This window comes from Chamaea fasciata, unplaced genomic scaffold (genome assembly GCF_029207755.1).
Source record: "Chamaea fasciata isolate MVZ Bird 193981 ecotype frontalis unplaced genomic scaffold, bChaFas1.0.hap1 SCAF_6, whole genome shotgun sequence".
Lineage (NCBI taxonomy): Eukaryota > Metazoa > Chordata > Aves > Passeriformes > Sylviidae > Chamaea > Chamaea fasciata.
In genome coordinates, this window is record NW_027094091.1 from 15,115,999 (window position 1) to 15,404,356 (window position 288,358).

Below are 288,358 nucleotides of genomic sequence, written 5' to 3' on the forward strand. Positions count from 1 at the left end.
GAGTTTAAGACATCAGGTGCTCACTTCAAGTACTTGAACTCCTCCTGTATTTTCCTTAATGACCAAGCCTATGTGCTTATCTTCTGAAACTAATGCAGCTCATCCAAGCCTGCCAAGCAGTACACAGTTTTCTGGGGGGTCTGGGATCCATTGCTGAATCATGAAGCCTCACATTCCTTTTCTTATGACTGTCCAAGATCTGAACTTAGCACATCCATTGCAAAAACATGTTGATACATTTCCACTCCATCTCTCCATCCATGCTCAGATTCCAGCAGCTTTGAAGGGACCTCTGAAGGTCCTTCAGTTCAGCTCCTGCTCAGAGTAGATCCAGCCATAACTCTTGTCTTCTATTTGTCTTCTATTTTTTCAGGGAGCCTGGCTGAAATACTAGCTTGGTTCCTTTTGTTAACTTCCAATTTTTTTTGTTGCCAATACATTGTTTAGACAGACCTCCTGAAAGAATTCTTGTGGACAGAGATGGAATTGTGTCTGCCATGGTCATAACCATGCTAGTAACTCAGGTAACTGGCACTGCTACCCAGTTTTGTCTTTAGAGAGCCTGTCTACCCTGAGAATGGTTACACAAGGGTTCAGGGTTAAGGGGGAGGAAAGACAAAGGACAACACTTAGCTGATGAGGAATTCATATTTCTATTTCATATTTCTACATCTTGTATCCCTTTTAAGGAAAGGGGCAAAACGGGGTAATCAGGAGCCACTGTCACTGTGTTGGACTTGAGAAATATGAAAACCTACCTCTCAATAAAATGGCAATACTAAAAAAAGTTGATAGACATGTAACACCGTAGTTTGCCAGAAAGCAGGCAAAATGCCCTGTTGAGTGCTACAAAGCAGCTGCAAGTCAAGTAGCAAGAAGAAGGGAAGCCCTTGTATCTGTACTGGGCTGACCATCACTTCCCTTCTTGTGTCCCTTCCGAATTGTTCCTATAAACTGTAACCCTGACTTTGATATTGGAAGAACAAGGATAAAATGTTTGTAGGATCCCCAGGTGGTCCCAGGCACCCCACGAGCCTCTTCAAATGCGTTTGTACACCCACATGGTGGAGGTTTCTGTTTGAGCTTAGAGTAACTAAATATATATAAAAAATCAATTAGACTTAGATCAATTAGGGATTTCAAAAATGCAGAATTATCCTTTCATGATTAGCTGTTTCTGTGCTGAATTTAACAAGGCGTAAAGCAGAAGAAAACAGCATTGCTTCATTTCCCACATTAGGACTTGTCCTGGAGCTGGAACCCAAGGGCTGGAGGGCTTCAGGGTGGCTTACCACCGTTTCATACCTCTGTCCTCACACACTACAAGGGCCAAGTCTTATGTATGTACCCCACTGCTGCTACTTCCAGCAACCACATCATGCAATCTTGTTTGGAAATTTCTCTCTGACAAAACGACAGCTTTTCCACCCCATTGCTTTCATACTGGAAAGCAGTAACAGGAAATCATTCATTTAGCTCATGATTTTACATCAAGGGCAAGTGGCAACATGCAGCTTTAGAGAAGGTGAAGTGTCATGCTAACATTTTATATTCTAAAATTAATAATTAGATTTAATATTTAATATCACTTTTTGGTGTTTAGATAAGAATTCAGCAGGCTTTCTCAGCAATCTCCCGCACTCCAGTTTCTGGAATATTGTATGACCTGTCCCTCACAGCACTTATTCACGCATTAGGAAAATATTGACATGGTGTTGTTATCCTATTTGTGCAAAGGTCTCATCTGCTGCTGATACGTCGTTCCTTCAATCAGCCGTGAGAGCGCCCATGTGTCACACAATCAGTGTCAGACATTCATAGCCTCGACCCAGTAGCTCTTCAGCATGCACACATCCCATTGACTGAAGTGGGAGTTTTATATGTTTAAGGGCAGCAGGATTGGAGCAGTGTAGTGGTTTGAAAGCAAAACAAATGAGAGGCTCCAAGTCAGAGATACAATTTAATAGGAAGAAAGGAAAAAAGGTAAAATAAAAATAGATGCAATAATACAAAAGACCACTGATAGAGTCAGAATACAACCTGAGCAGGGTGATGGAAGCAGTCCAGGTGAGGTGGTCTTCCTGAAGCGGTGATCCCGTAGAAAGGTCTGGTAGCTCTGTTCCTCTGGGAATCCATTGGGTAAGGGCCCCCTGTACAGTCCCAAACCCCAGATTATATCCAGGTGAGAATGCTTGGTTCCTCCCTCTGGGCGGAGCATCTCCCAATGGGATGATGAGTCATACAGGGGGTCCTTGATGGCCCATTAAACAGAGATAGCTCCCAGAGGGAGTTATCTCTGAGTCATGGGCAAGGCATTTGATGGGCCATTAACAGAAGATAATGGCCCAGAGGGAGGGGGTCTGGGAAAACACTGCCCCACCTGGATTCAACAGTTCATGAAGATGGTGATAGAATACTTTGTGCACATCCTATACTACAACCCAGGACAAGCAGTTTCAGCAAATGATCCTTGCCTGCATTCAGAAGGACAAAGTGAAAACTCTTGTCTTTCAAACAGCATCACTGACACTCCCTACACCACATTTTTCATCCCTTTTTGGTTTTACATAGCCAATGATTATCCTCATCAAGAAAGGGCTCAACTTTTTTTTAACTCAGGGTGCCACAAAACCTTTTTTTTTTTTCCTTCAGCCTACTACACAGTGATTCTTGGGAATTCAACCCTCCCAAGGTTTCTAGGATCAGGCCCCAACTGATATAATTTCAGGAACTCTCAAGACAAGAAAAACTGGCTTTATGCCAGAAAAATTATATGCATAGATTTTTTGCTTAGGCTAAAAAGATTAGGCCTACTGTCCAGAGCTTCCTGATTAGTTAAAGATGTGCCTCTTCAAAGCACTTTTATCCCAAAGTAGAATTAATATTTCCCCCCATTTTTACTGCTCTGTTTTTGTCATTAAAAAGCTTGGCACATATTTGCTTTCTCTTTATGAAAGAGCTTTTTCCTTATTTAAAAAAGTTTAAAAGTCTGCCCATTATCCCTCACTCACACAGAGCTGCAGCTCAGGCAGCCAAGCAGTTGTAATCCAGCCAGTAACTCCCTGAGCTCCTCAGTGGACAGGTTGGACAAAGCTCTCCCTCTAAGCTGCAATGGTGATGGTTCCTGAAGCAAGGTTTGTGGGAGGAAGCCAGAAAACCAGGAGTATTGAGCTGTTACACATCTCAGCTGATTCCCCTGCTCTTGCAAAAAGATTGTTGTTATACTGGACACTGCAGAGGACAGTAGTGGTAGTTTGCTGGGCTCACAGTGTTTTTTAATAGCTATTGAGGGTTTTCGGAAATTTGTATGAAAATGAGCTCTCACCAATTTATTACTATTCTGGTTTTGCTCCCTCATGATAAATTCATGAGCCATACAACAAGACAGACACATCACATGGTATGTTAAAATGGCAGGGCTATTCCTCCCACCTAAGGCAACAAACTGAGGTGCTAAAGTTAAAAGCCTCATTTTACACTTCTAACCTCAGCAATGGATTCAGGTAGATGTCTCTGGGGCTCTCCTTGGATTTTTGGGTGGGCTGAATCTGCTAACAGAAAAACCTCTTTTCCCTAGCAAAGATATTATCACCTCTTAACTTATTTTTGATGAGAGACTGAATACATAAAGCTCTTCCCTCATATCCAGACTGAGTTTAGAAGTGAAAGACTTCTGAAAGACTGAAGAAAACTAAGGGAAAAAAACCCAGGGCAGATAACAATGAAGGAGGGGCAAATAACAGGCTTGTGTATACCATTCCGAACAAGGATTTTCTGGAGGCTGTATTTTGTTTTTCTGGTTTGTGTGTGTGTGTAATTTAGACTTTGTTTAGCTTTTAAACTGCCAGTGAAAGAACAAAACAGGGAGCAATGTAAAATACACATTAACTTTGGCTCATCTTACCTTCAGCACTCTTTTGGTGCTGTGTTGCTACGTATTAAGAAGAAAAACTACCATAAGGGCATAAAGCTTTGATTTGGAATTGAAATTTCTCCAAGCTTCAGAGTATGTGAGGTGAAAAATGTTCTTCTGAGCAGCTCAAATGTAGACCTTAGTTCTCTCCACATTCTGGCATAGTCAGGGATCTGGGTTTTCATTTACCCCACATACATCTCTTCAGCTTCTCTCTTATCCCCTGGGGATGCAAGGAATGGAAGGGTGGAGGGGAGAAGAATTTATTTCATTAAAAAACAGAGATATTTTATTGTATCTTTCTGAAGTGCCACAAAATTAGAAAATGAATGGAAGGAACAGTGGTTACGACATCTTGTCATTCCAACTCTGCCTTTTCTCCAGCTCCCATAGGCTGCACTGAACGTGCTGCTATCTGCAGATCTATAAGGTATGAATCATCTCACACATTGCCGAGGCGAAACCTGGCAACTGTTTAACAGCACCGCTGCAACACTATGGAACATTTTAAGACAGGAAATTAAGAATACCTGAGCCAGCTGAAACCACAGGGGGAAGTTTAGATGGACAGAATTTAATTACCCATTTTGGAATTTGGCCAGGACACCAAATTTTACACCCCAACCCTCCTGTAAAGTGCCATCGGATCTTTAATACTAGCAACTGTTCAAAACATCAGCTTTAGATCAGCTCCAAATGAGAACAGCACTAGAAGTCATCCAAGACCTGTTAAGGTATTCATTTACTACTGAATGACAGGAAGGCTACAACATACTGATTCACACAAACAAACTAAAGTAAAGCACACCAGGCAAAATATCTTTCTTATCAGCACTGGAGGCTTAATGTTTTCAGGAGAATTCAGTGTATTTTCAGAAATGCATCAAGTAAAAAAACCAGCATATTTTATTATCTCAGCAGTCAAAACATCCTTGTGCCCCCCTTGCAGAAGGCCCAAATATATATCACTACTCAGCCTCTTGTTTGTTGCCATTTGTAGCATGGAAAAGGGACACACTATGGTGAATAACAGTGTGTCGCCTTTAAAGGGAAGATTAAAACCTGAAAGTCTATACATTTTCACTTCTCACATTATTTTTCTAAAGCAAGCTGTATACTATTTAATGTTTATTTGTGGTGAAGATAAAAAATTCTTTCTGTGGGTTATCTTTTCAAGAAGAATAGGATTTCTACAAATCATGGTTCTTGAAATTCCTTAGGCTGAGGAATTATGTCAGCCCTGAAAAGCATGGGTTCATTATTCACATCGTGTTACTCTGTTGACATAATTCCCTAACAGACTGGGACATGGTGTGTCCCATTTTGATACTTCAACCTACAGCCACTGCTTTTGCCTCCTCTAAATAGTAAACATTTCTGTCTTTGGGTTCCTGTTTTAAAAAAGTCCTTCGAGCAGTACATCTGTATAAAAAAGAAAATCTGGGTTGGCTGTGGTCCACCAGCAATTTATCAAGCAGTATTAGTTATGTCTGTGGGATATTTTTCGTTATCTGAGGATTAATAATAGAGACACTATATACATAGTGATTATTCCTTGACTAATAATTGAGATAATATCAATATGAAGCCTAGCTTCATTAACACCTTAGTAAAGCTACTATGATGTGAGGGTTTTTTTGGTTTTTTTTTTTTTTTTTTTTTTTTTTTTTTTTTTTTTTTTTTTTTTGTATTCCCTCCAATTTGTAATCAAAAGTTATTTAACAGTAGAATCAGTCTTTACTTATAACTGAGGTTGCAGACTTTGGGAGTTGGCAGAGCCAGCTGCTGGGCTGCTGGGAGCCAGACTCTTTTTGATCTTCAAATTGAATGGTTTCCTTTGATCACCTAGACAATAGATCATAAAAGAACAGAGCTTTTACCCATATCTCCCTAAATTTGCAGGTAAATAATGAGATGGTCTGAACTCAGGCTGGAGTGTAAGATTTTTAACAAACAATTCTCCCCTTTGAAGTAGACTTAGCAAAATTAGCATATAAATGAGCAATGCTGCTACATAAGGACATGTGGCTGGAGAAGAGGGATAATTGGACTGAGGGGGCTAGTTTCTAAATGAGGTCATTTGCTGAATGACCAGCAGTTAGAGTACAGGTGTGTTAGTTCTGTGAGTCCAGGATGAGAACTGAATATGGGGTTTGCTCAAGTGGGGATCGTGGCTGGTGTGGGAGAGGACTGGAGCTTTGTAACTGGGCTGGAAAGTGTAAAATTAGGTGGGAGGCAGGGCAGAGATAGACCTCTGCAGGAAGAGGCATTCTAATCGGTGCTGTGAAGTCAGGCTGCTGTCCATCACACCGATATTCGCCTCTGTCATCCTCAGCTGTGCAGTGCGCTGTGATATGATCCTCCATAAATCTCCTCCAAGCTCCCTTTGCTGTGCCTGTGAAGAAGGACCATTATGCTGAAATAGCTGCACCAGTGGTTGCTGACAAGAGCTGCATGAGCTGAATTCACCGACCTCGAAAAGCCAGAACAAGGATTTAGTGTGGTGGTAGCAGGTTAACATTATGATTTTGAGCTTCAGAGCTTTTTATTTCACCAAAACCAGTGGAATTGCCTGCCCCAGGGGGAATCTGCCACCTTGTTACATGGTACCTTGGACTCCCTCCTCTCTGTATGACCAAGGCAGCTCCCCTGGGACCAAAACACCCTTGTCCTGCCATGGCAGGGACACTTGGCCGGGGAGTCCTCGGTAGCAGTGCTTTCTAATGTACTTAATGAAAAAGAAGTTAAATTAAGTACAGATGTTTTGAATCTGATTTCAACCAAAATTTCTCCATGTGCTTGAAAGAATGATGCTCAGTTCACCTGCTCCTTTATGCAATTTAATCAAAATGAAACTTGAGATTTACAGAGGACAGTAGACCATGATCCCAGTGGCACCTGAACAGCAAACAGGATCATGTATTCCATGTGGTACAAAAACCAAGCTCAAATTCCCTGTGACTTGCTTTGAGGATAGATACAGATCTATAGATCACTAAGTTTCTGTAGTAAGCATCAGCACATTCTGGAGGCACTCACTATCCTTTGGCACAGATACTACTGAGATCACCTTTACACTTCCACAGGAAATGAGATCAGCCCCTCTTCAGTGTAACCCTCGTGTAACAAGGGAGGCTGAAGGTTGAATCCAACTCTTCTGCATCTTAAGTGAGTGTTAAGGGCAGTATTTTTTAAAATATATAAATGACATTTCAGTCTCTTGTGAACGTATCCTGGAAAAAGGGTTTCTGTACATCAGATATTCCCTTACCATAATACTCCTTTCTTTCCCTTGGAGACCTGTTAGGACAGGACTTTGTGCTGCTAGTGAGCACAGCAACCCTCTGGGATCTTTGACTTGCTGCTGGAGCACTGTGAGGCTTTTTCAGGAGGTAAGCTGGGAGCAGTGGGCTGCAGCAGCCAATGGTGCTGGCAAGAGCCAAGGACCTGCTCTGACACAGATGAGTGAACCAAGGCTTTGGGGAGGATTTTTGGAGGTGCTTGAATGTGGGGGACTCTTGGTGGGTTTGGACAAGGGAAATTCCATGCAGAGCTTTGGGAAGATATGGGGATGGCAGAGGCTGGGGGCTCTCCAGCTGGCACCTGGGTGTTTTAATGAAAAGGACCAAGGGATGGGGAAGGTTGAAATGGATAGATTCAGAAATAGGACTTTTGTCACAGGAGAGGGGGAGAGCTGGGGCAAGGGTGCTGGAGTGGAAATGGATTTGTTAAACACCTCTGACTTAGATGTTGTTTTTGGAGCGACCTCCTGTCCTGTTTTTCTTCCCCTTCCTCCCTGTTTTCCTGTTGTGGTGGTTTTTTTTTTTTTTTTTTTTTTTTTTTGTTTGTTTGTTTGTTTGTTTGGTTTTTTTTGGTTTTGGTTTTGGTTTTGATTTTTTTCCTTTTTTTTCTTTTTTTTTTTTTTTTTTTTTTTTTTGGTTTGTTCATTTGGTGGGTTGGTTGGTTGGTTGGGTTTTTTTCCTGCTGGCAACAGGAGTAGCCTTAGCCCAACTAAACAGAGCTGATTGGTTCCAGAAAAATTGATATGAGATTTTCCTGCACTTCTGAAATCTTTCTGTCCTCACCTCTTACATTTATTAGTTCAAAGTTATTCACCAAAACTTGACCTGAATTCTCAAGCTAGTTTTCTTCTTGCAAATAAACTCTTCACTAAAAACATATGTGCCCGTCACTACACTAAATGCAGGCAGTCTATTTACTTGCTGTTTGGCTGATAGCTGGTCCCTCCCCAGCAGCACAGAGGAGATGGAAGGCATTAAGAAAAGCTCTGAATATTGCTGGCTGAATAGTCTGCACAAAAAGGATAAGGATGACGGGAATGAAATCCTAGCACTGTTAAGAGCCACTTGGAAGATTTTGTTACAGTTTCTATTAAAAATTCAGTGGAAATTACACAAATAAAAACCATGCACAGGACTTTGAAACCACACCATTTTGATGCCATAAATACATGGAAATTAAACAAAAATAATAAAAAAGGACCTTAGTTGTAGGTAATGAACTAGTGTAGGGGCTCTCAATGATGCTACTGTGTCAGTCAAAATATTTTCAATAGTAAACAAGGGGTGAAGAGACAAACAACAGCCTCCAAGAGGAACTGAACCATTGTTCTGGTTTTGTCTGGGACAGAGTTAATTTTCTTTGTATAGTACATTGCTGTGGTTTGGATTCAGAATGAGAAGCATGTTGATAACATACTGATGTTCTTCTGGCTTTTGCTCACTGGTGCTTACTCTAAATCAAGGATTTTTCAGTGTCCTGTGCTCTGCCAGTCAGCAGGTGCACAAGAAGCCAGGAGGGAGCATTGCCAGGAGAGCTGACCCAAACTGACCAAAGGGCTGTTCCATTCCACAGGACATGTTGATTATATAAATTGGGGGAGAACTGGCACCAGCTCAGGGATGGGCAGGATCAGTGAGTGGTGAGCAATTGCAGTGTGCATCACTTGTTTCTCTTGGATTTTATTCCTCTCCCTCTCTCATTTTCATTACAATTGTTATTATTGCTATTATTATCATTAGAATTATTATATTTTATTTTTAATTAATAAACTATTCTTATCTCAGTCCAGGAGTTTTATATTTCTTTTTCTTGATTCTCCTCCCCATCCCACCAGAGAGGCAGTGTGTGTGGTGGGGTGGGTGGGGTGTGAGCCAGGAGATTTGTGGTACTCGGTTTCCAGATGGGGTTAAACCACAACAGTGTTGTGCCAATAGCTTGATTTGGAGGCACCAGAAAGGATTGTGTAAAGGTCTCCTTGTTTTCAGTGTAATGGAGTAGCATTTTAAAAAAGATGTATATCCTCTCAATACATTTCCCAGGAGAGAGACCACACTGTTGGCTCAGGCAGGTGACACAGAAGGGGGAATTTCCATTCGGGGGGTACAAAGCAGGTGACACCTGCTCTTGCGGTCTTCACAGAACTGAAAAAAATATCTTGAGTGTTGATATAGAGTGGAACAGAAAAAGAGCTTTTTTTTTTCCATACAGAGGGATCCATTTGGTGGCATTGGGAGGGAAATATTTCACTAGGAAATAGGAATAATCATCAAGGAAAGATACAGGAAACAGAAAAATCACAGGATGAAGTAGGCTTAGTAGCAAAACAACCAGGGGCTTGACAAATTACCAGAAAAGGGATATTCTCAAAAGTGCAAGCAATAGCACAGGCTCCACTGAAAATGAGGTTAGTTTTGGAAATTAACATCACATCTGTCTAGTTCAAATAATCCTTGTCCATTTTAAAATGGAGCTCATGACACAAGATATCTGCTATAAATAATCAAATACATTATAACCTGGACATATCCACTACATCAAATAATCCTGCTATAAAAACTGAGAATAAAGGAATTTGCTGGATGACTAGCACTCAAGAAATTGTTCCCTGGTGGGTTATTTGCAGCCTATTCTCTACTTCAGTAGTTTATGTTGAATAACTCACAGCTGTGGAAATACCTTCGCAATGGAATTTAATACTGCTAATAAAGGGATCCAAATTGGCCCAGCTCCACTCAAGACTCACAAATGTTGAGACATACAAATATCTTGGGTTGCGTAAAAGGCTGAGTGGCCTCAGTGCAGGACTGTGGATGCTCAGGCAGAGGGGCTGTTCAGGGTGGGATGGGGTCACGAATGAGCCAGGGCAGTGGAGTGCACTGTGCTCCTCATCAGGGCACTGCTGGCTTCCCGTCAGGGACCATGGATGTGCAACCAGGACAGATAAGCTCTGAAGCCTTTTGTTTTTGTACAGAAAGTGAGGTCCTCAACGCAGTCCTTTTGTGGGAATTATGGGAAACTGAGCTTTTTAGGAACTGCTTCCTGTGCTGTAGGCACAGAAAGTGCCATAAAGGCACACATGTACACAGTGGCCACAGTCCAGTCAGGGTTATCCAGTTCCGGTCACATGTAAACCACGAGCTGACATAACAGCATCCTGAGACAAGCCCTTGTAACTGGAAAGCCAGTGCTGACAAGCCTTTATCACCTTAAGAAAAAAAAAATAATTGCAAGTCTCCTGGATTAGTCTATTTTCAAATATTGAAGGGAATTGGGGAAGGAAAGAGAGGAGAAAGGTGGAATAAGTGATGCTTTGGATGATCTATGTCATTCTATATCACTCATATGGCCTTCAGACCATCTCTCTGCAATGTTTACAAGCATATTTCTGTAGAGAGCTGGGCAGGACACAATCTGTGTAATTCATTCTTAAGTGTTTTGGTTTAGTCAGGAGCCTTGAGAAGGGAACCTCATCAGCCCACCCCTGGCTAGTTCAGAGGTGCTTGTATTTGATATTTTACTTACCAGCTCCAGAAAATTTTAACTGTCTGTTTTAAACAGAAAACAAATTTGTGGTGCTTGCAGTTTCATGACAATCACATCTGGAAAGAAACTTATCAAAGTACAACTTAAAATTTCACTACCCAGAAGGAACAAAAAGGAAAAATGCATTGCAAACAAATTAAAAGGTTTTGGTTGAACAAAAAACCAACCAACCAACCAACCAACCAACCAAAAAACCAAACCAAAATATTAAAGAATCATGATTTTGAGAAATCCTTATTTCTGTACATCTACTCTAAATATTTCACAACAGCCTGCAGTCATATAGGCAGGCATTTTGAAATGATAGTCAAATCACCACAAACCTTCTCCTAAGGAAGACGTTGGTCTGGAAGAGATTGTAGGGTACTTGGATGGAGGATGAGGTGTGGGTAGATAACAGTCCCGGAAAAGCTCTGGCTGCAGCCAGACTTTTAATGTGACAAAATTACTCTACTGGTTTTAAGGCAAGGCTGTCCCTACGCTTTCTTTCTTCTACCTCAAAGGATATTTCAAATGAATCCACCTGTTAATCAGCTAAAGGAGGTTGTTGCAGTTAAGAAATCTGAAGTTCCTGGCATTGAACAGCATGGTCACAGATGATTAAAAATAAAACAGATGAATAAAATTAAAAACATATTAAATAGGATCAATTTTCCATTTTCCCCTTTGAGTCTTGACCTTGCAGCTATGTGCCCATCCTGGTACCTGGAAGTGCCTGCATGAGGTCCATTGCTAGAAGGTTTCCTTCATTACTGATTGCAGTTTTCTTCCCCTGTACATGGCTTTTTCTTGAAAACTGCTGTCTTGTAGATTGCCACTTCCAGAAGCCTCAGACTGTTTGAAGGCAATTATTATACAGACCACTCCTTCCTTCCCCAGCAGTTCCCCTCCCTACTTGAGAAATGGCCATGCTGTGGGTCTCACAGAAAAAATCGTAAGACTCGACAACTCCCATTCCATTTTAAAAGCCCATATCCTACTATTACATGGTCTTGAGCTCAAAAATGTTGCCTCCCTGTGGAGTGCCACTGTTCAGACCCTCATTATAACCTGGCCATTAGTATTTTTTCCTCCCTCTCAGGAATGCAACCGGCATCTACAGTAAAGCCAAATCCTGCTGTGTGACATTTGAGTTAGGCCCTTCACAAGGAAGTCCTGACTTCTTTGAGAAAGGGGTTATATTAAAAAATAATACATTTTCTGGAAGAAAGAAGGCTGATACAGGTTATATATACATATATATATATGTGTGTGTGTGTATGTGTGTATATATATAAAATTTTTTTAGCTTTTAGGCTGAAATGGCAGCAAAACAAACAAAGCCAACTTGAAGCTCCCCATCCCTGTTGACACAAAGACCAGCAGAGGTGATCAGCTGCGATATGCAGAATTGAAATTGCATTACTGCTGCAGAGCTCAGGAACCACAATAAAGGCTTGTGATTGCTGTCCAGGGACACCTTAGCAATAAGCACAGTTCCTGCAGCACTTCCCACCTGATTCACACTGGAGGAGCTGGTGGTCTATGCACAGACACAGAGACAGAGCTGCTGACAAACTCCAATGAAAAGACAGCTGTCTAAGTAGTTCACCCTTTGTTATCACCCTTTGGAACATGAGTTTAACCTGGTGGGGAGATTTCAAAGAAAACAACTGAAAATTCCCTTTCAGAATGGAGTTTGCAGTCAAAGACAGACACAAGCCCCAGTATTGATCACAGTTCCTAAATTTCACACCTTCTGTCGGCTGAATTTGATCTCTCTTGGCAAGCCAGGAACAACCCACCTTGGTTTTGATGGGTTTGTCTGTGTGGAACACATGCAAGTCCTGTGTTCTGTTCTGCACATGGCCAGAAGAAGATGGAAAGTTAAAAACTTTGTGAAAAATGACAAACAAATTTTCATAAGCTATCAAAGAGAGATGGAAGAAAATAGAATGGAAAAAAAAAATCCCCAGCATCTGAAAGCACCAAACACCAGCTCTTAAAAGCTTTTTCAGTACTCAGACCCCCCAGGAGATTACTCAGGGAGGATGCAACTTCATGTGATGAAATGAGAGTTGCAGTTGAATTCGATAAGGAGTGTTAAATGCCTCCTTTATATCAAGCATTTGCTAAAATGTCTCCTAATGCATTACAAAGGAGATGCTAACCTTATACATTACAGCTGTTCAATACAAAATTATACAAAGCAACTTAGATGAATTCAGAGTTCTTGAGACAGAGCTATTAATTAAGCTGGGGTGATACACAATTTGAGGATCTCCAGAGATCATGCAGTTTCTTTTAACATAACATAAAATACTGCTACACATACATTCTAACATGAGCTCTGCATGTCACCTTCCCACTGATATGGTCTTGGACATTTGAGAAGTGCTCATAGGGCACTGTACAGATTGAAGAAAAAAAATAATAAAAAAAAAGAAGACCCCAAATTAAAAATCCCCACCCTCATAAAATCCCCACAACAACTGACAGAACAAAAAAGAAAATGAACCTGAAGAAATTTGGACTCCAGCCACAAGCACTGACCTAAAGGATTCTGAATTTGGTTGTCCAACAGGCGTGGAGGAACACTGCATGGGCATTTATCTGGTGAAGCACATTCCCTTGCTAATGTGCAGTAACCTGTAACACAAATTATCAGGGATGGATTCAGTATCTTATTCAAACTAAAGCTGATCCATCTCATCCTGATCCCTGTAAAACTGATGGAAAAAGAATTGGGAATTTCTTGGGCAGCTGGAGTGTTTTTGCTCTGTTGTAGATGGATGCTTTTTATAAAGTTTTTGATTCTGTATGCATAAGTGAATTATTTCCTGATGTCATCTTTAGTGCATAATGGTGTTTTAAAATGTGCTTATGAATTAAGACTGCCCATAGACCCATTAAAAATTATTTCTTGATGTGAGGGATAAAGTTCTTTTATTTCAGAAGTGATTCACAGTGTCATGGAAGAAATGCTTTTACAGTTAGATTGCTCTATCACTGTTTCTAATAAAACCTCTCCCCTTTAAAGAATTGATACTACTTGCTGTCAAAATAACATGGTAAATTAGAACAGATTTTAATACAGTGAGCATTCAGTGGAAATTCATATTTTCTCAAGAAATGTATGAGTATGGTCCATAAATTTAGAGACTTCCATAAGTGACTCTCTATCTAAAGGTACCATCTGCCATTCTGCAATGCTGGGGTACCACCAAGTTTCCTAATAGAGCATAATGACTTGCTGGAGTAACATCAGTTCTATGGGATGTTAAATATTCAGTACCTCCTCTTACATAGTAGAAGATTCAGGCCTTAGCCTTGTATAAAAATATGCTGTCAGAAAGCTAGAAAAAACATACAAATCATCCAGTCCTGCTCAGTAAAACCAGCTTCTGGGGTTACATGTGCCCCAGGGCAGCTTTAATTTGGACATGCAATATATCACCATAGGGCTACTTGATCAGAGTTGCAGTCTCAGGAAATATTTTCAGGACTATTCAATTTCCATTAGCAGTTTCTCCAGGATATATTAGACACAAACTGGGTTTCCTTCAATATCAATCATTCATGTTTTCTCTTTCATCCTGTCTTTGCTAAAATGGGATTTTCATGGAGGCTGTGAAATTGCAAAATTTAGTCAGTTCTATCATTTAGACTCCTTTAATGGTGTTTTGCAGCCATGGCTGGGTAGGGAGTCTCTCTCCTCCCTGGTGTTAGAGAACACCCAGTGGTGTTCAGTATTTTGCCTTTCCCTTTGGAAGTTTCCTCCCCCCTCTAACCCCTATGTCTTCCTGCACACTTCAACTGATCATCCTTGGCATCCTCGGCTCTCTGGTATGGGGGGCTTCTGCTCTGCTCCCTGAGGATGCAAGTTGGTTACTTCCCAAATGTTTGAGAGCAGTAACTTCTCCAGGACCAAGGCTAAAAATTAGTCATGACTTTCACAGAGGTCTGTGATGCTGAAAGAATGCAAATACTAGTTATACCTCCCAAAGTCCCCTCCAAACTGAATTCTCTTAACACATTATTAGACCCATACACATCAATGCAAAGATGATGAAACCTGAGAAAACCTGCTTTCTGAACAGATAACAGATTTTTAAATACTGCTTATTTTTGCTTGTTGTGAAGAAAAAGAAAGAAAGAAGGTGCTTTAGGAACTGAGATCTTCTCACAAGGGGCAGCTGGTAAGACTAGCTGGTGACTCACGACAGTCCATTTCTCTAAGAAATGGATTTTGCTGAACAAAGACCACCCCCCCCCCCAAAAAAAAAAAAATCCCCAAACAAAGCAATTCAAAGAATACTCCGAACAAACAAAGCAATTCAAAAAACAATCAAAACCCACCAGTGCTTATGACTCTTGCATGGTTTTGGTTCTTTGTAACAGCAACCAGCTTGGTTACCAGTGTTCATATTCGGTCACTTTACTAATTTTGTGATTCAGCTTTTCCAAGTAAACTCCTGGAATTTCCTCCCTCTGATTTGCACGGGCACTTCTCAGGGCCAGTATTTCCCTCCATTTAGCTAAAACAAACAAGTGCTTTCTTTCTGAAAGTATTTCAACATCATAAGATAAGTTTCCTTCCTCCTTTTAATCGCTTCAGTGCTCCCCAGGGGGAAGTGCCAAAAACATTATTTCCTTCCAAATTCTGTGAGATACAATGTTCTGGTAGGTGGTGAAATTTGATTACAGTAAAATTAACTATTGGTTTCCAGCTTTCATTCTTCAGTCTGCAACCTCAGCTCTTACAAACCTGTTGCTTCAACTCACCTGTGGTGTTTATTCACCTTTCCCACTGCTCTGTGCCAGGCAGTCACAGAGCACATGGAAGCCGCAGCGTCATTTAATGACAACCCCCAACCGCAAGCCATAAAATCCATCAGTTCATGTGATCACTGTTCTTTAATCCTCAACCCGTGGGGGGCATTCATGAGGATAGGGCATGAGCTCTTAGGATCAGAAATGGGATCACAGGCTCTGTCTTGAGTCTACCATGTCATTTCAAACATGAAATGAAAAGCCCACGCAGCAGCTGGGGCACGGGAGTGAAGGATGCAGCGGTGAGGAGATTGTGTGTCCAGCTGCTGTCCATCTCAACCACTTCCTCGAGCTGGCCCATTTTAGACATTTCTTTTATGAATAAGTAAGTGAATAAATAAAATCAGCTAGCTGTGTCTGTTGTTCACCCTAATCACAATGGGGTGGATTGATAGCTTGTAGACAAGGGTTTTGAGGAGATATGGAGAAAGTGTCCTTGGAGATTAATTCAAGGACAGCTCTCTAAGGAGTCTGTTGCCCATTTTTCAAACATTCCTGTGTTTATTTACTGAAACAACAGGAGTAATATGACATAATAAATCTTTTAAAAATTGAAATAGTAGTGCCAGTCTTGAAAGATTAATAATAAGGAATGCCTTTTAGAGTGTTCTCATGTAGATGTAATATGAATGATTAGTGGTCTTGAACATTACAATTACAGTGTATAATTGTAATGTTGTAGCGGTTATATAGAAGCCAGAGATCCCTTAACGGAATATACTGTGAAATTAATTATTTACATGGAAAAATCAGGGCTGATATAGTCACTGAATGATAAAACTAAAGTTTCCTACATTCTGAAAGTGTAATGAAGGAGCAGCATGGCAATCTGCATTTGTTATTTAGCTAGTTTTAAATTCTATAGTTGATATCCTTTGTGCTCTAGAACCTGGAATGTCTTTTAGGCTGTCTTCCCCCAAGGAGTACAATAGGTGCCAAAATTCATTGAAAAAGGATTTTTTTTGCAAGAGCATGGGCCCAGGTCAGGGGCTAAGGCTGGTTCCTGGGGGAGGGAGGGAGCTATCCTTCACCAAGACCCAAGTGGCCACACAGGGTGCTTTGCCTTGTATTCCTCCTGCAGTGGTGGTTTCAAACCTGTATGGCAGAATCACATCCAGCAAAAGCATGATTAAAAAAATATGTATATATGCTAAGGAGACACATTTCCCTAGGCTGGCTTCTGGGTATCTGCACAGTCACTCAGGAAAAAACCAAGGAGTTCTTCAGCTGCTTTACAATGTCAGCAATATTGAAAGTAGAGTTCCAGGGAAGAACAAAACACCACTCCCCTGCATAAAAGGCAGGATCGTGCAGACTCAGCATCTCTCTGCTGACAGTTCCTCCTGTGTTCGCCACTCTCAGGGTGCTCCTTGCAGGGTGTCCCAGGTGCCTGGGCACGTGGGCTTGTGCCTCAGTCCTCCAGCTCAGCCGAGGGGCTTTGCAGGCTGGGCTGTGCTCAGAGCGGCTGCACCACTCCAGGGCTTTCGCTAGCACTCGTGAACCATTGATATGAGAGCAAAGCAAAGAAAGGAGGATTTTTAAAATCATCCCATAAACCAGTTGAGGGACTCATAAAGCTATCAGACAGAATTCAGCAGAGTGGAAATCCCTGCTCCAATAAGCCCTGGCCTTGGAAGGCAAGGGATGCAAAGTTCAGGATGGAGCTTCTCTGGCTGGATGCCCTGCACTCCCCCACACATGGCCCTCAGTGCTGTAACTCACCTGTGGTGCTGCACATCGCTGTTGTTAGAAAAAGAGCATCAAAACAAACTGAGCTGCAAGCGATCCACACCTAACCATAGGCTTTCCCTTCAGCTGGAAAAAGACTGTAATGCAGAGAAACACTGATTCCAGAAATCCCTGGTGCATGATCCTGAACACGGGTGTGCATGTTGTGTATATAAGGAACTTTAAATGCACTGTGTAAGAGCACATTTGTTAACACAGTTTATTGGCACACTTATTGGCAAAGCATACATAAAATACAGTTGTATCATATAACACACTGACTCACTGTGTCTTTACATGATGAGTTGAACATATTAATATGTAAATGAAAAAAATTAGTTTCTTTTATAAAGTTTCACATAAATACACTGGAATAAAAAACAAAACAAAACAAAAAAGTAAAACAAAAAATGAGGGCTTTACAAAAATATTATACAAGAAATATACTATGAAAAGAAATAACAACAAAGCCAACTCAGATACAATAATAAAAACACAAAAGTTTTAGATTTATTAAGCTGCCCACAAATTTAATGGATTACATGGCTTTAAAATATCTGGATCGACAGCAATTTTACAAAGCATAAACTCTCATAGGACTGGGTGTCTTTTTCCACATAAAAATATTTCTCATGTCTTTGATGAAAAAAAGACATTTCTTGTTTCAGTATTTTTATTAAATGATGGATAGAGTATCTACTGGCATCAGCTAAATGTAAATTAAAAATGCTGGATCCTTTAAATGGTTAACTGATGAAAGAAAAGTTAAAGGATGAAGAAAAGTTACTTTAAATTACTTTTCCTTAAAAGCTGATCTTTTTCTGAAACAAGAAATTTCAGGTGCAAGTTGAAAAGCAGAAAATATATTACAATTGTAAAAAGTTTTACATAGTTATGTTAATGAGATCCTGAGCACTGATGACTTGTTAAAATATGGCCATTGTTTGATGAGGAAAAAAACAATCCCTTCCAATAAAATGCACTGTCAGAAATTTGCCATGAGATGCTGTTTAATTTTCAATTATTTTAATTGAGGTCAGTGCCAGTATCTAGCTGTATGACAGTACTTCCAAGGAATGAATATGGAAGCTTATACAAGAGATTTCCATAACGAAAAAGTTGGATAGCTTTAGTTTAGAAATAGATACTGTATCATTTGAAAGGTGTTTATTTTAAATTTTATTTTGAAGAATGCTGTGAAACGGTAATTAATAACCCACTGAGATACATTGCAGTGGGCACTGCGGCAGAATAACCTATTGGGAAGCTTGTGGTGTGGGGTTTTCAGATTTAGTCTCCTGGTTAGCAGGAGGTTTGCTGTTCCATGGGCTGTTATTTCCCAGTGCAGGTGAATTGTTGAAATCTTCTTCATCATCCATGCCATTTGCTGCATCATACTGTGTATTCTCTAATCTAGTGATAAGCCTTTCATCTTCATCCCCAAATTCGCCTCCCATCAGAGTTGGTTCTCCTACCACCATCACATCCTGTGAACAGCACCCAATATTTGTTATATGGAAACCTTGAGAGAGAAAAAATCAACTTAAAAAAATTATGTTAGAGAATTTTCATCTCTTTAACTTTGTGACATTTGAATAACAGAGTTAAAAGTTCCCACACAGTTGGAACAAGGAGAGAGGCTTACACTTTATTTCTAATTTAATTAAAAATTATAACACATCTCTATAGCCCCATGCTCGTGGCTCTGGATCTCAGAAACCCCAGAACTGAAAAGCAGGTAGGCTGAAAAATATGCCTGATTTTAAGCAAATAAACAGGCTATGGAGCTGCCTCTAAACTTCTCCTTGAAATATTTAGCCTTTATTCAGTAAATCCTTCCTGAGCCATTTTCTTTGGAAAGGCACCAGGGTGTATCTCAGTTGGAACTTGGTGATACGCGTATTTTAAAAGTAGTTTAAAAGAAACCACATTTCTTATGCTCAGACTTCTCAAACATGGAGCACAGCACTCTAATAAAGATGGTAACTCTCTTATCCATAGCCAGCCAAGCCCTTTTACGCATCCAATATACTTGACATTCTGCTACTTAATTATGGTAATTAATTTAGGTAAAGTTTTCGATAAAAACAATGTTCACACTGATTTGACAATTTGCATAGCTAATTAAGTCATTAGCAAAAACCTGCTGATTGCCAACAAGCCCTGAATTTACCATCTGTTATTTCATGGTGCCTGTCACCTAACTCCATGTAGGCAACCCTGCTGCCAATCTGTGCAGTAAGAGGACCAATCTGTCCAGCTGGTACCGTAAAAGCAAGATGAAGAGTGCTAATTATAATTACACTGATGAAGCTAGTACTCATCAGAAACTAAAGCATGCAAGAAAGAAAGAATTCATCTAATCACTGCTTTAAGTACAAATTGTCCTTCCATGAAAACAAGTAAACCGCCTACTGTACTCCGGTGCATCACAGATTTGCTGCAAAAACCCTAAGCAGCATGGGATAGAAAGGTGCAAACTTGAGATTGGAAAGCAAAGGTGCAAAGCCAGAGAGCTCTCTTGTTCTCTCTGTACAAGGGAGAGAATCAGGCTGTTGTGCTAACAGCTAAAGAAATATGTGGGATGCATCTTTTCATGCAGCTCAGGTGTCAGGGCATCGGGTAGTGCTTGGTAGAAGTGCAGTAATTCCAGATGTGTAGCTTTGTCCCTGCTGATTTAACAAGCCCTTCCAAGAATCCTGGTGAACAACGGATTCATTTTTTTAAAGGATCTCTTCCTTCTTAGGAATGTTAAAAGCAAACAGAAGACAAATGTTTGCCTTTAATAAGGTTTCTTTTTAATCAGATATCTAGTTCCTTCACCAGAAAACAATACAAATTATTGCCTGCAAGTGTTTATACTATTTCTCAATATCCCTCAGCAAAGGCTCGCATGTTAGAAAAGAATGCTTGCGTCACATTTTCAGCCTCTGCTATGTAAAAAATTTGTGAGTGTATGAAAATTTTTACATTATTTCTCCTTCACTCTGTTTTGTTACTCCATATATCCATAACATATTTGGTTAAAAAAACTCACACACAGCTTTGTGACATAGAGGTTTAAAAGAGAAAGGTGTTCATAAGCAAAAGTTTATTCTAATTTATACCATCCCTCTAAATAACAGGCAATATATAGTGTGCACTGCTGAACCAGGCCTGATCCCATTGTATTGCGAGAGCATTAATGATGAAAGAGACCTGGCAGAGGACAGTGAGTTGGGTGCCAGTGTGCAGTGTTATATGGCAGGCAAAAAGGACCACAGTGGCTGAAACAGAATCACAGACCGAGACGGCAACAATTCCTTTTACTTTGCCATTCTCAAGGACAGGCCTCAAGTTCTCTCTGTTGCCACACCAGCAAGAGGTCAGCGACTCAGATGAGACTTGGACAAGCGCATCAAAAATCATTGTGGGGCTACAACAGCTGGCTTGGGAGGCCATGTAAAAGAATTAAATGTGTGTTACATCCACCAAATGATTGGGAGGGGAAATATGCTTAACAGCTGCAAGTGCTGAAAGGAAGACAATCACTTTAGGCCAATCTGAGGAGATGTAGACTAGGGTACTAAGATGGCATCAAGTAAACAAAAATGTAATCCCCACTGCTAAGACAATATTCCTGTTCCTGATAATGGCAGGCTGAGGATTAATGATCCCACTGGAACAGTGCTAGTTTTACTGCTCAGGTCACCTAACACTAGGCCGGGAAAAAATCTCAGTCTGTGGCAGGAAACGTTCATGCATTAGTGGGGAGATGTTCAATGACCTTGTAAGTATTTCCAGCTCTAATTTCTCAGGTTCATTGCAAATATTATTCCTTTTGTATAATGACTCCCACTGGGAGAACAGTTTGCACTTGTATTTCCCTCTCTGCTACTGACTCTCTCCCTCTCCCTCTGGGAATTGAACTACAATTATATTGAGGTTAGTGGAGTTTTCCCTCATTCTATTTAAAAGATAGATATCACAGCATTTGTTACAGGACATCTGAAAAAAAAATTCTTGACAATCTTGCCACTTATAGCTATATCAGGCAAAAGTAGTGTCTCAGGAAGCGCACATGCTGTTTCCTCCCCAGAGGATTCTGCTCCTCAGACTGAAAGCTGAAGACCCCACCAAGTGCACCCCATTGAACCTCCACTCACTAGATCCCGTGCAATGACCACCAACCTCTGAGGAGGACTGGAAGTGACTCCTTTTAGAGCCCCTCAATGCTTCTCCTTAAATTGGCCAGTGGGGGTCACTGCTGTTGAATGACACAAGGCTCCATCCCTCCCAGGGTTGAGGCTGCAGCTCTGGAGTGCTCCTAGCTCCTGCTCATGGAGTGAGAAGCAGAATCCAAGAATTAAACCCTAGTCTCTTGCATGGCAGCACACACTGCTATGGCCTAGTTATGGTAGCACATATTTGACTAAATTAGTTTAAAAAAGATTTAGACTGTAGTCACTCAATCTTATTAACTTACTCTGTGATTAGAAACAACATTTTTGGTCAAGGAATGTCTCATGATAGTAAAATATGGTTGTAGTGAAGCACTGTAAATAAAGCAGTGGTTGTTTTACATTATGTGATAGAAATGTAGTATTTTATAATATAACCACAAAAGCAGGTTTCATGTATATCATACCTTTCATCCTGTAATAACCCTAGTTGCCATCCAAACTTAAATTGATGCATATAAACTATACACAGAGATCACTTCACACAACACTCAAATGCAAGCACTTCTGTTTAATAGACTGGTCATTTCTAGGTTTCATCTGTTTTTTACACCAAGCCTAAAAATTTAGCTCTGCCCTGCCCAGTTAAGTGACTACACTTTTTAACTTGGGTCAACCTATGTCTAAACGTCTTAGTGAAGTTTGGAGGTAAAAAAATATTTGGTGGGCCATGTAAAATTCCCCGTCCCTGAGCCTGCCATCTTTGCTGCTGGTAATACGTAGCCTAGCTCAGTGTGTTACAGTGATAGGTTCATAGCTCTGTTGTCACAGCCCCCAGAAGTAGACAAACAGTGCTTCACAAGCCTAAGGTAATTAGAAATGCCTGGCACTCTCAAATATATCATTCAAACACATCTCATCCTCCAAGGACTGAAAGTTGCACTAGTTTTAGCAGCTAGCATACCTCTAAGTGCTAAGTCAAAAGAAGAAGGGTTCCTCCTCCTGCTTTCCTTCTTATGGAATTGTGTGAGTGGTAATTATTTCAAAACCTGAACTTTTAGCCCCTTGGCACAAAAATTATTCATGACTGAGAGCCCCACTGCTGCCCACACCCATAATGGTCACTGCTTCCATGAGAAAAAACATCAGACTGAACTTTGGTATTGAAATGAACTTTAGAAACAAAACTGTCATTTTAATTGGGTTTCAGAGTAAACACTTCCCAGACAAAAATCTTTCACATCTCATCATAATTCTCACTGTTAACTTGACATTCTGTTCTTGTTTGGAATGTTTTTCCTAAAGCACAAAAACTGGAAACAAAGTTATTCTCTCTCATCTCACTACTAAATTCTGAATTGCACGGTTTTGAGGCATGGGATAATTTCTGACACTAATCTCTGGCCCTGGAACTGTAGCTCTGGTTCTACAACATCCATTACAAACCACCTAAACCTACCCCGTTTCTGAAACACGTAAGAGATTGCATTTCTCCCTTCCACATTAGCAGGTTTATTTATGGATTTGGTTTCTGAGGAGCTTACAGAGAGCTAAAGAGAGAAAGAGAGATTATTGAGGTATGTAACTTGCTTAAAGAGTGCACAGAGGTTCTACTTAAGACTCTGAATGTAACAAAGAATGTTTCATTTACTCAGTGGCATGTAGTGATGCTTTATTCTTTCCAATACATGATATTTCACTGGGTTCATGGTTACAGCATTACACTCAACGGGATCTTCATTAGTAAATAAAAGCAAATTCCACCTATTAATTTCAGTGGTGATGACCGGGAGCAGCATAGACAATGGTTCTTATAGTTTGTTAGAGTTGTGGATTGCTATCTAGTTTCAAATATATGAAAATGGATCAATGTGCCCTGTTTTAATTAAACTTAACAGAGTGTGATATTTAAGTGAAAATAGCTGTATGGACCCCTTCTGATGACCTTGCTCATACCTGTAATCCACAGATCACCACATACAAATCACTGCTCTACAGTACAAAGGTTTGGGCTTTCAAAAAAGTTTAATTTGAAACAGAAGAATATGACAAATGCTAAGGAATATGATTTTAGCCAGTAAGAAGGCTTGAAAACTGAGCAAAGACTTGGGAAAATATTGCCTCTAGCTTCAAATACTACAAGAAATTATTAGTACCATGTAAGAGGTAAGACTGACACACCCAAATTAGGTAATTAATTTCTTTAAAATGATAGGAAGGCTAACATTAGAAAGCCAGGTCGCAGAAGGACTCTTACCCATCTTTGCTCTTTGTCTAGAGGAAAGTGGATATTGGTTACTCCAGTTTCCACCCAACGAGCCTTCCAAAGATCAGATGTGGTTGAGAATATGAACAGATCCAAGTTTAAATTACTGGCATCAGCTGAGACTAAAGCATCTGAGTGGACTACAGTTTCTGGGTCCCTGTCTTGTCTGTTTTCTCTATGCACTAAAACAAGTCAATGCATCTATGGGAAGCACTGGGAGTACTGAGACTGCACGCATGAAAGCCTGAGAAAGGAAACATTTGGTGAGAAAAACCTTTCTTGTATTTGTGCTATTGGACTGACTTTAGCAGCACTTAGTTCTACTTTCGCCACACTACAGTGTACTGCCTCAGCACCTACAGGATTTAGGTCAAAAGCATCACTGGACAAGCAATGGGCCAACCTAAGAAGGAGTTGTGTGGTGCAGTCATGGGGCACACTGGATAACTGCATTTGTGTTAAGAATGTAGGAAATAAGTAATACATAGAAAAGGCATTAAACAAGGGACTTGGGCCAGAAGAGTAATGTTGACAACAGATAATGAAGGTCTGCAATCAGTAGCCTGAGAATCAACAGAATCACAGAAGCCACTGTTTATCCCACCATCATAAGAGAAAATGGGTACAATAGAGTGCAAGTGACTGGCAAAAAGACAAAACTTTGTACTTTATTTACCACAGTTGAGAAAGTCTAAACAATAGTTAGAGATAAGAGGACAGACTGAGAGTGAACATTTTCAAATTCCTGATGAGAGGGAAGATACCCACCCACCAGCAGCGACCCTTCAGATGCTTTTATGGATTGTCATTAGAGATGTATCAGAATGTGTCGACACTGTGGAAATGCTAATAAATTTAAGGCAACAAAAGGAGCACAAATTATATGCTGATTGATTAGGCTTCAACAACTGAGCTTCAGGATGTAGTGCCAACCTGACCCATGCATGGAAACACAATTGTGTCATTTTGCTTTCTGAACTTGGCTCTGTATTGTCTGTACTGCCCTTCCTGGAGAATTGATCAGAAAATAATGCAGGTGGAGGAGATAGCACAACCTCCTCCTTCTACTAGTAGAAGGTCTATGTAAGAAGTAACATTCCCTCATTAATCACGGTTTGTTCAGCCCAATGTATTTATCTGAAGAGCTGGAAGGGGCTGTGGGGAAAATTACAAAACTCTGAATTTCCAAGCTTTGCCATAGCTGATGGAACTTCTGTTTTCCGAACACTATCCTGAACATGGGACATTCTACTCTACAAGCATGAGGACCTCATTAAAGAAACAGAAGTAAATAGTGTGACTGAGAAGTGTGGATGAGGTGTATGGTAGTTCACATATTTGACAGAGTGCATGCAGCATTAATGTAAGAGCAGAACAGAATAATTACTAATGTCCTAAATCAAGAAACATCATATAGAATAGAGGCTAAGAAAACACTCTTTAATCAGGATTAATTTACTATCAAAGTTAAAACAACACAGAAGCATAAAAGAGACAGGAAATTGGATGTGATTATGGTAGAGAGATTGACTTTGCTGGCAGGGAAGAAATCACTGGAGAAAAAGAGGAAGTTGGAATACAGGACTTCACATTAACCCAGGGCTGATATAGATATGAGCTCATTGCAGGGTTCTCCAGAGAGCAAGATGAGAAAAACGGAACTGAAACTGGTTCTGGTTATTTGAGTCATCTGGATAGATAACGCAGTGATTCCATTCCTCTTCTCTAATAAGGAGAGGGGAAATGCTTTTAACACTGAAAGTGAATGATTTCAGTAGGGTGGGGTTTTTTTCCTACCGAGCAGGAAAGTCCCATTCACAGAAAGCTGTATGGCCAAATGAATATTTTAGTGAATTGAAAACTGCCAAATTGTTTTCAAGGATCTCTTGTCTTCTATTGCATGTAAGGGAAACCAAACATTAGCTACTAAAAGATACACTTTAAGGTACGGTTATGGGAAAGAAACAGAAAGCAAGTTACTGCTACCTGCAGCTATCTTCAGAAAGCAATGGCAGCAAAGTCCACTTCAAAGAATGCATAATTTTGAAGAAGCGTGGGATAACATCTCTTTATTAAACTGAAAAGTGTTGAATAGTTTTACACTGAAATATCCTCCTGCTAAAATTATTTTGAGTTCTGTCTACTCTACAGGGTGGCCAAACCACCAATTCCATCTGGTTTGCTATCTTTGCTGTGGGGAAGATGGGAAGAGCTGTTAGTATGTCAAATTGAACAGCTAAGCATTTTCCCCTTTGCAGATGGAAAGGAAAAGTGTCCTAAAAATGGAACCTGATCCTCCATACAAAAGAGTTTGAACCATTTTGCTACTCTGGTACAGAAAACAAATAATACTGAAAAACACTGAATATGCAACATTCTGAAAGTAAATGAAGGTTAAAAATCCATCCCTCATACCATAACAAAATTCACTAATATGTCTCAGATGCTCAACTATCATCTCCATCAGAAGAGCAGCCTTGACTACTTCATCTGTCAGAAGCAGCCTTCAGCACCTGAAGTCACTTTCATTATCAGTGGGAGTGACAGGTAACTATCAGAGGGCTCAATCACATTCAAACATTCAAGTACACACAGCTACCACTGAAGGCAACAAAAGTCCTCTCTCCAGGGAGGAGTAGGCTGAAGAGAGGCAGGGGGTCAGATTCTGGTCCTGCTGAACTCCGAGCAGAGTGTAGTTGACAGAAAATGATTCTACTGTCTTTTAACGCTGGAGATAGCAAGGAACTAGCTGGTTGCTTGGTTTTGCACTTCATTGCAGTATTTCCTTAAATGTGGTTGAATATTGATCCAAAGGTTTTTCTGGCAGACACCATCAGTGGGGCAGAGTGGTGCCTGCCACCAGGAGATCAGGTACTCAGCCTTCTGACTGCTTTGTGCTGCCAGAAAAACACAGAGATGCCTATATTAGGGAAGGAATCTGACTCTGGGGATGTGAGCCAATTTTAATATGACAAGGAGGAAATATGAGTTTAATGTACTGAAGCCCAAAGCTGTAAACTAGTGGATTGCTAAATCAGTTGCTAAACAAAAAATCTTAATTTCATTTCACTGGTGTTAGTCTACTCCTTTTTTTTTTTTTTTTTTTTTTTTTTTTTTTTTTTTAATCTGTGTATTCAAGCTTCCTAGGAAGTGTCTGCTTTGTGCTAACAAAATGCCTATGTTCTCTGTCAGGTTTCAGAGGAGACCTAACCCCTTCCTATCTGCTGATCAAATATCCAATAAAAATAGCTGCATGTTATTCCCAGGATATACTTTATGGTTCCTATAACATCAAATTAATTTCCTGAGCTTTAAAATGCATAAGCTATATCCTTATTGACTAAGGCACACTTTGTCACAATTTGGGGTCTGATTACCCCTGTATTGTGACTAAGGCAGTAAATGTGACATTATTAAAGTGCTGATACAGTTGCTACTCTGGAAATGACTTGGTGTCTCCCTGTACAATTAGGATGTCAACAGTTACAGCTAGCAGGGTGGATAAGCTGAGAGCCACATTCCGGGGGTTCTACCCTCTGCAGGGGGAGTGACTGGACAAAGAGTAAACCTCTGCAGGTAAGTTAAATCATAACCTGTTCCTGTTCAGCATCTGAACCTGGCACCAATTAGAGGCAAGGTACTAACACAGAGAGACCAGTGGCTTCCTCAGGTACAGCTGTCCTGCGCCACTGGGACACGTCCTCGCTTAGCACCTGGCAGATGAAGTCTGCAAGGCTGATGCTGTGTCTAAAAACACAAGGCCTAATCTGAGTCCCACCACTATTGGAGGGACTCCCCCTGACAAAACGGGGAACTGGCCCAGGCCTTTAAAAAATCACATCTGATCCTCAGGACACTTGTGTTTGAGGGTCCTGCTTTAAAGCTGCACTGCAGAACAGCTTCTTCACACCTCTCCACTAATTCCCCAGCTTCCACAGCACACTGTGCAAGATTGCCTTTTGCTTATGATAGTTTTGGCTCAAGAATGCACCTTCTTTACAATGTATGGAAAGAATTAAAGCACCGTAAGTGATTCAGGCCTAAAAGGAAAGTGAGACTTACAGGTACCTGACTTGATAGACTCAGGTTTGCAGCAGCTGACTTTTTCTTGCTGTTGGTACTATTTGCGTTGTTCCCAGCACTACTGTTGGAAGTGCTGCTGGTAGAGTTTTTCCTTTTTCTCCGTTTGGTTGTTGGTTGTCTTGTGGGTTCTGCTGCAATAAAATGGTAAGAAGGAAAGCAAATGGCAGATACTGTAAAGCATGAACTAAAATGATCCATAAGAAGAAGTGTTGAAATATTTTTTCAATTAGTTTTAAATTGCTAAGTTTAATGGTAGCAGTTGTGTTAGATTTAACATACAAACTGTAGAATACTTGGACCCAAACCAATGGTTTCTGCTTTCAATTTTTTTCTGATGGATTAACAAAGCTTATTGTCCCAGCATTGTCTACAGGTATGAATGAAGGTATTCAAAAGCATTTTACTGTTGGGAGTATCATGATAATAATCATTATGGTCAAAGTGACTTTGGAACTTGCTGAAGGTCATACAGCAAGAAACGGTGCTAAACAAAAATGCAGGTCTTACTGTGATGTCGGGTACAACCTCAAATGACCCAACCAGAGACAAAGGCTAAAGAAGCTTTCTACCCTACTGTTGCCATTGATGCAGCAAGCAACAAGCAGCCACCCTTTTAGTTCCTTCTACATCCTGTGTGGGCTTCACCCTTAGAACTGCTGCTCCCAAGAGAGCCCAATAAAATGTGCTAATGACATTGCCCTGCAAGCCTGCAAAACTCAGACCAAATCAGGACAATTACACAGCTTTGCTTAAATTGGCAAAGCACAGAAGGGCAATTGTTCTTCTCAAAATTTGGCCTGGGCACCCATGTGAACACTCTTAGATGCAAAAAACTTTATAATCTGAAAAAAGAGAGAATTATTATTTTGAGGTGTAAGAGGAAGGAGATTAGGTCCAGGCCTGTAAATAACTTGATATTAGTCTCAAAGACAATTAATTATGAATTGTAGCTGTAACTTCAGAGTCACAGCAGGAAGCAGGATTACATAAACAATGAATTCTAATGGAGCCAGTAGGCATTTTGCATTCCATCTACACATATTTTTGTACTAAATTATATCCTAGTCATAGTGAAGACATCTCACTGTGCACATCTATAAATCAGTTGTGTCAGATTGAAATCATAAAATATCAGAATAATTTTCAGGCTTGCTTTGGGAGCATTGTTAATTTTTATTTCTTTCCTTTATAAGTAAACTTTCCCATTGCTTCTCCATTAATTTCACTATAAAATAAGTGCATTATTGGAAGTGAAACATACCTGGTGGGGCCACCATTCTCTGCCATTTTTGAAATAAGCAAGTCTTCAAGCAGTCTCGAGGACTTAGATTGTAAGTTTTATGTCTTGACATCAGTTCCTGCATTGGCTCCAGTATTACACACAACTGGAAGAAAAAAAATCAGAATAGAACAATTTCATCCAAGCAAAGCCTCCACTGATCAGTATTTACATAGCTGGAAATCGTATTTTTGGATTTTTTTACTCTTTCTAACAGAGCATGTGTTGGATTGCAAAATCAAAACTTGGATTGCAAAAACAAAACTCTGAATTGGGAAAACTTTTTCTTGCTATTTGCTATCCTAGGTAATTTTTGGATATTGCAGATAAACTTCAACTCTAGTCTTTCAGGCTACAGATATTTCAGAAGACTAGAAAATGTTCATGCTTCATTTCCAAAGCTGCACAGATTAATAAATAAAAAAATTCCCATAGAAGATTATCATTCCCATCCAGCAAAACGTGTTCTTCTGACCTGCTGCACACCACAATGAGAACTTCTTAAAAATGATCTTTTATTTTGATATTGCATGCAAAATAATCCTGGTAATTTAGGACTTTTTTTTTTGTTATATGAGGACTATACACTCTCTTCCTATCATATTAATGACACATATGAGAAAAAAAGAGAAGCATTTCATTTTTCTTATCTGCTTGAATGCTGAATATATAAGATAAAGATTTCTGAAAACATGGGATTTCAAACACCTTTATTAAATAGAGTCTTATTTATTTTCTATCTGTTCACTTAATAATTAAAATTATTGTCCACTGCTTTCTACTCCTTTTAGCACAGCAGATCCAGCAGAAAGAGCACTGCGCTGCTTTCTATTCTCTCCTGTTTATAACCACAGAATCATTTCCAGCCATTAAACCTCACTCAAAGCCATAGAAGGATACAAAATTGCACATGTGTAACTGAGGGCTTACTCTTGTTTGCCAGAGCCTTGGTTTTTAGGCATCCTAAACCAGGAGAAAAAATCCGGGTTGACCTACAGGTTCTACCTGAAATTTGCAGGGCTGGCACATAGGAGAAATGGTTTCTTAGTTGCAAACTGAGCACATATGATAAGGAAGTAGCTGGCACAGAATAAGCATGGAGCCTGCATGCCATTTTTAGTCACTTTTCAAAGCAGAACTCCATTTAGAAGCAGGGGCAGGTTTGGCTTTTTTTACCAACAGAAGTAGGGCAACAAGTTGATCAAATTATCAGAAGTTAGAATGGCAACTGAAGAAAGGTGTAACTTAAGCAAAGTCTTGTTTTGAATTATGTACTTAATTTTAGGACATTTTGCTGAAGGAGTATCTAGGATTTACTTCAGCAGGAGATGTATTCTCTTCATTCTTTTACAAATCTATATGACGAGACAAATTCTTCTCTGGGCTGCAGAGCTGAGCAACGCTTGCTCCATTCTCCCCACGTGCACCCTTCTCTCATTCATATAAATGGAGATGCAAAGTATGCAGGGAAAACAGTTGAAAGGGAGCTGACATGAGGACTGAGACTAATTCAGCATTTAGATATTACTGTGTATTGGCACTGCTGTTTGATGAGCCTTTCATTAACAGCAGTTAAAACAGAGATAATATAAAACAGCAGGGAGAATGAAGAGCTTCAGTATGAGAAATTATTTTTTTCCAAGTGCAGAAATTGAACCTGCAGTTGCCTCATTGACCTTTTTCTGGTTTTATGTATTTTTTGTAAATAAATATCGACATGATAATCAAATGGACAGAAAGCGGCTATCAGATACTACATTCTGGGCTTGGATTTTCATCCAGTTAAATATTCTAACAAAAATTAAGATCATCAGGTTCTAAAACACATGCAGGATCCAGTTTATGCTGTGAAAAAGGTGTTGTATTTTGAGTTCATATTCAATTTATTCTGAAACCTGCAGGTGCTTGCTCATTTTGTGTGTGTGTATGTGAGAAAGAAAGAGATTTGCGATCATAATGGACAGCATTGTTTTGACTCTCGAAAGTCTGGGTTTCTGGGGCAGCTGCCTAAATTTTCTCATTATGAGCTGATAGCAGCAAGATATTTGAAAAAATATTTGTGATAATTCTGAACAAACTAGTTACCCTGGGCAGAGCACTAGACTCACATAACTCTACTGCTGCTGCCACTAAAAATATGTAAATATATATGTAGGTTCTTCCAACATTTCCTTAGGGACCCTTTATTCATTATATACTTACTCTTCCCTAGATATTTATTACTGGCAACAAAGAGAATGTTTCTTCTTTATCATCTTGGCAAAGATGTTTGCTATTGTGCTCTAACCATAATGTGTACTGAGAACAATGCTGTCCCTGCTGCCTGTGGATATCTTGACTGCTAATCCTGTATATAATCTCTTTCACTTCACACACAAGACTGAAATGGAATACAGACCCAATGTGTAGAAATGCTTGACTGATCTCATTTGCACAGAGAAAAATATGGGCACTGAGGGCCCTTCTTTGGGACATGGGAAAGTCTCATCTTCTGGATACTTGGGAGCTGTACCCAGTCACATGAATACTTCTTCTGACTTTTGGGGAATTCAAAACCATTTTCTTCCTCTAAAGTATCAGAATTGTAAGGTCAGCTTTGGATACTTGAGTAATAGGAGGACATTGAATTCTGTGGTTTTAAATGCATCTACCTCGTGTGAATTTGGCATAAGTGTAAAATGAACTGGATTAAAAGTGATTGATATCAAATCTCACAGTCTTTTTCAGTGACCTTTGAGACCTACTTGAAATCTAAAGTGACTCAAACCCAAATCCTTGGAAGAGGAAATGATTGTGCTCCAATTATCTTAAGTCCAAGGAACTTGCCAGTGACAATCAGTAGCTTGGTTTTTTCAAAAAAGCCAGATTAAAAATGTGGGGACAAGATGCATTTAAAAGTTTGATTGGCCAAAACCACCTGCTGTCTTTAACCACTCGTGAGCATGTAACTGGCAGGCTGGGTTGACAGAATGAGTTCTTAAAACAAAGCTAATGAAATGTTTTATACTCCTGCATTCATTGGCATATAGAAGAAGCCTGAGGCTTAAACTGTCTCTTCCCCGCAGATCATCTAGTCTCCCTCCGTGAGATTTCTTCAAAACATCCATTTTAACATTTTCTCAAGCACTGGATAATACCAAAATATACAAGTTTTTACTATAGTACTATATTAACAAAATTTGGAACACCAACAAAAACAATCTTTTCTACAAGCAGTTTCTTCACAGTTTGAAATCAGTCACCCAAGAAAATAGCCTAAAGACTTCAAAAATTTAGTGAAGTGATGATGTATGATTACAGAAATAATTTCTACATTCCTAGGAATACAGAACCTTTAATGGCAATGCTTGACAAGACAGATATTCCTGAGTTCCACGCTTAGGCAACACTAGAGGTGGGATCCACAGGTGTCTAGTGCCAGCTGAAATACCCTAGATGATGTCAGATCTGATCCACCAGATCGCTCCTGCTGTCCCAGAAGGACACGAAGGTCCATTTGGATGTTTCAGGCACTAGAATGTGTCTTAATTGTGTGTGCAGTTGAACAAAGCCTAAAATTCAAAGAAAAATTATGTTTGTTTTAGCTTTTAAAATGTATTTGGTAAAATCTGTATAATAAATTATATCTTTTCCCTCCGCAGTACTAAAACCCACTGAAAGAACTCCACATCATGCTCAGTAACCCAGTATTATTAGAATTAGTTTCTAGCCATGTCATCCGAGCTCATTGTGATGATGTCTGACCACTAGGTAGAACCATGTTTGTTTCACTGTCAGAGCTGTGAGGTGGAGCCAGCTCTAGGGATGAACACAGCTCTTCACACTGAGAGATCACTGGCATGAACAGCCTGTATATATGCCCAGTACACACTGGCACCCATGCACACATTTTGGTACTATATAGACTGCCAGTGATTTCCTGGAGTTCCATATGGATCCTATGGACAATTCATCAATCAGAGGGCTTGGATCCAACTTGACAAAATGGTAATGCTATATAACCTTGGGGCTCAAGGAAGCAAAAATAGGGAACATAATAATGCACATTTGGGGTTGGTTTTTCTTTTTTATTGTTTGGTGTTAGTAAAACAAATCTGGAAGTATTTGATTTATTTTTTTAATTTTTTTTTTTTTTTTTTGGAGGAGAAGGCCAGCACATACAGGTTTCAAAAACCAGTGTGTTTCAAGAAGGGATTTATATGAGGTGATAGTGGTGGCACTGCAGACAGGAGTTAAAGGGTTCTGAGAATATGGATCCACACATAATTTCCTGTAATACATCAGTTATCAGCAGAGCCCAAATTGGCCTTCATCATTGAGGGGTCGTATTCAGCTCTGAGATCAGCCCAGTCACACCAAGAATAGTTTTAGCCTTATGTTTTTTGTTCTAATGCTGGGTTTTTATTCTGCTCCGAGAACAGACGCTCATTCTGGAAGCAGTGAAGATTATTAAGAAAGACCGATGTGAACGCCCTCTTTTACCTTTTGCATACCATAAGCTAATGTATTGTATTTCAAATTTAGTGAGCGATTACCCTCCTCAGTGAAGCCTCTTGCCTGCACGAGGGTTTTTGCTGTTGTTTCAGCAGGGAAGGCTGTTGCGCGGTCGGTGCAGGCAATGCGGTCCTGCCGGCGCTGAGCTGCAGGTGGCAGAGCTGTCCCAGCGAACAGGCTCCCGTGCCTCCGTGCCGGCAGCACAAAGGAACGGCAGCCCTTCAGCTTTTGAATGCTTTTTGCATTTTAAAGAGAAATCGGTGAGCCTCGAGTCTTGCCATGTTTAGCTGGTGACACTACATAATCACCCAGACAGTTTCTTTAAATCAGGAAACATATCTGGTCAGTCAGCCAGGTGGCCAAAAAGTCCCATGGTCTACCAAAACAAGCAAGTTCTAAGTATCTTCCTATGGCTGCCCATTTTGTCTGTATACATAAAAGTTTCACTAACTACAATTAAAAAAAAAAATGGAAATAGCTAACATTTTTCATGTAGATGACACTTACAAATGTTAATGTATAATGTAACATCAGTTTTTCTGAATGAGCCAGCAAGAAACCAGGCAGCAATGAGAACATTCCCTGAAGTTCTACTGAAATGTAGTTTTAACTCTTTGATGCTTGAAACTTCTCCTGGTCAAACGTCTGTATTAATCACTTGAAAATTATAGGAACTGTTGCATATTCAGAGCACATGTTGATTTACAACCCTTCCTAAAAATAATAAACCCCCCATTTGAATGGGAGTATTAATCATTGGCTAATATTCAGGCAGGATGTTGACAGCGTAGGTATACCTGGAATACAATGTGCAGCATTGAAGAGGTTCAGTGCTTTCTTTTAGAGCTCATTTTTTTATCCTCCACAAAGACTCTGAGTTATTAACCAACAAATCTAAACACAATGACATTTTATTTCTATGCTGAAATGCAGTCTTCTGTCTGCACACCCTCTGTGTGCTCTAGAGAAAACAATTCCAGTTAATGTGGCTAGAGAAATTCTGCCCCCAGTGCATTTCCCTGGGAAAAGTCCCATTTCTTCAGTGGGACAGAATTTCTGAAAAGAACTGCAATGTCTCTGCACATCCACATCCGCTGTTTTATGCCCAGCCACAGGTACAAGTTTCCAGATGTCCACAATATGTTACTGATACACCCGCAGTGAGGAAGGGGACACACTATGGATATTTTTTCAGGCCCTGTAAAAGAGCTATACTTGGAAGTTTGACTTTCTGGAGTGGTTTCAAAACCCTGTATGAGTGGCCTGGACTCCCAGCAGCATGGCACTGAAACAGGAAAGCATTGCTGCAGTCCTCAATACAGATCGTTCTTTGGAGTTAGAAACAGAGAAAGCTTATAGGTGATTTTAAATTTCTCTGCTCATGCTTGTTTTTCCGAATTAATGTAAGTTTCATTCCCCTGCAGAACAGAGGGAGGAATGAAAATTTCCTAGGAACATATTGCTGCTTCTTTCACTGGCCGGCTTGCAATTCACTGCTCAAAATAGCATGTGTTTTTTAAGGATCACATGTGAATACAGAACATTTTCATCTTAAAAACCATCTTTGTTTTCCATTAAAACATGGAGGTATAAATGTGAAATGTTTTGGGGGTTTTATGAACTAAAAAAAAATAGGTCGTTTTTTACATACTTCTTTTCTAGAGGGGAATGCTTGGTTTTGTTTTAAGCTCTTGCCCAGTATATCAAGTCAAATACAAGTCTCTTCCATCAGTACATTTCAGTGGATCAGCTGTATCCATGGTCCTTCCCTGCAAGATAAACTTTAAGCCAAAAGAAGGGGCTTTGAGATTCCCATCACTCAACTTACTGTTCTTGCTACCTGCTTTCCCTTTTTGAAAAGCCACTGTGCACTCCTGCTGAGATGTGGAACTAATAAATGTTCATTGTACATCTCATGAAATACATGGAATACATAAATGTTCATTTTTGACAGTAGGTAGTGTAGCAAGCAGCAAATACAGCAACTGCTTCAACTAAAATTTTAACCCAGTTATTTTAACCTGAATATTCAAAATCTGGTCTGCACGGGGTCATTTATTTTAGTGAAACCTTAGATGATCTTTGGGACAGAATGAAGAGCCAGCTCTTAAACCCAAATAGCTTAAGTAGTCCAATACCACAGAGTAATCCCTAGTTTGTTTACTGTGACTACTGTTGCCTCCATATTTCCAATTCCTTCTGTGCCAAAGATTTTTCAAATTGGCTGTGTATAAACAGACTGAATTCCTTGAGTTTGTTAGATAGGTGGGAAACAATATGAGTTTTGAAATCTACAAGGAGGTGGTAAACTGCTTAGAAATATGGAATAGGCACGCTTACTGTATTTACTCCTAAATTAAAGACATTTGATTTAAACAGATAGTAATGAAAGGGTTTCAAAACTGTTACTAAAAATACTTTCTTTAGGCTTTGACTTAAAATCTCATTGAGATGAATGGGATCACACCTCTGAAAGAAAATTGTTTTAGACTAGCTCAGCGCTCAGCAAGACAGCACTGCATCAGGTTGAACTTGGCTCAGATTTTAAGTATATTTCAAAAACCATATGGAGTGGATATTTTCTGTTAGCTTTAAAAAATACAAGACGATCTTCTGCAGCACAATACCATAGCAAAAGCAGATTCTGGGACAAATTCCATAACCTGAGATTTACAGGGTCTGGGATATACTTAATGGACACCACTCAGCATGGGAAAAGGTTCCATGTTTTGTGACACCATGCTGAGTCACGAAATATTTGTACTTGCAAACACTTAAGAAGCTAGGAATTAGGATTGAACACTTGCAATATTAGTGATCATTTGCATCTGCAGCTTACTATTTGTACAATGACAGCGATACACATATATGTTACAAAATACTAAGCCTCTTGTTCTAAAGAGATTCCTATCTTAACTAGATAAGAGGTAAAATACTAAGCCAGGAATAATTTGGCAATAGACAGGTGTGTACATAAAAACAACAATTTCATGCACCTGTCTACAAGTCCCTTGGGGACTTCTGATATATATTTAAATGGTTCTCACACATTGACACTTGAAAATATGGCTGCTTTCCCTGCTGCACATCATACAAAATGTCCTTAATTTCATTGATAATTTGGTTATTTAGGAAACAATCCCACCACAAAGCTCTTGGCGTCCATTATTCCTTTTGTGTGTGTTGCCAACCTGGGAGGACGCAGTGGGATGACACACAACTGCTGAAGCTCCATGCTGGATTCACTAGCAAATACTCAGCACTCAGTAATGTTTATTCATCCTATGCTATGCCCTGAATGCCAGTCTAGGACTCTCCAGTTTCTCACTAACACCCAGAGGTAGAAAATGATTTCTCAATAATGCAGTATTCAGCTGCTCAATTGCTCCCAAGCTACATAGCTCATCGTGTTTTTACACTGTTCTGTATCTGCAGTCATTTCAATGCCCAGCAACAGTGATAATGGAAAGAAGCAGCATTCATTACAGGTAAGACTAAGCTTAAAAAACATGTTTTTTTAGGCAAGTATCTATGAGTGGATATGAAACAGATTTTAGCACAGCCATCACCAGCATTGCAGCTAGTTCTAGTTAGAGTGTTGCAGCCCAATTTAATTACTCCTTCCCTCTTTTTTTTTTTTTTTTCCCAATCCTTTTTTTCTCCCCCTCCTTTACATATCCTCTAGATAACAACGTCCACCATAGTCCTCTCCTCCATGCACTCTGGAGCAATTCAGGTGACTATGGAAACTTTGTTAACTCTTGCGGCTATTAATTCTGCCTTTCCTTGTGGTGGCACCATGACACCATTGAAACTGTGTGCCTGGTCAGCAAGGAACCCAACCTCCTTTACAGTTCAGAAAGTTTCTTCCTCCCTCCTTGCATCCCAGCAAGGACTGCAGGTTCCTCACTCCCTGCAGTGTGCCCAGGCTAGCAGAAGGGCTCTGGCTTTAACAGTTCCAGAACCAGGAAAGCATTCCTGTCAATGTCCCTGTTCCTGCAGAGTTGCTGCTGAAGTGCTGTGCAGATAGTTGAGCACATTCTTCCCTGAAGAGAACCTAATTTGAGGGCCTACTTGGCATCGTATTGTATTAAACTAAGCATTTCTTACTGTGGATATGATCAGTCTTAGCGACATCTTCAGTTTGTAAGTAATGAGTGGCGTGAAGCACCTTCAAGATGCCACATAACGAATGTTGAACTGGACAGATGTGCTCTCCTTTCCTTGTGCAAGGGGAAGCTGAAGTGCATTTGTGGAGATGACTTTGACATATGCGTTATTTAGTTATCATGTTAGTCAGTATGCTCATCATTATAGCATGTGCCAGAAGGAATTCTGTTTCAGAATATTCTTAAGCATTTAAAAAAATATTATAGGGCTCTCAGTCAATGCTGTAACTATTGGATAACTCTCTCCCCTCAAACTCTAAAAATATTTTCCTTGTGATTTTGCTTAATCTTTTTATTTAAGATCTGTTGTTTAGAAAGGAGTCCCAGTGTTTGTAGTTTTGCTTCTTTTGTTGAAGTTTTAATAGTTTTTAAATTTTTTCTATTTTTTTTTTTGATTCTTTACAAGAACTTTGCAACTTTAAACTACTCCTCTCATTACCCAGATATTAGAAGAATGTCCTTTCAGCAAATTCTCATTTTCCTATTCACCTTCTGTACAATGCGGAGGTATTTGGAAAACCCCCTCCTTCAACAGCATCACAGACAAGTCTTAGGGGTTTTAATTTTGTTTCCACCAGCTGGGCTCGCAGTTCTTCCTACACCAAAGTGAATAGTGAAGGTTATCTGCTTCCTTTCCCTTCCCTTGATTACAAATGAGGCAAAGTAAGGGTACTTGGTTTCAAAAACATACATAGAGATTCCTGGAATCCTAATGGCAGAGGCACACTGTATCCAGTTGCTGTATGCATTTTCAGCTAATGAAAATATAAGGACTTTTAGGACGAGTCTCATCTTCCTCCTGATGGGCTTAGATCTGAAGGCCACAAAAATCTACAATCTGAATCATCCAAACCTTATTTAACATTGTCAAAATCTTCTTCATGGATCTCCTGGTGCAATTTGGCCTCCTCCAAACTGTACAGATTGGCTTTTTTTTTTTTTTTTTTTTTTTAAATGAGGACAACCTACAAGCCTTTTCCTTCAGGAGAGATCCTAGTTGCAATAAAGGACTAATACATCAAATCAAAAGTCTGTATCATAAAGAAAAGCCTTTGACAGCCCATCATATTTTGTGATTCTTCTCTCACAATTATCTCTATAGTCAGTGATCAATAGGAAAGATTTGTGTCTTACACATCTCAGATAAGAATTAAGCTCTTAAATGATTTTAAGAGAGACCATAAAATTTATCTTTGTAATTTAATTTAACATTTGTGTTAAATTACATTGCAAAGTGCATCATGTTGACTGCATGATATGATCTTTTATACTGCACTCAGTATTGCAGTGAGTATCAATTTCAAAGAGCTTGTCAGGACAAAATTAAATTTTAATGTAAGTTGGAGCAGATTCATTAATTTTAGTCTATACTAGATTTGGATGGAGTTCCACTGTTAGGTAAGGTTTAAGGCTGGCCTGTAGTAATTAAGAGGAGAAACTAAGCACTTTGCACCAAATATTTTTTACTTAAGCCTTGTCCTGTGAACTAATACCTCCTTTTTAAAATCTAATTATAGGTTATGAATTGACAGAGAAACACAGTAGCTCTTGTAAAGCACATGGCATTTGAAAGCTTTCTTAATTTCATTTTCTCTAGATAGTTCAAAAATCATACAGCGTACAATTTGCTCTCATTTCAATATCATTGCCTCTGCTTCTAACATGATCACCAATTTTATTTCTTACACAGTACCAAGAACAAAACAGGGGTGACTTTGGAGACTGTCGTGCACTTAAAAGAGGTTCATTGCTCTCTTATTCTTTGCCAAGCACAGATATTTAATAATCAGAATTCCTTAATAATCCACCATCACAGCCAGTCCAAACAGTATCTCTAGGAAACAGCATCGGAAAGGTCTATTTCCTTGTTTGCCATCTCCCATCATTACCACGTGTGATGTTGCTGCATGACATTTCCTTCCTCTCTATTTCTCCAAAGGTAAACAAGCTCCTATTCAGCAGTTCTGAGTCAAATCCTAACACCTGATATTTCTGATATGCAAACTGTCAGATTTTTCTATTTGTGCAACAATGAGACCTTATCAGTTTTACCGCTTTTCATTTTGACTATGAAATGCATCCACTATCACTCTTCACCTGTGTCCCTGGCAGCTCCCTTAGGTTCAGATGGAATCCAGTATGTTGTTTGTCTTGTTCAAACTACTGTTGATTCAAAACAAATCACAGCATTACAAAAAAGATCAAGAGTATAAGGACTGCATTTGAATGCTGACAATTTTTAGTGTGCAGCTGTATTACAGCTTGGAAATTAGTTTAGAAATGTTTTTGTGGTGAAGTGGTCTGCAGACAGCAAATGCTGACTTAAAGTTACAGTAAGCAGAACAATAGGAGATGTTTTGCCTGGCCAAAATACAAGTCTAAAAATTTAGTTGTAAGATTGAAGTTTTTGGTTTCCGTATAATTTTTGAGGCTACTTCTAAACACATACCACAGATGAAGACAGTCTCTATACTGAAAAACAAAACATCACATTCACCTTTGATTTTACGAAATTCCTTTCCATACATTGCTCTATTTTCAGGTTTCCTTGTACAAGAAATCATCTCTCCTCCATATAAAAGATACACATAAAGATTCACACTGAGGCAATACAACAACTGTGATTCATCCTTCAGACTAACGTGTACATAGCAACTCTAATTTTATTTACAACCATGAAAAAAGAAAGCTTTTTCCAGAATATAAGCAGCTAGCTTTTCAGTGTCATGAATCTCTTCCCCCATCCATATAAAATCCTCTTGTTTCTATACTGCAGCTCAGGCACAAATGCAGCGTTTTTCACATAACCAGTTCTATTTTTAGCCTGAATTGTAGGAAGTCTGCAGCATTAATAAATGGAAGAGAAGTACAGAAGTACACTGCATGGTAATGTGCCAGTGCAAAAGCTACCTTGGCCTTTAGCCAGTGAACTGTGGTTAGATGTAAGGGCAATGAAAGTAAAAACACCACTTGTAATGGAATGATTAATAAGCTGACAAACTTCCATGCATTTATTTCATACTTTTTGAATGCCGACCTTATTAATACCAACGTATTTTCTTCTTATTAGTGATATCTCTCAGCCTGAAGCACAGAGGATATATATGTATAGATATGTGTGTGTGTACGTGTACATGCGTACTTTTATACATGCGATTTAGGTTTGCTTAATTCTGTGTTCAAATAGAAAGGAGGATGCTTTGCAGTGCAGACCTTGACACAGAAAAAAAAAAGGAAATTTTATAAACTAATATTGCAACTCTGGTAGGCATAAAACCCATTGTTTCATGATTTTCTCTCCTATTGATTCTGCAATTCCTTGTTTGGCACCAAAATTCTGAAAGCAAAAATGCTCCAAAGCTGTTACATAGAGCACAAAAGTTCACAGTTCTTACAGGGACACAGAGTCTTCTGTAATCTCTTCGCTTCTCACCCAATCCACAAAACTTGTCCCAGCACTGTTATGCTGTGGACAGATGGATGTTTACATAAAAGACCTTGTGCCTGAATAAAATTCCATTTTGGGGTTATATAAAAACAGCAATTACTGGAAAATGGAAGTTTTTAATTAAACGTATTCGAAGAAAGTAGGGATTAATGATTTTAAAGTAGGGAGTATTTAATGCTTGCAGTCATAGATCATCCACTAGTGGAGCTGTACTAGCACCATCAGGCAACGATGCTTTTAAGTATCGATGGTGTGTGCATTAATAAGGCTTCAATTTTTTTCATGACAGTATAATTAGCAACACTACTAATGTATACTAAACCTACTATTAAAATAATGCCTTAATAACCTTAATTCACAGCAACATCTTCAAAATAAATAAGGATACACTTCAGATCAGGCTAGTTGTCCCCTGGACCAGTGAAGTGCAAATAAACTACACATTGAAACTTTTAGGCAATGTTAGCGTGGTAGGTATGGTTCCTCATAATTACAGCAGAAAAATGTAATAACTGCCTATCTGATTCGCTGATTTGTCAGTAGGAAGGAAATTATTGCTTTGCACTTCAATTAAATACAGGCAATAAAACACAGACAAAATTATTTACTGGCTCTGAAATTGTGCCTGCACAGATCAGAGCCTGGGTCATGCCCATCTTAAAAATCAAGCTCTGACTGTGTACCTCACATGGCTCAAATACTATATGGTGGGAACAGAAACCCACACACAGAAGTCAAAAGAAAGAAAAACCAAAACACCAGCAGTAGCTTTGTTTTTCTGTTAAGAATTTTATTCAGGTACAGCAAAATCAATACTTGTCCTCTGACTGTACACAGTGTACTTGAGCTATTCTGTCAGGATCTATATAGAAAACAGAGATGGAATTTTAGGTGGGTGGATATGATGATCAGGTGGAGGTAAAACACAATGGTATGTGTGGCCTCTGCTTCCCAGAATGACTGCATCTGGCAGTGCTGTGGGGACATTGTGTAGTGACCTTGTGTGGGGACACTGGCACTGCTCTACACCATCCCCTCAGGAGTGCTCGTGGTCTGAGTGTCTGTGCTGTGAAAGCCATCCCCAGGGAAACATACAGGAAAGCACCACGACATGGCAGCTGCATCTAAATGGGAGGAGTCCAGCCTCTTCCCACCCTCCCCACCCTGCAGCACAGCATAAACAGAAAGAAGTACCAACAGTACCAACAAACTGAGAGCTCCTATACATGTCGAAAAATCAGGCTGTCCAATCTGCCTGGTCACGTAATAAATTAGACACCATATCATTCTGCTGCGTTATAGTACATGATGCTGTATCTCAATTTGACCTCCCTGCACTAATCTTCCAAGACAGAAAATGAATAAAATCTGTGCTCCCTCTTTGTCCATGTCCAGAAAGACTTATGCCAAGAACCGAGCTAATAAGCAAATAGGAAAAAACAACCTTCTTAACCCTTTCCCTGCTTCTGGTTTTCTCTCCCTGGTTTGTTAACCCATTTATGGGCTCTGTGGTAGTTACCAGAATCATCACATGCTACTTGGGGTGGCCACTGGCTGGTCCTGGTGTGCGCCTTGAAATATCTGTGTTGAATTTCTGGGTTAGTTGTACAGGTGAGATGGAAAAAGGAGAGAGCAATAACACACAATTGTTTCACAAAAGAAACCTGTCAAATTACTTAATCCACAGACTACTTAGATGAATAACTGAGCTGCCAGCTGAAAAGGAAATGTATTTTCTGGGAAGTCTTTCAAATGCATCCATTCATTTGAAGTTCTCAGTAAAAGCAATATTGAGAAAGGTCTTCTGTGTGTGTATCAGTGCTACCAATTGCACTTGCAGCACTGCTCTCAAAGCTGTTAAAGTGTGTGACTAAGGTTGTGCTTCAGCAGCACAGCAGCCCTGGTGTTAAAGCTTCTGGGTATCGGTGATGCAGACAGCTGTGCTTGTAGAAATTAATTTGACCAGTTCAATATTTTTCAACAAAATCTGACAGATTACTTTTGTCTCGGCATGCTTCATGGCATACAAGGGATCATCTGCCAGTTCCATTCCAGCATCAGATCAGGTACCACCCAACACAGACAACAGAGTCAGCCTCAGCTCCACAACGGATGCTCTGTTAATATAACAGAAATATGATTTTGCTCTCATTTGAGCCATTTTAAATTTATATGGCTTAATTATACAATGCACAAGGATACATTGCCAATGCATATGGACCCACTTATGGATACATTATAAAGTACAATATTCCCAAATGAAGCAGGTGAGGCCCATTCATCAGCCCTCAGGGAGGGTGCTGGTGCAGCTCCTGTGTGCACAAAGCTCAGCATGCCTGCTCCCAGCAGAGGGTGGCCCCAGTCACACTTACTAAAAACCACCCTCACCCAGGTTGCTCTGCAAATGGCACCAAGACAATTTGGGAGACAGTGAGGTGGCATGGGGTAAACTGAGAAAATGTGCCAATAGGTCATCCAGGCAGATATCTATAAGCCAGCTCCCAACTCAATGCCATAGGTCCATCTCATTTACTAGTGGAAATGCAGGCTGGGAGCATCATCTACCCAGCGACAGCTATAGGTCTGGTAACTGGAATGTCCTCCTTGTTTTCCATAATGGACAGGAACTGGACTAATTGGGCAGACTGGCATTTCTGGATGAGGAAGCCAAAATCTGTGGTCTCTTGCAAATAGCACTGTTCATATATTACTGATGCATGTAGAGAGTGTGCAGTGGTCCCAGTGCTGCTGGAGATAATGCATCTGTTATTTCCAGAGTGGCCACAATGTCTTCAGAAGCTCACAAGATATGGTGCTTGTTACTGGAAACTCTGACCACAAAAACAACTACAATTTGGCTTTTTAAACTTCATCTATATGAAAAAAATATAATTTTCACCTTCTTACATGAGCAAAGTAATGTGAATTTCAATTCTGGCACAAGGTTTGGGTAATTTTGCCTATGCTAACACATCTATTTTCTTCAGGCAGTTCAGTGCTTTTAGAGAGCAAGGAGAGATTTTGAACTTTTTTTGCTAGTGTGATCACAGTAATGTATCCTCTATCTTCAAAACAGCTTTTTAATGTGTTCCAGCCAGGACTGAAAATATCACACAAGTCACAGAACAATCGTCAAATTCTCATTATCACCCCTAGCGTCAGGAGAAGTCAGTTTTATGGAGAAGGAGTTAGTGAGACCTCAAGATTCCAGTTCTGTTTTCTTTTTTTTTTTTTGCCATGAGAAAATAGCCTCTTGGTAGAGTATATAGCATCCAGAAAGACCTTTCAATGGTTCCCCAAACTGCTCTGTGTCCCATCTATATAATAAGGAAACTAATAATTCCATAATTTGAAATGGGTACTCTGAGGATACTTTCTGCTCTTGCCAAACACCAGTTATGTCTCAGTGAAATTGAAGCCACTAGGCTCAGTTTGGCAGTAATTCAGTGATGTATAACAGCCCATGATATACACAAAGTCGGATTGAATTCTATTCTGATGCCTTTTGTCCTTTAACACCATCTCTCTATGAATCAAGGATGCTTTCACGAGTATTTTTGAGGTGTTCTGACACTATAAGAATGGAAATTTAAAATAAACAACTCCTTTTTTGTGCATTTTAAAGGGACCTTTCTAATTTTTACAATCACATTCAGAATACTGTCCTATTCAACACCAAAAAAAGAGACACAAAATTCAGCTAAACCAGACTTTTTCAAGTCTTTGAAGACGGGACTGTATTTGCAGCTCTCATGTGTCATGTCACACAAGGAAGCCATTTATCCCTGAGTTAAACTTCTGTGCAAACGTCTTTTGACTTCCAGAGCCATTACCTTTTGAAACACAGATTGCTAAGTGTAATTATTATCAATTAAATAAGTAACAATTAATTTACATTTCTTGTAGCAATTTATATTGCAAGGGAAAAACTGTAACTTCCAATATTTAAGCAGTCTTCATGAAGAGAAATAAACACATATTTTCAGGGTTTGAAATGGGTCGGTTTATGCTAATACACCATATGACACTTCAGAGAGATGCACCAGCACTTCCCAGACTTCTGGAATAAGAGGATCTTTTTCCCTTATTTTAGTGTTCCTGTGTTTGGCAATGCAGAAATTCAGTATCATCTTTTGACTAAAATGCGTATGTTACAATAGTATCTGAACAACATAATTTCTCAGCTTATGATCATATTTTCTAGGAAAGCATTCTCAGTAATATTATTGATTCAAAGATCACATGAAAGGTTCCAAACGTCTCTCATATGCTCTGTTGAACACAAAAGATTCTTAGCAAGTGGTTGTAATGTCTAAACTATCTAAACACAGACTGTGGCTGTATCCTGTGACTATGTCCAAGTCCCAACTTTGCATGCACTCACTCACAGCATCCACATACATTTGAAAAATTTCTGCTTCTTGCTCTCTGCTTAATAGGAACCGTGCTTGTGGTTCCTATAGTTAAATAGCAGTTCCTATCTGAACTAGACTCCAGAGTAGATTATATTAAGCTCCACAGCCTTCCCTGCTTCTAAAAATGGTAAATGAAAAAAGCAAATCTCTGACGTTTATGAAGCGACATCATTCTTTCTTCTCTCTCCTGGCTGCAGATTTGTGAGCACCCAGATTTTTGTTTTCATAGCTTTCTGAAACAATTTTCTTTTTCCAAATCTATTTCAACACACAGCCCCATGTGTCTAGTATCCCTTCCCCTTCAGATATTTGTTTCAGCGGATGGTGAAAAGGAACTGGCATATACAGTATTTGGTTAATCCTATGCTCCTCTGAATTGCTGTTTAGAGACTAATGCAGATACTTTATCATTGTGAATTGTCTGCATTATGTTCTTGCCTATATTGTTTGATTTATCTTGTTCTTCCTGAGTGGGCTCATTCTGGGAGGTGCTGCTGAAGAATCATACAACTTGAAGTGCCCCTTAGTTAGCTCCAAAGAAAGGTGGAAACTCTTGCTAAGAAATTTTCTGAAGTCTATGAAATGGCACAGGGTATAAAGCACAGCCAGAGACAGAGATTTCCAATCATTAAAAACATTCTGAGATTGAATGGGAAAAGTATGAGATCATTATGGCATGAGTCAATTGATCAAGAAGTGAGGATAAATTAGTCCACAGACACCACTGACCAGTAACGGTTTAGCAGAAATATGCTCTTTCAGACCACTTGTTTTTAAGCTTTTAATTAGTTTTGCAAACTGCAGAAGAGCTCTAGTCTGGGTACTCTGGGAAGCAATATGGTATGTGCACCACGAAGTGAACATTTTAGGTGTGGAGAATATAAAAAATTATGGTGACATTTTTATGTTCTCTAAGTATGCCCCAGTGTCCCCAGCCCTTCATTAATCTGAGGCTAAGTGGAGAAATGACTTAAACTTTTCCTCTGAAAAGACTGCAAGTACTTGTATCCAACCTGTGATTGAACAGCCCATCATATGTTGAAGAAACTGCTACCTGGGAAAAACCTTAATTCAGAGACATTAGTACTCACAGATTGTTTTGTCCTCCTTTTCCCCCACTCCTGGAAAGCAAGGCCAGAAAAAATCACGTGGAAGGTTTAGGAAGCGACAGGATCCAAAGGACACTGCACTAAAGCTGCTGTTTCTCAGGTGGCAATGCCAGTTAAAGCAGCACCATGCTGTGCAAGCACTGCTATTTGTGCGGCTGTGTGGCAAAACAGCTGGGGGAAGAGATCTGTCCAAGAAATAACTAAGGAAATAGGCAGCATGTGGGCAGCAATGTGTGGCTGAAACTGGTGATGTGGGACCAATGCTGCTTAAGAAACGGTACAGATGGACAATCCATATGTGGGTTTCTGAAAGTAATAGGAGAAAGTTTTCTGCTTGGTGATAGACAAAGGCGTTTTCAGGATTGTGTTCTGAGCCAGATTCTTGCTGGCTTCTTTAAGGAAAGATATCTATTTTAGCTCTTATTACTGCTGATTGTCTCAGCTCCCCAGAAAGGGTCATTCTGGCACAGAGGATGATGTTACTGTGGAGGCTTATGGCTCTAAGATCCAGACTTGGACGAGCTCTTGGGGATCACCCTTACACATCCATGAGTTAGATGACATAACAGCTGGGTACCAAATCTCTTTGGCCAGTAGCCAAGGGAGATGACAATAGAAAAAGCTACATTTAGTTCTATATTACATTTAAATTACTTTTTATCTGTACGTGACACTTTTGGTTCTCCCAGCAGCCAAGTATGGTGAAGACGAGAAAGTGGTATGTAGAAGAACCCTTTTCCTGATGGAAATACAAATACTGGTCGTTTAACTGTCAGGCTGAGCCAAAGCAGTTTTTCTGCCTATTGTTCTAGAAACTGTCCTCTGATCCTTGCAGAGTAGCAACACTTGATCTTCACCTTCATCTAGGGTTTGGTACTAGAGTACCATGTAAAGTGCTAGGGACATGCAAAAATACCATGGCTGTTCAGCCATTTAAGATTCAAGAGAGTGTATCAGACTATTCCCTGAGCTTTGATACTCTACAAGCTCGTACTCTGTATTCAGAATTTAACACATCACTGGCTTCATGCCAGGACAGAAAGAGGCTGCGCCTGGGCACAGATAAGGTTAAATCTTTACTTTTCATGCTGAAAGTTTGTAACCTCAGGTGCTGCCCCCCCCCCCCCCCCCCCCAACTTGTTTAGTACCAAGAAAGCAAATTAAAACAAGCTGGCCATGGCCGGAGCATGGGCACACCTGAGGACACACAAGTCACTGGATGTTACTGCCTGCACAGTGCTGCATCCAGACTAGAGAGGATCAATCCCTATGCCAATGCCACTGATCAGTGGAGTAACAGGTTTGTACTGCCCTTTATGTCCGGTAGAGGAAAATCCATCTTCTGGGAATGACCATGCCCAAAGATTCCGGGGGGAATTCCTGGAACCCTTCCTAAGGAAAAAAAGTCAGTTTGTGTGCCAGGGTGGGCAACAGCCAGCTGACTTCCAGCCCTGTTGAGCATGGGGGGCAGCAGGCAGGGCCACAGTGCTGCCTCACTCCACCTACAAAGCAGGGCTCTTAGCCAGGAAGACCACTGTTGGTTACAAGATGTGTAAGGGGTCTAATTCAAACATTCTGAGAAATTCCAAATGTGCCCTACCATTTTATGTCAGAAGATCAAGCAACACTCTCTGCTGCTCAAAAAAGAAAAAATATATAGAAACTTTGCATGGTCTCTAGGCAAGAGTTTGAGCCACGTAACAGCCCAGCTGTAAAAAGAAGCACTATCTTTTTCCTCTCTTATTCACTACAAAATAGCCCAAGGTCACCAATAAGCAAAATGAAGGCTCAAAATACCAACTCCATGTGCAGGCTTGAAACAAAAGTTAAAATTATATCAAATCAACAATTACTCATTCCCATGATGTTCCACCTGCCCTCATTAGGTTATAAAGAACAAATGTCAGAGATAACATTCAGGAAAAAGGTGTTCTTCTGATAAGGAAAATAGCTTTGTAGCAGTTCCTTTGGGGGGAAATAAATAGTCTTCCTTCCCTCCTTTTAAAAACAGACCAGCCGATCTATTACCAGATTTGTACAAAGTTTCACACAACAATGTCCTTAAACTACTGTGTCTTGGTAAAAAAAAAAAAATATCATAAGGTACCAAGATTATTAACTCAGTGATTTCCAGATAAGACTTGCAGTTTACATGTACAAATATCTTCTTCCTAATTGCAAGTACTGCAAACTCTTGCTCGGAGTTTGAAAGTCAGGCTGTGTTCCTTCTGTTTCACCTATCAACACTGCACTTGGCCCTAAACAGTTCTGCTGTAAAATGTGACTCAGGAAGGAAGAACCTCTCTAATCTGTGAGAGCTGCCTGACTTTGCAGCACAAACAGAAGACATCAAAAGGTAAATTCTTACCTTACTCAGACAGACACGTAAAGACCGGAGGTATTCAAGAAGGAGCTGTTAATTTAATTTTATTTTTTTCAGGTTTTAGCCCCATTTTGTGTACCCAGATACACATTTCCAAGTGTTATAGGTTCTCCATGGCATTCAGGAGTTGTCCTCACATCCTGGACTGTGTTCTACTGAACACATTCTGCCCAGTGGAGCACTCTGCTGCTTGGCTGCTACGTGCCTGCCTTCAGTCTAGGCAGCAGGCCTCTTCCATAGAGACAAGTTTTTTTCACTTCTAGAAGTGTATATGGGAGTGGAGTAAAAAGAGAATGCCATTTCTCCTGCTAGCTGACAGGGAAAATTGTTATTACCTACTGTGATCCCAGTACACAGGAGAACAATTGTAGCATTTTCCCATGACAAGAAATAATAGATACACACAAGCATATGTTTCTGTTAATACAGAAGAAATAGACGAATGAAATGGTGATAATGGCATCAAGAAAAAAATTAGAAGAGCTGGTCTTAAAGCTCATTTTTGGTCTGTGACCTCAGTTGTAGTACTAAATCAAATAGCAGAAAAAAAGGGATCCCAAAGTACCTACATTTTAGCATTCAACTCCGAGTATGAGCCACAAATTTCCTGTGTTTCACTTACCTTTGTTGAGGTGACCCTGGTACACACTCAATTCAAAATTCAAAAAACATCATGTTTAAGACTGTTACGACAAAACAACTCTAGTAAATGAAATGTGCCAGCACTGTTCTCTGGCAGTGAGGCCACCTGGCAGAGACTGTCCTACCTTCATAAAGTTAAGCCTTCTTATGCACCAAGACAGGAGACTACATACAAATTCCCTTCCAGCAATGGACTGGCTATCATGCCAACTGCTGAACTGTGCCCAGGAATTCTTTGAGAGTGAGCAAAGTAGGCAGGAACAGCTCTAACAGAGTATAGACAATACATCCAGATACCTAAGAACACCAGTAGATGCTGTTCATAAACAAAGATGAACATAACCTGGGGGTCTTGAAAAGGCAAATGAGCTCTAAGTCAGACAGACGTGGATGGCTTAAGCACACAGAAGTCCAAGTTGTGTATACAGAAGAGCAACCACTAGCACGTTCACTCCAACCTGCTGTTCAGTCACTCTACAATTAAAAAAAAATGAATCCTGAGAGCAGACTGGAAACGATAAGTCCTTGTTTTTATTCAGCCATGCTCTCCAGCAGCAGAAACAATCTGGCTCCTTTTCTGACCCACAGAGCCGTGCTCTTCTGGTTGCATCATGGCCCTGCTTCAGCAAGTTGCTCACAGAATCCACTGGTTTTTTTAAGCCTGTTCATGGTTTATGTGCACATGAGGCTTTCAACGCCCTCAGGTTAAGTAGGATCTTGACCCATATGTCAAGATCTTGGGGCAACGGTTCTGGAATACCAGATGAAGCCAGGCATCTCCTCCCACCTCCCATGCTTTGCTGTAAAAATAAGCAACACAGTGGCTGGCTGAAACCAGGATAGCACAGATGCCTGCAGTGTCCCAAGCAAAGAAATCCCAAAAGATAAGCCTCTGACTGAAGGCTGCAGTGAAGCCACTATGGTCTGGTTATGGCTTTATGTCCTTCTAAGCATCCTCAGCTCCTCACCCGTGCAATGGACATAATGGCTTTTACAAAAATATTGGTAGAATAAAATAGAAATGCAAAAACATCAGATACTATGATGATGGGAGTCCAGGTAAGTCTAGATTTTCAGAGTCCACAGAAAATGAGAAGGCATAACAAAATTCATTATATGAAATGGCTTTACTATGCTAGAACTTTCAGGCACATTTTCAATAATGACATGGACATATCTTTAGCAAATGTACACGGGTGAACTTTTTTCCCCTCTCCATAATTATTTCTATTTTATAATAGTGGCAAAAGGCTGCAGGCAATGCATTTTCTTGTATTTTTGGATGGCTGAAGTCATCTGGATTTCCTGATGCTATGCTATTTATTCAAGGTGTTTAAGACTGATAACCAAGCACAGATGCACTCTCTAGACTTTCCCATTGCTGCAATAACACACTGCCTAAAATGGCCAACAAATATAGGGGTGGGTTTTTTTCAACTAAATTGAAGAAAACACAAAATTTTATATTCATAAAAAATATCTGTATGATAAGCAAAAACCCAAAATCATCACAGATTAACCCCTTAGGGGTTTTGTTTAAGTTTTTTGAGTGCTCCCAAGTGGGAAGTTGAATTGTTCACCACCAAAAGCGTTTTCTGCACAATCACAATTCCTATGATAGTCTAGATTCATACAACCTTATTTATTAAAACACAGAAAGTTGGATGCCATTAAATAGATGATTCTAACAGCCCTTGCAGATAGAAAAATGTAGCTAATGAGATCTGCCTATATTGCCTTATTCCTAAGGCACAGACCATCTTTAAGCTAGATTGCAATGACAAATGGCTGTTTTCACCTTTGTATACATCACCTCCATGATGTACACATATAGATGTGTAATAGATAAACTAGTTTGGACTGCATCTATAACTAACCTCAGGCACTGTTTCAAGAACTTGATTCCAGCCTTACTAGTATGAAGCTGAGCAAAGATGAACTGTATTAATTGTTTGGAAAAGCATATGTTTATGTATGTAAAAGAAATGAGTGTGAGCAAAATGTAAGCAGATCACCTTTTAAAAGCTTGGTCAAAGGAAGCTTGAAGAATATGAAATGCATATACTTTTTTATGTTTTCCCCGTTTTGACCTGATTTTTTTTATAACTTGGTATAATTCCACTGAAATCAACAACCCTTTTGCAGCTGATATCCTTTGAAGTTCTTTCTAATCTAATTTTTGTTCAGAAAGAAACTAAGAAAAAAATAGAATAAAACTTTGAACAATGAAATCAAACACTGGAAGCTAAAAATGTCAGCTCCCTTTAGGTTCCCTTGAGAATATAAATTAGGGGTAAAAGCTGGTATGATACATCCATCTTGCGAAGTACTAAGCAATCACAACTTCTACTTACACAAAGTAGAATTATCAAGGACCAGAAACAGACTTCATAGCAGGTATCAAAAAAAAGCTGCTTTCCTCTTTAATTTCACTTAAAGGAAAAGGCAAGAAAAAAGCCTAAAATATCATTCCAAACCAACCAGCATTTAAAAAGTATGGTTTATATTACGACACTTTCAATGATTTCTCTGGTATTCTTTGCTCTTTAAGGAAGTGGTCTTCAGCAGAATTTGATGCAAGAAATGTGGGAGGACAGTATAAGCAGAAAAGTGAGAGCACCTTCATAGACAGCATCCTTTTCAAGTCCCCTAGGAGGCTACAGAGCTTTGGTTTATGTGGGTAGATTTTGTTCCTGCTGTTTCCTCTTGCTTCATGTATTTCTAATCTCTGCTCTAGTAGCCAATGAAAAAGACAGTTCTTGAAGCCTCTGTGGTGGCTTTTTTGGTCTATAAGGAAGGCAGCCTTTTCCCTTTAAACAGGGTTTGTACTCAGAAGAGCCTTGAGAAATGCTTGACTGGGCCCTGTGTTCTCAGCAGAACTGGGCTGATTAGCAGAGGCTTTGGAGCCAACCTTGGAGGTCGGACCATGACAGTGTCCACATGTCCTTTACTGCTGTGATTAATCTGATGGTGTTCATACCTGTATTTCTACAAATAATGAAATATGTAACTACTACAGGAGAAGCTTTGCACCCACTTATGTCACTCTGGAGAAAGGTCACTGCTTTCCAAGATGTTATTCCAGTTTGTATATGTGTGTGATTGAAAGCAGAATTTTTCCTTATCATTTATTACAGCAACAGAAAGCTTACTTAGGTTGCAAAGTGGCTCAGAGTAGGAATCTGAATCTTAGAATAAGGCCATAGGAATCAATCCATCCTTATATTAAACTAGAAAAAAATCAAAGAAACTGAGAAATAAAGAGACCAGATGATCTTCATAATACAATTAGACACCAATAAGGTGCCCAAAAGAAACAAAAAGTGTCATGAATATGATATTTGGTGATAACACTGGAAGACTTCAAGAATATACCTTTTGTTCTGAATAATTTGTCATTCTCCTTACGCTGTTAATTATCATAAAGAGCAACCTGTATTTCATGTTCTGTTTTTTACCACAATTATTTTAGTAAAATTAATTCATTTTTAAAATTAAATTGTTCAAGAGCACTTAGCAGTAGAATATATGATATACTGTCCTTTGTATCACTGGAAATCTCATCTCACACATTGTTAAAGGAAATCAGTAAGGTATCCACCAGAATACCACCATGATGTTCGGATAGTTATAAAATACAGACTTGCTATTAAATAGACTATAATATTTCAAATGATACCATAGCTCTAATACACCTCATCAAAAGTTAATCAGTGAAAAGGTCTGGTGTAGTGTTTAGAAGATGGAAATTTACTTCCTTCCTTTGCATATCACTATTAAAAGATTATTCCCTTCTATATTCCATTGCATGAATTAGAAAGACTCTAGAAATAAACTCTGCTCTCCCGTGTAGATGTGGGACCTACATTCCATTGTGGTATGCAGCAGTAATACTGAAAAGCTGGACTAGTAAAGTCCCAGAATGAGACAAGGTCTGCTCCAGAGTACTGTGATCTCTGCTTAATCACCAACACTATTTTGTTTAGACAAATCTGAGCCCAATCCTGCTTGATAAATAAAATGCTATGAAATCTTAGCTAGGGAATACAGCTGTGGAGTTTTTTTCATGTGACTCACACTTACTTTATGTAAAACCATCTTATCATGGATAGAAATGGTGCACAGTCCTTTAATTAAATCAGCTCTAAGTTTTGCCTGAATGATTAATAAAATGAGAAAATTCTCTGTCTTGCTATGAAAGCTCTATTTTTTTGTATTCCTGCATTCTTTTCTATGCTTAAAGTCTTTCTCCAAATCAGATCCCCAAGTTCGGGATATTTGTTCCTTTGGTCTCACCTAAGAACTAAAATCTGTGGTTAATCAAGCTAATTTTCTTTAGCCACGAAATGTGAAAAGAAAAATAAAAAAGCAATAAAAATAACCATTTGTTGTTGCTGTTCATGAAGCATGGCATTTTCATGGCTAAGACTGCCTAAAGGAATAGAGAAATTAATTTCAATAAATTGGATTTTATGTGTATAAAATACCTCTGAACAAATGAAAAACTAAGAGATGACATTTGGATCAAAGAAGATATACCCATTGACTCTAATGGATGTTGAACTGGATCCTTGATTAACAAACTTCCTCATTATGAGTAATCGTGAGGAAGCAACACAAAGCAGGAAAGGTAACAAGGCACAAGATTAGGGAAGCAATTCAGAGTAGGGAGGAATATTTAACACAGCACAGTTTTCTACCCATGCAGAATGCAGCAGTAGAAATGACACAATCCTTCTGTCAAGTTTCAACGTCCTCTGCCCTCCTGTGCTCACAAGCCTTATTATGGGCATCAGTACAGCTTTGGTTCAGCACCTTTGCTCATTGGTGCTGCCTATAAATTCTCCACATTACATCCCATGGGTCTGAAGCAGGGTAAACACAAAATCACGGGCTTCCATTTATGAATTTGATAGACCTGTTGATATTCCATTTAAGATCAACAGAAGGTATGCTTAGAAATCAAAAGGAATGCCCAGATCTACACATTCATGACGGACTCTAATATTCATACATGTGTGCATACAGCAACGAAAAAATTTACTGAAGTTTTCCAGAAGGAGAAGAATGACAATTACTTGCAAAGTTAGTAAACAGTATAGCTCACAGGATACCTACAGGAATGGGTGTTCCATTTAGATCTATACATATGTGTATACAGATAGAATTTTTTTTCACTCAGTAGTGCAAAAAAATCAACCTTTTCTCTTTATGTTTATTTTGTTTCCAATTCAAGTTTTGTAAATGATGGTAATCTGTTTTGAGCAAATGTCTACTCTAAAATCTATGGCTGAAAGTCAGTGGTCACTCTAGTGAAATGAACATATTTAAAATACTGTGAAACAATAATGCGTCAGATACAATCAGTATAACGTTCCAGATCCAGAAGAATAAAAGGGAAATTTACAGCTTTATGGAGTCCTTCTTAATCTGTATGATTCCCCAGCTATTTCTTGTCTTTTTCTATCAATGTTGGCAAATTTGGAGATGAGGTCCAGCTTCGACAGGAGCCAGCTGATACAAATCCATACTGCTGCTCTGTTCTCCGCCCAGCACAAGTAGCACTTGGGGAGCTATTAAGGATGGTCATAATTTAGGTGAAAAGGATTAGATTAGTTCTTTCATGAGAGCAGTCACCTGACCTGGCTCCAACAGTGCACCAGTACCAGGGAGGTGACCACAAGATAAATTTAGCTTTCTGTGTGCCAGTTTCTAACCCAGACTAATAGTTTCTAAACTACTTTACTGCTTAGAGTCAGATTTTGATATTTAGGGGTTCTATTGTGAATAGAAAATTGAGAGATTACAGAGAGAGATTAAAATAGAGAGAATTAAAAATGGAAGACTATAGACAGAATAAAGTGACAAAGTAGGTAGGTATTCTCCATTAACACAGGGATCAGGCCATAAGAAAAGTAAAGGCTTTTCAGAAACATCCTAGAAGTAGGATCAAACTCAATAGTTCAAGGAAAACCTTCTATTAAACAGTCAAATTTTAGCTTGAGACATCAAAGAAGATCTCTCCAGCAGAGATGGATCAACAGTAATGCTGTTTTACCCATACAAAGAGTGGAAGGGGAAGGGAAGGGGATAAGCAGACTAACCAGTAAAGTTAACTATGCATAGAAAATTACTTTACAAGGTTATATGAGCTAGTTGCTTGTGATATCACAGTAGACAGACTCATGAAATTATGAAGATTAAAAACATGAGTGGGTAGGCTACAGGATTCCCTTTCCAGATGAATAGCAGATCTTAGGGTTGCCATAAGCTTTCCACAATAAATATTTTAAGTTCTAAAACAACTCCTTCCAAGAACAAAGCTTTGAACCACCAGCTTTGCATTAAAGCCTATTTCTTGACCGCTTCAGAGCACACACTCCTCCCTGCATAACAATTCATACCAGATACTGATGGATATTCAATATTAAACAACTAATTAAAATTTTTGCTGTTTTCATTGCTTTGAACAAGAAGCTGGTTTGGGCATTTTCAGGTCTTCATACAAATTATACCTCTGCAGGTCTCATTCCTAAACTTAATTAATAGTTATTATTATTTATGACTGTACTGCATACTAGTCCAAACTGGTCTTCTTAAAAGAGAGCCTGTGGCTGTGTACTTGGAACTTTTTTCTTCATCTTTTTCTTTTCTGAAATAACAGTATTAGTTCAAATTTTGCAGCTTGTTTTTATATGACTAGTGCTTTGTCTTTGTCTTTCGTTTTCTCCCTTTTACCCTTCTGACATTTTTAATTTTAAACTGCTCCAACCTAACTTCATTCTGATTTCTTACTCATGGATGCTTCAAGGACTCACATCGCTGATTATCATCCTTACACTCTCATTAGTCCAGACTTTAATTTTTTCAAAGGTCATATGGTCCGTGTGTCCAGTGAGCACAGTAACTGGCTTGTGTTCATAAACACACATCTTTCTCCTTAACTGGTACTCATGAGCCTGGTAGTGCTCTTTGTGCGAAAACTGGCCATTACCCTCTCCAGAATACTGGTATTCTGCCATTTCTGCTGAAATCCCAGTTTGTACTCTGATGTCTGTTGTCTCTTGTTCTTTGTTCCCGTTGCCCACTTTTCACTGACTTCTGAATTTTCTGATATTCTGACACTAAAATCTGTTTCTTAGTCATCAGGAGCAGAAGAGACACTACTGCACCAGCTCTCTGTACTCTCCAGTCTGGTTTAAAATTGCCATCTGAGTTTTTTTTTAATGCTATTCGGTTTGCTCCATCTTTTTTTGTTTCCCATGTGCCACAATTTTCCCATTTGTTGTAGCAAAATACTTAGAAATCAAGGGATGAAAAGCACACCAGGGCTTTTCATGGCCAATACTATTTCTAATAATATATTATCTTTCCAATCCATACCCAATCCAGTGATTGCTTCAGATTCCATTTTTGCTTTAGAAGATTTCAAAGTTGGTGTTTAATTCTCCACCTGCCCCATCTTCTGCAACTCTCCCATCCCTGTTCTTTCTGATATTTCATGCTTATCATGAATTAACTCCTGATATAAGGATTCTGTGATGTTCTGTCTTTATTAAAAAAGTGAAAAGCTAACATTTGACTATATGAGCTTTTGCAAATAAACTTCTTCTCATTTATTATTTTGAAAGTAACATGTAACACCATCCCTAAAGTGTTAGATGCATAAAAGAGAGGAACAGAAAACACTGTATTCATTACTAAAATAAATGCTAAGAAATTACATTACCAGAAAACCTTGGCAGAATCAGCTAATTATAGCTGGCACAGATAGATTATGGATAGCCAGCTACAGTAATCTGAATCCTTCTGTGAGAATCATCTGGTTTTGGCTGTATTTTTCTGTGGAGAGCTACCCTAAGATCGATTGGTTTAGATTGAAAAAAATCCATTATTTACAGGAATTAAATCTACAAAATATTGTGTCTGCTTTCACCATCTACAGCACAGAGGATTCTTAAAAATTTTGGCAGCTTTCATATGAAAGTCACCAAAATGATTAAATTATCTAATTTAATCATTCCCCCTCTTTTGAGTGCTTGAGAACCCTTAATAGACCTTCTCATTCACATCCAGTAGGATACATCCTCTGTTCCCCTAGCACCCCCTCTTCAGTGCACAGCACAAAGCTAATGATGTTCTTTTGTGAAGGGCTTCACTTGTAGCTACTGAAGACATGTAAACACGGCAGAAGCAAGGCACTGTAGAACAAGAAAGGATAGGATTTAGAGTAGCCCAGTGCTGCTTTAACAAACTGCCCTTGTTCCCAAGCTTGACTGTGATACTCTGTCATGGAAAAAGAATTTTCACTAGTGTGTTTCCAGAAACACCACCTACTTTTTCAAATAGCCAGCCTCAGAAAACAGACTGCATCCAATAGCAATAGTTTTGTAGTTAGCATACGGGGCAAGATGAAATCCCAAGTGCTCTGCAAAATCAGGCCCTTGCGTTCTCAGAAAGGGCACTTGCCCTTAGTTGTCTCTTCAGACTGACCCAGTGCTCATCCATGTGCCCCAATGCCCACTGGAATGACAATGCCTCAGCTGGTAGAAGCCATGCAACCATTAAGGTTTGCAGCTGAGATAGAATCAGAGAGTGGTTTATGTTGGGAAACACTTCTAAGGGCATTGAGTCCAACCACTAATCCAGCACTGCAAGGCCACCATTAAACCATGTCTTTAAGTGCCACCTCCACAGGTCTTTTAAACACTTGTGACTCCACCACTTCCCTGGGCAGCAGAATGATACTGGGGAAGACCCTACAAGAGAATGAGTAGCACCGGAGCACTTGCTACTGAGTGAGGGCTAGTTAGCCCATGCTACCATACTACCTGCACTGCCTGATGATGTCGTTCGATGATGACACAACATAACTCACAAACGAAAATGACTTCATGTTCCATGTGTGACTACAAATATATCATTTCTTTTCCCCCAAGCACCTGACCTTGCATCCTTAACATCTATGCATGTAAAATTTCTCCTTCTTTACTGACGATACACCAACAGCCATAAAATATTGGCCAGATAGCTGCCAGAAACTGTTATGGATTAGGAGCAAAATAGCTCTAAAATTATTGCAGCTCATATTTTTCCCGTGCTTGAAACCACACTTAGAAAATCAAATTTCCTTGCACATTAAAAGAAAGTGTTGCATCTGTGTCTATTTTGCAAGTGGATAAGAAAATTTTGTGTACACAATGGGTATACATACAAACATTTTTTGATTACAGTGTAAGTAGTGCCTTTAGAAAATTGTGTCCCATTAAATAATTCATATTATCCTCCCAGCAGAAGAAATCCAAAAGTGTCTAGCGAGCAACTAAATTAGTGAAAGTGAGGTCTTAGAAAATATTGTCCTCTGTGTAGCAATAGTAACACCTTGTTATTGTCTTATATAGAGAACAAACAAATTGGATAATTTGTGCCGCAGATAAGTGAGCCCTGGTTAATAGAGTCATACAGGATGTAAGGGGAAATGGGAGTGTGCATTCCCCTGCCTGGATATGTCTCCTGACGCAGAGTGAGAGCGCTCTGCCACGCTAACTCTAATTTTGAAAGGGGCAGGTGCAGATTTAGCTTCATTAACATCAACAAACTGGCCACCAGAGCAGACCACAGTGTGGGGAGGATGCAACAGATACATCTGGGGAAGAGCTCTAAGAAATCACTCCAGCCTAGCTAGTGGAAGAAAGCAGAGCAAATTTTGAAAACCAGCTGGGCCAGATACAACTGTCTTTCAAGGCTCAGGCCAGGAACTCCTGCCTAATTGACAGTAGGGGCTGACTTTTTAATAATGTCAGAAATTTTAAAAGAATTAATTATTTTATAGGTGGCAACAAGAAACAGCTGAGCTGAAAATTTGGAATAGTGCTGCTAGCATAGAGATATTGTTTTTAGAGTACATTCAAATCCATTATGCATTGAAGATACAGATAAAATAGCTCAGCAACTAAAAAATTAGAAAAAAAATAAGGAAGCATGGGGACTAAATTATTGTAGCTTGGTGGAAACTTTTCTTCTCAATGTTATCTTCACCTTCAAATTCTGTACAGGATTCCTGTTTGGTCTTGGACTCATACTGACTGAGACTAGGTCTTGGCCTTATTATTCATAATATCTACTACTTGATGACTTGATAAGAAATTACATTTTAAAAAGCTTGATATTAATTTAAAACCTGCAAGATTTTGCTCATTATTTTTGAGCCATCCTATTCAACTCCTAGTCAGCAGCTACAGCAAAGTACACTGACCCCATTGATGAGGTAATCAATTATGCTGGAACAAAACAAACTCGTAACTAGAAAGAAAGGAAGCCTATGGTTTTATACAGAGCCAGAGAAAACTGAGAGAAAGACCTTTTGGCAAACGACATAGGACAAAACATTTCATTTCCAGGTTCCAAGAAGTTATATTTTAAATTTGTTTTAAATACAATTTACAAAATCTCTGTTCTTCTATGCTGGACAGCTTTACTTCGAGTGAATGAAGACAAACCAGGGCACACATCCAAAGCTGTGGCTCTACAAGCATGTGGCACTCAGGAATGGAGGTTTACATGCCAGCAACTGCAATTATCCCGACTAGCAATGATTTAGCATTCTGTGATGTCTGGAGTCCAAAAAACACAGGCTATGCCTTTATATCACAACCATCTGAAATCCAGGTTTAAATTCTGCCTTTAAAGAAACTGCAGCACAGCTTGCTGCTGTGTGCACACTGGAGAATAAAAATGATTAATTCCGCCCATCAGTGAAGTTTTTGCTTATGAGTATCACAAGCCTTTGCTGTGTGCAGCAGAAAAAAAAAAAGAAAATAATTTTTATGCTTAGTTTCTGATCCTTATTCAAAATCGTGCAACAGTGCTAATTACTAAACACTGGGAAGACTGAATAAAATATCATAAAACGCTGACTTAAAAACTGACAAAACAGAACACCTTAAACCTAAGTACATTTACCATATCATTTTAGTTCATGGTTTTTAGTGCATGAGCTCAGAAAAGAGTTTCATGTAAAAATTAACAGAGGAAAGTAACTGGAAAAGAAGCAAATCAAAATGGAAATAAACCATGCTGCCATGATCAACTGAACATCTGAAAAAAGGAGCAGAATGATCAATCCCTCATCACAAGAAAAAGAGACATGTAAAGATTGACTTGAGAAAAAAAAAAATGATTTCCTCTTGGAATCACCACAGCAGGAGCCAGAGGAAGCTTTGCACCCAGAGCCCTAATGCCGTCTGTTAAGCTAACAAAACTAGTCTGGAAGAAGAAAAAAAGTAAGACTTTATCTTTCTATCCCCTTCCACTTCACTGCTCATCTTCCTAGTGCTTATCTTGATCCCAGTTTTCTTTTGCTGAGTTTTTTTTCTCCCTCTCCCTCTTCCTTTCTCGCTTTTTTTTTTTTTTTTTTTTTTTTTTTGATGCTGACAGAGGGAGCAGCATGGGTGCCTGATGCTAGCTGCCTCCTAACCACAGCCCTGCCTTTGTCATTTGCATTGTCACCTTGAGCAATTACAGACTATAGCACAGAGGACGCAGAAGGGGTCAGGGACAGAGATGGTGCTCTGAATTCCACCTGGCCCTCAGAGCCTCACAGAGGCTGCAGAGCCCCGTGGCTGCTGAGGCCAGCACAAGTGTGTTGTAACGCCGTGTCACGTCACACTCAGGGGATCAAACACCCCAGAAGTGGTCAATGCCTGGTGCCACTTTGCAAAGTGGACAGTTTGCAAAGAAACCACAGAAATCCCCCACCTAAGTCAGCTGCTTTCTGCCCAGTTTGCCACAAGCATGTAATGCATGACATGTAATGCAAAACTTGCCGTGACTGAGGAGGAATCCCCAGTGGGATTTTCTCTAGGACATGCTCTGGGATGCCCCACCACAAAACAACAACAGCATGGCTGAAGGGTTGCCAGAGCACAAGAGCTGCTCTCTGTACCTACTCAGAAACAAAACTAACCACGAGAATACAATGTGCGTTACCCAGACATGTTAATCTTACATTTACACATGGAAAAATCCTAATGCAATGTATTATTGCTCTGAGGTTTTATGCCGTACTCTTCTTTCAGTTACATAGACCAGACTTGCCCTGCACAACTCAGGCTGTAATTTGAACAGTAATTTTTACACTAACACCAAATAAGCAACAATCAGCAACAGCTTATGCTATTGGGAAAGTACAACTACAGGCTGTCTATAAGCTGGGGGTATACAGTTAGAGAGATCTCGCCACACATCTCAGCTCTGCACACTGTCTCCCCTGGAGTTCAAAATACTCTGGAAACAGGACTCTGTCCATCCATAGGGAAGGTATTACCAGGGTCACAGAACAGAATGAAGTACAGCTAAATTACACACTTAGGTACAGCTCTACATCAGACTGAAAATAACTGCATTTTCTACTGTTTGTGTTATCTTTAAAAAGTACCTTAAATGATTACTCATAAAATTAAAAAGAATAAAACCAGATAGTCCCGTCCAAGCTAGCTTGGTGTGTCATTGAGCAATTTGCCTGATTTTATCCACTGATGGCACATCTAGAAATAGGAAAAATCCGAATTTTAAGCTTGAAATATGAACTCTACAAATCTGTATTGCTGTGTACATATTGTAAGCCCACACCAGGGAATACTTTCGAAAATAAAAATAAACATCTAAACTTTGAATGCACTTTAAGGGTCAAAAAGCAATGGGAACAAATGCATTATTTAATTGTAAAAACCACACTTGATTCAGTGCAAGGCTAAGGAGGAAGCTCAGGCTCCCAGAGGCATGTGAAGCAAGGACTGCTTTGAGGGACTGCTGCAAACAGGGCTGGAGCTGAGCTTTCTCTCAGCCCTGACTCTGCCTGAGAGAGGTGGCAACGTTGAAAACCTGGAGAAGACAGGCAGCTTTTAATAAGAATTAGCTGCCATTTTCTCAGGCACAATGAAAGAGAGGAAAAATACTGGGAATTTCTTGCTTACAATAAAATAAAGGCATTACTCAAAACTGGGAAAAAAGACTGTTGAGGGGCTACTCACACAAGGCTTGGAGTGAATTATAAAATTCTTAGCATCTTAAATAGCCCATTGTTATCAGCTACAACTCTAATACAGTGTCTTTGTTTTTCCTCTGCCCTCATTAAGGGTTAGGTCAATTTCTTACCTGATCAACACAGGCTCAGCTCTCATTACCTTGACTCAAAGCCAACAGTACCTTTAAAAAAATACTCACAATAATCATGAGCTATGGTATGCTTACCCTGAGGTAGTTGAGGGTGAAGTTTGTCAGACCCATTCGAGTGATGTTTTTGGACAGCTGCTCCAGCACCTGAGGGTCTTGTGCCTAAACAACAAAGGAAAAAAGAATTTTCACTTTGCTTTTCATTGGGGTATTTTTTTTCTATGTGCTTAGTGGAATGTAGGGAGGGTTCCCTAAAAAGCAGTGCCACTGCTATGGAAAAATTACACACTGATGCTAAATATATGTAATAAGCTAGAATTCCATATGCATAGGAAAATGTAAAGCATTATAAAATTGGAGCAGACTAAAAACTGTTTTCCAATCTGTTCCTTTGCTCCCTGACCGTCCATTCAAAAGACAGACCTAAGAGGTCTGGTCATGCAAGTGAGCAGGGCCCCACCAAAGAGCTTCCTGAGGGATTGCAGTACACTTTGAGCCTTCTATTTGTTGGCTGTGAGTCCCAGGAGACTAGACAGAAAAAGGAAGGAATAAAAAATGTATCATTTTCTTTTTGTGAGTAAGAAACTGCAGCAGAAAGACCTCATCAAATATATGACATTAAGCACAGTCTGGAGAGCTGTTCTGATCTAAGTTATTTTCCCAGAATTAAACGGGGGAAAATGCAAGTATAGGCCTTCCCTGACCCTGGCCAGGAGCTTTACCTGTGAGACCAGCCTCCTCTTCAAAATGAGATCAATCTGATTACCAAAATTAATACCTGCTGCTTGCTGTCTAACCTGCTTTCACTATGAATTTAGCAGCCCCCTAAATACCTAATGTGGATCATGGCCATCCTCATTGTGCCCTAATGGAATACTGTTGAAGAGTTCAGTTGATCAGTCCCCTAAGATAGCAGATAATCCTGGGACAGAAATGGTAGGGCGGGCTTTCAAAGGTGTATTTTTCAGGCTTGTAATAGCACTTTGAAAAAAGGTCCACCTTCAGCTGACTATATAAAACTCCTCACTATGAAGAGATCTTTATCTGTGGATATCTTAATAACTTGACATCAAAATATAGGAACATCTTTGTTTCTGTGTTCTTACCCTTTATAAAACCATAGTCCTGCAATTGATTTTGTATATCGGGATGCTACTAGTAGAAATGGGTCTACGGTGAAAAAATGGAAGTGTCAATACAAGTATTTTTGTTTCTCTACAATTTACCTTATTATAGTTTGACTTTAACTTGTAGAATATTTAATACTTTAATGTTTCATTGTGTGTGTTTTCATTCAATAACAAAAGAAAGTTGTGAAATGTGGAACAAAAAGAAGGTCTGGATTAAAATTCTAAAGGTTTCTAAGTAAATATATGGCAATTTCTTATCTTCTTTCTATGCAAAGTAACATCAGCTTGCTCCATTTAAAACTTATCATTGGTACCTAGGATGAAAATTCACAGACTTTGGTGTAGTTCAGGTACATAAGAAGAGATTTTGGACCCAAATCATACAGACCACCAAGTGGGATTAAAAAGAAAATTACGTGCTAAAATAGAATGAAAACATAGCAACAGTGGCAATAATAGAGCACTGAGAAACAAGGGAGTGTTGAAAGAACTTGTGAATAGACATAGTTGCAGGCGAACCAAAATATTTATAGTTAATTGCCTTGGGTGTGAAATTTGCCGGAGTTCTTCATAAACCTAATCTCATCTCTTTGCATTAGGTCAAATGAATGAAGGATTACTTACATGCATGGCTAGAATGCTGCGTGGGACTAATTCTCTGTATTGTCTAATAGTAAAGTGCCATGTTTTTATTCTCATAAGATCATCAAAAGTAAACTCCAAGATGAGACGTCCTTCTGTGCATACCTAGAATACATAAAATGCATGAAATAAATTCCCAGGAATTTTGTTTTCATCGGTATTGTATCATCGATTAAACAACATTGAAAAATATCAGAGCAGTATTCTATTGTTCATCTCTGCTAGATTAATTGTTTTTCATCCTCTTGGGGAGAAAAAACAAATGTGGAAAAATTACTTCATAGGCCTTACCTCAGAGACAGTAACTTACAATGCTATAGATTTTATAGCATTTTACAAACATAGAACATTGTGTGCTAAATCTTATTTATTGCATCAATTCTCTTTTTCTCACAGTTTGCTAATGCTAATTAATGACTGAAGCCCACACTGGAGGTGACTGTGGTGCAACTGAGTGCACTTGATGGCAAGTTGCTGAACCAGTCATTCCCAACCTGTTTTAGACTTTCTGTAGCTTGGCATATAAACATTTCTCTCACGTCCAGTTGGAGTGGGCAGCACCCTGAATGCCTGTGGCCAAACCTGGGGTTTTTTTCATCATTTTTCATAGTTTTTTTCATAATGTCATTTTGTCTTTTCCAAGCATTTTCTCCTGTTGAGTTTGTTTTTTTGTGGGTTTTTTTTTTGGTTTGGTTTGGGTTTTGTGGGGGTTTTTTGGTGATTTTTTTTCCTCTTATCTAGTTTTATTAATCCCCCCTTCCAAGGAAAGCCAGATGGGTGCTTGCCATGGGGCTCTATGAGCTGCCTTGCTCAGAGGTTTGAGTGTGAGGGGAGCAGACAAGAGCCAGGACAATGGAGCTACTTCCACAGAAAGTGGCTCACACAGCTTTGTGAGGAATCTTGTCTGAGAAAGAACAGAAAATATAGGAGGAATAAATGCAGCAAGTGGGTACTACCTATAAAGGAAAAATAAAATAAATTACTGGGGACTTTTAAACAACTCCCCACAATTTTATGTGGAAAAGGTACAGGGTTGTGGTCTTCTTTAAGGTGAAAAATACAAGTCCAGCATGGTATCTTGACTGAAGGTACTGTGGAGTATTGAAAATTATGTCTGATTTGAAAATTAACTATCACTGTTGATTTTTAATTGTATATTTAGACTTACAATACCTGTTCATAGCAAACTTGCAAGTGCAGGTTACAGGGATATTGTGGAAACAGAGGGTAATGGCTTTCAAAAGAAAGGGTTTCTGCATATTAATTTTAATACAGCTAGTATCTGATTGAAAAATAACCCTCCCAGATTCAGCTGAGTCTGTTGAGCCTTTTTAAAAGCTCCAACTCAGACTTGGCCGGCTCGCACTTGGTCCATGTGTGGCTTTTCTGGTTAACAGTTCTCTTAACGTCTTCTCTCTTACAGTTTTTCCTCCTTATTGTTTCTGCAAAAATCCCTAGGTAATTTTAACAGGCATACTGTATAGACAAATTCCTGTACCTGTGAAGGAGAATCTTACAACAGGTTCTCATCTGCCCCCTTCAACACACCCTAGTGATACCTTCAGGTATTTAATGTGCTTTATGTTTCACTTTTGATTTTCACATCATCTGCACTAGGATGAGATATTACACAGTACACATGAACACACATAAGGATTCACAGAGGAAAAATATTTTGTATTAATGTTACTGTGTCAAGGCCAAAGATTTTGGTTACTGATCAGTTAACATGAAAATATTTCAAGTTTAAACCAATTTTTTTTTTTAATAATAATACCTGTGGCTTCTCAAATGTTTCCTTTTTAAAGCTCACACCACCAAAGCTCTGAGCAGATTTTAGGCACTAGCATTAACAAATTTTAATAGAAAAACTTAAACATATTCCTCATATTACAGTGGTAAAAATTTATACATCTCATAAAGGAATTTAATTTCCTTATGTAAAGTAGAATTTTACACATTGCTTTTAATCAATAAAATTGGCACAGTTCTTATTTTAAAAGGGCTATTTTTTTCCCCTGAAAGCTGCCTTTTACATAGAATCCAAAAAATCAAAAGGGTCTCCAATTAAGAAAACATTTTCTGTTGTGCTGAATTCATGTTACCGTACTGTGAGCTCTGACATTTTGTTTCTGTGGTAACCAAAATCAGCTGATTAGTTGGCATGGCAACAGAAAAGATGTAATCCCAGCAGACACACTCTAATCAATGCCCCCAGCACAGATGGTCTCCGGAGGATCAACAAGAAAGAGGCTGGCAGGCATTCAGTGTATCACGTGGTTGCTCTAGACTAGGCCAGGAAAAAACTAAAAAAGAACATTTCTCAAACTAACCAATAGCTTTTTAACCCCTTCACTGCACTTATTAATTGTAGGAATTTCAACTGCTTGTGCCTATGAACACCAGCTTTGGTCCTGTGCCTTCTTGCTCACAATCTCATTCTCCTAACACTTGGCATCTTTAGAAGTGCTCCCCCTTTATGAATTACCATTTCTCAAACATGAGTTGCTGGTTTAAAAGAAACCTAAAGCTTATACAAATCTGGGCAATGCCTGATAGTATTAGTAGGGATTCAAATAGCTGTTTCAAGGGCTTCATCAATAAAATCCAGCTGATGGCCACACACCCAGGAGAAGGAAGTGAGTAGTGAGCACATGGGGCACTTACTGCTTTAGAGGTGAAGGCAATGCCCACCTCTGCCATTCCATTGGGAAACATAATCATTGATAACTGTAGTAAAACAATTTTCCTATTCAAAAAGTGGGAGTGCCAGAGTTGGAGTAAACTCTGTGAAGACAGATTTAGGGGGACTCCAAAAACTTTTGTCTACCTGAAGAAAAAAGTGGAACATCTCCCAGGTAATAAAAAACCATAGTGGTCTTGGCTTCAGTATTTTACAACATTTTATTCATGCCACTGAACTATTATAAATTCTTTATACTATTTATTTATATCTTGACAAAACAGTTTTTAAGTGTGTGACATTTCACAAGGACTTCGTAGCCTCTAAAGACAAGCTGGACTATCCATATTCTTACTGCTAGGCATGTTCTGGTCATATCTGTTTCAAAAGAATTGGAAATGACATTTTATATATTCATCCAATACTTCTGTATGCAATGAGTTGCAAACTAGCAAAATGTTGAAATTAATAAAATACATTTGATTCTGTGGATTCTTGATTCAATACATAATGAAAAGTGTTTCAGTCTGTTTTAGAAGTTAGTGAATTTGCAGCTTAGAATTCGCTTGTGAAACTGAAAGTTTGTATTTTTGCATTAACGACAGCCCCACCCCAACCTGAAAGTTTCACTGGGTCAAATTCAGATATGAACCAAGATGCTACGCAGCCCACTGCAGTGGTGCTTATTATGGGAGGTCTGCTTTATTCCATCACCAGTGCTGTGAGAGTAAGGGTTTACCTTTGGGTACAAGATCTGCCCTTGGTATCTTTGCCAGAAGTTTAATAAGCCAGTTAAATGAAGCTGAGGCAGCATTCAGCTCTAACTTATTTCTGAGAGAGTATTATTTTTTCTCCCCTATTCCACCAACTACTGTGTTTTATTTCAGATTTGCTCTTACTAACAACTCATCTTTTAAACATGCAGACATTAAACCCTCCTAATTTTTCTTCTAGAATCCAAATCACATCCCCCCCTGAACTTTTCTACCAGGACACAGAGGTTTATATTGGAATCTGCCACAGCAATGTCACAGCTGAGGCAAGCTGTGCACTGCCAGGGCTGCAGCAGACAGAGGGACCCACTGCACACAACAGGACAGTGCCATGGGAGGCAACTGTGGCCCCCTCACACAAGGTGGACACCCAGCCCAGCCCACACTCTGTCCATCTTTGACTTGCTGGATGCTAACCTCCTTTCCAAAATAACAGCACTGTCATGTGCTGCCATGAAAAGTAAAATAACCTAATTGAATTGAGAAAAGCCTTCTATATTTACTGGCTAAAAAAACTGCAAACCAACTCCCTTTTATTTGCTATTGCATTAAAGCTAACACCAAGGGAAATGACACAGAAATTGCTTTAGGGAGCTCAGCAATGAAGCAGCTACTGTGTAACTGGCACACCTCCTGCACAGGGCCAGGACTCACATCTCCTCATGAGCAGGGAGGTGGCAAAGAGGTGCTAATAGGAATATCTGGTCTCTTCTCTATCTGTGTCTGTGTAAGCCACAGGGGCTGGAGTGGGCTCACACATCCTGGCTCACCAGTGCACCACACACCAGCAGCTTCTCCCTCTGAGCCCCATCCCCTGGGGAGTTGGCAGAGCAAGACCTGCAGAGGGATGGGACTCACATACATGCTCCAACAGCACAAGCCATGCAACCCTGGTCATGATGCTGTCAATAGCCAGTGACTTGAAATTAAAACTTCCATGGTCTTGCAGATCAAGGGCAATACAGATTAGCCACCTTCTCCTGCTGCCACTTCTCCTTTTGTTCTTTTCTTTACGAAAAAGTTAAAGATTAACAGGTACAAGATGGAAAATCTGTATTTCCTGTTATCAGTATTTACTGTTAATGTATTAAAATGCATCCATTTTGAACCAAGTTTACTGATTTTTTTCTCAATATAAGAAAATTTTGGTTTTAATTTGTATTTTTCACCCTTTTGGTACTACTTTTTTTATATACATATATGGCACCCATTTTAAGTACAAGGCTAGATGTGCCCCATGCATGAAGATAATCACTATCAATCACAAATATTGAATATTCACTGTTTGATCCAGAGCATGTTTCAATCAATTGACTCCTTCCACTGACTTCACTGCCTTTTCGACTGGCATTCTACTGTACTAAATCAGTATTTTCTAGAGATTTATAGTCCTTGTAGTAGGTAAGTACCAAATGTAATGCATACCATCCCAAATGGTAGGTACCAGCAATGTGAAATCTCATTGTTGCTTTAAAATCAAACCCAGAGAAAAGGAGATGGGCAGGCTAAATTTAATTCACATAAAACTGATACTTCTGGCAACCTGGCATTATGTGCTTCTCTTGCAATCTTTCTGGGAGAATTATAGGAGATACCCACAGAATCTTCCAGTCACATAATGAATATAGAAAGCAGTAATTAAACGGCTCCAAGGGTTTTCAGTATTAGAAATAATCTCAGTCTACCAGAAAAATTCAACAGCCAATATTTTTCCCCTATGTACACACTGAAAAAGAAAACCAAAAACCAACAACATGCTTTATTAGAGTCTTCCCTGTTACCTTGGTAAACATGGGTTTTCCATGCTGTGTGACCATGGTGCATTGATCACAGTCCACTGTGATGGATGAGTTGTGGTATGACTCTTTTGAGTGCTTGAGAATGTAATACAGGTCTGTTACACCTCCTTCAAAGACAGTGCTAAAATAACGAGGAATGAGGGTTCTTCCAATTGCTGTGAGGAAAATACAAAGCAGAATTCAGCAAATGCTCTAGGTTATAAAATCTCAAACCATTTGCTAACAGCACATGAATAATTTTAAGTGCAATGAAATCAAACTTTCATTTAATGAATATAATACATGTTCTCTCCCTTTTGTAGAGACAAAGTTGCGCCTGCTCCCACTGAAATCAATGAAAATGGCTGACTCCATTCAGAGGGAGTGGGCTCATCATATTTAATCTTTTTAAATTGATGGCAAGTTACAGTCACTCTTGAAACCATCTGCAAGGTTTTTTGTCCCAAAGTTATTATTACACAAAAACCCACATGATGTCAATTACTACTGAAAGCTGAATATTACCCATAAGTGTATAAATACAAGTGGTGAGTATTGACAGAAATATACTTCTACAACCCAGAAAAGCAACGCACTTTTATATAAGGGGGTTGTGTACACATATATGGGTTTTTGTGTGTGGGCACGTGTATATTTATATATACCCACCCATACATGCACACACACACATGCACTCTTGATTCAACAGGAGAGCTACTACAGAGAAATCAGAGTACTGGGGATTGAAGGAGGACCCGAGAATGGCAAACTAGAATGTTATACAATATGTGACTACCCACAGATCGATCTGTGGTGTCTCTTTAGAACAGTATTTATGCCATAGGCTAGAAAGTCTGAACAAACACCAGAACTCCCTTAAACGTACCACTTAAACCCCAAACCGTGGACTAAAGGTACCCAATTCAGAATTATTTAGTCAGGCAAAACTCTCACTGAAGTCACATCTCTCACTTCAGTAGTAGTGTCAGGTAAGTTTTACAAGGCCTAATTCCAAAAATGTAGTGGTGAGAGTGAACTTCTGAGTGTGCTTCAATTGCACAAACTAGCAGCAGCACTGACATCAAAGGCAATTATCTCACATGCAACTGATGCTTTCCAAGCATCTCCTTCTTTACAGATAAATTTGAATGTAACCGCAAGCCTGGTATGAGAGAACATTTCATTTTATAATAGATGGATACTTCCATACCAAATGACTCATTGTTTTGCAAGCATTAATCAATCCACAGTAATTCTGAGTGGTGGATGCATAAAAGTCGCCTCCATTTTACAGGGAAAAACCAAGCAATCTAAATGGTCTCTTGGAAGAATGAGGTAGGAAAGTCACCATCCACCGGCAAGATTAGAGTTTATTAGTTCCTTATTCTAATTTGTCTATTAGGACTATGTGGTGACTCATACCTCCCTCATTTGCTGTGTACTTTTGAGAGCGATTTCTGAAAAAACTATTTTCATAGAAATTTTGCCAGCATATGAACAAAGGCTCCTGAACCTAAAAATCCATTTGCAAATCAGTGTCACAAATTTAAAAATAAGGAATTTTCACAGTAGTTCTGTGAATACTGCTTTTTTTTCTCTGCATTGCAATGTGGAATATTGTATAAGCAGTCATAATGCACATTGTATAATGAAAATACTCAAATATAAAAAACTAGGACTTGCTAAAGCTTTTGCTGTAATATCACATATCAGTGTAGTTTAATGTAAAAAAATATACTACACTCTCTGGAAGTGGCTGATAATCCAGTGAATACATTGAAAGACTGTTGTACAACTGTAGATCCTAAAAAACCCTCGCCCACTAATCATGCATATAATAATTTTTTACAGTCTTTTAATTTAATTTAGAAAAACCTGAAGTCCAGTGTATTAGCATAGGATTTAATTCATGGTTTAACTCAAATTTCTTCATGTTGGTGTGGTATATAGTAAAAAAGTGGAATTTACCCATCAAGTTAATTTCTTGCTCCCCTAAGGCTAATTAGTGCAAATTAAATTTCCTGCTAATCATCGTAAGCAGCAAATGGGTGATATGAAAATCCAGCACTCCTACTGATGGCGATAAACCTCTATTCATGTGACTTATGCACTGCATAAATATCTTGAAACTATTTAACTGCAGTTGATAGACTGCTCCCACAGTAGCATGGTCATGTGGTGTTGCTTTTTGCCCTGTATTTACAGCTACAACACATTAAAGAAGGCTAGAAATACAATAAATAATTTATTCTTATTACTAGCAAGCATTTTTAATAAAAATTATTTCCTGGTAAGTGTTATCTATGTTTGCCACAGGGATACACTACTGTTAAGAACAGAGTAGGAGACCAAAAGGATGAAGAGGAATAGAGGTGCACACAAGGATGTGCTCCATGGAACTGCATTTTCCATGACAGATGCACGTGCAGACCCTGTCAGTCTGCAGAACTGAAAATAACTGATGCAACTATCCAGCGTAAATGTTTATAGCTAAATATTCAGGTCCAGAGGAAACAGTAATGGAAACCTGTTTTAAGAAGCAGACATCTCCTCAGCTCACTCTTTTGCTTTGCCATGAAAGACAGAAGCATGTTCAAGGTTTTGGCTCTCTTCCTGAAGCACTCAAGGCTTAAAAAGATCATTTCATTTCTAGGATAAAAACTCTACAGCAGTAACAAGGGTTTTTTGCACAGGAGATGGAATTTCCAAGAACAACAAAGGCTGTGGAATAACTCTTATGAGGCCTGGAGATCATCCCAAACTCACTTTTTAGTGCAAAGGACTGTTCCTTGAATTTTTCTCTTCCAAGACATAACTGTGTAGATGAGTATGCAGGCACATATGTGTGTGCACTCCTGCTCTGCTGCATGCACACATACAATCCCTTCCTAGGAAAAAGAATGGGAACATGGCAATGGTGCTTTTCCTTCCCTACTTGCAGTGAACGGATGCGTTCACTTGTGGATGTACACGCTCCACCTGTTCCTGCCACTGTACATGTCAATTAGATTTCAGCAACTCCATGCATCTTCTGCTAGAGATAGCAGGATACTTTCTAGGAGGACCCCAAACAATGTGAAGGCAGAATTATGGAACAACTGGATATTTGTGGTCACTTCAGGATGTGGTCCAGCCATCCTTAGGCCAGTGAAATGAACTCACCCCTTGCAGAGCACAGAGCAAGCTGTATGCCAGCCTGGCCTTGGGATTGCAATCTCCCAGTGGCAGTCACAAAAATAATGGAAAGTATAGTCTAATACCACATCCAGTTGCAGCAGTGAGGCTGAATGAAGTTGTATGTGCTACTGCAATTGGAATTCCTTCATCTTTTAGAGCTTGGATTTTAGTCCACAGACCACATGTTCAAGAATGTGTGTCTGTGCATGGCTTTTTAGTGCTCTTCCTTACAACGCCACACCACACCACACTTCCCTAAAGGAGCATCACATGGAGCCTTCAGAGTTAGCATACAAATCTTAGCCACAGGAGCTCTGATCTGAGCATTTGCAGAAAGAGTTTGAGTGTGGAGAGGTTCTTGTCATTTCCTTTCATAATGTCAGGGCTTCATTCTTTCTCCAGTCTTTTTGCTCACCCACCCCCATGGTCCAATTGTCTGTTTCCTCAGCTTATGGTTGGTAGCTTCTTCCAACCTCACTGTTGAACTCCCAGTATCTCCTTGTCTTCTCCCCCTCCTCAAATGATGCCTCTTTTTCTTTTGCTCAAGGAAACTCAATAACCTACCCTAAATCGACATGATTTTTTCATTCTTCTTAATTAAGAAGGCCCAGTCATTTAGTCTCATTTTTCCCATTCTCCTCCATGCTGCCCAAAATGCCAACTTCATACACACTTTTTCAGTGCCCTTCCTACCCAGCCAGGCTTCCACATCTGCTTGTCCCAGCCTCCCTTCCTCAGCAGCCTAAGCATTCCTTCTGGATCTTGATTTTGCGGGTTACCCCCGCCAAATACTTGCTCTGCACTTTTTCCCACTCTGTCTCCTTGTAACAGCAGATTCTTTCTCCAAATTAATTCCATCTTCATTCCTTCCTTCAGCTTCTCATCAGCCAGAGACCAGTCAAGAGGACCTCTTTCCTCCATGTCCCCTCACCCAGCCAATCATATCTCCATTCCTTGTACTTTTCTCATTGACTTCCAACCCACCCTTACTCAATCATCCTCCATCTTCTCCTTTCATCTCCCAATTAATATTTCTCTCTCCTCTATCATACCAATGGCATCTGGTCCTGATTTTTACCCTCCTTTTTTCCTTTCTCCTCTTCCCTTTTCTTTCCTCTACATTCAGGTCAAGTTCCTTCTTTCTTAAGGCCACCTGGATCCCAAGCACATCTGCCAGCAGTGTAGAGGAAAGTGTTTCCTGCTTTTGCATGCACCACTGGCTGAGTCTTCCCTGTGGGTTTTGTAATGTAAATGACAATGATTCCACATAGCAAAATATCATGACCTGCAAAATATGTAGTTACTCTATGTAGTTGGCATGCGGATGCCCCACTGAGCTATGTTCCTGGGAAGGGAGACCTTGGAAATTTTAAGCCTGCACCGAATACCTTAGAATGGTTACCTTTCTTTTCCCCAAAATATTTAGAGGACAAAGAGATACCCCTACTACAAAGGTGAGCAACCCTACTCCAAAGCATACACATTTTTAAACATTTAAAAAACAAACTTGCCATACTTCCATAACATGGGAAAAATACCTTTATCTATACAAATAATAGCAGGCTTTTATGTCCCACTACCCAAAAAGACCCTTTAATAGTGTCAAATGTGACACCCCACATTGCAAGACACTCTATATACTAGAAGAAAAAAAATCACCTGCTCCTCATCATTCAGGCATTAATTCTAGATCACTGGATTGCTGCTGCAATTATCATTTTGTCCTGGGGAGCATTCCTCCCTAGATGAAGGAGGATTTCTTACGAGAAGTGGGCACTGCCACTTAATCTTTGCTTAATTTTGCTAGCAGTTGCCCAGACAGCAAAGCAAAGTGACAAAGATCAGCTGGATTTAGTAATAAGAAATAATCATTTATATGAAAATGTCTATAAGAAAAGCATATCAGAAATGAGTATTTTGCACAAAAAAAGAATGCTGGTATCCACTGGCATGACATAACTTTAGCTTTTGTTATAGATTTTTGACCCTCCCCCCTCCAAAAAAAAAAAAAAAGATTGGTCCAGAAATCAATTAATTCAATCTATGAACATAGGCAAGAAGCTTTATAGGTCAGTAACAGTTATATTATATATAATTCCTCAGGTATCACACCTAGGGAATTCTAAAGAATAGAATGAAACCATCTGACATATAAAATGGCCCAAGGCCTTCCTCTCAAGGAGGGATGCGCTGAGGTCACACTCCCGCTTTTTGGCTTGGACATGCAACAATGATGATTAGGATGTCCCTCTCTCACCCTGTTCCTTTAGCTTATTTTCTCTTTTAGATGTGTTTGCCTGGGCATAAAACACTTTTGTTCTCTCAGGATTATGTTTAACTCTAGAATTATTTTTCCATCCCAAAGTGAGCCAAAATGTCCAACGATCTCCAGATGGGATTGTCCATAACTTGTGAAGTTCAGGGTTTTTCCAAGCCTCAGATGAGCTGTGGGTAGAAAGCCAGCTGAAAAAATAGTTTACAATATAATTTTGGTATTACCACACAGTGTGGTGAAGATGGTACTGTTGGATGGTTGGGGATTTTTTTCCCCAAGGAATATTTCAGTAAAATAGAAAGTAAACATGTTTTTCTAGTTCACAGGAAACTGGTATTATTTGTGGGCTCGGAACAGCAGAAGAACATTTCCTCCCTTTGTGTGCCAAAGACAGGCTTTCAAAATCTCAATGCCCTCTCTACAGAATGAAAGATCATGGCCTCTTTGCAGAAGCAGGGCTTGATAGCAAACCCCTCCTTGCTCACTGAACTGCTCGTGTTGCATTTACAGTAGAGGCTCTCAGGATCAGACATTTGGATTTAGCATATAGACTGTGTAAAATAACTGCCAAGTTGGTGTAGCAAAGAAACAATGGAAGTGTTAATCAGTGAAATAAAAATATTGGTTTTATCGCTTTCAGGCTGGTTTTTTTGCAGCTTGAATCCTGTCAAGTCGTCTGTCTTTAATTAAAGCTAGGTTATAAAATAAGTAATAAAACAGAAACAAATAAACCCAAAAATATAAAAGATAAAAAGCCTTTTAAAGTTCCACAGAATCAGCAACAGAATGAAAAAAAAACACCCTCTGCCTATAGCTCAAAGGAGCACTGGAAGCTCTGGGGCAGCCTGCAGCTGATTATCTCAACATCATGATGGGCTGGAAGAACTCTGCTGGTTGGGGCTGTGGGGTTTTTTTGGCTCTCAACACAAAATGTTGAGCTGTCCCATAAAGCTCTAGGCAAACTATGAGAGTCTCTTGCTTGAGAGATTATCACAGTTGGATCTCAGTAATTAAAAGGAGATGTAACTAACTCTCCTCAGCCAGATGCAAGGACTAGGGAAGTAGGAGACAACAGCCCATTGATTGCAAATGAACCTTCCTGGGCACTGCAAAAGAGAGCATGAGCTTTCTGTTAATTGTTAATTGACATCTGTGGGTATGGCTAACTAACATCTGCATGGGGCAGAGCTTGGCATGCTCGTTTACATTTGTTTCAGTAACTGAAGTACATAACAGAGCAAAACTTCATGGAGTTACATAGTGATATCTGTTGCTCTGCCTACACTTGTATTTGCCCAAAATCGTCCCAGAGAAAGAGCACATCAGCTGTGTTTTCTTCCAGACACAGTCCATCTGGCTGGGATGCAGAGGCAGGGTTCCATCTCTGAAGCTGGACAACAGCAAATCTCCAGTTTTCAGTACCGTGTCCTACTCTCTGGAAGACCTGCAAGGCAGGATGCTCATGGGACCACCCCTCCACCTCTGCAAGACCTTATCTGCTGAGTGGATTCAAACCCAAACAACACAAATCTGTCAATTCCTAGGAAAAGCTACTGTCAGATTTGATAGTGTAGCATGGCAGGCAGTGAAAAGGCAGTCTAATAAGTCCGAATTCTGCCTCAGAGACATGTGTGCCATGTTGATTAAACCACCCACATGTATCCAAGGCAGAATCTGGCACACACAGACCTGTCCTTTTTTAATCCCTTTCTAGTGTAAGATTGGGCTTCTATCATGTAAATTACTTTTAGAATAAAAATCAGAATGTATGATTAATTTTCACTTACAGAAATTTCTGGTTATTTTTACTAATTAAATATTAAGAAAGAGTAAAAGTATGATATAAAATCTATACAATAGTAGTATATTAGAGTACACTAGTGTACTTTTAATAGTATTATATTAGTAATATGCTACATCGTACTTGAACATTCAGAAAGCATCCACATAATCTACACACATCATAAATTTTAAACACCATGAAATTTGGAAGAGAATGAAAGTAGTGCCTCCATATTGCAAAAGCACACCTTTTGAGGAGTAAAATTAGGGTACTATATATTCTTCCCATGTACTTAAAATTATGGTTTCATTTTTAATTAGCTACACAGCACCTTCTGGATATTGTGGAAATCTAATGTTTCTAACCAATTTGCCTTTTTTTCTCAGTTTTGTGTCAAAATGACAAAGCGGGATGTGCAACATGGATTCAGCAGTGTTACTGAATGAATTGAATCCTTCCCACAACCAGAACCCAATGGTTTTGTTTACATCCATGACACTTTAATGGTGTCTGCGGTATCTTATTTATTTTATATCAACAACACTGACTACAGTTAAAGGCTATACCCAAAATATTAAAGTTTATAAAGTTGCAAATATATAGGTTTTCTCTCTCCAATTCCTTCTAGCCTGTGTAATTCAATCATTGTATTAGGTCTGACTGTGCCTTTTTTCCAGTATTTTCTAACAACATTTTACCCTGGTGAGGATCTGCATGTAAAATTTGATTCACTTGACAGTGTATTTCCTTTTCTCTAAAGAGTGTAACCAGCACTTCAATCCTCTAAAACACACTTGAGTCAAGAGTAAGTACCAGAAACTATGACAATGAGACCCTAGCTTTACTCCCTGCACCTTATGACCCTTATTCTCAACAGACACATAATCTGCAACTCAGTCTTAAATCCTTCAACCCTGTGAAGAGAGACAATATTTCACTATAATTCATTTTGGTAAAAACATTCAGAAAAGAACTATAAAATCCTCTGTATTCCTCAGCACAAAGCTAAACTGCATGAGAGTAATTTTTAATTAAGGTTCAGCCAGCCTACAACAAAATCTCCTCCCAACCTTTTTCTTACTACACTGGCAGCTGACCACCAGTCTTTAAAGAACTGCTCAGTACAAAATTCATTCATCAGATCTCGAGTATTTGAGCCTCAGGGTAAGAGAATCTAGACCAGAGAATGTAGAAAGCAAGCAGCAGAGTCCAAGATCCCTTTCACAGGATAGCACTTGGACTTGGAGACCACCTCTGGAAATCATCCCACCCTCCACTCAGAGAAGGGGCATCTGCAGTTGCTTGGCTAAGGCTGTGCCCAGTTGTGTTTTGAGTATCTCCAAATATGAAGCCTTAACAACCTCTCTGGGTAAGCTGTGAAAGTGTTTGACCACCTTTGAAACAAACCAGTTTTGTTGTGTCTAAATGGAATTTTCTGTGTTTCACTTTTTGCTCACTGCCTCTTGCATTACACTGTGCAATACTGAAAAGTCTGATTCTATCTTCCTAACTCTGTCCCCATCATATATTTACACACATTATAGGCTTCTCCAAGGTGCAGAGTCTCAACTCTCTCAGCCTTTCCTTTCCACATTGCAAATCCTCCAAGCCTTTAATCGTATTCACATCTTGTTTCTGGATTCACTCCAGTATATCCATGTCCGGCTTCTAAATGGTGAGTCCAAACTGACTATCCTGCACCAGACGTGTCTCACCAGTGCTGAGGGAAAGATCACCTCCATCATCTCCCTCAAACTCTCCCTCATGCAGCCCAGGAGGGTGTTAATTTCTCTGCTGCAGTGCCACATCACTGGCTCACAGTCAGCTTCAACTCTCAGCTCCTTTCCTGCAGGTCTCAGAACCAGTGTCTCAAGCTGAAGCACAAATGGCAGAGCACCAGCCCTGCACAGTTCCATACCAGCTTCAAGCTTAAAGTTTTCTTCTCTGTATCCATTGACAACACTAAGTACTTAGGGAGCCTGCTACTCAATCCTAAAATGGAAAAGTCAGAACCCATACAATTTACTGTTAAAACAACGGAACTAGATTTCTAATAGCACAGAGCAGGCCAGACCCTTACACAACATTAAAAAATTCAGAATTTGTCATGGCAAGAAGGTATGTCAGGAAGCATACCATCTAAGTTGATTTTCTTAGGCTGGAGGTGAGAAATGGGTGGCGTACCCATATTCTTGTTCCACAGACAAAAAGATGAGGAAGCTCCAGTTTTAACTCTAAAACTTCCATGTCTTATAAATGAAAACCATCACTCCCATGATAAAAATTTAGAAAAGAGAGTATTTGTATTTGCATAAAAATTCTACACTCTGAATGCAAATAAAGCGAAAACAAATGGTTTGCCTGCTTGCAGTATACAGAATATCTTACACTTCTGTCTGTGCTAATCATTCAGTTCAAAGAAAGAGTAGTTCAGATAACTTTGCTCAACAACTGCAAAGAAGAAAGTTTTAAAAGCAAACCAAAGAGGTTATTCACAGCTGTATGACAAACCACTGTCAAAACATAACAAACCACAACCAAACTCAAGCAGAAAATGACAAAATGTAAGACCATAAAAATGATGGAAATTGTGCAGGACAAGCATTTTAGATGAACAATTGCAATCTGTACCAGCATAAAGGACCAACACAGCAGAGAAAATGATACCCAGAAAAGTTGTCTCAAGAAATAAAGGCAAACCCATAAAATTCAAATGACAGGACACCAAAAGGAAGGGACAAAAACCAGGGAAACCATCCAGTTGTATTAAATCAAGCACACCCCTGACCCCTGACTTCATCTGACCTAGCAGAATGCTAAACATGGCATGAGGAAAAAAAGAGTTATGTAAAACCATAAGCAAAATGATGTTAAGATAAAATGATATTGGCCATATCCTCACATAATGCCATAATCCCTTTAGGCAGGTACTGAAGCTGGTCTGAACCAGAACCTAGACAGAGACCTCAAAACCAAAGCTTGGTTGCTGCAGAAAAAAGGTGTCTGCCTTTCTGTGGAGTGTTCATGCTGGTGGTGTGTTCAGTGACCAACCCACATATTTCACAGCCATTGACTTGATTAATCTTTTACAGGTCTAAATCAAACAGTTCCATGAAAACTAGGTAATCCACTAGAACCACACCAATTACCACTTGCTAAGAACTTGGTCATTATGCTCGGGATCTCCCTTCCCTTCCCTCTTTCTACCCCCAAACTGTATAAATATTCCAATTATTGCTACAAAAGGACATAGGAAGATCTGTTGTGCTATATTTTCTGGAGTGAAGTTGCTCTGGAGACAGATGTCTACAAAAATAATTTTACCATTTTCTCATCTCCAGTCTCTCCTCTGAGCCATGTCGAGATGGAAAGCTGAGGCAAGAAAAAAAATCTTACATGCATTCTAGAAATACTGTTAAACATATGCAGCCTATATGAGGGAAGATTAAACAACTGAGAAAGCACTGATCTGAAAAATGCGTAGGTCACTTGCACCCTTAGAAACATTGGAAGAGAAGCTGTGAGCAACTGAGATAGAGAACCATGTGTAGTGGATGACTTCCCCACTTCTAAAGTTTCTGATTTTCATCCAGGCAAAATCACACACCTTCAATTAGCTGCAACTCTGATAAATTCTATTTTTGGTTTCAGTCCAGTTTGTATCTGCCAGAATAGCACCCCATGTCATCACCACCATGCCCGATGAAAAGCCCGAGGACACCATCCATGAAGTGAAGTCTGAGCAGAAGCACAGGCTGCTGGGACCTCAGAGGGTTTAGCTCAGACAGAATTTACTTTTCTTCTTGGATGCTTTCTGCAGCTCTCCACAAGCTCCCTTCTACTGAGAGATAGCAATATCAGTACTTATGGCAGCTAGTTTAAGTAGTCAAAGCTATTCCTTCACTGTGGTTAGTACAGTGCAAGCATAGCCACAGACACTTCTGTAAAGAATATTGTAGGCAGACACCAACTTGCTCTGCTAACACTCTGAGCAACCCCAAAGCTACACATTTGCATATCTTGGCATCATGTCTGAGACAGCAATTCCTATGAAGAAGGAGCATATATTGGTTTGGGCTCTGAGACATGAAAATGACCACGTAGCATCTGGTCAGCTTGGTGTGTGTGGGGAAAACAGGCTCAAATAGGCATTTGCCCCACAGGTGCAGCTGACCCCCTCAACACTCTAAGAATTCTTTTCCTGGCAAGACTAAAAGCCACAGGGTGGGCATGTGAAGGAGAAAGACAGTGCTTTTCCCCAACACAGGACTTCGTGCTCAACCACTGTCAGTCAAGCATCACAGCATGGTCCACAATCAGGTGAAAAATATCAGAGGTGAAATGGGTTGATATGTACATCAAAGGGGAGATAACGTAGTGGGGAGTGTGTCTGGAGAACTGGTGGGAGGCGAGGGGTTACAGTGACATGATAAAAGATATACATGGCATTCTCAAAATCCTCAAACTGCATTGAGCACATGCGGATTGATAACCAGCATGATTTTTCTGGTAATGTTATGCTGTAGATGTATGAACAATATCTCACCAGTGGATAATATCAGTTGTCAGTTATATACATGTTTTATAACAACCAGAACACTCTTTTTCGAAAAGCTGTTGGTGGTTGGCTTTGATTTTTTTTTTTTTTTTTCCAGCAGCAAAGCTTGCTTTCCCACTCTCTTTCTCTTTCAAGCTCATGGAAGCTAACTGCAGAGAAAGAAAAAACGGTATTGAACACAGTGGACAAGATAATTAGAAAAATAGTCTACTATTTCAAAATGTTTTGTTGGTTTTAAAAGTGTACCTTGTTTATTACCCTTATAATGAAGGCAAGTGCCCTGTGTTCAGTTATACAAATCAGATGTCTGAAAAAATAACATGAAATAATAAAGAAGCACTTCCAGAAAAGGGCAAGCAATGTAGGAGGTTTATAAGCTTCACTCAGAACACACATTATACGTAGTTTTTAATAAAATTTTATGCAAGTAATGCAAAATCCTCTTAACTTGAAAAAGGTAACAGCAAGTACTACAACAAATCTGCGCTGAAGTTGAAACTACCACTTCCTATGTTTTCTGTCCTTTTAGCTATACGATACATTTTTTCACATTTCCCAGAGAGTCATTATATTATCTTCTTGGAACAGTTTTTCTGCAATGACTCACTGTGATTTCTGGAAGTACCATATGTAAGATACAGTTCCCACGAGAGTCTTGAACTGCCACTGTTTGGACAGTTGCAGGGACTGCCTGACCATAAGATATACTAACCAGCACACAGGGTGAACCCAAATGCCCACCCAGACTAACACCATTGCTTAACAATAGACAAACTAGAAACCTAAGAAAAAAAAAGGGAAAAAAAAGAAGCCTGGCACAATCCTTGCCCTGGTCCATCACACCTACATCCAAAAATAATCAGGTGGAAAACTACAGAAGTGATGGTTGCATACAGTTAGACATGGAAGTCAGAGCTACTACCAGCTATTGACATCCAAGTACAGTGACAGCGCAGGGAGTCCAGATGCCAACATAAAACCTCTTAATTTAATGACAGAAAAATACATACAGACTTCATTATCTTAGGCTGAAAGCATGTAAAAAATTTCTCTTGAAATATGTTTTCCAGCAGAACTTCAAGAGAGAAAGTCAAGGTGGGGAGCTCTTTTCTAAAGTTTTAGCAACAACTTCTATCTACCAGCAGTGCTTGAGAGGGTTACAGTGCAAGTCTCCCAATAAGAATCCCTGCTGACATCCAAGAGAATGATCCCAGATAGATAACTTGATGTTCTGATATCCTAATATGTATATGACCATGCAATTCAAAGATTTTCTTTGAAAAATTAAATGTATTTTTTCCAAATCTACTGAATTTTAAAAACTTTTAGAAATCACCTAATGTGGGAAAACTAATTTAATTTGGTATACTTCAAACTCATTATGTCAAACAGGACTCTCATAAAAAAAACAAGATACTCCACCTTGCAGTGTGAACATATAAAAATATTGCTATATTGATATGTATTTGAAACATCTCCCTGATTTTCAAATAATTTGTACTTATCTTACAACAAAGAATATACTTTTTTTTAACTTCAGCATTGCAAACTCAACTCAGGCTCTGGAAACAGATTTGTGTGCCAGCTACGACAGTGAATAGAGAACTGACTTATTTGTTTACAAAACCTAATACCATGTAAGAGTAAGTTTGGTAGGAACCAATTCATATTCTTATTATATGACAAATATAAAAGGTGCTGGAATAAAACGCAGAAAACACCAGTCCAAAATTGTTCTGTTGTGAGCAGCCATTACACAGAAGTGTAATAGAAAATAAAAATCCTACAAAGATTTTTTTTCACCAGAGAAAAAACATCTTTGCCTAAAGTCAACCTTTCTTCACTGCATTAGTACACTAATATATAAATATTTTCAAATTACTCCCCCCCCCCCCCCATTAGTACTGATCTTATCTCAGACATTATTCACAAATACTGGCTTCTCTTGAATCTCGACTTAAACAGCAGAAATTTTGTTTGCATAATGATGAGGAGAATTAAAGAAAATAATTTTAGTTTATGTGAAGTTAGTCACCTAAGAGGTGAGGGCAGAGGAGCAGTGCTGTACTCTGATGCAGGCCAGGTAGCTGCACTGTTTCCGCTCCCCATTCTTCTGGATTATGCCAAAAAAGCATGCTGCAGACAACCTGAAAACATGGGCTCTACTCTGCATCTGCTTTCTAATACAAAGTGAAGCTTGCATTTTTTTTCAGCAAAATTGTGGATTATTACAAAACTAAAATGTCATTTTGCTACAAAAAATAGAAATGGAGGAAAAATTGCCCACAGTGAAGCATAAGGCAATTTAGATAAATAGCAGTTGTTCCCAGACCTCTGCACAAGCCTTGGACTGAACATGACATTTAAAATTTTTTTGGATCAGCACTCCTGTATTTCATACAGTACTTCAACCACATTACTCCTATCCTCCTGTTCCTAGAATCAGCATAACTACAAATATAAATTAAAAGGCTGTTCTTGCATACCTCACATCTGGTTAGAGTTAGGATGTGCTAAAAATCATGTGAGGAAGTTTATTCTTTCAGGCTGAAATTCTTGTTTCCTGCTTTTGCAAGAACCTCCGAGGCAGGTGGGCTTTAAAAAGGGATGGCTATTTTGCTTGCCACCGCAAGAGACTGAAATTACATTGATGGGCTGAGCTATGGCTTTGAACTTAGAAATAACCCATTAAATATTTGAATGTATGCAAGATAACATAGAAAAAAAATTCACCGCAACCAATGGGATACTAAAACCTCTCCTCCCCAGGCTTTGTACCCAGCAGGTGCCCACACTGACTGCACAATGTACCACAATGCCTGTCACACAGCTGCAGACAACATTCAGGGGGTGGTTTGGTTTTGCTCACCATACATCTGAGACTCCCCTGACACTGTCCTGACGCTGGTACAAGGGTATAGGGCCCCATATTTCTGAAAGAAGAAAATACCATCCCTCTCTTACAACACGTGCTTTGTGTTCCTAATGTGCCCGCTTTCAGAAGCAACACGCATTTAGCAAACTAATGCTGAATTTCTCCAGGATAATTGTCTATGCCTACACACTCATGCAGTAGCCTACTGGGGTGAAACAGGAGCTTCCAACCACACACACATTTTGTCGGCAAAGCAGCGTGAGTCTGATTTCCCAGAGCTATTCCCATGAGGTGGTGAGCAGCATAGTCACAAACAGTGGCTCTGAATGACTTTTGTCACCTTTAATGTCTCCTAAAAATCCACCACTTTCAAGGCAGATGGCAGGCTACACCCCCAAAGAGCAACTTCACAAGAAGCCTTTGCTCTGCGTGGGGATGCTGCCTAGGGAAGCTGAACTTTTGCTCCTCCTCTTCTATTTCCACCTGCTTTTTTCCCCTCGAATTTCATCACTTGTATGTCATCCCATTCACGTTTTACTCTCCCATGTTGTAAGCTGTCTGCTCCATTCAATGTCCTTCAAAGGGGTACTCACATGGAAGTCACTCACAGGGTCACCCAAAGAATTTCCATTGAAGAATTTGTGTTCGCTGCTTGTTTGCTAAGTTATTTGTGCTCTGTATGTTCTGAGTAGTGATAAATGCACCTAAACCTTCAGAATGATAAGAAAGGCGATGGGAATGGTTGAATTTCAAAACACAGGTTTTCATACAACTGTGAGAAGATTTAAGAGCAAATGGCAGTATTAACAAAACAACATTTTTGTTTACTGCATCAGTTACAAGTTACATTTGATGAATGACACTCTTAACAGTGTCAAGAAGTGGCATTTACTTTAAAAGGAGTAAATTTTAACCCAAATAGGATCAGAAACCAAGAAAAATTCTTACTTTTTCCTTTTTCTTCAGAGAAATGTCTATTTTTGCACTTCAGTGTCATAGAAAAAAATTACAATATCTATGTTTTGGGTGTCTTTTTTTGTCTCCCCAGTGATTCCAGAAACTGACAATATTTTGTTTTATTCTACAGTCATCTATTTTAAATAAAAAATCCTTTATATAACTAGCCAACTGATGTGGAATAATCATCTCCTTTCCATACAGCATGCTGCCTGTACTGACTGTGGTACGTTGGGGTGACGTCCTAGGCAAATGCGGCAGTTCCACTGCCGCATTTGCAAACTAGTCCCAGGAGAGCGACTGCCAATGGATGTTTCTTAAAGGGCACAGGTGGATGACTATTATAGGGGATTCTTCCAACTACCTTCCCATCTATGAATCATTCCCTTACATCTACCAGGAATTTCTACCTTGTCTTTATTAAATGTGATTCTAAGCAGAAGTCTTGCTGAAACATGGAATAAAAACTCCGCTGCCGGTGACATTAGACATGCTGAAGGGAAGAGTCATTGGCCACCTGTCTGCTAACCACAGGAAAACACTACTGCAAGATGGATGATCCGTAGTATTGATACCACAACGGTGTCACTGTGATGGAAAATTGTACATGTTTTCTTTTTGTCTTTTTCACTACTTTTTCAGAATGCATCACTGACAGTAGGAATATGAAACTGCTCTTATTTGAAATGTAGTGGCCTAGAAAATACATAAACTGATGCCAGTGTGTCTGCTACAGAGCAGAAGAATCCCAGGGGGCTCCTGCTATAAGATTATTCCAATACAGGTCAACTGTTGCAATATTCAGCAACCTAAATATCGTTAAAGTAGTTATTTCCTACTATGTCCTTTCCCATCTAACACCTTTTTGAGCCAAAACTTTGATGTCTCCTCCAATAGATGTTTTTCAATACGCTGATCTGGCTTGTTCTTGCAAAACACATGGGTGATCTGCAGAAATTAATCTCATGTTTTCAATGCTACAAAGTGGTGTGTCCATGTGGAAGCTTTGCTTCCTGATTCCCCTGCATGTGTACAAGAGACATTCGCTTCATTTATTATCTAACTGGTAAAATTAGGATCTTCTTTCCCCAAAAACATTCTAAAAGGTAGGTTCACTTTAAGAGCAATTTTCTACATGATCTGGCATGAAGTTTACTGCCATGGAAGGCGCGCTGACACCAGGAAATTCTTCCCTTCCAAAGTTGCAAGATAAATTTTCAAACCAGGAGACCAACCATTGTGTTTATTCATTTACGCTTTTGAAGTGTGCAATACAGAGCCCTCCCCATCCTCAGCATCACTGGGGACAGTCAATGGTAGTTCAGTCTTTCCTGAGTCTTTGAGCAAACTTTCCTGTAACTCTTACAACTTAGGCTGAATATATGCAATACCATTTGCTGCTGCAATGACTGTCAATTAACATATGCAAATTACAAATTAAATATGCAAACCATATGTAGATTGCACTTATTTTTAAAAGGCTCACCTAAAGAGGGGGATGTAGCTGTCACTTTTAACAATAGCAAACACCTAATAGCAAACGCCTACATGTAAAACTGCTAAAAAGGCACATCCGTGGTACAACATTGAAGCACATCTGAACTTACATCCTCTTTCAGGACACAAAATAAGTTTTTATAGGATTTTTTTTTTGGCATTTGTTCATGATCTATTGCATACATATGCCTACTAGCAAATGCTTTAAAACAGAATATCTTGAAATATTGCAACAGATAAGCCTGCACAGAACAACCTTTCCACCGAATATGTAAGCGAGCACACAATGCTCTATGAGACAGACAGCCAGTACTAAAATCCCTTGTAGCATGAATAAAAAGGAACTACTTGGCTTGGATTATTAAGTCACTGCTTTTCTCTGAAAAGTTGAGCCCTGAAATAGAATCACAAAATCACGAGGAGGTCCAAATTCGAAAATGATCATCATTTTCCCTTGGAAATCTTGAGAGCAAATTTCAAAGCCTGTCCCATGTCCTCTATAATGTCCTATTATAGAGGATTATATTGCACACAGTAAACTGGGGGCAATTATTTCATCAAGAAGTAATCAATTATTTTCACTCATGTCATAAAGATGGGTACTGAACATGTGGGGAATTGAGACAGAAAGCCTAAAATACTTTCCCTGAAAATACTGCTCTTACAGCCTAGTTCCTAACCTAGGCACAGTTGGACAGAAGTGCAATTGCAGGACAATAAATGTTACTGAAGTACTCATAGCAGCAACATTCCAGGAGCAGTCACAGCAGCACTGGGCAAACACATATTATCCAGGTAATCCCTCTTCACATACAGGCATGAAAGATGCCATTGTAAATGTATCATCCTGAAAGGGGTTAGGGAGGACTTCTCCATGTGAGCAAACCCCACGCTCACAGGCAAACCCCCACGGGAGGCAGAGTGGGAGCAGCGCAGGACATGACCAGCCTTGGCTGCTGGCTGTCACCTGCTGGGAACTACAAGCCCAGGAGGAGACACTGCAATGGCCTTGTGAAGGCTCCTGCCCAAACCAGGGCTTGGTGCTGCCTGAAGCTGCCTGAGCAAGGCAGCGCATGACAGAAGCCCCTTGCTGATGTCTGTGATGTCCAGAGGAAGAGCAGTAGAAAACAGCAGGGATGGTCACTTCTAAAATAACTACAGTGGTTTCCACATGTGACTGTGCTCTAACAGTGTGGTTTGCAACCATTATTTAATTGTAATTTCAGCTAACCATTTTGCAGTAATTGATGGCTGAATAAGAAATCCAACAACTGCCTATATGTCTGAACAAATTATACTCTGCTTATAATACCTTCTTAACTCAGCCATCCACTATGGCTGAAATATTTGATTGCTAAATTGATTTTTCATTAATTTAATCTACCAGGATGATTATTATTCTGAAGCTGGACCACACACAATAAAAACGGGCATTTTATTAGTCATATAGTCACAGGGCACAAAGGGAAAAAGGCATAAGCCCTGGCTGATGTTTAATTTGTTGTTCCAATGCCAACTTGCAAAACACCATTACCTCATCACAGTTGGTGTGATAGAAGCAAAAAGAAACTTGGGGCCCATAAGTCCTTTTAAAAATCCTTGACTTGAAAATATGAAAGAACTTGGAAGAGATTATTAAATTGCTGTAATAATAAAAAAAAATCTCAACACTGAAATTTTAAATTAAGGAAAGCTCTTTCTCATTTCAGAAGACATTTGTTATCAGGAAGACAGTGTTTCCTGAAAGTACTCAGTAATAGTTTCACAGTAAATAAATGTTTTTAAAGCCATGGAATGTCACCACAACAAAATACACCCTTGCAAAAATTATAATCAATTATCAAAAGGTCTTTAATGCACTCTACAAATACACGTCACGGAAACTACTCACACAAATGTTTTTGGGAGAGTAAGAAGGAGACCATAACAATTTACCCATTTCTAGGAGGAAACTACCCCTACTCCAGTGAATAAAAGATATGGCAAACAACATAAATTAGGGGTCAGTGCAAACCATCTCAAAATTCCTACTTGCTAATGCTTTCTAGGTACTTCTTTTTATCAGGCAGTCACCATTTTATAGTTCTTAACTATCCCAGCAAAATACTGGTGACCTCCTCGTGGTCTTGAGAGGCTAGTTTTATTTCTAAGGTTAATATTCTCTCTTCTGGCAAGATTTTCATTTTATTTCTGGAAGTAACTCAGACCCAAAAGGCTTCACAATAGGATGCCCATCAACTAATGAATTAAACATCTACACCAAAAATGCCTAAAGCTGTGGACTGACCTGAAACTAGTAATGTCTCAACCAGATTAGACCCACCAAGGACCACTCTTTAATACTGGATCTTTAAAAAAGGGAAATAGAGAAAAAAATGAGGAAAATCTAGCTTCGATGTAATTTCTCTACATATAAAGAATACGTAAGAATCATAACAGCTTGTGTGATGAAGGTGTGAGGAAAGGAAGTGTACTAATACAAAAGATATAGATGGTTCTTGACATATGTCCTTTTTGCTGCTTAGCAACATGTCAGTGTACTGCATTCTTTTTCTGTTTCAACTTTCTGCAAAAAGAATGTTTATACTGGAAGAATTGATTTTTTGCAAAACCCTATGCACAACCTTCTGCAGAGTCCGCAATGGTAAAGCAGTGGATATTGTGCTCTGGAAAGAGCCCAGAGGGCTCTTTAATTGGAATACTAAAATATTTTTCAAACAAGACTAGTGTTCTGCAGTAGTGCAAGCCAGGCAAACCCAAGATGCTCACCTCCCTACGAATTTTATTCTCCTTTCTCTTAAAAGCAACTCGTCTTTTAAAGTGCTCTATTAAGACGCACTGGTTCCCCATCCCAACCCTCAATGCATGACTATAAAGGAATAAAGTGAAGAAACACTTAATGGTTGAAATTAGGTAACCTTTGTTTGCCAGAGCCCCTTTTTTATTCTTGCATATATTTTAAAATTATTATTATTTCCTAAGGTTGGAATAGTCCCTTACAAGTACTTTTAATGGGAAAACATTCCTGTTTATTTAATTGTTCCTGACAAGCATCTGAGGATCAATATTTTTATCTAACCAGAGCTTTTGCCTTTGTTATCCTGATAGAATTTCTACTGGCGGAATTCACATTGCAAGGATCTTAACATCCAAAAGGTTCCTTTCATATTCTATGCCAAATCCAACCTCTTACTTCAGTAAAACTTACTACCTCACTTTTCCAGTGAAGTAATTATAGAGAGAACAGACACTACTGTTTTTTGTATTTTTTAAGACTTACACTTGCGTCAGAAAAGAGGTAAATAATATCAGTAAATTTTAATGGTATTAAAGGTGGATTATGTCCCCTTAGAAGCACAGAAGTTTTGTTTGCACCCATTTTCTGGTTTCTTTGCCAAAACTGTGAAATGCAGGTTTCACATAAATAATTTCATACATTTTTTAGACAGTAATGTGGCCTTTGTAGTCTATAGTATGTCCAATAAACACTTATCTGTTCTGAGTCTGAGTACTTTTGAGTACTGCTGAAGGTATGAACGAGAATATCTGAGTACTTTTGAGCAATGTAGTTATGAATAAGGATCCTCTTTCTATACCTCTCATGGAGATTTTGTCTCACTGTTGAATATCAATTTGAGGTTAAATAAGCTGGCACAATCTAAGCAAGCTGTATGCATCACATATGATGCATACACAGGTGATTAAGAAATGAAGAACATAAGGCTTCAAAAATCTGCAGATTTAGTTCCCAACTGACTCAGCAAATCACATAATATGAAAATCACACCATATAAACCTTTCTGTAAGTTTACTGAGCTCTGTCATAAAACTGATCCATTTCTCTCTTTACTGCTGCTACTGACTGAGACCCTGTTGATCTGATCACTCAGATTGAACTGATCATGTTCTTTTAATATCCAGCCTATATTCACTCATGTCCACTTGCTTTTAGTCTCAAGTGCCACTTTTCTCCGACTCCGCTGTTTCCCCCTGCAGAGTGCATGGACAGCAAACTAGTCTCCTCTTCCCCTTATACTACTACCCTAAACAAGCCCCAACCTTTTTTTTTTTTTTTTTTTTTTTTTCCCCCCAGTACATTTTGTTTGCTTCTGTATCATTCTAATCATCCCTATAACCCTTCCTAACACTTGTATCACTTGGATTTAATCTTCCTTAAAAGCGGGTGTACAGTTTTTCAAATAGCAAGCTCTCCCGTGCTGCTACAACATTAACATTTCCCCATCTCCACAGGAAATATCTCACTTGATACTTTCTAGGATCACACTGCTTTCTTCACAGCTATATCACATTGGTGACTCATAGTTATTCTATGACTGATGGTTACACACAGGTCTTTTGCCTCCTCTGTCGTTTTCAACTGATAAGTCTCTAGCAGAAATTTTTTCCAGCAGTCCTTAAGTGCCATCAGTATTCTTAAATTTCATCCTATTTCTATTACTTTAGTCCTCAAGGTCAGGACATTTTTCCTGCATAATATTCTGATCATCCTTTATATCAATGCCGCCTCACAATATTTTGCCACCACCAAATTCCATTCCTCCAGTTGTACATTTTTTGTGCCAAAACCATTAATTAAAATGTTAAGTAAGTCAAGTACCCTAGACTGATCCTTGAAAAATTCCACGGATATGTTCCTTCTAGTGTGACAGTTCTCCATTTAACACAACCTGTTGTGATGGGTTTTTTACTCAGCTCTATTCCATTCTGCAATGCTACTACCAATATACACCTTGTTCAGCCGGACTAACGATTTCCCATGTGTGACCCTGTATCAAATGTTGAACTTTGGCTTATATCAGGCCTGCCTCATTTTCTGAATGTCTAGTTCCTCAGTGTAGACTGGGATAATAACTTTGATAAATCTATGTTGCATTTGCTTGAATGTTCTAATACTGTGGTTGCAAAAAACTAATTTAAAGGTCAGACAAAATGAGACTGTAGTAAATCACCTCTTAGGAAAATTGTCATTAAAGGAACTTTATTTCACAGCAACCTATGAAATAAAGACAACTTATATGCAAAAAATTAACCAAAGCACTTTAAAATCGGCTATTAGCCAGCAGTGATCTAAAACAGATGCAAGAAAAAGTATAATTTATAATACAGATTTGATATAGAGCCTTACAATAAAATGTGTAGTAAGAAATAAGCATTCTTTTATGAACCTTTGTTTAAAACATAACTATCCTCCTATATCTATTAACAAACTAAGCATTCATCATATTCAGAATACAGGAAAAGAACTGAAAAGCACAGATCTGTGACAATCTATCCAGCTTCTTTCTCATTGACTGTGGAGCATAGCAAGAAAATAAGTGATAGGAAGAAAAATTAAAAATTACAAACACATGAATTTCAGCTCTTCAAAGAGCACATTTTCTAGGCTGGTTAGAAACTTGATTAGTGACTGATCGTGCTCTAGCAAGGGTTTTGAGTTTGCTATTGCTACAAAGTGAGTGAACATAGCTGTTAGCCTAAATTCAGAAGTTATTATGTGGCTGTGGAAAGAGTTTTTGGAAAACGTTCTGCACCACTGGACCCATTTTTCCTGGAGCTTTTTAGATCTTTACTGGGGAAGTGTACTTGCCCAGAAGGCAACCACTAAGCACTGATAACAAGGATGTTTCTGAGAGCATGTAACTAAATTAACACGCCTATCCACAGCTGAAAGGAAGGTCTGACCAGGCTGTAACACTGCAGCTTGCCTGAGCTTTAAACATCACATTGAAAGGAACCACAAATAGTGAATATGGCAGTATTCTATCTCAATTGAAAGGATGTTCTGAATGAAAAATTGCCCAGGCCAGAGTCCAGCTGTGTCTCCTGGGTTTGCCTCATTGTCTTCTCCTGCTTTCTGGAAGTCCAGAATGTCCCGTCTGGGACATGCTGGGGGTGCTCTTGCCCTCCAGGTGTGACGGAGGCTGCTGAAATGACCCAGCACGACTCAGGAGGTGAATATGACAGCTGTGTGGCTGCCGTACGGTTGACTCCTGATTTACCTGGCTCACAGGACAATCACCTCTGTAGTCAGACAGTGGGTGGGAGCTACCAAGCACTTCCCAAAGGAAAGCCTGTAGGGTAGTTCAACCATTAGTTTGGAAATACTGCCAAGAATATGTCAAATCACTAGTTTCCTCCAGAATATTACATTAAGGTCAGTTCTGCAGCCTTAACTCCAATTCACTTAATGATCTGGGTGTGGGATGTTTAAAATCCTGTTTAAAGCTCAGGAGTGATGACCCTTTCCCTCTGGTGCAGTGTCTATCATACGAATAAAGCTGGTTTCTGGAAGAGCTTTCTTCTGTCACTTCCACGCTTTGAAGAACAGGTTTTGAATTTATTTCCTTCACCCTGAAATTTATTAATATAAACTTGTAATGTAAAATGTTTCTACAATTTAAGTATCATCTATCCATGATAGTGAATGGGTTCCTGTCATCATTGCACTAAATTTAATTCTGTTGCCCGAAACTGTTACAGAACAATAAGGAATGCTGTTGCCACCTCAGATTGTTTGGTTATTGAAATTATTAAGACTTTCTGGTACACACTGTAGCATACATGAAGGCAAACTTAGAGCTAAGAGGAGGAATGATGGGAAGAAACCATCTAGTCACACATTTTTTCCAAGAAGGAGAAATAAAATAAGTGATTGCAGACAGCAAGAGCAAGATGACCAAAAAAAAAATAAAAAAAATAAAAAAAAAAATAATAAAAAAAAAGTGATCTGAAGACTGTGTCAGATGATGTTAATTAAAAGATGAAAACTACTGTTTCCTGAATGAAGTTATTAGTGAGGACTATCAGGCAGAATCCATTTTTCCCTAGACTCACTTTCAATATCAGAAATGAAATATCTAAGGTATGGTACCCAGTACATTGGTAAGGAACAGCTGAAAAAAATAAGGAAAATTAGCTATTTCCTAGATTACCACAGTACCTTTTCTTATTTTCTGTTAAAATGTTATATATGTATTGCCACAGATACAGCTGAATATAAGAATAACTCATGTTTTTCTATGTGATCAGCTAGACTGTGCATCATTTTCTAGAGCAGCAACTTACATGACTATGGTATTGAATTTCTCCAGAAGCAGTGCTTTTGAACTACACTAGTCTGAGCAAGAAAGTCAGTGGGGATGGGCCCCAATATTTCACATTATGGAAAGTAGCAACAAAACATATAAAAAACCAGAGTTCACTACTTCATGAGCTGCTTCTATTACTACAGGAACTGCCAGAATAATTCCTCGCTTGCTGTACATATATCACTGTAACTTGCACTATCTTTAATGACAAAGTTGCCTTTGTAACCCATCGTGTGGGCACGTGCATTTTACTGATCTGTCTCATGGATGGTAGTATATGTTTGCTCACTCCTTTTTTAAATTCCTTTCCAAAAGAAAACCCAGGCAAACAGGGGGAATACAATCACATTCTATCATCTTTAGAAAGGCTCCAACCAAAAAAGGAATCTGCTCTGTAACACGCTGCCTTCACTTCTGTGACTTCATGAATGAGAGAGTCTTTCCCTTGGCCTTTCCTCAGTGACTGCAGGGTTTCTGCTAACAGCACTGCATATCCCCAGGCCAGAGCAAGGCAACATGGCACAAGGTAGTGCTGACCTGGTTCTTGTAGAAGCACCTTAGTTCACCTCAACTTCCATGGCTCACGTCTGCCAGAGGAGATTATCTACCTCTACCAACAAGCAAGGGATGCCCTTGGTGGTATCTGGTCTCCTGAGTAGCTTCTAAAGGCTGCCGTGGTATGTCAAGCATGCATAGATGCAACATAATCTACTGGACAAAATCCTGTGTTTAGATTAGTTGAAAGCCATAATAACAACAGCTTGCTTGCAGGTATAGTGCAGTAAAAGGTTTGCATGTAATTCCTCCACACCTCTTCAGGGTGGATATGAAGTAAATAAAATTTAGCTCATCAAAGTGAGCTTCTGGTTAACAACTACTTCTACCTTTTAATTGTTTTCATTATTTTAATAATACAGGCTTAGTTTGCTATGGAAGAAGAATAATTCATGGTTTATTCATTCAGATATAATGATGTCAAACACCATAATGGATCTGTAATCAATGTTTAAGCTTAAATAGCTCAGTATTGTATGAATGGTTACCTCATTATTTTATACATATGTCTAAGGGTTCATGTCTGTGTACACCTACACAAACACATTCCAAATATAATCACCAACAAATCCTGATTACAAAATAAAGGGAAAGCTTTAAAAATCTAACAAGTATTATCACATAAATTTTAGAAAATTTCCATACAACAGGCCCACCTAAATAGAATGCTCTTCAGACATTTTAAACTGTGAAAAACTCTGCCTATCCTTTCTAACTTACAGCTTTTTTTCCAAGCCATGTGACAAATATCTACACACTTTAAATAAAATAAATCTCTGCAAATATGATTTGCAGATTCATCATACACAAAGCTCTTCTGAAAATTCTTGAACACTGCTTTTGCCTACATAGATAATATGCGAACATAGATATAGTAATTGCCACCAAAAATATTTTTATAGGATTTTCATCCCTCCCAAAGGACTTTCAAATCAGAATTCAGAATCTGAGTTGTACATCCTCACTTTGAAAAATCTAATGTTCCTTGCCATTGTTGAGCTTTTAATTTAAATAATCAAGAAATACATTAATTACAAATCATATGTAGAAGAGTAAGCAACATGTACCTAGACATGACCTACAGGATGAATTAAAGTAAAAGCTGAAGTATTATCAACACTGCACATTTTTGTAACTCAGTGTTAGATTTTTCTCTGAGAGAGAAATGGTTCCTACTGGGATGTTATTTAATATGGTAGAACAGATTCTAACCAGCTGCTCCTTTTATATCCAGGGAAACAGGAAAAAAAGACTGGAGATGTCTTACTATTACTTTTGCACACTGTTACTTTGAACAAGCTACTTGCTATACAGAAAACAGCTATTGATTCTTTAATGAGTGGAGTACATGGCACAGTATTTGATCTTGCATGCAAGGCATTTCTTCTAATGAAAAGTTATTCGACAAAACAGTACAAAATTAATAACTATTAACAGGAAAAATCAACAGCACACAGGTGAAAAGGTAAATATGAAAAAATAAATAAATGGGTAATACCATTGCTGGTATATTGGTGAAGAACTTTATCTGTGTTATTACATTAACTGCACTAGTCATGTAAATCATAACTAGGTGAAAAGAACAAGTTTGGGTTTTTTTTCATACAGTGACAGTCTTTGTATTAAACGATCTAAAACTCAAACTCCTTCAAATGGACCAGTAAACCACATGCCCATCCATAGCAGCAAATCTTGATTTCTAAAATGAAAAAAAGTTTAAATTGCAAATATTTGAAATGTTCTTGGCTATCATAATTTTCCATATATCAAAGATTATTAATTTTATTATTAAATTGCCTCTTACAGCCTTACATTCTCAATTTTATCAACCCAGTACAGAATTTGGCTCTGATAGTTAGAAGCTGAATATTGTCTTAAGTATCCAGTGTCTCTGCTGACCACTCACTTGGCAGTTGACCAAAAATTTTCCAAGGAAACCCAAACCATTCCAGTTTTAATTAGCAAACTGTATTTAGCATTCTTCCTGACCAAGGGTGTAAAGAATCATGTTAAATACCTATAGCAATCAGCCAAAAAAATGGATGTATTGACATTGCTTCCTCTCTCAAAATACCTCTGCAAACAGCAAAACTCTCTCACCTGGAGAAGAGCCAGAAAACCACCTGATAAAGTACTAATTCTCAATACTTTAATGCACTTACAAGATATCAAATGGTATTAAAAATGGACAACTACTATACTAATGTACCTCCTCCTGGAAAAGACTGAGGAGTTTATTTCCACTTTTCTATCACAGTGGATCTCATGGAGAGTGCTACGTGCTTCAGTGCCGGATACACATTAGCCCTGTGGCAATTTTCCTGGAGCTGCACATTTGAGAGACTCATATAGCCTAGAGATAGACTTGTGATTAACTGATATTTCTTATAAAATCCTAGGTTAGACTGGCTAAATGTTGACAGCAAATAGATTTGTACCTCATGCAAGGGAGGAGATATTATTTAAATATTTGAACTGTAGTTAGCACTGTACTTTTCATCCGCAAACTATTTAGTAATTTAGGTTTCCTTTGTGAGATTATGGGATGTTCATGGGCCTATAAGGTACAAACCACAGAGGCCAAATTGCTGAGTGACCTCTTTGTCTTATTTCTCAGGGATCACTCTTACTGTCAGGGGGTCTTGTGCAAAAAGCTAAGTTTAGCTTTTTGGGGCACACTACTCCATTTCAGAGTATGCAAACGTATCACCTCCCTTCTTTTCTGGTTCCACAGGGAAGTGACATGGGGTTATTTTGTGTAAAACAGTAAAAGCTGTCTGGAGGAAAATATTCAGCTCTTCAAGCAGGTTACATGTAAGTGTGTATTACCTGGTATTAAGTATGAATTCCAACAATAGCAGCATACAATTCCTGTTCAATTATGTGAGGTATCAGGTGTCATTCAAAGGACAAGATCCAGTGTAGAACATGACAAGTTGAACGTGTTGGGGTATTCTAGTGGAAAGCTGGGTATATCAATTCAATTTCAGCTCAGGGATGATGAAGGTACTTTCTAATGCTTTTGTGCAGGGGTGAAAAACGAGTTAGTAAATGATGGCAAGAAACCCTTCTCCAAGCACCAAAACATGGTGTTAGGTACTAAGGATTCTATTTACTTAGATATAAGATTTTATGTCCACTTCAGTGTTTTCTGACTGTTTTACCTTTCATGAGACTTTAAAATTAAATGTAATTTCAAAAAGTTAAATACTCTACTGTGGGTTTACATTCTGTGTACATCCAAAACAGCTGTCCTGCATGTTCCCTCATTAAGCACCTAGGGAATGCGAATATTAAATACAAAATAGACACATGTTTTCTTTCTCTTTTGATAGTGAGAAGTTCAAAAGAATAAACATTTTGTATTGCTAATTAAACAATATATACAGATATTATTGAAATCCATTTTCAAAACACATTAGCTGACTACAGAACTGCATAGCTGAGTCACACACACCAAGACAGAAGTCTGTAAAAATTACAGCTGTCCACTGCAGCTGTGGTTTCCATTATGCTGGGATTTAACAACAGAAAATAGAAATCCCACTGGAGGCCAGAAAGCTAGAGAGAAGAATGGACTATAAATCGAGCAAACATCGCTGTTGCACTTTTAAATAACATCCATCCATTTGAGATATCTAAATAATGGATAGGCAAATTGTGACAATATTATAACAAATTTCTTAAAACACACCACTGAATGTCATTGCAGTTTTTAAGGATACATTTAACAAGAACATCACATTCATGTGACTTTTTGTACATGTCTAATTTTAAAACAGAGATGCTGGGCTGTTTTTTTCATTCTGATACTTATCGTCTTTGAGATGCACAGTGCCAATAAGGTGTCTTAACAAGGGCTGGAACTGTGTCTTGCTACATGAAACTGAAGAGGCTGGTGGGTGTATCTGGCCCATGTGTCACCCATCAGGCAGAGAAGGGTGGAACAAGAATATGTCCTTGAAGGATATAGTAAGAGAAGGTTTTTCAGTTTTGTTTGATGGGATATGCATGTTCCCAGGGATATAACCTACAAATAGAAGCACCCCTAAAAGAAAGGTGAATCATAGATGAAAAGTTATATGCCTGCAGTTTAACCTAACCTTAGCTGGCTATTTTTGTGAATCAGTATATACAGAAACTAAAAACATCTAATATATTGTCACAATTTTTTTCCAACAAGAAATTAGGGTGTAACATAAGTGCTGTCTTCAATTTTAAGCTCCTTGAGAGACAGCAATTCATTTGACCCTGCCAGATAGGTGCTTTTAATTTTAGGGGTCTAATCTGACCCTTTCATTCCCCATAATCTGTTAGAGATTCTTCCATTCCAATTTCACCAACAAAATCAACCTTTAAGTTAAAAAAAGCGACCAGTCTCCCAAAATTTCTCCTTGTGCCATTACAAAATACAACTTGAAGACTGGGGGAAGTCAGAGAGAACACTAGGTTTCCTGTGTTGTTGCGGTGTTTGGGCTCTGGCTGAACTCCCGGTGAAACCCATGGGATTAGCAAGCACTGGCTTTCACCTGTCCATCACATGCCTTCACAACTGGGACTGCACAACAGTTCCTATGTGGGCTGATCAGCACAAGGAGCATAGTCACCATGAAGAAAACGGGAAGAAGATTGTTAAGTAGTTGAATCGAAGTCAGTTTTTCCTAACAAATCTCTGGGTCTGTGTCAGGTCCTTAAACTTACATTCATGTATATGGCTGATTCCACAAGGTCTCAGCCTGTCCTCTGACTAATTCCAGCTGGATGGTGCCTGAAACATCCACTGCTAACTCGAGCGCTGTGGGATGGAGTGGCCAAACAAACCAGAGTTTTCATTTCAGCTGCCTGGGCAAGGTTTCAGCCCTTGAAGGACTATGCCACAGCAGAAACTGGACCCCCAAACGAACAGTCCTCAGCACATGTGCTAAGTGAGATGGCATTTCTTGGATCTTATTTCCGGTGCATCTCCCAACACCAGCTCTGGTGATTAATTCTCCCTTCCAGGTTGCAATTTCTCCTCTGCTATTTCTATTATTTACCTCCTGTCCTATCCAAAGGTTGTTTTGTATTATTTTATTGTGGGTAGTGGCTCTGTTTCACATGACTCAACACAGCAACATGAGACAGGACATGCCAAGACACTTTCTCACCCTTCTAAGGGGGGTCTACTCAGTGCAATAGATTCAATTGTGACCAGAGTCAGCTAGCAAATGCCTGGCTGTGTGAGAGATCATAACTACTTTTTATTTTTAAAAAAATCAAAAAATATTTTTACTTTAAAATAATTTGAGTTATCGTAGTTGCTTTTTTGTTGTCAAAATATGTAAGAAATACCTAAATGCTAAGAAAAACTACTTCCATTGAGGATCAGATAGATAAATATTTCTTCATTTCAAGAAGACTTCACAGCTTAAAGACCTGCTGTTAGTCCTTTTTTTTTACATAATTTCTCATTTCTCTTTTCAAAAAACCATAGCATGATTTCAGCATGACTGCAAAACCTCAAAAATTGTATTTTTGTTTCTACAGAAAAAAATCTTTTCCACTTATCTGAAAATGCATTGTACAGAGAATTCAGAGTCACTATGAACTGTGGCATAATAAAGCTCTTTTCAGTTTCTTTCAAAAATTATCTGGAACTTGTAACTTTCTGAAAATAAGCTAGCTGTTGTATCCTATATAATTTCAGCACCAAATCCCAGTCCCGGCTGCGCATCCATGCCCAGAGTTGAGTTTTTCCTTTAACTTAACAGCTGAGAGAGTTCAAACAGATCAGACTCTTGGTCACAAAAAAGATTTTCAGAGCATCTGCTCATGGAAGGCCCCAAACCAGCCTCCTCAACATCTGCACCTCAGCACGGCAGCAACTGGGACTTCCACCCCACCCTTGCCAGTAGAGAACTCATGCACCCAAACACTCCCTAAACAAGCAAAATGTACAATCTGTGTTTGCATGTTATCTTCCCTTCTCCTTCCAGGGAAAGAAAAAACAATGACAAAAAACCCCTATAAACCACAATAAATTTACAAGAAAAAAAAAAATCAGGAGTTACATGTTGTCTTCTTTTTTCAATATATGTAACTGTTTTACACACAAAAAAAAGCATGGAAATGTAGAGTGCCAGGGTTTTTATTTTTATTGTCAGTGTGTGTGCAGCCATATTTTAAAATCATCTGTATTTTCAGGCAGGTAAATTCATAATGTGAATACCACATTAATATTGTAGGATATGATTCTGCAAAAGAGTTATGCATGTATTAAGCTTTACATATACAATAAACCCCATTGAATTCAGGAGCTGGCTTGAAAGAGTACTGCAAATGATACAGCTCCAAAAATAATGAACTGCATTATTCATTACACATATAAGAAAATAGCACGGTATATACATATGTATGCTTGCGTACATTTTTATTATAGACAAGAGTTCTGGTGAAGTTTGCCCAATATTTTTTATTATAATACATTGGTCTCTGTTGCTTACGTCTTTGCCAAGCTGTAATTTTTTCACTTAAATTTTCCAGGCTAGGTGTTTGCCTCAAATGAAATTTTAGCTTTTAACTTCCAACAAAAGCAGTTTCTGTCTCTCCAAAAGAAGAAAGCATGTTAGGAAAACATGTTGTTTGCTTGTGTTAAAAAAAAAAAAAAAAAGTCATACTCTTTTGCTTTACTGGGAAGCTCCTATATCTTGATGTGTAAATGAAGAATGGGATGTATGTAAGGATGAAGAGAAAGGGTGAAATACAAAAATTTCCTTAATATCTAGAATATGGTTGTACTGTGATTGAAAAAATCACTTCTCAAAATTCTGATTACTAATGTAATTCACAGATATGCTGTGCCTGTCCTTTTGTATCTCTGTCTGTATTTCTCTCTGTGCCTTTATAATACAAACACATGGTCCCTTCCTCTGCTTTGCACCAATGCTAGTGCATGTGCAGTCAGGTGGCAAGTGAGTTTAGGGAGCTACTATGGCAGGACAATAACCAGCATTTAAAGTAATTAAGCTTCTACGGACTTGAACTTTGAAAGATGTGATGCAAATGAAGCTGGAAGAGCAAATGTGGGAGAAGTAAAAGAACTATTTAATCTAAAAGAGAATGTTGATATGACCAAAAAGAATAGCTGTAAGCAGTCACGGAGAAATGTAAACTAGAAATTACAAAAAGAATTTTTAAGCATTACCACCTTGTATTTTAAAATAACTTCTGACAGCAGTACTGAGAAAACAATCCTAAACAATGGAGCTTGACCAATTTAATAAAGGGATTATACTGCCTGTGTAGTGACCACACTACTGGACTCTGTTAGATTCCCTCAGTAGCGGCATTCAGAGCCAAACTCCCTGGTCAAAAAAGCATCGTCCCTTGATGAGCACCAGCATGACCTGTCAATGCCCTCTAGAGCACAGGAGAGCCCGTGTGGGCACAGCACAATGTGTTCCTGAGTCTGCTGCCAGCTGCAATGGGAGTGGGTGTCTGCAGACATTGTGACCCGTCACAGGAGGCTCTCGTGCTGAGAAAGTCACAGGTTACTGAGTGGGTCACATTTCTGTCCTTCTTGCACTTTCCACTCAAGTGCCTGCAATTGCTGCTAACGCTGCAGGACGACCATCTCAGCTGCACACCAGAAACTCAAAAGTTTGAAAACAACTGTGGCACTGTTGGCTTTTCAACTCTAAATTGAGGTCTTGTCTTTGTGTGCAACTTCTAATTACATGAGCTCCAGTTATTTTTGCCATTGGCGTGGGAAAGGATCATTTAAAAACTTTCTGCTAATATACCATAAACTGACTTATATGACTGACTTATATGTGAAAGTAGTTACTACCTATGGAACTCATTTCAACACACTTAGGCTGCCACGAAGGTAAGTCTCTACTTCAGTTCCTCATTTCACTGCATGCTATAGTTCATGCATTCCCTTAGGACACAATTTTTATTTTTAGAGAAGCCTCTATTTGCTGACTGTTGTGAAAGGAACACTCAGGAGATGCGATTAGCAGTCACTTGTTTCAGTAAACATTGAATGTAACATATGCCTCTCAAGTAATGTGTATCCAAACATACAATTTACAAATAATTAACATCATGTTAATTAGTCACATTAATTTATGCCACTTTGTGGAATTATTTCCTCAGAGTCTTTAGGAATGCTGCCAGCAGTTTGAGCCAAAGAGTGTGAAAATTTGCTTGAAGTAACTGTTGTGACTGGCTGTGACACACAGCTTGAACAACAAGCGACGAGGGGCCACAGAGCCTGATTGAAGAGCGGGGAGGCGCCGAGGTGGATTGGTGCTGACAGCGCCGGGCACGGGCAGGGGCCGGGCAGCGCTCCCCGGGCAGGGCTGGTGCACACCCTCCCGCTTCCTCGCGTCCTGCCCCACGCCTCTCTCTCCAAAAACTCACGCAGGAGGTGCTCAGCAACATCCTGACAAATTCTTGTAATTACTGAGGGTAATTTCAAATGATGTATCTTAGGAAAAAAAAAAAAAAAAAAAAAAAAAAAGCTGTTGAAACCGAACATAACTTCAGAACTGATAAATGCCAAAATTAAGCTTTAACTTCTCCAAAACAAAAGAGAAGCCATTTGGAATACTGGCACAATCTCAAAAAAACAGGCATGGCTATTCTTAAATGTGTGAGATTGGAGCTACTAAACACAGCTGTACATTTCAGTAATACAATATGAAATGTGCCTTTTATAGAAGAAGAGAAAGAGTTGCTGTCTGAGAATTGAGATAGTGAGGCCAAACACAGGAAGAAACAAAAGAAGCTATCTGCCATCACTTATGTTTTGTAATCAATACTTCTGCTTGCATAAGAAAGGATGTATTAAAACTATCTAACATTTGTTTTGGGATTGCAACTGTTCAATTTTTAGGAAAAACAAAATGAGTCCAGATCAGTAATTGACTGGGAAAGAATAGCATCACCAATTTCCCCTAATGCACCTGAATTCCAAATTACGGGGATATTAGAAACATCCCAGGTTGCACTATAAATTCATTACATTTCTACAAGAAAAAGAGCAGACTGAAAAAACACCTGAAATGATAAATACATGCAGCATTCTAGGAAGGCCACGCTATGACTGATAATTAGACACCCAGAGAGTCAGGCAGATGTGGGCCCTGAGAAATGTATTAAGAATCTTTTTTTTATTAATCCTTCTTCCTGTGCCAAGGACCATGAGCTATGATGTTAATACAAACTGACTTATGCAGAGTTTAAAAAAACTACAGTGTTGTCCCAGACTTGGGGTTTCAGTGCAGGGAAAATCCCCAATGGCGCCTATCTCGCCTTACTGCAGCACAAGCACTTCTGCTCTGCCTCAGACAGACAGAATACTTCAGCGAATGACTTTAACTAGTTGCCGAGAAATAAAGATTTTCTGCTGCTGCTGTTTGCACTCCTCTTCAGAAGCAACTGCTGGGACTTTAAACAGCAATGATGATGAATGATTTGGGCCTGATCTGTTGCCCACTGAAATCACTGGACAAAATCCTCTTTTCAAATGAGCCACATTTCAGTTTGCACTGTGTACTCCTGCACAGTACTTGTATATATGAGCATATTAGCAAACTGCTGCCTCTGCTTCTTAACAAGCTGCATGGAGAGCGACAGATAAGAGTACCATATACAGTGCATATTAAATGCCAGCTGGGATGACACGTAAAGTTTTGAAACCCTCTATCACCTTTTACACACTTGTCCCACATTCAGCTGTAGACAAAAGTATCCATATGCATACCACTGCATGTAGTACAAGTAAAGAACTTGTTTCCCCAGTCCATCATGGATACTCTCCCAGAAATACGGAAATCTAGGTTATCTAGCACAACCAGCTGGCTACAGAAATAAACAAATACGTAAACAAACACTATATAATACACATTATATATAATTTTATATGTATGCATATATATATATATGTAAAGGACAGAATGCCACTGAGCATTTGAAAGCAGGGTATCTTTCACAGGGTTTGGGAGGATCACTCACACAAGTGATCAGGAAGAAAGTACCGTGACACTTCTCAATCTAAAAACTCAGTACAAGCATTCTTACTGCACCTCAATTCCAAATTTATTTTAAATACTAGGAGATGTATCCTGTCCTTTATTTGAGCTGATAATAAAACATCCTTCACTGCTCAGATACTTTTGGAAGAAGAAGACACAGAACAGAAGTATATATTTCAAGGCTTTTCAAGGAATAACTTTAATGACTTAGTTCAGCTTCTCTAAGGATGCCAACATCCTCTAAAATAAGGATATTGAAAATATTAATGTAGGCCTAGATTATGTGCTGGTGCCCTCTGTATTTGCAGGGTTGTGGTACTTTCCACTGTTGAGTTTGATTTTTTTTAAAATTATACAAAATTTCCCCCTAGTAATTTTTACTGCTAATTGTGAGCCTTTTGCTAGAGCAGCTGGTCTTGCTGAAAAGCCCCCATAACACATTCAGGCATGTCTGACCATATGGCACCTTCTTGTACTCAACAAAAACTCTTCAGTTCTACCAGTATTGTACCATCCCTCTTCAGTGGAGCTGTTTTGCCCACCTGTTGTCTCTCATGCTTTCTTTTGAGTGTAATTTTTTACAGTCTTTTTTTTATATACAATTCGTTATATGTGCATATGTATCAGCCACACTAAGTATTAGATGGCCACAAAACACACCACATTAGAAACATGTGCCATTAATTAATAAAAAATCAATGGCAGTTATGCTGGAAACATTTTAAGAGAGAAGAATCTAACACAGGAGACAGTAAACTAGTTTCTAGTTTGGGCTGAAACATCATTTTCTAAATTAGTTTGAGTTTAATTTATCATTTATACATGCTATGGCCAAAAAGAACTGCTCTGATCATCTAGTCTGACCTTGTCTATACACAGAATAGAATTTTTCTGAGATGCAACTCTTTAAAAAGTTATCTCATTTCATTTTAGTCTCCAACTGATGAGTCTGCCACCTTCCCTGGTGAGCTGTTCCCATGCTAAATTACCTTAATACAAGGCAAATCTGTCTCCTTTGAGGCCAAATTTGTTCAAGTTCAATGTTTACCCACTGGACCCTCATGTGCTTTTGTTTGCGATGTCTAAGCTTCCAACAAGTCTGTGTTCCACAGGTAATTATCCATGTCCAGTCCTAGAGTTATGTCTCAATTGCAAACTGACTCAGCTCTTTCTGCTCCGTGGATAATTCCTATAAGATTTTAATTGTACTCCTCTGTGCCTCTTGATTCTATGGCATTTAATTATAGCAGATACTGTTTCACATTGTCTTTCATTGCAGATGGTAAACTTCTCATTTTATCCATCATTTCATCTCCTTCTATTCAAACATTGAACAGAATTATTACCTGAATGTTTCTGTAATTTTTTTTGTATTATTTGATTTTATATTCTACATATTGCAATGGGCCTAGTCTTGGATAAAGGTGATTTTTATTCCTAATATCCTCTAAAATCTTTTTTACTATTTTAATTCTATTTCTACTTATATCTCACTGATTTCTTTAGCTCCTCTTCTTTGCTGCCTGCATTTTTAACCTGTAATTTAAATTCAGTGCTTCTACTTCCACTTTTCCCCATTATTTCTATATTTATTTGAATTACTTTTTAAAGATGATTCTATAGGTCATCTACCAGGGATTTTTCAGAATGCTTTTCATGTTTTTAAAGCCATGGCTTTTGGATCCACCAGGACAATCTCTTTCAACAATACCAAAGACTTACAATTCCAAATTTAAATATAATATTGCCATCATTTATGCCAGGAGAGACTTCAGCTTTGGTTAAAAGGTGGGTTTTTTTGAAGTATGAAGTGTAGACATTACTTGCTGGTGCAACAATTTCTATTCACATATATAATGATCATGAGTTGCACATGCAACAAATGCTTTTCATATATTTGGTGTTAACTCCTGGTTCATCTCTAGAACTCCCTGCCCTGAGTAGTATTTCCTGTGCTAATAAACAAGGATCTCTGCTTCAGGAATTCAAACGTACCTCTGATTCTGCTCACATCCAAATTCTCCAGCATGCTGCAACTTTGGAATCCTTATGTTCACTAGGATTTATGTGCCTAATGGGGAAAGCCTTTTCTTAAGTGTGGATCAGGTTTAACAATGAGTGCCTTAGTTGGAGAGAAAGAATCTGGGATTTCATTTCTGTTATCTATATACACTGAAAAATGATGAGCCGTGTGCCTCTTCAGAGACCTGGAGAGCTTTGGTTCATATTAAGACGAATAACTGAGATAAGAATGAAGGTATTATTTGGTTATTTCCTGAAACCATGTAAAATCATGCCCCGTTGTACACTTCTCTGACTTTTCTCAACCTCTTATTTACCTAAATTTTAATCCAGCTCAACTGTTTATTTAACCATTCCACAGTGGAGCGCACTGTTGGGCCCATATGACATTGTCCCATTACATTCAGTCTAAACCTGCTCTTTTTCATTTCTCTCCCTTTCAAACAAATGGGCTTGAGCTTTCAAGCAATGCTGCTCAGTCCATACCCACTCAATTACAATGCTCTTGAAAAGTCTCCCAGAAGCAGAGTCCTTCTTTGTCACATGGCTTTATGGGTATGCTGTGGCAAAGAGGAGTTGTGCCAATGAATCTGCGGGCAGAGACACAATGTTTCTCAATACTTTGATAATCTAACATCTAATGATCTGAACATCTAAGAACAAAAAACAAGTTTTTGGAGAGAAAAGCATGCTTCCTTTGTGATGTGTAGAGCTAAACATATTTCTCAATGTTTACATACAGATGCAGAAAAGATAGCCTTTAAATTCTTATGTAAGCAGAAGCATAAATAAAGCCAGGCATATGCAAGGAATTCTTATGAGAAAGGATTCAAAACAGAGATGTGAAATCTCTCATGGGTTTGGGTTTTCATTGTTGATGTGGTAATCTTTCCATCTGATTATCACAGAAACAGGCAGATGCATGCAAAATCACAGTTACAAAACAAATTTAATTTACACAGCCAATCCTCAGAGCTGTATGTCTGCAAGTGCAATATGCACTATTTGCCTGGTAGTCAATCACAACTAAACTTGTATGTCCCTATTAAAAATATTAAAAATACAATATTTAAAAGCTTCTTCAGTGCCTTGATGCAGATGCTCTATAGTCTATACTGATGGGTTACTAGCTATATTAAAGTCCATACTGTATTGAGAGCGCAAGTTTGTTGTAGTCATTGTATATTTATTAGTTTCCAGGAAAGGTTATAGTCTAATAATAAAATATATTTTTGTGTTTCTAGGATCCTTATGTCATGCAAGTTTTTCTGAATTTTTTGTTTTGTTCCATTTCAGAGTTTTTTTAAAAAAGAAAATTGGATCCAGTTTCTTTTTAACACTCATAGACTCAAAAAATCTGTATAGTAGGGCGAGACTGGATTCCATGCAGGGGGGTACTAACCAAAAAGATTCATCCATTTAAGATGGGACCGTGTGCCTATGTGGACAATGTGCATCTAGAATTTGAAACTGCCTAAACTTACTTTAGATCTTAGGCTATCAAGCTATCTTTGTACAAACTTACAGTCAAGCAAAAATTGTAGGAAATAATTTATAAAGCCACAGGCAGTGGCTGCAAGCATAACCAAAGTGGGCAAGGGTGATCAGCACTGAACAAGGCAAGCAGAAATATATAGCCAGATTCTGCCCTACTGATGTGGAACCACACAACCTGGAATAAAAGGTTACTTTTTAATAAATGTCAATATAGAATTAAAGAGGTACTTTAAAAGGCATGTATGCTGTACTTTCATCTCTTCATACTGTTTTATCTGTACATGAAAAATATATAGTCAATGGGGTGAAGACAACAAGGGTCTAAAGGAAACTTGGGTTTTTTCAGCTTTTTCATCTGCTTTGAAATCCTCCTTAGACATATGTTTTTGCTTAAAACAAAGAAGTGAATAAATCAGTTGATCAGCATTCCCCTAGAGCTGCCTGCATTAACTTTCTTGGCATGATCTCATCACTTAAGTCAATATGACTTAAGAGTTTCTCTAACAGTTTATTTGCTTCTAATTCTATACTGTTCCTGAATATAAATTTCAGTCTACTGAACAGAAAAACGGATAGCCCAGAAATTTACTATCACAAGAAGCAGAAGTTTCCCTTGTAGACCTGAAAAAGTGAGCTGCTTTTTTTCAGACACAGAAAGTTCTCCATATGGTCAACTTTGTGTTTAGGAGTAAATCAGAAGTATTCCAGAAGGAACATAATCTTTGTACTTGTACCTCAGTACTCCATATTACCAAATCCAATACATCCATCTTTCTTCTCTCCAGACTTCGCTACATATCATTTGGCTGAAAAAGCCAGACAGTCTATTTGAAAAACTCTATTGTGGGGAAATGCCACGTGGACTTGTTTGGAGACACTGGCTCTTTTTCTCAGCACTTGTGAACGCATTCAGGGAACAAGGAGATGCAAATCACCAATTTGTTCGCTCAGATGTTTACTTATTGACTTATTTTCCTAAGTGACTACATACTTACAGCCAATAATGAGGCCTTCGTTTTCACCTAACAAAGGAGCATTTGGAAATGAACAGATGTAGGATGCAATTTGGCAGCCGCTGTCTGTCCTCGGTAGTGGATTGTACCAGTCAGAGAGAAAAGAAGAAGAAATGCGCTTCTACTTTAATCCTTGCATCGTCCAAGTAGGGGGCTGGGGGCACCCACACGGGTGGATCAGCTTTTGTGGAGACACAAGAGCATCGCGGCTGTAAAGCGGCAGGGTCGCATTGCGCAGCACTGCCAAGGGTGGGCACTGCGGCCGGCGGTGATGCCAGCAGGGCGGGCAGCCAGGGGCGTGCTGAGCCCCAGCAAAGCCTCCCGGACAGGGGCTGTGTCCCCTGGGCCATGTGCCTGCGCCGTGCCCCGCGGGCACGTGCTGGACCGAGCTCCACCAGGGCCTCCTGCACACGGAGGCTGTGTCACCGGGGCCGGGCCCCGCGGGCAGGGGCCGTGCTGAGCCGCACCGAAGCCTCACGGACCGAGGCTGTGTCACCGGGGCCGGGCCCCGCGGGCAGGGGCCGTGCTGAGCCCCACCGAAGCCTCACGGACCGAGGCTGTGTCCCCCGGGCCGTGCCCCGCGGGCAGGGGCCGTGCTGAGCCCCACCGAAGCCTCACGGACCGAGGCGGTGTCAGCGGGGCCGGGCCCCGCGGGCAGGGGCCGTGCTGAGCCCCACCGAAGCCTCACGGACCGAGGCTGTGTCACCGCGGCCGGGCCCCGCGGGCAGGGGCCGTGCTGAGCCCCACCGAAGCCTCACGGACCGAGGCTGTGTCCCCCGAGGCCGTGACCCACCGAAGCCTCACGGACCGAGGCTGTGTCCCCCGAGGCCGCGCCGGGAGCCGCAGCCAGGCGATGCGGGGACACGCAGCAGTCTCCCGCTGGTGCCCCAGCTGCCGCAGAAGGAGCCTACAGCCACTCTGGGAAACAAGACTGAATGAGCCGGGGGCACTTCGCACAAGAAAAGACTTTCTGCATCAGTGAACAGATTCTTTTCCCCCAGAACCACTCCTGGCAAAGGCTAAGCTTTCTCCCAGGTCTGCCTCAGCCTGCTGCTAACTAAGCATGAGCAGGTAACAGCACAGCCTGGCGTGCAGTCTCCAAGGGGCCCTTCCTTCCCACAAAAACTGGCCATCAGCAAAACAGACAGCAACAAATATTTTTGCTCTAAATCAGCACTCTCAGATGAGATGGCTGGTGAAAAGCATTTGCACTGAAGCAGCGCAGCAGCGGGAGCTCACCGGGGCCCCTCAGCCGCAGCGGCACATGGTCCTCACCCGACCTTCCCTCCCGGGAGCCCCAGCAAGCTTAGCCAACAGGGATGGCATTCACGCATCTGAAAAGTACCTGAAACCCTGGTAAAACACACATTTTAGCATTCATTCAAAGAAGCTAACAGCTTGATTCTCTCCCTTTGATCAACATGAATTTCATAAAACAGCAGCATTTCATACAGAAATTTACATACAGAAATTTATTTTTCTAGGTGCACTACACCGTTACCTTCTTCTCATATAAATAGAAGTGCTTCTATTTTTTTTTTTTTAATTATTTTGGGTTGGGGTGGGGGATGTTTGGTTTGGTTTTGGGTTTTTGGGGTTTTTTGTTTGTTTGTTTAGTTTGGGGTTTGAGTTTGGTTTTTTTGGTTTGGTTTGTTTGGGTTTTTTTTTGCTGTTGTTTGTTTTGGTTTGGTTTGGTGGTTTTTTGGTTTTCTGGGTTGGGGGGGTGTTTTTTTTTCTTTGCTGTTTGACTTACGTTCTCCCTGTTCTCTTCTTATTCACATGTGTTACTCCTGAACACTCCAGTTTTCTTACAAGAAATAAATCTAAGGTCCTGACCACTGGGGACATTGGAAATCTTATTTAAAAAATTGAGGGTAAAGTGTTAGTTTTGCCCAGTTTGCCAAAATCTAATTTGGGGTGTCACATTATGTCTTTGTAACCTTCCCTTGTAATTTCAGCTGGATAGAGCTGCACACTATTACCATCCTTTGTGTAAAAATCTGCTTTCTGTGCCAGCATTTCTGGTGCAAGCAATTTCAATTTTTTATAGATTGTGTCAGACCTTCACATTTCCTTTTTGTTCTAGTGAATTCTTTCTGAAACAGAATATCCACTGACATCAACAACAGTGTTACCAAAATAGTGAACAAAATCTGAAAAAGAATAGTAAGAACACGCTTGAACAAAAGTAAGCATGCACAGGCTTAAAATTAAGCATCTCTGTGTTGAACTTCTACAACTGAGCAGAACTGATAAAGTGTGAATACACAGAAGTATATTATTGTCCTGTTTTGTCTCATCAACTTCTAACTCACATAGAAGAAATAAACCTATTAAGACATGAACAATAATAAGAAAATATATCAGACTATTAGCTAAACAAAATAGAAGCACAGTCTCTTGATATTCTATCTACCACAAAAAGCAACCTGTCCAGAGCAGTATATTTGATCTCCCAGGGAAGAATAAAGAACAGCTTTGAGTTTTGTATAAGCATTTGTAAAGAAGAATTACATATAGTTGATTATTTTAAGTTTAATATTTCTCAGCAAATTCCCCATTTCCCACCAAGAAAAAAGAAACATTCATCTACTTCAGTGGTTTTTTACTCCAGTTTTAACAGAACCAAGATACATATTCCAGACCAATACTCCTTTTGATATTTACTACTTAGCTACAAATGCTGGAGTGTTTGGTAAAAGACTGCTACCAGTTGCTCTGTGGTGCATTTTTGGGGAGAGCAGCTGTACTTTGGAGGAGGCTTTCGTAAACTACTTGCCCTAATTAAGCTTTAATCTATAAATCCCATTATGTAGATCAGTTTGTATAGCTACAGTTGCATTTAAAATTACCCTTCACTCTGTAATGGAATAAGTACAGGACAGGAACAAATATTTTCAGATTGCTCTGCAAAGTTTTAAGACTTGCATTTTCCAGAGTAAATTGCCCAGGAGTCACATAGTTACAGTTGTTACCATGCAGAGATTTGCAACACTCTGCTTAGAATCAAGTTGATCTCACATCTTTCAGTAGAAATTTTTTACTTTTTTTTTTAATCCCTATTTTGTTAGCAGACTTCATATAGCCAGCAAGACACATTCCTTCAATTTTAAGTGCTTAATATACATTGCATCTGAAACTTTTTTTTTTTAAGGTCAGAATAGACTGCATGGAGTGGATGGGTCCACAATGAATCAGTACAACAGGAAAAGAAAAATAAAAATCGATCCGCCTTCCCAACAGCTTGTTTGAATAAATATACTGCTAAAACAAAAAACACATAGCTCCTCTGCCCATCTTCTAAATATTTCCAAACATTTCATGGGAGCAGTTTACAGTGTGTATGTTATACAATTCTTATAAACTGTTGAAAGCACTGATGTAAACAACCTCCATTTAATATTTTGCAGTGATAATTGCACAGGAATGCAGGCACAGGGTGGAAGCATGATTTGCATGAGGTGTCAGCACACTTCCTCTTGATTGGTAGGGAATTAGTAGCCAAGCGCTAGAAGTCATTTGAACCCCTTTTCACCTACGTGTGTTTTCAGTCTATATCAAAGATTTATAATCAGATGAGTAACTACATACATTTGTGTTGGAGAGAGTGGTGCTGTAACTTCACCTGTAACAGGGGCACGGAAGATAACACTTTGGATCATGGAAGTCAGACAGAAAGAGCTGCAGTTTGTACCGCAGTTGCCTCTATTTGCCTTCTCCTAGCTGAGCCAACACAGACCACTTCTGCAACCACACTCAAAGGTATATGAGTAACAAAAACAATGGTAGCTCCTATAGGTGTCAGATACACGTATATGAACTTTTCATACAGTATACTCTCAGTTTATTTCCCCATAAATCACATTTAAGCATCACAGGCAGCACCAGCATCTGGGCAGGAAGCCTGCAAGGGAGCCTAAAGGTGGCAGGAGAGAGACTGCAAATTCAGTAGAGGCCACTTCTCCCCAGGAACCTGGACTGCAGGCCTGTTTTCCTCCTGCAGGGCTTTGGGCCATCAAGCTTTTTCAGGAAATATAGAACTCACAACTTTTTGAAAAGCCACTCCAGAGAGATCAGGACCCATTATACACAGATCTTTTTCCATGGGATGGTAATGCTACTGCTTTTACTGAATCACTCCAAAGTTTCTGTGTAAAGAGAGACTCCTTCCCTAGATGTGCTGGATCCTGCATTGTGCTGCTTTTCTAAGCCCATTTTAACAGCTGTTGCAGCTCATTCATGAGCTGGCCACTATGATTCAGTTCTTATTCTACAAAAATAATGAATCCTACCTATTCTTCAATAACAGTCCAAATCATTTCAGTAGCACTAACGCAATCTGTAGTGTTTCAGACCATTACTCTGAAAACAGCAATTGTGTTCTGTTTTATAAGTGCCATCTATGTAACAATTTAAGTTTGTAAATCACCTCTGAATCCTTTGTGGTGAAAGGTGCTACATAAACTCAAGCTATTATCATTCCTACATTTCACTGCTCCATAAATGAGATACTGCAGCAGCTCCTTCCAACAATATGTTTGTGATCACATAACCTTCCATCCCCACTATTTCATTTTTACTGGAATTAGTGATTAATATGAACATCACACCCTTTCCTATATCCCACTTCTCTTTGGGGTTTGGATGTTATGCCTGGCAACAGTGCACTGTCTTTCTCTAAGTGGTTTCATTAGAATCAGAGAAGAGCAATTAAATTGGCTATTAGGATGCAAAGTGTGCAGGTCAGTGCAGCTTCTGCCAGGGAAACACACCTTTAAAACACAGCCCTTAGATTCCCACCTATTTTTGAAAGTTTCAGTAGACAAATCACTTCCTGAACAAATTGCAGCAAATAGCTCCTTTGCACACAATAAGTTTATTTCCATTATAATTGCTTTAAATGGGCAAAAGTTAAGGAAAACAATTGGTGATTTCTATAAAAAGTTTAAAATAAGAGGCAGTCAGTGTCCTTGTCTTCATTCTCTGCTTTCCGCACACATTTTTTTTTCTTTTTTGTTTCCATGGGTTTTCTCTCACCAGGGCCCCACTGAACAGATCCCATTTGATCAGTTTGTTATTTCCCCTCCTCCTTTTTGACGTGCCACAGCAACCTGAGGGAGTCAATACTCAAAAGAGATAACAAGCTATGAGAAGTAATGCAAGAAAAAATGGCACGGTAAAAGTAATTTGACAGCATCCAGTTGATATTTCCCGGCAGTGAGGTGCACCAGACACACTGCCAAAATTTCTGTCACCAGTGTAAATTAAGCAATGTGGCAAAAGCAATCAGAGAGTTAAAAGAATCTTCTCTTTGCCCTTGTTTGCCTCATTTCTTGTTTTTCTCTTAAACTGCACCACTGGGATGAACCACAAGACTTCCCTTCTCCTTATTAAAAAGACAAAAACTGCTTATGCAGCAACTGCAGCAGGGCTCTGTTGTTAGCAGATAGAAAGGACGCATGGAGATGAGCTACAAACAGTATCCATATCAGCGGAGACACTTATGGGGAAAAATTTGTTCTGTGAACATTACAAATTCTGGCTCTAATTAAACATTCATCTCTCACTCTTCTGGGGGTGGAGAAGAAAATCATTGTCCTTTTATACTGCAGTTAAAAGTGGAAAACATTGCATCCAGAAATACAAAGAAGAAATATTTTTCTATTCTGTGACAGCAATGAACGCTGAGGGTTGTGCTGACTGAAGGTAATTACTACAGCTCTTTGCTTGTTCTTTAAAAAATAAAAAGAACTGTTCATGCCTTAAAATACAGCTTTTTAGAAAAATCTCTAAATCATTCTGTGATATAATTTCTTTAAACAGTTGGTACAAGTGCAGACATGATTCTTCCCTTGCTGAGTTTCCTGGCCTTAAAAAATAAACTCGAAGATACATATATATGAAGTTGAACAAAGAGACATGGATAGAGAAGGAGAGGTGCTCCCAGCTGAGATCAGGTTCACTGAGGGAATTAGATACTCCTCCTTCCCAGGCCTCTGGTGAGGTAGATGAAAGTCCTTACAAGTTTCTTAAGTGTGGAAAGAATCCAATCATTAGATAGGGAATGACCAAGGAACCAAAAATGACCAGTCTCACCTGAGTCTCTTTCTTGCTTTCTCTCACAAAATCATTCGATGAAAAGTGCCAAAATGGAGAGCTAAGCTGCTTTATGAGAATAACTTTGCGACATTTTGGAAAGGCTGGTACACTGATTTGGGAACTTCTCCAGTTGTTTTTTTCCTCTTGCCTGTTTAAATTTTTTTCCTGTTATCTGTGCTCTCTTCTTTTTTTCACATGGTGAATTCTCTAGGGGTTCACTGAAGCCTGAAGTTCTTTCTTGTGGAGGAGAGGGGGAATGAGGGGGGATGGGTTTGTATCTATCTATAGTAATAAAACATTCCACATGATTGACATAAATGTTTCTGACTTTTCACATGCACTTGGGAAAGGCCTCAACTGTCCAAGTCCATTGTCCATATTATGTTCCCATTTGATTTCAATATATAGGGAAGATTCACTCTAGTGTTTTTTGAAGATCTGATAGCAATGCACTGGAGCTCACTTCTACGGAAACATGCAGCACCATGAAAAGCAGAAGAGAAGGAGGAGAAGCAGGCAGTGCAGAAGCAAAGAATCATAGAAGTTCCTGAGTTGGAAGGAACCCACAAGGACCATAGAAGCTCAGCTCCTGGCTCTGAACAGGACAGCCGCAAGAGTGTACCATGTACCTGAGAGTGTTGTCCAAAGGCTTCTTGAACGCTGTCAGGCTGATGCTGTGACCACTGCCCTGGGCAGCCTGTTGTCAGGGAATACATTCAGTGCAGTAGCTCGGTGTGCTGCAGTTCCAGCTGCAGACTGAGATTTGGGGTTGGAGTCCTGGGCAAGAGGCCATGAACTGCCGACCCTTTGCATGACAGAGGGCACAGGAATCTTGTGGCACAGATGCTCAGAGACACAGCAGGAGCTGACTACCCAAGACTTTCACCTGATTGTACTCCCAAGAGTATAAAAACACTCATTTTTAAGGCCCCTCCTCAGAGGCACCCAGCTTGAACTATTTTCTCATTGCATGATGATTAAACTATTGTAAGGATTGAGACATCTGAGACTGCTGTGGAGTCGAGCTGGTAACAAAACCTGGTCTGACTTGTGGGAGTGTGGGGTGTGTACCTGCAAAGGGGCTTCACTCCTAGCTCAGGTGGCGTGACAGAGACTGCCAGAGTGACTACCGGATTGTTAGATAGAGAAGTATCCTTAACACTGTTTCAGTGCCAAACCACACTCTGGGTGAAGAATCTCTTCCTAGTATCTAACCTAAACTTCCCCTGACTCAGTTTCATGCCATTCCTGCAGGTCCTGTCACTGGTCACCAGAGAGAAGTGATCACTGCCTGCCCCTCCTCTTGCCCTCACAAGGAAGTTGAAGACCACAGTGAGGTCTCCCCTCTGTCTCCTCTTCTCCAGCCTGAACAAGCCAAGTGACCTCAGCTGCTCCTGGTATGGCTTCCCCTCACAGTCCTTCACCATCTTCATTGCCCTCCTTTGGATGATCTCTAACAGCTTAATGTATTTTTTCTATTGTGGCACCCAAAACTATCCGCAAGACTTGAGGTGAGGCCGCCCCAGCTCAGAGCAGGACAATCCCCTCCCTTGCCCAGCTGGCAATGCTGGGCCTGATGCACCCCAGGACAGGATTGACTCTCCTGGCTGGTAAGGCACTGCTGGCTCATGTTCAACTTTCCATTGACCAGGAGCCCAAGGCCCCTTTCCATAGCATTGCTTTCCAGCTTCTCATTCTCCAGCCTGAACCTACATCCAGAATTACCCCATCCAAGGTGCAGAATCTGGCATTTGTCAGGGTTAAGCTTCATATGGTTGGTATGAAGTGTGCAGTAAGCAAAACTGGTCTCCAGGGCCCTGAGAACCAAAATTTCTGCATTTTCAGATCACCATCACAGACTCTATCTCCCTTGCTATTTTTGGATGGCTCTGCGAAAGTTAATCAACATAAAACAACACAAGGTGACCACTGAGTCCAAAAGATAGGAGTAACTGCTTTCACAGCTTCTCCCATCTACAATGCCATTCAGAAGAAACACAGAAATCCAAGTCTGAGAAATGGCTGAAATCTAAAATACTTTTACAGTATTGTGTAAATTCAGATGAAAGATTGAGAAAAACTTTACTGCAAAATATTGGTGTTCATTGCAGATGATTTGTTTGCGGTGCCAAATCACTAATTTCCATTTGATTTCCTTTTGAGCTGTTTTGTCCTGTCAAAAAACTTAGTCATTTAGTTTCTTACATGCACTCTAAATTTCTGAGCATGGAATTCTAGTGCCCAAACAACTCATATAGCTTCTGTATGGACTAAGACCTAGATGAAAAAATCACCAACTTTTCTGCTATTACAGTTACTAGATGGTAGTGAAGCCATCTAGTTTGGAGGAACTAGAAGGAAACAGAAACCTAGATTTTCTTTCTAGCTATGTGAGATGTATTTTAGTGCATATGGGGAGGACAGCTGAACAGAAGAAACACGGTTTTTCCAAACAAGTGGATAAAAGTTGGATGTCTCATCTCAATTCCTATCTCTGACTGGAGAAATCTCCTGCAGCCTTTCAGATTATTTATCTATAAAATGAAAAGAAATGGTTTGTTTTCCTTCTAGGTCTTTTAGTATTTGTATCAAGCTGAAGTTTTAATCATATCACTAGTCTAGCAAATTATGCATAAAAAATTATGGGATTTCACTAGCTAAAGCTGCTATAATCCAGATTGTGTTATACAATACAGAAACTTGTGCTTTAAGGACCCACTATTTAATTTCTGGAAGAACTGCCAGTTCCTATATAGAGGAAAATGAATGTAAATACATTTTTAAAATAATATTAAGAATGAATAGGTTATTTTGTCACTGACCAGATCCTAGATATGCATCTTTCAGAACACCTTTGAACTTCCAGTCCTGCTTTGAGAAAAAACATTGAGCAGATGGCCTTCAAATATCTCTAGCAACCTAAATATTTCTGTGATTCACTTGACTGACTGATTTTGGTTTAAAAGGCTAGAAAGCCTATGCCCGTTTTTTCCTTACCTAAAAATGACAATCCTCAAATTTTGTAAACTGAGCTATTAAATGAAGCATGGGTATTATAATCCCAAGATTCTTGAAGTTTCACACCATACTAGGAGGTTAAATTAGCTCCCCAAAATTGACAAAAGTTATTTTTGTATGTTCATGAAACAGAAAAATACTCAAAAATTATTTCTACAAATAACTAAATTTCATTTAAACATGAAATCAAAGATAAAGAAAACCTAGTTTTCGTTTAAGGTACAGGATAAAATAATAGGAGCTCATTTATTGGTATTGCTAAACTGCAACAAACCTGCATGAGAGGCAGTGGAGTGTACCATAAAGAAATAAAACCCAAATGTCATTTGTTTTCACCTAAGAAAAATAAGATTGACTAAATAAAATGTCCTTCGATAACACAGAATTCTGTGTGGCTCTTAACCATATTACTAATTTTTCCTGTTAGATAACCAACATTACTTGAGTATGAAACACCAAGAGAGAACTATCATCTTCACTTTCTAACTCTGGTCAAATATTTGTGGAAGGAATGTGTCTTCAAATTATAAAAATACATTTGCATTATAGTTTTCTGTCAGTTTGATAGTAGAATGAAGAAAATGTTAACCTGGGCATTGAATATTATGCTTTCATTCAAAATGTTACCAGAAAGGTTCATTTATCTATCTGTATCTTCTGACATGATAAGCAATTAAGTACAAAAAAATTATTTGTAATTTGAATTATTATTTAGTAAGTCTCAAAGTTACAAAAGCTTAGGTCTGAGCTCAAATCTAAAATTCTTAGAATAAATTAAGAGTTTAGTTCCTGATCATTGTTTTAATTTGTAATTTACTCCATCTAACTCTGATATGTATGCAGTAAGTACAGTGTTGCTCAGATTTCTAGTAAAATTCATGTTTGCATGACTGTACTAATCTTCCTCCCCTGGGAGTCAGAGACGATGGCCTGTGTGAGAGCATGTCTGGCTCACTGATAGTGCCTTGTGGTTCATTGATAGTGTCCTGAAGAATGCAGTCTACCACAAATGATTAGCTGATCATTTTACTGAGATTTTAATGACAGTTGATGACTTTCACAATGCCTTGGGTTGCAATGCAAGATGTAACCAAAAGTATGTATTGTATTGCCATCTGTTGAAACCGGTTGGGGAGGTGTTTTTCTTTATCTCTTCTATGACCCTTTCCTCATAACTCTGGGGAGAGGGGGTGGATGCCTTCTGATAATGGGGCAGCTGTTAAAATCAGGTGGGGCAGTGTTCTTTATCTCTTCCATGACCCATCCTACTTCTGGGGGATACCTTCTGTTAATGGGCCATTAAGGCTCGCCACATGACTGATACAATTACATCATCCCATTGTGAGATGCTCCACCCAGTGGAAGGAGCCAAGCATTCCTACCTGGATAAAACCTGAGATTCAGAACACCAGGACAGCCTGTTTCCACTGGATTCCCAGAAGAAGACCAGACCCATCTCACTACCACTGGACCTTCAGAGGAAAACTACACCCTTCTACAGGATCATCTCTGCTCCAACAGGACCACATCTGTCACTCCAGGAAGACTTAATCGGCTGCTTCCAACACCCTGACTAACAGGGTGTCAGGTTGTATCCTGTCAGTATTTCCTTTTTTTGTTTGTTTGCTTTTTTTTGTACTACTACATTTTTATTTTTAATATTCCTAGTAAAGAATTGTTATTCCTATTCCCATATCTTTCTGTATAATTTCAAAATTATAATAATTCAGAGGAAAGGGGTTTACATTCTCTATTCCAAGGAAAGCTCCCGCTTTTCCTGGCAGACACCTGTCTTTCCAAACCAAGACACACAAATAGCAAGTCCTGGAATAAGGATTGGTCTTCATATGATTAAAGGAAAATTTTTAATGTTTGCAGAAGAGAACCAAAACTGAACCAGCACATATACAAAATATTTGAAATTAAGTGGCCAAATGTAAAAATATTATGTTCTTTAAAGCTTATACTATTTCGATCTATCACTTATAAGCAGTTAGTCTTGGGCATTGAGAATGAACTTGTTTTATGGAAAAGTAAGTTCATTAAATTGATTATTTTTTGGAGCTCAAAACCCCAGTGTTTTGTATTCTCTATACACTGTTTGAGATCTCCCATATTGCTTTCACTCTCAAAAATAATCCCACTCTGACAGATTGCCTAAATCTCAAAAAACGGTGTAGTAATAAAACCACTGTTGGTATAACATGCACATATATTCCCTTCCACCTTTTTTCAACAATAATGCCCAGATTCGTAGATCTTGAGGTTTTGTGGTTCATCATTTTGTTGCTGCTGTTTGGGGGTTTTGTTTATTTCTTTGTTTTAGTCTTTCACCGGTAATTCAAAAGGTCTGCATCAACAGCCTTCAGAATCTAGTTACCGCTTTCTTGCTTCAGCTGACGGAAATGTCTGGTGGGCACTGAGGATGCTGCTGCCCTCTGTGTAGACCAGCTCAGGCAGAGATATAAAAATACAGACCTTGCTACTTGTAGGCTACATAAATACTTTTAAGGCAACCAAGAGCCATGTACTAGGATGCCCTCTTCATTCTGCAGGGCATTACAGCAGTAATTATTTGCCAACAGTGTAGTTGTGCCTAAGCCCTGTCACCTGCCTGAGCTACATCAGAAACTAAAATTTCTACTACCTAAGCCAGAGGACTAACACAGAAACATCAGAAGAATTCTAATTAAGCTGTGGTATAAACAAGGCACATAAGCATACAGGCAATGTCGTTTATCCTAAACACGATAAAATGATCTCTGAAAAGTGGCATTAAGATCCATTCCAGAAGAAACCTGAATTACAACACCCGCTCTTTCTGAGGTGATTTTGCAATAGTCTCACTGACTTCTGTCTAACAGCAATGCATGCATACCGACCAGAGAGGGTTGTCACAGTCTGTATTTCAAGCAGTAGCCCAGAGATGTGAAAATCAAATTGAAGTTCGCTTGAACAACTCAACCATTTTACAACACTCCTTGCTGTCCCAAATTTATCATACAGGAGAAATATACTACTCACATCTGCACACACTTGCACGTGCAATCCATTTCTATTAATCACTTTCTGTAGTCCCTTGTTCACTAAGACTCCTTTATGAGACAAACATAATTGTCATTATTATAGGTACTGTTATTGTTTCATTGAACATATTGCTATTACTACATTATTGTTATATTGACAAAATGATTGCTAAACTACATTAGAGCAGTATTTATGGCTTAGAATTCCAACCATTTCTTTCCCCTGAACTCTGCTGGAAAAATAATGGCAGGGAAGCTACACTGAGGCCTCAAATCCCTTTCTGGCCATCAGGATCTTTACTGGGGGACTGAAAATAAGGTTACTATCATAAGTATGTTTAAAAAATGTAAATTTCTCATCAGATAGTGGTCAGAGACAAAATTAGCTTTGAAGCAAGTCTATACTTAAGAGATACACATGTTGGAGAATGTTTAAGAAATGCCACATAAATTAAATACAAAGCTTAATATATTTTCAAATTGTTGGCCTGCCTGTGATACAATTAGTAAAGATATATAAAGTTATATATAAGTTTATCCATAATGGTACAGTTTTCTCAAATATCACTGATTCCTTCTGCAGGTGAGAGAGAGAAGTCAATTTAAGATCCCAAAACATATAAATCTGTATACAAAAAAGATCCACTCCTGAAACACTAATGCACAAAAGAATAATTACACTAGGGATGTCCTGTCTATGTTAATACCTCACAATCGAATTAATTTGTTTATTTATTTCAATAGGGTAACATTTCCCAAAGTTACGGGAACCAGCCCAAAGACAAGTATGAAGAAAATGAAACAACATCAGTATTACTGGCCATGAGCAGCTTGCAAAATGAAGACTGGAGACAGGCACAAAGGTGCCAGTGTGGCTGAGGTATTATGCTGAAAAGGAAAAACAGACTTTCATCCAATGAGTAAACTGACTGCAGTAAATGGAGAAGCAGAAGTGAAGCAGCTTTTAAAAATTATTCAGAGAATCACAAGAAAAAATACAATAAATTGAACGGTATTCTTTTTGACTTTGGCTTAAGATGGAAGTTCTTAATTGTCGTTTGGACAGTATAGGTTAAATTACTGACAGATTTTATGTAGGAGGATGTTGCAAATGGATTAATTGAGGACATAGCTTGTCTGTTGCTTATACAAGACCCAGCAGAAAGCTACAAATGTGTTTTACCCTCAAAGGAAGGATATCTGGGAGTATCTTATCCCCTGCAAGAGCAGTACTCAGCTAAAGAGAAGGTCATGACTGAGTGAATTCCAAGCAACATCCACAGCCTGAATGCCAGTGCGCTGCACAGTGCACGTTTCTTGTCCGGATCAGCAGAAGAGTCTGCTTTCCTGCACGCTCCATTCCTGCTTGTATGGGTCCTTCAGACTGAGGACATCTCAGCCAAGAAATCTGGCTGTTCCAATTTTCTTCCATCTTACATTACTCCTCCCAAAGAACCTGTCAGAAGTTCTTCTTAAACATGTCAGTGAAACAAGACAGCATATTTGTCTCAGTCTTTGAGAAATTCAGTAAAAGTTCACCATTTTCTAAATCCTGAATATATATGTATTTAATATAGAAGCAACATTTACGTTGACTAATCTCTAATATTCAGTAAAACTGAAAGAATGACAAAGCATCAGAGAATCTGGAATGATGGCATTGGGTTCCATTTCTTGCTCCATCTCTGGCTTGTCAGGCAAACTGGGACAAGTCATAATGTCGCGCAGTGCCCTACAGTCCACTTCTACAAAACAGATATTCAAACAACATATATGCAAATACCACAAACCTTTAGGATAGGATACTTTCTCCTTAACAGTGTAACATTTGCCTAAGAAAGAATCCTTTCCTCCCAACAATCAGTATCTATAAAAGGGTTAATTCAAAAACACACTCAGAAACCAGAGAACTACAGGTACTCTTGATACCCTGAACATGTAATATTTATAACAGTCATACAACTTTAATTTTACTTCTTTGCCTTAGAAAAAAAAAAAAAAGAGTGCAATTTTTCTAAGCACAGCACTGCAGAAAAAAAAAATGAAGTGCTCGTTAGTTTGGAATTTTCCATTCCTTTTTGCTTCTGCCTGAAAGGCAGAGGACTGTGGGGGTTTCATAGTGGAAAGAATTTAGGCCTGTCTCCCTTTGACTTGCAAATTTTAGAAACAGTGCACTATCCATCTAACCAGTTGGCAAGGATTTAATATCCCTAAAGCCAGTCATGAAGCATTGTCTCCTCTTATCTCCTCCCTCCCTCAGCCTTCAACTAGTATATAAAAGCTCAGTGCATGCAGAATTTACACTTATAACAGTCGTGGTCACTAGTGTCACTCTAAAGTGTCAGGGTAACAGCAGTTACAGGTCTGGCAATAAGCTCTGTATTCCTTTGGGCAAAAGGACGTCTCACCTGTTAAAACTCATGCTGGTCCAAAATATGGTGCTTATGCATTAAATACCACAATTAAAAAATAATATTTTCACAATATGGACTACCAAGTAGTAAGATATTTTCCCATATCATTTTCAGCACTGTATCAGTATGCATTTATATGTCCTCTTTTCATATTTTAATTTAGAGTAAGTAGTAAAATAGGAGATCTAAAATAATAAATAAAAAATAGGATCAAAAGTGTACTATCATTGAACTTACTTAAAAAGCTCTTCAGAAAAAAAATATATTGAAAAAAATATTCTGAAGCAATTCCATCTGTTGTCCTCAAACCATGCAGGAGTTCTTCTACTGTGCTCATCCCAGCAATTTTGTATAAAAAAACACTTGTCCAGTATACGCTTGTGGAGTTTTTTCCTTCTTTTGACTGTCTTGTTCTTTGAAAAGCATACTTTTCTGGTGAAGGATCTAATTAAAGAGAAAAGCATGTCTAAGCTAAATTGTGTACATTTTTTAAATTGCTTGATTAGGCACAGCAACAGGTAGGACTGAAAGAAACCTGCATATTTATTGTGTCACAACCCCCTGTACTTTCAGGGACAAAAGGTAATGTGTACCTAAAATCCCACTTGTACATGTTGCTCTCTCAACTGGACATGACCTCTGAATGTAAAAAGGCAGGTTGGTGCAGACATTATCTCCCACATGGGGAAATGGTGGGCTGCTTATCATCCCATCAACCTCAAAGCCTAAGTCACATTTGACATCAAACTAATGTCGCTGAAATGAATGACATTCACCTATTAGATGGTACTCAGAACCAGATAAACTAGAAAACCAAGGTAGGAAGATGGAGCCATAGAGGAAATACTGGCACTTTGTTTAATGGCTACTTTGATCACTTCAGTCCATGTAACAGAAGGAAAATAATACTAATACTGCAAAAATCATTCATCATTTCACCAAAATCCATATAAAGGCAATAGGAATAGTTAAAAACATAGCCTTTTCTATTTCATTACCTGTGCTTATGCGCTACTAGAGTTTTGTATACATCTAGTTGTTCCAAAATAAAACAAGATTTTTAGCGCAATGATTAGAAAGCCATCTGAAATGCACACCATGTTTTGTGCAAAAACTCACTGTTGCTTTATATTAGGTGTCAGAAGTTCCCTCTTACAAAGTATCAGATATGCTGCTCTCATTTTTTTTCAGAGGATGAAATAAAAGTCCTTCAGCAGAATCAAACCAAGCTCACAGTTCCATTTTGCAGTCACATTAATGGACAAGGTATAGCAAATCAGCAACAAATGGATCAGCAGAACAACCTTATTACTAAATCACTTTCTGGACTCTAAATAGTTGCTTCTCAAAATGTTGCTTGCATTACTTGAAGAGTTATATTGATTTTATATCTATCCCTGAACTTGCCTGTGTTTAAGTTTAGAGTCTGGAAATAACAGTTCGCTTTTAATAAAGAGCTATTTATACAATCATATTGCAAACAAGGCTGAATTTCACACATTGACAAGTGATAACCTGCCTTCCTCCCTTCCAAAGCAAGGAGAGTACTGACAGCTACGAAAGGATATGTATTTTTTTTTTCCATTTTGGTGATATTGCCTATGTTTTTATTTCCTGCTATGGATCAAAGAAGGAACACCTCATGGCTCTGCTTCTTTTCTCCTAATAGAAGAAAAGAGTAATCTTTACACAACCAATCATTTATTTACTGACATTTTCAAGCTCTGAGGCTCAGATAAGTTGGGCAATTTAATTATGCTTTATTTCTTTGCAGCACATTTCTGGAGATGTTTTACTTTTGGAAATTTTTCCAGCTTTCTTTTCTTTTTTTTTATGTTTACAGTGGCATTCTGTCCTTTTGTTAGAACAGGACTCAAGACCAGGATCCAGCTGTTGAGCTCACTTTTTCAACTGGCACCACCCTATTACCATTTTGTGCCCTGCTGTCTGTACACCAAGCACTCAGGAGAATGGTAAGATAGCCAGTTAAGCATAAAAAAGTGAAGAGATACCAGAACTACTTACACTTAGTCCTAAAGTGTCTATGATTTGAATATAGAGAATGCTGTATAATCAAATAATACTAGCAACATTTTACAACGGTTGACTGTACATCATCTTCCAACGTTGTACAATGAAAACATCTCATTGTCATAATCTGTGCAACTCCATTGCCCAGCTCCTTCTGCTCTCGCCAACAAACACATATTAAGCTTTTTTCCCATACAGTTGATGCCTTAAGTTCTCTAGGCATTCCAGTCTGCCCTAGGTTAACCAATTTACAACATAATTAATTTAGTAGTGAATAAGATAGCTTTGATATTGTGTCGCTCTGTACTGGGGAAGCCTGGCAGCTAAAGGCCTAAGCAAAAATATGCATCCCTCCTCTGAAATCTCCGGGGATGAAGTCCAATGGGGTCAGGAGCGTTACTGGCTCTGACAGAGCGGGACACGCCAACAGGCAGCAATGGGCCTGAGCAAGCGTGAATGATGTGTCTATTTGGCAGCTTTTCTGGAGAAAACAGCTTTGTAATAAAGACAAGGGAAATATGAAAATCAGTGTATCCTTCTACAACAGGTAGATCTATGATGGATTTGCCTTTGCTCTGTCTCTCTGGTCTCCACCGACATCCTTTGGTGGGGAAGTTCTGGTGAAGGAAGGTTCTTCAGGGAGGGTTTGTACACCTCTCTGCACACAAGAGAGAAGCTGCTTTGCTCCCCAAACACTGGCCTGATTTCAGAACCCAGATGTGTGGGTCAAGCCAGAGCTGCTGGAGGGAAGTTTTAGAGACTGGATCTGAACCTGTTGGAGGGGATGTGTCTATCAGTGTCTTTCAGAAGAATTACAATTGGGTTAGGGCTTCAGACAGTAAAATTGCCCAGTGTAAAGTGCTTGGACCTGCCACAGAGCTGGCCTTTTAAGTATATCTTGGGCTCATGGATGATGGGACTGAAGATCTACTTCTGAAGTGACAGCCAAGTGATGTAGCTGCACATGAAAGGAAGCTTAGGGCCCAGTCAGGGAGAAAGGCGGTGCTCAGAAGCTGGAGCCATGGTAGAACCTGTCAGAGCTCAGAAGAGCTGCTGTTTGTCCAGGCAACAAAAACTATTCTTGAAGGAACATGCCACAGATTCCTTCTTCTGTCCTACAACATCTTATCCTGAGGACCAGTTTGAACATTACAGAAGAGAAGAATGTAGAGACCCTATTAGAAGGCTAGCTAAATTAATAAAAAATATTTAAATTAAGCTTTAGGAAAGGACTGGATGTAATATACAATACTTGGAAAGATGGCTGGGAAAAACCCCTGCTAATCTCTAATGTGAGGAAAATTAAAAATATGCAAGATACCCAAAGATGGATTTCAAATACTTAAATGGGGGATTGATGTTATCTAGAAGTGAAGAAACAGAGGCGGAAGATGTGGCAAATGGTAGATTAGATACAGACTCTGCTATCTGGATCATGGTGTATATGGCAGGATAGATCTGCTGGATTTTCTGTAGTGTGACCGTAATGTCATTTCAAATCCAAAAGAGGCTAAAAACACTTGTTCAAAGTCTTTTCCATCTTTTGTTTCTCTGGGATAAAGTAATATGACTGTGTGTAGGAGCTTGCTTGTGTTAGGAGCATCAGTAAGGAGATCTCTCAGAGCTGAGGAGAAGAAGCTGCCTTTGCCTTAGCACCTAAAAATTGAAAGTTCTTTCGACATGTCCCTCATACCTTATAAAGTGCCTGCCTCAGGTGCCTCCACCCATTTTCAGAAGCATGTTGCATTATACTCTCCTGTTCCACTAAATTAACCATATGCACAAATTCTTTCCTCCAGTACACACCCTGTAAGCTCGGAGAATAAAATTTTGTTCTACTTCCCAAAGGCTTCAGCTCAGTCAAATCAAAAGCAATTTTCTCTAGAAAAACTAATAGCACTTCTCCTTCATGAGAGCTATTTCCATGCCAATTTCAAGTTTCTTCCTACAGCTGAACAAGCTGTCAGAGTCCACAAATATTCTCTGTAAAAGTGGAAAAGTATGTTTTATCTTGGCCCATAGCAGGAAACGGCTCAACCCATGTTCAGGCACAGGGGATTCCCAGGTAGATATGCAGCAGGAATATTTTTAGCCTCCAAGTGAACACTCTGGTAAGTTTTAATTGACTGAAACCGAGACGTTCATTTGGAAAATACTATGCAAGTTCAACATGCAATGCAATCCATAAGAGCCTATAATTGCATCTGAAACTTTGGTAGTGATTCTTGCTTCAAATGACAACAGCAAACAAAAGGCATTTGAAAAAATGAGCTTTGTTTTCATGTTTGTTTTGCATCCAAGGCAGAAGTTGCACATCATCAGTTTTACTCTTCCCTGTGCAGAGGCATTCACTTGCTTAGCTCCTGCCATTTGTTCAGGCATTGCAGGCAGTAACCATGAAGAAAGACCTGATTTAAGGTTCAGGATAAAACAATTTAAAGCCACAAAATGCAGCAGCAAAACAAATGGATGAGTTCTAAAAATTTTTCAGTCCTTGTGGGCCTTGGATTGTCATTTCTTGCTCTGCAGTATTGAAAATCAAGCAACATACTTATGTCCTAAAAAGAATTAAAACCTAACTGAGGCATCTTCTTTGGAAAATCACCTTTAAGCCTGTGATTCTACTCCAAAAAAGTGAATCAAACCAAAAAAAAAGCTAACCCTAATCTAGTAAACAGTAAAAATACCTTGCTTTTCAGAGACTGCATTCAATTTTTGTCTGACATATACCTCATCCAATGTGGTCTAAGGTGAAGAAAGGAACTTTTTCCCCTCCCTCACAATTTCAATTTTTCATTTTGTGTGGAAAATGTTGTAACTAAATTTCTGTTTCCATTGAGTGTTATACCAGGTCTTAAGTGAGAAACCAAAGGAGTTAATTTACATCTAAAACCAAACCAACACACACAAGAAATAAAACATATGAGAAGTCCTGAGATACTTGTTTGTTTATGATAATAATTTTATTTATTTACGTGGTCTGTATGCTTCCTCTGGTAGACAGAGCCAAGGCACAATTTATAGGTGATGCAGCTTGATAGAGTCCATCTATCCATCTTTGATAAAATAATAATAAAGATAAATACAGCCTTTCCTGTTAGTAATTTTCATTATTTCTGATGTTACTGAAAGCCTAAACTAAAATTAAGTTCTGTATTATGTATGGTATTCCAAATATGGTATATTACACAACCTTAAAAAAAACCTCTGAAAACCATAAGCCAGAAATAATTGTAAAAACAATGTAAAATAACCTGAGCATTGTTCTGGATTAAGTTGTTCTCTTATTTTCAAATATTAAAATTCTAATATCTAACAGGAATATGCACAATTTTAAGAAAACACATGTGTACATATGTGTATATATATAATCAAAAATTAAATTTACATTCCTAAAATTCATAAATCCATCTTATTACTGATGTAATAATTTCCTGGACTTGTTCCTTTCGACGGCAAAGCTGAACACACTTTCAGTGTGATAATTTCTAGGGTTAATTGTCATAGTTTCCTAGTTGCAATCTTCTCCACCAGCTTTATTTTATCTGCCAGAGTACCAATATGCCATGATTAGCATAAATTAAACTAAATAAATTCAGTGGGTTACTATATTACTTTATGCTAATCCATTTATTTATTTATTTTTAAACATTTCAAGGTTAGGGATGGGTGAGCAATGCAATGGTGAATTCCTTACGCCAGCTTGTTCAAATTCAGCTCAGAAGTGCTTAAAAACTGTGAGATTTTTTTTCAGAAATGTAAAGAGAAAAAATTCGGTGTGAAAAATGTCGTCAAGTACAAACTGCTCTATCATTATATACTGACCTTTTATGGCTGTTCTGATGGCACACTACTGTGAGGCAAGGAATTCAATACGTGCAACTCAACAGCACTGAGCAAAAGAAACTCCAAGTAAATTTGCTTGCCTGACTCAAATGAGATGCTTTCCTGCTGGTAATAGATATATCCTGACCTCCTATTACCACAAGTAATGGTCTTTCAGATTCTGGAAAGGAGTTTGCACATCTCGAAAAACTGGCTCGCACCAGCTGCCCACAACATTACTGGCCCTCCTTGTGAGTGGGCTGACAACAGGTAAACTGGAGACAGCTGGAGAATGGGGCAGTGGTGCACATGATCAATCAGCTGATCATTCAGTTGCCTCTGTGGCCAGACAGGAAATTTTCTCAAAACACATGTGAAGAGCACATGTAGCCTGAGTGACTGTCTCTTCAGAAGAAGCTCTAACTCAAAACTATAGACAACCAATGTTTGAAAAGACCGGTTGTTCAAGGTAAGTATACAATATTCCGTCCTATCTGCCAGCACAGCTTGTGCAAACACACTGCACTGCATCATGTAGAAATGAAACCAGCAGTGAGATTCACAAAATGCTTTAATTTGCTTCTTGCACATGACAGCACAGTAAAGACATACGCAATTCTGGTTTGTCAAGTGTGCATCCATGTAAGAGGTGATGGGTTCAGAAGCAGACTTTAATGGAAAGACAGGATGAGATTTTAGTCAGAGAGTTTTGATGAAGTTGGTGGATAGAATAGCTGAAGTAGAAAAAAGATGGTGAAACTGTGATTGTCCCAACTGCTCTTGCACAAGCACTTCAGCTTTTCATTTACTGAAGATGTTAAAATTATATTTGTTCTCTATTGTCAAATTTAAAAGTATCTTCTTGTTTGTCCAGTTATATATAAGACAAACTGTGACTCTTTCTTCTGTTCCAAAGAAAATGAAGAATGAGTATGACAGTACAGATAAAGAAGAGACACAGTCCCTGTCTAGGCAGGGACAGAATTAAACACAAGGGTCCAGCCACAGCAGAAAAAATAAAGGTCATATCCAGAATGCACAGTTAAGATAGGAAAATGCAAATTTTAAGTGCCCAGGATAGAGCATGGACAAATTGATCACTTAAAGTACGTCTTTATAGTCTCTGCCAAATTAACTGATAGCCATAGGCATCTTTTATGGTCTTTGCTTAAATTAAGTGCCAAAGTGGCAAATGATCTTTATGTGTTCTGAGCCTTTCACAGTAACAGAAAACAGATGAAGAAAACATCAAATAAGAACCATGTCCCACTAATAACTTCCAATTTCTACCAACCATTCAAAAACCAGTGTTGCAAACTAACTAGTCCTGCTGGTGGACTGGCCAGTCTTACCACATGTTTCCTTTCTGTACATCACAAGAGCTAATGTTCATAGGGCAGGAAAAACACATGACAGCACCTTCTGCCATCCAGAAGTGTATGCCAGCAAGAATCTGAACTGAAAGCCTTCAGTTTGGAAGTCAGAATGGACATCAAGGAAGGGTTAGAGCCTTTACTTGGACCTTCTTCATTTTCAGGGCTCATATGCTGTGGATACCAAGTCTCAGACAGGCCTCTTGCTGTCCACTAGGCTGCTCCTTCCCCAAATCCAGCAGGCAGGTGTGAGCCCTTCCTACTGCCAAATCAGTGAGCAACTGAGACGAGAGCTCTGGTTAACGCTGAAGTAACCCTTGTGAGATCAGCACCACAGCAGCCAACACCTTGTAGGACCCAGACCTTCAGAAATTATGTGAAAACATAATTTATGAAGGTCAGTAGAAACTGTTGACTACGAAAACCAATTTAGAAATATGTATGAGTTTAAAGCACTTGAAAAAAGGGCAGTTAAAAAAGAAAGCACAAAAGCAGATACCGGATGCACTGTATCACATAAATCATAGTATCTTTCCTTCACAATGATTTTCAAGATGATATCTGAAAGGATCAAAACCTATAAGCATTAAGAAGGGTGTTAGATGCTGAAAGCCATCAGAATCCCTTCTTCTATCACTCTGAATACATTATTGCATCTCCCTTTCTAATGCTGAAAATGGACAGATTTTCAGATAAAAATTAGGAGAAGCTGAATTGGACTCCCTATCTGGCTTCTTGTAATGTATGCATTTTCATAATGTTTTGTGTAAAGCATTCAGGGAAAAAATCGCATATATTTATGGTCAAATTACTGGCAGCTTAGCCTTGCAAATGCTGTAATTTAACCGTTTAACAGTAAATTAAATTTACAGTTTGTAATGTAAATAAATTCAAATAATAGTAAACAATTTGTATATAATGGCAATTCTGCTTAACAATGACAGACTGTTTTCACAACAGATGAAATTTACTTATTTCAGCTTGTATTTATTACTTAACAGTCTCAGGATAAAAGAGATTGTTTCCAACTATAAATGTGTGTTAAGACACTTAAGTTTAATAGTGGAATCTTGTCATATTCATATACAGTAATAGACTGTCATAAAATCCTATGCCAAATTATAAGTTCAAGCATAAAAATTAACTTTATATACTAAGGAAGACAGGTTGAAATTATTGCTATATGGTCAGAAAGTAAAGCACTGGTTAAAATTTTGATTTTGCTTAGCATATTTTAAAAGAGAAATCCTAATTTTTTTTGATATTTCCAATAGAATCAGAAAGAATTTAGACTTCACTTCTGCTAGGATAATCTCTGCTAACAAATGTTGCTACTCTATCAAGCTGTTCTGACTTCAGTCCTCTAGGGTGTGCAGAGGCAGACAAGTTTGTAAGATAAGGGCCCTTATGTAAAAAATTCATAGGAAAGGTCATGTTTCTACCATTTCTGAAGTGCTGAGTAGATCAATGGAATGCACAAAACAAGACAGTAAGGCACAGAAATTGTTTCCTGCAGACTGGCACTCCTGGAAGCAGCACTTGGGAAATACAGAGGGTTAAGTATTGCCACCACCACACAATTTTTGGGGCATTCTTTGCTTCTAGCCTGTGACAAATCGAGGTCTGGAGACTGAGAGTCCCTATTCCACTTGCAGGAGCAAGCACATGGATACCTTCAAAGGCCTCTAAGGAAGTCAACAAGCTGAGCTCAGCCAAGATAACCCCCTTCTTAAAAAACAGGACACAGTTATATGTGGGAGCCTTCCAGCGAGCAAACAAGGGTAAACCTCTGGTGATTAATTCCGTCTCGTGCTGGCCAAAGGTCTTTATGCCACAGGCAGGCCATGCCCAGAGCAAGGGGCTCCTCCCAGGCATGGTGGGCACAGTTTAAAAGCCCACACTGACCAACACAAAAGGAAACACTGAGCTGTGCAACACTCCTCTGCTCCAGGTCCTATGGCATGAATGTGGCGATACTAATCCCTGCCTAGTCTTGGGCTGCAGCCAGTCCCACTGGAAGCTTTTCCCTTTGGATTAAGTCTTCAATGTATATCTTTTTGTATCCAGCACAACCTGACCCTGAATTCCAATGGCCAGCAGTAAGAATGTCACAGCAACACAGGGTTTATCTCACACAATCACAATTACCCTTTTGATACTTTTCTTTCATTAATACCAGAGACTCTTAGCTTGCTTTCTATTACACCTGCTTCCCAGAGACCAAATTTCCCTCTCTTAGCAATGTTTTGCCCCATAAATGAACACTTCATGATAGATGCACCACTATACCTTACACGTGACATTTCCTGTAGAGCAAAAAAGGCTCTTAAAGGGACTTTGTGACTGACTATAGCCTACTGAAGCCAAAGAAGCCCAGATATAATTAAGGATGGCAGTTGGCTGGCAGTCCCTCAACAGCAGCCGCACCACGTCAGTCCTTTTAAAATCACCAAAATAAAAAGAAGGTCATTCAGAACTATGTTTTTAGGCCAGGCACGAGCAAGAGAACTGAAAATGATCTAAACTAACAGCCTGGTACCATTCAAAAGTACACTACAAAATAAAGCAAACTTATTGATGATTTGGAAGTAGATGTCATAATAGTTGTATTTTTGAAAGCTCTGAATATTGTTTTCTGAGATTTGCCTCGTCCTATATAGCCAATGGTTTTATAAAGGCATTTTATTTAAACCATATCTATCATATACTCATATGTACTCTTTTGAGGATTACGTGAGCTACCTTAACGCATGTTGAATAATATTGCATTCAACGCACATCCCACTGAAGCTGATACAGGATTAGGTACTAGCTAACATGAGAACTAGCATCATGAGTCTGACCCTTACTACTGGAAAACTCAGACAGCATCTTAACCTCACAAAGAACCCAAGTGCATTACAGATTGAAAATGCAGCAATTGATCACTCAGGCTGAGGTGTCCTCAGGAATGTCTCATCAGCTGTACTTGAGGTGCACTAAGACTACAGCTAAGATGGCACATTTTCAAACCTAAGCTGAAAATATGTAGAAGTCTTCTAAAATGAGGGACAGTCTAGCTATTAAAAGCAAAATCAGCTCCCATCTTTTAGCTGTTTTAAGTCACTGACAGCTGGCTCAGTCTTTCCACAAGTAGCTCTAGTTTATTTAAGAATGCTTCATTTTTCCTGTACCACTATTTCCATTTGCTATTTCCTACTTAAAAACAAAAAAGGTAGCTCATTGAAAATGTAAATTATATAAATTGTGTATCAGAAAAAATTAAAACGTGTAAGTCAAAAGCATAGCTTTACCTGTTTTACAAATTACAAGAGTTGAGACCTATGTCTCCACGTGCTGCCCCAGAGCTGTGCCAGAGCTCTGCCCACTATATCACAATGCCAGCAAGAATGCTGCCGAGTTACTCCTTGCAGCTTTCTCTGCAATGGAAATATTCCTTGCAGATTCTCTCTCATTTAGTGAATTTTCAGTCAACTGAATTTCCAAGTTGTCATGTTCTGGTGGATGAAAAAGCTGTTTGCCAAGCGCTGCAGGGAAACACGATTTTATTTCTATATTTACTTCCCTTGGAATTTAAAAATAAATGTGACCAACATCTCTATCACGGGTTCTGAAAAAAGCTAAATTCTAGACCAAGCTAAAATTAATTTTAAAAACATCCATTTCTTTCAACAGTGGAAACAACAACTTTGACAAAATAAGAAAGTGAGCAATACCACTAAAGTGATGTGTTGTCCTGCCACTCCGCCTTGCGCTTGCCTGGCTTTCTTCTATGCATTTAAAAATAACACAGATACTTTCACACAGAGCATCTCTGTGATGCTTTTCATTTATCTGATCCTTTGCACTTCCAGCTAACATCTAATGCAGGAGGTCCCAGCTCTGTTGTGAAGGAATCTGGTTCAGCTTCACAAGCGAGCAAGCTGTGAACTGCAGAGTTTGTGCAGGAGCCACACTGCTGGACTTTAACAGCAATTTTCACTTAGCTCTCGGCATCCAGAAGTCACTTTGCATTCAAGTGATCCTAACTTAGGCAAAAGGTATACAATGCACAAAAGAAATAAAATGGGAAAAAGGGAAATGCTACTTCTACCTGGACTGAGGGATCTGTTGGCAGGAGGGTTGTGCCTCCCACTCCTGCACAAGAGACAAGGCAGTACAATTTTCATTAAGTTTTCTAACTGTGTCACAGCAAAACTGGAGCCATGCCACTGACTTATATTCACCCTCCAGTAAAGACAGCAGCTTGCTCCACCTCTTGTTTTACTTCAAGGATTTTATCCAGAACAGTGGCATTTTTGCAGTGAGAACTGTGTCTGCTAATGTCATGTTGGTCTAAGTTCAAACCCTGTTTATGGCAAAAGTGAGAGTGTCTAATTATGGCACGTTCCTAAATACAGTGAATCAACCACAATCAAGGAGCAGGATTTGATAAAATTCTGCCACAAATTCTGTTTTAAAACTCCATGTTTTCATGTGGAGTGGACACATGAAAATCAGGCTCTGTGGGGGAAAAATTAACAAACCTTTGAAAAAACCAAAGCTGCATAATCTGTGATATTTCAGTTGGTCTTTATCCGCAAAATCCCAGATCTTTGTTTAAGCTACAAACAGACTATAAAAATCAGCTTGCTGGCCTCTCTCCTTATTATCCACATCCCTGCACAAATCAAATGAAGCTTTTGCTGTAAAGCTGATAAAAAACACCACACACATGAGCAAGCTGATGTATTTAAAAAGTGGTTATCATTTCTAATCCTTTCCTCTCTCTCCAGGGAATATCATATTTCCAAGGAACACACAAACCTCCACTACTGAGCACACATCAGCACTTACACTTGTTTTGATTAGGGATTTTCTAAAATAACAATGAATGAAGTAGTCTGGCATTATTGTTGATTTTTAGCACCTAGGGAAGCAGTACGACAGTCATCCAATTGTTTAAAATCAGTGAATAGCCAGGACCAGTTCTGACAAATATTTGTACTCATAATCTATTTCAAAACCTCACAAAATGAACTACAGTACCTGGTTTGATATCAGGCTGATGCTCTTCCCATTTCTTTGTAGATAAGTTTCTCTGTACAGCCCCACGTGTAACCCAGAACAAGAGAAGTGGTCACAGATGCTAAACTTATGCCTGAGATCTCTTAGCAGGCACTGGGATTTGTTTGAGATTCAGGGTATTGACTGAAATGCTCTCCAGTTCCACTTTCTTGCCAAACAGAGCAAATTTTATTATCTAATGTAGACATATCCAAATGATATGTCTAGATCCACTCTAGACAACCAAGTTTAGATTCATGAAGGGTGTAATGCTCATTTCACCCAGATGTAAGTCTAGTCTTTTCAACTTGCTGCAAGCCAAGGAGTGACAACACTGGGAAACCAAGGTGGTGTAAGACTCAGGTCCCACCTCCTAGAATTCAGTTTTTCCAACTGATTTGTTACATACTTGAGCCAAAAACTAGGAAGTCTGACTTAAAACTTGTGCAGAGAAGTTTGAATGTGTCTCTTCACTTTGTGCACTGTAGAACTTTGTCCACACAAAGACTGTTTTATAAATAAAGCTGCAGCCATGAGTTATGGGTTTTAGACTTATCTTTTCAAAATATACACAAACACACACACACACACACAAAGAATGCAGAACAGAAACAAGCGCTTAATTCAACTGACAAATTTCTGATGGTTTCAGAATGGAGAAAGGTGCTTCTTCAATGGGCTTGAGCACAGTGAGTTTTACATTCACAACAGAGGTTTGTGTGTCAAACACCATTAACATTTCATGTTGTGTGTAATTTTTAACTTGTGTAACACACCACATGCATTATGCTATTTAGATTCTATCAATTTAGCCATGTCCTAAGAGCCTCACCTTTTACATGAAGGCAGTAGGCCATTTACATTTACAAGCATCATAGGGAGCAGGGTGAGGTAACAGCCTGCTCCCTGCCAGGCAGTGGGTGACCTTAAAAACAGAAAAGGACAAGGAAATGGAGATGAATCTACTAATGTAACAAATCTTTGCTTTGCAAATTTTTAAGTGTTGGTAAACATCAGGAAAAGCACTTTAGAAGTAGCCACAGAAATTGGGAATTATGAAATACCAAAATAAAATTTATTCACTGGATTTAAGCCAGTAACATCTGTAGAATTTTCTCCTGTAAATAAGGTCCTTCTGTTTCAATTTTCTCTGATACTTCCTGTCTTTTCTTTTCTAAATTAAAATATATAAAGCAAAACTTCAAGCCTAATTTGCTTCAGAAGCAGCACAGAAAAGTAGCTGTTTGAGAAAACTAAATTTAATTGAACATACATTTAAATATGTAATTTAAAGAAATGGAAACAAAACTGACATTAGAGAAGGAGTAAGCAATTATTCCAGCAAATTCTCTTTTCTTTAGCTAAAAGAAGTTGTCAGGGTTTTGTTGTTTTGTTTTTTTTTTTTTAATTTGGAAATTTCTGTTAAATGAATAATCAGATAAAACAAATGGGAACAGAAGTAACACCTGTGTAGTCTGACATGAGCACAGACTTAAATCGGATTCAACTTTTAACAGCCGCCCTCAGGTGCCTGAGGAATCATAGCAAGGTAATTCAAACACTGTTAGGCCAGTTTTCAATGGACTTCTGTCAGTTGAAAAGCTGATAAAAGCCATCTGGACGATCAAATTCTGCACAGTTCAAGATACAGAAAGTGGTGAATATATGTAAGCCCAATCAGTCTGAATGACAGATCTGCCTCCTCACTGCCTTGTTTTCTGTTACTGTTTTTGACAGCTATATATATTCCATTTTCAACAGAGTTCAGAAGTCTAGGCCCTATCTATATGGCATTTTTTAATTCACATCTACACAAATGTCATGGTATTTCTCTAGGGGGAAAAAAGTGTAGATGCTGATTTTTGTGTCAGCTAATAAAATTATTGTACAGTTCATTCAATTATATTTTCTTAGCCATGTATGTACAGGGATACCTAACAGTTACAAGAGAAATGACAGAAAAAGATAAGATGATGCGGTCTACACAAGCTGTCACTACTACCTGAAAAGATACGACTGAAGAAGTGGTAAAGGAGAGGCTTGGTCTTTCCCAGGGACCTAACAGGTTACCTCTCCTACCCCAAATGAGACAGCTATGAATCACAAGCACAACTGCCATGTGATTTGAACAAGTTTTGCCCTTTTCTACAGATATTTAATAACAGAGAGAGACCAGAATTTATCTTCTGCCTCTAACACGCTTTCTCACTTATGAGAAACTAGGAATTACCTAGATGCTGAAAACTTAACAGATGAAAATGCTGACTATTTGCAGGACCAACTTTTTCCATGGCACACATTTGCTCTTTAAATGTGCTTTGGTATACAGGTCTGCATTTTCAATATCAGCCACCTAATCTTACAGTGGCTTGCCACACACAGGAGCCATTTATGTCCTCTACATGCCTATGACAATCTTCACCTCAACCATGCTAGTAACTTCCACTGATTTTGTGGAAGATTAGATGTGTTGGAATTTTGAAAATTTTTATGGCCTTAGACACATGTTTTAGAACATATTCTAGGACCCGGTTGTGGACACTTGTCTGTGTTCATCATCTTCACAGTGTAAAGTGCTGCCTTGGTAGTAAGGAATGGAGATACAAGAGCACATGTAAGTAGAACTGGTGTTGCAAGCAAAGAAAAACACTTTTCTGCAAACATCATGTCCAAATTTCACACCATCTAATTCCATCTAAGACTTCTGGACTTCTATTTGCAAGAAGGTCAACTAGAAAGTTTTTGCAGTTGATTAGTGCAGAAGGTAACTCTGATGAGCCTGGAGGCTCCCAGAACCTGTGCGTGGAAAAATGGTTTGAGCTGTCTGATATCCATCTCCCATGCGAGGAAGTGTTTAGGATAGGCAATCAAAAAAGGCATCTGGACTTGTCCAACAGAAAAACTCTTACCAGAATTAACTGTCACAATCTGAATGACAAGATTTTGATCCTGTTAGCTGCATCGCTTAGACGTCCACTTGTTGAGGTGTAACTTCAGTCACAAATCACAGCAGAAGGCAGCAGCTTTATTTAGCACATACAATATATGTGCTAATACATTGTTTGCACAGTGTTATCTACAGATTTTGGTTCTGAATTAAAGAAGAAAAAAGTTTGCAAAAGCACAAATTTTCAGGACAGTTACTGGACAAGAATCACTGTGTATAGAATTTTTTAACCTCCAGGACAATAAAAATGTCAGAGACAAAATAAATGAATGCATGGTAATTTTCGTCATAAAAACCAGAGGTTAGGGGAAAAAAAATTTAAAAAAACAACTGAAAAAGGCTGTGCTCAAATGGAAACTGTCTCTTTTCCATTGATAATATGATGCATCCAGACATATCACAGAAGATCAGAAGTAACCTGCAAGGTCTTATTACCTTTGAATTTTAGCTCTGTGCTACATAAAATTTATTTGTATTTTGCACTAGAAAATGTATGGCATAGGATTAATGATGGCAGTGTGGAAGAGAGGAATTTTTTTCTCCTGTGGAAGATCTGTGAATTCTTCTCAGGCCTCAAACAGTACTTACAGCAAGAGAAAAATATTTTCTTTGCAATTTTCTTTGCAACTTACAGGAAGACCGGTTTAGATCATGCATGCTTTCAAACTTCTGGTTACATAGCTAGACCTCATTGAACCTGATCTTAGAACCAGATTTGATGTCTTAGAATGATAGGCAACTTAGCACGGTATTCGACAATTTTCCAGATCCTGGGAAAACAGCAGTTCCCATGCTATTTCAGTGCCTTCTATCTAAAATGAGGCAAAATGTGGCAAAGGTGACAAAACCAGAAAAAATAGGAGTAATAAGTAATAGTAAAAGAAGAGGTTAACTAAAGAAATAATTTTCTAACTACACAGAATCTTGTCCAAAGCTTCAGGAAGGGTGATTTAAAAATCTGATTTTTTTGTGAAATTTCAGGAATTACAACTTAGAGGGTTTGTGTTTTCTTCCCATCATCAGTACATAACTAGAGCAAGACATTTCAAATGACACTCATTATTTCCAGATTTTTTGAATACTACTTATCCAGGTCATGTGTTGTCTTTCAGAAGAGAGAAGACCTCAGAACACTGAAAAACTTGAGGAAAAAAAAAATCCATTTTGATGTCTACTTTAAACAAACGCCACCACATAATCACTATGTTGTTCAGGTGCTAGGTTTCTCTGCATGGCCCTTATTTGCTATAAGCCAAATACTGACCCTCAGTTACATCTTAAAAATACACACACTAAAAAGAGTGTTTGTGGTCTGTCCTTCTCCTACCTCCTTCTGCTGGTTTTACCTGCCTGGCAGATACTACAAACTTTTATGACCCCTCATTTTCCCCTGTACCAGATACCCCTCAACATCTCAGGTCCCATTTCTCCGGCCAGCCTCAGCAGTGACCTTCTATCTCCAGCTAGAAGAAGAATTTGGTCCTGTGGTAGGGCCCCTGCTGTCTCTTTTCATGCACTGAAGAGGAGGGGTGAAGTAAGTGGCAGGTGCTTGGAGAAGCTCTGATGTCCAAATTCTACAGAAACAAGAATAATAAAATTGTTCCCAACTGTGTTGAATTTGTAGACCATGATGCTTTCTGAGATTCTGAAGTTCTGAATTCTTTAAATTCCAAAAGACACTTGTCTGGCCACGGAGATGTAGTAGTAATGAACACTTGTGTCCCAATAAACTTAAAAGAAATAGCACAGTCTGAAATGAAATGTAGGTGGTCTTCAGTAAAATTCTGTGTAGCAGTGTATTGCTGTTTGAACAGGAAAAAGGTCTGGACTGAATCTTGCAGTTTCTTAGTTTAACAAATTTTGAAAAAAAAAAGGAATCCTAAAACTCAAAACCAGACAAATCCAGATACCTTCTACCAGATGGCTCAGTTAGGTGGGATGAATCAGTAAAGTCCTACTTTCAAAGCATTTCAAGGAACATAGAATCATATAATAGCTAGAGTTAGAAGAGACCTTAAAGATCATCTAGGGATCCTTGCAACTATAAGCCTAAAAGTGCATGGTGAGGGAAAAGTAGGCTCAAAACCTGGAATGTAAACATTCCCAAACAGGAAAAACAGATGGTTCTTTCTACTAGGAGGCAGGGATCAGCTCCTAGAGCCAACAGAGCTTTCAACTTCATGGGAATTACGGTCATCCTAGAGGCTGCAGAGAGGCACTCCTGTGTGCCACATAGCATGGTGCTATGCACTGACAGCTCAGGAGCTAGTAAGGGTAACGAGTCCTTCACAGAGGAGATCCAACAAGCCAGAGACCCTTCCTGCCCTCTCCCACTTTTATGTTCTCAGATTATGCAGAAGGTCAGGATGTGAAAGTCTATGAGGGAACTGGGCACTCAACTGCCATACAGAAAGAACTGTCAAAAAAGAACTGACTACTTAAGATGTCATGTTAGGTAAAAGCACAGGAGAACTTTGAAACATCAGTACCCATCCTCCCATACCTTTTTATTTTTATTAGACAGAAAATTGGACTGTCCTACTCTGCAGCATGTCTAGAGCACTGGGTGGAGAAATCTGATGAGATATACCTTTAGCTAAACATCTTATGACCTTTCCACCATCCTGAACTAGTTTCCATTGCATTTTTGGCACTGGATAAATTTTGATTAATTTCAAATAAAAGGATGCTCTTTTGTGGTCCATAGGAAAACAAATAAGAACTTGAGTCACTTGTGACACATTTTGAGGAATTCAAGGCATCAGACTGAATCATCTACATTAAGTATATTATCTCTGAAATAAAATCTTGCTGTTTTGAAGCACCTGAGAAAATACTGTGGATTGGAAACTTGAGGAGGATCATCTTTAGTGCTACTGCAATTGTAAATAGCAATGACGGCAGACATTGAAAAATTCTCTGCTGCTTTGAAAGATAAATACATTCCAGAAAACGTAAAAGCATCTTTAGTGACAGCAAAGGACATACAAGACATAATCTTTAGTGACATACAAAAGCTCTGTAAGAATAAACAGGATATTAGCTGAGGTTCATTACTACCGCCTTTGTAGATGTCTATATTTAAGCTAGTTCAGCAACAGGAAAAACTTGATTGCTGCTATTCCCAGTGAGCACAAGACATCTAAGATGTGAAACAGGAAGTTAGATTTCTTTTTGAAGAAGAAAAATAAGAAAATGTAGCTTATAAGAAAGGTTTCCACTGATCTAAGTCTGTTAATGGTTCTCAGCAATGCCACTAAAGAAGTTTGAACTACTTTTGAAACAGAGAAAAAAAGAAAATTCCCTTTGAGGATTTGTAGACATTTTCACATCATCCAAGGAAACTTTTACATGTTTTGTTAAATAATATTTTTGTGATATCTGTCATCCCTATAACATGATCCACGTCTATCATTAGTCTGAAAAATAAGCAATGAGTTAAAAAGTTGGTACATGTTTCTCCATTTTTAAAATTTTACCAACCACAGTTAGAGAGAAAATGGACAGGCAAAAAAACCCAAACAAACCACAATCACATACTCTTTGGTTTGTACTGAGACAGGGAATTCTTGCCATTTGTGTAGTGCTGATGGCATGGGGCAGAACTCATCCAGACACAGGCAACTGTGATTTACAATGTTGGTGAGGAGGGAAGAGGGACTGATGCCATCTACCTGGACTTGCGCAAAGCATTTGACACTGTAGCACACAACAACTTTGTCTCTAAACTGGAGAGACATGGATTAAGTGCATGAATCACTCAGACAAGGAATTGTTGGGATGGTTGTACTCAAAGAGTTGTGGACAAGTGGCATTCCTCAGGAGTCTGTATTGGGACCAGGGCTGTTTATCAATGACATGGACAGTGGGATCAAGAGCACGCTCAGCACAGCCTCAGATGACACTAATCTGTGTGATGAAGCAAGGTTGGAGGGAAGGGATGCCATCCAGAGGGACCTGGGCAAACTCAAAAAGATGATCTGGGGCTGAAGCACTTCTCCTATAAAGACAGGCTGAGAGAGATTTGTTGTTACAGAAGAAGAGAAGGCTCCAGGGAGACCTTATAGCACCTTCCAGTACTTAAAGGGGGCTACAAGAGAGCTGGGGAGGGACTTTTCAAAAGGTGATGTAGTGATAGAACAAGGGATAATGGCTCTAAACGAAGAGGGTGGATTTAGATGAGTTATTAGGAAGAAATTCTTTATAATGAAGGTAGTAAGATGCCAGAAAGGGTTGCCCAAAAAAACCTGTGGAAGCCCCGTCCAGGAAGTGTTGAAGACCAGTCTGGGTGGGGCTTTGAGCAACCTGGTCTAGTGAAAGGTGGTCCTGCTCATTGGCAGGGGTTGGAAGGAGATCATCTTTAAGGCCTCTTTCAACAGAAACCATGCTATGAATCTATAACTAAATATGGTGTAATTTGAAGTATAATAGTAGAAATAAACAATGGAAAAAGAGAGTGGTGAATGATGAAGAGGAAATCTAAGAAGGAGCTGCTTCTCCTTCTCAGTCCAGGAAATCTAAGATTAAGTCAAAATTTCAGACCAATATTTTGATGAAGAGTGCTGGGGCTCTTCCATGAATTAACGAGAAGATTATTTTTCTTTAAAATATACAGGGCTCTCTGGACACTAGCTTAACAAGGTAATTATCAAATGAAAGAGAGCTATTGCATTGCTGTGAACCCACATAAAGACTTTTATAATTTCTGATGTTTTGACCTATCTTTGTTTTAGAAGATCATACATTTTAATATTTTTGCATTAAATATGTTCAGCTACATTGTCTTTCTACCTTTGTCTTTACTACCTTTCCTAGACTACATTTAAAATAGGAAGGCTACATGTGCATGACATTTTACCAAGTTTGTTGTGCCAGAAAACTGGATACACTAATAATTATTTTATGCAAAAGCAAAAAGTAAAAGGTTCATAACTGATGGTGAGACTCTAAACAAATTAAACAATGCTTTTAATAAAGATTTTTCTTTTCCTCAAATTGCTGTATATAATGGCAAGTACAGATATATTAATGAGAGGTTTACATGAACACTTGTAAAAATGACTAAGAATCAGTGGCCTCTGAAAATTTTGTTCTGTGTCCTTTTGACTCATTACTGTGTAGATAAGGCACAAGAGTATATATCAAAAGCCTAGGTTTTTTTCCAAATACTGTTGACTTGAATATAAGTAGTATATTACGATGCTATTTTCTTGTTGCTTCCTTCCTTAATAACTAGACATATCAAACATCGTTTCATAAATTAGCAGTGACAAAAATAATATAACTACGATGGTATAAAGAAGGAGAAGAGTAAGACATATGCAGTTGAAAATCTTCCAAAACATACAAAGTGTATTTTTTTTAGTGAGAATGAAAATCATATAGTAATGTGCATTTGAAACACGGTATTGTGCTATTGTAACACAACTGCCTGATGGAAGCCCCCAGCTCTTTTCCTCTCATATTAAAACTGTTCCAAAATTTCATGGTAAAGACTCATGGTTGTCCCTTTCAATCCTGCTGACTTTTGCTTTCAAATTCAAAGCACACAGAAGAAGTACAGTTTAGATCCTATCAACAGGTCTAGAGAAATGTGTCATGGTCTGGTGAGTAAATGTATCATTTTCATAAAGACAAATTTTATATATGCTGTGCAATTCCAATAAACCTTACTTTAAAACAGAAGTGACAGAAGGGGAATACTCAATTGGCAAGACATGCAAACTAGAAAATTCTCACATGCCAGTATTATCTCATTAAAGCCTTGCTTAAAAATGGTTTTAACATGCTCCCTGTAAACAATATCTTTTGTTTGCTGTCTCTACTATTAACTAGAATTTTCAGTAGATACTGAGATGTCTTTAAACCATCATTCAACTTAAACAGTTTTGAATTACTATCTCATAATACACTATACAAACAAGCAAAAATAAAGTAATGACATTCTTCTTTCTAATAGGACATCTAAAAGTCGGGTAATGATGAACACTTGTCCTTGCTAATTCTCTCGCAGGCCACTTCATTACCTTCTTGTAACAAGATGCATTTGTGGTGGCCCAGTGCATGGAAAGCTCTGTTCTGTAGACTGCAATAGCTCTCACTGACGGCTTCTGCTGAGAAGCTACACTGTCATTTCTGTCCTAGCTAATGTTCCCCATGGACATTACCCTCATTTCTATTACTTTTGTGTGCTGCTGATGACCAGTGCACTGATCAGAATGACCAGGTACACACACCTGTGTTCAGGATAGCAGTAACTTGCCAAGAGAAGCAGGCATTGATCCTAATTCTAGCAGCTGCAGCAAAAGCCACACCAAAAGCTTATGTTCCATTGCAGTGTGCTCAGATGCCAGGGGTTATTCAAATTGAAGCTGACAGCACAATCTTAATCCTGGTTCCCTGTACATCTGTATTGCAATAATACAGAGTGTAATTACATGATCACATATATTTGCACAAATGAATTTGATAGTATACAAATTTACTACAATGTAGATATATGTATGCACCTTCCTACAATCAAGAGACATATCAAGGTATATTAATACTTATTTGAAATCGTGCAGTTCACAATATATCTAGTGACATATTGGTTACATTCTGTTGAAAGTTATTGCTAGGAGCAGCCAAAGTTATATTTATCATATCTGAGCTCTCTACTGTAGAATCACATCATCGGATCCTAAATAGGTCTTTTGTCTTTGTTATTATTAAAGAGAATTGATGGGGGGGAAGAAGCTGCAGAAGAAAGCATTTTGGGATTTAAGACTGGCTTTCAAATTATGCCAAGAGCATGCAAGATGACCTTATTCCCTGAGGGACGTGGTTTCTACATAGCACTCTAGGACAGTCAGATGGGGCTGATTCCTCGACCCAATGTGGGGGAAGTGGGTCCAAGCAGCAAAACAAGCTACTGCCAAGCCTGGCCACTGGCTCACTCGACGGGAGGTCAGCAGCAGTGGAGGGGCTGAGACACAGCTGTAGAGCAAGGCTGCAGGCCTCACAAAGAATAAAATAAGTGAAAAGGGAAGGAGATCGTGTGCTGAATAGTCTGTCTTCTCCACAGCTCCAGAGCAAAAAAAAAAAAAAAAAAATTCAAGCAGGTGTTTGAGGTAAACGAATTGTCATCAGACCAGAAAAGAGCATTGTCACAGGAACATGACTGGTGCTGAACATGTAGAATGGACTCCTCCAGGACTTGGATGCTTTTCATGGAAGTAAGGGAGAAGAGCAGAGGGTTATTAGGTCTGTGGTATAAATGATATCAAAAGTAAAATTAAATGAACTTTTCATCCCAGGATGGCTGTCCTGGGTTGAAGTATATTCTATCACCATCTTCATGAACTGTTGAAACCAGGTGAGGCAGTGCTCCCTGCCTCCTCCACTCTGGCTTATCTTCTGTTAATGGGCCATCAGCACCTTTGCTACACAGCTCACAGATAACCCCCTCCTGGGCTACCTCCTGTTAATGGGCCCATCAGGCCTCATCACATGACTCACCATCCCATTGTGGGATGCTCCGCCCAGAGGGAGAAACCAAGCATTCCAGCCTGGATATAAGCTGAGACTCTGAACACCAGAGGGGCGCTTACCCACTGGATTCCCAGAGGACCCGAGCTACCAGACCTTTCTACAGGATCACTGCTTCAGGAAGACCACCTCATCTGGACTGCTTCCATCACTACGCTCAGGTTGTATTCTGACTCTGTCAGTGGTCTTTTGTATTATTGCATCTATTCTGGTTTACTTTTTTTTTTTTTTCTATTAAATTGTATCTCTGACTTGGGGCCTCTCATTTGTTTTGCCTTCAAACTACTACAATGGCACACATGGCACCTGGCAGGGTGCCTAATGAAGTTGTTATCACAAAGGAATTCCTGCTCCATACGTCAATTCCCACTCACTTTTTAACTCAGTTAAGGAACACTTTCCTGAAGGCAGTGGCTGAATCACCTCACTTTGGCCCATGATGTGGAGAGGTCTCCAAGCTCACAGACTCTACGCCCTTCATAAGAAAGGAGTCAGATGGACTCCAGAAATGCACTCAGTGCATGCCAGCCATTAAAAGGCAGGTAGTTACTAGACTGGGCTGGACCTAGTCTGAAATAAACCTCTGCAAAACATGAGTTGTGTGGAAGTCATGCCCTCAGCATTGCAATTCCTCCTGCACTGCACTGCACTGCCTGCTGATGTCAGTGCAGCATCCAACCACCAGCACAACAGATTATAAATTAAATCAACAAGCTGGCCCTGAGAGTATTAAGAGTACAAACTCTACCTTTCTTAATGTGGTTTCAATGTATTTTCCAGACTTTTTCTTTCTGTTTAGTCAAGAACCTTCTCCCTACCATAATACAACTCCCAAGTTGTACATAAATTCACGCTACAGGCTGTGCACATTTCACTAAGCTAAGTTTAACCCTTCTCAGTAAAAGATACCCTCTGTTTCATTTGCATTTTAAAACTATTAACTAATTCCATTAGTTGTGCAGGCATAATGGAGAAAAGAATAATGAACAGAAACAGTCTGGAAAGGAAAGACATTCCTTTGTGTTCCAACTTGATATATCTTTTCTTGGTCCAAGTCCATGTTGTGGCTCAAAATCTCTTTTCCTGGACTTTTTTTTTTTTTTTTTTTTAAATTAAGACCGTGACCTGGAGCATCCCTTTAGATTACAGAATTTGATGCATAGCCAGCCATGCATGTGCAACTGTCCCTAAGAGCCAAGCCTCAGTAAAGCTGGTGTGCCTACAATCTTGAAACAAAAATAGCTGTCAAATCAAAATTAATTTGCCACAAAAGAAAGCACAGAGCACAGATCCACAGTTAGAGAATACCAAACTAGTTTGGGTTCAAAATTGCTTAAAAAGCAGGGACTTGATTTTTAAAAAGTGTATTTTTAATCTCTCTAATATAATTTAATAATGGATGAATTGACTTTCCTTAAGGCTAAAGGTGGGGGTAGGGCGAGGAGGATGGACAACATAGAGGTAATATCAGTTCTTGAGAGGGGAAAAAAGTTTTAAAGACTGCCAGCAACTAAAGAGGGGAGGGAAACACAAACAATCATACAGCAGACTGCTGCTATCACATGTGACATGAAAAATATCTTAGTTTAATGTTCCCTGGACCAGGGTTTCATTTTACCTTATTTTAGTGAATTGAATCATGTACTACAAAGGAATTTGGATCTAAATGAAAGGAACAAGATTGATATCAGGATGAAAAGTAATGCTGTATTAATTCAAGTTCAGACATTAAAGACAAAAATAAAATTGAATTACATGGTGTTCTAATATTTCTGGACTAGATAAAATCGTATATAGAAACCTTTATCATAGCCAAATGGAGCTGGGAGTAATGGATTTTTAATAGATAAAACAAGATGGTCAACATCTACTTTCAGGCACCCAGTGAACTGCATTGATGGAGTTTACTCAGAAGCGGCCACTGGACAGACAGCTGTGCACTGGTGCTTCTCTGCACACATTCCTGTACTATATCCAAAATGGTAACCTAAGATTAGCCCAAGTCACAGATAAAAAGCAGATGTTTGAAGCTGAATGGTGTGAAAAAGGTAACACTGATAATGAAAGAATAGAATTTTCATAACCCTGGAGTCAAGGCAAAGCCTCTTTGGCTGAAGGAACACTTAGGTGTAGGCAGTTTATTCCGGAGCAGGGCTATGGAAGAGACAGCACCCAGACTCTGCATGTGATAGTCCCCTTCAGCAACAAAATTTTCTCAGCCACTGTCTGTTGATTCATATGTGCTGGCTGGGTGGCAGTAAGGAAACAGCCCTACACAGCAAAACCACAAGGTTGCAGGTAATGAATGCCATGCGCTGTGGCAGTATCTCCTCAGCAGCCCAGAGCTTACCTGCAATCCTTCTCTTGGCATTCTCAGGCAATATAAAACCAAGATACCAACACTCTTAATGACATGAAACAAGATCTTTCAAAGAAGAGCATATCTGGAACAACAGACCTGCACTAGCACTTTCTCCTACACAGGCAGATAGGATAGGATATTCCCAGCAGTTCAGTAGAAAAGTAGTTCAAACTCCACAAAAACAAAGGAATAACATAAATCTTAATCATTCTGTTCCAAATCCTATACATATACCTATAAACTGTCCACTCTGATGTAAACTTTAAATAGTATCAATGTATTGAGTTAATTTTTCTTGAAAAATCCTAAGCAAATACTTCACAGAGACCACTTCTCTGTGAAAACAAGGAGAGAAGAAACAAGAAATGCAAGGTACTGCTTACACTGCTATATGCACCAGAATGAACTTAAAATATTATGGTATAAAACCTATATGGATCAGCATAGTGGAACAGCAAAATGTCAGCAACATTTTAAAGGTAATATAATTTGGAGTGCAGAATTCAATATGATAAAAAAAGAATGATAGTCACTGTATAATATCTGAGCCTTCCCACATATAGCAGACTTAAAAAAAAAAAATCATGACTGCATTAATTCAAGGAAACTTTCAATACAGAATTGGGAATAGTATCTCAGTGTCCAGAATCAGCTTTTGGGTCTATTTCTACTAATCATGGTGCTGCAGCTGACCCAGTTTAAATGTATTTCTATAAAGATTCCATAATTTTTGGTGATGTTGCATGTTGTGTTCTCCTAAGCCATTTAAAAATATTGCACTACAGTAAATACCTAGTGCCTAAAAATAAGGTACATCATGTGGAACAGCTCTACTGCATCATAGAAATACAATGTAAAAGTCTTAATAAAGTTTTATTTGTACATTAAACACAAGCATGCACATTTTGTGTAATAGAACCTATTAGGATGCATGTTTGTGTATTTGACTATGTTCTATTGGTGTGTCATACGGGTCTGCAAGATTAAATTTGTGGGTAGAGGAAGAAATATTTTTATTATCTGAGCTTAAAAAATATCATCTGTGCCTACAAGCCTTGTCCAGACAGTGTGCTAAAGCCATGAAGTATGCAACAGCCCTAACTGCTAACTGCTAACACCACTAAGAGTAAATGCATAATACAGAATTTATAAATTATTATAGAGTCATCATAATAGGCATAAACTTCCCAGAACAATTAGGAATTTTGTTCTGGATCACCTATACTTGAGGATTCAAAAAGGGAAGAAAAAAATCTGGCCCATAGTTTAGTTATTCAGTGCTCCATATAAAGAAATTTGTTTCTAATACCTTCAGGCAGTCCATGCGCTCTGAAGTGTTATAGTTTATACCAATTGTGGACAAAACTAGTATGCTTAATTAAATGCCTCTCTTTGTTTTAGAAATGAGACAACAATATGAAAATATCCTCTACCACAAAACTTCCATATTTTTATGGTGTTGCTTAGGTAATTCATAAAGTGAGGCATTTCACTTCTGAAAAAGAAATGAGTGTAACAAAAGAAAAGAAGAAAAAATGAAAAATGCAGAAAAATAATTCCTTGACTACTAAAAGGCAACATGAATATTCTAATCCAATTTTGTTTCTTACAGGAACTCTGTAACTATGTTAGGACATTTTTCTGCAATAATATAACATGTATTAAATGATCATCTTAAAAATCACTTGATAACATTAAAAGTTGAAGGAGTAACCACTGAATATTTTCAATTTCATGGAAAAAACCCCACTAGTATAGAAACACTTTTATTTCTCAATAAAAGAAAATTAATTTAATGTACTGACAACATTTGAAGCCAAACAGTTATTCAGCTAAACAGAAAAAGTACTGACCAATTCCTCACAATTGCCATCACACTATGCACACAAAACAATTAGGAAATTATTTAACCTGAATTTTAAAATAGTGAAAAATTGGTTAATATTTTGATGTAAAAAGCTATTGATTTCCATTTTATGCATGGGTTTCCATCATTTCATTAACATCACCTCCCGCAGAAAGAACTGAATGCTACATAATTTGGACCAATTGGGTGAACAAAAGCCAACCACAACAAAGGGATTATTTGTATTGGGCAGGGAAAAAGCCCATAAATCACTGTTATTCTCTCATGTTAATTTTGCCTTTATACGTTCAGTTTTCTGAATGGACCCAAGACATCTCTATTGTATCATGTCCTATGATACTAAGATTTCTCCCAAAGAGGGCTCATCACTTAATTTGTTTATACAGCAGCAGAACCAATCTGATTGACTAGGGTTTCAGAAATTGCAATTAGAGGCTCCATATAATTGCACAGTATTCACATTAGGAATTAGTAGCCCTTAACACATTAGTAGCCTTTTTCCATGTACCACTTCACAGACAGGGTCTCCCATATTGATTTATACAACATGCTTAGTTACAAGCAGAAGAGATCTGGGATCCACCTTTGTAAGATATCTGAAATCTTACATTATTCATTAGGATAGTTGAGAAAGAGGCTGATGAAAGAGTTTTCCTTATAAACTTTTTCACTGATACCTAACTGATGTTGTGTGTGTACACACAGGCAATACACACATGCATTGCATGTGGCTGGCACTTCTCAGTGAAGCCTTTTGTATTTTGAAAGTATTGATAACTTAGAGGTGCAGGAACACTAAGCTAGCTAACAAGACTGCAGCTGGCAGAGGTGAAAGTCTAATTCGTATCTTCTAATTGCAAATCAGGAACTAGAGGAATTATTCCTTCAACACCTGTCAGTAATATGGAGAAAAAGAAAAATGCTCTTTATGAAGGAAATTGGTGGAAGATGCATGTGCAAAGTCTTGCTTAGCCAGCAGTATTAGAAAAACATTATTTCTACTACTCAAAATTCGAAATAGTAAGGTGTTTTTAATCCCAAAAAGTTTAGCATTCAAGATGAGTAAGTTGTTCCAGAACTGGCTATAATGGCTGAGACTGAACTGAAGGTTGGCACCAGCTCTGGGACTGGTGACTTCAGGGAACCAGAGGTGAAGGTCATACAGCCCCCTGATTACTGGAGGGTCTACAGCGCCCCCCCCCCCCCCCCAACCAGGGAATCTCTCCAAGCACCTCCTTTTTATCAGTGGTAAGAATGAAGCCCTCAATTTTATTTATTTTTAATTTTTTAATGCCATTTAAGGCTTGCATCTCTTCTGCTACTTATCATGGCTATGCAAACAGACCACATGCCTTTCCTTGATATGCCCTGCTATTATCTCCCACTTTCCTCTTTCCCTTTTTGCCATGTCTTCTCTTCTGCAGACTGGCCAACCCAAATTCTTTGATTTTTCTTAGTAAGTCTTATTTCAAGACTTTTGCTTTCCCCTGGACACTCTCCAATCATCAATCACATGTTTCTGTACAAATGCCACCCAAAACAGGCATTCAGTACAGACAAAGAAGAGGCAATCCCAGTCAGTAGGAGAGCTACAGCTGGTGCTTCAAAATACTGGTTTCACCATAGCTCAACTGATGGGGAGAAAATGAATAAAAGAACTATGCAGGAAAATTAAGAATCTGTTAAAGAGACTTCCTAAGATATCTAAAAGATGCAACTATAATGTGAAAAAGAAAACAACTTTGGCAAAAAAAGTTAGTAGGAAAATGAAAGCAGTAATTAGAAGGGAAAAAAATCCTTATAATTATGATGTCTGTAGAAAATAAAAGCAAAGATAAAAAAGGGGGTAATGTTCTGTAAAAACATATTATGAAATCTAAAATATTAGAATGATAGGCTGCAGTTTGCAGTGAAAAATCCATATCTGTAAAAATTAGAAAAAATAAGATCTTGAAATTTATCAAACTTTAATTTAATTTGGGAACAGAGAAACTTTCAACATCAATATATAAGAAGCTCCTTTGTTCTACTTTTGGAATGTTGATCTTGAGTGAAAAGTGCATTCCCGTCCATCAGCAACTAAGATGGATCTTAAATAGTACCTATGAGAAGTAAATGTTTTGAAATTAGCAGTTCTAAGGGTTTTTCACATTTCTATGTGGTGTTAAGGAACTTAATGAAATAATTTTAAAAATCCACTACTACTGTTCTGATATTTAAGGGACACTATACAGTCAGGGAACAGCATAACATAATACACTTGCTTGATATCAATCCAGACAAAATAGTGAAAAAAAATTATACAGGATTTAACTGACAAAGATTGAAGTGAAAGGGATGTAATTAATGCCAGTCAACATGGGTTTATGCAAAATAGCTCTTGTCAAACAAATCTCATTTCATTCTTTGATGAGCTTACGAAAGTTTGGGTGAAAAAGATAAGTGCATGGGTGTGATACACTCAGACACCTGTAGAGCATTCAACTTACTAGTGCATTACTGATATTCTTACTAAAGTTTATTAATATATAATTGTCATAGAGCATATGTAAAATTGATTGAGAACTCTTTAAAACATCAATTTTAGGAATTAATTGTTAATTAGAAATCATTAGCTGGAGAATGGAGGGGCTAGTGGTGATCCAGGCAATTGTGGACCTCTTACATCTGATTTTAATGAAATTTTTATTGATGGTCTGAAATTAAATTCAAAAGTATTTCCAAGAATCTCTGAAAAAACCCAAAACTAGAATAGTGGTATATAAAGATGAATACCAGGGAGTCACACAGAATAATCTGTCTCACAAAGCTAGGCCAATTTACTGTGTTGCACGTGATTGCTCAAATGATGTTTAATGACTGTGATTTCTTGGGGAAAAAAAAATAAAGGGAAAAAAGAAAGAAGATGTTCCTGGAAATAAAACAATCTGTTTCTCTAGGCAAATTTAATTTTCTCTCAAAGAGTTATAGGAGAGAAACTAGATGACAGTTTTAGAGAAATCTGGGGAGATGATGTAGCATCCTCAGCCCTCAAACCATCTTTTTGAAAATAGTTATGCAAGTGGGTAACGTGTGATGAACTTTCCCTGTTTATTCCCAAACTATGCTTGTAAGAAACACCCACTAGATGTAGTTTCTCACCATTAACCCCTGCAAAAGTTTTTCAAAAAAGGGCTATAAATTTACCTGCATTGCACAGATTATAAAAACTGGGACAAATTCACAATGAATCTGTTGCAGCTTCCTTGCTGTGTATTAATTGAATAATTTGTAGTAAAATCTAAAATACACTTATGTAATATATTCTAAAGGCACACAGAAAAACACAGATACGCACATCAAAGTTGATGATTTTGCCACTTGGCCCAAAGTTCACTCTGAAACTATTGCCCAGTAAACCCCCTTCCTTCCTTCCTTCCTTCCTTCCTTCCTTCCTTCCTTCCTTCCTTCCTTCCTTCCTTCCTTCCTTCCTTCCTTCCTTCCTTCCTTCCTTCCTTCCTTCCTTCCTTCCTTCCTTCCTTCCTTCCTTCCTTCCTTCCTTCCTTCCTTCCTTCCTTCCTTCCTTCCTTCCTTCCTTCCTTCCTTCCTTCCTTCCTTCCTTCCTTCCTTCCTTCCTTCCTTCCCTCCCTCCCTCCCTCCCTCCCTCCCTCCCTCCCTCCCTCCCTCCATCTATCTATCTATCTATCTATCTATCTATCTATCTATCTATCTATCTAGAAATGAAGAAAAATCGAACAGGGTTGATAAGCCAAGTAGAGAAAATGAAAAGAAAAAAAGGCATAGAATGCAAAGCATGGTATTGTTACCTTGTACATTCCAAACACAAACTGCAGTAGAAATTATAACAGAAAATACATATTCAATTATCAGCTACAGATTCAGAGCAACAATAAAACTGAAATCACTATACTTTCCTAGGGATAGGGAGAGCAAAGAGCTCAAATTGTTCCTTTTGAAATTTCTACTGTGTAACATTATGCAATGCCATATTAAATTGTGTGATGAAAGCCTATAAAAAGTGCCTGAAATTCTCAATATATTCTACATCTATAAGCTTAAATAAATCCATTTTGAGGACTCCATCATATCTACCACACGTGAAATTTTTTTTACGGCTACAAATGTAAGAGCTCATGCTTTTGCTTCCTCACAGTATTATAGCTCCTCCATGGACAGAAATCATTTAGTGAACAGAAGAGAAACGTAGACAACCTCTAATTTTCTGTACAGTGGCAACTGCATTCATTATGCATTAAAGTAGCACTTTCCCTGAAAGAGTTAACTTTCTAGCTCCTATTCTCTGCAGTGCTGCATAAACACTGCACATTATTCTTACTGAGCATGCTTCATCTTTCCTGTCTCCACAGTCTTGGGCTGTCAATCACCTGTCAGTCCCCACCACATCAGCACAGTGCGCATCACCAGGCTGTCAGCACAGCAGCTGATGAGACTCTGCTAAGAGCTGTCAATCAAACTTGTTTCTCTTATCTGTTCGGGAAATATTTTGTCTCTGAGAAACAAAGAACCTGGGCAACAATGGATCAGAGTCTAGTATTTACTCTTTTACGGGGATAGAAGCCTCTTAACAGGAAATGAATGCTTTATCCACAACAAGGAAACAAAAATTCTGCTCCATTAGGCATATTTTCTTTTTTCAATTTTGTTTAAATCCTATTTATTTCTTGAACAAACAAATCAGGGCATAATATATTAAAGAAAATTTCTTTTTGCTCTCACTATAAAATGAACTTCGTGTGTTTACTTCTTAGTTTCTGTTGACTATAATTCAATGCAGCATAAGACAAGTAGCATCTCTGTTTTTGGAAATATTTCCTTGTCTTTAAGCATTGGAATGTGTGAGGTTTCTCTCCATCTCAGGGTAGCCAAAAAGCCAGACTAGAGAAATGTGCAATTTACACCTTTGTTATCTCAAAATATTTCTTTATTTTCTGCAACATTTTCATTAAAATTTCAACATAGAATACAGTAATATGAGTAGGGTTTATAGATAATAGCAGACCAAAAGAATAGCTGAGGGGTATAAGCAAGTAGGAGAAAAACATATTTTCAGTGACTGTTTGAAAGAAGATAGTATCTTCTTTCTGGAATGCTGTGCCGGGGAGAAAGGATTGCAGAAGGTAAAGTTCTTGCATCTACAGAAATCAAATACTGAAGAAAGACAAAAAGAACTGCAAAGATGAGCACAGCAGCTATTTCTGGTCTGACACAGAATCTCTGCACGAAAAAGTTAAGCTGGGCTTTCAAGTCCCATTTATCCAAGGCAGAGTATCATTCTGCACAGATAACTAGGGCTAGATCTAACAAACCCAGCAATCAAATTAATTAACACCGGTGGATCACTGAACTAAAAAAGCTCTGCTTTTCCCAGGGCATAAATAAGTATCTTCACATGCTGTGCCATGCAGATATAGGGACATTTAAAGCTAGCTCGAGTATCAGTACATAGTGTTGCCTGACGTGAAGCAAAGTAAACATAACCCAGTGACTTAAAATCCCCATTTTGAACCATATCTGTTTTTCCCTACAAATGAAAGAAACTCAGAGCTGACAGTTGAGGAGAAACATTGAAAACAGCAAAGGGAAGAAAACTGCTTTTCTCAGTATAGAGAGGAGTGCTGTAAAACATGGTAATATGAATGAAAGACCTAAATATATTTTGTGCTCTTCATAAAGATTCAGGTTTGGGCCATGAAAGTAAATAAGCAACTTTGTTTTCTAAAACAAAAATAAAAGGTGAGTTCACAAGGCTTACAATCCATTGGACAAAACTGTGTATGAAAAGTTAAAAGGGGAGGCAAACAAAAGTAATTTTATTTAAAAAATCTTCTACCACTTACACAAACACTGATTTACAGGCCTGCTCTGAACATTTGCATTGGCTGTGGAGTTGGACGGTTCAGGTAAGAGCAGAGGGCAGAGAGAGCCAGCTGGGAAACAGGCTATGATATGAAACTCACGGAAAGGAAAAGTTTAAAGCAATCACAGGAAAAAAGCCCCCAAAGGAATTTGGGAACTGCACTCAGGATTAGTTCCCAGCAGCCTCCCACAACATTCTCGAGGGGCTTTGAAGAAGGAACTTGGGGCAAAACAGTATGCTTCTTCATGTCTCTGATGGCTTAACACAAGTTCTGGATAGCCCCTGAGAAGGAGGAGGGAAATGGACTGGGAATTGCCATAACCCAGAGAAAAATGGGGTCATGGACAGCAAAAAAGTTTTTGTCCTTTCCACACACGCACACATACAAAGGATTTTTTTAGAATTTGTTTGTTCTGAAACAGAATATTTTAGTTCTCAGAAGAGGGAAACCATTGCCCAAAGGAAAAAAAAAAAAAAAAGGTGGTGGCCACAACCAATGTCAGAGATGTAAGCGAAGCTCTCACAGGCTGAAGCAAGTCAAAGGCAGGCAATTTTGACCTGAATCCTAGAGCAAAGGCAAGAGGTCGGCATCTTTCATCACTTTCAACTTTATAAACAACTTCTCAAAGGATGCCTTTCTCTCTTTTCCTGGGCCTTATCTTGGTTCCCTCCATTACTGCCTCTGCCTGCTAGAGTAAGAACGAACAATTTGTCTTTTCTCTTTCCTCTCTGCCAGTTCCAATGTGTTTAATGCCCTTTCCATCCTAAAGAGCATACACACTAGGAAAGGAGGCAGGTGTCTTGCTGGAGACAACACAGATGAAAAAAGGTCACTTTTGTTTCCCTGCTTTCAAAACTCCATGTTTGGTGCTGCAACCACATGCCATACTCACCTAACAGGAGCCACAGCTTGGAATAGAGGCACTGGGTGCTGTTATGGTATTTGGGAGATGCCAAGAGCATCCATAAAAGAATAGCAGAGCATGAGCATGGCTTGGGCAAGCAAAACAGAGAGCTGTAAGGGGAGCAAACTTCTCTGTTCTGAACTCCTGGACATGGTTTTGGACACAAAGTTCCCAGCTAGGAAGAGAAAGCTACTCTTAATATGCAACCTCCACTCTGCAGCCACCACAAGCAATGCCGAAGGTGTCCCCAAGCAGGGACTTGGACAGCCCAGAGGCCTAAAGAATGCTCTCAAAGCCTTCTCAGAAAGCAGTGGAAGTCTTGAACTGGAACAGCCACAATCATACTTTTCAGAGTTTCACTGAGTTGGAATACTGCTCATGTCAAAAAGCATCACTAATGTTGCAGTTCAGTATTACATAAATATTAACTAATAAAGGAAAAGAAATATGAATTAACAGCAAAGAGCCTTAAAAGTGGAACTTCAGTTCCAGATGCTGAGAATAAACCAAAAGCAACAACAGTTGGTGCAGAGGTCAGAAATTAAAACCAGAGGAAAAATTCTGAGTACTAGTCACTTTTAAAAGCATGACTACAGTAACTTTCATTCATTCTTTCCAGCAACAGTGCTAAGAACCATAGTATTACCCCATGACAGACTGCCCCAGTTACAGACAATACAACCATTATCAAGCATTTGTGACAACAGAAGTATTTTACACGTTGACAAATCCTTTCATATGCAGCACTGTTTTCCAGAATCACAACTCCCTCTGATCTAACTGGACATTAATTGCTTTTTTACTGATGTATCTGTGCCTTCTGGACTGATAACACAACTAGCAAATCTGATATCTGACAAGTTGACTCAACCTAATCAGGACAGATCAGCTGTTACCAATGTTGCTATAGGCTGTAATTTGAGGACCTTTAGAGAGTTATCACTTGCTTTGAAAGGCAAGAAGCTGTAATTCTGTCAACACTAATCCCACAAACGTGCATTCAAAGTGGTTGTTATTTTTTCTCCAGAAGAAGGTAACACTTGTCAAATAAATACCTGAGATAATTGATAATAGGAATTAGAAGTATGTGAGTGATATGCTGACAATCAGTCACTCTCATGAAAAAGAAGAACCTTGCAAGATGCAGAACATTAAGTAGAGAGCACAATCTGTCACCATGAAGCAGGGGTCACTCTGAATGGAGTCAAACAATTGGCAATGCAGTTTTTCAATGTTTACTTCTCTCTCTATTGCTTGGTGCTAAAGCTGAGTGAATCATTCACTTCAAACAATTTTTTGATGAATTTTATCCCTTTTTGCTACTCAGCGTATGCAGGCAATGGATTCCAATGCCATCAGATTTATTCACTGCTTCACTTATATTCAAGCTTTCATTTAGTGCTTGATTGAGAGTATTCTAGACTTCCACTGCTGCTCAGACAGCATCCAAGGCTGGTCCTTAATGTGTGCAAGCAGCATAGATCCACACAGTTGATGAAATAATAATAATAATCTACATCATCAAGGATACAGATTCTAATTTGGGGGGGTTTTGTTTGGTTTTGTTTTGGTTTGGTTTTGTTTTGTTGTGTCTTGTTTTTTTGGGGTTGTGTTTTTGGTTTTTTTTTTTGATCCCTCTTTAATTTTGGAAGCCCTTCCAGCAAAAATACTGATATTTACTACAAAGTTCCCTTCCTTCTTGCCCACAAGACTCAACACTTGAATTTCTGCAGAAGACAAATTACCAAAGAGCACAAGTACAGTCATGTTCAATTAATTAAAAAAAAATTCCAAAGATAATACTTTATTATTTGCTTCATTCCACTAGAAAATCATTTATTTTCATGTAATTTATTTTCATGTAACAAAACTCAGAGGAATTCCATAAAAAATGGATTCCAAATTCATGGAATTCTTTAATGTAACTTAATAGTCACTGAATATACACAAGTGACTTTGTCGTTGCCAGGACTGCATCTGTCTTGCACAGATAAACTGGTTTTAAAAACTCATACTTAACATTAGAACAAAAAATATACATTTCTTACTGTATCGCTTTGGTCCATCTTCCAAACAAAATGAAAGTGTTAAGGTTGCATCATCTTCAAAAAATTCAGTTGCAAAGGCATCCCACCAGAGGTTGTCACTATCCTAGGAAGCAACAGATCATTCACTTAACAGGAGGCAAAATGAAAATATGCTCATCTGTTGTTAAAGAAATTCAACAGGATCACACCTAGTTTGGCTTCTTCACCTATGGTTTTGGGGTGCAGATGTCTATATGATATTTCAAACTAATTTTCCTAGATAAAGTTCTAGTTCTAATTTAGGAAAACATCTGAAGTGTTTAATTTACTGTATAAGAAACTGTCTTTCATTTTATTTAACATACTAAATATGTAAAAACTTTATTTTCCATAACTTTTTTTTTCCCAAATGTTAGATATGGTTTTATAAATCAGTTGTAAATAAAGTAATTATGAGTTTTCTCTCCTTTTCTGAGCTGTGTGTCTCAAATGCTTGGTCCTAGAAATGAAAAATCCCTCAGTACTTAATTCTATAATGCTACACAACTTCATCATCAGCACAAGACAACAAGAAAGTTATTTTAAAACTAAATACAATGGCCATTCTATTCCAATGCATTTAATATAAATACAATCCTACTTCAGGGTGATTAAATGCCAGCTAGTTACTTAAATATAATTGTTGTGAGAAATCTTTACTTTTAAGTGTGATACAAGAAGTGAAAAAATATGTTAAGATGCCTTGTGCATACTTAGACTTACAGTAATATACATGGCTGGAACATGGCAATTATTAAAATAGTGAACAATGTAAAACAGGTACCAACACAGCACTACTGGTAGTTTCTTGACTCTAAAAATTGAATCAGGCATTGACCTGGATGATCAACAACTGGCACCCAAACCTCAATGTCTAGCACCTGAGCAAGCGGTCCAGCTTGCTGGGGTTTTCACAGAAGTTGGGCAACACAAAACCCACCAAATGTTTCATTCAAAAGCTATGGACATATTTATTAGCTGGATTAGAAATTTTTGGTTCAGTCTCTTCTGCCCCTTTGAGGCCCCAAGACTTAAATCACTTGTAGCACACAAGGTCAGTAACAAAGCTGGAAATACACTTCTGAAGATGCCTTGGCTGCACCCCTCAGAGCCACTCTATCCCACTCACAGCACCTTCCTTTCCAGTCTGCAAAGCCAGGTTCACTCAGCACAGTGAGGCCTGAGCTCTTAACGCCTGAGCAATATAGATCTAAGCCAGAAAACATTTGTCTGTTTCACAGGAAAAAAATCCTGACATAAAATTCCAATTTAAAAGAAAATATGCATCTATCATATTCATTATGTACACATGCAGAGCAATCTGGGGATTTTAGTTCTGCTGCTGTATTTCCTGATGATGTTACTTTTGGATTTCACTCCAAAATGTTAAGCAAGGTATACTTCCTGCCTCTCAATTTCACTTTGATTTTTTTGTCAAGCATCCAATAGAGAAAGGGTAAGGACAGGTTTTAACAATCTGGTTCCTACCAGAGACCCTAGAGAGACTTCTTGTCTGAGTCAGAGCCTGTAATACACTTACCCTGCCAAGGCTCATCCCACCTGGCAGTGACAGGACTATACAGCCCTGCCGTTCAGTCACACAAAGAGGTATCAAAGCTGTCCCCACATCTCAGAAATCTGCTGTCACAGAGAGTTGTTCTTTCCTGGTGCAAACCCAATGAGTGTTCCCATGTGCAAACACTGCTACCTTGAGTAGCGAGGCAGCCCCAACAGTAAGCATGAAATACACAGTGGTAAGCATGAAACACATATACAGGTGCTCAACACACCTCTGCACAGGGCCCTGCACTCAGCACAGCCTGGAGAGTTGCATTACAAGCCCATACAAAAGTGTGTTGTCCATCAAGCAACTATGAGCTCCCACTCTCTGCCATTTGACTAAAGAGAGGCTGCAGTACCGTTTAACCTTTTGGACATATTTGTCAAAGGGAAGGAAGAGTGAAGAGAAGAATTTCAGCAATGCTACACAGCACATTTGCAGCTCTTGTTTATGCAGTAGTTGAGTATCGCTGGAGCTACTTATGCAGCATCCAATGACATGGGAACAAAAAGGAGAGCATCACATAGCCAGGATGTAACTGCACATGGGAAAGATAGAGAAGAGCAGGGTGAATGCAGGGTCTCACCTCAAAACCACACATATCTTCACTCACACTGCTCCCAAGAAGTCTTGAAAGCAAGGAAAATGTGGAAATGGAATTACAGTGGATTCCCTCCCCAGTTAGATGAAATATCCAGACTCTCTCACAGTTTGAATACAGTTCAAGGTCTTTATCTTAAGCTGTTGCATATTTTAGGTGAGGAAGAAGGAAAAATATAAAATGCAACACCCCACCCCCAGAAAGAAACCCCAAACTTAGAAAAGAGTATATAAATCCTGTCAACATTAGAAATACTCTGCTGATTAATTTTCTGCCCCACCCTTGTCACAGATGGGCCCACATATCAAAACCAAATGTGAACAAAACCAAATGAGGTATCCCCAGTCAAACCAAAATAGGATCCAGTTATTAAAAAAAAAAAATCTTTTTTTTTTTTTTTCTTTTTTTTTTTTTTCTTTTTTTTTTTTTTCCCGAAAAGGGGACTGTGAAGGGAAGGCTGCCCTCCGGCATCTTTAACTTATGCTTTGACAGGTTACGGGGGATTTTGCCAGAGTAATTATTTTTCTATTCAACAATAATGAGAAATTACCATGGCAACCTCCCTTTCACGTAGTGCACTCACATGCTCAAACATTGAAATAATGGCCCAAACATAACAACAAAAAAAAAATTCTCTAAAAATATTTTGTATTAAAATAAACTTAAGGAACAGGTCACAGGAGAGAAGAGGGCAGAGACAACCAGCAAGTTGGGTCAGAAGTGAAGATGCCATGCTTCTGTGGCCAGGTACCCAAGCTGCAAAACGACTTCTTCCACAACTGTCATTGTTCCCTCTGATCCCCTCCACCCCTGGTATTATTTGTAATTTGAAGCATGGCTCAACTCTGAATGGGGTCTCCAAGTAAATGGAATAGTATCATTTCAATATTTTTTCCTGACTGATTTCCTTGGCATAGGTAATCAAATTTTAAGTGCAATGATGTTCTTTTTCCCCCTCCATCTAAAAGTCCTGTATGTTCACTGTATGGATTCACAAGCTGGGTTCTTCTTTACACTTTACACACTTACATGTTTAACAGTCTACAAGCTAAATGAGGCTTCTCCACTTGCCTGTGATAAATCTTGCAACTGGAATATGAGGCCAACTGAGACCATGGCATTTTCTCCAAATTCCTTTATTTTTATTTAATGACTTGGAAGGCAAAATGGACTGATGTAAAAAGTCAGTATATGAAATCACACTTGAAAGGATGCAGATACCTTGCAGAATAGAAGTGGAATTCAAAATTATTTTGATAGAGTGGAGAAATTATCTGAAATGAAGATGAAATTCAATAAAGTGAAGTGACAGAAGTACAAAAACAAAATGCGAAATAACTGGCTAAGCAGTACTGTAGAAAATGGTCCAGATCTTAAAGCAAACATGTCAGCAATCAATTAGTCTTGGAAATAAGGGAAATGTCTTAGATACAATACCCTTCATCTCCAGCAAACACATCTCTGAAAAGACTTCAACTGGAATAGTCTGTCCACTACTGGAGTACTGTGGCCAAGTCTGGGCCTCCCACTATTAAAGGAACTAGCTGACAACCACAGGAATCAATGAGTTTAAAGACATGCAAACAAACTAACCAACACCAAAAGACTCAAAGGAAGAAAGGTAGAAGCATGTAGCTGTGTTTTGTATAAGACAGAAGAAGCTCACACGGAACATGATGACAGTCCTCATATGAAAAGATTGCTCTAAAGAGGAATGAACACTTGCCCTTGGTGGCTAACACCGATAGAATAAGTAATAATTGGTTCAGTTTGCTGCCATTGCAGGTTAAGTGGTTTAATGCCCTGTTACAAATTTCTGGGCTAGTGTTTTGCAGAGGGGAAAGGGCTGCAGAGCACGACTGCTGTGCTCCCAAGAGGAGTGGATAAAGAGATCCTGCTGCCCATGAACCTCTGGCAGAGCTGCGCCTGTACAGCAGCTCCACAGCTCATGCCCAGTGCGAAGCTGAATTTGATTTTTCCTTCACATTGCTTTTGGCTGCACATGTGTAACAGGTGTAAATAGTATATTCAAACAGAGTTATGGAAACAAGTAAATATGATTCTGAATACGCACAGAAAACACATGTGTTCTGAAGTCAGAATTTTTTTAATAATCACTTTTTAGGGAAAACCTGAATTTTAAACATCAATGGTAACATTGGACAAGGCAAAAATAAAAAGAGAGCGTGCGCTTGGGAGCTTACATTTTTCTTCTGGCATCTGCAACCCTTCCCTACTGACACTTACTATTTTCAGAATTCTATATATCCACATTCCTGTTGGCAACATATATGTGTCTCATATTCTTTTAAGTTAATGTTGCACAAGGAACTGCTGTCTCCCTAAGGAAAGAATGGCATTCCTTTCCTCCTCCTGTGCCCAGCAAATTAAACTACACTTGTGCCTTCAAAATGCAGTTCAAGATAAGATTTTGCCATTAAATACACCTGGAAAAACTCCACAGCCATTACAAATGACAAAACTCACGAGTATCAAACAAAAATCTGACATTGAAGTTTATACTCAAAACACTCAGACAAACCATGAAAAAAAAAAAGTCCAAATACTAGAAACCGATAATTTTCCCATCGATTTTAAATTAGACCAATCTTGTGTCTACCCAGCATATTTAAGATTCTGATACAAATTGCACATGAAAAACCAATTGATAGGGATCTATATATCTTAATTTTGTATACTTTGAAATTTGAGTACTCATCTGTAGATCTGGCCGTGCAAAGCACAACGGTTTTATAATCTGGCATAGGGTTTTTGTTATTTGTATACATTCAGTATGGACTACGGATACTGAGTCCTAGATTGGTTTTCCTGGAAACAGTATGAACAGAGTGAAAGAGTGGAATGCTCATATGTATGTAGGTGGGAAACCCATATACGGCTGTCTGTTATACAAGAAGATGCCCACCTTTCTTATTTTCCCAGTATCCTTGCTAGGAATGTGTGGCACCCTATAGTTAGTAAAAGTACCTGAAAAAGAGGACCAATCTGGTTACTCAGGGCTGGTTTTTAATAACCTTTTCCACTGCTTTTCCATTTTTTATTCTATCTCATTTATTTTATTTCAAACATAAAGCATATTTTACACAGAATTAAATATACGTTTAAGCTTACAGCTAGTGGTACCTTACAGAATCTCCATCTCCCTTTCCCTGCCAGGAATGCCTGAGTCTATTCCTTCCATTTGTTATTTCACACATATTCACAGTTTTAATGGTGTTGCTTTCTTTTATTTCACTTACTTGTGTGGCTAGATTCCATCTCTCAAACAATGTGTAGTAAAACTGGCTGAAAGATTTTAAGACTTGGCTTTGGTCATAAGTAGTTTTCTGTTCCATTATACACTTGCAACTTCTTGCCAAAACTCTGCTCAATGCCCAAAACATATCAGTCTCTTCAGCTCACTTAATAATTGATTAAACTATTGTTTACATTCCATGTAGGAACTTATCTTCAATTGTACAGTAAAGAAACAACACCAAGTTTCTGTTTTATTGAAAAGCTGGAATATAGTCATGCAACAGATCCCCCCAGCAATACCTCCTCAGAGAGACTGACTGAGGTGCAAAATGGGGGCAACATCTCTTTTGCTCATGTAAATCTGGAGTAGGTTTAAAAATCCAAAAGAATTCCAGGGAAAGGCCCATAATAGGGAGTTACTCTGACATATTCACTGGAAATGCCTAATATATCAAGGATCCTATTTTTATTGCCTATAAATCAGTACACTATCAGGCAACAGAAAATCAAACATTAATTATTTGATTTCAGATGCCAATGGGAGAAACAAACAAACAAAAAAAGTAAGAAAAAGAGAGAGGTTTTGCAAAATGCACAAATTGATTTATGCCATTTTCTTCTTGTACTCTGAACCCAGGCATATGAGGATCAGCATCACTTTAGCAAAAACACTGTGCTATAATGACACTGGCCATACAACTCAGCTTTGCAGATACACTGCTTTGAGATAATGTCACTTATATGTCATAAATAGCAAGTCCACACTGGGTAATTTTACCAGGGGTTCAGATTAACTCAAACATGCTGACACTGAAATAATGACAACAAATATTTTTCTTGTGTTCAGAAGGATGGTTGACCCTTTCCACTAATGTATGCCCAAATTAGATACCTTTTGTTAAGAGTATTTGGGGGAAATACTCACTAGGATGGCAAATAGCAAGACCAGTCTACACACAGCTATAAAAGAACAGTTATTTCACCACATCTAAGCCACCTAATTTTTCCATCTACACAGATGCTGCATGTGTGACAATTTGGATATCTTTTTGAAATTGTAGTGCTTAAAATTACAGAGATTTTTAACTTAAGTTGTCGAGAAAGGATAAGACAGAGACATACCTAGTTCAGTCTAATAACAGAATCAGAGAAGAATGCCAGGTCTAAAACCTGTTATTTGTCAGTCTTTAAATTTTACTGGAGCTTGTGGACAAAAGAGAAATGAATTCTTAAATATCTACTCTGTGCATATTTGACTATTCATCTGCAGCAGACAGGAGATTGCAGTTTAATACTCATCTGTAAGCAGTACAGAGCAGAAGGAGTTAACTTATGAAATGTGTCATTTCACTGGCTTCTTTAATTTGAATTCATTATTTCCATTCCTGAAACTTGTGCACAAGAATGGATAGGAGAAAGAAAGGGGGGGGAAGTGCTGTGAAGCTGGGCTTCAGACACACTCCAGTGCCAATTCCTTACTGCCAATGTGCCATCATCCTTGAGATTTCACAGCAATATCATCATTGACCAGCAGAAGATGCTCTTTTGTCCTTTTAAAATATATAGGATAAGATTGCACTTGGTCTCTAAGGATAAGACCTATATTCTGGTTGTGAGAGCAAAAAGACTGGGCATTAACAATCAAATTGTGCAGTTTTTAACAGAAATATACATTTCCACCCACAGAAGAGTATCTGTTAATACTTGCTACATATACAGTGCATACTGAATCCATATTCAAATTTGTTTTAAATTTGAGCCCTTTTTTCAATAGGCATGAAAATATCTCTAGCTGGCTGGAAACAGTAATAGATTTTCTTAGCAGTATTCTCAATCCATGATCATTGCAGAAAATAACAGACCTGAGTTTTGTGTTTATCAAAAATGAACCACAGTTACATTTCTTTATTCTGCCAGAGAATACTCCACAGCCTCTGCCTTTGAGAATAGTTTATAGAGATGGAATATTAAGTGTGTCTATTATATACTGTACTACCGTCAGCCATACAAATGCTCTTATTTTATTCTGACATTTTGACCTGGTTTCTTTTTTACCTTGTTTACTTCCATCTCTATGAGTAAATGGAAGCTGCTATGCCATCTATCCGAATGAAAAGGCAATAACTAGTATTGCCATGAGTGAATATAGAGCATCAAATATTATGTGTCACTAGGGCACAGACAAAAAACTCATATTCCCAGCAATATTAGTAAATTAGTCTCTCTAGGTCTATATATCCAACTGCATCAACTCCCAAGGCTCTAAAATTTAGTGAACACAAATCCCTTTATCATTTATTACAGTGAAAATAAAATTATTACTGACAGGATCTAAATACTACATTGGAACATGATGAGGACAGTCCTTGACACCTCCATTCCACACTAGACTCTCCCCACCTCTTCGATTACTGAAGTCTTACAAAAGCACCATGTGAATTGGAGACAAGTACAAAGCTGGGACCTCCAGAGGTCCCTGATTCTGAACAACTGCAATCTCAACTATGATCTAACAGACTGTACTTTGAGAGGTCATAAATGGCTCTTCAGCTGAGTTAAAGAACTTACTCTGCTATGTATTGTTCCTTATTCTTGTGTAAATCTGGTGATCCAGGTAGGAAAGGGAAACACACGTAAGACAAACCATGCTTCCAGTTACATTCTGGACTCTTGCAGAAGTATCAAATAGTGACAGGGCTAGGTAATGCAGCTACAAAGAGTTGATTTTATCATAAGAAAAGATTATATGGATTGAAAAGACATATAGGTGAGGAGATATATATCTCTATATACACAAAGAAAGCCTGAGAGGGATTATTTACAAGGGCATGTAGTGATAGGACAAGGGGAAATGGCTCTAAACTGACACACAGCACGTTTGATTAGCTATTAGGAAAAAACTCTTTACTGTGAGGGTAATGAGGCACTGGCACAGGTTGCCCAGAGAAGCTGAGAATGCCCCACCCCTGGCAGTGTTCAAGGCCAGGTTGGCTGGAGCTCTGAGCAATCTGGTCTAGAAAAAGGTGCCCCTGCCTGTGGCAGGGGATTTGGAAGCAGATGATCTTTAAGGTCCCCTCCAACCCAGACCATTATACTCACCTCTAGCACAGCCCTACCCTACAGGACTTTGAGAAAACTCTTGCTAAGACTCAGCAAGAGACTTTCAAAATTAAGAATATGCTTAAATGTCTTACTGAGCTGAGATCCACCTATGCTTTTGCTGGTCTGCAAGTCTAAATTATGACTTCCTATTAAGCTTTGCAACCAGGTAAGAGCATATCAAAATTATGGACAGCTCCAACCAAAGAGCTGTTATTTCTTGGGAAGGTACAGGAAGTGGAAAAGATCAAGTGTATTGTATGTTCCATCTCCTACGGAGGACAGGTAATCTCATGCACCAAAATTAATTTAGCAACAACTAGTCAGAAAAAAAGAGGAAACAATTAAGAAAGAAGTCTTGAAGAAACCACTCTTGTTAAAATTTACAACCATATCTATACTTTAAATTACATATTGCTGCATTTAATTGTTTCATAATATAACTGTGGTTTGGGGTATTTGGGTATCACCCAAAGAAATCGTAAAAGCACTGCATAATTCCAGACAGTACAGAGAAGTAAACATATGGCACCATACAGAAATTTTGTCAGGAAGCAATGGAAAAGCACAAATATGAGGTTTTTGTTATGTATAGGTGTCACAATCCGCTCACACAAGCGGGGTTCGTCATGGTTCGTTTTAGGGATCTCAGAGCGCAAAAGACACAGAAAAAACCCTCTATATTTTTGCTACATAAACTGTGCATATTCTTTGAGCAAATAACCCCACTGTGATAATTAAAAAATAATTTCATGAAAGAGTTACAGTGACTTGCAAATTATGTCCCTTAAAGGTTCGTTCACATCTTTTATTCAACCCATATCAGAAGCCCCACTCTTGTGATCATTTTAAAGGATTACTTCTTTAGTATAGCAAAACTACACTCCAAGTTGCTTCCTGTGTGCATTCTGTACTTACTAGGACTAGTAATCACAGTCATTTTTGTCAGCTGGTGATGTCACTCTATTCACAAATATTATCTGTTTTAAATGTGTTTCAGAATCTAAATTATACTTAAGGGAGAGATAAGAAAAAAGATAGTGTTGAGGTATTAAGTTATTAAGTCTGTATTTTAGACTCTACTTACTTGTTCCAGTTTTCAACACCTACAGCACAGTATCATCTGCAGTGGCCATTTGAACCAGTAACCAGCTGCAGTTATCAGATGCTCAGGTATTTGAAAATAATACAGCTACATTTATTGCTTGTAATTTTTAAGTATACAAACACATGTGCATTCAAATTTAATCAAACATTAAGGCAGAGATTTTCAAAGCTAATTAAAAGACTTATGCATTCATTTTCCATTAAATTAAGTGGAAATCAGATGTTGGAATATTCTATGCAAGGCTCCAAATCCCAGCATGGAAATGGAACTTGTTACATTTGCTAAATCAAAGCTAGAGGGTGACAACAGGGCTGGGATTGATCTCACCCCAAGACAGTTGTCTAAATTCATGTGAGATAAAAAGCCTCATGGAGATCTCTGTCTCTTCACTGTCTGTAGAGGGAGCCTAGAGAATGGTTCCGTCTAGCCATGTACCTTTTTTAGGGATAAAGGTAGGTAAGATAAATCCTATTCTATGTATCTAGCAAGAATTTAAAAGTCAGGAAGAAAACTGGTAGAGGCTTTGAGAGCTTAGTGAAGGACAAAAATATGTGAAAAGCTCAGTGAAACAACTGTATCTACTTTGTCTAGATTTTTACAGTCTTGGCAGGAAAACCTATAAATGATGTTCAAGTTTTTTGCTCACAATGCTCAAAGATCTCTGGGCTGCCAGATTCCTGCTGTTTCATATAAAAAGCTCCAAGTGGCAGACAGAAGTTGGAGAACTGGTTAAAGGTTTCTGCCAGTATGAAATTCTTCAAATGAAGAAGATGTGATTATTTGCCTGGCTTCCTAACTTTACTCCCCAGCTAGCCACAGTTGCAAGCCCCGTTTTTTATCTCATACTGTATTTTGATACAAAATTCCTCTACAGAATACAATTAAACTAGAGACAGAATTGCTCATATATATCTTCCTACATCCTGGGTAATCTGAAATATAAGGAAATCCTAGGTCAAGACTAAACAGATCAAATACTGACATTTCTCATGCCTTATCCTGTGACCGCCAGATCACTGAGTTGCTCCATTTCTGTGGAGTAGCACTACCCTTCTCAAGCACATAACACTCATTACTGGGCATGTACAGCCAAGCCTGATTAACCTAGTAATCAGGAGTCACTTTGACAAAGTGAGGATAGGTTGGGCTCCAGACACCTGCATATTCTCAGTGTACACCATGGTTTGCAAGTTTTGGGGGTGAGAAGCACAAAGTAGTGCACTTCTTTAACTGACATTTACATTTACAAATTAAAATTCTGATTCAAATGGAGATGTCTGAATCACCTGCTTGCCATGAAAAACCTACTTAGAACCAAAACTTTTACTGTTATTGCTGCTATAATATTGTAGAACAGTGTAACAGATCACTGACAAGGCTGTTACGGTTGCTAAATCAAAGGATATGCTGTACTGAAAGGCACTGAAAGAAATATAGAGAGAATGCAGCACAGGGGTTGTGATAACAGAGTGGGTTTGTGTGTTTGTTTTAATTATTAACTTTAAATTTTCACTTCAAAAGAAATGGGAGAATTTATGCATGCCAAGAAGTGCTCCCTTTCAAAACTTGGTCTTCACTGAGCAAAGTAAGTAAAGCTTTCTTCTAAATGGCATCTCTTATCCTGTCAACCTCATTTAAAGTAAAAAGGCATCAATAGTAATAATAAAATTGCAGCTTGGTGAACAATTCCTTTACAGAAGCCAGCCACTACATACTGTAACAAATTAAAAACTCCAAAACTCTATGCAGGTCCCCAGAGGAATGCTATTAAATAAAGCAAACACTGATATTGAATGTGACAGAATTCCATTTGCTTCAGAATCCCATCCAACTGAGTTTGGCTGCAGCTGAAGCAATTAGAGAAAGCTGTGATTTAATGATTATGCTAAAACCCTAGACAAACAAAGCTCTCACCTACCAAGTGGCCACTTAGCTGTATCACTACCACTAGAATGTATAAAAATCCTTGTAGGATTTCATTTGCTGTCAGTCAACTAGTAAAAACATGAGCAATTATTTACTAAAAATGTCTATTTACTAGCTACCCTACTGCTTAAACATGAAAAATGTATAAACCTAAATTAAACAAAGTAAGCAAAGCCAAATGTGAGTTACATATGTCAAGGAAATCACCCACTAAGGTCATTCTTGTAGCTGAGACCTGATATGATCCAGTTGAAAGCTCACAACAGGTACTATTTTTAAAAAAATATGTCTTTATGTTGTGTATGATAATCTACTGGGGCCTCACCTCTGGGTCTGTAAATATTTAATGAAATTTTAAACATCTTTTCATTACAAGAGTAGCCTCCTATGAACTACAACCAATCACTTCAGACCCTGTGGACCGGTTAAATCAGTAAAACTGATTCACTTAAGATTTCTTAGTTTGCCAGAAGTGGTAAACTAAGTGGTAAACATTTGGCCTTTCCTGTTTCCTAATGCCATCAAAATTTCTCTGTGTAAAGTTGCAGGACATAAAGAAGTATAAAAAAGTGACAATTTGGAAAACTCACTTACAGAAAACTTGTGATTTTGCTTGGAAACTCGGGTCTTTCTTGGTGTGTTCCTGCCAGCCAACAATCTACATTATGAAAAAATGACTAATGGTCTTTCTGATATTTCATTTTCACATTAGTCAAAGAGCCAAGTAAGTGACGCCTTGGACTGCTGGTGTAGATATTTTACCCTCAGTGCCTGCTAGGTGAAGGCATCTCCTGACAAAGAGCAAGCAAAGCTTTTGAAAAAGCAGTTTCCTTCCTCTCCAACTAAGGAATAGGATCTATAGACATGGTGCAACTACAGCCTAAAAAAACCTACCAGTGATGACCCAAAATGTTTAAAACCAGAAAGAATATGAATCTGTGAGAAAGCTCAAACACACAGAAAACTATTTTAAAAAAGAAAACAGTTTTTTATAACACTGATAAATATGGACAAAGTTGCTGGAGAGGAGACTGAAATAAATTAAGGAGCTCATATAAGTGCACCTATTGAGCAGCTCAGACGTATTTTCAAAACTTTAAATCCTCATATATTAACAATAAAATATACTGTGGGCATATCATTGTTTGTCTGTTTGGTTACAGTTGTGCATTTCTAACTAAAATATATAATGCTCATGTTCAGAATCTCTAAATTTTTTCTAATTACAATGTGTTCCCCTAGAGTACCATAAACCTAGAGCATCTGCAGTTTCAGAGCTTTCCTTAAAGATTTGTGTTCATAGTACCAAAGATGGCAGCAATAGCCTTGACAAAGCCAAGAAACTACACAGTCCCATTTCTGGGACTGCGTTAACTGCCAGAGGAGCTGTCATCTGAAAGTGAGACAAAAAATCAGAAAAGATTCAGTGTTAATGTCTTCTCAGACTAGGAGCACCTTATGTCAAACTCAGCCCAGAATATATGGATCCACATCAAGCAGCTTGTTTTCTCCTAGTGCAATGACAACCACTGTGAGATGTTATCATATTTCTTTGCACTACGTTTTTTAAGAACCTGCAAAATTAGTTGTAGCTGGATCACTCTCCAGGTCCTCAAAGAAATATACCAAAATAGCACAGATTCTCTTTGGAGGGTTCTGGTTTCAGGTACTGACTGTTTTTAGGATTCTCCTCCTTGAAATGAGGTCTTCCCCAATCACTTGAATTTTACACCTGACTTTTGTCTGGCCCACTGAACAAAGTTACTTTTTTTTTTTTTTCCCCTCCTGCTTTCTTAGTTCTACTTGCTGATTTGTAAAGTTTTCTAAAACAAGGTGCACTGATAGACATGCACAGACACACATTTTTGTTGACACTCTCAGCTTCAGTAGTAGTGTCTCCTGGCTTAGGTCATCTGCTACTTAAAATCATGTATCAAATTATCCCTGGTCTAAGGCATTCTAGAATGAATGAACCATTTTTATAACCTCCACATGTGAGATTTGAAAGCTGCAAGAAGCCCACCAGTAACTGCCAGGTCAGCACAGAGCCCACCATATATCTCATGGCATATCCGCAAGGACAAAGAAGTCTACTGAGGATCAAATATGTTTTGTATTAAGCAAGCAGTTCCTCGTTCGGACTGTAAATGCACTTGTTCAGAAAGGCTTAACATCTGGCAGGAGTCAGGTCTGGACTGAGTTCCTTCTGACTTGATTCAACCCTCTCCAGTACAGCTGACAATCACAGGCCTTCACATCCTAAAGTCTCAACAGACTTGCAGAACAAGTACAGGATCAAAGCAGCTTCCCTGTCTCTCCCTGCAAATACTCATGCGCCTTGATAGGAAGGGACCACAAGCAGGATTACACTGTCAGTGCTCTCCTCATCCTCCTGCCAATATTTCAAGCATTAGAATCAGTCAAAGAGGTGACACCAAACTGCCCTGGGCACAAGGCCTGGAAACTGCAGAGATACTGAATATTTTCAGCTGTATTATGTAGTATGCAGCAGATGAAAGATCTATGGGTTGTGAGCTGATACACATTGATATAGATATAGATGATATAGATATATAGATATAGATACCAACTGAATCCAGTGGTCAAGAAAACAGAAGTGTGGTCTATGTTGTACATCATGAGTCTCACAATAAAGAATGTCCTAGGGAAATATCTAACCTATCAGACCATCAGCAGCAGTGCCTTGCAAACATAAAAGGAAACATGCTGTTCCACAATGTTCCTATGATAATAAGCACAGCAGTCAGGGATAATAAATGTCTCCTTAGGAAATGTAGGGCAAAAAAGCTGATACAGTATGAAGTAACCATTGCTCTAAGAATTTATGTTTCCTACTTGAAAAGATCTTTTTTGCACTCCTAAAAATGTCTACTTGCCAGGTATACTTCATAGATTTAATCGAGTATTCTTTTTTGGACTTTCAAGGTGTCCATGTTTTGGATTTTAAGAGAGAAAAACTCAAAAGTAACTTAAACCCACAGTAAAATAAAGAGAAACAAGCTACAGTTTTTTTCACTTTGACTACTACTATAATAAATAGCTCCAAGAAAACTACTATGCATTGTGTTTCATTATAAAAATCAAAATTTTTTTTTCAATCCAGATAATGATCAAAATAATCCTGGATACCTTCCTGATCTACAGGATCTGCCTGAGGTGAGACTCAGCAGTGTCTGTTCTGCATGGTGACAGAATTGTAGGTCTTTGAAATCGTCAGTCTTTAGTATCTGGTTTCTTGATACAAGCTCAGAAAAACTCAGACCTCTGTTCTTCTGCTGTAGGTTTTGCACTCTGTAGCTTGTCCTATCAAAAAACTAACTTGAAATCAAAGTTCTCAGGTCCTCTAGACAGACAAGAAAGTGTGGGGGTTTTTTTAAGAACAGGAGTCTACCCTAATTGCAGCCATGGTTGTGGAGTAAAGTTAGAGTATCATGAAATGCATTGAGACATGAGCAGTGGAAGAAAGGAAGTTCCAAATGAATTTCTCCTTCAATAGGATGACATTTCAGCCAGTGGCATGATCCTTCAGAGCCTGGCTCTGCTTTGAGTAGAAGCATGGAATGGTTTACATATTTAAATGGTGTACGTTCGTTCTCATGGCCATCAATATCAAATAACTGGGAGGTCACTTGGAGGCAGGATGTTAAACAGAGTATGAAACAGTTTCTCATATGGAGAAGAAACCATGCTCATCATTGATATTCTCTTATCTCATTCAGCTTATTTGATTTGAGTGTTGGTATCAAAAGGAAGTGACCTCAACATATTATAGATTATGCAAGTTTCAGTATTCCCTGTTGCATATAACTTAAAAATTAACAGTTCATTAATATCCAAACAGATCTGCTTAGGGGAGACCTGACCAGAATTCAATACTAGATTCACAAGCATCTGAAAGTGCTGCCTATGTGTTTTTAAAAAGGCCTAGAAGCACCATGTATTCTACATCACTTTCATTGCCTTCACCTGCAAAAGTGGTATCTCTGCTTCAGCAACTGAATATAGATAGAAATTTGTTTTTTAACAATAATCTGTTAAATTTAATTGTTAAAAAACAATTTGGGGTTTTTTTTCCAGTTCTCAAAGGGACTGTATTTTACACTAATATAAGAAAAAATCAGCTTATTTTATCTAATTCATGACATACTATCCAATGGTAGGAAGAGAAAGACGGCAGTTCCCATTTCCTTCATGCTTTTATAGAGAGTCAACAGAGAAGTAATACAAACTGACAGGTTTTTATGACTGACCTCCTGATACCTACTGGTGCATAAACATGTAGTTGTTAGAACTTATCACTAGGGCCAGGGTTATCCCCTTCTGACTAGGTGTCTGCCAAGTCGTAAATAAATAAGCTAAAAATAGAGTTCCAAAATAATGTGCTCTATTTAGTGGATTCTGCCCCTAAAATACCATGTCCCAGAAAATGTCCAAACAGGAAAGCTGATATTTCAGCATTTCTTGTCTTTAGTTTCCAGATGTTGCACAAAGCTTGGTAGGTAGGGAGGCCATCTGAGCATCTCTGCTGTGCTGAGTCGTGTCCCTGAGGGACACACTGTGTGGACACACTGGGACCAGTACTGTTTAATCTTCATCAGTGACACAGGCAGTGGGGTTAAGTGCACCTGCAGCGAGTTTGCAGACAATGTGAAGCTGAGTGGTGCAGTTGACACACCTGAGGAATGAGATGAAATTCAGAGGAACCTGGACAAACTCTGGAAGTGTGCCATGGGAACGTCATGAGGTTCAACACAGCCAAATGCATGGTCCTGCATCTGATCCAATGCCCATAATATATGGATTTTGGAGGGCAAAGGAACAGGAAGGAATGGTTAAATTTCAGTGAGCTTGAGACCAGTCTCCTGGGCTTAATGCCAAGGAGTAGTCAGAGACCTTAAAGTCCAGTTCATACACACTGAGACTGCATTGCAACATGAGCTGACATCCAGTAAGCTGAGACATTCGCATAATTTACTTCTAAAGTGGCAATCCAAGAACAAATTAAAACACTAGGAGGGGTGAAGAAGCATCCCCTCTTACCTTTCCCAGACAAAATTAAGAGTAAAAACAGAGTTCATTTCTGTGCTTGTTTTTTGAGAAGAAAATTTTAGGTCCCTACCCTCAGGGATTTAGGTGGGCAGCTGTGTCTGGGTGAATCCCAGCTCCAATAGGATGCTGAGATTCCACAAAAAACCAGAAAATAATCCCCCTTTTGAAAGACCACATCATCAAGAGTTTAGTGCTCACTTTAGCAAACAGATAGTTTGATAGTGCCTGGCTTTCACATTAAACTTCACATGGAACTAGCCTGTGGTTTCATTTCATTCTGGGGGCCATGCACCTAGCTGCAAGATTACTAAAACCTGCTTTTTTCATACTTAACTGGGTTTAGCTAACATCTAGTCCTCTCTACACACGAGAAATAATCACCAAATTAAGTAAGAGCTTTTAACATTGAGTTTATAGGAGAGGAATACGCAAAACATAAAATACACCCACTCCTAAGAGAGATTTGTGGATGATCTGAGGACCATTACACTAAAGAAAACCCCACTGACTTTGGAGAATCCCTTCACTTTCTGTGACAGAATCTGTGTGACAGAAATCAGAATTTGGCACTTAGGGCAAATTTGGAACTGACATGGCTCAGAAATGCTTGACAGGTGCTGCCTGTGAGGGGATCTTCCTATTAGTCCCTTCCAGGGGGAGAGCAAGAAAACCTCTCTGATGGCTCAGCTCTAGAAGTCTTCTTGCCAGGTACCTGCCGTATGCCTAAAGGCATTAGAAAAACATGGTTACATTTGTTATCATGAGACTAGTTGGCTTTGTTGGAATATCTGAAACAAACCCCACATTTTTAATGGCCTGATTTGTTTTTGCAGAAAGCTGAATCTTGGTATATGAGCTGTCATATCAGATTCTATTTTATTCTTTTATGCTTACAAAGTATTGCATAAACAGGAACAGCTGGTGTTGATTTATAAACACAAGAGTTGTCTTGAGAGTTTAGGTATTATTTTGCCAACATTTAAGTCTAATCGTTTACAAGCAATTGTTCTCTACCATAGTGGACAGTGGTTCTTCTGCTGCCTAAAGACAAAGATATTTTCTAATAATACTAATAATGGAATTCTGAATTTGACTTAGAAGAAGGATCTTATGTGCATAGGTCTACCTATTCATATATCTGTGCATGTGTCTTTGTTCATCCAGAATTTCTTAGACAATGCCACAACATTCACTCCAACTTTTTGTATAATTACTGTAGCCTGCTGTAAATATCCAGGCAAAGGCCTAGCCGCTATGAAAACCTCCACATTTTTTGCATATTGTGAGTACCTTGAAGTAAGATGTGGAAATGCAACCAATTGTTGGACTCTATGCTTAACGGCCTTAACCAGGGGACATTTTCCTCGATTTCATTCATGGTACAGTTGCCAAGTTCTGAAATAAATATTCTCCTGGCAACAGTCTCTTCCTTTATGTTATCCTGATTTGCTCCCATTACAGAAGCATGCTGTGCACCGAAGAAAGCAGGAATCACATGATCTAATACCATAAGATCAGTTAATTAAAGAATTTATTATAAGATAAAAAGATGCCCATTAAAGTTTCAAAGGTAAATTGAATTTCTGCATTTCCAAGTAGTGAAATTGAGGTTTGTTGGGGGTTTTTTTTGTTGTTTTTTGGGGGTTTTTTGGGGGGGGGGTTTTGGAGGTTTTTTGGGGGGTTTTGTTTTGTTGGGTTTTTTTTTTTTTGTGAAACACAGTTTTTATCTTATTCTAAGTTTTAATAAAGGGAAGCCTAAGACTTGGTTAATAAATCATTAAAAGATAGCAAATAAAGGGTAGAAATAACTGTCAAGCTTTTGCAACAGTGGAAAGGTACCTGCCCAATTCCCAAGGAGCTGAGATGTTAGGTAGAGTCTTGTAGGACTTCAAAAGAAGACGAATAACAACATGAAAAAATTTACCAGGCATAGAGAGTCACTCTGGCTAGCTGATCTGAATGCAAAGAGTAGCTTAAAATACTAAACAACAATAAAACAGCAGAGGGTATTGATGAATGCAAAGTAATGCATATGAGGGAAAACAATCCTAATTAGATCTAAACCACAATGGACCCTAGCTATTATCATGCGGCACAAAAATCTCTGAACCATTATGGATAATTCCATGGAAATGTTGGTTTAATGATATGTAGTAATAAAAAAGGCCAACCACATGCTTTCAGATTGGAAAAAAGGTAACTGGGGATAGGTACAGTGGAGGTTTGCAAGTCATAAAAGTTCTGGACTTTCTTTTCTGTGATTAGAGAATGATTATTTAGTCCAAAAATCATCATTGTAATAAATAAATTACAAAAAAATCTGAGGACACAATAAAATTAGCTCACAGTTTTAAACCCAGTAAGAGGAAATAACTCTTCATACAATGCACAAGCTGTAGAATTCATTGCTGCCGGGCTTCCAGTCACAAGCATAAACAAATTTTAAAACATATTAGGTGTATTAGCAGAGGCAGAATACACTGGCAATTCCTGAATGCAGTGCTCCAGGCACAACCTCCCATTTGGGATGAGCTGATATATCAGTAAAAAAATGTTTGGTCATTTCCCAGTTTTGCTCACTTATCCTTTCCCAATCCATCTGCTAATGGTGGCAGGACCGTTGACAACTGACCCTTCTTCCCCACAAATCTTCCCTTCTGAAAAGGCTGATTCCAAGGCCTGATCTTCTGTGTAGTAAATATTAAATCTTATAAGTAAATCTTCCCTTTGACTTCCAGGTTCATATCAGTGTTTCATTCTCAATTAACTGTTTCTCTGCTCATATCCCTTTCTCCCTTGCTTTCTACCCATACTTCCAGAGACAGAAAGATTTCTTTTTTTAGCTGATTCCACTCTCCCACCTGCCTTCATTACACGTGCTCAAAGAATTTTAAGTTCATGCAATGTGATGCTTTTCATAACAATTTTATAAGACAAAGAGGACCCTCCTGCCAAATTTCAAATCCTTATTCTGAAACAATAGGATGGGCAGCAGAGGGAGGGAGGGGAAGCTACAGCTATTCAGAGCAAGGTTTGCCAGGACTTTTCAATGTGGTAAAATATATATATATATATATTTCCATTGCCTAATGCCTGGAAATGTTTGAATGATTTTTTTCTGAAATTTTCCAAAACAGTTTCAACTAAGAAGAAAACTAGAGTGGAGCTTCACCTCACAGAAATGCCAAACAGTTAAAGTCTGGCAAAGCTTATCAGCAACTGCAAACTGGGAGCTATCATGGATAACATTAGGCAACCTTAGTAAAACCTTATCTGTTGCAGCACCAAAGAGAACAAAATGTAGCATCAAACACGTGATTTCTGATGTTTTTAACATAATGAAAGCATAGATTTCAGTGACAGATTTTGGTAATCATTTCATTGAACATTATTTTAACAGCACATTATTTTATTTTTCAAGTTGTCATCAAATTTAAAAAGTCCGTTCTGTCATGGGACAAGAGGATTTATAAAATTAGAACACCAGCCGTGGCAATGACTGGAACAAATAATCCCCTCCAATTTTCTTTGTTTGCAAGTATCCACAACTTTTTAAAATTATGATTGGTTTTCAAAAATGGGAAACTAGCTATATTTAAAATGAGCCCTACTAACTGAAGAAAAGCCAGTTTTAATGCAGACAAATAAGGGGATTCACAGCTATGACTGAGGCTGGAGGCATTAATTTACCCCACTGAGTGCAGGGAATCCCAATTCACCTTCTTGATGATGTCCAGCAAGCACCAGCTTTCAGCCTCTGGTGCCAGGCCACCAGGTCACTCAGCACTGGCACTGTGGGGGCAAAGCAGAGCACACAGCTCTGAGGCACTCAGCAGCTCTCTAAACCAGCACATGAGACCAGGTCCAAGGGGAATCAGCTGCAAGGACTTGTACAAAGTCCCTCCCTTTTCTCCGGCCTTTCATATGTGATTATCAAGAGGTGCTGTATAGATATAAGCAAAATAATAAAAGATGGATTTGCATATGGGCCTTCTGAGTTTCCTGGCTTTTCCATGTTTTTTTTTAAAAATAGTGGTCCATTAAGATTGATCTTTATTAATTGTATCTAAGGTGAAAATTACAGTCCTAAACTAACTAAAAATGGCCAAGCTCTTCATTCCTTGGAAAGTGGTTGAAGTGTCTGGTTTATAGCTCTGTAGATCAGAAGAACTTGATTTTTCACCAATCAAGAATACTTTATTGAACGCCCTTGTTTGTTTTTGGAATGTAAACAGAAAGAGTTTACAGATGAGAGAAAGGCTACCACCAGTTTACCATTACAATGGTAATCTGGCCATTAACAAATCTGCTGTTTTCAATCCAGAATTCTTGCAGGTCATGTTCCCATCAGGGCCTGTGATGTACCTCCCTGCATTTATGACACAGGGACCTTTTCAGAACTTCTCTGTCACTAGCCTAAAGGTAAGGGAAAGCTATGTACCACGTGCATCTTCTCCCAATAAAAGCTTCCAAAGGCAATTCCACAATAAACTTCACCGAATTTTACAGAGACAAAATATTTAAATCTTCACGCGTTCACTCCAGCTGGACTAATACAAGGGTGATTTGGGCTATCCTAAGAAGATGCAGTGGTCTATGACTTGCATTTGAAACATGAGAAATTATTCTGCAGACTGAATAAAAGACACTGGAAAACAGGTGACAAAAATATTTCTCAGAGGAAACCCCAGGTACTTCTCCACTATTTACAGTCCTGCCTTCCCTATGAACCAGCCAATATACCAGCATTTAAAAATAACCTTGCGCTGTGAATTTGCTATCAAGTAGCTTCATTTTTTTTTCAGCTGAAAAGAATTTTAAGTTCAAACACTTAGCAGAGCCATTCTCAGCTGGGTTTGATTCCTTTCACCAGAAGAGATTCTGATTCTCAGACTGAGGAGAGAGAATTGAGGCTGTCTGCTCAAAGAAGGCGTCTGCTGGACAGGTAATCAGAAATTTTATTTCTTTTTCTGTTGTTTTTTTTCCTTCCCCTTTTGAAACCGATCAAATTTCATACAGAGAATCATGGAGGAACAATAAACATGGAAGCCTAGAATAGCATTTTTGCAGAAACAAGTTTCAGGATAGAATAACACTTTAATTTTTTCCAGGCTTCCCACAGTATTGCTGGCAAGCCTTGAAAGCTGTAGAAGAGAAGCTAACAGAATCCAAATCTCTACCATAGGCCAGATTGTATTCAGCCCTGCATGGGACTGCAAGAAGCGAGCCCAAGGGGAGAGAAAACAAAGAACCTCCTCCTGTGCTGAGGCATAAAACAGCAGGGAAACATGAGCACTGTCTCATGCAAAGATGAATCATGACATCAGTTTCTCCCAAAAAGGGCTGGGAAGAGTTCAGGAGTGACTGGCAGTTGTCCGTCCTTGGCAGTGGCCACCAGAGCTGTTCAAACATGAGAAAACATCTTTTCAAAGGACTGCTGCTTTTCACCTGCCAAATTTCTTTACAACTCCTGAGAAGACCTCAGCCAAAATGCACAGACACATCTTTAAAAGTAAGCCCTTCCTCTTTTAAGCTGTGTCCAGCACACGCCCCAGTTTCAGTCAGCTTATGGAAGAGATGCCTGAGTCCCAGGAAATAAGAAATTCCCAGAACAAACATATGATGTGTGGACTGACTACACAGACTAAGTTTCTAAGAGACTTCTGGTGGCTTTTTTTGGTTTTGATATTTTTTTTCCAAGTATTGTACATCTATTATCCTAGAAGCTGAGGAAATACTATTTCTAGGAGAAAAAAGTTTTGAGTTTTTTAAAATACTAGCATCGTATACATCTAAAAGTCTAGTGTGCTTTTACACCTTATCTTTATTTCAGGTAAACATTATGCAGCATTGCTAGGACTTCTGAATTCAGTGTCTCTACTAGCAGATTGACAAACTAACTAAAGCAATTGATACAGCCTTCCTACTGAAATATAACCTGTTTTTGACAAAACACTGCTATGTATTTAGCACACGAGCTTTATCACTGTTCATATGAACTAAATAATTAAAGCAAAGAAAATGGGCCAGGTTGGAGGGTGGGAATAAAACCATCTTGCTGACCAGCAAATAAATCCTTGCCTCTGAAATCTTCTCTCTTGCTTCTTCCCATTTGTTTGTTTGATCGTTCAAACTTCTAACTTTGTTCCTAACCCAAATTGTCAACTACACAGGTTGGTTGACAGAATAAGGAAAATAAGGAATAATAAGAAAAAATAATTTCTTGAAGAGACCTCATGGTTATGCAGCAACACCATTTTTTTTTTCTTGCACATATTTCTTCCCCTGCACCTCCTCTGCAGGAAAATGTAATGAAGATGGGTGTAATCAGAAGACCTACAAAAGTTTCCCCTGCTTTTGAAAACAGTAAACCATTTTCCATGTAATACCTTATCAATCTACTCTTATGAAAGAAGTTTCCTTTTTAATTATATGAGAACAAGACCCCTTTATTTTCAGCAGTATTAAAAATTAAAAGTATTTTTACTAGTGTGCTTTTAAATTATAGGACTCTTCCTTTTAAAAATAAACACATTGGAAATTATTTCATCAGCATCAAATGAAGATGTGCACAAGATGATTCAAACAGTAGAAGTGATCTTTCTGCAATCATCAACTAAAATTTGCAATTCACTCTTCTTCAATGATTTTAATATTTTAAATGGCTGAAACATCAAAACACCATGGTAACACATTTTTATCCTGTACAGCTTAGTTCACAAGTGTTTGGCTCTTGCTGATATATTGTGACTTTAAAACACAGGTGTACATGGTAGCCTGTAACAAAAACACCACGAAGCAATCTTCCTCTCTCAGCTGAATATATGGAGTTTCATTTATATATACCAGCTGTAGATGCAGTAGCATGATCATTTGTTATAGCCAAAGAAATGCCAAAATTCTTTTATGATATAAAAACCATGCAGCCCTTACAATTTTAAAGTAGTTGTTGACAACCAAACAGTCCAACAACTATTCTTGGTGACACAGAACTCTTGATAGTTTTTAGCTTACATTTCTCAGTGAATACCCCTTTCTTTCCCTTACGCTGGCCCCTGGCATGTTTTATATGAGGATATTTAATAGACCCCATCAGCTCATAGTACACAAGGCTCAGAATTGGTTGCCTGTACTGAATAGGCTGGGAAAGCTGCATCAACAAATCTGTTCATGCTTAAGGTCTGGCCACTGCCAAGTGACGTGCTCAAGACAGCTGCTTTTGCATCCTCTGCTGTTAGTTTAACTGCACATTCACAGCAGAAAGGACAAAAGATATACTCTACAACTATGCCAAAATGAGAAGCAAGACTGCTCTTAGGCACAAAATTCAACCCTGCTGGTGCAGAGCTGGTATCTAATTTTCTCTGGCTCAAAGACATTTGGGGGGAAAAAAAAAAAAGAAAAGAAAAAAAGAGTCCTGAATTTCATCAGTCCTCATGAGTCTGAGAGACTTGAGAAGGCTAAAGCTTACCTAGAGATCTTCCTTTTATTAGTCATAGCAAATACATTTAAACAATAAATACGTGTGAGCAGAGAAAAAAAATAATAAGATAGTAATAGATGCAAGGTTGACAGTGGGACAAAAACGATGAAATTGCTGGAGGATTCTATCCTTCTGTAAAGACCCAAGGTCAGCTGGAGCTTGGGTTATCTGTTGCCTGAGGCTATTCTACCTTGTTTTTCATTCAGTGATCATTGTTCTTCGGTTGTTTACGTGGATTTTATTCCACCCTTTTCTTCATACTGTCTTCCCTTTCCAGCTTGCAGTCCCTGCGGCACACACCAGAAGCCCATCCTGGTTGTGCACCAAGAAATCCAGACAACTCTAATGGGAAAAAGCAGCATTAGGTGAGAACAGTTTTCTTCTTTAAAGAGGAGAAAGAGACAGAGAGAAGGTATTTAACGAATCCTTTGTGAAAAGTGAAAAATTCACTAATTACTTTTAAGGATGGTTCATGTATCTAACTGGTGGTGGGGATACTATTTAAATATCTTTATCACCATAAACAAGGTAGTTAAACAAAACAGAGTTTTCCCTGTATTTTAATGACATTTAATACATTACGTTTATCCAGACTTAGAGATTCATCAGAGTGAACATGATAAAGGAGAAATGATGGAGTGGAGGAAAATAAAGGGGGGAAAGAAAGGCAGATAATAAGGTGTACATTATATCACAGACACAGCAGAATAACTGAGATTTTAGAGTGGAGGTTTTAGGTAAGATTTTTACAGTGAAATATTGTATAGAGTTGGGCAGGGAAAGACCAAGAGACCTGAATCTCCATCATGAGCGTTACACTTATCTTTTGCATCACTTAAAACCATTGCAACATAAGCCAAAGCTTTTTTTTTTTTTTTTTTTTTTTTTTTAATGTCTTCTGTTAGGGTCAGTATCTGTAGAAAACTTTACAGGAAACACATTCAGTACATTGAACTTTCACAGGAAAAATTATACCAAGGGGCAGAACTGAACCCTGCCATTAGCAGTGCCAGCTCCCACTGACTGAAGAGGGAATTGGATTTGCTTCTAACAAAGCTGACTTTGGCAGAGGTAGTCCCACAAAGCCATGTATTAGTCTTCTTTATCTTTTCCTCTCTGTGGAATTTAAGATGATTTTTAAGCTGCTGCATGACTTACATGCCCCCGAATGCAAGATACAGAACTAATTTAACATTTTGCCTAAGTTGGAATTCAAATTTTTAACTTTTTGTGCAAGAAAGGGGAAAAATATTTAAATTAAAAAGAATAAAAATTCGTGTCATTAATGTAGCCATTATTTTTTGTTTAGGTTTTGTTTCAGCTATTTGTTTTACATTGGTTTCGAAAGTTCTTACAACCTCCAGGACAATTAGAACTTCCTGATGAAATCAGAAATGTATCAAACTTCAGGATAAAACTGCCGCATACATTTGGAGGACAGTATGCATAGAAGGAATCCCTGTAAAAATCTAAATAATCTGTTACTTAGACATGAAAGATAACCATCACTGAAAGCTTAAGGAGCCTAGATTTTTAAAAGGTTGCTTGACACTTTAAATCAGATAGGATAAGTTCAAAGTTCCTCAAACACTTCTAAAGAAGAACCTACTAAAAATGGTTCTACTCTGCCTAAATTGTACACTTTCCATTATAAATATATGTATTGAACCTATTTTTATAACGCAATAAAGTTTGTATAGCAGAATAAGTACACAGCACAGCCTTTGGCGATGACTCTTATGTTGTAGAAAATAATTAAGTGAAACAGAAACATCTGGAAATTTTTTGTCAGCAGAAGAAACTTCATTTTCTTTGAGAAAAAAGCACCTAACATGGTCTGTGTGCACACAAAGTTCATTCACCTTACAAAAAAAAAAAAATCAGTAAAAGCTTTGAAAAGCACTTTCTAAACAGTGAGCCTCATCAGAAATGGTTGCATGTCCCTTACATGGGATTTAAAAAATTCTTAGTGTGAATAGCATTAATCAAGGTCACTATTTGATTCAAGATCTGTCCCTACACCACGTCAGTTGTACAGCTTTGGGAAAAGATCTTTAAACCTCTGTAGAAAAGACTACATGGAAATACCTGATAAACTGATATTGATTTTCACATATCACCCTTGTCAAAAGGATTTATTGATGTGTCAATGCATGTTGTGGCAAGGATCATAGCAGGATATCTTTAAAGGATTTATGGTGAATCTACAGGCTTTAATATACTCTGTGGTAAATAACTAACAAGTACTGTGTATATTGATTCTTGTCGTGTGGTCAATGGAATCTTTAGCCCACTAATTGTTCGTATTGACAAAAGGTTCATGATCTAAATGAGCAACGGAACATCACTCCTAACCAGGATTGCTCCAAAGATGCTTTTCTTCACCGTTCACCCCCATCAGAAACAATGCTTAAACACAGAAGTATTTTCAGGACTCCCCTCACTAACTTAACTGGAGCCTGGTTAGCGTTTAGATCCCCATTCTCCCCTCTGCAGTGGTTCCATGCACCTTTAAGCATCTGTCATTCAATTTAAAAGTTGCAGGACAATTAACTGTGGTTACAACTTTATTCTTCATAAGGACTTCTAATTGAGCATCTTACTCCAAATTCAGACACTGGGATTCAGAACTACTAGTGGTTTATTATTTTCAGCATTTCATAGTGGTTTAATTATTTTCAGCATAATTAAACATTAAAAATTTAGTATTTAAATATATGTGGGTACAAAAATCAGACAACAGTTTGATTTCTGCAAAGAATTTTCTGAGAAAGGTATTATTTTTGTGTTTGTATAGGTGTGTGTTCATTCTAGGAAGCTAAGTGTCTCAGCTGGGACTTTTAATTTTATTATCTACAAACAAAGAAATAAACAATTAAATAGTTGTAAAAAGATTTATCAAATTTACTGCTAGTGTAAAATCAGTACCCAGAACTAATATAGCTGGTAAAATAATTAGTAGTTAAACAATAAGTAAAATTTCCATTCAGACTTAAGCAGAACTAGGTAAATATAGCATGTGTATACAGAGCATTATCAATTCATTCCATTAGCCTTGTGTCTTCCACTGAGTAATAAATACAGATTACAATGTTTTTGAATGTCTGTCACATCAGCCTGTCTCTCACAGAAAAAAAATATACAGGCATAAAAAACCCAACACTCCAACCCAAAACAAACAAAAAAAAAGTAGGCAAGCATTAAAGCTTGCTTTCTAAAGACCTGAAAACTGGTTTGTACCCTTCTTTCTCCTCAACCACTTGAAAAAATGTAACATTAAGATTATCAGAGTTGGATTGATTGGTGCCAAAGACAGAAGAATAAATTAAAAACTGAAAATTCCGAAGAGCAAAAGCAGGTTTTTTTCTTCTACAAACCTGTTCGTAGGATTCAAGACAGAGACGGGATTTCAAACTTAAGTTTAAATACTGATAGACTATATTGAAATTTAACATTAACCTTCTTTGTTTGGCGCTTTATTATTATTATTATTATTATTATTATTATTATTATTATTAATTTGAAGTTTTATTTGTCTTTGTGTCTTTCTACAGCAATGTTTGCAACCCCATTTTAAAAGTGCTTTTGCCTGAGCAGTGCAGATTATCACTGCCTTAAGTTTGCTTTGCTTTCCTAAAAGGGCAATTTGTGGCTTGTGGGGAGCAAGTTTGTGGTAAAATAGACGGACTCGGTGTCTAGCCTACTTTAAGGAGAGTTGACTTGGGATGTCACTTCTCTTCACACCAGATCTATACTAGCCACTGATTAGCTTGATATCCACAGAAAAGCCCAACAACTTCTTAAGTAAATATTTACCATTTCAAAGCATGCAGCCAACAGGATACTCACGCATACATCAAACGTATGGACAGAGAAACTAATTGTAGCACATTGCAACAAATGCTAAATCAAGTAATTTGTAGTAAAATGCCCTAAAGTTAAATCTATAAATGTATTTAGTATTTGCATAGTCTTGAGAACTTGAGCCAGTCTATGTCACTGAACTCCCTTGGACCTTTTATTCCCATTAACTTTTAGGTAAAATGATGTGATTGAAAATACAGTTTATTGAATTCACAACAAGTCTGGGAAAATGTGCTCGTACCTTTTATCTTGACTGAATTAAAAATCTCAATAAACTTTCTGATCCTGATTAATAATGCTGGGGTATGTGTTTATGTATATGCCTAAGTGCCATTTACTTTAGCAGATATTAACAGCTCTGGTGTACAGGGATCCTTTCCTTAAACAGAACCTTCATTATAGAGTAGCTACTAGCCTCATTTCCTTTTCTTATAAGTTCTTACCTTTATATTATAAAATTATCCTTTTGCCACATTCGGGTCATATGTCTTAGAAGCAATGGATATGAATATAACATACCTGAATACCTTATATCTAGGGTAACAACATCAGCAAAAGGGCAAAAAAGGAAGTTCTTAAATCTTTACAGCATTTACTAATCCAAGGTCTCATTTAAAAAACAACAAGCTGCCTTTTCAATCATAAACACCAATGTACTGAGCAATGATTTAGTTATGAATAAATAAATTTTATCCTGTTCAGTCAAATTGTATTCTTTAATTCACATAATACCTTCATTCAGTTCCAGAAATCCTTCTTACATCATAACAAATAAGCAAAATAGGACGTTTATTAATAAAGGATACTATGAAGGGTAATATAACCAGTATGTCCTGGTTTACAGGGTTAGAAGGAATGACTAATTATTGGTATTGTTCTTTACAACCTCCTGATGAGATTAATAATAAAATACCACATGGGACTTCACCATTTACTGCTCAGTTCAATATTTAGCTGGCAATTTAGCTTCATCTGAATGTAATTTTCAGCAGCTCCTTAGACAGCCAAATGTTACAACTAAGCAATGCAAGCATCCATTGCAGGCAGTGTTGTGCATGCTTTGCAAGAAGCAGGAAAGGGACTAGTTAAAAGTGCTGAAAAGGCAGCACAGAGCAAGGAGATAAGTATCCTGCATCGAAGATGTGGCATTCAAGCATGTAAAATGCAGTAAAAAAAACCCCAGTTCCTGTAAGTTATTTGACAGGCAGAAGTGTCGTTGGAAAAATCAGAATGATATACGACCTTATTCTGGGATTTCTGCAATTATATCATAGCTGTGTACAGTGCCACAAAAAAACTCCCCATATTTTCTCAAAAGCACAAACTTAACAACCAGGAAGTTGCAATAAGTGATACTTAAAAGCAATGCAAAAGAAAAGGCTCTAATTAAGAAACTGGGAGACTTTTTGATACCCAGATTCTGAGTTAATTGTTATAATTCACTCTTTGAAGAAGTCATTTTCTTCTTCATCTTGTTCCACTCCATCAGAGCAACATTGAGTCTTATGGCACAGAATATCAACAGGGTGGCTAAAGGGTGAAGGTTAGTTAAATAATGCTGATCAAGGGGAGCGAGGTTTGGAAAACAGGTTTATACCTGGTAGATAACTAATACGCCTGCTTCACTCCAGGCCAGAGCCATCACCAACATAGGAAGGATGGGTTTATTCATCTCTCTTACAGTTCTCCAATTTCATTAATATTTTAAAAATTTTAATATGTACAGTTGTAGAATATTTTAAAGAACAAGAAAGGGACTGAAGTGAGAGTATTGTGATATAATGCAGTTGGCAATGATGCATATGGTGTTTGCTGGGGACATTGCCTGGGCTGATGACAGAGAAGACACTGAAGCTCCACCATGAGATATTTTATGTTTTCAGTAACTATCAGCACTGTCACTAAAGGCTGATCTGCAAGTGTCTCCTGTGTCCAATTATCACTACCCATTTTGGTAAATGACAAGCTATCAGGACAAATCTGTCTTCCAGACTCCTTCTGGGTATTTAAACATAACACATTTCCCTGTTACAAGCTAAATCTGTGGGCATAAGCACTATAAATGCAGTTTACCAAATTTATGGCAAGACTGCCTTTCTTCTTTTGAAGAAACCAAAAACCTTTTTATGGTTTGAGTACAGTTTCTCTCTTTTCTTTCTTTGATATAGAGATGGTTTGATTCTTTCTACATCACACGAGGTCAGAGAATGAAAGCAGGACTTCAGAGGAAACAGGTAAATCAATCCACTTTCAAAGTGACTGTAATTTGCAGCAATAAATAGGATTCTAATAAATATGCATTTCTACCTAAATATTCTTTTTCCCTGCAGATCAGCCCAACATGAAAACCCAGGCTCTTCAAACTACACTGTATGCCACTCTTTGCTGGCACAATTTGGGCTCAGCTTCAGACTAGTTTATTTGGGCAGGCCTGTGAGCTATTTCTTAGGTCCGATAGAAGAAAAACAACAGATTTCCCAAGAAATCTGGGCCAGGATGCTTTCCCCTGGGAATGCTGTCTCCACTGGACAGAGGGGCTTTTCCTCTACCATACCAGAGATTTTCCCTCTTCACCCACTATTATTCCTACACGGGAGAAGAGGGAAATAGTAAGATGAGGTTTACCTACTTAAAGGCTTCCCTGCTGATGACAAATGTTTGTTTTTAAACAATCCCAATGTTACAAACTTAACTGTAATCTGTAATGCATTCATAATTAGAGGTGCCCTTAAAGATGTGTGTGGAATTCAAGTGTGCAATTAATCTTATTCCAGCCACTGGAACACACTGCCCTGAGGTGGCTGCCAAGAGCTGTAAGGCTGAGTCCAGGAGCCCTGTTGCCTTCTGCAGTGGCCATACTGGGGGAGAGATGGGGCAAAGGAAGGAATTTCTATATAAGCCTGACTGTTCTCAGTGTCTTGGTCACATTCTCCTGTGTCATGCAACCAACAGTGCACAGAAGACAAGCAGCATCCTAGAAAGAGTCCCCATCTGTGTCCTCAGGCAAGCCTTCTCTGTGAACAGCGAGGCAGGCATCTTAGCTACCTTCTCAGGCTCCTCAAAACCAGCAACTGAGACTTCACACTTAGACTTCAGTCACATGTTTGCTGTGTAAGTACAGTCGAGAGACTCCAGTCAAAGGCACAGCTCTAGGCAGCATTATGACAAGGAAAAGCTGCAAATTAAGCTACCAAGAGCACTCAGGAGGCCATAGAATATCCCCAAAGGTCATAAAAGTAGTTGAAAGACTTTAATCCCCAGAACCTCTGGGATACCAAGTTCTGTGCCATTCCTGCTTAGTTATCCAAGCAGATTGCAATGTTTATTTTTCTTGAAGTACACTTCCAACTGTTTTCAACTTGAAAATATTTTCCAAAACCCTCTGGCCCTGCCAGGAGCAAACGTTTTGGTGCCTGTCAGGATTGGGGCTCAGTGCTCAGCTCCTCTCACTTTCTGGTACTTCCCCCGTGAAATGGGGAGTTACTGCTTCTTCCCAGCCCTGTTAACCTTGTTTATTCAGATGGAAAACTTGTTGGGAGAGAAACTGTCTCTCACCATATGTATGTAGACTACTCCAAACAATAAGGCCTTTGCCTCTCCAGGCACTATCAGCATTTAAGTAAGTAAGCCAAGTGATGATAATTCTTAGAGAAAAATGTAGGAAAAATAACCTAAAAATCACCAGAATTGACATAAAACTCTCCAGCAGATGGGGGCCTAGCACTCCCTGAGGGCCCTGCTTATGTGAAGACCAGTTACTTGTAAACATTTATAAATTCTGGCAAATATGTACAGACTTCCACAGAAGCAATTGCATTCCCCTCCTCTTGCATCAGAGGCAGCTGGTGCTGTCTGAAATACACCCCATCTTTACACCATAACTGCTTACAGATATATGTCTGTAAAGTGAGTTCTTGTATGTGCTGAAGTGTTGAGGGCAAGGAAAAACTCCCATCAAAAGATGTTTCTAACAATCATTATTTTTGATTAAAGTATCACGATTGCACAAAGCAAGACTGTTTTTCTTACTCAAGCTACATTAGATCTCCCAGCCAAGTTAAGTTACCCTGTTCATTTACAGGTAGGGGCATTTCATCCTAAAGTTTGCTTGAAAAAATAATGAAAATCTGTTTTCCAAAATAAAAAATGACAAGTTATAATGTCCCACTCAAGTGTTTCAAGTTGTAAGTCATTTATATTTATAAAATATAGTGGCTATTGAATACTGTAATAAAGTAAGAAAAATCAGATTGAAATTAACAGACTGCAATAAAATCAAACAGCAAACATAACCCTGTCATGATGCAAAACTAAAATGTTATAGGAAGATAAATATTAAAATTATCTTTATTGATAGCAACAATACCTGAACAAGATCAGTACTTTAATTCATGTATAAAAACTATACTAGCAAAAAGGACACCCAACAGGATCACAGTTGCAACACACAAAAGCCAAAGAAATCTAACTGGCTCCCATCTGCTGCTCTGAATGGCTCCTGACCTGACAGAAACCTGTGGCAATGGGGTTTTCATTAGGGAACAAGCACTGAGTAACTACCTGAATAAATATGACTTACCTGTAATGGCATATTTCTAGAGAATACAAAGAACACAGTGAATACAGCTGGTGCACAAAAGTCACCACACAGTCTGAGAACAAAAGCTCTGCCTTCATGTATTTGGGAATACACATTAAAAGGACAGTGGATAAAAGCAATCAAGAATTTACCTTACACTGCCTATTGGTGTCTGTCTGTCTGCAGGATGTGAATCCCTGTCCCATGACTCCCAGAAAAGCCCTCAGCAGTTTGCAAGGCTGCATCATTGAAGCTGGACTGGCAGCCCATCAGCTGCAGAGCTGCTCTCAGGATCAAGCACACCAGCAGCTCAGCCCTTTCTGGCACAGTTAAAAACAAACCTTCCAGCACCCTTCTGATTTTGTACATTCACCAGCCCCTGCTCAGCTCACAACAATCCATCAGAACAACAGGTTGTTATTTCCATGTTTGCATTCCCAGTCTTTGCAGTGCACTGAAGGCTGATGAAGATTTCCTAAAGCATCAACCGTGATCTGAAGAGAAGCACCTTGATTAGAGAGGCACTGAAGAGCAGGTACAGTCATACAGTTCTGTCACTCTAAAGAGTGAGGCCTGATGGCTGTTATCTCTTTCCCCACCAAGACAAAGAGGAAATTCACTTGGTGTTTCTAAAGTACAGTTTTGTTTAATTATGCTGTCTGATCACTTTAAAGCCCTATTTGCACACAAACATTGTACAAATTAACTGTAGGAGAACAAGCTAACTGATAAGGGTGACTATGCAGATGGGTTTGAATCCCTTTCAAGACAGAAGTTATTTACATCTGTTTTGAAACATTTGAAGAACCTGAAGCTGTGCTGTATCCTTGTCTCATGCCTGGATCTAACCTGGATAGTCCTGATTTCAGGCTATGCATGAAACTCAACTGCATCTCAGAGTGCTCAGAGAAGAGCCAAGCTGTTCCAGAGAGAAAACAGCCCCCTCAAAGCCAGAGAGCACCCTAGTACTGTCCAGCTTTGTGTCCAGATCAGTCCGGTGGGACATCCCTAGTGAAAAGTAGTCAATGCAGCTGTCAATGTGGTGTGCCAAAATTTGCATGCAACTCTTGGGTGTTAACCTGCCAAGGTAATGAGCTGACTGAGAGGAAAGGCAGCAGCAGGGGGTGAGGAAGAGGAGGTAAACAACCATGGCCCCCAAGGTACTGTTGGTACCAGGAGCTGTTGCTTTCCTGAAAAAGATGAAGCACGTGAAAAATTAAGGTAAGAGTGGGAAGGCCTGGGGGAGAGCACAGGTAGGATGGATGGTGTAAGAAGCAAGGGAACAGCCATCAAGGCAGGACTAGCCAGAGCAGGGAACACTGCCAGGAATCATGTTGATTACTTATTTTTAAGCAGTCCATGGTTCACAGTTACAAGCTGTGCTTCTACAGACAGGCAGTGATGGCTATTGGAAAGTTTGTAGTCCAGAATGCAGAAAGCAGAATCCTTGAACGGATTAATGTATAACTTATGTAATTTGTTTTCTGTGTAATAGTTCTCTCCTGCGTGCTAGAATCTATTTCTTCTAATGCAGGTGATTCCTAGTTTGCTTTCTGGGCTACAAAGATGGTCTGCTCAGGGTCCAGAGAAGCTCGCTCTCTCCCTTCCCCCCACCTTCACTTTTATTCTAAGTCAAGCCAGTGTAAGGGATTTTACAAAAAGACGCAGTTATAAAGGAGTCAATATCACATTACATTTACATTTTAAGGAGTTTTAGGAGAGGTATACAAGAGTATTGTTCATCTCAGCTTGTTCTATTTAGGGAGGCTTAGAATAACATTGCAAATGACATGTCTACTCCGATAAAACACTAGAGGGCTTGGATGCCATCTCGCACTTCGGCAGAACAGTAAATACAAAGAGCCTTACTATGGGAATATGAATATTCACTAGCAACAGAGAGAGGTGAATTGTTATGCAAGTGGCAATATCTACTGCATACACTGAAATTCCTCTTGCTTCACTCTACTGCACAATGTTCCTCTGCTTTTAGATGGATGTATCTGAATACACTTTGTGCCGTTAGCATTTTTGTAAAATCTGACATGAACTGGTTTAGTTTAAAAAAAACCCAAACAACTGAATACCACATTATTTGTAACACATTACATTAATCAGCTTGTTATAAACAGCTCAGAGAAGACATGTTTTTCTACAAGCTTAAATACTTTCCTCTGCAGAAAGTAGTAGATGAGTTAAATACAAATAGGAAAGGTTAGTGTGGTGTAAAGTCTCATGTTAGAACTTCAAGTGATGTAATTTTAAACTGACCTGATACTATCTTAAGTCTGATTATTTGAAAATCTCAATCATAATATTTCTTGAAGTATCGTATAATATTAAAGATCAGAAAATGGGGTTAGAAAATCTCTGAAATGTATAAGGGAGGTCCAAGGTCCATATCCATCTTCAGCTTTGATACTCAGCACAGCTATTACCAAGCCTTCAGGAAGAATTTCAATAAAATAGCAGTAAAACTCTCTAGCCAATCTGCTGGCAAAGTGTCCACAAAAGACATTACTTCATCACTTGGACATAGCAGGAAAGCCAAGTTTGAAGTCAGCCTACAACCACTGGATGGACTTTACAAACAAATAAACCACTGAGAATGGGCTAATGGAAGAGAATAATCTGGACAGAGGAAGTAATGCAGAAAAAAATCCCAACCCATTACTAAAACACATTATATTATTAACTGTTACCACATAGTATGACAAGGCAAATAAGGAATAATTTAACTGAAGCATTTAGCCATTTCTCCTGCTTGCAACTGTCTGCAAATAGGCTTTATTATTATTATTACTATTACTCTTCTGAGTTGCTCAATGAACAGTGTATTGAACACATCTCAGCATACAATGTTTGCAACTGTTCACAGGGCATATTCCTTAGATAATTTGTTAGATTCAGTTCAACATTTGCACTGTAGAACAGTCTGTGTAAAGCACAGAATAAAGTTTATGTTCCCTGACTAGCTAATGTAAGGTTATAAACAATTTTTACCTGCAACCCACTGCAAAAATAATTTTGTTTAATTTAATCTTGGCACTATCCTAAACAATAGAATTTTGCAAATGTTTGCTTCAGCAATTCCTTTGCAACAGAATTTTTCATTGAAAATTGTCACAGCGTCTACAGTTGAAAGAAAAAAAAAAGCCTGCAGGTGCACTGTGATGGACTTTGGTCTCTTTACATTTAAATTTGGAATAACGATAAGCCCCAAGTAAAGGCTTCAAGTGTCTTTTTGTTGTGTTAAGAGACAGCAAGGAAAAACACTGGCATAAGTACATCGAGCCCCAAAAGCCACTTATGTGCCATGTTCTGCACATGGTAGCAAAGCATTCAGAAGTGAGGCAGATAATATTCTAAAGAGATGCATTAGAATACTGCTCAATTTAAATTTCTCAAGACCTCCATTACAGCAATAAAGCTTACCCCAGTAATTTTACCCTTCTGAATAGGCTGAACATTAACTAAATCAGAATCAAACCACTGTATGAAGCTTAGAAAATAAAATTTTAAAAAATGCTAAACCAAAGCTTCTATGAAGGAATAACTTCCAGTAACAAACACAACTTTTCTGTTATTTTTCCCCAAAACTGTGACTCAGACACAGGGAAAATTAATGTTTGAAGTTTAATTAGTTAAATTACTGTGGTTTTCACCTGCTGCTTCACTATGATTGGTACCATAGTCATTATAAAGAAACTGTCACTTGATTGAAAGGTACTGCAGTACACTGAGATATAAAATACAGAATACTTAAATTTGATTAGCTGTTCATTAATTCATTTTATCTGATATTTTTAATACTGGATAATTGTCTTTCTTAAAACTTCCAGTCTGTTTTTACTGATCTATTGCTGTTTCAATGAAAAATGCAAATGTTGATTTTAAACATAAATTCTGAATTAGAGAATGATATTGGTGGGAAAATATCACAGCAATGCCACTGTTTGTCACAGCCCATGGATAATCAGTGGAGGATAGAGAAGTCTTTATTTGCCATTGGTATTTGGTCCTGTGTAGACCTTATTCATATGCCACAATCCCTGACACCAACCCATTTGGATCACGACCACACCTGTTATATGGGTAAGTATATGTTTTTAAGACATTTGGATGTGAAAAGAGAAAGATTCTATCCTGTAAGGTATCATGACCTAGTTCCACTAAATTGCTTAGAAGTTGATAGGAAAATTCAGGGAATAGAATTTGAAAGTGTTCTCAAAATACCCCTGAATTCCTCAGTTACCTTTTGCAACATTTATGTACACCAGGCTCCTTTGGTGCAGTCATCTACATGTGGGCTGCTTTTCTAAATTCCTTGTAGTTTGAGTGAAAGAGATGCTCTGAAGCTGCAATTCATTGTGTCTATTTCAAATGTCCACATTGGAAGAAGCGTTGTTTTCTATGCAAACGTGTTTCTGTCCAGTGATCCTATATGGAGTGTAGAAAAGTGACTCAGAGGTCATCATCCACATTTGGTCAGGTGAATCCCACTCCTCTGATTTGCAGAAGTCTTCTCTTCTGCACATAATCAGAGCTGTGGTCAGTGCGCTGGGAACAGGGCTGAATCCCAGATTTCCCTGTTTCAGGTGATTGCCCTAGTCCCTAACCTGTGGCCCAGGGTCTCTTCTCCAGCCCCACCCTGCTTGGTAAGCGCAGGTGTAGCTCTCTGGGCCCATTAGCTCAGCATAAGCAAGACATCTGAGGAACTTCTTCATCACCAGCACCTTAAGCTAAGAAGTAAATTTGGGCCAGAAAGAGACAAATGGCCGCTCCAGGAAGCATTTGAGCCAACAGCCTCAGTGAAGTGTTTCCCTGAAGACCAAAGCAAAGACAAGATTTACAGGTTCTGGTTTTCCTCCTGTATTTCTTGGTGACTAGAGTGGCAGGTTCCCTGCAGAGTGTCCTGGATGCCATAAATCCAGTTTTGAGAGTGTGGCTAAACAGCACAGATGAGCCTGTCCAACAATGCCTTGTGTCAAAACGAGCAACCTTCCAGCCTCCTTCCTTTTCTCTAATGATTCTGCAGGCCCTCCACCTCCTGCTTCTGGGTTCATCTAGTTCCTCTGTGGGCCAGGTAAGCCATTCACCCGGCAAAACAATGCAGGGAACACTGCAGGTCTGTTGGTTTGCTGTGGTAGCTGTTTCTTTAGCAAGGCAAATCAATTCATGGAGGGGTTCAATATGTTGAATGTCATTGCAACTGAAAGAGTGGACATGGCTGGACAGATACCACCTTGACAAGAACCAGGAGCTTAAGAGGTCATTGATGGAACAGGGCTGAGTGTGCTCCATCCTTCATCCCTGCCTCATTCCTTCACATTTCCCCCCAGCCTGCACTCAGCCCCCTCTCTCTTTCCCCACTTGCGCTGCAGAAGCACCACACAATCGTTGCAGCTGGCTGATGTTTGTTCACTCCAACCCACGTCTGTGAATTTATTCCAGTCAAAATCAGAAGCCATCCCTTTTTATAAGAGCAAATGGTTTCTCAGAGAAGAGTTAAGAGACCAAACACAGAGCTAAATGGGTATAACCTCCAGCTGAGACTAAGGAGTGATCCATTTGCTCTGGATGCACAACAGCAGTCCCAAGTAGGACAAAGAAAATGAGCATCACTAGGTCTCCCTCTTGGCTGTCTTCCTTCCACAAGGAAGAAGGAGTGATGGAGGTACTCAGTGCTATGTAGGACTGAGCTCAAAATAGTATTACCTAGCCTGACCAATTTTGGCATATTTTTCCATTTTTACCACTAGAAACCACAAGATATCCTCCAACAATTAAACAGAGTTAGCATGGGAAATTACGTCTTTCTTGGCAGAGCAAGTACCCTGGAAAGTTACACTGAATTTTATTTCACAGAAACATGCCATCCATACACTTGTTAAAATTCAACTGAACTATAACTAGCTCTTGCATTAGCATTTAGGAGCTGACTTAAATTTACAGGAAAGTATCCCTAAACAGTGAAGAATATTATGTTTAAAATTTTTTAAAATCTGGTTGAATTAAAAAAAAAAACTGTGATGACAGCTATAAATATCTATAATGTCTTAAATCTGAAATGGGCAGTTATGCAGCTTTGAACAAAATATGGTCACCTCAGCTTTTTTGGATGATTTATTTTAGCTTATTACAGACTACTTACACCCTGCTCTACTGGGTGTTTTTTTCATCTAGCAGAAAAACATATCGCTAGCTATATTTATGAAACAGTGTATACATATGCATAAATACATATATATACACACATACACGCATATGGATATATATATATTGATCAATCAAAATCTGAAAATTTAACTTTTTGGACCCTTAAATATTTTTATCTGTACCAACTGTAAGTTTTGTGCATAACAATTAAAAACTGAATACATGAAACTACATCAGATACACAATTATTAAAAAACAGTTTTGAAAGTTAAGTCAAATAAGGAGAGTAGTTTGGATTTAGATGGAAACAACCATGACAACTTTTATCCTCTGTTCTAAATTATTGTCAAAAAGACATTGTTAGCTACAGTTGCTGAAATAATGCTCTGAATACATGAAGTTACTCATCTTCCATTTAACGCTGAAGTACTTTCCAAACCAGAACCTTCTGTGTGATAGTAACTTTTGTTTCTAAAATGGTGTGGTGGAAGCAAAAAAAAAAAAAAAAATTTTTTTTTTTTTAATAAATTTGTAACTGATGTGAGATTTCATTGGAGACCTGGGAAATTCCCTATGAATCTATAGTTTTGGCAGGTTTCTGGCTACCACAGGAAAACCTGAACAGATGTATAATGTAAAATTTTGCACATTTTCTCTGGCAGTGAACACAGCATTTAAGTAGTCTCTATCATCACAGAATCCATGAAAACAAAAATTGGAAACAATTAATCAGACTTCCTTAAAAAGAAAGAAAAATATCAAGCCAAAATTACTTGCATTTGACACACAAAAAACCCAATCAAATTAGTCTTTCTTTTCCCCCCGTTGCTCAAAGTGAAATCTTTTCCTGATCTGGTAAAGTTACACAAATGCGTCTTCTGGCATAAGGAAAAAAGGCGTGGCAGGCAACAGGGATAAGCCCAAAGAAGAAAAAGTCACCATCTTCAGTGAGAGCAGTAGCTTATGCCTGCTAACAGTGTTTCTGGGGAGCTGCAGCTTCTCCCTGCTCCTCGAGCTTCGCAGGCACTAATTTTGTACGCTATGAGTCACAGAGATGAAAAGTGTGGGCACTGCTCTGTAGCAAAGAGCATGCAGTAGGGCCAGGATTTTATTCTTCCTAGGAATTAAACTGGGACAGGGGAAGAGCAAAGCATCCCAAAATTGGAATTTGGAAAGACATAGGCTGTTCATACAGAGGGAAAAAAAGGTGAGAACTGGCAGACAAATTACAGTCAGAAGCTTGAAGATTTAAATCTCTGTGTGACTGTAGGTGCAAACTACTGCAGTTTTTTGTCTTGGCTTAGAAAAGCAGTGAGTTGATGGATGAAAAATCATAACTGAAAAGACAACAAAAAGATATAAACAGGCAACAAGAACAAAAAACATCAAAGGAAACCAGAGTGGAAGCAGTCAAGAAGACAAAAAGCAGAGAAAGGAGGTGACTTGGGGGTGGTGCTACAAATAACTTAGGGGAAGCTAATATAATAGTAACAATTGCTCTCACAGATCCTTTCTCAGGAATAATTTGCCAAAACAAACAACTGAAGATCATTTCTGCGGATTTAAAAAAAAAAAAATAAAAAAAGGGAAATGAGGATACTAGTTCTCTCTCATATACTTGAAGAAAAAATAGAATGACCAGCAGAGGAGGCCACTTCCCTCACGAAAGATGTGCAGGTAGAAAGGCAGAACAGGATCCCTAGGTGAAGGAAACTGACCCACCCAAATCAGCTGAAAGCAGCTCCTTCCTCGTAATACGTGTCGGTGAGCTCCAACACTTATGGTCATGAAAAGAAACCAGTCAGTACAATCCAGGACACAACTACCAAAAATATACAAGCTATTTTTATAGAACCTGGTCCACAGCATTAAAAACTTTTCCACCTAGTCAAAATAGCTTGCATTGTTGCCTTGCAGGACAAAGTTTAGCAGCATACATTTATTTCCAGTAATTCTCTAGCACCTTCTTAATGGTAAAAATGGCCTCCTTCAAATTTATTTAATCTAGTGTTAAGGCTGCAGCCAATGCTAGTTGTGTCCAATATGCTGACACTTGTGATTCCCTGAACAGCCATCCTTAAATGAGGGAATTGTATCATGTAATTGCCTGTACCACAAACAGTTGCTCTGAAATAGTGTAGTATTTCAGACAGGAACTGAATTCTTGTTTAGCCGCCCTGAAAGTAAATAGTGAAATAATGAAAAAACTTCATTTTTTGAAGTGAAATTGACCAAACATTCTGCAATTTTGTAGCAAACAAAAACTTTTTAAAAAGGTATTTCCTTAGTAGGATTGCTTTATAATACTGATGAATTGATATTTGCTAGACAAAAATAGCCTCTGTGTCTGAGAGAATGGGTAAGAAAGCAACTAACTTCCCTCCCCCCGCCCCTTTGTTATCCATTTCTAGATCTACAGCCACTGCAAGCACAGCATCTTGTACCCTCCTGTACCTTCCTGACTCCATACAGGATATCCACTCCAAGGCAGTCTGCTTTCCTAAAACAAAATGTTTCAAGATTCTTGTATTTATTTTATCTGTCTATAAAATGCATTTCTGCAAAACAATCTGCTCTCCCAAAGCTGGGACAATGGCCAGGGCATATCTTTGGTACCAGAAAAACACACGTGCAGAAACCTACCTTTAAGCAATTACCAGATTATGTAAGTGAGGCTGAGAAGAGTAAATGCAAATATAAATATAAATATCCCCTAAAATTTAGTTTTCCAGTTTATCTGATTCATATACATTAGAAGTCTCTGTTCCCTAACAACAAAACAGGAAATTGTAGTCCTAAATCTGGTGCCTAAAATTAGGCAGTACAACCACCCTTCTACCCATCAAGAAACTACACTATTACTCTTCCAACCAGTTTAAACTGCTCATCTCTAGCAGACTTTTCTGTTTACCCAGGGCCACCCTGCCAGCTCTCCTATTAATCTAGGGAAGTTTTGCCAGCCCACAGAGCATGGGCATTGCCATCTCCAGCAGGACCTTGCAGGGAAGGATTATGCAAGTAGCAACACCAGCATCCATACCGGGATAAACTGCAACTAATCACTTAGTGCTTGCAGATGGATTATGAGAATTAAATAGTTAAGGCTTTCATAGCATTTTCAACATATCTATGGCACTACAGCACTGCACAGAACATCGCAGAAATGCCTTTTCCAATAAAAAGCAATCATGCTGCATGTTTACAAGAAGTCCCCACAAGGCATTCCTCTCATCTTCCTACTTTAATGTATTCAGCATCTCCAGTAACACTGCAAGGCAACACCTCCTTTCTGGACTGAAAAAAAACCCCAAAAAACAAACAAAAACAAACAAACAAACAAACCCACCAAACCAAGAGGAAGAAGCTGGTTTAGACATCTGCAGTTATACCTACTGCCTTGAACAGTTCTTTCTATCCAAGGTGAGGTATGCTGGATATGGGTGATGAAAAGCCTTTTGTAGAAAGGCTGAAATATGTAACAGAATCAACTGCATTTTGCCCTGTCTCTTATTCAGTAGTGTTAAATGCAAGGAAACAGTATCACTCAAAGTACAGTATCACAGAATGGGTGAGATTAGGAGGGACCACAGTGGGTCATTTGATCCAACTCCCCAGCTCAAGCAGGGCCATCCCAGAGCACATGGCACAGGATTGCATCAAGATGGTTCTTGAATATCTCCAGTGTGGGAGACTCGACAACCTCTCTGGGCAACCTTTTCCATGCATGTTCACCTGCACAATAAAGTTCTTTCTCATATTCAGGTGGAACTTTCTGTGCATCAGTCTCTGCCCATTGCCTCTCATCCAATTGCTTGGCAGCAGTGAGCAGAGCCTGGCTCCATCCTCCTGCCACCCTCTCTTCAGATACTGACATGATTACTGTATTCTCTTCATCTGCTTGAAAAGAGGTTTTGATAGATTACCTAAACTCTGTGAGTCTATCAAATATAAAGTCTTAAAATCACTATCCATTAATGTCGAGGACCGAACAATTAAGAGTAGTGGAAGGAGCAGGAATAGAGATTCTGCTTTTCTTTGCTGAACTTGTAAATATATCTTCTTAATGTCATCACATTTTGCACAAGTAGATACAAAAACATTTGTAAAAATAATCCTTTGTATTAAGATATTAAAAACATATCATCCAGACAATACAAATCATGGTTAGGAAACATCCTTCTGTCAAAAGAAAAAAAAAGAACCAACCAGTTTATTCTGACAGTTTCTGTGGATCTTTGATTTCAAAGTCTTTTCATAAGACACTGACAGTCATCAAAAGGATGTTTGTCAAAGTACATTTTCCAGATGTCTAAATAAAACTGGTTTACTTTGATGAGTTTTATACTGATAGCTAAAGGTAGAATACAGGTGTTGCTTCTATTTGCAGTTCTTTACTTCAATGGCTTGCAAATTTGCTTTAATGCTCCATCTAGTTTTGTTTTGTTTTTTGACAATTAATTATTAAAAACATCATAAGATGCTGGAATCCTTTTGCTGTATACTTCAGAAAAAAAACCCCCAAACTCTCTTGCACACTTGCAACAGCAGAAGTAGCAATTGTGAGGATGAGATGGCACAAGGTGGTCACAGCAGAGGACAAATTCCAGCGCATGTAATGAAGAGTTTAACCCTGTTCATTTGAAATATAGGGAAGCCCTGGAATTGATTTCAACAGGAGCAGGATCAGAATGTCTGAGAGAGGCTTTGATGGAGACAATCAGCAGCCTCATTCCCCACAGCCACACGTGCTGAGGGGCAGGAAGCTGACCTGCACACCTGCAGTGACACTCTTTGCTTCCTGCACATGTTTTGGGTGCACAGAACATCTCCACACGTTCCGTGAAGTCTCTCCTGTCTGTCTTCTTTCATTCCATTTGGTCTGGGGACAAATTTTGGCCTGCAAGTAAGACTTTTTTTTTTTAAATCGCAATATATACTATGAAAATTAACCTTCTTCTGATGATTTTTTTTTTTTTGGTGGTTCACAAGTTCTTTTCTTACACAGCTCAAATAAAACACAACATTTATTTTAAAACTTAATGGAAGACATTTCTGTACAAAGTAAATCTACTTGCAAAGGTACCAAACTGTGTTATCAATAGTTACATCTCACAAGCTAATCCAAATAGTTTTAAAAAGAGGGTTACTGTGCCCAGCATTTTTTATAAATATTTATCTCAGTTTACATAAACCAGGATTTAGGGAATGGAAAAAAGCAAAGCCATCTCCATGTGGTGACATTTTTACTCCGTTTTCTCTGTATTTATAATTTAACTGATGAGGATAAATTGACTTATTCTTCATTAGTAGCCGGTCAGGAAAAAAAATAACTTGGCTGCAAAGTACAGGCTGAAGCATAAATAACCCTGCAAAATGCCTGCAGAAATTAACTGAGTGAGCTGAGCTAAAAACAAGGGACTAGAAAGAATTCCCTATCAGTAAGGAGAGCGTGAAATAACTGTGCTCACGTTGATGGGAGCCACAGCAAGGCCCTGTGGATCCCAGCATCACTCACCTACACCAGAGAGGCTCCTTCTTGCCCAGCAAGAATTTCTTTGTACCCTGATGTCACAGCCAGTTCCTAATCCGTGCTGCACTTCCCAGAGACATGCTTGCAGAGCACTGCAGTGATGGGGCATTTTATATAAATACCATTCCTGAACAGATAAAAGTGGCTTCAATCTAGGCAAGACACGAAGAACCTCTGAAGCTACAACTCATGTGCGGCTGCAGCTGGAGAGCTGCACCAGCTCCACCCTACCCAGAGAAGAGAGTGGGACAGTAAAACACACCCATGGATGCACAGAGAACAGGAGGATACCCATAAAGGTATATATACAACCCCAAAAGTTCACATGTAGGGGAATACATCTGCAGTTTGAACACTGTGAGAGGTCTCCCTAAATCACATGCACTTTGAAAAGCATTATTGGCAAATTGAGCTGTTTCATGAATACTCAAGTCCCAGAGAACCACAAAAGCTAACTTCAAGTAGTTTTTTCTTAAGCAGAAACAGAGATGAACAACCTTCTCATTCAATCACAGTTAGTTTATGAGATATGTATTTACAAAATGAAGTAATTTTTTGTCCTTGTCCTGCTGGAGTAACACTCACACTAAGAAATTAGGCAATTTTAAAGTTACAAAGATGTATTTAGATGAAGAGATGTAAAACTGAGTGTCAAAAAAGGGTGTTGTTAAGATTAATTTTTAATCAGATATAAATTTAACAAAAAAAAAAATTACTTTATTTTCATTTGGCACAGGATCCAGTCTGCAGCAGTCAGTTATCTCTGTCGCCTGGAAGGAACTCTGGGCAAGCCACAGGAAAAAGGTGGGAGCATTGTCGTGGTTTCCTGATGGCCAGAACACTGCAGTATTGTTTTGCTTTGCTTTCTTCCTTTTTTTTTTTAGGAGGGGGTTATCACATCATGTCATAATTATTTCTGCAACATCCTCTTTCCATACAGGAGTTGAAGCACTATTTATTGACTTTGAAAACTGCATCAAAATATAAGTGCAACTCAGTACTGTTAATTTCAAAAACAAAGTCTAATCACCCAGTAATGTTCTTTTTTCAAGATACTTCTTGCATGGCTTTGTCTGCTATTTCACTAAAAATTGTATTTTAGAAGGTTTAATTTTTTTAAGTAGCATCCGAAGGTTCCAACTATTTCACTTTTTGTTAAGATGCATTATTACCTCAGTTTTACTGAAGCACAGAATTCTATCATTTACCTATAAAAGCGCTGAGGTATTTATCAGTAAATAAACTGTCTCCTGAAGAGGTCCAGGAGACCGTATAAACAGAGTTTACAGAAAGCTAATAGGCATTTTGGTTTTACACAAGCTCTGAGCAGAGACATAGATGGTGCCATACACTAAACCTGAAAAGATACAGGGAAGGAATAGGCAGAACATGTTATACACAATTACTGTGGGTCGTGCTGGCTGTTTCTTTCCCCTAATATTTGTAGAGGACATATAAAGCTAAAAATTAATATAGTACTTTAAGGCACATTTTCTTTCAATAGTGTGAATTTTTTTCTCAGGCTCTAGGGGTTAATTGAGCTTTGTTTTTTTGGGGTTTTTTTTTAAGAACTGAAGCATGGGGAGAATCCATGTAATTCAATACAATTTCAATATTTTACTGTTGAATTGCAATCTGTGATGAGGATTGCTGCTCTGAGTAGGGGAGAGATCCAACACTTAAGGAGTATAACAGATCCAACATTCGACATATTCCTTTAATGTGTGAACAACTGCCTTGTTAGCGAGAACAGATTCAATATTTCAGTGCAGTATGAACATTATGGCCAAGATATTTAAATCTGACTGCTGAAACTTACAACTAAGTCTGAATTAGACACTTCATATTAAAGTAGCCAGATTTAAGAAAAAAAAACCCAACTAAACAAAAGATCTACCAATTAAAAACTCAAATATACACACAACAGAACACTGACAAAAACCAATTAACATGATCCAGAGGTGGCCTAGAGAAGAACGTTAAAGGCCAAGAGGCATGCAGTGTAACAGATCTTCAAAAATGACCAACAGGCTGAAGCCTTAAGTAGGGATGCCTAAGAGGTATACAATTTCTATAAAAGTTTCCTCCTGCTTTTCTTTATCAATCCAGATTGTTTAATGAAGAATCATAGGAGGATTACATGGTGATGATTTGTCTTTCTCCTTCAGAATCTGTCATCCAGTCCTAAAGGAGGAAGCTGAATTTAAAATGTTCCTGTATGGCAGGTGCCTTTCTTGTTTCTATTGGTCAGATATGTATTCCCTAATTAATCTGGCCAGTGTAGCACCAGCATTTATCAACTCTTATCAACACAGACTAAAACAAGCATGTTTAATAGAATTATATACCCAGAATTTTCCTAGGTTCTCTAGTTCTCTATATGTTTAGAAGACTAATTTCAAAACTAACAAAACATTATTTACTGTCACTGGAATGGTTTCACTGCATATTCCCCTCATCCAAATGAACAGGTGTTGTTCCACCTGGGGAATGCTGAGTGCTGATTAGTGATCAGGCTATTTTATTGTGATATTTATGGGTTTACCCTAACATTTATGGGATTAAAACTGCTCTCAGGAGAGGAAAACCTCCTGTGGGAATGGAGTGTCAGAATAGTCCACCACAGGGAGAAGGGTTAAGCTGAATCATGCACAAGAAAAAAAAAAAAAAAAGCCTGGTCTAGCATTTCTATGTAGTGCTATTTTAAACACACACACACTAATCAATACTAATAGACTGTTGAAAACATGTGGCATGTGTGAGGGAATTATATTTATTATTTGAATGAACTTCAGTCTGCATGCAGTTTATATGAACATAAATAAATATTTGCTGAAATTACTAAGGCAGGAGAGTTATTTTCTGGCTCATCCTCCTGAACTATTAAGTGAAAGCTAACATGTAGATAGGGTGAAAATGTCTAGATTGTGTTATTCAGTGTAGCAAATAACTGCCTGTAACTGAGTCATGTTAAGCCTTTGGAACTTTTATTCTTGGTCTCTGAGGCCAAGAGGATCAAGGCAGCATCTCAATCAATAATGGCCAACATTGTTTTCAACCACATGAAAATAGAACTGGTCAGGAAACACTACTTTTTCCCACCATCAGCAGTTTTGCCCCAAATACTGCACAGGTTACTTCACACTCCCATAAGAATTCTCTGCTATCACAGCACACAGAGGTTTCTATACAAAGATAAATTGTTCTTGGGCTATATAAATCAGCCTTCCATTTCTTTCATGCTATCACTTAAAATTATGGAGGTGGTAGATGGGCGAGCTAAAAACTTCCCATTCCAAGTGAAGTCTCATCGGCACCAGGGAGTTTCAAGTTTGAACAGAGCAGAATTCAACAGAAAATACAGACAGGATAATATACCCACAAGGCAGAGGATATAACCAAAGTTTGGGTGCGTGGAAACTATTTACAGAGTTTCAATAACATTAAACAAATACAAACAATTATCAGATGAGGGTCTTTGCCAGCCAATCAGGCTGTTATGGTCATAGAGGGGACACTAGCACAGGGAGCAATGTTGGAAGAATTGCTTCTGATACTGTGTACCAATTCATGAAAGAACAAATTCAATTCAAACAATCCAAATTCAAAAGGAAAATGGGAGAATAAAGAAAAGTCTAGGTTGCAAAAACTCAGCAAAGGCAGGAGATGACACCACTGAAAAAAAAGGAAGGCTTTTTATTCTCTGACAGCAGAAGCCTAGTAAGAGGTGGACACTTGTTATTTTCCATCTTTTTTCTCACTTTTTTTTTATAATCAAATGAGCATTTTTTGCTATCTGAATCCCAAGATGAAGATTATAGGAGACATTCTAACTGTTGTATTCATAGTACAGGTGAATAGTTGTGCAAGTTCCCAGGGTCTAACTTCAAGACAGCCTGGGCAAAACTGTTCCTTGTCAAAGTTGTTCTCTTTCCCATGGGAAATTCTCATGGGAATTCAAGGAAATTCAAACTCTATCAGAAAATAAGAGGAAGACAAAAGCCCTCAACCGCTCTTTCTCCCTTTCCAGAACTTCCAAAATATCTAAATTTGAAGTATTTTTAATGCCACAGCAGAGCCAAAGACATTCAGTTTGGAAACCACTATGATGCTGAAGGGAAAAGGAAATAAACACACTAAGGGAAGAGGATGAAGAAAGACAACAAGGTTCAGTACAGAACCTATCAATCACCAGCTAGCACTGGAACATCCTGTGCATTGACAGCTTCTAAAGACATCAGCTTTTCTGAACCAAAGGTGAGAGAAAACAAGGAAGGGTAGAAAAAGAGAAAAAAAGAGAAAAGGAGAAAAGGAGAAAAAGAGAAAAAGAGAAAAAGAGAAAAAGAGAAAAAGAGAAAAAGAGAAAAAGAGAAAAAGAGAAAAAGAGAAAAAGAGAAAAAGAGAAAAAGAGAAAAAGAGAAAAAGAGAAAAAGAGAAAAAGAGAAAAAGAGAAAAAGAGTTCTCAAATGTCAGGCACTTGCTTCCAAAAAGACATAAAATAGATGTGGACAAATCCTGTACTACAAAAACTGAGAAAGCAAAGAGCTTGTATGGCCAGATATCAAGTAACATATGTGGCAAATTGGTCATGCATGAGGAAGTCCCTCAAAACCAATGCCGTTCTCAGATTTACTCCCATAGTAAATTTTGACCCCTGGTATTTTTAGCTCTCTGCTGTTTGCTGTTCTAGCAACAATGTGCCTGTAGTTCTGGCAGCAATTCATGCTGCAAACACTCCCTGCATTAAGAATCCTGTCAGAATTACTGAGCACAGTGGAAATATCGTGCCTAATGCTGCACTGTTACACTTAGTTGTGTCATTCTTGCTGTTTGTATGGAGGGTTGGAGTGCACACATATACAGTGCACAGACATGTTATCTTCTTAAAGAAGAAATGCAAGCCCTCTCCATTTCACAAACCCTGGAAAGCCTAGCAAAACCTAGTGTAGAGGATGCAGCATTTCTTTGATCTGACCATGCAGCCAGCAGGTCTAACATGTTTGAGCCAGAGTTGTCTCCTGCCTTAATGAGGCAGAAGGGTCTTGCACTCCACAGTCCCCTGGCTCTGAGTATTCAGAACCATTCTGTCTTTCCTCCTCTACTTCCCTTTTTCCATCCAAACTATCTCAGAAGATTAAAGGATGAAATCTCTCACAGCTGTCATGCAAAGTATACATGGACACTGCTAAAATGTTCTTGAGATAAATAAATCAGTATGTATTGTCAGCAATGGATTTTTAATTTTTTCTTTCCCTCACAAGTATTTTCAGTCACTTTCTGGTACGTGAGTAGTCTACTAGAAGGATCCTGTAAAGTCCCTGCCTTTGGGAGAAGAAGGTACTAAACAGCACCCAACTGCAGCAAAGCTGAGGCCTGCCCTCTGCTATACAGCTTCCACCTTGCATATTTACCCATACAATCCAGTGCATGGCTTCCTCTCCCCTGGTTTGTGAGAGAAAACTAACTCATTTCACTTTACTATTAGGCCTGTCACATAGTTCTCTGCACCCCACAGTCCATTCCTATGGGGCTTCACAAGAGAAAAATACATGACCTCCTTCTACTGCAATAAATCTTTCTCAGCAGGTCTGGCTTTAGCCTTTTAAAGCTCCTCTATCTGATCATGTCATCAAGCCTCTTCCTTATCAGTCTGTTTCATACAACAGCTCACCTCTTCCCAGCCTTAATTCTGCACCCAGCCACTTAGAGCCTTCCTTTCCTCTTTTGAGTTGTGCCAATGACCGGGAAGGGAAGCTGGCAAGTGAGCATGCAACCACCACAAAGCAGGAAGAAAGCAACAATGGAGATGAAATCCACCCATCTAGCTAAGTTACAAAACCATATTGTTAACCATCCTGCCTCCCTGACCTCGTCTGAGTTCCCTTACGAGGAAAGAGCAAACTGTTTCCATCCCTGGTGGGGAAGGAAGAGAGAGACACCATTGTCGGTCTGACACTTGGGAAGTACTCACATACAATGCAACGAGTATTAATACAACAAGATCCTAGGCAGGCAGATCAGGACATTCTTCAAGAATTGTTTCACTGTAAGAGAGTGATATGCCAGCCCATCAGTGCGCTCTGATCAGGGGCACAAGAGTAGTTAGATTGGCTGAAGGAAGAAGCATGTAATTCATATGTTAAACTTTCACTGCCAGTAATTGAGAGCTTCACTCCTTCCATTCATCCAGTCATCCAACTTATTTCTTAAAATTTCATGCAATGAAGAAGGCTTGCATGCTTGTGCTAGCTTGTGACACCCTAAAAAACAAAACTGCAAAGCCTTTTCTGACATGCCAGCCTGTGAGAGCACTGACATGTGAGAAAGTGTTCAGTCTATAGATGCTCTTTCTGAGTTTCTATGCAGATTTCACTCACTCTCTTTGAGAATTTAAACAGATAATGTCTGGCAGTTCAAGCCAGGCATCTAGCCTTTTTTCTTTTTTTTTTTTTCTTTTTTTTTTTTTTCTTTTTTTTTTTTTTTGGTGTGTTTATGTGCGGGTGAGTATGATCATTTTCAGTCTTTGTTTACTATGCTATGAATTAGAAGACAAACTTGGGAGCTATAGTCAGAACTAAAGAAGTTCAGTGGATCTGTGTTGAGGTCTCTAAGCCTGCATATCAGGAGAGAAGCAGAAGACAATGAACCCATTTATTTGTAATCCAGACACTGCACAATGGAGGTAGCATTTAAAATATGACAATGAAACTACAAAATTCATCAATTTTCATTTTTGTATATCCAGACACCTACAAATTTTAAACAGAAGATATGCTAGCATCTGTAAGGAAAATAAAGGCTTCCAACAAGGAGATTTTCTTCCTGGTTACCTCTTATGAGACTCTTATCAGTAGTCTTGCCAATCAGTTAACCAGCCCCAGAAAATCCCTCAAAAAATCCACCACAAACAGGAATTTAAAAAAAAAAAAAAAAAAAAGCATGTATTTTCACTACCAGGTAGAAAACACTATGAAAATTTGAAGAATACACAAAGAATGGTGCAAGGTATAGCAGACCTTTGAAAAATGTTCTATTTATGGCACTACTGGCAAGGGATTCTGGTGTCTTGGTTTTTTTTTATATAAAGCTAATAGTATTATTTTTATCTAAAATTTCAAATATGAATCTTAAAGTCAAATGGGGACTGTAGATGAAAAACAGAATTTTCTAAGGGTTTAATGTGTATTTTCAAGTGCTCTACATTTTTCCAAGTGATATTAGACTCAACTATGAGAAATTCACAAGACCTGAACCCATACCTTTTATAGAGAATTTATTCATTTGCTCCTTTTGACAATATTCTCCTGTTGAGAGCACAAAACCTATATTACTTTGGTAAGCAAGATACCCATTTTTGGCTGCTAGAAGTTTACAATGTTTTGCTTTCTTTCATGCACACATTCTTTTCTTACATATGTGGGGGCAGAAGAGCATCCTGCAGTATCGACTCCTTTTACAGCTACTTACATCTATAAGATATCAGATATAGTTGTAGAGTCTGTCCTTCACCTTCTCTTCTTTGTATTAGATCTCACAGAAAATTGTCAAGTAACATATTTCAATCTATATACCAGTTTTTGCCTTTGCATAAACATGATGGTACAGGCCAATTGTGCACACTCGTGGTATATTTCGTTGACGAAAAAACAAGTTACTGTATTGATCATCACTAGGTGACCTTTCTCAACACTTCTGATAAGTCCAGAGGAATATTCTTCTATGGAAAAAAAAGAAATGAGATTTATTTAAAGCAATTCTTAGTGTTAGAAGAGAGCATCAAAGATGGCTAGTCTAAATACATCTATCAACTATCTTTCCTCTTATTGACTCACAAAAATAAGAGCCTCCAGGCTGTTCTAAACCCTGTTCTAAAGCTGTTACTTTGCCAATATTTTCCTTACTCTGCTAGCCGGCCCCCAGTACTATTGAGTTTGAATCTGTTTTTTCATGGTGTTCCCAGGAACTGAGCAAGAGGGCTTATGCCAATCTGTCTTTTCCTGATCTCTCTTTCCAGGCAGTCTGGCCAAGTAACACAGAAGAGATGGCACCATATCTTCATGTTTGTGCCCACACAGCCAGGACAATCAGTTAGCTTTAGTGTCTACTTTAGTTTTCAGAGCTATGCTGGCATTCCTGGAAGTGAAATTACTCTGGCTAGTTTATACACCTATCATGCATGATGCCTAAAGTTTAAAAATGTGCTCATTTACTAAACTGACAGTCATGTAAATGGCTTCCAAAGAGACCAAAAAAAAAAAAAAAAAAAAAAAAAGGAAACTGCACAGTTATTTTGGTGTTCCATCTTTGTTCACAGTTTGCAAATAAAAGCCTAGACTGGTTGCTACTATAAAAGCAAACAGACTGTTGAATAAATATTTTGCATTTTCCACTTCTTTTTTATCAGCGTGTATTACTGATTGCTAAGTAGTATCAGTTGTGTGGGCACAAATATTACCTATTGGTGAAGCAATTAGTTTTGATGCATTATCTTTCCCCCCTCCCCTTTTCTATTTTTTTTTCTCCACTTAAGCAGCTTTTCTCCTCTGAAGATCACCAGATAGCAATCCACTCATAAGCAGTCAAAAGATGCCCTAGATAAAAAATTTGGGTTATGATTCACAACATGTGTAATGAATATACTATTCAAGACATTCTTCACTGAGACCATTGTATTGCATATTCATTTTGCAACACAGGTATATGATGAATTTGAAAGTTATCACAATCATACTGAATGAGGTTTCTTATTTACCCGTCATTCAAAACAAAAAAAAATCTACAAAAAATTAACACTGAAGTTGGAAAATGTGGAATTGTAAATATATTGATTTGTTGGGTGCTGCTCCAGAAAGGCTAAGAAATAATCCAGAGAAGTACAATATTCATTACTGAACTTCACTAGTAAAACCATAGCACCATATAATTAACAATCTTTCCAAGGCCAGAGAAGAGGAGTTAGACCAGAACATGGCACTGAGGTCTGGGTTTGAAAGCAAGTTGGGAAAGAAATGGTACGGCTTAACAAATAAAAGACAACCAGCATGGCTCATACCAAAATGGCAGCAACCAAGAGGGACACAGACAGGCCAGACATATTTTTAACAGCTGAATCATAAAATACGTGAGAAGTGAACAAATTAATCTTCTGGTCATGGCCAGATTGGCTCCAGGGGCTCCAAGGTCTATTCAGCTTTTATATGGTTTGTGGTGGAGCACAGCAAGTTACAGGTGCTGCTTCAGTCTCCCTGGCACATATACTGACAGAAGATTGTACAATTCATCACTACTTGTTCCTAGACTATAGACAGCTGATTTGGTCTGTGGTACCGTTTTTCATGGCTTTTGTTATTAGTATCATCATCATCATCGTTATTACTATAATACAATTACACTGTGCTATGAAACTATGTTTTCAAAACGTAATAACAACAATCTGAAACATATGTTGATTAAGATGTACTAGTGTGTCCTCAACATTTAATTACTGACATTTCATTAAAAAAAGTAAGCTCCAAAATGGGGCTAGTTAATGGCATAGATTAATGGCTAAAAGTACAACCGAGACATTTTAAACCAGACTAATCATGGAAGTTAAAGATTTCCCCAAATTTTCCTTGAAACATGTGTGAAAAACACACAGCTCATTGTTCCTTTCCCTTTTAAAAGCACCTAGATTTCACAACATGCTAGCCATGGTCCTACATGTATAAGCAAAAACTCAAAAAGAAAGATAAGAAATAAGTAATACTCAAAAATCTTTGAGGAAAGTTTAGACAGTAAAATTGTGATGAAAACAAAAATATTTAAGCCTTAGGGGTTTTTTTTAACAGAAGCCATGCTTTGGTACTCAGCACGGAGTAGATTGAGGAGTAGCATAGTAATTACAAAACTATTACAAGAAATAGTAACACAAGATTTTTTTTTTTTTTACAATTTTAGTAGAAATTAATAGGCCATGAATAAAAAAAGCATAAAAAAATACAGATATTTCACAGAATCATAAAAAAGGTTGGGTTGGAACATTCCAAACCCCTGTCATGGGCAGGAGCAACTTTCACTAGACCAGGTTGCTCACAGCCCCATCCAGCGTGGCCTTGGACACTTCCAGAGATGGGGCATCCCCAACCTCTCTGTTCCAGCACATCACCACCCTCTCAGGGAAGAATTTCTTCCTCATACCTAATCTAAATCTGCCCTCTTTCAGTTGAAAGCCGTTCCCCTTTGTCTTATCACTACATACCCTTGTAAAAAGTCCCTCTCCAGCTCTCTTGCAAGCCCACTTTGGGTAGTGAAAGGCTGCCATGAGGTCACCCCAGAACCTACTCTTCTCAGGCTGAACAACCTCAACTCTCTCAGTCTTTCCTCAGCCTTTCCCTTCCTATTTAAACTTTTCTGAGCCTTACATTTCCTGTTTAAAAGAGATCAAGTTGTAAAGTTGTGGGAATTCCTTTTGAGAAAGAAGTAATGCCAAAAAAATTCTAAGCACTAAAAATGTATGTATACCAAACTAAACATTACCAATTTTTACCCACAAGGTTATGTACAGTGATGATAGTAACAGAAATAATTGAAAAGATTCTAAAATGGGAACTTAGAAAGGGACTATGACAGGTATAAAACTTGACATGAAATTTGGTACTTGATTTTAGAAGAGAAGCTCATCCAAACTCAGATCAACCAAGGCCAAGTAATGAAAAGTGAAAATATTAAGCTCGAAAAATATACCATTGTTCAGATGTATTTTTAATGTATTTTTGATGCTTTTATATCTATTTCATTAGCTGTATTCCAATAGAAAAAGGTTTACATAAAAAGCTTTGCAGTGTTTTTTTTGATTGAGTTCCTTCAAATCCCCTGCAGCTGCATTAAAATTTAACCATTTCTTGTTACTAATCTAAAGAGAAGTTGCCCTAATTAATATTGGTAATTGATTATAAATAACACAACATAGCATAGTTAATATGACACTGGCACTGATGTTGGCTCCTTACTCAAAAGTGTTACTCAAAAAGTAAACACAATGCATGAATGAGAGATAGGATTTTCTAAGACATTTGTTCTGTTTTATTGTTTTTCTGTTGTGAATCACTTCTTTTAAAATATGCACGATGTCTAATGGAAGAACAACTTTACAGGAAAAAATATGACAGGACTGGGGAGAGAGTTGTAATGTACTCCACAAGATTTGATACATGTTCCTCTCAGTATGTGGAACAACTTGGGGACACAACATGATGGAGGAGAGAGGAGAGCACCAAGGGAGAGATGAAGCAAGAGAACTTGCAAAAACTGAACAATAACTGAAGGCATCATTTGGAGTTACTTCAAAGCAAGTCTATGAGACTCTGCAGACATTAGCATCTGTCACATACTTCTGAAGATTTGAACTCTCAAGGGGTTACTTCCTGCAAGACATGAACATCTTCACAGAAGAGATTAGAGCTACATCATGAACCATCTCATCCTGACTATTTATCATGATAAACCTGCCAAGTGCATTAAATTTGCATAAAAGGATGTGGTCACCTTTAATAAGCCACCTAGTTCTTGATTTCTCAGTGACAAAAACTGAATTGAAGCACATTTAGGAAGAGTGCTGCAACTCATCATTGAGCGGGCAATCTTTCACAGAGCTGCCACACTATGATCTAGCTCCAAGATTTTGTAAATGTGCTTTTTCATTCATAGTGTAAATTTACGTTGCTAGGTATAACAACACAGTGCATCTCTCTAAATGAATGAGAAATGCCAATTTAAACTTGTAAAACAATAAGTCTCTCTTACAATGTCACTTAAAAGGAAAAACCCACAGCACTGGTATTTTGAATTATAATCTTTAGTGGAATCATCAGTATTCATTGGAGTTCCCTGTATCAGCAATGTAGGTTCTGGGTGAGACTTCAACAAATTTCATTTTTCTTTAAGTTTTTCTGCTGATGTATCTAACATTTTTATGTGTACTTGTGACAAGACCCAAAGGGAAATCCTGAAGGGTATTCAAATCTGTGCAACCTAGTTAACATTTGTTGATAAATAATAGATTAGCTTTCCATGAGCTACTACTTCAGTATAGATTTTGAGATACATCCTAAGCAAGTTTTAAATGTAGCCCATCAAGGTAATACAATTAAACTATGTCATCTTTGCTAGAGGTTATTATCCAATCCTGAACTTTCATGTCAGGTCACAAGAAATTTCAAAATGTGCTTTTAAAGACACTGTATACTACACCAGGAAACCCTTTTGCTTTTATTGTTCCCTTTGGGTTAGTAATGTCTATAAAAATGGTGTTTAAACATTTGCCTGTTCATGGTCACTCAGATTAGTATATTTTCTGGAAAGTCACCTCTGAAATCCTATCCCTTCCTAAAGCTAACATATTGACTGTATCATTCTCCCATTTTCCTGAATCCAAATGTAAATTAAAGAATGGAAAATTCTAGTAAAACTCACTAAGGGAAGCATACCTTGAATGTACCTGTTCTCTGAAAGAATGCATCCTTTTTCCTTCCTCTTCCCCAAAGTAACACAGTTTTCAGTTAATTCTTTCCAGATGCTATTTTCAGAGTCTTCAGTGAAATCAGCAAGCCACAGACAAAATCCCAAATATATTTTACAGGACTGTTTCTGCAGGATGGAAGAGGCTTGGCCCCAGATGAGGGATCACTACCTACTACTGCACTTCTCTTCCCATCAGCCACTATAAATAGGACTTACAAACAATCTTCCTCCAAAACTCCTGTGATGCTCCAGGGTCATGAACCCAGATTACAAGATCTGCCCCTTCCAGCGCCTGGTGCAAGTGAGAACAGGATGCAGGTACTTCCTGGTGGCTAATGGAGCCCTACCTGCAGCTGTGGCTGTTGGTGCCGAGGGCTCCAGGCACTGTCCGTGCCCCCGCGGCCCAGCAGTGCTGCCATGCTGCAGCCTACCCCTCTGCCAGAACCTCAGTAACCACAGCAGCCCATGCAATTCTGTGGCTTAGGAATCAAATGTATTGGCTGAAGGAGGAGCAAGGTAGAAAGGTGTATTTAGAAAGCACCAGGAGTCTGCAGGCCCAGACGTTTCGGCACCAGCACAACAGTTGCCTCGTTCAGGCGGAGATGCTGCCTTCGAGGTCGAGGGGTGTCCTGTGGGAAACCTGGCTGCATTCTCACTCAGGCCTTTCCTTAACTGACCTCTGAAAAAGCCCAGTAGCTGCACTGCCTGCTGTACATAGGTTAGTCTTTAACTATATATTTACAATCTGCTAGGTACTGTGGTGACAGAACATCTCAGAGGCTGCAAACCCCTATCCCGCACCCTAGGACTCCAGAGGAGCACAGGAGAATGGAGCAGGTTTCCTAGAGTTTCTAGAAACAGCCTGAGCCCCTGGCCTAATCCAAACCTTCCCAAAGCTTTGGTTATTAGCAAAGACAAGCTAATAACCAAACACATTGTCCTTTGATGAGGGTGTGGGCAAGGGTGTATTTCATAGCAACAAAACTTCATGCCACCACCTACCACTGAAGATGCAGCAAGGTTGCACCTCAAATGCATAGTATATAGGAGGGAGATAAATGCAATGGTGAAGCATTTTCTGCAAGAAGCCTTGAGAAAACTGAAGAGTCTTTATCTTTGGGAAGAACTTGGTAAAGTCTTTCTGTCACCACAATAAACAGACAAACCCACGTTCCCCACAGTCCTCGCCTTCCTTGCAATCCTCTGCAATTACATGGTGGGGTCCCAGTTTTCCAGCCCAAATCACTTCTCCTTGCAACTGTTTGTATTGTGAGAGCTTTCTTTAATGGATGCATGCTCAAAGTGTAAAAGCCAAGCAGTCATGCACACTTCAATATTTAAAAGCATAAATAAAAATCTTAATAGATCCCAGATGTTTCATTTCCTCCAGCCCTTGTCAGTGATTGAGTTGGTGATGATGTAGATGATTTTTTAAGATCAGTGGTCAGTTTGATGCATGAAAAAGCTTTAGATGTCTGGGAATTTCAAATGCAATTCCCAGAAATAAATAAATCATTAAGTAAAACTGTGAATGCAAGCGGCTGTTATATTGTAAACTTATTTTATGGCCTGAAATGCACCCACAGGTTTTAAATACAACTGAGTGTGAAACAGACAGTAACATTTTGTCAAGATATATAAAACCTTGTAGATATAATTATTTCCATCTCATTTTCTTAGCAAAAGAACTCCAAGGTTCATAGAAATAACAAACTGAAGGAATCCATACCTTATACACTCCTGGGATATTGAAGCTAATGAAGAACTTGCTATTTATTTAAGCAGAGCTCAGATTTGCTAGCTGCATTCAGTTTTCACTTATTAAACCAGCAAGTTCCCATTTACCATACCAAGCAAATAAAGCACTATACAGAAAGCATGTCTACAAAAACAAGCTGCTGGGCCCAGTAACTCAGGTCACGTTGCCACACACAAGTTTGCAAGTGCAGTGAGGAGCTCAGTTCTCTCTCTCCTATTTTTACTGGGAGAGGTCCTTAATCTCCCAAATGAAAATGGGGGTGGGGGGCTGAAGCTCATAGTTAGCTTGTACAGACACATGATGTGTGCACTTGACGTCATAAAATGCTGTAAGTCTGCCAGGTCAGCAGCCACAAACCCCAAATGCTGCCAGTTGCAGACTGAGCAGACACTAAAAGGCTGTGAATTTCATTTTATCATCCTTCCCCTTCCCAGTAAAGCAGTAGAAGCTAGCAGCTGCTGGAGAAAAATGCTGGAAAGTATTAACTGTGGACATCCACGATTCGATGTTGATCAGTATTAAAATAACCCCAATGACAAATCTTGCAAAATTTGTTTTTGTTAATATTGCTAACAATGTAGGCTTTGTAGTCCACTTTCAAAGAGTGTGGATAAACTCAGCTAAATTATGTACTTCATTCAGCCTGCCAGATCTACCTACTACTCTGCTAATTTACGAGCCATACATTTCTCTCCAACTAAATTTCTGATAGAGAAAAACTTCATTCGGTTTCTGTTATTTGTTTTGCTACACAACCACACTCCTTAATAATGAGTGCTGCTTGTTCTTAACCATGCTTTCTATTTTACCTTTTGCATTTTGTGAAATTTTAAGTGCAAACATAATACAAGTCCCTGAACATGCAGTTTTATTGCAGAGCCAACTATGGAAACACTGAAAAGCTGAATATTTCCAGTCCTTTTGGTAAATCCATTAGAATAGGTAAGTTCCACAATACCAAGTTTTTGCTGTTCCAGTTTCTACACCTTGTTCTAGCACTTTCATATACAGGACCAAATGCTTATTTCATTGACTTAAAGAAGAAATCCTTGCATGGTATTAGGAGTGGCTGTTACAAGATGAAACTGAAGCAAACCTAGGAAGCTTCTGATAGAGGAAAAGATATTTTTTCCTTTTTTTTTTTTTTTTTAAATCACAACAGCACCACTGGCCTACAAATTATGTTATTTGCAATTGTGCATCTGCGTGCCATCAATCTCCAAGGAAGGGAAAGACTGCTGGGCTGAGCTCTCAATTTATGTTTCTCAGTTGACTCTTATAATCACACACAGTGTTCTCAACCTTAGTGCAGTTATTCTGGTAACAAAATTTGTACACCAGGTGGGTTTATCCAAGTTCCCATGATCCTAATAGTTTTGTAGACTTCCTAATAATAATCTCGAAAATTATAGAGGTAATTGTGTTTCTAAAAAGCCACCTTCAGCAAAATTGGGAGAGTTCTTTCTTCTCAATAGGAAAAATATTTTAATAAAGCAGCTAGTATATGCCTATAAAAATGGCAAGAAAAAATGCAGCTTAAAAATTTCACCCTTTTTTGATACTGCCTTTAAATGTGGCATTAAACAAAGCTAAGGGAATTCTGGGGTCCACAGGTGATGAAAGGTGCAAAAATAGCATGGACACAGAGCAGGATCCACTGACAAGGATCCCTTGGTCCTGCAACACTGCAGTCTGGATAAAGCATTAATATTCATACTCTAGACCACAATTAGAAAGAAGGCTGGAGCTCTGTGCAACGGTGGGCCTAACCCAGCCGAGGTGCAGCGAACTGCTTCACTGCCTTATTGAAATTCAGTCCATCTAATTGATACTGCAGAAGGCAGCAGCATAATGAAACAGAGCAGAGATCACTTCAGTACTTTTATCAATCTATGCTCTCCTGCTCCTGACTAATATATAACCCCACACAGGACTTCACTCTTTCCAACTTCAAGCAATCCTAGGAATGGTTTAAGTTTCTATAATATGGTAACCATTAAGATATTTCTATTAGATCACCATTCAGAAATGTATGAAGACTCTGACTACCTTCATTTGTATAACACCAAAAATGCATTGGTTTTGCTTAAGGCAGCCCAGTTTCTTTCAAAATGACAATTTAAAAAGCATCTTTTCCTCAGATCCAGAGGAGCATTTATAGGTGAGCAACTACAGGTAAACGTCTGTTAAAAAGCAAAATCCATTAGACTCTGGGTAGTTTTGGTGCTGTAAGTAGTCTCCAGAAGACAACAGATGTGGGGACGGGGGAGGGGGAAGTTGATTTTGTCTTTTTAATATTCAAAGTGGGTCTGTTCTCACTGGCTAATTAAATCAGTAGAGTGCAAACAATAAAAGAAAAAAATAAGTGTTGCCTTTCTTCCCTAGAACAACCTCCCTGATTCATCTCCACTTATTACAAGAACTTAATTTATTACCAGACTTTACAATATTCCCTCCCCAAATCCTTATGAAATAAGATAAATATTCTGCAGCACCAGTTCCCATCAAGAAAGAATATCTTTGTCCTGTAGAATTTAAGATAAGATGCTTTTTCCACTATTAAGAAAATAATGGGCTTAGAATGAGATTCTTTGATTGACGTGAAACTACTGAAGAATCACACTTAAAAACCAATAGATTTAATAACAGTATTAGATGTACAAATCAACCAGCAGAATCCTGCCTTCAATATATTTGTAGTCGCTTGGCAAGACCAGTAGATTTGCACAGGTGTGCTGAATTCCTTGAGAAGTAACAAAATGTGTTAATAACATTAAACAGTCATCTTCCAAGAACTTTGACTATTATGGTACTTTCTAGTCAGACAATTCTTTTTAGTGCATAAATACATGTAATATTAATTTAAAATATTTATAACATCAAAATGACAATGGTATATATAGATTTGGGTTTGAAAGTATTTTAAATACTACTACCAACTTTCAGCCTTTACTCAGTTACAATACACAGCACAATAATAAAAACATGCTGCAGATACAGACCAGAACTCCACTGTTCTAGCACCGTACAAGAACAGAAAAGGTGGTCCCAGCTCCGAGAACCTTATAGTAAAGGTGCACATCATGAAGACAAGGTAGTATGAGCATCAGTAAGCCCCTAACTTTATGAGCATAAAGCTCAGCAAAGGATCAATATACCTGTGCATGAAATAAGGCAGATTGCACACCCTGAGTCCTGGACTGCTGTGGTGTCCCACACCATGAAGTTAAATGAATGTTTGGGCATGTTAGTCTATGTATCATGTTTAAGTGACAGCACTGTGAACATACCTGAAGATAAGGGACAATAGAGGGATGCAGACCCTTTGCATCATAAGGGTGTATTCAGCAATAAGGTGGTGTATGGCAACAGAAGGCAACTATTTCAGCCCAGTTGTTGCTTAGTTTTTGAAAACATCAGAGCCAAGAAAATTGTTATGGGACATAAAGCGTGAGTTTTACAGGGCAACACCCCTCAGATGCTCAGGATCATCGTGAAAGAAAACATGGACATGCTTGTTTGAAGATGTAACAAGTGATAACCAAGACACTAGATGGTACCCTGAGGTCCTGAGCATTTATAGATGCAGGGCTCTTTCTAATCTCCATGCACTATTTGCCTAATTTTAAGTTTAATGGTAATTTCTCAGCAAAATGCAACTTTATTGTAATTAATGAACTGTCCACAGCTGAAACACCAATCTATTTAACCCCAGACTCATGGCTGTATGGACTTACCTGCCCTTGCCAAATGCTAACTGTAACTAAGTTGAAGCTACTGTTTAGCTACCACTTAAAACTTAGTATCAAAAAGTACTCTGCTCCCTTCAAGCATTCTTCTGGTTAACCAAATGAGTGGTCTCAAACAAATAAAATATTTATTCTGTACTGCATCCAAAAACAGTGTTTCTTCATGCAATCTGATTGATGAGCAAACAGCAAAGCCATGGAGATAATAGCAGCAGGTCAGACTTAGCAAAATGATGCCTCAGCTTATGCCACTTAGCAGTAAAATACATGCTCAAAAGACACAAACAGAAATGAGCCCACTAACACCTAATTTAGCTGTATCTTGAAAACACCGTATAGTAACCCAGCAAAGAGATTTCTGTTGGTATTTGTATGAAAGGACATTTGTCGATACCCATTAACCTCTGGCTTTTACTTGGTAGTTTTCTAAAAGATGCTTGTGTTGCTTCGCAAGCCACAAGGTGTCACAGTGGCTCAAGTGGTAGGATTCTTGTCAGTCTAGACACGCAGGTTGTGGCTTCAGGTTACATGCCAGCGCTAAAACCATTCTGTACGAGAGAGTCTGTGCTACACTGCATATTTAGAAGTGCAGCCCTTTGGATGCAACTATCAACCAAGGTGCAACTCGGTTGCCTCAGGATGTTTTTTATATGGGCATTAAATAATCTTACAGCACTGTCAGGGAAGAGAAGTACTTAGTGTGCGGGCATCTTGACCAATCTTTTTACTTTGCATTATTAACCCTGCCAGTGTTAGGAAGTACTGAAGAGAGTTGAGCTAATCATTCATATCAAACAAAACATTTTATGAATTCCACTTTGTTCTACCAAGGGTTTCTAGGAATTAGTAACAATTTATTTGAATGTACTAATTATTCAAGACACATTTTTGCCCGTCTTTCATAACAAGCAGTGTGCTGTAAGCACACTAAATGTAGTATTCTGCTAAGACTATACATTGTAGTTGGTCATATATTGTGTGTTACTGTTTTGCATCCTTGACTGGATGAGCACAGATGGAGCTAGAGCTTAAAATGCCAGGAAGCTTAGAAAATTTTTACCATTTTTCTAATGTAACTGCACACTAAGCAGCGTTCTGTTCCATGAAAAAAATATGCACATACATCATATTTACTGACTTGTAATTTTCCCATTGCAACCAGCCATTGTTATTAATTTGCTTTACATTCATACACCAGTCAGTCCTCACTGCAAAGCAATCAGAGATTCTTCTCTGGTGTATTTAATTGCTAAGTATCATGGTTCTATTTAAGAGGTAAGCTCAAAACAGGAAACAGTGCCTCAGCTTAGTCCATATAAAATAAGCAAATTCTTTCAGTAATGGTTAATAAATTGAAATTTGCATTCTGCAATTATTTGTAAGAATAAAACTCCATTGATCAAACATTCATAGAAAAGCATAAAGAGCACGAACATAGCCAAAGCAAATTCACTGCTAAACTCAAGTGAATTGTCACGGAAATTTTTCATGTAGTATTTGTTGCACTCAGGTAATGAACATTTACCCAGTGTGTTGGCTTTTCATGTCCCATTATTCATGCCAACATATTCATTAAAATGGGCCTATGCTATTTAACATAATCAGCAGTGTGCATAGGTGTGGCCTTCCAAGAGTTATTACCACAGTTTACAGGCATGCCTTTCATAAATACAAGCAGAACCCCAGTCAGTGCAAAACGCCAAGCTTCCCAAAAAACATATGGTAATTTTTGCTGTGTAAAATGGATAGATGCACTATATAATGCATAACTGCATCACATTATATCTGAACTTCTAATTGCTTAAAATGATACTTTAAATCACATCAACAACATTATTACCTAATTACCCTAAGGGTTAACTGATATTCCAGTGATTAAGTCTAGGTAGAAGCAATAGAGCTATTGTATTGCCTTCATCCACTACAGCAAAGGGTATGGCTGCAAATGCACATGTCAAATCTCTATTCTGTGAATGTTTTCAACATCTTTCTATTGGGAAAAAAGGTGGAGAAATGTCAGCCAAAAGGAAGGAGGTCCCTCTTGCAACATGCTGAACAACAAGAATTATTTTCATTTGCTCTAAAGGAACTATTATATAGCAGTTCTTCTCCTTTCACATCATTGTTTTGCAAAGTAGAGTAACATGGTATCATTATTGGTACTAAAACCGGCTACAAGAATTATGGAAGATGGTGAGTGACATTAATCTGAAAAGGCAAGTTGCTATCAGAATGTGGGGGAGTAAAACAGACAGTTGTAGGCCTTACTCCACTGCCAAATGACCCATGCATGAGACTTTTGTTAACTGCAGGAATAAAACATGGCATTCTAGGTGTGAGGCATTGCATCCTCCCCTTTTCCACTTATTAAAGGCTGTCCTGGTTGCAAACCTGGAGGCAAAGCAGGTGTCATGCCTGCCTTGCTCCCTTCACCCTGGAGCATGTCTAGTCACAGAAGATGGTTAGAAATGCTGGTGCTCCTGACTGCCTTCCTAAGGTATGAAGTATGGTGAAGGTGCTTCAGCATAAGAAGAAATAAAATGAAAAAGTTTCACTCTATTTACTTTCCTGTTTTCTGAGCATTCTCCTCTCTTCACGTAATTATTGTATTTAAAGATTTAGAATATGACTACTAACGTAGTCATTAATATCTCAGAAGTCTCTTTGTAACCTGCTCTAGGACAGATGGCAGTTATTTGTCTGATAAAATCTTCTGCTAATGGCTGAGGCAAAGCTACACAACAGGAACAAAAATCACAATAAGGTACATAAAATACTCCAAATTCGAAATGTGCTAAAAGTCGTAATTTTCTCAATTTACTCTTTTAGAAAATAACCTAATAAAAATGCAGTTAGGAAAAAACCAAATGTTTGAAAGTCCAAAAGGGAAGTAAAAATAGTCCACTGCACATGTAATGTAAGACTGCAGATATTAATACCCAAACGTGGTCAGTTATTTTTTCCAGGTTTTTTTTCTTAGTTTTTTAAGAATAAGCAAAATGGATCTATGATTCAATCTATTCCTGAATCTGCTTTCATCAGGGGGTTCCAAATATGATCACTTTTACACATACATAATGTTTCTTTCTCCTTTGAATGCAACAGATAAGGTCACTCAGCCAGGCAATTCTTTTGGATATTCTAGTCTGCAGCTAGCAGTTGGGTAAAATGCATGGAATCTAGACAGATACTGAATCTGCTTTATGTGAGTAATCTGATGTCAAAACTATACTGAGATTAGATTTCCCCCTCCCCTTTTAACACACATACAAATAATGCTCCTGCTCAGCTAACTACACTTTGCAAGCTTAGAATCAGGGAAGATGGATATCAACAGGTACTGCAGATCACGTGTGACAGATTTACAGCAATGTTCCAATTCATTAGGTGCTCTGAAGGATGTAAACTATTTGGTTTGCAGCTGACCAGGCAGTAGATTTAAGCACATTTAGAAACCTATGCAAAGCTATGGGCTTTACTGCATCAGTTCTGAGTCTGCCATTCTGCTCTGGACAAGCACCTGAATGTGAATATTGACAACAGAAAGACCTCAGGGGGAAGTTCCAGTGTGATACTTCTGTTTTGGCTGTAGTTATCAGAGTTCTTCATAAAGAAGTAATCTGCTATGCTCAAGTCTCATGCTTCAACCCAAACCATTTTGAGTCTGTGATTCAAGTCTCCATGCTGAGGATGGGAACAACCCCTGGCCAGAAGCTTTAACTTGGGCATGACTCCTTGACGATACTGTAGAAACATCAAGGTGATGCCAAGACAACCTATGTCTCATGGAGAGGACAGCCTGTTGCTGTAAAATTTATGGCCTTTGCAAAGACTCTTCAGTATTAACAACTCTCAAATCCTGAAGAGGTTATAGGTGTAACACACCAAGTCCTATTTCATGTTTAATTCTGAAAGGGTCTCATTTCTCCAGAGCAGTTGTTTTTCACCAACCTTTTAAGGCATGAAAGTACTGGAGCTGTTTCCAGACGTATCAGCTGTTCCCATACTGAGGTTTAAGTTCTTCTGCATGTGGGTCTAGTTGATTCCCTGTCACCTCAGAAGTACCAAGTGGACTATTCAGCCTAGATCAGTAATTTACAGGTTTTAGTTTAGTAGGGCATGGCTGTCAACCACAATGTGGTAGAAACGGTATTCTGGCCATGAAGTGCCTTCTCTCTGAAATTCTGATAGTAACCAAAGACAGAAACAATGTACCATGGAAAAGTAAGATGCAGGCAGGCCTAGGGAAGAATATTTTAGCCAGGGGTTTGGGGATATTTCTTTCACTATTAATTTTGTCTAATAAATAAGACGATTAAGAACTGGCCAACAGGTCCTGCCCTACCACAGTCTTTTTTGGAGACTAATCATCAGCCTCTTTGGGGCAACCTTTTTCCTGCCATGATCACTCCTCTAAGGCATCAAGTAGCCCAGCAACAACTTCTGGAAAAAAGTACCTGGCAAAAGTGGGGATCTATCCTGACCTGTTTACACAGAACAGTGCAGGAAAGAAGGCTCTTCTTGTGGAGGAAACAACTGAACAAAGTATCAGCATGGTTGAAACGCATGTTTACAGTAGATATGCAACTTCTGGCAAAGAGATGCAAAAAAAATACCATTTGAAGTAAGAAGTCTAGCAAAAAATACTGCAAAGAGTTTAGCAATCTCACCCCTTTTTAAACAAAGAAAGGGCAGGCACCAAATCCAAATTATTTTCCTTTTTATCTGATCTTGCAATCTTACTGCGGGCAAAACTCCAGCTTAAATAAGAGCACAGGACTGGCTCCTTGTTATGATCTCTATTTTGTCCTCTCTCACTAACCAACAGCTTCCATTTTTTAGACTAGATCTGCATAGTAAATCTTGTTTACATCAGGGAAAGACGAAGTTAAAGGGTTTTTTTAAGTGGATTTATGGCTTAAAGAGTAAAGAAAAAAAAAAGAATTGAAAAGGTCTCTTTATAGAAAATTATCTATTAAGCATCAGAGTGATTGCAGGAGCGACCCATTCTTACACTTTTGTAGTGACTCCTTCTCCACCCTCACCAGCCCCGACTCCCAAATGCAGCATGCATGCAGTTTCCATTGTATTATATGACTTTTCTTGGGGGGAGGGTGGGCAGGAGCAGCAAGATATCCCTGATCACAGAGCTAAGGATCAACATGTAAAGGAAGTGGAGTCTTTTTTTTCTCCCCTGGCCTCATAAGAATTGTTAGTTTGTAACAATTTTAATTGAAAGCAGCTGCAACTGAATTTTTTGACGGATAAAAACTATGTATGAAATAAAAGAAAATCAGTTTAAAAAAGCCTTGAATCCATTCTGAAGTCAGTGTCTGCCTAAAGGCATTCAAGGGTTTTCTTTTAACACTGACCTTTTAGTTTCTGCAAAGCATGGTTCATAAGTACTCTCAAAATACTTTACTCATATTCCTAGAACTGCTAAGTATTAGTGTATTTGTGGGTGAAAGAATATTTCCTCAAAATTACTTTGAGACAGAAGTTTATGTGTTTTCCCCTCAACAAAACAAACTCATTGGACAAACTCAGACTTATGTACACAATATGAGAGATCTGTTTGCCATACTAAGTTGCTAGGCGAACAAATGTGATGTCACAACATAGATTTTTATGACTAATCTATTAAAAATGCAGCAGGAAGGAGAAGATTATTTCATCAGATACCAATGTAAGGAAGAAAAAAAAGAGACTTTCATTAAATGGCAGAAAATTTGTTTTGCTTTGATTGGCTTTAAATATTTGGTTGCGTATGAATGTCTGTGTAAGCTTCCAGTTCATTTAGCAGCTTTTAAATAATCATAACACCCTCCTTTATTTTCGTTTTAATTTTCTTTACATATTTTTCCATCATGAAATCTTTGTTAAATTCACTATACATTTTAATAGGAGTTTAATATCATTTGATTAAGCTGATTGTCTTTAAAACAAATATGCTACTAATCAAGGTCTCTAGTCACCCTTAAAACATTGCTCTCTTAGCCAGAGGGAAGGCTGTGTTTTGCATCCAATGGTGATGCAAAGCATAATCTCTTGTAGTGACAGAGAGAGATACAGGTGAATTTAATTTCTTGTGATACACAAAAGTTCTAACAATACAGGGGACTAAATAAACAAGTGAAAGGCTTGATACATTTCTTTGATTGCTGACAATAAAGCAACGCCTCAAACTTTAAACTGTCAGCAACTTTAAGTGATCTATTCACAGCACACTGTAATGTTACTGAATAATTATATACAAGATATAATCACCTTTTTTTCTTTTAAGTGTAAGCAATTTCAAATGATTAAAAATTAGAACAGAAAAGGATTTGCAACATCAAAGAGGAAAAGAGGTGCCTTTTTAAACATCAAGTTTTATGAAAAACAGAGACATTTACCTGTGTTGTGTATTGCTACATCGAACTACAGAAACTGCTGATTATGCCACAACAGGATCCCTTTCTTGAAACGTTCAACTAATACAAGATAAACTGAGTATAAGTGAATGGGAATGAAATTCTGAAAACCACACACAGAGCAAGGAAACAGCTGCATTCTGTTTAACCAGAAGTTAATCAACTATGAGAGAAGTAAGCAAGATTTATCTTTATATCTGCCAGAGATTATTAAACATTTAAATATTAATTTTACTTCTTTAAAATAGGAATTGTTGAAGCATTACAAAATGGCACTGGATGCTCCACAAGTATTATTAAGAAAGCATGTATTAATTTAGAAAAAAATATTACCACATTAGATTTCTTTGAACAACTTTTAAGGAAGGTACGGTTTTCCTGGACACTCTTGAGTAACTCAGACTCCCTAATTTACTTTAGATCACATAAGAATTAGCTAGGTTGTGGACTTTTGCCAGTACTTACATCATAAAACCACCCCCTGCCTGGGTGTGATTGGAATTCTTTGCCTAAGACTGACCCTGAATTTAAAAAGGCAGTTGTAGGTTCTGTCTGAGGAGCCCATTAAGTTATAAGAAGTTTGGAGAGCAAAACTTTGCACATCTAGCACAGGCTAAAGCTGCTAATTCTTTACTTTCATGACTTCCATTTCTTCCTAAAGAAAATAAGAACAACAAAGATAGCTATGCTGCATCTAAATGACCTTTCTTTATCACTCTGTACTTTGTCTGCTTAATACACCAAGCACATCCTTCACACTGACTGTTATCCCCTTCCACCCAATGCTGACAGAAACTGGAATGGAAGCACTGGATTTCTCAGGAAGGGTCCCCAAGCCCTGAACCATTCTGAGGACACTTCTACCTCCCCCAACATACCATCAACCTTGCTGCTGGGAGAGCAGGAGTAGGAATAGCATTTACTGGTGGATTCCCCAATAGTGTTTCTACCAGCTCACCACTTTTTTTTTTTCTTTTTTTTTTTTCTTTTTTTTTCCCAAATAATTTCTCACCTACCTGCAAGCTTTGGAGAACTACAGTGGGAAGGGAGAGGAGAAAACAGACAGACATGACATACAGGCACTCCCTCCACAGGCTCTCCATCCATCCTCTGTACAACTTTATTAAATTATGCATGTTTTGCTCTGCCTTGAAACTTCCACCTCTGCAAGGGACAGTAGAGAATCTAGCTCTACAGGGTTATTAACAACATTTTTACTTTTTATGAAATCAGAAAAATCCCAAAGGCTTTCTATGGATATATTTGGGGTAACAGCTGTAGTTTCCCATTTTTTTTAATGCATCCTCATTTGCCACTGTCTCTCTGCACAAGTTGGGTCCATGTGGAATCTGCCAGCTTGCTAGCCCCAGTCTTTTGGAGAGTTTCTTTGTAATTCCTTCGCCTTAAGCGGCTTTGCCTGTGCTCACCTACCCCCTGGGGCTCGCAGAGCACAAGCAGCCTCCTTCAGAGACCATTGCCTACATTATTCCAAAGACTGCCTGAAGAGAAAGGTTCAGGCAGAAAGCCTGTATCACCCAGATCACAAGCACATTCCTTCCATGACATAGAGGGCTCTGGATTCAAAAAATTTAGAGCTAGTTATATATGCCCCAGAAGCCTTCACCTACCAATCTCAAACATGCTTGGAAGTGCACAAAATTAATGGGAAACTTCCACTTCTGATCAGCCCAAGAAGCCAGCATTATTCTTTACAGACTGTCCACACCTAGTCACTCTAGTGTCCCAGGAAACTAGTTTAATTTTTTTTTTTTTATTATGGAGATGTTTTAATAGGAAGATGAATGAGAAGAACTGAAGCTAGCTAGAAAACACATTTCAATGAACAACAATGCTTACAGCACAGAGCTCATAAACTAAAAAAAACAGAGAACCAGAATGTAAACAGTGAACAATCACAATGCAAAAGAATTTTTATTCTGAGCAAATAAAAGAAATGCTGGAGTATAAGGCCTTCATTAACTAAATACTGTCTGTCAAAGTAAAATGCTGAAACCTAGCAAGGCACTCCTAGCAAGAAAGAGTGGGTTATTGCTTTTTGCCCACAGCAATTCATCTCAATCTGCAAAGCAAAAATTGCAATTCAAGGTGCTGAAGTTTAATTCGGCACACCTCAGCAATGAAAGTTGTTTCACAAGTCCCTGAAAAACTTTTCTAGTGTAACATCTATAAAGGAGCTATAATCAGGAACTGGTCGATTACTAAAAGTACCACTAAAATAATATGTAAAAAGGATAAGTTAGCACTGACAGCTTTTAGAGCAGGATGTATATAAAATCCTGAAGAAATCACTCAGTGATACATACTGGCTCTTCTCACTTGAAAAAGTCTTTAAGTTATTACATGAATATGTACAGGAATGCAAGGAGCAGACTTGCAAGACACTGACAAACAAGAAGCAGCAAACAAATCCCACAAACTCGCTCATTCTAAAAGGCAGCAACTCTCTCCAGCCAACAACTTGGGGCAAAACTGACAAACACTTGCCATGATTTTGGGTGCAAAGAGCTGCTTGGAGTTTTCAGCCAGCACAAAGTGTATTACCAATTACGCCCCAGCAACGTTTCAAGCCTGGCAGTGGAAACAGTGATAGAAAAGCAGTTACCCCGTGGCGGTACCCAATCAGAAAGCAGGTCACATCTCGTTAGCTGTATCATATACATTAAACGTCATAGATTTTCCATGGCTTAGCTGACAATTCAGGCATGTGTTTTTTATTTTATGATAACCTCATGCTATCTTAAAGAATCACAATACAACAAACAGATCAACCTGAGATCCTTCACCACACTGCATGTCACAAACCTGGCAGATATTTGCCACTATATAAAGCCGTTTACTATAAAAGATTCATACTTTTAAAAAGTCTTTTCAGGGCACCACTAATAAACTACTATGAAATATTGCAGCACCAAGAATGTTTGCTACACAGGCACAGGGACAGAAAATGCAGCCTGATTCACTTCAGCAGACTTGAAAAGTGTGCTTTACTTAACCATGTAAATAACAAGATGCAGCCCCCACTATTTTTTTTTCCTTTTTTTTTTTTTTTTTTTTTTTTTTTTTTTTTTTTTAAATGACAAAAGCATTTCTCCCTCCCATTCAGTATGTACTTTGCAGTGGCTGATCTGGATTTCAAAGCCAGGGTGTATAAACCACTAACACATTTTACAAAGCACAACCAACAGTGAATGTAGTTTACATTACTGGGTACTTTTGACAGCTATATGATAAAGTAGTGAACTGACCATCTCTCTTGCTAAAAGGAACAGCATTCTAAATGTAAACACAATTTCTCTTGTCAGTTGTCCCAAACATGTGTTCTTTAAGAGTATCCTAGGAATAAGTTTTTAAAACTCCACTCCTCTTTTCAGTTATCATCCATTTTTCATTTTAATGAGTTTACAGAACAAAACCAAAGAAACGCTCGTCTCTCCCCCTAAACCTGCAACATTCCAGAATTAATTTTGTGCAAAAGCCGAAGCAATACTTTGCAATATAATAGCTGCAAATGCCAGCAGGACAGATCCTGAGCAAACAACACACTAAGGCAAAGAAATTTTCTGAGAGCAGCGTTATAATCAATCCTGAAGTGCTGTACTGTAATTTCATGATTTCAGCCTAAGCTGGTATCTCCTCAAAGAGTTGCTCTGCGTGGAAACATAATGAGGGATTACCCAATTAAACTACTAAATTAATTAGGGTTCATGCCTGCATATACTGTACTGTCTAGTGGGACGCTTCAGCTGGAATTCGGGCTGAAACCTACCACGGTCCATGCACAGGAAAACAAGGCTGGGGGACTTACCTCCGTCCGCGACTGCAGCCTCTTGTTCATTTCATATATTCGGTACTCTGGTTGCACCATGTATGGTGTGTGTCTCCTATAAAATGGGCCAAAAGGAGAAGAATAGAAAGGGTCATGTGGTGTGCTGGACATCTTGCCTGCTTGCAGAGATTCAAGCTACACAGAGTATCATCAACATCCATACAGAGCACATGGGCTGTGTGTTCTTCACAGTACAAAGTAGCGGCGCGCACACACACACATCCAGGCTGCACGCACTGGCTGGGGACTGCTGTGGGAGCCCGCTCCGGCGGAGACGGGCGGGGGGGTGGGGGGAGCGGGAGCGCACAGGCTCCAGACACGGAGAGGGAGGCTGGATAGCTTCAGGCACCGCCGCTCGGTTTTAAAGCAGCAGTTTCTAGAGGGGTCATTTCCTGTCCGCGCTGCCGACTAGTTCAGAAATGCCGTCCCCCCCCTCCCCGCCTGGCAGAGGTGCGGGTTGGGGTTCGCTGTCCCCCCGCAGGCCCCCGCCGGAGCCGCGGCGGGCTCGTTAGCATATAGGTGGTTTAAAAGCTGCCTGAGCCAATCACCCCGCGGGTAATGTCAGAAATGTGATTACTACAAAATACATAAACACAGGCCACGGCCATCCCGCCGCGGGCAGTCGGCGCTTCCCCCGCGCCCGACGGCTCCCGCAGCGCCCGCTGCCCGCCCGGGGCGGCCGCTCCGCGCTGCCCGGCCCGGCCCGGCCCGGCCCGGGGGGGCCGCACCCGGGGCACGGCAGGGAGGGCGGCCGGCACAAAGAAGTAACCTCGCACGCCACACTTCACACAATGGAGAGCACTCGGATGCCAGCCGCGGAAACCTCCCGGAAAATGGGAGAGCACAAAAGGGGCGGGTGGCAGAGCGGGACCCCCGGGCAGGCATCGGCAGTGCCCTTCGGCGGGGGTCAGCCGTACGCAAATGGGTCATTTTGGACGCCGCTGTCCGGCGTAAAGGCGTCGGCAGCTAGATGGGAGACTGCTCCCAGTTTTTAGGATCATTGCTGGGCATAAATCCAGTAGCGGTTAGAGAGCGTTACCAGTGAATATCTAACATTGGGGAGGGGGGTCCCGAGGGAGGAGGGGAGGGCAAGGGGAGGAGATCACCCCTTGGAGGTGAGGAATGAACTTTATCTGTTGAATCATACTTGCAGGGAAGTGCTGGGAGCGGACACCACGTGAGCGAAAAGTCCTCAAAATGTAGAATAAACAAAATGGGCTCATGTGCTCTATGGGAAAGTGCAAAGTCTAGGAGGGGAGCGTTCAAATTACCTGTACGAAAGAGTCCTCTAAGCACAGACTGTGTCCTCAAACACCGCTGTAAAGTATCAGGTATTATTTACAGTACTGAATAAATGTAAAAACAACAATAAACAGCGCTGAATTAATCTCTCATGTAAATTCATTCAAGCAAATGGAACCACTCTAGGAACAGATTTAGTTAACTAATATGATTAAGAGAATAACAATCAGCTGCAGCCACAACGGTTCTCAGTCGGAGCGCTCAGCATGAACGCTGCAGGATCGCCCATTTCACAGATGGGGAAATCAAGGCACGCGCCATTACTTTTTCTAAATTTTTGTAATAATCCCGAAAAATATTTGAGCACGATATGGCTTTACCCACTGTCAAAATTTTATTCAAATCTGACTTGAGTGTAGGAATATTTTAAGACATATTTGAAAAATTCTAGTTTTCACTGGCATTTGGCTAATTCTGGAAAGTCTGACCTCTCTTTTCAGGATAAAATATGAAATTTCACACTTGCTATTCTACTGACCACTGATCGGAATCATAATTTATCTTTCTCCTACCGGCAGTTGTTTAGCAAAACTATTTCTGAATGTTATGGAATAACAGTTTCCATAAGAAGTGACGTATTGAGCTGTTTTTATAGACTTCCCACAGCTTCTGTCACTAAACACAGAGACAACAGATAATGCATGAGGAATGTCACTTCTCTCTTTAAGAGCACCCCAGCTATGTAGCAATACTACACTGCCACTCCAGTACCATTACTGGAGGTGCTGAGTTTAATAAATAGTATGTGCAACATTTGGCTCAGTAGTGGTGCAGTGGCTGTGACAGTGTTCTGCCAGGGTTTGCTGACCCCATGAAAAGCCTGTTACATGGCCACACACCTACAAGAAAACTTCCCTGCATCTACCTTGTAGTCTAAAAGATCCCAACAAGGCTAAAAAACGTGAAACCAAAGTGACCAGAAAAAATAGAGTTACAGCACTAATAAACACAGTATTTATAACCAAAGTATGACATGCATTTAAAAATATCAAAAAAAACCCAACCAGAAATCTACCAAGTTACAGATTTTACCTTCTTTGCAAAGCAAATCCAAAATATAACATTTGCCCAAGAAAGGACACACTGCTCTCTGTAATTAAAATGGTTGAATTTTGCATAGCTTGTAAGCTATTTCTGTTTTAAGGACTTTTTGATTAAGCTAAAATTCACTGTTTCACTGGAGTTAAACACAGAGATCATATTAGTATTGTTATTTTGGCTGAGGTGGGAGGAAAGGAAGGAGCAGTAGGATTTGCTTTCATGAGTAGGAGCCCCAGATACTCCCCTCAACCCCCTTATAAGAGCTTCTGTATATGGGTCTAGCACAAAGCAAAAATATGCAGTGATATTTTAATAATTCCCATTGATTAACTGGCAAATTATCCCACACCTACAGCCCACCAGCAAGAGCCGAGTCCCAGGGTAGGAGCCTGCTAATTACAGGCTCCGGCAGCTCTTCCAGTTGCCTGTTATCATCTAGACTAGCGTGATGTGCAGAACAGTAAAACAGAAGGCAGAATCAAAGGAACATAAAGTTACAGGGATCCTGACACTGTCAACTCGATTCCCACTTGGATCTGCTGCCTTTTAAGTTTTGTGTGCGCTCCGAGGGCATGGGTTAGGGGGCATGCAGCCAGGCCCATTGCCTGAGCTGCTCCAAACCCCCTGCACCATTGTTGGCATCAAGCTGCTCCCCAAAGCAGCCCAGGGGTTGAAGGCAAATATCTGACCCAAGATTTAGGGCAGTCAATAAATTCCTTAATCTGGAAAACAAGTTTAATGTGAGCAGAGGAAAAAAAGAGGTGGAAGAAAACAAGAGGAAGAGATTAGTCTTCCCAAATCTGAAAATGAGTCTATTCCTGTGCCTGTGCATGTGCATGGCTCCCAACAGATGAGGAAACTGTGTGCAGAGTTGTCTTCATGTGGGTGTAGGCACATGCAAATCCTGCTGCACCTCAAAGTGGTGACACTTACAGCAGCACCCGGAGGCCAGAAAGGAAGTGCTGGGAGACGTTCTTGGTTCCCCAGTCCCCAAACCTGCACACTGCGTTGGCTTACCCTAACCCTGCCTGGATGCTGCACATAAACACGAAACAAGGCACCGGAGCAGAGAGGGACCAGGACACAGGCTTGTGATTCCCAGCTGGCTGGAAGTGTGCCATTAGACTCCACCAGCAGACACAGAACTGCGCTGGGTCCCTCTGGCGAGGCACTAACCACCACACAGCCCCCTCGACACCCCGAAGGAGGGCTGGGATAATCTGGCTGCTGTCTGGGTGCTGGATTGCCCTCTCCTGGGCAGAAACAGAAGGACCCACGCAAGTCAAGGACTCGCACTCTGGCAGCTCTGGTGGACAATTTCCCTTCATTTCAGCGGAAAGCATAGGCCTGGTGGAGCAGAAGGGTGCATGTCCTCTGCCTCTGCACCCACCTGTGTGATACCTGTAGCACCACTGGGTAGCCAAGTTGCACTACGGTAGAAGGACCAAAAACCAACAGCAGAAACTTCCAGGGCAAAAGCAGGGAGCAAGAAAGGATGAAGCAGAGCAGTTAGTTCATCTGTCCGTGCTGGAGCAGCTGGCACAGCCTGCACCGGGAGGGCTCCTGTGCTGCCACTGCCGCACCACGGCAGGGACAGCCCCGGGCCACAGCCCTGCCAAAAGCACCACGTGCGGCCCAGGCACAGCCCTCGCTTTGCCAGGCTGACAATCGAAGCAGCTCTGAAGGCTGCACTATTTTTAATAACCGCTTAGTAATAATAATAATAATGTAGAAAAGCGATACAGCTGAAAATAGGTGTAATTGCTGTATTTATCCCTGGTATGTGTTGACTGTTCAGTCTCTGTCAGAAATCAGGTTTACAGGGATACATTTAAGGTGGTTTGTAGCTGTTGAAAGACAGTAAAGGAGTGATCGTAGTTAAAGACACATAGCATATGAAGAGATAAAAACTACAAGTACTTGAATATTGAGGATGCTCAAGTAAACAAGATTTGTTTTTTAAAAACTAACAACACTACGTTTTCAAACAATCCTTTGTTTATACAAAAGCCAAATAGCACCGAAGACTTCTGGTGGAGTGGCCTTAGGTAAAAAAAACAAAGCTGTTTGCCTGTGGATGTTCAAGAGTGACTAAATGAAATATGCTTATCAAAAGCTGGGATGCACAATGAAGAACCATCAGCAATACCCAACCATCTGTAACATATACTCAACTGCAGACCTCAAACACACGTTTTGACAGGCTTCAGGTTACTTCCATTCATTTCTACAGCTATAGTGTACCAGATGCTTGCAATTTATAGCAAAACTAGAAGCTGTAATTTGTTTGCATTAAATATTAGTACATTGAAATAAAAATATATTCCAGAAGGCAGTACCCTTTCACAGATTATTTGTGGACAGGAAACCAGATAAATCTCTTCAATCCTTTGTTAAAAATATCGACTGAGCTCAGTGTACACTTCCAGACTTTTTCCATTTAGATTACTTTTCATTTTTGTTGTGATGATTTTCATTTTCTGTCATTAATGAATGACATGATTGTTTTTATCAGAAGGGGTTTTTTTAAAAGTTTGTAAGTGGGACCCACTAAAACTACTGTGTTTCAGAGTTTGTAATGTGGCAAGAAGGGTTCACATCTTTTAGATGCTTCATGCTTTTTGCAGACTCAAGCCTACCTTGCATAAATTACATATAATTATCATTCAATACAAATGAAAATTCTAAGAATTCTCTTCCCCTATTTAATCCTAGTAAATTAGAGTTACAGCTCCAGCACTCACTAGTGATGCTAGAAGTACTTCTAAATTGATGATAACACGGAAGGGATTTTGAATATTTTTGAGTTCTTCAGTGTACAGAACGTCTTTGTCCTCAATCTAAAGGGATATTTAATTTTGTCTGGAAACTTTATGAATGCTCAGCTGAAAGCAGTCTTTTAGGAGCCTGCCCATGCCTGACTGAGCAGTCTGTCTGCTTTACTCATCCAGTACCTGCACAGTACCTGAAGGAGACAGAGCAGGGGAGGTAAACATGGAACAAACTTGAAGCGGTGAAAATCTTACCTTGATGTTACATTGATTGGTCACCTAAACCCACCAAGATATAGCAGACAAACTGCCTTACCATCTCTCCAATTAAACTGCAGTAAGCCAGTGCTGTGTGTTTTAAGTGTCCTCCCTTGGTGCCATTGCAGAGGGATACTGGTCTGTAGGAGCTCCCAGCTACAGTCCAACTCCTCGGCTCACAGGAGACTCTTGCTTTAAGCCTAAGTGGCTCCATTTTGCTCCTCACCATGCTGTCAGTGCAGCACCTGAGTGGACAGTGGATTTGGGCAGCCTCCACCTCCACACCCATCACACCTGGGCGCTGTAACTACAAAGTACTTTGTGACCATGTGAGGGGGTCTACTGTTAGGGGGAAATAGTGCTGGGAGGACAGGAAGAGGTCTCAAGTGTGATGTGTTCAGCCCTTGACCTCCAGGGGAGCTTCTCTGGGCTGCAACAGCTTCAGGAGACCAAGGAATATCTGTCCATTGGCAGCATCTTTCAGACTAGTCAAACAGCAAAGAGATTGGATATACCTTGGTTTTGTTGAATGTCTGAGGGCACCATGAAGGTTGCTTTCTAGAAACAACACTTATATCTTGTTTTGTTCCATCTCCCCATTTTCCTTCATATTGCACATACCTGTCCATAGCCTCTTTTGGAGCAGAATTCCTATTCCATAAACCATACCTGTCTTGGTAGCTTCCCACCACACACATTGGGTTTCCCCTCCCCCACCCCCTGCATGGGGCTACATGCTGCTGAAGTTTGGGGTGGATTATCACTGGAGACTGGTGCTGGGAAGGACTGTTTGAAGCAACTAAGATTTTCCACTCAAAGTGCTCGGCAAGTTTTGCTGGGTGTTTTCCCTGAAGAAAGTATGAAGAAGTGATGCTGAGGATGGTGAATCTAGAGCAGTCAAACAGGGGAAAGAAATGGATGAAATTCCTGTAATTTGCTTTTTGCAGCCATCTCCCAGCAGCTGAGGAAGAAAACAGCCTTCAGCAGCAGAGAAGACAGTGCTGCGGTTTATAGCATTGGCAGACAGCCAAAAAAAAAATCTCCAGAGAAGTGGTGGGGGAGGCTACAGGAGCAGACTATGGTCTGGCAGACTGACCCTCCAGCAAAAAATCAGGTCAGGAGAGAGGAAAGGGCCTGAAGCATCTGAGCCCCTTTCTGATATACTAGTTTCCCTTACAGACAAGCTAAATATGAATTAAATGCAGGTGGCACAGTTACTCAGCTTGAATGCATTATGTAATGTTTTATTTCAAATTTATTTAGTCCCAGTGCAAAGCAAGAATCATTATAACTACCCCTCAATATAGTAAGAAATAAACAACACTGGGCTTCAACACGCTCTTTAAGCAGCCCTTCCTCCCTAACCTGGGTCTTAGAACAGATATGTGAACATGAAAAAGATTCTCATTTTGGCTAGTGATTCACCTGAGATGTTCATTTTGGCTGTCTTTTGCTACCCAGAAAAGCTTAGTATTCCTTCTACATAACCAACTCCACCATACCGATTTACCTGATACACACCTCACCCACTGCTCAACTTTCAGCATATTTCAATTAGTTGAAAGATTACTTTTTAAAGGACTCAACTGGGACCACTCAGCTTTGGAGGCATTTCAGTTGAGTGCTAATTAGCAACTAGCTGACTGTCAACTTTTCTTCTTCGAAGAGAGGGTAGGGTTGGTGATTCCCTTCTGAATTACCTGGCAATCAAATACATGTTGAAATTTATTCATTAACTTATAATAATCATCCCTAGCTTCTTTGGCAATTTTCATCTTCAAAGAACATTATAAACATTCACAGAGACACTGTGGTGATTAGCACTATGACAAAACTGTGAAACCTCCTGCATACGGGTCTCTGTCCCTATTTTACAGGTGTGGAAGGTAAGGGAGGGGTGAATGACTGAAGAAGTCAGTGGCAGAAATGGAGTTACATCTCAGGAAACTATGACTTAAGGATTTGCATTTGGATCTTGCACAGCAGAGATATACATACTGAGCAGAACAAGTCAGGGATGGACAGGAGAACTGGTGTGAAAGGGAATGATGCACAGAGAAATTCTGTGCCTGCTACCAAGGTGGGTTTCATTTAAGTGCAATCTGGAACTTGTAACTATGTCTTTACCATGTAACTGAAACAAGGTCCCACCAAATCCTGGACTGCATTCACCATGTTGTTTTGAACCAACTGCTATGGCTTACTACAGAACATACAGTGCCAGTCTGCTTTATTTATTCAGTTATTTTAACACAAAATTCCAACCAATTGCATAAAGAAATGTATATTGAAAAATATTATTTACTACATAGAATTTTTTGAGTCCTTTATTTCATGTTTTTAATTCATACTCCATTTTTTGTAAAGATTTGATCATAAGCATTTTGATCTTAATTTGATCTTAGACCTTTGCACTTGCAAAACACAAGCCAAAACTTGCCAGGAAATGAAAGCATGCAGGATACAATCCATTGAGATTCTGGTACTGTTTCAGGTACTGTTTCAGGTAGTCTTTCCACTGCTTTAGACTGTACACTCAATACATGAAAAATGAAATCAGTTACCTGTATGCATATTTTGTAGACGCAACATAATGTTTTTAATTTGACTTTTAAAATTTAAGTACATGTTATCATTTTAAATTTTATAATTTGAAATGTTACCATGCTCTGCAGTGCTTGAATTTTGCCAAGGCCTTGTATGGCTGCATAAATGTGAGTGAAATAACCAGGAGTTTTGCTTGGAAAATCTGATTATGCTGCAAGAGCAAAATGTTCCAGCTCATGAGGACGAAAGGCTGGCTGTTCCTCTCCTTTAAGTGAATAATGAGTTTGCACAGAAAAATAGTCTAAGGAAAATATATACTGAATACATCTTTATCTCCTGTATCTCATAGATTCTGTTCTTCTGACACCTCATACCTTCCAGGTATGCTACTCAGTGACCTATATCCAGACAACGACCAAAAAATGAAGATGTATCTAATTCAGTATTTAAAACATGCCAGATGCATTTTAAACAAGTCTGGCATGCACATATTGCAGAGAGCATGGAAAGATGCTGACATCTCTGGAGAAGCAGCAGATCTGAGCTCCCTCTGACTGGAAGCTTGGCCCACACTAGGAGCTACTGTCTCTCATGGAGACAGGACACCACCAACCAGCTGCTCAATGGCAGCAGCTGCATCTCCCAGCTTCAACTCTCGTTGCTAGTTTTGATTTCTGATTCTAAGACTGCATTCTGCTCTCTGCTGTCTGTTGTCTTCCCAGCATCATGCCATTGCATGTACTCTGCAGCCATGCCGTGGTGCATTTTATAGTGGTGTACTAAAACTCCACAGTTTCAACACAAAACACAGTGTTTTGTGCATGAAGTACAATTTCATGGATTGCGGAATTCTAGTACATTTGCCCAAATCTCTTTGCTTGTGGAGTATGAAGTTTGAAAATTATTGATTAGAAAGCTTCTAATTAGATGACAGAAAAAACCTTCAGAATACTTTTTTTGCTTGACACCCAGGGAACTGGTACAACACTCTGTAGCATGCCTCCTTCCATGCAAGTATCCTAGTAAATATTGCCTTGATTTCAACATCTGGTTCACGTTAAATAAAACTACAGATGTGAATCCAATAAAGATAGAAATTTTGGAGGGAAGATAAAAGGTTTTAAATTAACCAGCAAGACATTTGTGTTCATTTGCAAATGCCAAAAAAGCAAGTACAATTATCACAGGACCTGCATGTCTTAGCTAGAAAGAGTAGCACTAGAATGCCCATTATTTTAAATACAACTCGTCCTTAATGTGATATGAAATTCTGGACTGAATTCAGGCATTAAGGTTCTAAGTCACAATATTCTAGTTTTTTGCCTTTTTAAATGGGTAGTCTTAAGATTTGAGGAGAAGAATGAATGAAAGTGTGTGAGAAGGGCCATTTAGTCAGCTAAAGAGTTATGAACATAATGAGGACAATTACAGGGCTGTTTTACATTAACAGCATAAGCACTGAAAATTTTCTAAGTCTTCATACAACCTTCGTATTTCATGTATGTACATACATTATAATCAAACCCTAGTTAGTAATATGCATTGCATAGAGATCAAAACAGAGGAGGTGTTCACACACCTGGAGTTAGGTCTACACTGAAATATGCCATTGAGAAAACACAAACATTTAAACCATTTCACCTTCTGATGAACAGGGTTTCAATTTTCTGAGCTTCTTTGCATTATGGGCCAGACCGAAGTGTTTGCCAGACATTGCTAAGCTCACTTAGGGTTTTTTAGTGAAGTAATGAAAAGAACAGTGGGATGGGGGTGTCAGAATGTGTACATGACCGGTGAGTGTAGTCAGGTTCATGGAAGGATATGTCCATGAGTGGTGTCCTTGCTGCTACTATTCCTTTTGCCAGGAAGAGGGCATGTGGTTTATATAAGATCTTCAGTCACATTTCCATTTGGTGGCTCAGGATTCTTTATATAGTTTTAGGGACCACATCTGATGGCAAATAAGTCAAAAGCAATAATAGTTGTTTTAAGTATTCAGTACTTAAGCTTCATTTTTATACACTTGTACAAAGGGAATATTTTAAAATAAAGTTCCATTGTTGAAAACCTGAATAATTTTGTTTGTTTACTGCTTTTACCTCATACACTCTTCCCACGTCTTAGTTGTAAATATACGTGCTATGGCACAATTTTAAGCCTTTAACACTTTGGAAATCCTAAAATTCAAATAATGTCCTTGATTCAAAACAATCAAATTGAGTCACTGGGAAAATCTTTAGGGGAAAAGCAGGCTTTTATGAAGACAGAGAATACACTTGTCATAGTCTCAGTGAGGCAATGAGGCTGTAATATAAAAAGGAGAGACCCCTCTGCCTCATCTTCCAAAATGTTTATTTACATATAGTTCAGGTTGTCATGCATCTCTCACAACCATTCTTCAAAGAGACTGCTCATTATGATAAAGACTTAAGAGGTGAGATTGAGATGGGAGACTGGAATAGTGAGCTGAGTGACTGTACTAGCAGCCTTGCAGTTTTACAGGGTATGATAGTGCTAAAAGAAGTTGAACAACCTAAAATTTAGGTTGATGGTGTTTCTTGTAAGAAATCAGGAGCATATATCATACATAGAGCTTGACATAATTTATTGCTAATTTCAGAATGGCATATTGTAGGCATATTGTGTGCAAATCCTATTCTGCCATTCCTACACATACCATGAGAGCATGGCATCAATGGAATCTGGTGGTGTGTATCAAAGCGGACACACTCTCCAGTGTGTTTGGGACACCGTTTTCCCAGCTGTTCAAACTGATGTGTCTAAAGTCACACATCAGTTCATGAAGCCAGGCCTTCTGCTGGCAGTGAGGTAAAGGGGCGGGCAGCACGTCCCAGTGTTTTCCCAACACACAATTAGAGCATCACTGCAAGATTCACCCATGAGATCATATCATGTGTTGTAGACATAATCCTCATCATACATTGGTTTATACTCATTCAGTGATGGACCATAGCGAGGGACAGGCTATTGCACAAATGCTGGTAAGTACAGTTCAGTTCAGCCAAAGGCATAGACACAAAAATGCCTATTTTGCTAAATCCTAATGAAGGTTCTTCTTTGGCATCATCATCCTGTGCTGAGTGGTGCATCATCATTCTCCCCATACAAAGTCAGCTTTTTCGTCTATTCTGTTTAATTCCCAATTTTCAATTCCCTCTACTAGTCCATTCCTTACAACTTATCCTGAACCAGAATAGTTTTATTTCCCCTTAAATTTCAGATATTTCTGAAACACCTACTAACTCTTCCCCTGCCACTGTTTTTAGACCTCTCCTCCTACCCAACATCTACTCTGCTTCAACACTATTCCTCCATCCCTCATCAACATTTACTCATCTTTTTTCATCCCCTTGACAGGTCTCAGCACTTCTGGCAAAATGCTGGGGGAAGCTGCAGCACACAAACCTTGTTTGGTCACAGCAGCCCAATGATGTATTGTGCGTCATCAGTCCCACAGAAACCCTGAAGGACATAAATATGGTAATGGCAGCCAGCCCAGAAGAAGCTATGGAATCTGCTGGTACTCTGCCAGGGCTTTGTGGGAGATCAGGAAAGGTAAGGGGGAGTACATGAGAAATCAGAGAGATAAGAAACTTGGAATTATATGGAAATCAGTGGAAAGGGGGAAAAGAGTTGGCCTTTATGGTTTTGTTTGGTTTTCTGAAAAGGCAGTGATTTAAGATGGAATATTTTTATTTTACAGGAAAGCAAAGTGCTGCAGGTTCAAGTTTGATATGAGGTTCACTGTCAATGTGAAGATGTACTGAAAGTTTACTCTACTGCTACTGTGATCAATCATCTGAATTTAGGTGACAGTTCCTTGAAATATGTATTCGAGATTTGGATATAGCCAGAGGAAAGAGAGGAGGCAATGGTGTTCACAGTAGGATGTATGTGGCTTGTGGTCATCCCCATTTAACCCAGTTATGCCCTTTCAGGTGTTCAACCAACTCCATCTCTACTGTTAAGCCAAGTAGGTTAAAGGCTTCTGTTTCTCACAAATACCAAAGCTTAGTGGTGTTGTGGGGGATGTGTCCCATCTTGTATATTGTTCCTTCATGAGAACTGATCCTAATTTTAGAACCCTTTAATAGTTCACAAATAACAATGACTTCATCTTAAATCAATGATAGAAAATCTTATATTCAAAAAGTTCATTTAACAATATTGCCCAAACTAACATTGAGACACACATGCAGACAGCTCAGGTGAATTTCAGACAAACACCTAAAGTTTTGAGTTGTGATTTGAGCTTAAAATCTTGCCTGTACATATTTCCTATTCTTGGTGAAAACAGGACAAAGAAATACCAAAATAAAATGGGAACACTTACATCAAGTAATTAAAACCACATGAGATTGCATAGTTAAGAAAAATACATGGCATAAGAAAGTTTTCTGTTGACTGTTGCAAGGCATCAGTTCCTTCTGATTCCAGGTACATGTCCCAGCTGTCCTAAGCCCACTTTAAGATTCAGGTTTCTAAGGGATGTTTCTTATGGCCAGGCTGCAAGGTCCTTCTTCATCTGCATCAGACCAAATGCCAGATGATTGCAAAGCAGGAGAGGACAGGCCCCATTGTGGTTCCAGTTTGCTCTGATCCAGGCTAGCTGCTGCACAGGTTCTTCTGGTCAACTTAGACACAATGTATTCACAACTGTCATTTTATACAGATAATCATTAATTTTACACCATCAGTCACTCATTTTCACAATTCTGTGTCTTTTGTTTTCCTATTTATTTTCTTTATTTTCTGCAGCAAATGATGTGTGTATTTTACAGACAGTAGCTGGTACTTTAACTGCTCATAATTCAGTTTTGAGCATTATGAACCTTTAATAAATCACATCTATTGGAGCAATGTTCAAATTCAGACACTGAATGCCATGTGACTGAAAGTTAGTCTCCATTACACTGTGCAGTATATTCCAGGTAAATGTACTATGTATTGTCTGATTGACTTTAGCAAGTCTTTATAAGAGCATGTTTAAAAATCAGGTCAGGAATACCTTAGACTGTATGACTATATCTATCTTTGTGCATTACTTGGTTGTTTTTCTTTTTTCCTTTTTTTTTTTTTTTTCAATGTGACCAGCAGAAACCTGGTGTCCTCATCTCAGCCAGCCATCATTATCCTTTGGACATTGAATCCTGCTGCTTCTTCTGTGTTCTATATTTGACTCTGCGACTTTTCCTGAGGGAAGGACAGAGCTATAACCTAGTGTTTATGGCATGCTCCGAGGAGCTGTGAACCCCCTAAGCAGAAGAGGGGAAAAAAGTTAGGTTTCCCGCTTTGTAACCCAGAGCAATTGAATAAACAACGGGTGGAGGCAGCACTACTCCATATTTATGTGGAGACAGTGGGACAGTGAAACACATACCAAGAGTGTTGAATGTAATAATCAAAACCAACAGTGGCATACAATAGACCACCCAAAACACAGCTGTAACAGTTTTTCAGCTCTGCCATGGAAACAATGAATAGAAACAACAAGCAGAATAGTTTTGAAAATAACATTTGTATGTTTCAAAGTAGAATCTTAAACTTTTTGAACCAACTGGGATAGTAGTTAGAATATTTTTGCAGATACAATTTTTGGTGCATGAGGTCAGCTGTTCTAACAGCACTAGAGAGTTGTAGACCCTAATAAAGTGATAAGTTAGTGTGCTGTGTAGGAGGTAGTTCTGTCACAGAAGCTGCTTCAACTGGATATTTCCTGGTGTTTAAAGAATTGCATTCAGAGGTAATTGCTGTCAATACTTAATCAAGACAACCGTTATTTTATATCATACAGACATTATTAAATTTAAAAATAAATATTTAAATAGTTTTGAAGTCTTTCCCATTTTCATTCTGCTCAAGAAATTATATTTTACCTGGTAGCAAAAACACTTTGTTCCAAATCTGTGAAATTATGACCAGAGTAATTTAGTAGAATTTCCCTAGCAGACCTTTGGTGTGCCAGCCTTTGGTGTGCCAACCTATAGGTTTGGCAGAAATGCACTAAGAAAAGGTCCAGTTAATCTGCACCCTGGAGTGATCATAGCTGAGATTTCCAGGGAACCTCTGTAAGACTGACCATGGTCCCATGGGATGACTTGTGGGGCCACCTCCTTTCTACTGATGCTGAGTGTTAGTACTCAGGATTTTCTTACAGTAGAGGAAGGCTCTTCATGTGGGAACTTTGCCATCTCTTTCATATAATATTCACTACTCTTCACTACACAAAGCTGCCCAAATAAGAAATTATCTGTTTTCTCATAACTTCTAGAAACTTCACCGGTATAGTATACCTCACAAATGGAGGCATTTCTTTCTATACTGACAAATTCCTCTGCTATATAATAGGGCATGAGTGCTTTTGGTTTTGCATATGAGGTCCAAAACATAGCAAGATTTAGGCTAAAATCTATAAGTTCCTCAAGTTTGGAGTGCCTCAGTGATTAGTTGCCCAGCATTAAATATGTAGACTTTGATTTTCCTGGGCTGTTGGTCATCTGCTCCTCCTTCAGATTTCATCTGCAGTGAGAACTGTCCGTGCATCAGATATCCATACCCTGATTTTCAGAATCAGAGCCAAGAAATTATATTAAAGCTTAATAAAATAAAGTTTTTCCCTTGTCCAGGTTGGAGGAAATATTTGGAAGCATCAGGCAGAAAGACTATCACCATAGGAAATGACTAGGTGATGAAATCTTTTGCCTAATAGGGTAAAAGCCTGAGGTGCAAGCTTCTTCTCTGAACCAAATAGTTTAAACCCAGTTCTTCTCAGTATTGGTTGCATAGGGTAGTAGCATACCTTTCTCTTATTAAAAAAAAAAAATGCAAACCACAGAATACCCAGTTGAAGTTAGTCTTTTCATGCAAAGTAAGGGTGAATCTAATCCTATTTTAAAAAGTTTTGGAATGACAGCACTTTCCTCTGACCGCTTTTTCTCTCCTACTCTACCCAAAATGTTTGACAAAAATAATCAAAATCTAAATTAATTCTTGCCGTAAGCTTGACAGATAAAAAGGACTTTCAGAAGGTGTTAATCATGCAGAAAGAGAAACAAGTTCACTTAAGTTTTGGTGAGCCATATAACCACTGAAGACTATCTGCCATCTTCCTGCTGTCTTTTTGCTCTGCAAAAACAGACCACTGCATACCCATTGGCTTTGGTAAGTCATAATGCTGGGGGAAGGATTCCTAATGCCAGCTTCATTTAAAAAAATTAACATACCTTCAAAAAACTTCCAGCCTCAGCCCCACATGAAGTAGAGACTTAAGGGAAAACTAGGCTGCAGAGAAGGATCTTGAATGCCAGCCTTAGTGGAGCTACTGTGAAAACAGCAACTCAAGGGTCTTCAAGCTGTTTTGCATGTTTCAAGACATTTAATGGTGTTCTAGTGGGAAAAAAAGTCAAATGCTGGTATGTGATGTGACTTGTGTGGCCTATGTGTGGCACTATGACATTTAGAGACAACAAAATACATGGTAAATTAGGCTTATTTCTCTAGTAATAGAAATCTATAGCAACATGGACACAAAGAAGTACAACATTTATCCACAAATTCAAGATTTAATAAAAATGTAAGGGCTTTTCTTCCCCTTTAAGTAGGGGGGGGGAAAGAAAAGACAAACTTTCTCCTAATCTTCTGTGCTCTCACCACCACCATTTCAATCTCCAGTGTGCACGCACATATCATGTCTGCCTCAGAACATAAATACACAGCAGTGCAACATAAGAATTAAAATTAACAGATGAATCCAAGGAGTGAAACCAGCTAACAAATGTATCTTGTTAGACTTCTGTCAGAGAACAAGATTTCTATCAGAAATGCGGTTTTTCAGAGGACACCAGGATAATTTCCTCCTAATAAATTTCCATCTTATTGAGAGCAGCTAAAGTTCTGCCAGTCAGAGGGAATCTCCCAGGGGTATGTCTTACGCATCTCTCCTACCACTGGATTAGATGTATGGACACGTTTTAAAATACAGTGAGCCCAGAGTACCTCTGAAAGTGCGTTTAGGTATTAAAGACACACAACAGTTGTAGAAGTTTGCCTCATTTTAAAAAAGATTCACTACTTTGTTTATTGCAGTCTTTTCCCCTGAATTCAGAGGAAATGAGTGTGCATAATTCCACATTCCCTGGAAGGCAAAAGGCAAACATTGGTCTAAGTAGTTTGTGGTGGTGTTTTGTAATTTTCATGAATCAAAACTTATTTTTTTTACTGCATCTTCTATAATTTCTATAAATCTCTTTCCTTTCCCTTTAAAAATATTTAGAGAAGAAAAGAACCATGTGTCATAGGGTATTAGCTGATTAGTTCATTCAAACAGTGCTAATTATAGGTTTAATTGCTTAAATGTGAAAGTCATTTATTTAAATTAGCCGCATCAAACATACAGTATGCTCAAAATCTGAAACATTTTGGTACTGGGAACCAGGGTTATATTCTGTAAACAGAACATGCAAAATATAAGATGAGAAACACTGTGCCTCTATGTACTGATCGGCAAACTCATTTAAGCCCCAAACTCCCTCCTCCCCTGCCTCTGGGGTCGGAAAACAGCCTCATTTGAACAATGACTAATGGAATGCACTGAAATGTGTGAGGGTTGAAAGGAGAAATACTATTCAAGCCAACAAACTCATTTCATTTGTGATTTAGAGGGGCACTGCACCTTTCCCCTGAACTCCTCCTGAGAAAGAATGAATAGGCATCTCAAGGTTACGTAAAAATGGGTATTTCGGGTGGGAAACTGTATTGGTTTTTAAAATAATAAATGAAGAAATAAATAAAGGTTTGTTATGTCATAAAAATACTGCTGGGAAAGGATGTTTACACCACAACAAAAAGGTAGTCAGCGCTATAGTGGCTCTGACAGAAAGAGTATGCTTGTGAATTAAAAAATATGCTGTATTAAATATACAGCATGAGAACTATGATCAGAGTGCAAGAGAAGGGCTCAGCTTTTTAATCAGAAAAAAAAAATAAAGGAAGAAAAATAAGATAATTTTAAAGAACAGAAAACATTTGATAATTAACAAATTGAAGAATGCCTAGCTGCCAATCCCTCCATCTTCCTGCATTGACAAAGAAATGCATATAGACAGACACATCTATTTTTTAAGATTTTTTTTTTTTTAAGGAACAAAAAGATTCAGAAGAGCTAGATTTCCCAGACATATCAGTTTTTGTGTTCTGTATCTCTGGTTGGTCTGTAATCAAGTTGTATCTGAATGTTATTGCATTTTTCTAAACCTTCAAGTTGATATTAAGCCTGAGTTTTCTCAACAACATTATGGAGTACAAACAGCAGCAGCAGCGGCAAAGGCTGGGGGATGCAGAAAGCTCCCCTTAATTTAATAAGGGTTTTAAACCGAACGCTATGCACCATTGACTATGCAGGAAAGCTATTTTTTGCTGCAAAATTTCCCAGCTCATGAATATCCTTGTATGCTTCTCTGTGCACAGCCTCTCTCTGTGCCCCCTTTTCCTGCTGAGAGGGTCATATGGCCACAGGAGAGCCTGACCCCCTGTTTACATTTCACTGTGCAGATTACACAGTGAAGAATAATACTACAGCTGGTTACTGCTTACAATTATTTAATTTTAAAAAAACCCCAACCCGCCAGCACTTTAAAAGCTGAATTTATATAAATCCATCTGCCTCTGTGTCTCTTTCCCCACATGTGACTTGCTATTTATTTTTTACTTGTAAATTTGCTGTATTCATTCATTACAAGCTTCCTTTTGGGTGGGGAGAATGTTTGCACTTTTGCTCCATGCAATGCAGAGCCTTAGGCTGAAAAAATTAGGAAGTTAAAAACCTTTGGAAAACATTTTTGTCATATTTTATATAAGCAAAGTAAGGCAGAAAGAAGATATAATCCTGACATCACGCAGCAGCCAGTGACAGAGGAAGAAATATGCACCCGTGCATGAGGCTGAGCCAACAGTTTCATCTCTAGTTTTTAGAGACCCCTACCCTCCTGGCACACAGTGGTAGCCCCACAGAGAAGCAGGCTTGAGGATGGCCAATAAAAAATGCAGCTAAAGCATAATAACCCAAGCAAAAAAAAAAAAAAAAAAAAAAAAGCACCAAAAAGACAGTATTTCAAATTCAGAAAGGAAGTCCTGGGTAGATTTTGCTGAGATTAAATCTAAATTGAGTGGATTTCCAATGTGGTCAGGGAACAGCATGTTAAGGGAGAGAGTTGGAGACATATCCTCGGGGGATTTATGTGGTTATACCTCCAGATGATCCCAGGGCAGTTGGAAAATGAGATACAAAGGGCTCTATTCTGCCCTCATTTGCACAGCACTTAACTCTGATTTTCATGCCGTTTAAACAAGAATGTCATGTAAAGTGTCTTGATCATTGAAAATGGTTCCAAATACATATTCTCCCCTCAAGATTACTGCATGCAATTCAGATCATGGGATATTTGCATTAGTCAAGCTGGCCTTTAGAAAAGAGGTACAGACATTAAAATAGAGGTTGTGAGGAAGCTAATCTGAATTGGCCTGTTTCTCAATTACTTAGCCAATATAACCATGTAAATTACAGTTTCTTTAGCAGTTTTACATTTGTATTTGCCAGATCAAACTGGTATTTATATACTAGACATACTTCATATAAATTTAGAGGACACAAAAGAAATGCTCAGAATGCCATTGTTTAAGACTATCATCTACTTTGCTAACATATGTAGATCTATAGTATTGCCAGTAAGGTGCAGGAAAAGGAAGTGTCACATCTTCCATACATTATACGATCACATGGTAATATGTCTCCTCATTTTTAGATGTTTTAAAAGCTTAGGATTTCCCTGTTACAGAGAGTCATGTTGCCCTCTGGATAAAAGATGGAGAAGTACATTGCAATGCCGACTTTTTGAAGGAAAACTATTACACAATATAATAAATACATGATATGTTAGCCCCCACTTAGCTCTACTGTTATATGCTATGAACAAGCCTGGTTTATCTTATTCCCACTGTTATAATCCTCTGCCACTTAAATGATCATGGGACTCAGCTCAGGTGTTACGGTATGTTATTATACTCACGGTCACATTTCAGTCATTGACTAATCTCCTTATTAAACATCATGCTTAAAATCAAGGTGGGACACCAGCAGGCATGGTCCTATTCTGGACAGGGCTGTACTTTTAAAAAGCCCATTAGATTCTGTGAAGGCACATGCTACAGGCATTCTTGAAAATCATGGGCAACTCTGAATGCAAAAGGCAAGACACAGTCACAAGTCTCCTTTCCACGTTTTGTTGACACTTCCTCAGATCCAGTTGGTATTAAATTTAAGGTGCCAGGTAAAAGAGCCCAGCAAAAGAATCCAGCAAGTTCTCTTGTCCAGCTTTATGCATTTACATTTCTGTCTTTAGATACTGTAAACTGACCTGAGGGATGTGCATTGCCCTGAAGTTGGCTCAGGCTCAACTGGAAATACAGAAAAAGCCCTCATTTACAAAGTATGAATAAGAAGCAAAGTGGGTTTCAAGGCTCAGATTCATGCTCAGGATATGAGGCGGAGCCTTTAATTATTCAAGAACTTCTTCAATACATACTTTAGCGTATTTCAGTTTATGACTAGATTTTTATGTAGTTTGTTGCATATTTGGCCACCAGAATCGTGTTCTGTTTGGGAAATAGAAAAAGATAATGCAACAGAAGTCAGAACTATGTGTTACAGCATCAGAGAAGTATTTTTGTGCCCCTCTGTTTTCAATTTCTACGAGTAATGCAGCGAATAGATTGTATGATGCATTATAAATTATGTGATCCATCATAGTAACCATCATCACTAACCAAATGATATAGAACATAGCAGGAAATACTAGTAAATATTCAGTGAAAGCCAACTTTGAAATTATGAGTCAGCCTATTCTAGGAGCTAGTCCTAAAATAAAAGAAGAGAAAAAAGTATCATGTAGTCTACCTATAATCAAAACAAAACACAGCATTTCTGTTACATAAGGTCTAAAATTGAATGGCCAAAAAGATCTTTTTTATTGCAAGATTTTGAGCAGTATGTATACTTAAGAAACTAAAAACATGTTTGAAATCATTTATAAAGAGGTGTAAAAATGGCAAAATTACTACACTGTTTCTTCTCTAGCCTATGGGATGAACTTTGTGGGAATGTTCAATGTCCTTCCTTCCTAAGAATTCCCAATGCTCTTTAGACTATAAAAATGCAGATATGTGTCAAAGTAAAAATAATGCCCACTGAGAAGGGATCAGGCATTAGCTTTTCTTCACCAATCTCAATTAATATTCAATTTGGATTTGCTTTGAGTTCTGTGCAAAAGATTAGAGGGATTCTGGTTGCAGTGCTTTTCCCTGCAAGGCACCTCTGTGTGTGCTATAAAATGACCAAAAGATGGTGTAAGTTTGGAGTGAACACAAGCCTTTTCCACATAGTATCTAAAAATTTTGTAAAGATAACGTCTCAATTTTTAAAAGCTTTTTCTTTTATAGAAATAGAAAAGTTGGTAAAAACCAAAGCTAGCAAGAGAGTCTAGTGCTACTTTCTCAGTCAGTGAGTACTGCCTTGATTTTTCTATCTCTAAACATTATTAACTTTACTGACATCAAAGAAGGCTCATACCCTTAACACATTATGAAGAAAAAAGGTATCTGGTTGCACTGGCCTCATGTTTCACTGTACATCACATCACAGGCTGCTGCACTGATAGAAGAAATCACATATCCTCTACAAAAGAGAGAAGAGAAATGTATATATTACAGTCTTTGGAAGTTCTGTAAATGCATGTCAGGTGCTGACTACATTTTGCTGGCACAATACTTGCCACTCTGACAGCAAAGGCACAAAGTCATGCATCTTTAGCAAAGACAATAGAGAATACAGGATTTAAAGTTGCCATTAGGGAGCACAAGTGAATAAGGAGTAGTGCTTCTGATGGGATTTCTCTTTGAATTTTTAAAGCATTATAATGTAAACAGAGTAACAGCTGTTCTCTTCAGCCACACTGAGCACAGGTAGAGTGGTCATTCCTGCAAATATAGAACCATAGAATCATTAATAGCTTGCCCAACTCAATTGTTTAGTCAAATACTTGCAAAAGGATAAAAAAAAAAAACCCAAACAACTGAATATTAAAATAACTCTTGCCACTTAACGGAATTACACCATGATAAGAATGTTGCTGTCACCAGAAAAACAGTTTTTTGCTTCCGTAGTAGTGTTACAGGAGTGCGTTTCTGCAGCTGTATAATCCTTTGGGCTGAGAGAAAGATGAAACTTTCTGCTGTCTGCCTGCAGCGAGATGCTGGGGCTCAGGGTGGGTTTCAAACAGCCAACTTCAGACAAACCAAGGCTACTCCATTTAGCTTTTTAGCAAACTGCACGAGACCTTAATATGTACATTTTCCCTCTCAAGAAGGGGCAAAAAACGTGGATAGGAGATAATTATTTGCATCCAAAATTTGCCTGTAATGATAGGAAGTGGAGGGGGGTGGGACCTGCATACACCCATGGTGACAAGGGAGATGAGGTTTGGGGCTTTTTCCCCTGAAATGGGAAACAAGTTGCACATTAATTAGATAAACTCTTAGGTATTGTGATTATTTTGGTTATGTATGTAGGTATACATAGATAGATAAGTATATGATAACCAGGGGTCCCTTCTAACCCTAACAATTCTGATATTTTGTGATATACTTAATTGAACAGGGGACATCAGAAGCCATATCACTACTTAAGGCTGCTGTGTTCCTGTAAATACAACTATCATAAAGCATGATCCCAGGGTTATGCAATATATTTCAAGTACCCAGGTGCATATGTGGCATTTCAAAAATTCCATGGGTTTTATTGCTCTGTATAACTTTTCACAAACACTGGACAAACCTATGTATGTAGGTAGTCGCACTTCAGTGGAATTGGCAGATTTCAGCTGATCTAATAGTATAACTTGATAAGTCTTTTCTATTTAATGTTTTGTGAAAAAATCTAAACACAGTTAAGATTTTTATTTTATTACTTTCATTTTGTCTTTCTTCCAATGTTTTCAGTAGCATGAGCACTGGGAGCTGAACAAAACCCATAACGCGATGTTTAAAACAGTTACCGTTTTTCAGAACTATTTTTTTAGGAGGTGGTAGAGATTGAGAGATTGTTTTCTAAATTAAGACTCCAAGATTTATGGGCAATTTGAGTGGTACCTGGAAAAGCAAAAGGAGTGGGAAGGAGAGAAAGAAGTAATGGTGTTGTATTCCAAGAAAGAAATAAAAAGCTTTTGTTATCAAATTCTTATTATCCAGTTTTAGTACTTTTGATTATTTATTTGAGCAAAAACCTTAACTTGTTCATCTCAATCTTGAAATACAACTGGAAAAGGACTAGGTCAGGCTATCAGCTTTACCGTTCATCCCTGATGACGTAGCAAGTGAAATAAATGTCACATCCCTTGAGTGCGGCACTCAGATACCTGAAATTTTGCCACTAGCAGGGAGTGGTTTGGCATACTAGTTAAAACACAGGTCTCAAGTATAAAGGTGAAATAAATATGTTACAAAATCCAAGGGACTATGGACATAAGGTCCAGGCTGCCTGTACCTCCCATCTCCCTGTATCATCTTGAACTGCTCGTCCAAATTGAAAGGAGTCTGGGCTGGCAGCTGACTTCAGGGCTAGACCTTTTTCTTCCAAAAGTAACCTAGAGCTGCTCTAATGTCTTTCAGAGGTTTCTATGGAACAGTCAGTGCTGTCTTGCTATGTATGGAGAAGCAAAGTCATGCAGGAAGCACCATCACTAACACTGTGTCCCCATGGGAAAAGCTTGTGCTTTGCTTGGTAGAGTTTCAGAGTTGTGGTCACTGTTGCTTTTGACATATGGATATTGTTAAATATCCACATTAGAGAGGATAGGGTCAAAGAAGAGTGCTTCGCAACTGGAGCAGAAGGCAGTGATGTCTGTGGGGATTTTTTAAATTTCCGGAGTTCATTCCAGTGTGAGATCAACCCTGGAGAAAGTTATCCTTTCCATAGGGATGAGGTTCCCTCTTAATGTAGAGCACTCCATTTTTCATAGAAGTGTAGTGAGCAACAAATCCCTTCCACATCTCTTTATATATCTTGGGCAAGGCAGTGAAGTATGCCTTTGTTGGCATATAAGGCAATGAGGTACACAGCTGAACCTAAGCAACAGCTCCCTGATTCTGATTTAAAATCTAAGGGGAAGCCAGTGAAAGCATCTGAGAACATTTCTTATGTGCTCACAGTAAGTTGCTTTGTTGAAAATACAATTTTTTTCAAAAGCCTCTGTTCTCCAAGGCTCATGTGTGTTGAAGACAACATAATAGGTTTCCTACATGGTCGAAGTTCATGCAAGAGTCACCAATGTACAAGTATCTGAGTGTGGATCCTCAGCAGGAGACAACAGTGAGAATTCAATGCCAAAACTGCATTCTGGGAGCTCAGCATCTGCAAGGGATTCAATATTAGTGTCCACCTGCAGCTCAGGTTCACCAGGCCCATGATGTACATGTTGATGCACACAGGAAGGTAGAGAGGACACAGTGTAGATGGGTGTTTAGTTGGCATAAGTACAACACCCTGCCCAGTCCACCCTGTGGATCTGGGCTGTTTTCTGCCCTCCTGGGAGGCAGGTGAACAGAGCACCTTGGGAAGATACCCTGTCATAAAAGCAAGCCTACATTTACATTTCTTTTAAAAATGCACACCTGACATTCTCTTTCAAAATTACAGGTTTAGTAGTGTGGAATAGATGCCTTCAGGATGATATTATTGCTTGGCCAAAGTTACTGATAATCACTCACCCAGCAGGGCCCCACTCTTGCTACAAATGAATCACTTCCAACATTCTGTTTTTTGTCCTCCTTTCCCATATAATTATTCGTGAAAATAATCTCTCATATAATAAGTAAAATCTGAGCAAGACCACTCGAATTCCATGAAAATGAATATAGGATTTTCTGAAATAAACTATTTCTTTATATTTTCATGCTTCAATTTTCAACTTTCCTTCAAATTCACATTCCATGCCCAGTGCATTTTAAATCAAAGACTTCATATTTAATAGATTATCTCTTGCAGTCTTGTTATTTGTTCAAAAGTTGTCAAAAATTACTTAGCTATTTCTTCAAGAAGAACAATTAAAGTTTATTTCTTTTAAGACATAAAAACTTCAGGATTTTTAAACCATACTTTTTTTCATACTCGTGCCACACAGTGGACACCTCTTTTTGTAGTGTTTTATGTGTAAATGTCTAATTTTAACCAAGTTTAAATAATTTATTTTACTTCACATCCATATATGTGAGAATTTAAATACAAAATATTGAATTTTAATTTCCTCAGTGTCCAGAGGGAATAAACAGTGTGTGAACTGTCTATAGTTGCATCCTAGTAAAAAAAACATCAAAAACTGCCTAATATTGTCAGATTTTTAAGAGAACATTTCTTCTGAAGACTTGAAGATGAGAATTTACATAGGATCCCAGAAACTAGCCCAGAGAAGAGATCATCTGTAACATATAAAATGATGCTAAAAACCAGTTACATGTGACCTATTTATTACTTATCCCTGTGTTTGGGCAAATAAACTCAGCTGCATTTCACTTGTGAAGCACAGAGTATAATTTGTATTAAGCATAGCTTCATGCCTTGTTGGTGTGGAGCAAATGCCTTGCAGTGGTGCGATTTGACAGAGTTACAACGCAAACAACCTGGACAAACAAGCTCTGAGCAGTTGCTCTCTTCTCCTGTCAGTTTTAGAAATGCATTTTATGGCAGCAGCAACAACTGCCTGTTTCTTTTAGCTGATTGAAATAATGTATTACTGGCTAATTGGAGAAGAGATACTTACAATCTTGGGATATAGTTTACTAAACTATTTCATTTACTGTTCAGTATAGTTAAAATTCTAGTACTCCTGATACAGTAACAAATAGGCTTAAACAATTGTGACAGCTGGAAAGAGGCAGACTTTTGTTGTTTGACTATCTTGCAAGCTTCAATTAAATATCCGCAGTTAAGGCACTCTCATAAAAAGTCATAAATTTCTTCTATGCTAGAAAATGGAGCCAAAATAATATAAATATATATTTTTAGAAGTAGTTGCAGGAATGTTTAGACAAATTAAAACCAATCCAAAACATCCACTCTTTTATAGGTACTGGGGTTGTTGTAGGTGGGGTGGAGACTCGGAGGCAGGAAATAGCCTCTTACACACACGCGTACACACACCACAAACCCGCTACTACAAATCCTAGCTACAGAGACATACATATTAACATCAGTGCCACATGTATATCTCAAAGCCTTTCCTGAAACCCTCTAAACAGTCCACTGTGTTGGAACAAACAAGAGGGGTGCCAATTCATGTGGGGAAGTGGATTAAGCTGGAACAGTTACAGGAATTCTTGCTCTGTACTCTGTGTCCCACATCTCTCAGTAGTTGGTGTCCCAGGAGTCAGGGCACACAGAAGTTCCATAATCTTCAACCAACTTTTTAATCTGAACCATAATAGGAGAATTTTTAAACAAGATCTTTCCCCACAACTCGGTAAAAGCAGACAACGTGGAAGGTTAATACTGGAATTAAAATAGGTTTAAACCTATGAAAGATAGCTGTCTTTGCTTGTGCCAAAAGGTGCTTCATCTTCTTAAGAGAACTGTAAAATAGCAATGCTAACATAGCCAGTGAAAGTTGTTTTGGAACACCTAGATTAAGAAGCCTGGATACCAGAAGAGATTGATAAATTATCCTTAGGCCCAAGCACAAAGCTGGTGGTCCACACCACCAAAGGTTTGTGTTTCACAAATCCAGAGGTCAGGAACTGGTGCAAAATGGAAACTGCTTACTTTTCTTCCTCTATCTAAACTGTTAAAGTTTTCTTACTTTGTATAACCCACGAGAAACTTGATTGCAGAGCAAACATTTTAAATTATAGCCCCATGTCTTTACTAATGCTTGTCTTTGCTGAAGTTTCTGCTGGTCAGGTGGAATGGTGAAAAAGGGTGTTCTCAGTGAATAATAAACTTGCTGCAGGATGCACTGCAGTAGGGAAACAAACAGCTCACAAAGATCAGAAAAAAATGTGTCTAAAACTGTTGATTGTTCATTTTCAAAATAGCTCTTTTGCTTTGACATGCCTTTTGAAAGGAGTTAAACAATTAAAAATTAAATGAAGTGTTTTATCTTAGGTTCATCTGTCAATTTTAATTATTTGTTTCCCCAAATGCAGACAATTTTTTTTTTTTTTTGAATTCTGGAACAGACCTCAGTTGCTTTCCTTACCCAGTTAAAATCTTACAGTCATTTCCATTGAGAATAAATTTAGCAGCCAACTAAGAGTGCAAAGAAAATCTATAACTAGACTGCAAAAGAGCATGTAGAGAAATAATTATATGTTCTCCCAATGCTCTTGTGTTGCCACTAAAGGTATCAAGCACAAGACAAGAAATCAAAATGGAGGAAGCATGGATCACAGTACCTTACTGAGGAAAGACATCCCTCATTCATCTCTGACATAAAAGACCAACCAAAACTGAGCAAAGATATGAATGGGGAGATTTGTAGGAAGACAGCAAAATGCAAAATACATTCTGTTGTAAAAGAAATGATACTCATCCACTAGTAAATTCCCAACATGTCACTCTTAATTTGCTATCTAGTTTAGTACTGTATGTATATCAGGCCTCTTTCACTGATACATGTAGAACCTAAGATAAAAATACTATTAAATGCAGAAAGTGTGAATTTGAAATTCTATTTCTATTGCTGCAGTTTACCTGCTAAGGTGTTCTTGGGGAACTTTATTATTAAAATATTATTTTCAAGCTCAAGGTTGCTGTAAGGTTTCCAAAATCTTAGAATTTGTCCAAAACTCCACTGTGCGTCTTTTTAGGATTCTCTTTGGCAAGCATTAACACAAAGTTAACTTAATTCCAATTTCTACACACATCTTCTGTAGAACAAAATCAAATCTGCAGTGATCAAACGGTTGTGAGTAACTTGAGAGCGTCAGCTCTAAAATACATGATGGAAATGAAAATGAAAGTATTAAAACTGTATAATGAAAGGACGTTGTTACATGTCCATTAGATTTAGGAGTGTTTACTTTCATTATGTTTCTGATACCAGTTTAAAATGGGCCAAATCCCGATGTAGAGGAATATGCCTTCAAGAGAATTCTCTGTCTTCAGAGAGTTTGCTAATGGGAAAGCTTTAAGAGCCATTGGATTTGGAATTGATGCATCTTCCCCTTGCATCTTTAAGATGCTGCACAAACTACCTTAATTACTAAATAAAACAGTTCAGATCTCAGGGGAGAAGTACTATGTATTTGGCGAGAAGAGAGAAAATCTTATGAAGCAATCCAAATGCCTTCAGGTATTGCAAGCACAATTGCCAGCGAGGTATGTGCATGCAGTTCAGAGCATATTTGGGACCATTTGATGCAATTAAGTATTAATTATTTCATTTGTATCCCTAATAGATCAGTTTAGAAAATTTAAAAAAAAACTGCACAATGATGCAGAATGATACAGAACCTGTCCATCTGCCCCAAAATGAATGCAACTATAGTTAGTCAAGCATTGTCTATTCTGCTTCCCCTAAATAACGTTACCAGAAAATGATCATGGCCAGAAGATTTCTCAACAAACTTCCACAAAATACCACAAAATATGGTGCCATGAACCTGTACGCCTCATATACACTGTTTAAGCTGTCAATGGGGTAAAAATCCCATAACTACTTTTTGAAAGTAGTTCTACTACTTCTTGTAAAGAAGGATGGCAATGAACTATGATGGATTCTTTTGTAGCAAGTACTTTCAGGCCTCCCCTGTGAAGACATTTGCCTTAAAAGAAGCAGACTGAAAAGTCCTCCTTAGGAGTTCTGTAGATCAGCAAACAAGTGTCCATGAGAAATGCTGTGGCATCAGTGAGGAAGGGAACAAATGTACCTGACAAGAAGAGGCTCCAGCCAAGCAGCAGTACTGTTGTGTGTTTACGGGAAAACAATCAGAGATTGAAGCTTTGCCACCTCTTACTGGGGGTTACTTATCCCAATATGAAAAATGTAAAAGGGCACAAAGCCACAAGGCTTCCTTTCCACCTGCCTTTCCTACAGAAACAAATGTCTGTTTAATTATAAAATAAGCTTCAGCAAAGCAAATGAACTTAGGTATTTCAAAAGCAAGAGGAGTCTAAATTGACTCCTAAACTCCTTATACTCAAACTTCCAGGAGAGTTGCATGCTTTTCTTTCTTCCAGCAGAGCCGTTTTTAATTCCTTACTGCTGTCAGTTTCCTTTTATTTCAGGAGTGAAGCTGTGACAGAGTGTGGGAGCCGTGCGACAGGAGGCTGTGCGGGCACGCCAAGGTACCTGCGGGCCACGGGAGCGGCCCCGTGGTCACCCGGCCGCTGCAGGCACCGGGGCATCCGCGGACCTCCCCTCTGGATGCTGAGCAGCAACATTCCAAAGCAACCAAATCCCGCTTTCCCTCCCCCCCCACCTCCCCAGAGTCGGTGAGGAATGTGCAGTATCTGTATTTAAAATGCAAATTTACCTAGTTTGGTTCTTTTTTTAGCCATGAGGGTTTCTTAAAAAGATGAAGAAAAAAAATTCATACATTACTAAAGAGACCATTTAATGTCTAAAGTAAATCTTTCCTCTGTTCTTATTACGCCAGTTAGTTTGTTGGCCTGAAAAGTCGCCAAGCTCTGTGACAAAGGAAGATGAAGCACAGCCGGGTCTGCAGGGACAGGCAGCACATGGCAACATGATGCTGTCGAGGAGAGGAAGCATGCAAGGGCAGGCTTTTCTTTTTTTAGGTTGGTATCTGGAACCTCATTTATCCTAAGGTAGGCTGGTTTGTTTGCTTTTTTCTTTATTGAATGCATCTTAGTCTAGTGAAAAACCACCATGATGCTCCCAAAGCTGCCCCTCTGGGTTCTGCAGGAATCCATCCTGGCAGACAGATCTGCAGATTTGGAGGAAGTTCAAGTATTTTCCAGTATATCAACAAACATGACAAGAAATCCCACTATATTCTGAGTGATGCCATAATAATAAGTGAGGAAGAAAGTAGTAATAGTAGATAATCCCCATAGAAGACTAACTCTTTGATCTCCTGCATTTACATGCATGCCTTTACACTTCGTACATTGTAAGCATTTGATTTCTTACCAATAAAATACGGCTACAAACTCCTCTTGAATGTTCCAGAAATAAAATTCTCCTTGATCCAGTTACATGCCTTCTAAGCAGTGAGGGAGAAAACTGCGGCCTCAGATGACCATGATGGGTAAATGAACAAGTTATCATACAAATGCCAAGAACTAATAATGTCTATTTAGTTTAGCGGCTTCTAAATATTAAGTCAATTATGGTTCTGCTTTTTCTACAAGAGTCAGTGCATTATCATGATTTTAATTCTTTATCTCCTAACACATAGGCAAGCCTAACACCAGGGCTTGTGTAGATAGGGAGCATTAATAAAAACATTTTCCTAGCCCCATTTTTGTCTCCGGTGGTAACTAAACCTAATTTTGCAAACAAATTTTGTATCAGTTCATGTGAATAAAATCCATAGTCCCTTGTGTCCTTGACCTCCCTAAGCCTAGAACCTTTTGATTTTATTCTGTCCTGGTAATATTCACATACTTGAGCAAATGTGAAATAATGAGCTATGACCTCTCGCGATACTGCTTGTCTGGTTACATCAGTGAATTTTCAGCAAGGGAGCTATTTCAATGGGTGTCAGTGTAAAGGAAATGACTCACTAGGCTGGCTTATAGCTAGCTGCTTGTAACTACAGAGACCGTTAACTAAATCCTAAATAAATAGCAATAAATAATGGAAAATAAATCATGTTTCATTGCTAGCACTAAAATCCAGTGCACACAATATTAAAATTAAATGGATGCAAATAGTCAAAAATCTCTGAGAAACTTTTTTTTTAAAATTAAAGAACTGAAATTTTTTATGACTATGAAGAAGAGAGAGGAAGAAAAAGAGAGGAAAATCTAAAAGGAAGACATTTTCTAGGCTGTAGTGCCAGAGTCATTCTTTCGCAGGCTTTACATCAGAGAAAGCTCAGATTCAGATGTTGAAAATGTATGTCTCCAAAATACACCCATCACGTTTCAAGATTTAAAGCAGGGTTTATTCATGGCTGGGAGCAGCAGAGGTAAAAGGAAGTGGTTAAAACCAGGACACATTCTGGGACATTATAATGCATATTATGCATTGTCTCAGCTTGACTGTGAACAACAACTTGAAAATGAACATCAGCTAATTAGTTGCACACCATAGAGGAAGCTTGAGCCTATTTCATTTACTGCACAAATGATTTCAGATTTTGTTCTTCAACTCAGAAGAGGCATAGCCTTCCACTGCTTTCTTGGATGTGGAATTTTACATGTGACATGGCAATGCAATCTGGAAGAAAACAGAAACCCTGGAAAGCCACCGACATAAAAATAGAGATAGGAGAATTTTAGCTTCCTTTCTGCTTAAGCAAGTGTTTGAGAAACTGAAATCTGGATCTTGCTAAAGAAGTTTGCATCCACACCACAAATGGCTCTGCAATGTAGATATACCCTAGGTAGCTGGAAAAAAAAAAATAGGCAGCTCACTCTAGTACCATATCCTATTTAATTATAACATCGCTCAGCTTAGCTGCTCATCCATATGGATACTCCACACTGAATTCTGTGCTGCTGTGGGTACTCATCTCTCTGAGCAACCTCACCTAAAACCCATTTAGTACCTTACATTGCAGTGAAGTCTGTGATAGATGTATCTTAAGCTTGTGCTTTTCTATGCTATACTCCTGTCAACCCCATGCAAATGATACCACCACTTCTGAAATGTAAGTACTCCAGTTTCCCCTCTGACAGACTACAAAACCTCCAAATTTGAAGTCTAAGATGGTGAGGGTAACAGCAGTTTTCTGCTAGCTCTGTGCAATAGCTCACCTAAGAGGCAGCTGGCTACTGGGAAGCTCTGTGAGCCTTACAAAAGAAATATAAAGAAATTACAAGGTTTGCCATTTCTCATCGTTGTCACTAATTGCATACTTTCACAGCTCTCTCTGTGCCCTAAAACTCTCTAAACATCAGAAATGTGAAAGTTTTAGAAGATGACTAACAGCCTGAGAAAAGTTGGAGTTACAGATTGGGAAGGCATAAAATGGAAATAATGTGTGACTGCGAAATAGGCCGTTTTTATTTATCCTTACCGCTACCATACAACTTCAGCAAAGTGAGCAGGGACGTTAAGCTCAGTGGACACAAGCTAACTGTTTGTTAGCAAGGCTGAGCCAAAAGCCCCCAGTCTTTGGTCACCCTGTGGTGAACATCTAGACCACTTATCTCACTCCTAATGAAGAAATAAAAATGTCTCTCCACACTAGACTGCAAGGTATGTACCAAAAGTTGGCTACTAAAGCAGGTCTTGTGTTCTCACATGCACGCTCAGAGCTTTTGAATAAATGGTGCTGACCATCCCAGTAATTGTATCAAAAGACCCAGAATTAGAGTCCATTCATGATTTCAGAAGTTTAGGAAGTGATACAACTAATAAAAGCAGTACAACAAGGCCAGTGTGTGACTGTATGTCAAATTAGCACTTCAAGTGTGTGACAGCATCAGCTTCATAGAGGATCTTTTGACTTTGCACTTGAAATTTCTCTCTTTTTTCCCATTTCAGTCATAGACTAACAATACAAGAATTAAAGTCAGGAAAAAAAAATTAACTATTGTTGAAATTTGACTGCATGGACCAAATGTGACCACCACTATGTGGCCATAACTATGATCAGTAATGTCACTGATCATCATCTGTGAAAAAGTTGAACTAAGTCATAGATGTTGCTGACAGCTATGGAGGTGTATCTAGGGAAGAAGGCTTCCAAATAAAGGGAGATGCGTCCTTTGCCAAAGTGAGTTCCTATCCAGTTCTTGGGTAAACTCCTCGGAAAATTATGCTGCTTTTGCCTCAAAAGGAGCTTCCTGCCACATCAGGATGGTGTTTCCTCACGAGTACTTGTACAACAAATACAGTGTAAGCTGTTTCTAGCTTTACCTGTAATTTATGTATTTGATGGGGGAAAATGCTAATATTTAATGAATTTGGAAATTTTCTTCCTACTCCTAAAACTATGGCGCAGTTTGATGTCAGAGCTATGTCACTATTTTTCCCCCTCAGGAATAACAATACATTGTATTTGTCAGTCTGAATTTTTTGTAGTTCTCTAAAATACAATCTTTCACAGATAGAAAATAACCTTTGATTTTTCTCCCTTTGCTAATACTCTCAGTTTTGTTGTCATGAGAACATAAACACTAAATCCCCTAGTGTGAACCTTCCTTCTACCTTTATTGATATGTGGACTGGACATTTCTTTTTCTATCATTTAATTTCTAAAGCAGTTTGTTAAATTTTCCTCCAAAGGAATGTTTTTATTGATTGCTTATATGGCTGTGAAACATATTTTCTGTATTATAGAAATGTTTGCATTTTGTCTTTGTAAGTTCAGAGGTAGGACTCTAGTAACAGAATTTTATTTTTTCTTCCATCTAATGTCTTTATTAAGGCTTTCCTAACCTTTAAAGCAAGAAGCAGTTTCAAATCAATTAGGTTGTTTTTCAAGAGGGACACTATGGAAGAATTGAGATTCCAAGTTAAATTCTATTTACTCTTTCACAAACATTGACACATTTACAAGTGATCAGCTAGGAAAGGTTTGGACAGAGAGAACTGAAAATTGTATATGAGAGTCTGAATCAGAAAAAAATAAATTAGAGACACTGTAGAAGAATAATGATAAGTTCTAATGATGATTTAGCTGTTGTAGTAGTGCTGTAGTGTACATGAGAAATAATGCATAAATATCTAATAGAGTTCAAAAGAAGTGATAGAAATAGAACACCAACAATATTATCTGTTGCATTCTAATGGAATGCAAGAACTGGAAAGTAAAATAATGAGTATTTTTCTGTATTGTTTATGTTGGATAGGAAGTTAGGAAAGGTCTCAAGAAGAATTTTTCCCATATAAAAAAGTTTCAAGGATTTCAGAGTTTTATGCTTGCCTGTGACTTTCTAATCACTAGAGATTAACAGTACTGATATTCATTAAGGAAAATTCAAATAAGTTTCCTGGGAGTAAGGAATGAAGGACTGGACTCATGATCGATCTTTTTAAAGAAGCGCTGACAAAAAAGCAGTTCATGTTGATAAGCTGTGATCTTTGCATCCTCTGTAATTATGTCCAGAAGAACATACCTTATTTGAGATTTGCACAGGCATAAATGTCGTCAGAACTTGTCTTAATACTGTCACTAAATCTTCTCTAAGGAGAAGGCAAATGAAAAGTGAAAAAGCAACACTTTTGCAAAGTTTCTTCTTCAGTATACAGCAACTTAGAGTAAATCAGTTCTTTTCAGAGTGAGGGACAAAGCTAAGGACTTGGTGGGTGAGATCCAAAATGACAATGGTCACACCTCCACAACTGGGGAATAAGTCAGGTAGACCAGAGCAGTGCCAAATATTCCTCAGCTGCTCCCTGAGATGTAAACCAGGACAAACCATCTGTTGGTTAGGCAGACCAGGACCATCTGTTGAGGACTACAGAGGCATTGCCAGGGTGTACAGAGATTCAAGAAGAAGCGCAGCTTGAACTGAAATTGTCCAGAGAAGTCAAAAACCACAAGAAAGGGTTCTCCAGGTACATAAACATGAGAAACAGAAGGAAAATACACTGTTGAACAGGAGAGATGAATTAATTTCACCAACCATGCTGAAAAGGCAGGAGTTCTTAAAGCTTTCTTCACCTCTCTCTTTGCCAGCACTGTTGAGCCTCAGGCCTTGGGAGCATAAATCCAGGTTGATGCAAACATAGAGCCACAATCAGTGAAGCAAGGCTTGGTGTGTAAACTGTTACAGGGTCTTGACTCCAGAAATTGAAGGTCCCTTACGATATTTCACTTGAGGGTGTTATAGAGCTGGCTGGTGCTGTCCTGAGGCCCTTCTCAGTCAGTGGTAGCCACTTGAGAAGTTTTACGAGAGCAATATGCATAATTCCACATATTCTGCTTGTGAATGGAAGGGAAGATTGATCCAGACCTGGATGTTAGACAACAGCTTCAGGTAATCTTAGATGAGCATGGTCCTACATGCAGAAGTCTGTGATATCCTCATGAGACAGAGAGATTTTAAGAATTGTTTACTTCAGGCTTAGACTTTGATAGCGCAATATTCTATAAAAGTAAAAATCCATAGCATGTACATCTGACACACATAAAGTCAGGAAGGAAAAAACAAAAAAACAAACAAACAAAAAAACCCAAAAAAAACCAGAAGAGAGCAGAAATAGAGGAAGGATTTTAAAAATATTTTTTCTACCAAGCAAACTCAGAAAATCACTGGAGACATGAAGTGCATTTGAGCCCCCTCCAAGTACAAGTTGCCTTTATAATAATTTAAAAAAAAAAAAAAACAACTTGTTTTGTGGTAGGAATGAAGGCTCCCCAGTGAGAGTTTTAAAGACATGAAGACATTAGAAACATTTGCAGCCACTTCATTGATTTTTAAAAGAAACCTAAACAATGCAATTCTGTCAGCTAATTAAAATGGTTCTCTCCAGTTGCACTGAATTTCTTTTGGAGGATCATTACTTTCCTTGCAGCAAATTTTGGTGCTTTTTTTTAAGGCTTCAGATTAATGGAAGGAAAGTTGAGGGGAGACAATAAAGCCATACAGCAACACCAGGTACACAGGAGCACAGACCTTTTGGTTCAGCCTGTTAGAGCAAATACCATCGATTGGGCCAGGACTTGAATGCTTTCACATGAAAAAGTCTTATAGACTAGTATTTCCAGAAAGAATAATATCATAAACTATACAAATAAAGGAAGTGATATTTATCTTTCTTCTTATGTCACATATTAAAAAGAAATAGTTATGAAGGACAAAGTTTACTGTTCCTCTTAGCCACTCGACAGGGGACAGCTTCTGACCCTGTCATCATGTAGTACTTGTTAGTGTTATTTCTTACTGGTATTCCCTAGACACAAATGTGATTAAAAAGACTTCTCAAAGGTCACTGGGCAGAACGTCTATTATCTGTCCTAAGACATGAATTACAGAAAAATAAAGCAGCAAAAAAAATGACTGACCCAGTGACTAAGCAGAAGTACAGGACTTTGCAGACCTGACCTCCAGACCCTTCTCTGCTCTGGCAAGCCAGCCAGATGGACATAAATGTCTTCAGTAAGTCTTCAACATGCCTAAGCATTTCAGCTTTTTTTCTAATCCCATTTGATATTCCTCTGCTTTCTCAAGTGTCTAGACATCTCTGAAAACCTGTTACCTAGTCTCCTGAAGGGATAGTGTTACTACCTTATTTAGGTGCTCAGACTCCTGAACAGTCTTTTCAGAGACTAGGGTACAAGCCAGCCAGGCTAAGTAAACAGCCTGACCTTTTTTACAGCCCGTACTGGAATCAAAGGCAACAAAGTGAGGCCTAACTTAGACAATTAATGCTGGATGGTATGAATTGCATTCAGTTTTCAAAATGTAGCTAATGTACTCACTTATTCAGAGAGGCCTGGGGCAGATTCACACATTAAAGGGATATGAGACTCGTATATTATGGTAATGGGAACCATGGAAATAGATGAAGATAAATAACCATATTTGAAGAGTGTACCCCATGAATCTCCTAAACATAAAGGCAATTATCATATTAAAATATTTTTTAAAATATATTAAAAAGTTAACCTTATAAATAGCATCAAAAATTCTGGTATTTTAGGTTATTGAGATGAGCACTATAGATTGGAACTGAATTAATTAATATAATAACAATCAGACAAATTTCTGTTATTCCTAAGCACTGGGGCTGAACAAATAAACTCATTCATAGTTACATCATTCCCTAGTGCTCCCTCATTTCATGCAGAGTTATTCATGAGTTTCTACCTTGCACTCCTGGGTCAAGCTCTGCTAAGTTATATGTAGAGGCAAGGAGTCTGTGTCCATACCTCTGCCAGTGCTCATCCACCAACCAAATAATCTTCCTACTGGTAATGGACAGTTGACTATAATTACTTGGGTTTTTTATAAGTATATAAACCAGAGACAGCTAAAATGAGACAAACGGAATGTCTCAGATGAAATCAGATGTGACCTTTTCAAAATGGGGAGCATTTCAGTGATTTTAATTAGAAGCCTAGGAACAAGAGTTAAGTAAACTTGAAGATGTCTGCTCTTTCAACAGAGCCTGGTGGGCTGGTAGAAAACTTTGTCTGCCTGCTTTACAGCGCATAGGTTTTATAGCCTCTCACTCCGTTAAAAAAAATAAATTAGAAGCCCCAAGGCAGCCACATATTTAGAAGCAATGAAAACCCAACCTGTCTACCTCTAAAACATTTAAAGGGAAATGTATTTGGGCTTACAACCCAGGAATGAAAGCAAAGCAGAATGAATTAAAACATTGTGACTTCTTAGTAATCTCCGTTTCTGCTCATGGCACAAGTCTGAAGATGCCAAATTCGTTCTGTGTTTCTTAATATTTCATAGAAATAAAGAATCTCAGTGCTAACAAATTAACATTGTGAACAAACATATCCCATTACAATGTCAAACCATGTAAAACCACAATGGACCATTCCAGGGGAGTCAAAACCAATTAGTTGTATCAGAAAATCTACCAGACTACAAAACAGAGAGGCCTGTGAACTTCTGCAACTGCTTCGGAGATTAAAGAAACTGCAACACAGCATGGGGACAAGAGATAAAGTGAGAGGTTTCAGAAAAACTCCAAGGGAACTGAGAAGTTCATGCCCAGTTCCAAAACATGCCAAAGTTTAGAAATTACTTTCTAAGCAATTTTAGATTGTTTCTCTTTTCAGAACTAAAATCAGGCTCCCAGCCCATAACGTATAGCTCATTTCCCTAAATTGACCACCAGTACAGGACTCTGCCAAGAGAGTGATCTCTTCTTTCACCCCTTTGTGTCCCTGTTCATACTTTTATTCCCCTTGTGTATCCTGAAATGGAAAGATGATAATCTAGTCTGAAGGCACAGCCATTTCTGGCCTTAACTGTAGCTTGAATCACTCATTAAAAAAAAAAAAACCACAACAAAACCACACACACAAAAAACAACACACCCACAAAGAACTTAAAAAGAACCAACCAAAAAAACCTCAAAAATCCACCAAAAAAACCCCCCCAAAAAACGCAAAACAACCCAAACAACAAAGCCAAAAAACAAATACCAAAAAAAAAAATTTCTCTACCTCTTTGTTTCCACGACCATTACCACATGAGCAGATAGGTCTCAAGCTGCAAGGTACTGTTTCTTAGTATGCTGATAATATAAAGCACAAGAGATGGATGATCACAAAGTAAACTTGGCTATAGACATTTTTAATAAACACTGACTAATTGGAGAAATGTGTCAGCCCAGGACAGTATGCAGTCTTGAGCTCATGCAGTGCGAACTTGAATCACTTTCATCATAGAAATGCTAGGTGAGTGAAAGATTAAGCTAAAACAAGGTAGATCACTTAAAAACTCAAAATACAGAAGCTTTATGTACCTGTCTCCCCATGTGCATTTTTAAAGTGGATTTATGTATGTATTACTTGCTGTCTTTCACTCCTGGCAAGCATCCACCATTGGCTGGCTGTAGGAAATGTTAAGCAACCCCCACCCCTGAATAACTACTTGGCATAGAAGGATTGCTTGTAACTTGTGCAACATGCTTCATATTAAGGACTCCTCAGCTTCAAAGATACTCTTGAAACAGGGAATTAAGCACTTACATTGCATGCTTTGCAAGTTTAGCTCTGTGCCTCTTGATCAACATCAAAGTTGCCCTACAGAAATATTCCTCCCTCAATTTGATACCAGTATTTGAATTAAAAAAGATTCTGTACAGTATTTTAAACACATTAAAGGGAGCACTTCCGAGCGTAAAATCTGGCTTGCTATCATACTGGTTTTGCGGTCTGCAAATCTAATAATAATCATAAGCCTGTTTATTGAGGATGAGGAAAAGAAAACATTGTGGGGCAATGTACCTTACCATGCCCATTATGGGCACCCCTTTGGATTCTCTTTGTTAACTTTTTTGAGATAAGCATCTCATCTAATCAAAATACGAAATCTGCTCCAAGCTTCACAAATGAAATACAGTTTCTTGTGTCTCATGCTTGTCATTTTCACCCTTGTCCAATTTGTTATCAAATGAAACTTCCACATCAAAGAACAAACTTTGTGGAGGTTCCCTTCTGAATTTCTCCCTCCCTCTTCTTTCTACTATCTCTATAAGAAACGGAGAGGGGTGGAATGTGAGGATGTGTCTAAAATGCATTAGAAATACTGAAGAATTAAAAGACTTTTTAATGTAAATTAAAATATGAAGGAACTCAGTTTTCCAAGGTAGCCATTTTTCACAAGACTTGTGTCCTAAATGATGCATTTTCTATAGCTTAGTGGAGAAATGAGTGTTTCTATTAAATTTAAGAGGAAAAAATTCCTGCTTTTTGGCGTCTTGACATAAGGAGGTATTTACTTGGATCATGTATGCCAAACATAATAGGAAGATAGCTATTAGTCTGTGAGAAAAAGATTTGCAAAGTGGCTAATTAACAGAAAATAAAGAGATGCATTTTGTGGTATTTACCAGAAAAGATTGTATCCAATATCCAGTGCAGTCAGAGTTCAACATCAAGGCTGGTTTTATTAATCTCATCTTAAATACTCCTTGCTAGGTTTTTTCAAAACACACATTGCCCTACATTTTTGAAAGAAAATCCTTGGGGTTTATTTTCCAAAGTTAGGGTGAATTTTGCCTCAGTGGTTTGCAGGATTATGAAAATCTACTAAATGGCATTTGTCTCTATTTTCAGCAATGGAATTCAATAAAATCTATATTCTGCATTAGCTGAAAATTTATGCAAAAAGACATAGAAGAAAGTCAGCAATGTCATATTAAAACTCTTTTAAGCTAATATCTAATCTGTGCAACTTTCAAAAAACATCTGAAAAAAAAAGTCAGTGTTATTTAGCTTAAGATAGGAAACAGAACAGAAATTTAAATGACAGGGGTCTTTGTACAAAGAGATAGTGCCATTTTTTAGCAGAGACATTTCTCTTCACAGGTTTTTCAAATTATATGTTCTTGTGAAGGATGTTAAATGTCTGGGTTGTAAATTTCAAATTGTCACTGCATGATGAACTCCAAGATGAGAAAGAAAGGAAAAAATTACTTGTTTTTAATTCAAGCTGAACATAAGCTATTGAAAATTCATATTTCATTTGTGGATTTTGCTCAACATTCACAGGAGCTGGAAGTGCTACTTCAAGGGTAGCTAGCAGAAATGAATCAGAAAGAAAGTCTGAGTTGTGCTGCTGTTATTTCACCATCTTGAGGTAAAAATTAGAGCTAGACGAAACCAGAATTTTCACATTCTAAGAAATTTTTAATAAATATTTTGCATTTTCTAATAATTAAAAATATTCTTTATTGATAAACTCCAGCTATTTAGTTCAGTTTGACTTTTGCATGATGCATAGTATCCAAGCAAATCACAGCGTTCCAATCCAAGAAGTTATACACATTCTGCTGTGATTCCATCAAAAACTTTTAAAATGAAACTTCATCAGAAATGCCTGATTTCCCATGCAAAGTTTCATTCTGAGAAAACATTCATTTCCAAGAGAAACACTCTTGGCCAGCTCTGGAAAGGATGCTATGCAGCCATGCTGACAAAACACAGAAAGGTTCTACCTAAAATTTTATGTCTGTAAGGAACATAAAGAGCATGTAACATTAATATCCCAAGGATTTTATTCAAAATTTGGAGTCTCCCTTGGTTTTGCAAAAGTTTAAGTTGCAGATATTTGAGAGGTAAATGAAAAGGACAGATTTTTCTCTAAGGATCATGAAGATATACTTGGTTAAAATGGACGTTGGGAGCTTGCACCAACAGGATCAGCCTTGAAATTGTTCAGAGAACTGTGATCCTGTGCAACACTAAGTCAACTCACACAGCTTTGAAAAGACAAAATCTTTTTGTACCTCAAGCTACCCACAAGCTGTTCCTTCTAGGGCTGCTGCAAGGCTCATTTAGCTCTTCTAAAGGACTCTGAATCTCCTGAAAAAAGCCATGTAAGCTATTGCATGCTGTCCAAATCAGTCTTGGCTCAAGAGCTGTTTGTCTTGGAAACAGTGAAGTGTCCAGGCATGTTACTGCAAAAGCCCCATTTTTTGCAAGACATTCAAAACAAAGTGCTGCAGTAATATGGAGAAAGCAGCTAGTTTAGTCCCTTGATTGTCATGATAAGAGGATTTGTAATTATTGTGCCAATAACAGGAGTGGATAAAATAGAGGAAAAAATTATTTGCCATCTACAAGAGAAATAAATCCCAATTTACCACTGTAGGAGAGAGTAATGGAAAGGCTACTGGTGGATAACGAATTCCTCTTTCCTCTCACTCTTCTCAGAAAACACATGCACTAATGTGGGTTTATATATTTTTAAACAGGACTGTTATGGATCTTTTATGTTGTGGAATTGTTGTGGACTCTAATTCAAAAGGGATTTAGGGAAACCAAGTAAAACTGAACAACTGGGGTGAGGAGGGAGGGGAAAAATAAACTTGAACAAGTATTTCCATGTATCAGATTCCAAAGAGCATAGCAAGTAGTTTTCTGCAGATATGAAATACAGTTTTTATTTATAGATGTGTTCCCCATGTGTTCACCTGTGGAATTCAATCCAGTGTACCAGGAAAAAATATTGTAGTGGCTTCATAGCCACCATTTGCTGCACACTCCTGGCAGTTTCCAAAATGTCTCGAAAGAGAATGCATTCCAGCTGTCTCCTGCACTCATCCTCTGCCTGAGATGCAAGCGTAACAATGCAAAGAGAACAAAGCTACTCCCCTAACAAAGGCAGCATTAAATACTGGCAAAGAAATAAGGAAGAAAATATTCTTTTCAAACATAGGGAAAGCACACAAGTTCACATTTTTTCTTCTCCTTGTTTCCTTAGTAAGGGTTTGTGTATCTCAGAGATTAAAAATGTAACACATACTTGCTTCTGTTGCTATGGTAATTCTGTGGGGTTTGGGGTTTTTATATTATTATTATTATTATTTAACTGAATAGCACTGTAAATAGGTATATAAATGTCCAGAACACAAAACACAGCTTTGCCCCCGGCATCTTCTATTTACACACCCCTCTTTTTCGGCAAAACTTCATTATTGTTGCTTTTAATGAATATGCACACTCTATGCATTGAAGCAAATCTGAAGCAGAGAGGTACAGGAAATTGAATCCCCACTAATGAACAGCATGGTATTTGAGACTGTTTCAGGACCAAAATGTCACAGGTGTTCAGGTGGAAATTATTTGTCATCTTAAAAATTCAGAAATGGAAGGTTTTGAGCAGGACCTTCGGAGTGATCATCTTTTCAATATCACCAACTCACCACTAGTGGAAAGGAACCTCTGTGGTGGATGTTCTGGAGAAAGTTAGGACAGACTGAAAGGTTTGAAATCAGCATTTGCTGCTATGCCTCTCTGAGGGGGAAGAAAGGGATATTCTCATGCATCAGAAAACTTTGCAAATTAAAAGTATCCAAAATCTTGAGCAAGCTAGCAGTTTTATGACCCAAATCATCTAACTTAATAGGACACTGACAGTACCTGTCAAGCATCACTAATGGCAAAAGATGTGCTTTTCTGAAGGATTGGAGAAATGCAGTTGAAAAAGAAAAGGGGGGGGGGGGTCAGACAAGACACATGTCTGATCAGGAAGGAACATCTCTCCAAAACTGGTTTTGATAGCAAGACACATTGAAGCACAATCATAGAAATGCAAAAAGATCACTGCAGGTCCAGTCAGATCCGTGCTCAATGCTGTACCTGAGCATGGAAGCGTCAGTGCTGTGTGCAGGCAGCACTTTTCAGAGAGCAGGGAGAGGTAACATATAAACACCAATCCATCAAAGTGTGGGTGGAGAAGTGCTCTGGAGAGCAATTTTAGCATGCAGAAAGATGCAGAATACTAAAGCCGCAGGTTATGGAAGAACAGCTGATTAAAATGAATTGTTGGGGCTATGCAAGGAGAAAAGTAAAATATGAGATGGAAAACAGGAGAAAAAAGGAAAAGGAAAGTAAAGAGGCAATAAAGACAAATAGCATCTTTCAAACTGGACATGTGCATTGGTTAGAGGGATATTGTACCTTTCTACCCTTTTCTGGTAAGTGTTATCCTAGGCTTTGTACATCTGCCTTTTCTTAAGATGCTTCAAATAATTTTGGTCTTCTCAGAACAGTCCCTAGACCACAGTATTTTGACTATGTTATGAGTCTCTTATGCAGACTGGTTCCCTCTGTGCCATCCTCCACAACTCTGCACCAAGTGGGATCAATAACAGTCTCCTTAGCAAAAAAATTATATTTAACAGAAGGAATGGTCCCCTTAAGGAAAATGTGGGGGTTTTAAAATATCAGTCTATCTGTAGATATATTTATGGGCCTTATCTAAAGGCAAAGCGCTTCCTGAAAAAATTGGTAGGTCAATTTTATCCATCCATCTCATGGATTCTCCAAAAATTAATTCACCTCTCTCCTCAATAAATCAAATTGCCTGTTTGTCTTTATGCCTTCTTGAATTGTCCCACCTGTTTTCCTTTCTGAAGCTGAGTGAAACAAAAGGTAAAATTGACCAGCCTGTATAACCAGAATTGTCCCTGAAGGCCAAGGGTTTAGGAAGTGGTTAAGATGTGGCTCAGCCTTTTCATTCCTTCCTCTTTTCTGTTTTGCCCTACTATGCTAACACATAAATCTGTATTACAAATAATCTATAGCTACTATTCTATTTAACTTAAAGACATCAATTCAGATTAGCAATATAATGTGCTCTTTGAATAAAAGCAATAGATATTTTCAGAGCAGTTAAAAGATATAAACAAAAAGCAGTTTACTTTCTCTATTCTCATGAAGTTAATGCAGAGTTTCTCCATCTCTCAAGCTCTATCAAACTGTAAAAGAATTAAAACACACTTCTTTATTGCTTCCTCTTCAAGTGTTAGTTATTCAGTTGCCAGGGTAACATGGAAAGCTACTACATAGCTACAAAGTACCAAGGTTCATACTGCCTGATAGGAGTGATATAGGAAACCGACATGCTGAACATGAACTTGAAATACATTCCAAGGCAAATAAAAAGAAAAAAAGTAACTACTCTATATATGAGAAACCCAAGACATGACTTAAAAGTTATTACAGATCCTCTTGAGCAGTGCTGCTGTCTCTATTCATCGTTAATGGTCTGTATCCTTCCCTTGGTATCGCTTCTTCCTCTCTACTCAGGACCACTTTGGAAGACCTGTGCTGATAAGATGCAAGGAACTGACCTAGCTGCGGTCAAAACCTGCACACTCAGATCCAAACTCCCCATGATTACAGTTTTATTGATGACATGCTACACCCTCAGGAATTAGTCTTGATCTGATCTTTGAGATGCCTCCTCTCAGCCTGCCTTCTGTCATACCAGTAACCACAGTTGGAGCTCCCCTAGTCGGGTGCAATTTTACCCCTCACCAGCCCTGTGGAAAGCAAAACAGAGTGGATGAACTTAGAATTTCTAGCCAAATTCTAAATATGAACAACTGTGTGGTTTGAAGATTAAATTTACTCTACTTCAAATATCAGGCCTTCAGGCCAGGAATACTGCTGTTTAAAAGGCAACAGTGTGAGCAAGGATGAGTTTTTCAAAGCAGAATGGAAGAAAAATCTGGAGGACTCGCATCTGTGTGTTCCAAACTTGATTTTAGTATAATTTCTGTTTGTTATTTGGCAATATGCTCAGCCAAGTGGAAGACACAAAAAGACTGAAGTTAAAAATGTCTCAAACAAAAAGGGTCCAGGAAGCCCACACTTGCTCATGCCACTACAAAAGATGATCCAGACTTTTGAGTATATGCACATATGCTCATAGGAGGGATGCTGATGGCTTATGAATGATGTTTATTGTTTTGGTTCTCTAGAAGCATCTAGATTTCAGGAGAGATTTGAAACCATGCTCCTAGCAAGTATCCCAAGAGCTAGTAATACCAATGGCAAGGGCAGGCTAACTCAAGAACAGCTATTATCTTCAATATATTTATTGGTGGTTGAGATTAAATGAAAGGAACTTAATGTCCACCTATATCTGTCCTTTCTTAATTGAGAGCTGGGTAAACAAGCATGTAAAGACACCTGCATAAATCTTATTAATCCTTCATTGAATTTTTGGTATTTTACTTTTTTTCTTCCATTTGTTTTTTATTTTTATTTACCTGGTGTTGAGAAAACCTTCTTGATGGTTACGGATATTATTTTCAATGTAGAAGTGTTCAAAACTTGGTAAAAAAATTGAAGATACATTGAAGTTAGAGCTCATGTGGCACTATCAGCCTCTCTTAGTCCTTCAGGATTTTCAGGCTTTTAAAGAAGTATTACTATTGCTAAGTATAAACAAATTGAGGTATTATTTTAAGATGAAACATAAAATTTCTTATTATATGCTTAGCAAGAATTTTGCTTTGATTTATTCTTCATAAAAAAGTTCATGTCCTCTCAAATCAGAAAGAAAATAAGAGAAATATTCATGACTCTACATTAAGTAAGCAATAGTTTAACAGTCAGTTAATCCATCCATGATATTTAGATGAAGTAAAACAAATTAAGTGATTTTAAGGAAATTTATAATTCATAAAAATACCGTTATGAAATATATTTTATGATTCTGTTCTACAATATTTATGCTCTCATGACATTAATTTCTAAATTAGTTTTGGTGTTAATTACAAAAGAATAAATTTATACATGTGTGACAAGCAAAATTTTATATTGATAATATCCACATAAAGGCATATTTTCCAATTAGCAGCATTTTTTAAAAAAAGGTTATGTAGACCCACAGTCTTCCTAGTTGGTTGGTTTGGGGTGTTTTTGTTGAGGTTTATTGTACTTTACACTGAGGTTTTTTTGGCTTTGAAATCATTACTGAGATAAAGTTTCCAGTACAATAACCCTAGTTAATATCTGATGCTTTCACTTTCCTTTTACATCTCTGTTGTTCAAATGTCAGTGGTTTTAGCACTGAATTTAACCTTTACACGTTTTTCTCTTGCTCCTGAAACCTTTCTAGTTCTTTCCTCTGCTGGATTTGGCTGACAGTAGACCACAATGCATCATGCACATACACACATTGCTGTTCAAATTCCTCCAGGCATTTCATGGCAAGTCTATTGAATGACGTTGTTCTCTCAGAGCAGGCATACAGAACTTCAGATCTGAAAGCCTGTTAGATCCCTCAGAGGAATGTTCCAAACAAGGCAAGAGCCCACCTTTGTGGAGTGTGATGACCTGGAAGGTCCTCAAACATTTTGCTGTTTCTTCATGAGTTTCTAAGAGTGAAGAACATGTAACCCTTGTGGTGCAAAAAGCTGCGTTTGCTGCCAAACAAACACTAAAACCTGGAAGCACAGTTAGGAGCTATCTCTTGTGAATCATTCCTCCACTGGATAACCTCAAGTAAATTCTAAGACAAGATACAAACCTATACCAAAAAAGAAAGTTGTTACTTACTAAAAGACTATTCTACAGTCTAGTATCTCATTTATAATGTGCATCTTACTCTGGGTAAAGCTGACCCTTTTTTAGGGACTCGAAGTACGAACCAGATGTAGGTTGAAGTATTCAAACAGTTTCATGTTCTCAGTAAATGTTAAGTAGAGATAACAAGAAGACATTTGTGATTCATTTCTAGTTAACTATGGAGTAACTGTTCTTTTTCAACACCTTTTTTATCCTCATAGCCTAATGAATCTCACATGAATGTTTTGTGATAGGGAAAATGAGGGAAAGAGCAGGAAATTAAGCGGCTTCCAAAAATTAGAGATGTACTGCAGTAATGCAGTGCAACATTTCTTCTCGGTTGTTTTACCCATTGAGTCATGTTATTTCCTTCAGGAATTGAAATATTAATTATTGACCATGCATGGCAGGTGAGTGCACTGTTTCTGATCTCTGCCTATATGGCTGAATTTGCTTTTCTTGAATATTATTACATATTACTGTCTGCCTGTAATAGGGAGCACACAGCTGGTTTCTGAGTTCCTCTGTTCTCTCTGCTAGAGAATTCTGATTAAAACCTCAATAAAAATAACAGTTTATCAGCTGATGCATACCATAAGGCTAGCAAACACCATAATGCTTGGTGGCAAATGGTTAGCATGGATATTTATTCAAACCTGGCCAAGCCTCTCTGGTTCTGGAAGGTGTAAAACTCCTAAGGCTAGGTTTATGAAAAAATTGTGTGCTAAGAGGATGAGCATAAACTCCAGACAATAGAAAGGAACTTTGCTTAATGTAAAATACACACACAAGTTACAAGCCTGGGTCCAGTCTAAAACGAAATAGTTTGAAAGGGGATTTTCTTACAGTGCTGCCATCTCTGAGTTTGGCTATGTCCCAGGAAAGACGAAAAGAGTCTTTTTCACATTTTGATTATTTTTACTGCTAGTTTTCTTCCACTCCCAGAAAACAAGATCACAAAATCCCACTTTTATCACTTATGGAATACAGTATAAGCCCCTAAAATGAAAAAGAAAAATGCAGGTGACTAAGAGTATCCATTTTTTTTTCCCCTGGCATCTTACTCACTCATTATAGCCACACATTTAAATACTTTGGTACCTCATCCAACCAGGTGCTATCAGCAAGTCTATGAGAATTTCTTGGAACATGCATCACTGGGGAGCTCCTACTTTGGAGCTAAACTCTAAAAAAGACATGATGTTGCTAAAGTTTTAGTTCTCTCACACTTTCTCAAACAGTAGATTTTCAGTGATATTGCTTAACTGACAGAACTGTATTAACATTATCTATTTATATATACATATATATATCTACACATATGTATGCATGGCACACATTTAGAATTCATCTAAACCTCCACTGAAAGAGATCAAGTCTCTTCTGAATTTAATGGGAGGGGGCTCAGGCCTTTCATATACTTTTTCTGCAACTGGCATTTATATGCCCTCATCCTGTTCCTGATCCAAGATGAGTGAAATCAATAGAAAATGACATCACTTGACTTCACCGTAAGAACAGTTGGTCATTTAGTCAAAACTGGTAGCTTGAGATCATTTCAACAAATTATCAAAAACCAGGGTGGGAGAAGTGAGAAGCCATCTAGTCTATTCTCTGCTTCAGCAGAGTATCAAATATAACTACCATATTCCTGACAGATGTTTACCCAATCTGCTGCTGAAATCTCCCAGTGACAGTAACTCCATTATACTGTTAGGAAATTTCTTCCCAAACTAAAATATTCTGATAAGAATCCCTAATATCTAGCCTGAATCTTTCTCTCTGCAGTTTATGGCCAACATTTTCTCTACCTACAGAAGGAAAAGAGTTTCTCCAGTTGATTCACATCTTTCTCTAAGTGTTATGCTCATAAATAGACACATTTCTCCAGCTGAGGCAACATCTGTCCTGAGTAGATGAGAAAGATAGACCAGACTATAGTCATCTCTCCATCCCAGTAAAAGAATTGACCGTCCTGCAGCAGTGTGCCATTGCTGATCTGTGCTACCCCATGATAAATGTTCATCTTGCAATGTGCTGTGCATCCCAGACCTCCAAGACCATATCTGAGTCCTTTGTCCCTGATCTTATCTTTGTGCAATTGTTCATGCCTAACCCTGTCCTTTTCTTTCTAAAACTCCATGCATTTTTTCAGACTGTTTCTTAAGATGTTTGAATTGGATCTGTTCCTTCCCAGGACTTTTAGTTTTTTTTCCCAGCCAGGCACCGTAAATTTAGTACATATGCTCCTTCTCCTGCTATCCACTCCATTACTGACAGCATGCAATTCACCACACCCAGGAGAGATTCTTGCAGAGCCCTACTCAGTATCTGCTCCTGGCTCAACACATAACCTGCCAGAGTTCAAGAAGCATTTGGACAATGCTCTCAGGCACATGGCGTGACTCAAGGTGTCCACTGCAGGGTTAGCAGTTGGACTTGATTATCCTTGTGAGTCCCTTCCAACTCAATATATTCTATGATGCTACTATACGTACTGCTTTCCAACCAGTATTTTATTCAGTTTATAGTGATTTGATCCAGACTGTGCCACAAGACAATGACAAAAGCCTGGGTACAAACTAGATGTATGACATTTATTTACTTCATATTTATGCTGTTTATTACCTTATTAAGCAAAGAAATTAAACTAGTTTGACACATTCAGTTTATAAATTCATGTTAGCTCTTATTTTTTTCCTTGTTACACAGTTGTTAACAAATCTTCATTATCTGTTCCAGTGCTTTTCCAGTGACTGTTGCTAGGCTGGGGGGTGTTTAAGTCTCCAGCATTGCTGTTGCTGTGTTTCACAAGTAGACAGTGCCTTTTTCTGCCTCCTGTCACCACTTCCATGAATGAACTGCTTGCTCAGGGCTGTGACACTGCTGACACCTATTCTTGACGTACTCTGCAAACTTCATCAGGTCCAACCCAATTAAAATGGACATACATTCCTTTCAAATTCATTCACTTATTATTGTTATGTCTTCCCAGTGTTTGTATAGAACTGGTTTTGTTGATTTTTTTTGAATCCTAAACTAATCTTCAAAACATTTAATCTTGTCTTACCAGGATACCAAATACAATATGAGATGCCTAATGCATGCTCTGATTATTCCCTGCAGCAGTGTGAACATTACACTGACTGACACATCAGCAATAAAATGCTGCACAGTAAAATAAGTCACTAAAAATCTAACATGTTAATTACAGAGGCACTTCTTTACAATAACCCTGAATAGAAGACGGATTGTGAAAGAAGCCACTAAAGCAAATGTAAAATTTAGAGTATGTATTCTTTCGTTTCTTAATTTTCTTTAATTGAAAAAGTGTTTTTTTCAGTAATTATCTGTGAATAATAAAATATTCTAAGTCTAATTATTTCTGTATTTTTCTGTTTTGCTAATAATCATCCAAATCTCAAAGACATAATTATAAAAACATTAGTGGTAAAGAAACTCAAAAATATTTTTGTGCCATGATATTAATTCTTTTAGTGGTTACTTGATTCAAAAAAAATTTTATTATATAATTGTCTTTAGTTCCAGAGACTGCTCTTTACTATAGATTTTAGTTCCTTTAATTATTCATGAGATATGCCCTGATGATATAAAATACATTCCAAAACCTACTTTTTTTTTAATACCATGGACTGCAAGTAAATTGGTAGCCCATAGTAACAACATATGTTTATAATTATGATTACCATCAGGGAATTCAACCTTACTGAAGGATAGAAAAGAGGCCCAAGCAGGGAAACCTCAAAAAATCTATGGGAAGAAAAAAAAAAAAGAAAAAAGAAGGGAAGGAGAAAGTTGAAATGGGAAAACCACTCTTGAATAATGGAAAAGAAAGACTCGGTTGTAAAAACAAGCACAACTTTCAACTGACTCTGATGCAGAAACTCCAGTATTTTAGTGAGCAAAAAATATTTAGTAACTAATTATTTTCACTATTCAGCTGATCTGTGTAATGTTCTCCTTTTAAGCCCCAAACATAAATTGTCTGAATTTGTCACCAAAAACCATGCTGATTGGCTACCTGACAGCAAGAATAAAATGCCGCAAATGCTGCTTTGTGTTATTAATATAGTATGCATACATTTCAAAGTGCCATAGCTAATGCTAAATTGTTTCCATTACAAAACTCATTTTATGAGTGTTCAATAACTCAGCTGTTTGAAATCACTGAGCTGAAGTTGGCAAGCTTCACTTGTGTGTGCACAGAAGATATGACTTTTACAGCACATAAGTGAAAATCTCTAAGTTGTGGATAAATCCTGGAAGATTCACATTTAGAGTTTAGCCTGACTGAGAGAGCCCTCAAACCTCTTGGATCTAATGAAATAAAGGGAAAATGTTCCAGAATTGTCACTGTTCATTCTGTTAAATTCAGCTGGTTCAAAAAATAAAAGTTCCTTGGGGTACGAGTACAGATTTATCAAGACTTTTTTTAATTAAAAAAAATAAAATCTAGTTCAGTAAATGGATAATATATATTACTTTTACTAAGAGGTGAAAAATAATGAAAAATTAATTAAAGGTCTTTTAAAGAAATCCCATTTTGAGATTTTTGATTTTTGAGATTTTCCTTTACTTTTTTCCTTAGATGAATGGTTTGCTAAAGAAATTTCAGGCTAGGCAAGATTTGCAATTTTAAAAATAGATAAAATTTAAATAACAGGTATCTTACATGATCAAGCATTTGAGGTAACTTCAAAATGGTGCTAGACAATTCACAGTGACTTGTTTTCTGCACCTTGTTTTATAGAATTGAAAATCTCTTTTCATGTTGAAAAATGACTGAAGCTGTCATGTTTCTGCACCTCTTCACACTTTTAGGGTGAATTAGAACATGAATTTCATGTAACATTGTGGGAAGCACCTCTCTTATCTGGCTCCAGCCACATTCAAAATGTGATTCAGCCCTGAAGAGGCCACACCAGCCTGAAAAAAGCTCATCAGAGCTAAGGGAAGGAGAACTATTTGACATTTGTATTGCAAAAACAAAATAACCTGAAATTCATTATACCTGCAGGGCAGTGCCAACTCAAAGGACTCTAAAGGCGTGTATCTTCTAGCCCCAGCTTCAGGATTCACATGGGTATGATTGAATCTCAACTTTCTTTCTTTCTTTTATTTTTCTCTTTCATCATTTTTAAGAACTGCATTTCCACGCTTCATGGTTGTAGGAAAAAATAAGTCTGATAAGGAATATTTCCAAAGCTAGTGAACAGTAAGAATTCAGTTCAGAAACTGGAAAAAGCTGAAAAGAGGCAGATCTTCAATAATATAGTGCACTTGTCCTCTGGAGTGCCAGGTAATAGAAGCTTTAAATTAAGTTGCTTTCTAGTTGAACTAGTGGTGACTTCTGATGCTTAATTGGAATGCAAAAAGATTAAATAATAATAAATAACAAACCTCATCGGAAGCAGTGTCATGCACTATTGGTCAAACATGTTCATTAATTCTCATACCCCAGGAGTTATGCTGAAGAGGAAAAGCTGTGGACTGAAGTTCTAGGTTTTTTATTTAGTGGTCACGTCTCCTCTGAAGTGTTTCTGAAACACAGTAACCTATCTATAAATTTATAACTTCATCTAGAAATACTATTGCTACATTCAGCCAAAATAGTCATTGCCCTTTGAGTCATCCGAAGGCCTGGAAGGTCTTGGACACTGGTTTTTCTAGCAGGCAGTGATTTAACAGAAAGACCCCTACAGGAAGAAGTCACATTGATCCAAAAACTGACTGCACTTAGATGGAGGTGTAAGACACAACTTTGTGACAGAGCCAGGAACAGCACCTGTAAATAATTTTCTGTTGAAAGAAACTTTTGACCACATGAATTTCCTGAAAAAGAGGAAACTGGTACAGAAAAAAAAAAAATCTTCCCTTTGAATTCTTATTTCTTGATTTTTCTTGGGACCTGAGTCCTCAAACTTATCATTGTGGTAATTACTGGCTACTTTTGGCAAGTGTGAGCCTTTCTTTAGACTTTATAACCCAGCTTTCAACTTTTTCCTTTAGTCTCACAACAAAGGTAACGTTCCATTACTACATAATAAATAGTAAAGCCAGTCTTAGGCGCTAAAAATCTATTCCCAGTAGAAATAACTGACTGGAGGGCCCCATGTTTCTTTGAAATATCTTTACATAATAGTTACATGGGAAAATCTTATGAAGATCTTTCATTCTTGCCTATATAATGCTGACTTTATCCCTGCACCTTGGATCTGAACTAGCATTACATGATCACTAAAAAGATGAAAGCGAATAGCCCTTCAGGCTTTGAGAAGTGGGAACTGATCACAGTTCCAGTTGACTTCAATGGTTCTTTGTGTGCCTCACAGCCCTGTGAACCACATCCTGAAATACTGTGCAGGTATGTCTTACCGAGGATTAATAATCTTAGCAACACATTTTTTATTTCTGAAATCAACTCTCAGAAGATAAAATGCTCAAAGTTGTTCTTATATGGAAAAAATTATGTATATATCTGAGGAATGTATGGCTTATAGCCTTTATATCTAAGAACCGATTGGCTTGTTTCCAAAATATGTGATGGACTGATTGATTGATTTGAAAATAAATCTGAAAGATCTTTTTTACAAAGTATTTATTAAACTATAAGTATTTTATACCCATGCCAATTATTATTGGCATGATTACAAAATTATTATATTGTTATACATATTAAAAAATCTTTACAATTTCAGCTTCACTAACTTTTGGGAATTTAGTGATTAGAAATTGTGACCAAACTCATAAGCACTGTTTAATCATTTAAATAAATAGTATTTCTAAGTCATTTTAGCCAGACCTTATTTTGCTGCTGAGTGATAAAACAATCAGACTTGAAAACTGTAATAATCACATAACAAGAAAACAGTTTGGAATCTGAATATTGCAGGGAATAATACTTCATCTGGGGGTAGAAATCATTATGCAAATGATAGGAAGATATAGCAAAGGTCCCCAAGACTTTAAAGTCCTCTAGATCCTAATATTATTTCAGTTTTGAAGGGGTGAATCCACTCCAAGGGCTGACTTCCACTATCTGTGTGTTGTTTGATGCTTGTGATTTATAAGCAATTGAAACTTTTTGCATTCTTTAGGCTGGTTCAAGCTTTTTATGACTTGCTGTGGCATAGAGTTGGGGCAAGATTTTGTTCGAGTTCACTAGCCCATGGACCCCTGATGACAGAGGATTTGGGTCTGCTTCCTGACATAAGGAGACACCTTTTCCTTGATATGGGGAGAAAGATATCTGGTATTTCTGTTTCTTCTGATGTATATACAATACATTTATGTTTAAAGTATGCATTACAGATGTCAAAGAAAAAAAAAAGAGATTTAGAAGAGTTTTTGCTTAGGAATTAAAGTAGTTTATATACAAACACTTTCTTCAAAATTATATTGCTTCCACTTCATCTTGAAAAAATGGTGGGCAGTCACTGAAATCTGGGATGGTCTGAATGACTGCAGTATTACAGTATGATTGTACACCAGGTGCATGGGTAGCAGTGGAGGGGTACTTATCCCTCTGCAACTAAAATCACAGGGTGACTCTCTCTGCTGAAGACAACATTCATTTTAGAGCTCAAAGGCAAAGGAAAAATCCTTTGGAAGCAGACTAATGTGTTATGTGACAAAGCCCACAGCAAGGATCTGATTTAAAGAACCAAACATAGACCCCGAGAATATAAAATAAATTATACCAAAACCAGGATAAATTACTCCTTAACTTTCAAAAGTGTGGAGGAGAAATATATTATGGGGTGCTTCCATTTGGAAGGCAGATGTGGAAACTCTCACCTAACAAATAACAAACTTCTTTCTTGCAGTTCAGCCAATAGCAGCAGTAAAATGACTTAAAAGAAGTTGAACTCAATATGAGATATCTATTTTAGATTGTTCTTAATATTAACTAAGGTCAAAATATAAACTATAGATAGGATGTATAAGCATGATCTGTTGATTTCATATATACAGAATTTGAAATTACTAAGAACAGATGCATTTAAGATTTTTTGAACAGCTTGTTTCCCAAAGATGCAGAAAGCTCTAAAGAAGGCTGACTGACCAAGAAAGTTAAAGACAACAAATAAATAGAAATGAGAATTTTTTAAAACTTACTATCTAGGGGAAAAAAGCACAATTCCTCAATCAAAATCCAAGGAAGGACTGAGAAGAAAGTTAGAGGCATTATCCAGGGGAGGGGGGGGGGGGGGGGTGGTGTTGGTGTTTCTTTATTTTGTTGGGGTTTGGGGGGGGGGGGGGTTTTCTAAGCATACTATTGTACCAAAAGGGATCTTTAGCAATGCATTGACTATTTCAAGAGCACAAATTTCTAAGACATAGAAACACCTGACACGTTCTTTAGATACGACAAAAGGTAACTTACACTGGCATGATATTTTTCAATGCATTAGTGAGAGTTGGGTGTTTAAAAAAGTGACTTGCTATAAATATTCCGAAGTCAGTGGATCTCAGTAATCTTCACCCAGGTATATTAAAGGAATGGCCAAGAAAATGTTTGTCATACTGGTGTTAATCCATACTAAATCTTGTTGCATTAAGGAAATTCTAGATGATTTGCAGAGTGCCACTGTGCAAATACTCAAAAAGCACCAAGTGATAAAATCAGATAACTATTGCCCTAGGTTTAATCCAGTGATTAAACCAATGGGATATCACACACAGTACTAACCTGAATAAAAATTAACATTAAGAAATCTCAATAATGCCAGTTAAATAGTTTTACTGATAATAAATTTAATCAAATCTGACTTATTTTTAATAGATTACAAGTGTGGCAAAAGTTGAAAAATTGATAAATATAATTTAATTGAATGAAATATACTTAACCTTTTTATAAGGCACTAATTCATAATGTGTAGCCATCCAGTTGAAACAGGAGCTCTCTACAATATCCAAAAAGCCCATATTACAGAAATGGAGTCCTGAACAACTGACCAGTTGCTAGCAAAAGGAGTTTGCAAAGAATCCCTAAATGGGGATATTTACATATAACACATTAGTCTGTTTGGCTTTGAGCTCAACTTTTTTTTTTTTTCTCTAATGATAACTTGGAAATAGTAATAAGGTCACTACTTGTCATATTTCAAGTTAAAACTAAAACTGAAAGTATAGAAAAGATCTAGAATAAAGCAGAATGATGACCATTCTGGGTGCCAATGCTAATATCTTTTAGAGAGCAGATATCTCACATTTAATTATCTGCACTCTGTGACCAGTGTCTGCACTCCAGTATCCACTGACATGTTTCTTGTATTCCTGTGTTCAATCCTCTTTTCCATTCTTTTTCAGTAGAAGAGAGCTGAAGAGGTCTGTATGGCATGTCCACACAGGGCAGGGAAGATCAGAGGTGAATGAACATGCTGGGATGAAATATCTGATGTTATTTGCCACCCATAAACAAGGCTGGACTAACACGAGTGCCAAGGCTGGAATTCACAGTGCTGTACCACACGGCACTGGGACTTAACTGATCATCTTACTCATTTAGGGAATTCCCTGCCATGCTCCCCTGGGCATCAGAGGCACACCCATAGATCCTCAGAACTGAGGCCACAAGCCTCTGGTAGTGATTTAATCCAAGCTCCCATATGCTGGAAAACATGAAATGTCATAGTTTTTCTGCTACAGAATGCAAACAACAATCCTTATTTATACAGAGACAGAAAATGAGACAAAGGATTTGCAGAACTGCAATGAAAGTCATAAAAATCATATTGTAGTAACCACTGCTTTTGCCCAAAATAAGCTACTTTGTGCACTGAACTATGTAACTTAAAAGCACCTCACCTTCTTTTGTTCCATAATTCACCACTCATTCCAATATATGATCTCCTTTTCTCAGTTCTTCTGTTAGCACATGTCGCCCCCACCTTTTTTCAAATGAAGGACTCGATATCGGTAATTCTAATATTTTAGGGTTTATTTTTGCAAGAAACTTTTAAATGGATAAATTGTGAACAGAAGAAAATTCAACCTGAAAAATGATGGTAAATTGAAAGAGACAATAGTTTACCAAGGAATACATAAGAATCATTCAGCAATGTCTGTAGTTGTGACACTGATTGGTTAGTGTATTTGGACACTGGTAATTTCTCTAGGAAGGAAAAGTGAGTAGACTGCAAAGACCAAATTACTAAATTATCCCATTACGCTTTTATTTAGAAATGTAAAATTCATGCAGACAGACTTTGAATAGACTGGATTTTAACAGCAAAGTAGTGCAATTCAATCTCAGGCACCAGCTAGCAGCAAAGATATTTTTCACCATCTGCTTTTGGAAAATCCAGATTCTTGTTCCCAGTACAGCTCCCACACATTTTCTCTGAGTGTTCATCTTCCATCCTAAAAGATTTTTAACCTGGTAATACTTCTGAATTCAAAACCCTGTGTAAATTCATGTCCCTTCCTGAAATCAATGGCAAAGCTCACTTAGACTTCAATAAGCCAAATAAATTGCCCTTTAAATTTTAGAAGTCTGAAGTTGGCCATCTGGCTCCAGATGGTCTGAAACTACTCTTTCAGGACTGA

The 288,358-nt window shown here is 38.6% G+C and overlaps 1 protein-coding gene across 9 annotated transcripts; it reads right to left on the minus strand.

Annotated features, from left to right (window-relative positions):
- Positions 1-17,501: 17,501 nt before the first annotated feature.
- LDB2 (LIM domain binding 2) lies at positions 17,502-232,624 on the minus strand. Of its 9 annotated transcripts, none has more exons than XM_066185504.1 (9): positions 232,324-232,623; positions 232,140-232,215; positions 159,636-159,738; positions 69,930-70,102; positions 64,675-64,797; positions 62,999-63,082; positions 29,070-29,193; positions 27,788-27,939; positions 17,502-18,786 (listed from the first exon to the last, which is right to left on the minus strand). In XM_066185504.1, exons 2-9 carry the CDS (start codon positions 232,197-232,199, stop codon positions 18,556-18,558), a joined length of 1,050 nt encoding a protein of 349 aa, XP_066041601.1. In that variant the 5' UTR covers positions 232,200-232,215; positions 232,324-232,623; the 3' UTR covers positions 17,502-18,555. The 9 variants fall into 9 exon arrangements, with proteins under 9 accessions (XP_066041601.1, XP_066041600.1, XP_066041598.1 ...); XM_066185506.1 differs by adding an exon at positions 21,470-21,612 and having other exon boundaries at positions 18,706-18,786; positions 27,788-27,936; positions 232,140-232,624; XM_066185507.1 differs by adding an exon at positions 21,470-21,612 and having other exon boundaries at positions 18,706-18,786; positions 27,794-27,939; positions 232,140-232,624.
- Between the last annotated feature and the right edge of the window lie 55,734 nt (positions 232,625-288,358).

Coding starts and splice junctions, on each gene's coding strand:
- LDB2 (XM_066185500.1), bottom strand. CDS start 232,271: ATGTCCAGCACACCACATGACCCTTTCTATTCTTCTCCTTTTGGCCCA. Junction 159,739..232,139: donor GGCTGCAGTCGCGGACGGAG/GTAAGTCCCCCA, acceptor GTTGCTTCCTAG/GATAGTGACAACCTCTGGTG. Junction 70,103..159,635: donor AGATGGACCAAAGCGATACA/GTAAGAAATGTA, acceptor TTTTCCTCACAG/CAATTGGAAGAACCCTCATT.